We start from the raw sequence: 288358 nt of genomic DNA on the forward strand, positions 1-288358 counted from the left end.
TGAATACAATAAATTGTACAGAGGTCTAAAAATCAGAATGAAAAAAAGAGCATACAAGGAAGGCATGAGTCAGAGAGTCCGCTCATTGTCGCTGTTGTGGTTTGACATGTTTCCTGTGACTGCTAAAAATGGTGCAGCGTGTGTTGATCTCTGTGAGACTGTGAGAAGCGTGGGTTGAACCAACGGTTCATGTTGGACACGCTTTCTGACACTACAGGGGAAACAATAACATCCCCTTTGACAAAATATACATTTGTTTTTTCCATAGCCAAATCAAAAGAAATGTGAAAATGTAAAACTCATTTTGTGCTAAAATGCTAATGGGTGGGCAACAGAAACAAAGGTTCTAAACCAAGATGTTGATGTCAAAGGACTTTCAGCATAACACTTATTACATACTATAAAATGATGCATGATGCACAAAGCAACAAACAAAAGGGAAGTGATCAAGTTGGATCAAGTTTTGTTTCAACATTTATGAATGTGGCCTTGACTCTTTGGCTTAGTCAAGCAAAAAGTACAAGTATGTGCCTGCAAAGAGTCAAAATGGTGGAATCGAGTTAAAACACCAAATTATTTGTTATTAAATTTGAACTTCAGCACACCTGGGTATTTTTATACACGTTTAGGAATATTATTGATTTAACAATCCAAAAATGTCTGAGCCCTCCACAAATCTTCCATTAGAACACAAACCTCTGTTCTGTAGCGACAATTGTGTTTGACATTTATTCTTTGTACACAGGAAGTTGTCAGTTCTGAGGTTATTTTAGTTTTGCTGTTCTATGTTAAGGAAACTAACTGCATAATTTTGCCTCCCGCTGCACCCACACAAATGACCATTTGACAGAAACGTCTTGGCAGAATGTTTTTAAAGTGGAAGTCAAGTCAAACATTTTCTTTACAATTAACTGTATTTTTTATGTCTTTTAAAGAAATCTAAATAAATAAAGTATTTCTATATTTTACTTAACATCAATAAAAATATATAGAGAGACAATGTTTTTAACCTGACATATTTACTTTAGTTATTTATATTATAATAGCAAAACTCTGCATTTATAATGTACGTTAAATACTGTACAGTAAAACAATTCAATTTGGGGACCTCTTGCTGTCAGACAATCTGGTGAGACTTTCACTTTATTTTTGAATGCATGCTGTGCTGCCCAGGACACATTTTTTGTCTACATTTTTTGAATTTATTCAATGCAATGTTGTTGTTGTTTTAAAGCTAGATAACGCTTTAACAACAGCACAGAGTGTGCAACCATCCTTAGTATTTTTGTCTTTAGTTGTCACCAATGCAAACCAAGTGATAGTATTTCCATCTTGAAAATGTGAACCTCTTCGTCCACCATTGTTGTTTATGTAGTATGACATTGACGCGAGTTGTCAATGCACTGAAAATATGACACTAATACGACACCCCTACACATGAATGTGAAGTTGAAAGTTCTCGCAATGCCTCAATTAAAGCTACAAACACCAGAGTTCCTCCTTCTTACGTGTGCCATGACGTCGCTCTTTCGTGACTAGATTCACTAGAGTGAATAATAGTGTCACGGAGAAAGGTGTCCTTCTGTCTTCTATTAATCACCAAGTATTTGTTTTTTTGCATGAACATAATATGTGTGTGAGAGACCGCCTTGGTTCAAAAGTACTGCTTGTGCTGTTTCTTTAGAATCTTGTCAAATGTTGCTCACTGCTGCAACCCAGTGTCAATTAATGGGAATTGTTTTGTGGTGAAAGTTGTTTCCCAGCTAGAATTCTGGTGTCTATATATAGTAATATTATGTGAGTTTAATGAGTAAATTTAATCTGATTATTTAGCTGGGGAAAGTTATATTAGATTACCGTAGTTTTTACTGGAACACATGCGCAATTTGGTGTAACACATTACAGGCATAACTGTTGATAGCACACAAATGAGGTTGGGAATAACCAGACTTTACATTGAGAAGGTAACTATGCAAGCCTTAAAGTTGTAAGGTTTAAATAAGTAGAGGATACAGTTGTGTGTTACAGGTGTGATGGTTTAAAATGATGTAGTCCTGCCATGGTACCATTGGTAAATAGAATACATTTTATTGCAGCCACCCACGATTGAGATATAACTTAGATTCCAACTAAGTGGAAATAATAAATAAACAAATATGATAAGATGTTCCAAGCATTAAAAACAAAAAACAAAAAATACTCTAATACAGTTCTTCTGAGGTAGTATTTGTACCTTGAAAGTAGATCTTTTTGCGAAAGGAATTTCACTTGGAATTTTTTATTATTTTGTAAGGCCAAAATAATAATCATGTTGAATGAAGTATTAATGGGAGATGTGAAATGAGAGTGTGCTAAAATATACTGAAGCAGTTTCAGTATCACTCTGTTCTCCCAAGTGGAGAGTAGCTTTTCACACTAATAAATAAAGATGACTAGACTTGAAACCGCCTACCTCCAAGAGTCGCACATTCACCTACACACCTTAGCCCATTTTTCTGCTGAGACACGCAGTATGCTAATCATTAACTCCCACCTACCAGTCCATCAAACAACTGCGACACGTTTCAGAGTGTAAGGAAGTGGTGAATATTAACAACTATATTGCCGTTACGGTTTACGGCTAGCTGGGAACTGGTTTCAACTTTGACCACAGTCCCACTAGGTAGTCTATCGGTCAAAAACAAACAAACAAACATGTAAATATTTTAAAAGTAAATAAATAATTGTGCAATAATTAGCAACATAACGTTTGGGATGATGGTGTAGGTTGGTTTTCAAAACAAATAATTCAGTTAACTTTAAATAAAAGCAGAAAATGACAAAAAATCATAATGGTTCTTGCATGTATGCTACTTTTTAAATATATCTTAAAATCCCAAATACCTATAAGGGTACACGTACCCCGATTTCAGAACCCCGTTGTAGGGAACCAGCGTAATTGTTTCAGTAGTGTATAATAAATTAACCCAGTTTGCAAAGACTGTTATGCCAGACTGCAATGTTGAATGAATGAAACTGTAATAAATCCCCAGACCAAAGATTGGGTGTATTTCACAAAGCAGGTTTAATGAGATACCTGGACAAAGGAAATCCTAAAAAGTAGAAAGCTCCGTTTTCCGTTTCAGAAAGGGAGGTAACTGAAACCAGAGGATAAGCGGGAACTCCAGCCCGTTTCATAAAAAGAGATCATTTAAGCTCTCAATGAATTACCGTAGTAACATGGTCCATCAACCTAACCTGGTCGGTAGCAGGTTTTCCACAATGAACCTCGAGTTTTTCCCTGTAGCCACCTCCTTTCAGCCACACGCAACAATTTATTTCCTCATTCATTCAGTCCGCTGCGGCGACTTTTTGCGTAAATACGCCTGTAGTCTATCTACCATGATCTCCCAGTCAGAGGGCGGACACTCTACTACTAGTCCACTGAGCTGGTGTAGTTTATTTGACAAAAAAATAATAAAATGTATAGCCCATCAAAGCTGCAAAAAGCCTTGGCCAGCAGGGTATACTCAATTATATTTATTAATGTTGAACACAGTCATAAGCAACATATAACCTAGAGACGAAGTGAGAATGGAGAGAGAAGAGGAGAAAAAAGATGGAGAAGGTAGAATATCCCATTTATAATATCCCATGGGTAGTCTTTCGAAAGATGTCAGACAACAACAACAACAAAAACAGATTGCCTAACAAGCAAATGAGCCCGGACAAACACACGTGGTAACGAGCCTACACAAGCTGAGCTGTAATTTAAAAAAATAAAATGAAAGACTGCTTTTTGAAACCAGTGTTGACCCTCAAACTACCAAATTCAAAACACTCACTCAAAGCCCAACAATAAAATACTGCCTTAAATGGCTAAAGAACAACACATTTTGCTTTTTTTTTTTTTTAGTACGCTCAGTCACACATACATACAAACATGGTCTCCCGGGTGGGCAAGCAAACCCACGTCACCTACATTTAAGGCACGCGACGGTAACCACTACCACCCAGAGCCCGTGTACAACGCCATGGTGGTATTGATGTGCTGTCCTTTTCAATTCGCATGTGCAAGTCCATTTGACTCAAACTAAATATATTACCTGGAGGGCATGAAGAGAAAGAAATTGGAAAGAAATCCAAAACTTTATTTTGGGTCCTTTGGACATATTTTTTTAGTTCCATCCAAATCATAATTGATGTCTGTCAATGCAAAATAAATGTTTTTCACAATCAAATCAGTACCTGTATCCTGTTTTGAATGGATTACTTTCAAATTATTATTCATGTTTACCTCACAATAAATACATTTTATATTACAAACTACTTCTAATTCAAAAAAAGAATATTAATTGAAGAAGCTAAGCTAACTGTTAATGTGCCTGCTAACAACATGTGGATGGAAAACTGCCATTACAAACGCTTATATGGATGTGTTGTGTACCATTTGACAACGACAAAAGCCAAATTGCAAATAAACATCAGAAAAGTATCATAATGTTGAGGCTCAAATGAGTGCAGCATGCTGTATGTGTGAGTGCAAGCCAGCAGTGGGTATACGGGAAGGGAGGGTTTATAGTGCCAAAGAACGGCACGAGAAAATAACTGGCAATGGGTGAGCGTGCCCTCAGTTCCTCTTCCAAAGCCACAATCTTATTTGTTTTCACTCAGTCTGCCTGGACTTCTATGCTTGAAAGCCACCCGTTAAGTTCCACCTGAAGTGTTGATTTTCATTTGGACTGTGTTTGGTTAAGGTTGTGTGTGGTTTTTGCCTGTATATGCTGCTCATTGTCCGTTTCACATTTCCTTGTGTGTTTCTACGGTTTTCGCTGCAATTGTGTGTGAGAGTCATATAGCCAAATGCTGCAGCGTTTACACAAGCTGAAGTTTTCAACGACTAATCACTGTAGATTCCATTTTAATTCTTTGCCAGATTCTCTCTGTTTTTGTCATTGAATGCATCATCACCACCACCGGGTGTAACGACTGGTCGAAGCCAAAGAATGGACCGGGTTAGGGTTAGAGGTTAAGGCCGCTTCTCAATATGAAGAATGTCGAGTACGGCATCGCGAGCTCTCTTAAGTACAGTCTTCCTAAGAACGTATTCAAGAACGTTCTTCCAACGCGAGTCTCTTTGTCATTGGAACAGCTGTGTATGCTGACCTACTTCCGCAATAGCAGCACAAACTGTATGTTGGGATAGTTTCCTAGCCGAGCCTTCACAAGCATCCAACCGATGCATCCTCGGTTTAAGCCATGTGTTCCCCAACCAGGGGCACGCATACCGCTACATGAGCACATTTCAGGGGGTACGCGAAAACATTTAATGATCTGGTTCAAATATTAATAATGTGACACAGCCACGCAAAATGACAACAGACGCTAGTCAGCTCCACTCTCATTCGTATTGCTGAGATAAGCCTCTTTGAAGTTAATTGCTTCCAATTAAGTTTTTTCCCCCTTTTTGGCAAGCAAAAAGGGGAAAAGGATTTATTTATTTATTTATTTATTTTTAAGTTTTGTTTAAAAAATGGATCAGAGAATTAAGGCATGAATTAATAAATAAAATAAATTGTGTTCAGTGGGAAAAGAATGCTGTTTTTTATTTACCCAAAAATAAAAATAAAAAATAAAAGTGATTTTTGACCTGTAACATATTTCTGCTTGAGAGCCGTCGTCTTATTTTTAGATCAGACGAATGCCTCTGGCCATCCTTTCAGGTTTTGTCTTGAAAACAATCATGAGAAGTGACACAATGCTCAAGACAGGATCTTGGGCAAAAACACATTGTCTATGAGAGGTGCTCAAAGTTCTTTACGCTGTAACTTTTTTCAAGGAAAATTGGTATCTGGGTGAAATAATCACTTGCACTTCCAGTTCTGAAGTAAGTTGTGAGGAATTGAAGACTTGAACAATTACATACATTGTATGACAATGCAATTGAACAGTCCAAGTTGTGCAGATTTGCTGATGTTTTCCGTACTTTTCATTAGCTACAATTGACGAAAAATGTAGTTCATTTCAGCAATTTTGATGTTTTTAATTTAAAATGTTAATGATAAAAAATAAAAATAAAAACTGAAAAAACAAACTTGAAGCTCCTATTATGGTCATTAAGTGGCCTCTTATCCAGCACTGGTGGTTCTTAATAAATGTACCTCTGACAAAATACCGGTAAGTATAGCAAAGTCTAAAACTACCGTATTTTCCGCACTATAAGGCGCACCGCATTATAAGGCACACCTTCAATGAATGACATATTTTAAAACTTTTTCCATATATAAGCGCTACAGTAGAGGCTGGGGTTACGTTATGCATCCATTAGATGGTGCTGCGCTAAAGGGAATGTCAACAAAACAGTCAGATAGGTCAGTCAAACTTTATTAATAGATTACAAACCAGCTTTTTGACAACTCCATTCACTCCCAAAATGAATAAACAGCTGTTTTATTATTTTCTCTCAGGTAAAGTATTAGTATTAGCTAGCGAGATGGCGGGATCTTCAGCGCATGCGCATCACCGATCGTGTAGGGCCACGATAGCGTCTTGACAGCGAGACTTGTTGCGGCTCAATATTGATCCATATATAAGGCGCACTGGAGGTTTTATAAGGCGCATGGTCAGCTTTTGAAAAAATTGAAGGCTTTTAGGTGCGCCTTATAGCGCGGAAAATACGGTAATCACTTCTAATCTAAAACCACTTTTCAAATTTGATGTGCAGGGTTATTCAACTTTCAGCTCTTAGCGTGTCTGTTTATGACATAATTAGTGACCAGATGTTTGAGGGAGTTATCTAAAGGGGAAGTAAGTTCAGAATTTGACTGCTGTCAAACCAGCATACTTGTAGTAAGGATTTTGAGCGTTCAATGGAACTGTGTTTCGTTCTGTTGGTGTAATTATTTAACCAGCTGAATGAAAACCACAGCTATTTCTTTTTCTTTTTTTTTCTTGTGGCGAATGGAGTCTGCCCTGACGCTGTGCACAGTAGCTGTGAAAAGCCGTGTCAGGAAGTGATCTGGGCTGGAACTCAGCAGGACTGAGAGCTTCAACGACACACGCAGAGCAGCTGCTCAACTGACGATACACTAGATGGGTGAGTTTCCTTCAAAATTGAAATCTCATTTATCATAAGTGCTTTTATACTTCCATTTGGCATGTGTCTTGCTTATGAAGAAATTGTAAACCATCTCTGAGAGTTAATTAGACCTTTTTGTCTGCTTTCTTTGCTTGTTAGATAAATGTTGGAGTAAGCGCTTTGCTTCGCTGGTCCTAATTAATATTTTCAATATATAGTGCATAGAAAAGCATTCTTACAAAATATATTATTGTATGTCCTATTTAGCACGTACCACTTCAAATGCTACATTTTGTTGTTGTCGGTCACCCATTGTGCACATTGCTATGTTAGTCATGTCTGATCAACCAATCACAGGATTACAAAAATTAAAAAAAAATCTCAATGCCATGCAAAATTAGTATTATTTTTTTTTTCAACTATAAAAACAAACAAAAACTAATAGTTGTTATAGTGCGTCATGCACCAGCGCTAGACTGTTTGAAAGCGTTATATAAATAAAAATGACTTGACTTGACTTGAAGGCACTGTGCAGATTATATTGACATGGCAACACAAAAAAAATTAAAAAAATATCATACACACTAGCTGGGTAGCCAAGACACACACACTATAAAATTTAAATAATAGACAGTATATAATAATAATAATAATAATAATAATAATAATAATAATAATAATTATTATTATTATTATTATTATTATTATTATTATTATTATTATTATTATTATTATTATTGTTATTGTTGTTGTTGTTGTTGTTATTATTGTTATTATTATTGTTATTATTATTTTTTTTGTTGTTGTTGCTAATAATAATAATAATGATGATGATGATAATGATAATGATAATGATAATGATGATGATGATGATGATGATGATGATGATAATAAATAAAATATACTTTAGTTGGACATATAGGTCAGTGCTTCTGATTAATCATAGGAATGTTTTGTTTTTAATCTAATAATCAAATTGAATCGATTTTCCTTTACAGAGTCAGATATTAATTCATAAAACCAAAATAATTCACCCATAAATTCATGAGAAAATATCTTGAAAAGCCTAAGTGGGCTTTTGTATCTATCTTGTTGTTTTCTTGAAATGTACTGCTTAAAGGAATCTAAACGTCTTTTGTTACATTTACAGAAGACCTGGTTTATTTCAATTAAAATGATTCAAAACCTTTTTAATTTATATTTCCAGTTACTGCATTACAATTCTGAAAATATTTTCATCTCATCTTTGTTGATGTAAATGTTTGTGTAACATATAAATGTTCATGCTGTAACACATTACTTTCATTAAATAAAATAAACTAATCATTTGGCCTTGACATTTAAGAAGAATTTATGTTGAATAAATATGTATATCAATCAATATTAAATTGAATTGAAGCAAATGTAATTAGAAAAATGACACAATTATGGAACAAATTTGCTCAAATAATGATAATAATAATATTATAATAAAATATTATTATTATTCCTTTTGATATTCATTTACATGAAGACATTAATCATGGTCATGACTCACAACAATGAGGAAACAGATAAATATCAATGCAACACTTTATTTTAATAAATCTCTTTTCAAATGCTAATGCTGCTAATGCTTATCCATCCATCGAGCAAATCTCAATACAGCTCAGCTTACCTTTTGGCTTTGACATAGTAGTTATTCACCACTTTGCAGTTGGGCTAAAAAAGGAAAAAATAACCCCACCTGCCACCCATTTACACTACCAAGATGTATATCCAAACTCAGCTGCACGCATACACATGCAATGGAAATGTAGCTGAAAATGTGTTTTCCTAAGCTCAGAAAGGACAGATGTGTGACCACACCGGGCAACCAGGATTGCCACTTCAGGTGTCGTCACATGAGAGGTTGTCTAAGATGGGCCACCCAGACATATAATAAAACAGTTGGGTTGCATTAATGTTTTGGTTGTTTTTTTAAACAAGTACTCCAAATCAGTCTCAAGGAAGTTCAGCCGAGTGCTGTTGGCCGTTGCAGGATTTGCTCATAGCATCGTTACAACCTGCCTGAGTGGACAAATGTTCATCTTTTATGGCATGTTGCATTTTGTTTGTTCTATGTCAAGACAAATCCAAGCGGACAGTTAGCAGTGCCTGATGACAATGTTGTGCGAAGAAAAATGTTGTTTGTGAGATTGTGATGGATACAGGAATACAATTCCTGGATGGTGGCCTGCATTCTCACCTATTTTGTACATGCGGTCAATGGTGGAAATATCACTGACAGGATATACAGACTCATCTAACTACATGTGCTACAACCCATCCAGTCTGTTTTTAATAAGCCTATACTAACATTATACTAATTGCGTTTGTTGCATAATTAAGGATTAAATAAATGAATGGAATTTCAGCACTCAGAATCACAATAAAAAGAAAAGAGAGAATAATTTGAGTTGAATTAATGAGACCTCAGCTGTCTGTCACTGTGTTACTTGCTGACAGACCTTGTGCTTTGAGACGACGGTGTAAATGTAACTTACTGTAACAGGAAGTGGTCGCATTTGCAAATGTCTGATAGTCCCTTTCCCACTAATACCTATATAGAGTACTACATATAAAATAATACCGACATTGTTTAGCATTCATTTTTATGTTTGTTTATTTGTTAGTTAAATTATATTAGAAGAAACATTTTGGTTTGTCTCTACCATTCTAATTGTTGCATTTTTTGTGTGAAATTAACTGAATTAAAAGATATGCTTATGGGAAATTAACATTGGTAAAGTAACAAGGACATTTTTAAATAGTTTGTTGGTGGTCTAATGGGTTACTGGCTCACTCAGCTTCCGTGAAAGCTAAGTGGGTTCAGTTCCCATTCAGTCACGGTTTGAAATGAATCTAAATGTGAATGATTGTTTCTCTCTATGGGTCTCATTTTCGTGCTAAGCGCAGCTCTCGTGCAAAATGCAGTCAAGGTACATTTGAGCCGCTGTGGGAGTGAACAGCTGACTTCCTTCCTGGCCAATTTAATTTCATTTTATTTATTTAACAGGGACATTGCACAACAAATGTGTTGCACAGATCAAAAATAGCTAGAAGCTAATTTTCATCTGTAGTACCTGGTCAAAAGCAGTGACAACAGGTCTGAACAATAAACTGATAAAATCCATATACATAAAACATCTCAGAAACACCAGCGAAAATATCTCATTAACAACACTCTACTCCATATTTTTTCTTACCGAAGTAGAATAAAGTGTACTTGCACATCCACTACAGTAGGTGGCAGTACCGCTCTCATTGTCATAGAGCACACAAGGGGGTATATTCACTAAGAATGCGCTGCGTCCGGTGATAGCGCGAAATATTGCACCACAACTGCACCCGCAGTCTGTGCCCAGTTACCCACCTATTCACTAAGGATATTGCTCTAATCATATACCGGCGCAAACACGCCCACAAGACTGACAGCTTGGAGCAAATTTGCATCTGATTTGCCACACATGGCAATGGATTTGCGCCAAGAACATTGCAGTATAGTAACAGTTGCGAGAAAGAGGACATTATCAGAAAGCGAGGTTGTACCGAGAGTAAGCGTTTATAGCGCCATTAGACTGTACAGAGCAGAGAGAACGACAATGACCTAATTAATTCATAAAGTACAAATTATTGGTGCGATCGTTTTTTAGAAATATATTTTCAGAGGTTGACGTGGGCATACAGTATGCATCTGGCACGTAAAAATGATCGTAAAATGCCTCCCCGCCATTGCTGATCAGCCCTGGTTACGTTATGTGTCCTAAACCAACATAGAAAAATCTCTCTCTCTCTCTCTCTCTCTCCGGTGCACGGTGCCATGCACTGCTATCATGATCCCGGGATCGAGGTTGCGTCAGGTTAATACATGCTTTCCAAAAACGTTATTTGCGTCACGCAAACTTTGTGTGGCAATTTGCGCTGGCGTTAGTGAATTAGACGCTGTATATCAATGAGTCTCATTTGCATTGGAGTGGGCATATTTTGCGTCAAATGTATGCAAATTACCTAATTTACATACACGCAAATAACACCGCCGCACCGTGACGCAATCTGTTTGGCAGCGCACTTAGTGACTTAGGCGCTCCCGGATTACTCCATTTTTACCGGTTAGCGCCGTGCAAAGGGGACGCAAACCTTTAGTGAATATGCCCCAAGGAGTATTAGCTCATCTGCAGAGTTTATAGATAAAGGATTCTATTTAGATTTGCAGGGTCGAGTTGGAGGGGTGTGAAAATGTTTCTTCCTCCCATGGGGGCGTAGCAAAAAATAATTGAGAAGCACTGTGTTATAGCTACTTTTTAACACTGGTGAACTCTCAACTACGTGAATTGAAATGAATCCTACTTTATCCATATTTTGTTCGTTTTGGAATACATATTTCACAGATTTATTCAGATTTATGGAGTGGCTCAGTGGTAGAGTGGTTGTTTCATAATCTAGAAGCTGGTGGTTAATCCCTTGTGACCATGTCAAGCAAGAAACTGAAGCCCCAGTTAGGCTACTCCTGATGCGCCATCAATAGGTGGATGTGAAGTCCCTTTAGCACTTTTCCAGTGAATTTTTATTTTGTTTTATCTTATAAAATTAAGTCAAAAACAAACATTGGAAAGAGGTAAACATTGTGTCTGTGTAAGCATGACCCCGTATATTTAATTAGCAGTCTAAAATTTAATTCAATTAGATATACCTGTAGTATAAATGTAAAATAGTACTGGGGATCGTTTGGAAGTAAACAAAATGAGTAGTTGTTGGATATATTGGTGCTAACCAGTGCTGTTAACTCTTGGGTTAATTTTAACGGTGTCGTTAACTGATAACATTACTAACCAACTATGTTTTGAACACGCATATTTGACTGTTGGTTAGCTAACTGCGGTTTATAGGTTACTTAATGGTTCGAATAACCGATAACTGAACAACCGGGCCCTGATTGTTGCACTGAGTATCAACTTTGTTTTTAGTGCTTTGTTGAGTCTTGGCTTTCATGCCAGATTCCTTCAGCCATCTTTCTACTGTTTACTGAAGTTTAAAATTTCCATCAAAATCAAGATGTTTCTCTGTTGGTCAGGAAGTGCAGTAGAGTGCAAAACTCACATCAGACTAAATTCACTGAGATGCGACAAAGCTTCACTGACAGACTAGGTTCCGTGGAAGATGTGTGTTATTGTATCATTATGGAATACAACGCATAAACATCGTCATACAGGTTGAGAAGATCAGGGACTCTTGCGGTACACACATGTGGACTGTGGCTCCACAATAGAGTTTTTTCTGGTAAGTCACCTGAAAGGAAAAGCTCTTTGCTTTTCTGACTGCAACGGATGGAAAGTCCCCCCGTCTTTCTCAGGTCCTTTGGTGACAGCATGAAGGGCATGTTTGTGTAGAGGTGTGGGTTCGTTCTGCGAACCAATCACATTGTGACTTACACTAAGCAGGAAGGAAAACGCTTCAGGCAGCCGACCAATCACAAGGATACCCCTGCAGGAAATGACTGACAGAGTTCGAAGACCTCAAACCCTCTCCTTAGAATTAAGGGAAGACACAACTTATTGACCTTTTCTTCTTACTTTGGCTTTCCATACGTCCTTGTAACCATACCATCTTTCAGCTCATAACAATTGGCAACCCGGTCTGCTTCTTCTGTCTTTTCTCTCAAAATGGACTCCACCTACACAACTCTTGCTCAATTCAACTAGATATTCAACCTCCATCAAGCCACGTGAGGCAAAACAAAACAAAAAAAATGCTGTACTGGGACTTTCTCACATCGGCATGCATGTTCCATCTGTGAGGAAGACTTCTACGTGGAGCTCCAAGTCGAGCATTAGGATGCGTTTCCATGAACAGAAGAATTTCATGTGAGTAAGGACTTTCCTGGTACTGTAGTATATGCTTTAGTTTACTTTTTTTGCAGTCTTGGGTAGAGTTGGGGTTTTGAACTCATATATACAGGGTGACACCCCAAAAAAAAAACGGGAACTTTTAAACAATCCAACAAGAGTGATGGAAGAAAAATATTTTATTCATAATAATTGAAACCATAAAACATGCTATTTAAGAAACAATGTTGGATTTTTTTTTTTTAATTAGTTCCTGTAAATCTTTCTGTCCGAATCTATTGTAATTTGTTGTTGAGATTCCTCATTGACCGCTGAAACATCTTAGCAGAGTTAGCTGGGATTCCATCATTGTTTGATTGTAAATGGCACAAAAAAAATGTGAATGCGCAATTAATGACCACCCCTTACTTGAAAAGCCTGTACTTGAATCCCAGTCGCAATGCAGCAGACTCATCCACCAAAATTTAGCAGTAATGAATTTAATAATAATGCATATACGGTATTTGTGGAGACTGGGGTCGAGTTGTCCATCCATCCATCCATCCATTTTCTTGACCGCTTATTCCTCACAAGGGTCGCGGGGGCTGCTGGCGCCTATCTCAGCTGGCTCTGGGCAGTAGGCGGGGGACACCCTGGACTGGTTGCCAACCAATCGCAGGGCACACAGAGACGAACAACCCTCCACACTCACACGCACGGAGAAGACCCACGCGGGCACGGGGAGAACATGCAAACTCCACCCAGGAAGGTCCGAGCCTGGACTCGAACCGGAGACCTCAGAACTGGGAAGCGGACGTGCTAACCACTCGACTACCGTGCCGCCCGGGTCGAGTTGTATTTTACAATTTTAAAAATGTGCAGAATTTCAAAAGTTACTTCATGTTAATGATTAGATAGCTCTTAATATGAAAAGAAAAATGCACTGAGCTGTCACCACCGTCTTACAAATGCAATAATGCCATCTAGTGGCAGAAAAATGACCTCAACACAAATCAATATCACACTCGTTTTCTACAGTACAGTAAATCTTTTTAATTTTAACTCAATTTTATGAATTATTGTGAAATCAGTGTATCAATGACTAAAAGATGCAGCCATATTTGTATTAGTTTAATATTTTTTTCCACTTTTATGTTAAGTTAGAGAAATATATATATATTTTGCACACTTTCTTGAACATAACACTTAAAATTTGTGGTTAATTGTGAGTTAACTTGAAGTAATGTTATATATTACAATTAAAAATTGTAATCTCCTGACACCCCTGATGGATGGACGGACGGACGGACGGACGGATAGATAGATAGATAGATAGACTGCTGCTATAGATAGGTAGGTAGGAAGGGAGGTAGCCTGCTAGCTAGCTGCATAGCTAACTTGCTAGCATAGATAGATAGATAGATAGATAGATAGATAGATAGATAGATAGATAGATAGAGAGATAGATAGATAGAGAGATAGAGAGATAGATATGGTATTAAGCACACCTCTTGTTTCAAACCTTAATGAGGTTTAGTGGAACATCTATCCATTTTCTTAGTTGCTTTTTCTATTTCAAATTAAATACCTCCACTCATACTATTTGGATTTTTTTTTTTCATTATGTTTGCGGGGAAATGAGGTCACGTATCTCGTGAGATATCAGATCAGTCAAGATGTCAGCGTGTTTTATAATATTCAGTTCAGCAAACAAAATTGGGTTATTTAGGTTAAGTGCACCATCATTGTTCTAAAATTAGTTGTGTGAAATCAAATGCATATAGACTATATAAAGACAGAAATGGACATTGGTTTTGTGTTTTCATAGATTTCAGTAATACTGTTTTAGTGACCAAAGAAGCTGTCTCATTGAGATGTTGCTTATACTTTGGATACTGTTATCTGTGTGAGATAACACTCCATGCCAAGTCAGTTGTTGCTGAGCTAATGGTTTGTGTTAGAAAATGGGAGATTTCCTGGAAGTGTCTAAGTTTGGACCCCTGTCAGGGGGGAGGATGGGATTGAAATCTTACTTCTCTTCCTGCCTTGTGCTCTTTCACTTTACCTCATTGTTTGCTTCGATATGTATTAGTTTTTACTTGCTGTGTGAAGACAGTTGATTGCAATATTATGCATTATATATTTTCTCATACATGTGAAGTGTCAGTACAAGTGCATACGTATAGTTATGTGTGTTTCATTTTAACATTATCCATATAAAGTAAATAAAATATGTTTGAAAATAAGGCATTTAACTTGGCAATTTATCTCGAGTGGCTAACTTATTTTTTAGTGAGAGGAAATGTGGATAATCTTAAATGGTCAGATCAAGAGAGTTATGCTGATTTTTACTTTCACTATATCTGAAAGAGGAAGTGAACTCGTCTGACACCTGAGAGTACATCTGGCTAAAAGAACATTAAGAAAAATATTCCTTCATTTTCACAATGACTGTTTGATTTTAATGTAATAAAATGCAACTAAAAAAAATATTGGAAATGTATTGTGTTTTTAACTACTAACCTGAAGGCCCCTATTTTCGTGCCCATCGTAAGGCTTGGGGGAACGTTGTGGCTTGCTTTGACCAGGCCGATGGTGAAAGTAGATACGGATCTTTCCCTCCAACCAACTCCATCTTTTACCAATACCGGCTGGTTCTAGTGTGTCGCGATATGGACGTTTTTTGGTACATTTGTCATGTTTAGACGAATCGTTCACCGAAAATGCTGCTCCCTTCATGTCTTACTACGGGTTGTTTGTCCATCAAGAGGGTAAGCGGTCGCTAAGCATTCTGGGTAAAGTGACGTCAGCTGGAAGGGTCTATTGGCTGACAACCAGTCTGGGGTGTAAACCACTTTTTGGCTCAAGTCAGCCAGGATAGGCACCAGCTCACTCTGGCCTTATGAGGATTAGCAATACAGACAATGGATGGGTGGCTGGTTTTAGTAGAGGTGTGTGTTAGTAAGAAGCAGCTATAGATTGTTATTATAATAATTGTGAGGTACTTGTGAGACCTTAATAATAATATCTTAATTATCCATAACAGAAAATAGATAATACAATTTTAGAAATGTGTGGTTTGAAACTGAAAATGTCAAACAGTTACTGCACCATTATGTTTTAGTTTAGTCTGCTGCCTGAGGGTTGGATTTTCGACTGAGGAGGGGCAGGAAATCCAACCCTCCAGTTGATAAACAGAAGGAAAACCCGAACCTCTGCCACACTGAGATGATGATAGTGGTGGTGTTCACGCCAGAAAACAAACCAAACAGATCTCTTCTGTAGTATGTCTTCTTGTAGCCGCTCCACCCTGATGATTGACTGGCTTTTCATCTTTTATCTGAATTCCATTTCAGCCTCTATTAGGCTGCCATGCTTAGCATTCCAGAGGGTTGACTCAAGGTTTCACTTTTGGCCAAAAAGTTGTCATCGTTTAGTCATGCTCTGTGGCTTTATTTCTGTAAACACACAGTGATCGAGTGGTGACGCTAGTGGGTAATTAATTTGGTCCCATTGCAAATGAAGTGGATTAACTTGTATCGGACAAACATTCAACGAGTTATCAAGGTTTGGTTTGATTAACAAGTCAACCAAACGCAATGAACCACTCACCCCTTGAAGGCACCTGAAGTTATTTGCAGTGTGATACTGCCACCAAGTGGTGGTTTAGTGACACTTCCTGAATTACATTTACGGTATCACTTAGCAACTATCTGGCATAATAATAATAATAATAATAATAATAATAATAATAATAATAATAATAATAATAATAATAATAATAATAATAATAATAATAATAATAATAATAATAATAATAATAATAATAATAATGCACTTAACTATCGTGCTATGTAGTATTTAAGAATGCAGTTGGATTGCAGCACATCAAGTCAAATGTTTATACAGTCTGTACTGTAGCGGCAAAAGGGAGTAGATGCCTTCATTCTTAAGCTACACATCATCACATTATCAACCACCCTTCGTCCTCTGGGATCCGCTGATAAAGTGCAAGTTAAACATAAACTCATTTGAGGTTGAAGGGCTGTTTATTTTGACACACATGCACTCGCCAGACTCACACACACACACATTAAATGAAACCTCAGCTGAAAGACTGGGCATGAATATTTCCTGTTTGAACTCGAATTGTTTGTGTGCTGAAGTCAGGACTCTATCTCAGTTAGGTGTGTGAGGGAGGGTGTGCATAAGAAAAGTTTTCCAGTAAGAGAGAAATTTACCTCTGTCGACATCACGGGAAGGCAAAAGGAGTCTAGTGGACTTCAACTCATGGGTCCAGTAAAAATCCTGCGGTAGAGCGCTTGCCAGCATTGGCGTACACGGCTGTCACCTCTACTGTCAATCTGCTGAGAGACAGCGACGCAGTGAAGAGCATCAAAACAAAGCTTGTCAGGAGGTCGGCGGCAAACAGTACAGGTCAAACTTCTCACATTCTGATGCGAAGGAATGTGTGAGTTAGAGCTTTGCTTGTGGCATTCATCTGGCGCTAAGAAGGATGTTGCCAATTATTGAAGAAATGACATTTAGGAATCTGAGTATAATGCTATGAATGAATGGATTTAGTTTTTCAGTGGAATACAGATTTTTTTTTTTTTTTTATTGCACTTGTTTTTTTTGTACAGGACACATATGATTATCTACAAACCAACAAATGAGTAACACTGTGCTTTGATTTATGTCTCAGCATCATACATGATCCCTATAGCTACACTGCATGTTTACGCACGAGCAATCGGGCATTATACAGTATTTGGGCTCTTCTTTCCCGAATTCGGACGTATTTGTAAATGCCTTTAAATGTTGTGTTTTTTAACATGACCTTGTTTATATGAAATGTGCTATATATGTTTAAAACAGAATTGCATTACCTTGCCTTGAAATAAGAAACATAATGTCATTCTTGCAGCTAAGGATGGTTTGGTTGGTTGATTGGTTGGTTGGTTGGTCGGTCGGTTGGTCGGTCGGTTGGTTGGTTGAGCATCAAACATGCAATACAAATTATAAAATAAAAGTGAAGGAAAGAAAATAAAAGCCAAAAAGGAAAAGAATTAACAGCAAAGACAGAATTCATATGTTCAAAGGGAGTAGGGAGAAGTACAAGAACGTATATAGTCCTACCCGGTTAACTTATATCATGAGAAGTGATTACATTTAACTCATTCACTGCCTTTGACAAGTATACTTGTCAATTGTATTTTTTAGAGAGGTGCTATGGGGGCGAATCTGATTATGCTCCACTGTAAATATCAAACTTGGAAACAACTTTACTGATGCCCAACCACCAGTAGATGACATCATTGCCCCATTTTATACGAAATAAACACAGTTTCAGAGTCCATGGGAGAAATGGCTGTATTTTGGCAAACCTACATTTTTCTACTGTCAATTATAAAAGAACAGGACGAGGCAAAAAGTAGGGAGTCTATTCTGTTATTTGGTACATTCGGTTTATATATAATTATTGAATGTAATATCACGTGAGTATTGAAAATTTTAAAATTTTCTAAAATGACTGGCAGTGACTGAGTTTTAATAATATATCATTAAAATGAAAGATAAAATAAAGCCCTACATACACAATTAATCTAATCACATTCACAATATGATGAAATTATATTTATACCTGATTTATATATTTTCGTAGCACTATATTTTTAAACCTCTCATTATATGCTTCTCCTTGATTTATTATTTTTGATGAATTAATTTAAACGTCCCAATAAAGGACATACATTGCCATCTACGGACCATTTTTTGTCAGTGCACACATTACTTATTGCAATAGCTCATGCTCCACAATTTCATTTCTTTTAATCTTAGCGCAGGGATGTTCTTTCTGACTGCTATCTTAGTTTAAGTTATCCTTTAGTTATGATTTGTCTTTGACTACCAAAATCGTGTCTCACGTTCATTGTCATTCTTCCCCTTCCCTCCCATGCAGAACCATGTCATCTCTGGAGATGTGTTGGCCTGTGCCAATGCGAGCCATCGGAGCACAGAACCTCCTAACAATGCCTGGAGGAGTTTCTATGTCAGGATACCTCCACAAGAAGGGAGCCAGCCAGTTTAGTCTCATGAGATGTGAGTAAATATTGACAAAAACTTTTGTGGCAAAAGCTGAAGTGGGTGATGAGACAAGAGTCAAGATAAGTTGAATCAGCAGTTTAGAGTACACTTTACAAAAATAACAGTTGATAATGGCTCAATCGGTGCATCGTCATGCTAGCACTCGGAAAACGGCATCCAGAGCCATTCCGTCTAATCCAGAACCAGAAGCCACAGTCAAATTAACATTAAGCATTATTAGTAGTTTGTGAAGTTAGAATTACATGAGCTCTTGCTATTGATCAAAACATAAGCTCTAAAAAAAAAAAGTTGGGTCTAAAACAACCTAATAAGGGTCAACGAGCGAGTGACCCAACTTTTTAGGAAATCAACCTGACTTTTTTTTTTTAACAGATGTGTAGCTTTTAAATATCGTGAACATGACGACGACGATATTGTGGTAGTTTTAATATCACGATATTGCCGGTTTACGATCAGGAACTAGAAATTAGAATTGAGAGGAATATTGGATAGAAAAGTACTATTGATTGGTATCAGTGACTACTTAAGAACTGAGTAATAACCTGAAAAAGTGGTTTCAAACACCCCTATTGTTAATTGTACCTAATGGCGAGTGAGTGAAGATTGTTTGCTTTTCTTTCAGGGCCTTTGAGGTATATCATCATCCACAAGGGCTGTGTGTACTACTTTAAAAGCAGTACGTCTCCTGCACCACAGGGCGCATTCTCATTAAATGGTTACAATAGGTCAGCAGTGGCGTTCTCTCTCTTTTTCTCTGTCTCTTCTTTTTTCTCGTTCTCTTTCTTTTTTGTTAATATTATCGTTATGGAGAGCTGACTTTTTCAAAATGCATATGCTATGTTCATCCCCTCCCACAGAGTGATGAGAGCAGCAGAGGAGACAACATCTAACAATGTATTTCCATTTAAGACGATCCACTTCAGTAAAAAACACAGGACGTGGCTTTTCTCTGCAGCTAGCGAAGATGAAAGGAGGGTAGGAGAAATCACACCCACACGTTATAGCTGGGAAAAAAAATGTCTAAACAGTCGTGATTTAGGGATGAACTAGGTAAACAGACTGCATATGCACACCAACATAACCCGTTATATATTTCTTTGTTACACAGAAATGGATGCGAGCCTTACGCCGGGAGATTGATCATTATAATGACAGGAAAGAGTCCCAGATTCCAAGGTAACCCGATTAACCCCATTCCAATTCTCCAGGAACGGTGGCATTTCCATGTTTCATTTGCTTTCTGCATATAATCATTTAGTGATAACATTGTCTTTGTTGCCATAGTGACTCCGATTCAGATGCAGACAGTTTCTATGGGACCATCGAGAGGCCTTTGGAAATTAAACACCCAATCAATAATGCAGACACTGGTAGGACATGCAGAGGAAATTGATTTTGGATCAATTTGCCACTGATCTTCCCAATCCTCTCTGCATGTAGATTATGGTGAGGATGATGAGGATGAAGATGAGGAAGACTATTTGAAGCCAGACGGTGACTGTTTACCAACATGTACAAGTAAGCGCAACACACTCGAGGTCACATTATCTCCACAGTATAAATCAAGGTACAGCATTGAAGCCATTAGAATTGACACTTATAGAAATATAAGACATTTAATTATATTAAATGAAGACTTTTGTTGACACTGTTATACAGCTATTCATTTATTCGATTTATTATTGTGTTTTATTTTGGTTTAGTGTACAGTATAAGGGGCACAGAACTCTGTCATACTGAGAGGCGCTTCAGTTGAGAAAAACATTTGTGATCCGCCACATATTTGCAGATGTGCTACTTAAATAACTCTTTTATAAGGAGATAAAAAATATTAAGTTTGGCACAAAATGTAAGAGGAAGTAAAAGGGGAAGTTGACAGGGGGCACCGTAACTCGTGTGACACAGACACAGGAATTATGCGAAAGTGAGTTGAGGAGCTTCATGTAGAGCTTTGCTGCAATTATAAACCTATTTAGGCGTCAATAGTAAAAGTGGATTTTTGCTATTCAGGGTAGGGCTTGTTTCCTATCCCCCCCCCCAAAAACTTGTATTGTATCTGAACATTTTTGTTCTTAATGTTATGGAAAATGTGACAGAAACTGTCAAATGAAGCGTTTAAAGAGCATGCATTTGAATGTATATGTATTGGCATAATTCACAAAATTTGAGTCTCATTCATCATCAGACAAAATGTGACTGTCCCTTGACTTTCATGTTAAAAATAGTTGGGTGAAAAAGGGAGCGACATAATGTTTTGGGTTATTCACCCAAAAAGTTGGGTCAAAATGAATTACCCACAAAACAACCCATTTGTGGGGTTGTTTTGTAAGTTATTTCATGTATTTCTGGACAAAAATAAACACATTAAGTTGGGTCAAAAAAGGGATGATGCTGATGCATTGTTTTGGCTTATTGATTTTGACCCCACTTTTTGACTCAACTCCTGTTCATTTTGACCCAACCTTTTGGTCAAAATGAATAAACCACCCCCCATCCCCCCCCACCTCCTCCACCACCACCACCACCACCACCAAAAACATCTATATTTTTTTTATTTACTTGTTTACCTAAACACCTAACCACTGGTTAGGTTGTTGTCTTACACAGCTGGTTAGTAACCAGCTGTGTAAGACAACAACAACAACAACAAATTGGGTCAAAAACGGCCCAACACAACTTCTGGGGTAGTACTTTAAGCCAAAAAGTTGTGTCAAAATGAAAACCCCACACAATTTTTTTTTTAAATAAAACAACCACCAAAAATGGTACACCCTAAAAACAGAAAAAAATCCCAATTTGGGCCAAAAAATGGACCCGATCTACTATTTGAGACAATTTGACCCAAGGTCCGCCAATTCTCAAATTGTTGGTATTTATTTTGATTTTCTTTTGTTTTGTTTTGTTTTGTTTTGTTTTGTTTTGTTTTGTTTTGTTTTGTTTTGTTTTGTTTTGTTTTGTTTTGTTTTGTTTTGTTTTGTTTTGTTTTGTTTTGTTTTGTTTTGTTTTGTTTTGTTTTGTTTTGTTTTGTTTCGTTTCGTTTCGTTTCGTTTTGTTTTGTTTACAAACGGACCCAATTTTGGGGGTTACTTGATGTATAATATGTTTTGTGCAAAATATCCCTGAAAGACGGGTCACATTAACCAAAATGGTGGATCGTTTTTTTTGTTTTTTTTTGTTTTGTTTTTTTTACCCTTTTTTTTTCATTTTTTTTTAACCCAACTGTTTTTACAGTGTTTGTATGCAATTTGACAATAAAAATACATCAAAGGAAAAAAGACGAGTGCCTAAAACTGAAAATGTTGGTTATAATTCCACAGGTCGACCCACTGGGCCTCCCCCTTCTTACCCCCCTCCTCCTGTTCCTATGATACCTCATCGATATCAAGGATCCTGTGTAGACATACATAAAGGCCTACCACCTCCAGTCCCATCGCACAACAGATGCCAAACCAGTGCAAACCTAAAAAAAACCCTACCCTCTATACCCCTTCCCATTCTAAAAGACCCAAACAAAGGTCCGCCTCCTCCTCCTCCCTACGCCGCCCAGCTGCGCAATCACCCCTCTTCTATCCCACCACCCCTTCCTCCACCCAATTCACAGCGTCCCCTTAAAAGCAGGGCACAGTCTGTGGTTGGGCCAGGGACTGACAGAAGACACCGGAGACCACCATCAGCAGTCTCAGTACAATCCCCCGCCACCTTGCCTATCTGTGACCAGCTAGAAACCAGGATGATAGTCAGCGATTCAGACTGCTCTCGTGATGCCGGAAGCAACCTGTCCCGTGTCAGCAACCACCTCACGCAATCAAGCAACCTCCGCATCAAGCCAAGCCGACCAATGAGGAATCCTGCACATTTTGAAGGCCCAAACCCAAAACCTCGAATGGCATACCCCGTATTGCTGACTGAGACACCCTCTGGCTACCCACCGGCACCCTGTCACGCACCTCGATCTCCTCTTCTTCAAACTGGACTGCACAACAGGAGTGAAAATGCACCGAAAGTGCCACCAGTTAAGCCTCCACTGCCTTTAACCAAGCCCAGACAGCCAGCCACCCCCCTCCAGTAAGTTTTACTATATACACAAGACAGGTGACTCAAATTACTTCACAAAAACCGCTGTTTGGCAGATAAAATTAGTAAATATTCTTTAAAAAAAAAAAAAAAAAAAAACATACATAGCCTCCTCTACCTGAATGCTAACATGCAATGGGAAACTTTGTCATTACACCATTAGCAAATAGCATCTATGTCTATCTGAACGTAAACGTTTCTCCAACACATGTAGACCGACCCTTTAACAATGACCACAGACCTATATTCTTAATCCTTTGCGAAGAATGACTAATATTAGTGCCATATCAATGAGCAGAAAGGAGTTGAGACGTCTCAGTGAACAGTATCCAACCCTCTCTCCTATACTGCCCCCAGGTGGCCAAGATGTGCACACCAGAATGAGCAGCACACGTGAAGAAGTGTGACTAAAATATTTTTAATTCTCTTTATGTAATATACTATACTATACTATACTATACTATACTATACTATACTATACTATACTATACTATACTATTGTTGTCACGATACCAGCATTTTGACTTCGATAATATACCTGCATAATATCAATACTGATAATGAAATGATACCATGGCAAAAACTTCACAGAGCTCAGAATCTGTCTGCCTGCACATCAATTAAGCCCATGAAAATCACATTACATCACCTGTGCCACAACTTAGACCTGCTTTTAGCAAAAACTAGAGCCCATAATGTATTGCCGGAATATTGATATACAGTATATTGCACCTAAACTAATACCAAAGAACTAACCTTGCTCTCACAAGATAAATTCTTGCGATATTTGTGAATTCACAAACTCCGGAGAATACCATCTTCCTGCTCCCGTTGATAACTGCGGTTCCCGAACCAATGGTGGTTCACTGGTGGACCAATCACAGAGCGACATTGTGTTTGGGGGCGGGATATGCAACTGTGACGAAACCAGGAAGCCAGCGCCAACATCGGAGCTAACAAACAAACCCAACACTGTTCTCGCAGAATTACTCACCATTTCCTTGTTGAATATTGAACAGCGAGAGGCGCTTCGCGCATTTCTAGCTGGTAAGATGTTCATGCTTTTCCCTCTCTTCGACAAGAACGATGAACGGACATAAGCGCATAGTCATTCGTGGCCGTGATTGGTTAAAACAAACGTGTAGAATGTCGCATTGTCCAATCAGCTCGAATTATTGTACAGAATGTCCCGCCTTTTCCTGACAAAATTACCAAAGAACAGCAGGTAACAAGATTAGACAAAAAATGGATTTAAAATACTTTGTGTGATTGTATTGTGTGTCTTCATGTCGTGGGGAGAACCACAAAACAACAACACAAGTCGAGGGAGAACATGCAAATAACACAGAAATATCCACACTCTCACTGGTTCAGTTTCTACTTATTATTCAACATAATTTCCCCCCAAATAAAAGTGTGTTCTGTGTTGTTTGAACAGTGTATTCTGGTGGAAGCGGTCCTGCTATTTGTAATGTGTTTTCCCACCAGAAGAGCATCCCCGGAAGGTCAAAGTTTCCGTTCATCAGGAGACAAGAAGAAACACGACTTGACCAAGTGCACTGAAGGAGATGTGTCCGATGAGGATTATGATAATGTAAGAAAGATTGGAATCGAGTTACATTAACATGATTTATTTCCAATAATGATACTTGAAATCATCTTTTAATGGTAGCTTGGTTTGTGTGTCCAGCAATGATCCTTGGAGATATGTTGTCTGGGGCTTTATACGCCTGGCAGGATCCAAACAAAGCACGGCTCACAGACCCTTTATAATTAGTAATATCAGTAGATCACGTTTTCCCAGAAAGGGTTCCAACTGCAGGGGGGATCACACTCCTCAGCCTCCCTTATAGGTGTGGGTGAGGAGGGTCTATCAGGAAGTCATGATAAACCCATCTATAAACTAAAGCTAGTGCATTTTTTTGTTTGTTTTTTGTTTTATCTGCAGATGCATCTGCCAGAATCCGTTTTCATCGACTCGACGGAAACCAGCTTTGTAGAGAAGTATGACACTGTTTCAAATGATATTAATGCTGCTAGAGTTAGACTTGCATAATAGTGATTGAACAGAGGCAGTATCTTGTAGTGATATATCTAAGTTGTCTCAAGTAGCCGAGATGGTTCTTTGACTTCTATTTTCATGTAAAATCAATATTTGCTCTTACTTATTGTTTCCACTGTTAAAACTGGGTGACTTTTGCTCCCGTAGATTGTTTAAGGAGAGCTCTGACGTTCCACAAGATGGACTTTATGGCATTAGAAACTCCGGAACCAAAACCTCCAAGGTACAAAACAGTTCAAAACTGCGATTTCAAAATGGAATAAAAGTGTATGCTTTAAAATATGAAATTGTGTATGCAGTACAAATATTTGACATGTCCGTTTTTCACCAACAGCTGACGGTTTGATTTGATTGTAAAACAGTGGTAATGTCTTATGTGTTCAGGTGTTGGTGGTTTGGGATGTCAGCGTTGGCAAAGCCAGAAACTACCGGTTGTTTGAAGAGGTACACGAAACTGCTGTTACCTTTCATATTTGACCGTATAAAATTACAGATTCCACAATGAAACCCACATTGGAATTTCATATCCTTGATAAAACACAGGGTGACCAGGTGTTTCTGGACAGTGATGTGACCTTCCCCACTCTGTCATCCCTGATCGAACACTACTACAGCCATCCTCTTCCTCACCAGGGCTCCCTTTGCCTGCAGAAACCTTACTCATGAAAGCACCGCGTTAATCAAGAGGAAGAACTTGCAATGTTAACATGCTGACTACCATGGAGACAAACCTGCTTTACATTCAGAAGTGGAATCATCGCCATATTATAGGCATTAGAATGTCTCTTGTTGCTGGTTTAATATTCTGTGACACTCAGGTAGAGGAAACAAAACAAGATGAAGTCAACTCCAAAGAGCTACAATCATTAGTATGGTGGGAAAATGTGAAATGTGTCTTGTGTTTTATATACGGTATTTCACTGAATATTCCTGTGGATAAATATAACATCGCTGTCTATACAAGAGAGTAGTGTCTATGTGACTGTGTGCACCATTTTGTTTTAAATCTAAGAACCTGACAAGGGCTGGCGAGGGATGTCATAGAATGAGCTACTTTTTTACATGCTGGTCATCACTCTATATTTATATTTGCTGTCTATGATGTATGTTAAAATGTAAAACAGTGCGTGCAAATGTCAATATTAATGTCTTTTTTTTCTTTTTTTAATATAAATGAGATTGTATGAAATGGACCTGCTGTTGTTTTTGCTTTTGTGAAACACAAAAGAAAAGTTCAGATTGTAAATTCTTTCTCAGGAACAGACAAATATTTTTGCACAATTACATTCACCAATTATTGTGCTGATGTGGCAAAACATCTGTATTCCTTAAATGGTATTTCCAAATGTATTTGTTTAAAATACTTAAGTAGTGAGTACAATGTAGCTGTGTGAGACAGGATATCCATCCATCCATTTTCTGAACCACTTACTCCTCACAAGGGTCGCGGGGGGTGCTGGAGCCTATCTCAGCTGGCGATGGGCAGTAGGCGAGGTACACCCTGGACTGGTCGCCAGCCAATAGCAGGTGAGACAGGATATTAACTGGTATTGTTCTGCCTACATCAAGCATCAATTGGAGCCAGATGAGGATGACTCTTGGTCTTGAATGTCTCCCTGGTGAGGTGTTAGGAACTTCCAACCGGGAAGAGGCCCCCAGGAGATGCTGGATGGGCTCTGTTTTCGTGACCGATGCAATTCTAGTGTAAGGTGCAGTCTAAATTCTGCGCAGCGGCAGGCTAGACTTGGTTTTGGTATCTTAAGTTGGCCAATGAGATCACAGATCCGTGAAGTGGGCAATTGGAGAAACCACCTCAATTATTTGTGGCTCCAGACAGATTTGTTATTTATTTATTTATTTTTGGTGTAATATGGCTCTTTCAAAATTTGGAGTTGCTGGCGCCTGCTCTAACTAGCTGACCTTCTTCAGGAAGCAGACACATGACAAGCCTCCAGTTGTTACTGACTAGCTTCAAAACATGAACAGAACTTGCACATTCTCTATTTCTGTATCTGTTGCAGATAAATCATGATTTCGCCACAATCTCGCTCTTAATTTGCATCATCATGGAATCCATCCATCCATCCATTTTCTTGACCGCTTATTCCTCACAAGGGTCGTGGGGGCTGCTGGCGCCTATCTCAGCTGGCTCTGGGCAGTAGGCGGGGGACACCCTGGACTGGTTGCCAACCAATCGCAGGGCACACAGAGACGAACAACCATCCACACTCACACGCACACCTAGGGACAATTCGGAGCGCCCAATTAACCTGCCATGCATGTCTTTGGAATGTGGGAGGAGACCGGAGTACCCGGAGAAGACCCACGCGGGCACCGGGAGAACATGCAAACTCCACCCAGGAAGGTCCGAGCCTGGACTCGAACCGGAGACCTCAGAACTGGGAAGCGGACGTGCTAACCACTCGACTACCGTGCCGCACCATCATGGAATCGTCTCTTATAAATACTGATTCAATTTTTTTTTTTTTTTTTTTCGAAGTCACACTAACATTCAATTGAATGTATATTAAAAAAAAATTGTATATTTTTGAAGGGGCGAAAAAAATCAGCAAGTATGGTGACTTATTCATCCAAGCATTATCAGTTGTGTATGTGCCACCAAACCTGTCAGATGATGTTTCCAGATGATTGCAGCAGGCATTAAAAGTGTCGCTGTCTGTGGTGCTGAAGTGTTTAAAAAGAAAAATGGGATGAACGGTATATTTTTTTCTTATATCACACAGAAAATGAAGAAGAGCCTATTTTGACACAGGATTCTTAAATTAAGGGTGAGCAGTGAATACACGCCTCATTTATTTCTGTACTTCATTATGTATCATGCAGTGAGATAATGCTGCATTATTGATAGATTATTCCCTTGTCATTTTGGTTGGACATGTTTGCAGCTGTTCTGCCTTGCCAGTGTTGTCGCACTGTTAAAAGCATTACACGCTACTGTGGAGTTATCTATTTTAAAAGAGACAACTGACACAAATAGATTGGGCTAACAAATCAAAAGTGAAAGCACATCAAGAATGTGAATTTTCAATATACTGAGACAGTTTCAGCAACCCTTTGACATAAATATCATAAAATTGTATACCATTTGTGGCTTATAAAATGACATATTTCCAAGTTGAGACAGTTGTCCTGCAAAAAAAAAACAGTGACAACTGAAAACAAAGAGAATCCTTGTGGCATAAAGCGTTTGATTGAATTCCTCAAGCAGAGTTATTTTTTAATTATGTAACAATAACCCAATTAATAATAGAAATGCAGAATTGCATGCAGACATTGTCATCTGCAGTGTTCCATACCCACCATGATTAGACTATCATTTTCAACATATATGCAGTGTATTTCATGAGAAATAATCTTTACGTCTGCAAGATAAATTTATGTTGGCAGTCAACAAATGCAGAATTGTTCAGTGGCTTGTGAGTTGGATCTTATTTTTCCCGAAGAATGTAAGAATCTAGGGCAGAACAAGCTTTAGGGGGTATCTGCAGCCATCAGCCATCATCAAGGATGAGGTTCAATCCTCTGTTCGGAAAAAGAGTCTCCAATTTGGCAACAAGCAACACTGGAACAGTCAAAGGCCCCATGTTGAAAATGGTGAAGACAATGAGAGGGAAGAGATGAAAGCTGAGCTTGGTTCGAAGAGATGCTTTCCAAAAGTATGACATTTCCATTTCAAATTGACCCTCAGTTAAGCTTGTCAGTTGTGAATATAATACAAAAGAAAATTAATAATACTGTATCTAGACACTTCATTGCATGCACTTTGCATGTCATTTGACCACATGCATTTTAAAGATCAGCTGAATCCAATCCCAGCTGACTTTGGGCGAGAGGCATACACATTGGACTGGTCATTCACAGGGCGCGCACATAACAAACATCTTGAGCCGGGATTCGAACCCAGAACCTCTTGACTGTGAGGAAAATATGTCAACCACTTTTGTGCACCATGTTCATCACACATACAATTTATAATGAGATGATGGAGAGATGATATTACAGCGGAATTCATTTCACGAATCGATGAAAATACAGTACAATATTTTGTTACTATAGCTTGTGTTAAATTGAGAAGTTTAATTTGGCTCATTACACCGATTAGACGTTTTGTATCTATACACAAACACACACACACACACACACACCCACACACATACACACACACACACACACACACACCATTATACACACTATACACACAATGGTAGTGATCGGTTGATCATAAGCAGTGGTGGTAGAGCTACGAGTATCAATAACGGGACGCGGGCCCCCTCTAGTGGTATGCAAAAGATTCATTGCCGACGTGACGTACCCAAATTTACAAAATGTTTGTTTTCAAATATTTATTTTTGGTATATTTTTTTTATTGTACTTTATATGCAGTACATTTTAATTGAATAGTTTTCTAAAAACTGTTGTTTTTTTTTACTTCCACATTTAAGCACAAAAATGTGCATAATAAGTAGCATACAATGTATGTTATATTATATATAATTTATTTATTTATTTCTTCTTTTTTATAGGAATAAAACCTTGTTTTTGGTAAACACGCGGGCGTTGTATACGGTATTTTAATATTGGTCACATGGTGTTATTATTGTTGGCACTTATTTAAGTTGGAGAATCACTGCTGCTGTAGATAATATTAACCTATCGTCTTTATTTAATGCTTGGTTCTGTGAGTAGATTTTTAAAACGAGTGTGTATTTTGTTTTTAATGTACGTTACGTTTTTAAACTCGACTTGCAATTTCTGTTGATTATGAAAAACATTCAGTGTTTTTGTATTAATGAATAAGGGAGAAAAAACTGAGTATCATTTGATTGCGGATCGTTAAGGGTTAACAAGACGTAGAGAAGGAGGGGAAAATCCACCTTGCCTGTGACGGCGGGTAGTGCACCAGCTAACCGATCACCTGCACCGGCCTTGAACGTCAAATTTATGACATGGATTTAGTGTAGAATCGAGTAAACTGGTCCATGGGCGACCAGTGAGGCGCGTGACCATCTCGTTGGCTCCGTAGAGCGCGTGCTGGTCAGTCCGCCGTGCGTCAGTTTGTGTTTGCGTGCGTGCGTACGTACGTGCGTGCGTGGGAGCGTGTATGTCCGAGTGCATATGCGAGAGCGCGCACGTGTACGTGTATATGTGGTGGGTGCTTGAACCGCTACAGACCCAAAGACCAAAGCAGGGCAGCGCCAAGCAGGCACAAGAAAGCCAAGCGGAGTGGAGCAGAGCAGAGCACAGCAGCTAAGCAGGCAGCCCGCGAGCGCTCGGCTAGCAACCAAGCAACCGCACGTTTCCACGGCGAGACATGGTCGCTTCCACACCCGGAATCCTGCTCCTGCCGCTGCTAATATGCCTCCAGCACTACACGGCCGTTCGCGGTAAGTCTTGACTCTCGCCATGAAGGCAACGCTCGCAGCGCCCAGTCGGTCATGTTAGCTAATATCGCGGGTCTTGAACACCTGTCTTAGTGCTGCCCCCTGATTGAACGACCCAGCTTGGCTGTGCTTGTTCCTTTGCGTTTATTGTTAGCGACGGGGCCGTGCAGGCATGACCCAATTTTGTTGGCACATTAAGACACGATAATATTATCATTTACAAATTTGAGCTAATTATTTAGATTTATTTTTATTTTTTTTTAAATGAGGTTCGAAGCGGGCCTGCTTCGTTTTGCTGCACCGACTCGGGTCTAATTATCCTTGTCAATTTCCTCCTTCCGAAAAACGCCCGCAGCTGTTCATATGTTTACAGCTCATTTAATAATACTGCGGGATCACACGCAACCATTCATATTACAATTATGTATACTGATTCGAAGTGGGTCACGATGAGTTCTGGTATGAAATTACTTTTACAGTCATCACTGACAGGTGCATGGCGACAAACGAGTTTACCTGCCGCATGTGATTTCAATCTAGCTCTGATTAACGTGGCAGTTTCTTTTCTTTTTCTTTTTTTATTATTCTTTTTTTTTTATTTATTTATTTTTTTTTAAGAGAAAAAAATATATAAAATAAAAAAAAACGTGGCAGTTTCTATCGAATTACTCAGTTTATTTTGCGGATTATTATTATTATTATTTTTTTAAGGCACTTATAGTTCTCAAATCTTTAACACAAGTACCACCCAAAAAATACTCAAGCTCCAATGCTAATATCTGGCATATATTAAAACGCAGTTATAAATGCAAATGTTTGGGAAATTCCAAGTCTCTGTAACATGCACAGTTGAACATTAACACTGTGCCAAAATATAGGACATTTGTACAAAAAAAATTGAATACAACTGAGCTTTACTTGTTAAGTGATTAGTTTGCGTTCAATAAAAGTCAGCCCACATAATGTGTTTTACTGTCCTCGGGTGTTTGGCAACAAATGTTGTGTTGCAGATCAATCCAACCAGTTTCCAAAGCTAAACCTCCAAGTTCAAATAGAGAATCTTTTCAGAGCAACTGTTTAACATGAAAGCATGGATGCCGGATGTATGTATATAAAATCTTTCATAATTCAACATTTATTGCAGAGGCAAATGAATTGACTAGTCATCAATTTCCTATGGCGCCTATCCTTGTTAGTATCGTGATACATCTCTGCAGACTTTGTGAAAGAGACGTTGTACCCTCTGGACCAGGGATCTCCAAGTCTGGTCCTTGAGAGCCCTTATCCAGCCTGTTTTCCATGTTACCACCTCCAACACCTGAATCAAATGATCAGCTCATCAGCAAACTCTGCAGAATTCTGACAGTGATTCAGGTATTTTGGAGGAGGGAGACATGGAAAACAGGCTGGGTAGGGGGTGCTCTGGAGGTCTGCCAACAATTCACAACAAAAGACAGATTAGAGCAGGAGTGTTAAAAAAACAACTTTTCTTCCAAGGCCAGCTGACAGATAAATCGAAGGTTGCAAGGGCCACTTTGACATTCTGCTCCCTGTAACAATTTGGCCAAAAATGTCTTTACAATAGCCTTTTATTGTGACTGAAACATCTTCTAATTAGTAGATTAACACCTTTGTTGTTCACAGACTGGATTCAGCTTTGAATTTCACACCCACTGTCTGTGGATGTGAAGTCATGTGACCAATATGTATGAGAAGTGTTCATGTGCAGTTGCATTTTTTGTCAACAGGAGGCAGTAGTGATTCAACATTGAATTTTATGCATTCAGTAACTTATAATTAATTTACATTAAAATTACAGCTAAAACCAATCAATATGTGTAGGTAGGTAAAGAAATGCGCAGCAACAGTGAGCGTCCGTGTGTTTGCCATTCGACCTCCATATATTTGCATATTCATGGCTCACCTGTGAAAGTGGTTTGTGTGGAAGACAATTACTGAACAGTCATTTATGTCACATGTTCATGGTCGTGCACATGCTAGATGCCTCATCGTGGTGCTTTATCATTGCCTCCGTTTTAAGCGCTTTGCTGTCATTTTGTGGCATCTATACAAAATTACAATTTTATTATTATTATTATTATTATTATTATTATTATTATTTTTTATTTTATTTTTTTATTTATTTTTTTTTTTTTTAGTGAGGGTTTCAATTGTGGAATTCTGCTGTTCATGCCAGGTTTGGTTCTTATCTGTGTTTCTTAAAAAAAAAAAAAAACAAAAAAAAAAATGCAAAGAGTCCAAGATTTTTCAAGATTTTAGGTTGGCCGTAGCCCTCTAACTCACAACAGACAAGGAGCAGCAGAATCATACCTCCACATTCCAAACTAAAACAAGAGCCAGCTGTACTTGAAGATCTTCACACAGGGCAGAAAGTAGACCAAACAATCGTGATTAAAAACGGAAAGTCAAAAATGTTCTATGTGCCCCCACTAGTCTAAACATGGCATTCTGCTTAATGTTGCATTTGTGGAATATGAGTTAAGCAAAAGCCACCTGCTTTTAGCCAACGCAGGGGCCATTTTGACACTTTGTCGACTGAAAATGGCATCGGTGCCAAAGGGCTCAGGGCTCGACCAATCACGGCTCGCCAGTTTTCTGGGTTTGGTCGTGACGTTTGCAAGGCTACATTTTTTCCAAAGCTGCTTTGAGATGGAAAACCATTCTTGGCACCCTGCCACAACAGGATAATTGGTCAGGATTACCTTTAGAGACAGCCAATAAACCTTGGCTAACTTGGATTGGAAGCAGGGGACTCGTACCCATAATTGGATCAATTTGGGGCTATCTACAGCAGGCTTAAGCAAATAAGTAAATGTAGCCTCTTGTCTCAAATTCTTCAACCTTGTTGGCAATAACTAGATTGGAAGTGTTGGACTCAGACCTCCACTAAGGCCAAATAACCAGCAATTTGGATATGCTCACCTTAAGCACTCATTTTAGTTCCTTCCTTAGTCTTATCGGTTTTTTAATCTTTGAAATTGTTTTTTTAAACATCTTCTCACTAAATGTCCATTGCCTGAAATATCACAACTGATTTTATGATTGTTTCATTTCCCCTGCTTCTTTACTGCAAATAATCTGTCCAAGCTCAGAGGAAATGCAGGCTCATTTTTATCAAATGCTTTCGAGAGGGACAGTTTCTCTCATACACTTGCATTCATTTCTTTCTTTTCCCTGTCTTTGATATTTTGTGGCTTGTAATTTACATGTTAAATAACTGAACAATTTCCTCCTGAAGAAGAAAAACCCAGAAGATCGCAGATCTAAATTAAGAGTTTTTGAGCAAGGCGTCTCACAAACTAGATCAGCAGCAGCAGCAATGCTTGCCCTGATTAAAATGGATGTAGCTTCCCTCCACAGTCAGTATGATGGCATGCTAGAGCCAGATCCTCGGCTACATGAGTGCAGGCAGGCAGTGTGGGGGTGTGCTTGGCTCCTGGAGTGGGCGGGGTGGTGGACTGGAAAGAGGAGGAGGGGAACACACTGCAACAGTTTGTGTTACTGGGGAAAATTGCTTGAACATGACCGCCAGTGTGACAGCAGCACGGACTTGACATCCTATTTTTAGCAGAACACAAAAGGGCAACCTTGTTTTTTCTTTATTTTGGAAAATGCATGTTTTTTCATGTGATTTGTATTTATTTTTATGAACCACTGAATTCATTCTCTGGCATTGACAATGTCGTTTTTATTTTATTTATTTATTTTTTTTGTCTCCCCCACAACTGTTTTAGTGATGGTCAATTTTTAGTGCAATATAAATTCATGTTACAGCATTGTTGTTATCAACCTAGGGCCTTTTTTTTTTAAGCACATTGCACTTAAGATATGCTCTTAGATAATTTAGTATGTCTAAGGTAGTAAGGTTCTTATTTGATGACATTTGTTGGGGCAACTCGAAACTGTGTAGTTACAGCTGAGTATTGATTTCTACATAAACTGCATAAATTGCATAAAAGAAATATTTTTTTTTTCTCTCCCCAATTTAAAACTGTACCTAGGGTGTCAGTTTTCAAAAATACCCCAAGCATCAATTGTAATACAGTTCACGCATTTTTTTTGTTTTGTTTGTTTTTTGGTCTTGATGAAATTTGTCCTGTTTCGAGGGTTCCTGCCTCATGCATGTGAGAGACTGACTGCCCCACATATCGCTTGGCTAATAGTGACTACAGATATAGTTACAGGTGGCAGTACATTGAACATTTCACATATCTATTGAGTATGTATGTACCATTTTAATTTGACACCTGATGAGCGGGCACTGGGCAGGACCTCGTAGAAAATACATGCATTTGTAGACAAAAAAAAAAACTTTTCTAAATGTTTTTAAAATAATGGACCACTCCATATTTTTGATAATTATTTTAGTATCTGTTTAAGTGGTAAACGCATTGTGAGACATGAGTAAATTTAGCCTCTTGGATAGTCATACGGATCAGTTTAGAATCAGTACCAAGGTCAGTGATATTTTAAGGTATTGGGTCATGGTCATCTCCATTATGACAGACTGTACCATTTGTGGAAGTAACTTATTTTTCTTGAGATTTGCCATTTCTCATTAAATCAAAACTAAGGTTTCAATTTGAATACGCACTCAAGCATAGAACACATGGCAAGATTTGTTGAAAGAAATTTATGTGGAATAAAAACTAAAATCTACTTATGAGGTGCAGTACTGTTTTCTTGGTGAATGGATTCATGCTTTAGACAGAATAATTCAGTCCAGTCTGATAATAAGACATTTGAAATGTGAACTTAAAATTGCCGTATCACCTATAAACAAAAATGATACTGATGTATACTGAACAAAACTCCAGGGATAATTCAACATTATAAACCAATAATTCCCCTTTCTGTTAAAGTGATGTAAACTTTGTCACAATCTGTTTGTCCTCCAGGAACTAAAACAGAATGTGAGGCAAACCAGTTTCAGTGTGAAAATGGTCGATGCATCCAGTCTGTTTGGAAGTGTGATGGTGATGAGGACTGCAGTGATGGCAGTGACGAACACTCATGTGGTAAGAAATGCTTGCTAATCTGACTTTAGTGACTTAGAACTATTTTGCCAATTTGGTAACGCTTGGGTGGGGGGTTAAGCAAAACGAGTGGGAGGAGTCTATTATACATTTGTAATCTATGAAGTGCTCAGAATATGTTAAGCAGCATGTTCTCATTAACTCTTAATTCTTGTGGAAGTCACATGCTGGTGTAGAATTAGAGGGTCTTTTATCCCTTGGGATGATTGACCCACTGATATGGACGCAGGGGTGTACTACTAATGGCATGCGTTTTGAAGCAGTCAATTATCGGTATATGTGTATGTATATACCTACAGTACAGATGTCCAGCTTTTTTTTTTTTTTTTTTTTTGTCCCCCATCCCCCAAAATCCATCCCTAGTTTCACCTCCCCTTTTTGTATCTAGGTCATGTGAAAAGTGAAGAAATAGTAGCAGGGCTGTAGACTGCCCATCAATAGTGTCATTTTGGCCCTAAAATTTGAGACGGTACAACTAAACTTTTCATCTAATACTTCCACCCATTTACCAGTAATCTAGTGGAAATGTGAATATTTACTTAGCAAGTCGATTTGTGACGTGTGGCCTGCTCAATTTTCTACTTGCACCCCTAAAATTTAAGGTTGGGGGGCCACTGTGCTCCTAAAAAAAGTTTCTCTGGAATAGGGCTTGGCGATATTGTTGTGGCCCTCATTTTCCTCTTGTAATACAGTACTATCAAGACGAGAATGAGGGCCATCAAACCCCAAAACACAGAGCTGTCGGCAAGCATCAGGAAAGCCTGAGCTTCCAGCACCCCCAGGCCATGACATGGCACTTTCAGGAACTGATTAAGGCAAACCAACTATTGAAGATTGACATATCGTTTTGAAAATATAATCCATCTTGTTTTTCCCCATCAATGCAAAACACTGGCAGGTATGCATGGTGATTTCTTCACAGTATTCAATTTTTTATTTTTTTTCAGTGGAAGCCCAATTCATGTAAAGAAACAAATACTTGAAATCACTTCAATTGTGGGCCCTGAATCTACAATCTCTGAAAGTTTGACCTTTTGAACGGAATAGACGCTTCTAGTGTGACGTCGCGTTTAATTGCACCCCTTGCGGTGGATGGCAGGGTGTCATTGCAAGTGAATTAGAAAACAGTGTGAGCTAGAAAATGGGTCAAACAGTTGATAAATCAGCGACCAATGCTATAGTGAAATTGTGTGCGTCCGACGGATGCTCTAATGGCTCAAAGAGAGATGAGATTACTCTTTCAGCTGCCGACAGCGACTCTTAACCAGGCGGAAGACGGTAAGGAGTGAACGACGAGCACAGTGGCTAGCGTGACTGCGCGCTAAACTACGACACAACTGCTTTGCACCCACAAAAAGTACAAGAATATGCTCAGATCAATTTATATCAGGTAGTTTTTCTAATTTTCATATACAGTTGGTCAAGACGTTAACCTCTGATTGTAAATTTGAGGCAGATGTGATGAATGTATCATATCTTTAGTGATACAATCATTTAATACTTTTTTTTTTTTTTTTTTTTTTGTGCATAAGTATTCAAGTACTTTTGAACAAACAGTTAACGATTTAACACAATTATCAAAATTAACACTAACTCGGGCTTGATAGACTGAAGACTTCCATATACAGCAAGACGATACTAACGGACACAAACTATTTAATGAATGACAAATTTACACCATGAAAGTAGTGATCGACGTACGGTTTCAACCAAAACCAACACTTCCACTTCCACTTTGCCCCCCAACAAACTCATTTTTTTTTTTTTGTAGCTAGTGGCTCCAAACGACTGGTTTCAATGATTTGCAGTAATGTGGTGTCCTACTCGGGACGTTTTTTTGTGACACTTGACATATTTCCCGCCGTTTAACGAAAACGCTCACCGAAAATCAAGCTCTCTACATTCATTTGTCATGGGATGTTTGCCCTCCGGGAGGCTAACTTTTTGATGAACACCTGTATACAAAAATGGGAATGAATTCTGGATGACATTAAAGAGCGTTATAACTGATTGTCCCCCTCTTCCAAACAGTCAAGAAGGTTTGTCCAGACACAGACTTTGTCTGTCGCAATGGCCAGTGTGTTCCAAAGAGGTGGCAATGTGATGGGGAGCCAGACTGTGAGGACGGGTCAGACGAAAGTGTAGACATTTGCCGTAAGTAGAGCTCAACTTAAATTGTCAAGTGTTTCAGTTGGATGTTTGTCACATTGTTATACTTTTCAACTACTAAAATATTATACAGTATAACATTCACCAAACTATACTTCATAATTAAACTTTCGATCAAATACTCTTGTGATTTGGTCAGCATCTTAAGCACTAAACGTTGGTTGGAATGCTGACTGATGCAAAAATAGCTTTAATAACAATAGAAAGAAAGCCTTAGGGTTCCAATACTGAATTGGGGAACACTACTCATATACGTAGTTGTCAAGTGATGCATTGAAATGGTGATGAAGGCATGGATACTAAGAAAGATCCAGTGTATTTGCACATAACTCCTAATCGATTAATTATATTGCATGTTAATACCATGAATGAGAAAGTCTGAGATATAGGCTAAGATGAGCATTTGCCAAGCAAAGTGTCATCAAAGATTGATGCATTTATCTGATAATAGAATACCGTGATTACTAGTGTTGTTCCGATACCGATACTGCATTAAAACAGTGGTATCAGTGACTACTCACAAGTAACATGCCGATACTATTAATTCCAAAGCTGATATGGGATTTTGGATGCAGCATCTTGTGTATTGCTCGTGAACGACATTCACTGATGTGACATGCTCACTGCATGCCGATCTAAGATAACCTATTGGCCCATGAATGCTCTGAACCAATGGCAGGACAGCTTTTTCATGTTGAGGAGGTATCGGCCGATACTGCAAAGCTGGGTATCGGGATCTGTATCGGGGGCCAAAAAACTATCGGAACAACACTAGTGATTACAATGGGTAGTGCCATGTCACTGGAATATTTTGTCTTGTCATTAGATACATGTGACAATTTGTTTGTACAGATAGTTTGGCATCTTTAAATAAATAAATACATAAATCAGCAATGTTGCTCATAATTAATTAAACATTGGGAGGTAATTGCAGAGAAAATTGTTTGTGATGTTTAATACACTGTAGATGCACATTATTGGCTAATCTAATGATCTTAAATACAGGTTAATAGTGAGATAATGTTATTTATATGAATATACATCATGTGTAGGTCTGATGCGTACAACCTGAGAAAGCTGTCAATTGAGGTACTGTTTAAGTGTTCTGGTAACAGAATGAATATTGTATGAATATTTGTACTTCATCCTAGGAAGCGGTATACAATGTGGCCCATAATGTAATCAGTAGTAATTTATTTCATTCATATACAAATTTTACAAATTGATAATAAATGCTTCTACTACTGCTAATGATAGTAATAGAAATACTAGTTTTCAATAAACTAGATGTTCAAATTTTCAAAACCATTCACAAAATTAATACATCTAGCTAGAGAAAAAAAGTTGAAGATCCTTGTACTGTAGTCCTATTCTTTATGCATCTGCAGCCAGTACTGAGCCAACCACAGTTTTTAATATTACTATATACATGAAATAGTAAGAGCAATTTTTGCCCTTAAATTGTGTTTTGTATTTTGTGCCATTCTAATTCTTCCTCTGCTGGTTTCTGTATCTGTTGTAGCATGTGCTGATATTTGAAAAAATGTATATATGCACACCCGTTTATTCAAAAGTGAAATCTATTGTTTTCTTGAACCTAGAGCAGAAAAATGTTTACTGGAGGAAAATAACTTCCATAGCATATGGAAGTATTTGAAAAATTCTGTATAACAAAACAGTGCTGCAATAATTTGTGGCATGTGTTTTATGATCATGCAGACATGCGGACATGCCGTTTGAATGAGTTTAGTTGTGGAGCAGGTTCCACTCAGTGCATCCCCAACTTCTGGAAGTGTGATGGAGAAAAGGACTGTGACAACGGAGAAGATGAGGTCAACTGTGGTAGGTTGACATCTACAGTCAGTAAAAGGAGATATAACTCATTAACTTGAGTATTAATTTTTCATAATGGCCGAGTGGGGTTATTTTAGAAAAAAACATGCATGAATTATTTCTTCAGATTTGTTTATTAAATGTATATGTTTTGTACAAGACTAAATTGTCTTGTCTGGCTGCCAATTGAAATCAACTGCCTTGAAGGCACTTAATTGCCTTCTTGCTTGAGCAAATTAAATCTGTTTAAGTCAATAATACTTGCATTAATCCAATTAAATAAAAATATAGTCATTATAAATGGAATTAAGTTTTTGAAGGCTTCAGACAACGCTGGATGATCATCTGCAGCACTCCAGACTGCGACCAATGTGCTCGCAAATGCGCCCAACTTTTTGTGTGTGGGGGTAAAAAAAAATAATCCAGTCGCTCTAGTGCGAGTGTATGGATTTTAAATGCTCCCTCTGCAGTATCAATGTTTAAGAGGGGGTTGAAAGTCTCTTTTTCACTACTTTAGCCAATCTCCTATTAAGACATTTTACATGATCAGCAAATATGTCATGCTGTACCGCCAACAAAAAAAGGTGCAAGCAAATCCTGTGCTGGTGTGACCAACTGAATAAGTTGGTGGCACCAGTGGAAAAGTTAATGTAGAGGCCTGATAGGACTGGATTTGAAACTATAGCAACAGGTCATGGCAGTTATGGCTGCATAATATTTTAGACTGTTAAAGTACAGTTTCTCTTCATGTGTGAATATGCACTTTCAGGTAACATAACCTGCGCTCCAAATGAGTTCACCTGTGCCAGCGAACGCTGCATCTCCCGAAACTTTGTTTGCAATGGCGAGGATGACTGTGGTGATGGCTCAGATGAGGTGGCGTGTGCGCCTTCTTCCTGTGGCCCAAGTGAATTTCAGTGTGGAAACGCATCATGCATCCCGAACAATTGGGTGTGTGATGAGGATGTTGACTGCCAGGTAAGATGGCAGTTTTTTTTATTTTTTTTGTTAGATTTTGTAAAACTAGATTCTAGAGTGGTGGTGGAACAGAATCTACCTAATTGGTGCTGTGGTGTTCATTAGTCATTACAAACAAAAGCACACTATACTGTACAATCAAAACTGATTAATAAATAATTCATCTTCATGAGTGTGGTCTAACATACTGTTGATGTTGTTGTTAACTTTTTAAATGCAAGAAATCTGCATTGTCTTGACAGTTTCCATATCATGCGGACACCCTGCATAGTAGTATCAGTTTCATATTCTTCAGAACAATCAATGGGTTATGTTTCATTTATACACTGTTCTCCCTAATTCACAATAAATAAGACAAATGTTGAAAAAGCGAACCAAGCACATCGTCCTGCCCTTAATTTGAAATCATCGCTGACCCCTTATTTTATTTTATTTTTTTTATTGTTTTTTTTACTCTTTGGTTACAGAGCTGAAAATGATTTAGACTGATCCATGAGTAGCATCTATTCCTCTCCTTTTAGTTGCACTTCCACCCGGCCAGGCCTGCATCGGCTGTTTTGCACTGATTACTGTCTAATTCAGTCAGTACTGTTCTTTTTGATCCACATGTCTGTTATGTTTACAAATTCTATATTCTTCTGCAGGATCAGTCTGATGAGTCGCCGTCGCACTGTGGCCGTCACCCAACCCCACCAGCCAAATGCTTAACTAGTGAGATGCAATGCCTTTCAGGAGAGTGTATTCACAAAAAGTGGCGGTGTGACGGAGACCCTGACTGCAAAGATGGCAGCGATGAAAAAAACTGTCGTATGTACCTACAACCTAAAGACCATATAACTTTTTTTTTTTTTTTTTCTTTCATACTGTCTTACGCGTACTTCGCTATTCGCGGGCTGATGATGGAACAAAAAATGTCATTTGTCACACTAATAATTTAGCAACATAATCAACTTTTTTGAGGCGTCTTGTGATTCAGCCAATGTTGTATGGTGTTTGGCAGCTGTACGCACCTGTGGAGCAGATCAGTTCAGATGTGATGATGGGAACTGTATTCTGGGTAACAGACAATGCAACGGCATCAGAGAGTGCACTGATGGATCAGATGAGCTTAACTGCAAAAACGGTAAGTAATGATCCCATTAGTACTATCTTTCCGTATTTGTGTTTTACTTGTACACAATTTTCCACGTGCAGCTGTGACTTTCCTTCACTTCGCGTTGTGTGAAATTAGCAGACTTGAAGTCTTCAACAGTATAATTTGATGTCAGAGAAGTAAGCGCACAGTTTCCAAAGCATCCAAAAAAAACTGAAATCATACAGTGGAAGGAGAACGTATGTGGACACTTTGGAATTTCCCCCACATTTAAATGATTGTTAGTGAAGTCCTTGATTTTAATAACTACTGTAGATGACCCTCTTGGCAGCAATAACATCAATCATCATTTACTGTAGTTGCAAATATGACATGCACAATGATCAGGATGAATTTTGCACTGTTCCGCTTTACAAAACTATTGGTTACAAAATTGTTGATGTTCAGCACTGTTTCTGCTTTTCCTGAGGAATAGTCATGAAAAGATGACTGCAAGAGCACAGGATAGTGTTGTTGGGGGTTGGTGACGACAAAGGAGGAAGTTATTGCCGTCGATCAAAATATTACTGTTGCTGTGTATATTTTGTCCAGATGAACTCAAAGTTACATTGTTTCAGAGGTATACACGTTGCCATGTGTGGAGGAAAAATGGCACGGCACACCAACATCAGACCCTTGGCCTAACTGTGAAGCATGCAGTGATAAATTCATCATGTTATGCGTGTGCTTTGCTCCCTTAGGGCTTCAAGTTAAAGCACCACTGCTTGTCACAGCTTGCTATCATCAATGGAAAATGAATTAAGTTTATCAAGATATTCTGCAGCAGAGCCTGAGGCAATCCGTCCAACAGTTGAAGCTCAAAAAAGGATAGGTGTTGCAACAGTGCAAAGATCCAAAATGGATGCCTCTCAACACAATGGTTTTAGAAGCTGAAAATGTGCATTTGGAGTGGTCCAATCAGTCATGACTTAAACCTGGCATGACTTCGAGCTATTCACAAAGTCATCCCAGGAATCTTGTCAAACAGTTTTATAAAAAGGAATGGTCCAAAGTTCTTCCTGATCATTGTGCATGTCTGAAGAAATGTTAAGTTGAGCTTGTTGCTGCCAAACGGTGGTCCATTTTTTTCACCTTCTTTTATCAATGTCCTGTGAATATTTACGTTCTCTAAAAATGAGAACTTGTAATTGTTTTTAGGGTGTTTTGTTTCAGCCTGTTGTCATTTACATGATCAGACTACATTACCAATGTGTGCACAAATTTAATCCATTCAAAGGGTGCACAAGCTTTTTCCTCCCGCTGTAATACACTCAAACACAAAATATGTTCTGATGTTCATTTGCCAGAATTATAGTAGTCGGCATACTTTTCTTTTTAAGCAAACAAGGTAATAATTTCTATTATACATTAATTTCATAATTATTCCCTTTTGTGTGTAGATTTTCTTACTTGAAACCTGTATCATTAGCAGCTATGTAATGAAGGAATATGCATCATATTAGGTCAATTTCATATGATGCAGCAAAAGAACGAATAAATGTAGTACTTACTACCACTTAGTTACCACTACCCCTCTCTCCTCACAGTGACTCAGTGTCATGGACCAGAGAGGTTCAAATGTCGCAGCGGGGAATGTATCGAGATGAGCAAAGTGTGCAACAAGAACCGAGACTGTCCAGACTGGAGCGATGAACCCATTAAAGAATGTGGTGAGTTTTACAACACAATAACGACAAAATGACACTTTTAACAAAGTGCATAAGTACTGCAACATCCATAGAAATACATTGCTGAGCAGATTTATGTGCCTGTTGTGATGGGTGTAAATCTCTTAATTAGCCGAAAATGCTTCCTGTATGTTACATGTTGCACAATCAGTAACCACGAGCCAATGCAGACCACTTGTTATTTATGCAGGTAGCGGCATGTGGTCTAACAAACGCAACTTTGCTCCAATTGAGGCCCAGTTGGAGAAGTTAGTCATGTGATTTCCAGTCAGCCAACTCATCATTTTGAAGCTTTTTTTTTTTTTTTTTTTTTTTTTTTTTACCCAATATCATTTTCAAGCAAAATTTCAAAGCTGTCATTCAACAGAACAACAAAAGCTTCATGGTTGAACATGCTTCAATTATTTAACTGACTGTACCAGGCAGAACGGAGTCGCTTACTAGTATGAACAGTGTTGGATTTGCTGCATTGTGATGTTCTGCAGATGTCAACGAGTGCCTAATGAACAACGGGGGCTGCTCGCATATCTGCAAAGACATGGCTATTGGCTTTGAGTGTGACTGCACACCCGGGCTACAGCTCATTGACCACAAGACCTGTGGAGGTATGACACCTTGTTCACAAATAGTGTTTATTTAAAACATTGCTTGCTAATATTATCTAGCAATTCTTGAAATGCTGCCAACAAGTTGAAATGTTGAGCCATTTCTGTCAAACATTTTTGACAAATTCTAGATCTTATGGAATGACTAGTCAATTTATGACCACCAGCAGCTGCATGAAACTTTTCCTTTACAGTATAGCTGTGGATTTTTTTAAAAACTTTTTATTAGTGCTGTCGAAGTTAAAGCGTTAACTAATTAATTAATCAAAAAAAAATTAGCGCATTAATCATTGTATTACCACAGATTAATCACACTATTAATTTTGACCGCAGATTATCCTTTTTAGCTGACAGCGGATGGTTACGTTAAAGGTAGCTGTTAGTTTGAGCAATAAACATAACTACATGCATTAAAGTAAAACATTTAATAAATATTTACATATGTCGGTCATTTTTTTCCCATTTTAAATTATGCAAATAATTAATTGATTAGAAAAAGCAGGATGAGCGTGTACAGTGGATATAAATTTTTGAAGATGACCTCATAACATTAAATGTCGAAAAAATTAACACAACAGGTGCGATTCAAATTTAGTGGGCAAAATATGTTCGGGGGGAAAAAGGCTTTAAGTCGGTGATTAATCATGATTAATCGAAATTCTAAGATGTGATTAATCTGATTAAAAAATGTAATCGCTTTTTATATTAATGATCTTGTTCTACCCTTCTTTCTTCAGACATCAATGAGTGTCTGAACCCAGGCATCTGCAGTCAGATCTGCATTAACCTGAAGGGAGGATACAAATGTGAATGCCACAATGGCTATCAAATGGATCCAACTACAGGAGTATGTAAGGCTGTAGGTGAGTAGTGCCTGATCTAATTAAATCTAGCCCCACTTCATCTAGTGCCTTACCAACAAACAACCATCAGCATGAAAGATGCACAGAAACTCATTGATCCCTAGTCTATTCCACTTTACAACACTGCATCAATGTTTATGTTGACGTTATGTTGCCTAATTGCTTATCTCGTTTTTTGTGCAGCAGCAAAATGTCTGGCTAACAAGGGGACGTAGTCGTAGTTCGTACATCTGAGCGGTTCTGAGAATATGGAAAGTTGATAGTTGGGTGGGTTTACTTTACAGTAATTTTAACTTTAGTAGTTAGTTAGCTAGCACCATGTAACGACCACAATACTGGTGGTAAGCATTGAGAACAGCAGTGCGAAGTGAAGCTCCATCTTGGATGCCAAAATGTGTGGTAGACATCTTTGTGAGGATGGGAACGTATTCACATCACAACACTTCACTTGTTGCAGTACGGCATGTGAACATTTGGAACCATGTTTGAGGATAGCAATTGAAGTTACCAGCACCCACCTGACAAAAAAAATAAAATAAATCACATACACATACTCGTCAAGTTTGTCCGAATTTGATTGATACTGTAATGTAAAATGTTGCGCAAGCTAAGTGCTCTTCAATCATAAATGTTCTGGACCTTTGTCAACCCTCCAATTTACTGTGCATATTTAAGAAAATGTTAAAGAATTATATGATATAAAGGCTTTTCAAGCGAAAGGTAAACCTTTTTGCTAAGGACACAGGAATTCATTCTCAACTTATCAACATTCAGAATACTGGTACATGTAAGTGCCCCCCCTGCTCCCCTCAGGTAAGGAGCCCAGTCTGATTTTCACAAACCGCCGTGATGTCCGTCGTCTGGGTCTGGAGAGGAAGGAGTACACTCAGATTGTGGAGCAGCAGAGGAACACAGTGGCGCTGGATGCAGACATTGACCAGCAGATAATGTTTTGGGCTGACCTGGGACAGAAGGCCATATTTAGGTAACTTTCGTTACTCAGACATAGCGACGAGCATCAACTTTTTTAGGGACGTTCGATACCATGTTTTGTTGTTTTTGGGTTTTTTTTTTTTTGGGGGGGGTGATAGAGTAAAGTACTCAACTGTCACCAATACCATGTATTGATATAATTAGTACTTTTGATGCATACAATCCACCCCCATAAAAAAATGACAGAAAATTTAGGAAATGCCGAGGCATCCCAATGTGTCCCCCCCCCCCTTTTTAAAATTGTATGAAATTTGATGAATTTTCTATTTTAATTTCTAGTTTCTGATCAGCGGTCAGCACCCATACCTGGTATCGGTACTCAACTATCCATATAACCCCCCCCCAAGAGTAAAACCTTGTTTATGTGCCAAAAGTTGTTTTGAAAACTGCATTAATTTAAATTGGTGTATAAAGTAAAATGCATACAGCTCGATGTTATGAATGGGAAGACGGTAAAGTCTCCTTTTAAATGTAGGCTTTCGATTGACTATTTCTCTCTCCCAATGTGTTGAAATAGAGAAGTGAAACTGCAAGCTTCATATTTGTGTAAATGCTGTAATGTCACGTAACACCTTAGTCCTGTGCATGTCTGCAGCTGCAGCTGCCAGACTGTTGTAGGAAGTGTGTCCAAAGTACTGTTTTTACAAATATATTGCTTGGTTTTGATTGATAGTCAGGTTATTAATTTATTGGTTTAATGTGGCTATGCAGTGATCTTGAGCTGCATAGCATCATACGGAGTACAGTTTCTAATACCTTTTTAACTACATGAGGCAAAATATGATGCACTACAAACCTGCTAATAAAATGATTCTTTCTGTTAAATAGCTTGTTGTATTGCTTGCTTCTGATAATAGTCTACATTACTATGAGGTCATAGATGGGAAATATTTCAATTTGGGGCCCCATTTGAAAAGTCTTTTCCTTACAGCACTCTGCTGGACAAACGAGGCGACGAAGGCACCCACAACAAAGTGATAGAAAACGTCCATTCTCCCGTTGGAATCGCCGTGGACTGGATATACAAGAACCTGTACTGGTCCGATCTAGGTAGCAAAACCATTTCTGTTGCCAACTTTAATGGGACCAAGCAAAAACTTCTGTTTAGTAGAGGCCTGAAAGAGCCAGCTTCCATTGCTGTGGATCCTCTGTCTGGGTAGGTGCTTATCTGGATTTTGAAGATGCCAGTACAGTTTACTGTAAATCTTAAATCTTGTTTTGTTTTGTTTTGTCCCCCCCGTGTCAATTGTAGGTTTCTGTACTGGTCTGACTGGGGTGTGCCAGCCAAGATCGAGAAGTCTGGCATGAATGGAGTCAATAGGCAGATTCTGGTGGCAACGGATATCCAATGGCCAAACGGAATAACCCTTGGTAAGAACATAGCTGTGCACATGAGCCAACAAGCCGTTATGATTTCATGAAGTACTGTGGGGAATTTTCAAGTTCTTAACCTGAAAACATGCCTTGTGGGTGGAGGGTTTGGGTTGTGTTTGATGCATCTACAATGTTGACTTGGTTTTTTCGTGATAGTGTTGCTTCAATGTTTAAGGCAAATTTTTCAATGGCTCTTTTGTGTATTTTTATTTTTTTATTTTTTATTGAATTGACATCTTCCAACAGCTTCTTAGTCATTTTCCAAATGTTCTGCATTCATTTTTTTAATCACCTTGGGTGTTCTCATTTGCAGTGAAAGCAAATTGAAATTTAGATTGATATACATTTCTGTTGACTACATTTTCTTTTATTTTTATTTATTTTTTTTATCTATTTTTTTGTCATACCCTTCTAATCTTCTGTCTATTCTTTATCTAGATCTAATCAAAGGCAGGCTGTACTGGGTTGATTCAAAGCTACACATGCTCTGCAGTGTCGACCTGAATGGTGACAACAGGAAGAAAGTGCTGCAGTCTTCAGACTACCTTGCTCACCCTTTTGCGCTCACTGTGTTTGAGGTACTGCTGCCATGTTCTTTTGCATGTTACCTTTTTATGAAATAGTTGCCTTTTTTGTCAGTTATAAATATTGTTTGACCTTTTTTGAATCTGAATTTTTTTTTTTTTTTTTTTTTTTTTTTTTTACATTTTTAAATAATGTGGAATAGGTATCCTGTAAGATCTACGATGAACCAATGATCACACTCATCTGAAACAATCTGCATTTTTTTTTTTTTCCAACAAAATATTTTTTGATTTACCAGATAAAAATGGGTGGGTTGCTTCAGGAAATATAAACTCTGTCAAACATGCATGACTTGTTTGTGGCGACCACTGATAGGGAAAAACGTATTATTTTCTCCTGTTTCATTGAGCTTTGTATGAGCAGCATTGTTTTGAGGCGCTGACATTTACTTTTAGCCCCCCCCCCCCCCCCTTCTTAAACAAGATGCATGCCATGACTCATGATCCTCTTTCCAGGATCGTGTTTTCTGGACAGATGGTGAGAAGAAAGCCATTTATGGAGCTAACAAATTCACTGGAATGGACATTGTGACTCTAGCCAACAACCTGAATGATCCACAGGACATCATAGTGTACCATGAGCTCATTCAGCTTTCTGGTAAGAACCGAACACAATTACAAAAATCAATGTATGCACATATACAGACTCGTATGTGTATGACACAAAAAATGGATTGTATCATGAAACGGTTGGTTTGTGGGTGGTTTCCAATTTGTTTACAGAACTTTCAGATCTTGAGATTGACATTTCAGTTTTAATTATTTTGGATAACAGGAGACTCATTCATTGCAATCGATGTTTGTTGTATTCGCTTTTTGGTTAGAAATGGGTGTTTTTGGGGCGGTGGGTGTTTTAAAAAACAAAACCACTTTTTGTGGGCCTGGTAACTGGTAGAATGACGGTAGAAAATGGAAGAATATATTATTAATATTAATTCAGTATCAACTCCTCCTAAACGTGGACATGAACTAACCAAAAACCTACATTTGTTTGCAGGAACTAACTGGTGTGCAGAGAAAGGTGCAAATGGAGGCTGCAGCTACATGTGTCTACCTGCACCACAGATCAACAAGCACTCCCCCAAATTTACTTGTCTGTGTCCTGGAGGACAAGAATTGACTGCTGATGGTCTACGCTGTAGGCCTGGTGAGTTAAAACTTGCCCAATTTAATTGATAGTTCTGTGTAGTACACCTGTTACTAGCCTAGCAGTTTTTGACGCATTATCATGCAATTCATGTTGTCTGAAATACTTCCATGACATGCCAGCCACATACTATGGCCTATCTATAGTAGCTATAGCTGTCGTTAGTCTGATTTTACAATCAAATGTTTTTCACTCTTTGCCATTTCATAACTCTACTTCTGCTAGAACTCCTACTTTATTTATTGTTGATCCAACAGTCCTTCTGGACTGGACTGCTTTTTATATAGTGCTTTAACGACACCACATGGTGCTCAGAATTGCATTGTTTTGCAATGTGATCTAAAATGTGTTCAGTGCTTATTTTCGTGTGTTGACGCCGCAGCTAGTTTAATATTCAGTACTGGTGTCATGCAATTGAAGTACCAGTTTTGGTTTGTGACAAAGAGCAGCACTAATAGAATTGGTTTAATTGGTTCTTTAATTTATTTTAGCAACATGACAAGGTTTCCCTAAAATGACGATAAGTCAAAATGCAAAGTCTGGTTGGAATGAAATTATTTTAATTTCAAGTTCAACCCAAGTATGGCACACCATTTATTTTTATTTTTTAATTGTATTATACAATTGGCAGCACTGAATTAGCTTTTGAATGTCTTATGAAGGTCCTCTTAAAAGCCCTTTTTATAAATTTGTCAAAATGTAATTAAGTATATTATATGATATGAGCGGAAATTCCAAGGCGTTCATGTCGGCCTCCCAAAGTTAGTGACGTTTCAAAGTATTTGTATTGCATACTTGAATAATCAGTTGTGGCTGCTACTTATGTATAGTTGTAGTAGCTTTACAGTTTCTGCATAATCAAATATTTTGATCATTTTTTTTTCTTCATATCAATGTGACTGGGGAATACTAGTCTAATCTGCTTCATCTGATTTTTGTTGAGCCATCCTTCCTTCTGTCTGCTCTTCCAGTGTTTTTTTTTTTTTTCTCTCTTTTTAAATGTATAGACAGTGAGAACCTGGGAATGGAATTTGGTGCATATAAACTCCTAATTAGACTCTCAGCTGCATCCCAAGCAACTGGTGTAAAGAAAGCACTGGAACATCTCCCTGACAACTCTGCGCTCCTTCCTCAAAAGAAAAATGCCTTGTTAGTCTAAGTTGCCTTGAAACACTGGATTGCAAGTTTGTGCGTATAATTGCGTTAACACACCCTTCAGCAAATTTAGTGCGCTGAATTAATAGCTTGAGACAAGGATGCCTTTCACCATCTCTTCAAGTTGGGCTGTAGCCAAAAGCTTTTATAGTCTGCTGAATCTCCAGCAAATGCATTTATCCCATTTGTTCAGAAATTGTAGCTGCACCAAGTGGAACTGTGGATCATTGTTGCTGAAGCTTTTACTACCTCTTGTTTGTCACAGAAGGTAGGTGATGGGCACTGTCATCCATTTCAGGCTGAACCAATATTTTGGACTTTAACATTATGTTTCAATTCACTTTTTTAAATGGCCATTAGAGGGGTCAGAAAAGCTCTTCTATTCTGCGAGCTTTCCAATGTGTGCCTTGGCTCTAAATTTGGTAAGAAAGTGTGTGCAGGCAAGCTGTAAAACGTTTTTACAAGCAAGAACCCATTCAGGGTTAATATTATGAATCGGAACACCCCCCCCCCTTTTTTTTTTTTTTTTTTTTTTGTTTTGTTTTGTTTTTTGTTTTGGGGTTTAAGGTTGTTGACCCCCTCGGTTAGATATATCAGTGGTTCTGACTTGGAGGACATAAGACTGGCTGGCTGCAATACAGATTCTCGCCAGAGAGTGGCAGTGTAAGCAGATGGCTATAGAAAAATGCCAAACTTTCATTCAGGTTGCCCCTCTCACAGACTGTAAATAACAATTATGTGTGTGTGTGTGTCTGTACCATGTACCCATGATGCGGGTGATGGTTTTACTTTGAGGTTGTCCAAAAACCTAAAGACGGAGTCAGTGCTTGCCAGTAAACAGTTTGATACATAGCCCCAAACAGGACGGGGAGGGGGGTTGTGAGTCTTTTGGCTATTTGGAAGTCGGTAAAATGAAAAGAGGGGGGTTAAAAAGTCTGACCCTTGATTCTTTGACAGACCCTTCTGCCAAAACCCCCTCAGAAGATGGGAAAGCTCTTTTGTCGCCCTCCCCAGGTAAAAGCATCAGCTGTTGCTTGCTCTGCTTTCTGTTGCTGGCCTGTGCTTCTCGCAAACTCGCATTAATGCTTGCTTAAAAGTTGCTTTACCTTTTTCTGGCTGCATAACTGTTACGCAAGTGTTTCAAATTTGTTACAGGGACAAAACCTACTGGTGAAGGAATTTTTTTTTCCAGTCTTCATCATCACAGCTGTTCTTTGCTCTATTTTATTCCGCATAATTATTATTTAGATGATTTATGTCTTTAGAGCCTCATTTGTCTGCATTTGATATAGTACTGTTAACTCCGCTTGTAGTTTTTAATAGTAACATTGTGTCAAATTTCTTGCTTGACTCAAGATGGTTGTGGAGTTTAGCACAATGCTGTAAAATGTTTCAGACACTAGGCTTTAAATGTGATCATTGGATTACTTCTGTGGTGTTAAGTGTCCTAATCTAAATAGCATTTGTGGAATGAGTTCTCATGAATTGGAAGAAGTTCACACACAGGTTCTCTGCCTTTTAATTTACAGCACAACTTTGCTAATGACAGTGTGGTTTCGCTGTCATAAACTTTTCAAGTTTGTTTGTGCGCGTGGCATTGCTCGAGCAACTGATGGTTTCCAAATTGTCAACCATTTGAGACCAGATCAAACCTGAGAACAAAAGATCACAAATAGCTTAAGTACTTATGAAGTCTCCTCCTCTACTTTTGTGTTTAGCTGTTTAGCATTCATGTCACTTGTTTACTACTTGACATCACTGCAAAGTCTTTTTACATGGGGCCAAGAGGGTAGATGGGCCCTTTCACTCACTTTGTTCAAATAATTTGAGAACTTACTAACAGCCTACATGGTTACACACAACAATATTGGTCTGGTTCTCAAAGGAACATGAGGTTGTTTGGTGCCTCCCATCCCCTGCAACTACCCCACTGACTGCATGGATAAACGTAAAGACTCAGGAGCATATTCCCACATGTGCTTCAATCAGAGAATGCAAGCACTGCAATCACAAACATCAAGACTGGTTTGTTTTGGGTATTTGAAGTAGAAAAATGGCTTCTAATCAAGAGTTGGCTGGAATGTAGTTTGGTGCGCATTGGGGCTGGGTATCGAAGTCAGAACATATGTCCGGCACATCAGTTCTTCTTAAATATCAAGGACATAAGCTCAACAAATATTAAATTCCAAAGTAAATTTTGTGGAGGCAGTAACTGGTCAAATGATTTAGTTTATTAATGAAAGTAACACGTGCTATAAACACTTAGGTGTTACTTAAGTGATATCAGCAAGGATGAGCTCAATATTTTCATAATCTAATTAAATTGTAAATATAAATGAAAGATTCTGAATTGTCTTAAAGCGCAATACGCCAGGTTTTTCATAAATGTAAGAACATCCTTTTTTTTTTTTTTTTTTTTTTTTTTTTTTTTTATAATTAAAATTCATGTGAACAGTAAATTTCAAGAAAACGGTAAGATACAAAAATGATCTTTCAAATTCTATTTTCTTCAGAATTTAAGGGGGGGGGAAACGTATATAATAGTTTGTTTTATGAATCTGTCTTGAAAAGGAAAATCAATTTGTTTTTTTTTGTTTTTTAAACCCAGCCCTAGTGCACATCTCACATACTGTAATGACTGACACAATTATCTGAACAATCAAGAAGTCATCCTTATAACAAATACCGCAATAAGTTAGTGTATTTGGTTTGCTCACAAGGACTCTTTGTTTCTCCAGAAGCCAATGTGAGTACCTCGATTCAGGTAAACACCACAGCCAGAGGTTCCGCAGCGGCTTGGGCCATACTACCAGTGTGTAAGTCCATTTCTTTGAATTTATAACACCTTAGTTATACTCGGCATCCAATTTTTTGTTACAGTATATATTAAAATAAAATCACTTTTTGTGCTGCATAGAGCATTTCCAAATATCTCCTGTTTTACCTCAAACTCAGTTGCTTGAAATAAACATTGATCTTCCTATGCGTTCTGTAAAGAACGCCTGTTGAAATGTATGAGATTACTGAATGTACACAAAACTATTACAAATACTGTTTGAATTGTATTTCAGTTTTGTATTAATAGTTTGTAACCGGATGGCATAATTTAACGGTTCCATTTCATCATTTGTGATTTTTGTCATCGAGTGGCTGAAAATTTTGTCCATTCTCACACACTCAGTGCTGCTTGCCATGGCGGCAGTAGGCGGATATTTGATGTGGAGAAACTGGACATTGAAGAACCACAAAAGCATGAACTTTGACAACCCGGTCTACCTGAAGACCACAGAGGAAGACCTCAACATTGACATCACACGGCACAGCGCCAATGTGGGGCACACGTACCCAGCGGTAAGTAAAAGGCTGAAACGTTCAGCAAACAACCACAACTCACAACATGCTCTTAACCTTCCCCCCATGTTGACCTGAAGGAAAGAAATGGAGTAATTGGTGCAGAGTTCCTTAGCATTAGCTCAAACTACATTCAATCATTTCTTACCAGAGGATTGAGACTTCTTGTTAATGAGTGTCACTCTCATCTGCAGCCCTCCGTAATCTTTAGTGCATTGTTGACCATCCCCAGAGCGCATCCCCCTGTACACAGATTAAGCAGATTAACCTCAGACCACTCAAAGCCCCAAGGACTACATTAACCTTGGCTGCCATCCTCACAGCTGTTGACATGACTCTTGTGACAGCATTCAGCAAACCCCATAAACAAGTTGCATGGCATGTATGAACTTCATAAATCATGTCCACTATCATGTCAATCAGATCCTATCCAAACTACGACCCGGGGGTCATTTGCAGCCCAGCATCAGTTTTCAGTGGCCCATGACAAAAATATTTGACACACCTCGCAAGGGAGTCAATTGGTTTATATACTGCAGATCCTTTCTAAACATACACAGATGCAAATAAAGTATTTGACTAAAATAACAATTCATCTTCAAAACGCTGCAGTGAATAAAAAAAATAAAATCAATTTTAGAAGCAAATGGTTTCCTCCACTTTCTGCTGTCTGATTAATGAAGATATCATATTCGTAAGCCTGAAGTAGCTATTCTAAAAAAATTGTTAGCTCACGATATATACACCGTTGACTTTTTTTTTGTTTTTTTTTTGTTTATCTTTTTTTGGTTCTGAATGTTGAGATGACTGCTGTTCATTGCAGGGGTGGATCTAACCAAGTGAGGTACAAGGCCAAAGGCCACCCCAAAACATTTAAAAAAAATAAATAAATCCTCAACTATTTGCCTTATCACCTTTTAGCAGAAAGTTGATCAAATTGTGTATTAAATAAATAAAAGCTACTTTTAAGTGGCCCTTGTATTCCCTTTTTCTTATGTGGCCCTCAGTTTGGACTCCCCTGATGTAAAACCTTAAAACATGCACAAATGCTGTAAATTTTTGTCACGCTTTACTGTTGCTAATGAGTCTGTCTCGCACAGAAGCCTGCATCTTTTGGCCACTCAATTGTACTTTTAAGCCTTTTGAGGTACGATGGTGTATAGCAGGGGTGTCCAGTAGGTCCATGGCCAAATAAGATACAATAAGATGTTAAAATGCGAATTAGCACATTCTGAAAATCTTCCCATTATCATATTGCAAAGTAATGTCATTTCGTAACAAAAATTAGCACAACATTTTTGCATGAAATCCTGAGACAGCCAAACTTTAGAATGTCATTTGATTGTGTTCTCTCTTCATGGGCCAAGTTGAATTAACTGATGGGCCGGTTTTGGCCCTTATCTACAGTCCCCGGTCAACAGTTTGAATGAGTGGTCATTGACATCAATTCGTTCATAATGAATGTTCTTTTCTCGTTTCAGATTTCAATAGTGAGCACAGAGGATGATCTGTCATGACCATGTTGGTATGGTTTTTTTGTTTTTTTTTGTTTCCCCCCCCAATTTTTGTTTTGCTTATGGATTCATGGCAGAGCATGTCGTCCCCTTGTTCCCAAGCTGCAACATCACCTACAGTACGACAACATGCCGGAAGTGCATTAAATCATTATCAGTGGTGACAGAATCTGAAAAATGTTATTTATTTTGTAAATGGTTTGGATTGTGTTGCTTTGTTTTCCTTTGCCGTTGGTTTTCAAGTTTCTCTGGTGACCTGCCTTGCTGAGCTGTTTTTGGTCTGTGGGTCTGGAAATCTCACAGGAGGCTTCCAGTCCTCCTCACCAAACAGAGTCTGCTGAACAGGTTTTACAACTAGATCTGAACTACATCTTTGCCTTTTTTAAAACTACAGGCTCTGTTTTATGTATGGCCATGTCATCAGTAAAATGATTCTGTTTTTGTATTACCTCCTAGAGTAAGTTGTTTTCAATCTCTATTATTACTATTGTCGTTATTGAGCAGGTTTTCAGCACTTGTAAACATTGTACATATTTAGCCATCATCTCGGACTGTCTATCAGGATTCTATTCAATGCACTTTGATGAAATGTTTTTTTGTAAATAAGATTGTATACATTTGACATGATCTTTTTTGCTATGGTTGGCAGTTGTTACCAGGGTTAGGTTTCAAATGTACTGAACAAAGAGAGAAGAAAAAAAAAAAAGTAACAATTCACAATTTGGTGAAACTATTTTGTATGTTTGCTGTGGCTGTGGAACTTTTCTAGCCTTGTACAGTTGTTTAAACATTTGAAAGATCTGTATCTGTGGGGTGGGGGGAGGGGGGAGGATGATTTCCAAACCAATTAAATTAAAACTCTAATCCAGAGAATTGCTCCAATCACGGCTTCCTGTCATTACTTTGTGTAACACGCTGGTTCTAAACATTGTTGGAGGTACTGAACACCACCAGTTTCTTATACGCATTCATTGAACAGAAAACTTTTTTTTTTTTTTTTTGGATCACTGGATTACAATAAAGAAATTGCATGAAATGCTGTCACAAGTGCACCAAATTTCCTGCACGTCTGGTCCAGACCTGTAAGTTGTTTCTAAACACGAGGGTGTGCATTAATTAAATTAAGTACAGTATGTGGAAGGGCATCTAAATTGTTTCATTAGGTACAAATCAAGTTAAAGCTGTTCGACCATCCAATTTCAGTCCAATGTTTATCTTCATTCATGAACAACAGAGAAACTATATCAAACCAACTGATTGGCTACATCAAACCTTCAGTTTAGCCCCTTCCCATGGAAAGTGAGTTTGAAATGGAAAAAGTTAATTTTATAATTCATAATGTTCATTGTGGAACAAATGGGAGGGAGAGTGCACCGTATTCTTGCCTCGATTAGTAGACTGTACACTGCTCCCATGTTGATCAGTTTGTTTGTTTTTTTTGTTTTTTTTGTTATTTTTTAAATGTTATGTAAGGTATTTTATTTTTTGCGAGAAAAGTTCAGCGTTTCACGTGCCTAGTTTCCTGAGCGTTCAAATAATGTCCTATGAGCTCTGACGGTAGCCCAAAGTTTTAGCTCACTGGTAGCTCTCTGTATTCACAAACCGGAGACACGGTTGCTGTGTGGGTTCGATCATGTGAGCATGAAAGTTTAGGCTCAGAATTTATTCATTTGTAAAATAAGACTTCAAAAAGTGTCTATTTTTCTACCCCATACATAGGAGGCATACATAAAAATTGTTATGTATGAAATCTTGGAGCATCATTTAAATATCTCTTAGGCCCGGCCGAATGTCCTCAGTTTGATAATCAAAATATGGTGACCGTATGCTATATATTACATCTCATACAGCCGTAGTCAACCTGATTGGTCAAGTTATATGGCTTGAGTGGGAGGAGGGCTCAAGAGATGGATAAGCCAAAGGATAATACCATTGAAAACACGCTAAGCACCCCGATCATCTCAGAGCAACTTCAAACCTCAACAGGGTTTATACATGTGATGATGCGTTTTCTGCCTCAATCAATGTGAATCCATCCCAATGCATTTTTTTCCCATTTGACAAAATTTACTTTGACATGACGTCTGCCGTTTGTGTGTAAACTTTGATGTATGAGAGTCAAAGCATGTTGAGCCGCCTCAGAGCCCGCAGCAGGAGTTTGTTCCCCGGTTACAAACCTGGCAACCGAACGACAGCCTTTCGGGAACCTGACGACTTTGTGGAGCTGACCCGGATCTTTGTGAAGCCATGGAATTCTATGCAGGTCAGACATTTGAGCTCTTTGATATATTAAGTTTTTTGGGGGGGGGGGGTTGGTTTGCAATGTTTCCTTTATTTTTATAACTAAAGTTAAGGAAAAGATGGAGAGAAAAAAAAAAAAAGGCATTCTGTGATGTATCAGTTGTCATTTGATGTCCTTGTATTGAGCAAGTGGTCGTAATGATGTGACCGGTCTGTCTTTTATGAATGGCTGCAACATTAATATCTGATGATTTGAAGTCTCCTTATTTACATTCTGAAACTCTAATGCTCTTAGTATAGACAATTTTTTTAAACACTAGAATGTAAACCATGACGGTGGTGTTATAATTATTTTATTGCCTCTTGCTTTTACAACTTTCCATATTTGCTTTATGTAGGATCTAGGCAGGGACGTCTATGATCTTTATGCTGAGGATGAAGAAGAGGAGGACGCATCGCCCCCTTGCATGCTGCTTTCTCCCGCAAAGCACTTCAATCTTAACATCAATGTTGGTGGAACTGTAAGTTTCTAAAGTCTGCCCTACTCTACTTTACCCATTTTAGGTTTGCTGTATTGAACCCCAGATTGTTTTGAGCAGCCAATCTAGCGCGGAACAAATGAGATGATAATGTGCTTTGTGGTCACTTTCAGTTTGAATGAGCTCTTGGAAGAGGAATTTTAACTTGAGTTGACCTTATTATACCCAAAATTTGAGTCTCTTTACTTGTCACGTTACTCATTGGCTTGCCATATATCTAGCTAGCCTTTTTTTTTCCATTGAAGTTCAAACAATTCACTGCCCGAAATCAGTGGTGTCCAAACTACGGCCGGGGGCCATTTATGTTATATGTTTAACGGCCAAAAACATGTTCTCTCAATAACATTTGGCAAGTTCATTGTTTCTTAAAAGGTAGCGTGAATAGTATGAAAAAAGTGGGGAATTGCTATGGTAGCAATATGCAAAGAAACTGAAAACTAATTGGCAGCTAAAATTGTAGCAACATTTCTCTTCATTAATTCATTCACTCCCAGCCGTTTTCACTGAAGCAACCCCCTCCATTCCCAGCTGTTTTACTTGATTTTGACTGATTTTTCAAGGCCCACAGAATATTGTGTTCTATTGATATAAAAATATGGAACCTACCAAAAGAAAGATTAGTCTTATATGAGTATATTTGCATCTGTTTCCATTTTGCAGTAATTAGCATTAGAATATGTCTATTCACATTCCTGGTGAAAACGCTATCAAAAAGAGCTTGTTGCAACATGGCCCTGGGTGATCTCTTATACTCTGCTGTGACCTGCTGACCGTATTTTGTAATAACTACCATTGCTTTAAGTCATCTCTTCATGTTAGAAGCTGCATCAAAGCTCTTGCATAATAAAAAAAAAGAAAAAAAAAGTGTGTATACGTTTTTGGGAGTGAAGGACAAAGTATTAAAAAAAAGTGTTTACACATTTTTGTGTTTGAATGAGTTAAGGTTGAATAAAGCTAATAGGCAAAAATGTTTTCTTAAACTTTCTGATCCTTGTCAAGGTTCAATTAATGATCCTAAATGATCCTACAGATTTCTCGTGTTTTGGGTTCTCATTGTAGAGATCAACATAATACATGGGCGGGTCTTTTCAATTAGGTCGCAGGGCTGCAACCACCCCAAAATTGGCTTATCACCCGAGTCTTAACAGAAAGCGGTCATGTAAAATCAAAACTGATGGCTGCTTTGTGATGTTGTTTTTCTACTTTGCAGGTGTACCACCTACCTTACAGGTTAGCTGTCAGGTATCCAAAAACACGGATTGGCCGCCTCGCCACCTACACAAACCATAACAGGAAGTTGGAACTATGCGATGACTACATTGTGCACAGCAATGAGTTCTTCTTTGACCGGGATCCCACTATTTTCCAAAATATCTTCAACTTTTATAGGTAAAAACAAAGTGTGATGCAGTGAGACCGAATGGAAGTAAAACACAGGCCACAAATATGAGGGGGGAAAAAAAAAAAGACAATCATGTGTAATCGTCATCTTCTTTGTCCCTTCTGCCAAGGACTGGCGTGTTGTGGATTAAAGATGAGCTTTGCCCCCGTAACTTCCTGGAGGAGATCAACTACTGGGGCGTCAGGATCAAGAACAGCCAACGCTGCTGCCGCATCTCGTTCGAGGAGAGGCAGGACGAGCTGAACGAGCAGCTGAAAATACAGAAGCAGCTTATGGCAGAGGTGGGTCGGCCGTAGCGTCTCTGCCGTGGTCCAGTGAAGAAATTCACTTTCGCATTTGTATAACTAGATTGGCAGCCTTTCCTGTCGAGTCATTTTAAGCCAGATAAATAACCAAAAATTGGTTTGGAACCGCAAAACATTTGAAGATTGTGATGAAGGAAACAGTGTTATCTGCATCAGAACAGAAAAATATGCAGCATCCAATATGCAGAGATTCATTTCCTTCTACCTTTTTATCTTCCCTGTTTTTGTTTAATTTTATTTTTCAATTTTTCATACTTAGTTTTTTTTATGCATTTTTAGACCTTTCTGCTTTTCTGTCAAATTCCTGACATTTTTGTCAATTTTGTGGACTTTTTATGGCCATTTTGGGGGATTTCTTCTTTAGTGTTGTGACATTTTATGGTTACTTTTTTAACATTTTCTTTCCTACCTTTTCTTAAATCGATTTTTGTATTTCTTTTGGTGGGCAATTTTATGGTAATTTTAGGGATTTTTCTTTAGTTTTGTGACATTTTATGGTTACTTTTTTAACATTTTCTTTCCTACCTTTTCTTAAATCGATTTTCGGATTTTTTTGGTGGGTAATTTTGTGGACATTTTATGGTAATTTTCGGGATTTTTTTTTTTGACATTATATAGTTACCTTTTAAACGTTTTCTTTTTTGCTTTTTTTTTTTTTAAGACAAATGTTCAGACTTTTTTGCAGTTATATACATTTTATGGTATTTTTGTTTTTGGTCATTTTATAGTTACTGTTTGAACATTTTCTTTTGTTTTATTGAGTCAATTTTTAGAATTTTATTTTATTTTTTTTTTCAATTCAAAAGACATTTTATTGTAATTTAATGCATTTCCTCTTTTCCTTTTTGAACATTTTTATGGGCACTTTTTGAAAATTTTAGGTAATTTTGAAAACATTTTCATCCACCTTTTGTCTTTCTTCTAACTTAAAATTTTGGACTCTGACATTTTTTTTTAAATTAAATGTTTTTTTTAAATCAAAATCATTAATTTGTTAGATGAATATTTTATTTAAAAAATAAATATGTAAAAAAATATATATTAATTTGTACTAATTGTTTTTGAGATCCACGGGGAACGAAAGGAATGAGACTAAAGAGCCGCATGTGGCTCCAGAGCCGCAGGTTGCAAACCCCTGAACTAGATTGCATTCCATCACAAATTCAAGATGAATGCCCAAACATCAAAACGTACAATAGCAATCCTAGAATCCAATGCAAACCGACCACCTTAATATATTAACAATGTATGAAGTGAGTTATATTGACCATTAAATGGCAACTCATCCCCACCCATCCACACTTCTACAATTTTTCTTACCTAATCTGCATGTTGACTGAGTGTATCTGACCTAAATCAGTGTTCTTGTGGACAGATGGCGTGAGGAGAAAAGGCTTTTTTTTTGGCACATTTATGCCAGCATGTTCCCATCTGATAAGTCCTTCCTCAGATAGATTGTCATACCACCGTTCACCTTGACATTTATGTTGGGTTACTGGTTGTGATGTCGCTCAGACGACTTTTATTTCAACTTGGCATGACAATTATTTGTTTTTTTGACTATTGTTGTTTCCTTGAAGAGCTAATGGTGTGTGCAAGATTTTCGGGAAATATGAAATATTCTTCCCCACATTAACAAGGTCCTCTCGTGTTCTCTTTCACGAATGATATCATGAAAAAGAATTATTCAATTCACTGCACTTTATGCTGCTCTTCTCTGTGTGCGCGCCTTGGCAACCTGGAAGCAGTTGTAAAGGCCAATATATGCTTTTCTACTTGGTTGTAAGTTACATCCAGTCATATATTACAGCAGTGTGCCCTGCCGAGAACTCTAGTGGGATTAATAACGCGTGTGAAGAGATCCGCTGGTTTCCCCAGTTTTAGCATTCCAATGGAAAGGGAATTTCAAGAGAGCCAGATGGTTCAAAACTAGCCCATTCAGGTTTGTTTGTTTTTACCCCAATAAAACACGACTGGAACGAACAATTTGAATGTGTTTTCTCTGTGATAAATGACATAACTTCATTTTTATGAGGGATTTGTAAAAATACACCATACTGGAGTTAACCAGGATTATTCATCAAAAAAATGTCCTGACAGAAAAGAAAAAAGAATATAATTGTAAAGTCTAAAATGATGTTCATAATTTCAATTACACTTTTGAGTATATTGATACTTTTACCATGTTGTGGGGGGAACAGCTGCAAGTTCACATTTCTCATAGTTATCCTAACAATTGTGCAAGTGACAACGTTTATGAAATGAATCTATTCATAAACACATTACAATTGTCAGCTTTAATCTTCTGAGATGAATACCTGCTCGTAATGTATTGCACTTAAATGAATGTGAATTGCTCACGTGGCCGACTTTGTGAGCAAACCACTCCACCGTCTGTTATCTGTTGCATCTTGGCACTTGGCAAAACTCAGTTGTATAATAAATCCATAAAGGTTGGTCACAAGTCAATATTTTACATTTGAAATACTCTCTTGATTGGCCGATTGATATAGGCCACATGGGAAATTTAATTATACTTGAATCACATTTCAGTTTATCCAAAAGGTTTGGTGTCATATTGAAGCCTGACTTACATTTCAGATAGTTGGATACAAATAGGCTCGTTTCAATCTGACTTTGAAATGGTATTAATTCTGTATTATAAGGTTCAGTGTAATCGAATACCGAGCTATTTTCAAAGTCAAATTTATGTGACACCAATTTCATTTTAGGTTTCAGTTTGTCTGGTGTATATTATAAGGTTGAAAGAAGACTAGCATTAAATATCAGAATGTAGCATGGCCATTCAGTGATTCAGACATTCTTTTCAAGTTTAACCAAGCTTCTGAAATGAATGTATACTCATACTGAACTGTATTTAAAGCTACAGTGTGTAGAATTTAGTGCCATCTAATGGTGAACTAATAAAATACAACACGTTTGAAGCACATGCACTATGCTACCTCAGAGAGACCACCTTTAGAAACCCTACCAATTACTACCTATTTTTATTTGGAGTGAGCAATCAGCAACAGCGTGCAGGAGCTAGCATTAGCAGTGAATACGAGCGGCTTGCCGGAACTCACTTGAGAGCCTAACAAGGGTGGCTAGCAAGAACTAGTTGGAATGGCTAATAAGCAGCTAGTCAGAGCACAGCAAAGGGAGACAAGCGGCAAGACCTCGGCGACTAACATCTGTAGGTCCCACCTGTGGAATTTAGCGGCGCCGACCCACTGGGTCAGACATTAGCTGCAAGCGCCACCAGAGGCTAAGCTAATTACATTTGAACTTTGAAGTTCTTCTCTGTAGACCCTTCCAGCTGACGTCACTGCTTGGTTTCCGCTGCGCCTCCCGGGGGGCAAACATCCCATAACAAATGAATGTACAGAGCTTGATTTTCGGCGAGCTTGATTTTCGTTCAAAGGTGGGAAATATGTCAAGTGTCACAACAAAACGTCCCGAGTAGGTCACTACATAACTGCGACTCATTGAAACCAGCCGTTTGGAGCCGCTAGGTACAAAAAAAAAGGAGTTTGTTGGAAGTTTAAGGTATGTTGTTTCTGCTTGAAACAGTACATCAATCACTACTTTCATGGTGTAAATTGTCGTTCATTAAATTGTTTGTGTCCGGATATACTTGTCTTGCTGTACATCGAAGTTTTCAAGCTATCTTAGCTTGCTAGCTGCTAACAAACAATTACGCCCTGCCCTCCACATGACGTCACACTAGAAAGGGCTGTTTTTTTTGTTTTGTTTTTTATATCCGTAGCAGAAAGATGGCGGCGATACATAGCAGGATCCTGTTCAGAGTGGCGTTAATCTAATCAACAAAAACTAGACCTATGAAAATATTTAAAAAATGTACGTTGAGGTGAGAACATTTTTTGCACATTATTGATGCAGTACTGTAAATGTGTTAACTGTACACACTTAATCATTGCCTAGACCTGGCAATCCCTCCACCAGTTATCTCATTCTGTTGTTGCACTTCGAGACCTGGCAAATCTTACACAATAATAAATCCATAAAGGGTCTTATCAAGTCCAAGGGTCATCGATTTAAAGTCTGGAAGCAGGAAGTGCACTTTTGAACTTTTTGGACATGAAATGATTCATTCGCTCTTGACTGATGTAAAGCCACGGCGACTCTGCTGAGAGTGAACGTTGGAAGCTTGTAGCCTGAGACGGTGTCTTCACAAGGACCATGGCGAGCCAAGTTGAGGACAATCTCCATTGTCCAACCTGTTTGGACATCTTTAAAGATCCTGTCATACTGCCGTGTTGTCACAGCTTCTGTCGTGCGTGTGTACAGCAGTTGGAGAAGGAGGAAGGATATCGAAGATGTCCGGTCTGTAGGCTGAAATTTAGTTCGATGGACGCAAATATCAACTTTGCACTGAGGAATGTGTGTGAGGTCTTTTTACACACCTCAGTGAAGTCAGAAGACATCTGCAGTGTGCACAAGGAGACATTGAAACTTTTCTGCTTGGACGACGAGGAGCTTGTGTGCTTCATCTGCAGAGATGCAGAAATCCACGCTGACCACAAGTTCCGTCCCCTCGATGAAGTTGTGAAAGATTACAAATTGGAACTTCACAACGGCCTGCAAGATGCCAAGGGCAGACTGGCGTATTATGAATGGATCAAAGACCGCTGCAGTGAACATGCGGCGTATGTCAAGGTCCAGAGCAGCCAGGTGGAAAGCAAGATTAAGAAGGATTTTGAGGAGCTTCGTCGCTTCCTGCAGGTTGAGGAGGAGGCCCGGTTGTGTGCTGTGAGGGAGGAAGAGCAGGAGAAGAGTCGGTTGTTGAAGGAGAAGATTGAGGCTCTCGACAGAGACATGGCCGCCCTCTCAGAGGTGATCAGGACCACAGAGGAGCAGCTGACATCTGACCCCATATCCCTCGTGAAGAACTTCCAGACCACAATGAACAGAACCCAAGAGCTGCCCGACAAGCCTGAGTTGCTCTCAGGCGCTCTGCTGGATGAAGCCAAACATGTGGGCAACCTCAAATTCACCGTGTGGGAGCGAATGAAGGAGATGGTGTCATGCAGTCCTGTCATTCTAGACCCAAACACGGCCCATTCGGAACTCCATCTGTCTGACGATCTAACAAGTGTGAGCTTTAAAGGAGGACAGCATCGTCCAGAGACTGCAGAGAGGTCTGCGGCTTTCGACGTACTCGGCTCTGCTTTGACCAAAGGAAAACACATGTGGGATGTGGAGGTGGGAGACAACACAGACTGGAAAGTAGGGGTGGCGTGGCTGGACCCTTCTTGTCCAGACATCGTGCGAACGTGGCGAATTCGATGTCTTGATGATAAATTCGCAATATTAGCCGAGCCACTTGGATCCTGGAAGCCGCCAGTGAAACTGCAAAGGATCCGGATTCAGGTGGACTTTGACAAAAGATCACTTTCATTCTCAGAATCGCTCACAAAGACTGAATTAGGCAACATCACGCGTTCGGCTTGGCCAAATTGGTCTCACATGAAAATGTTTCCATTCATTTTCACAATGGACAAAAGTCCTCTGAAAATAATTCCACTTCAGCTTTGTGTGACGACTCGTAGTCAGTGATGATGTTAGAGATATTTTTCTCGCACAACTGAAATCTGATGTCATTTTGTGCATTTTTTTTTTCTACATGAACTGATCTGTCTGATCAAAATGTTTTGTTTTATGTGCAGAATTGTTTTGTTTGTTTTTCTTTTCAGTGACTCCTCCATACACAATCTTTTGTGACTTTATTTTCAAACGTGTAAAATGATCACTCTCCGTCCAAGATCATTGGACCTTAGAAATTGTACTTGAGTAACAAGTGCCCAAATTAAAATGATTGCAACCAAAAAATATAATGTGCCGTGTATTATTTTCAGTATTTTTGTTTGTCAACAATTATAGCACTTATTTTAATATCACTATATTTTGTTTTAAAATATTCATTCAATTACAGTAGGTTAGCCATTTTGATTTTATCTCAATATTTGACTCATCTGTTTAATTTGGTTAATGGGCTTTCACTTGTATAGCACTTTTCTACCTCAGGTACTCAAAGCACCTTAATGCCGTTTCCTCATTTTACCTTCTCCAGGTACTGAATAAATAGCCACTCCCACCATTGCACAGCCGAGCTCACTCACAACTTCTTTCCTGTCCCACTCTGTCAATGAAACTCTTTTTATCTGCCTCATAACATTGACACAATATGAATTAACCACCACCACAATATGAATAACCATTTTTTTCTAAAGAAAAACAGGCACTCAAATATTACACTGCCTGGCCAAAACGACCTTTTAAAAGCAGTTTTTCCCTCTGTACTTAATGTATTGTTAAACTCAGAAATAAGAACGGAAAAAGGCTGCAGTAAAGGCTTGGGAAAGTATTTCACATGAAAATTGCAGCAGTCTGAAGTCAATGGCTTGCAAGCTTGATGCAGTTATAAGTAAAGTTATGCTACTAAATATTGAAAGTTGTTCACCTTAAAAGGGACTCATTGAGCCATTTTCAGCAGTAAAAAAAGTTTGTATTTTGTCTATAATTTAATTTTTCTACTTGCTGTCAACTGATGACATCACCTGTGCTGAGGAAGTAGGTAACAACCAATCATGGTTCAGTTTACTGACCAAACCCAGAAAACGGGTGAGCCATGCATGATTGGTCATTACCTACTTTCTCAGCCCAGGTGATGTCATCATCAGTCGACAGCAAGAAGAAAGGTATGAATTGTACATGAAAAATAATGAAGTTATCTAATTTATTCTGGACAAAAAATTACCTTTTCACTGCTGAAAATGGTTCAATGAGTCAAGTATCCCTTTGAAGTTTATTTAATCATGTCTGCTCCAAATACTTTTTGCTCACTTGAAAAGTGGGTGAAATCAAACAAAAGGTGCTCTGTTCTGAGTTATTTAACACATCTAGATATAAATCTGAAATTTTAAACTGTCCGAAATTTCCCAGTTGCCACATGCTCATATTTATGTAGTCAAAAGAGGAATCCTTCTCCAAGCAATCTTTTGGCATGACAACCTAACACCTGGGAACGTAGCCTTGTGGGTCACTTTGAAACAGGACAGTCACTGTATTTAAAATAAATAAATACATAAATAAATCATATTACAATTCTCATTACCGTATTTTCCTCACTATAAGGCGCACCGCACATTTTAAAACCTTTTCCATATATAAGGCGCTACAGTAGAGGCTGGGGTTAGATTATGCATCCATTAGATGGTGCTGCGCTAAAGGGAATGTCAACAAAACAGTCAGATAGGTCAGTCAAACTTTATTAATAGATTACAAACCAGCTTTCTGACAACTCCATTCACTCCCAAAATGAATAAACAGCTTTTTTTTTTTTTTCTCTGAGGTAAAGTATTAGTATTAGCTAGCGATCCAAGATGGCGGGATCTTCTGCGCATGCGCGTCACCGATCGCGTCTTGACAGCGACACCTGTTGCGGCTCAATATTGATCCATATATAATTATAAGGCGCATGGTCAGCTTTTGAAAAAATTGAAGGCTTTTAGGTGCGCTTTATAGTCGTGAAAATACGGTACATTTGACTACACATTTCCGAGAAACGAGCATAACTTGCTTCTTTTCGTCTCCTGCAGGTGGAGATAATGGCACCGGAGGAGGACGAGGCCTTGTATCGAAACATGGTCTTCGGACGAACCCGCTGGAAGATCTGGAACATGATGGAAAAGCCCTTCTCCTCTGTTTCGGCCAAGCTGATGGCCATCGCGTCCTCCATGTTTGTCCTGATCTCACTGGTTGCTATGACACTGAACACCGTTGAGGAGATGCAGTATAAGGTGTGGGGGGGGAAAAAAGCTTACACCCCCAAGTGAAACTGTCCAAATTGAGTTTGTCATTCCACCTTCCAATGACTTGTTACTGAATTCTAACATCAAACAGTCAGTTCCGATATCTGTCTGACTTTGCGTTCCAGTTGCCATCGGGGCAGCTCAGCGGCAGGTTCTACGGCGAGCACGTGGAGACTTTCTGCATCGCCTTCTTCACCCTGGAGTACGTCCTCCGCTTGCTGTCCACCGCCAACATCCGAAGTTTCGGACGCAGCGTCCTCAATTCTGTCGACCTGATCGCCATCTTGCCGCACTACTTGCAGCTGCTCCTGGAGTGTTTTGACGAAGAGGACGCACACGTGCATTCTGGGGACATTGAGGCCGTGTCACGTGTTGGAAAGGTGAAAGACGGCACACTCGGTGACTGATGGAATTAACATGACGTTATATGACGAAGCAAATTAAATAATGGTGCACTTTTTTTTTCTTTTTTTTTTTTTAGGGATATCAAAATTACTGTGTTAATTTTGATTTAATTTAATTGAATGTGCAATTAATGACTGCCCCTTACTTAGACACGTTTACATCAAAATTTGGCAGCAATAAATTTAATAATAATACATATATTTGTGGAGAGTGGAGACTGGGGTCAAGTTGTATTTTATAATATAAAAAATGTGCAGAATTTCACAAGTTACTTCATGTTAAAGATTAGATAGCTCTTAACACATTCACTGCCAGCCCTGCAAAAATGCATTATTTGACGTCTTTTTCCGTCAATGGCAGTCAATGAGTTAAGATGAGATGTAACCAAAATTGACGGATTTGTAAGCAAAATTTGCCTTAAAAAAAGAAAAAAGGAGAAAAGGATGCTACAATATAATCACAAAATATATTGGCACATTGTGTTTAACACATTCACTGCCAGCCCAGCAAAAATGCATTATTTGACGTCTTTTTCCGTCAATGGCAGTCAATGAGTTAACATGAAAAGAAAAACGTACTGAGCTGTCAGTCTTACAAATGCAATTATGCCATCTAGTGGCAGATAATGACCAACACAAATCAATGACTCGTTTTTTACAGTACAATACATCTTTTTAATTTTAACTCAATTTTATATTTCTATCAATTACTAAAAGATGCAGCCATATTTCTATTTAACATTTTTTTCCACTTGTTAGAGTATGAAAACGGGAAAAAAATTGTACATTTAGAATAAATATAAAATTTGAGATTAATCGTGAGTTAAGTATTGAAGTCATGTGATTAATTACAATTAAAATCTTTACTCACCGGACTCCCCAATTTTTTTTATTTACAGTATATGTACAGTATACAATTTTTAAATCTCAAAGGCTGCCCCTTTTATTTTGGCTTCTCAATAAGCTTTATTTGTTTATATGTATCTGTTATATATATTTATTTATATAGTATCTAGATATGTTCAGTGCTTAAGGAGTGCTGTCCACGTTTACATATCATTGATTTATAAAATAAAATAAATTCTGTCTTTAAAGGTTATGTGGGGTTCCACAAAAGTCAGTCTTTAGATCGAAATTATTTATTTTGTATCTGTCAATGGCGTCTAAATCTAAATCTATCAATTGCATTCTTTTTTGCAGGTGACATCTTTTTCTTTTCTTTTTTTTTTTTTTTTTGTTCCGGGGTACAGTTAATTAATTTGATCACCACTGTTGAAATGAAATTGGTTAAAAAGGTAAATGAATAGATAAAATAGAATTTATGACATTTGGGAATCATAAACTAGATTTAGCAGTGAAACTGAGAATACCTTTGTCAACACTTGCAAATGATATTCGGTAAGATGCAGGCTTTATTCATCTCTCATTGAAGTAGTTAAATTAACTAGACAAAGTGAAATTTCTGCAGAAATTCCGTGGGAATGTTGAAAGCTGAATGATAATAAAATATTTCCCAAGTGAGATTTGAACCAACGCACTTGCATGTCTCCATAACGCCAGGCAATTATTTAACATGTGAGCCAACTTGGCTTGTTGAAAATTATGGTTAATGGCCTATTTATATGTACAAGTGTTATCTGACTCCTCTACATTCATTTAGATGGAAAAATTGAACTAATGATATCCAATGGAAAAATGCAAAAAAATAAAATAAAATAAAATTCACGCAATAGCGCCACCCAGGCATGCGGTACCTGCCATTCATTTAGATGGAAAAGTGGAACCAAGATAGTTGATATACATGTAATTACTTAGCATAATTGCCATGGATACATTTGCAATGTACAGTCACAGGTGGGATTTGAACCCGCGACCTCCTGGTTGCTGGATACTGCATTTTACCAAGTGTGCCACTGAGCAGTATCACAGGGCTGGTAATAATAAGTTGTATGGAAGTGGGCGTGGAAAGTGGGACTTAGAAACTAAGTTCAATGTCAGTCCCATTGAAAATGAATGGGGAAAAGTTGATATTTTAACATTAAATTATGTGAATACTGTAACTACTGTGAAATCAGACGATATATTCCCAAGATGGTGTAAATGTTTGAAGCAAGTTGAAATTTGAATGGTGTAAATCGGAAGTATTATGGAGTTATTACACGGTAAAAAAAAAAAAAAAAGTGTGGAGAATAAAAAGCCGAATAACAGCATTCCCACAAAAACTCTTTCATATTAAATCATTCAATCCCAAAAACGTTTAAAACCGTTTGCTTAATTTTGTCCTCCCCCCAAAAAAACGTGTTTATACGTTTGTTTTGTTTTGTTAATGCAAGAGCATACAGAAGGCTTTGATGCAGATTCTGACATGAAGAGGTGGCTTAAAGCAATGGTAGTTTTTTTTGTTTTTTTTTTTATAATGGCCAGCAGGTGGCACCAGAGTATAAGAGATCAGTCAGGGCCATGTAGAAAACAAGCTCTTTTTGCCAGTGTTTTCACCAGGAATGTGAATAATGATAAAACTTAGCTATATTCTAATGCTAATTACTGCAAAACTGAAGCGGATATAAATATACTTTTTCTTACTGGTGAATGAAGAGACACTTGTCTTTCTTTTGGTTGGTCCATGCTTTTATAGCAATAGAACACAATATTTTGTGGGCCCTGCAAAATCAGTCAAAATCCAGTTAAACAGCTGGGGGGGTTGCCTCAGTGCAAATAGCTGGGAGTGAACGAGTTAATAGTTGAATTATCTTCATATTATCACAGGCATAAGTATCTACTGTCCATCTGTGTATGTTTTCCCTCTGTAGTTGGGCCAAGTTCTGAAGATCATGCGATTGATGCGGATCTTTAGAATCCTGAAGCTGGCTCGTCACTCAACGGGGCTGAGAGCCTTCGGCTTCACACTGAGGCAGTGCTACCAGCAGGTCACATGCTTACATACGCTTTCGTGCTCCTCAGCCAGACCACCTGTCCTAACCTCATTTACGCGCCTGTGTTTAGGTGGGCTGTTTGCTGCTCTTCATTGGCATGGGGATCTTCATGTTTTCAGCCATGGTGTACACTGTCGAGCGGGATGTTCCCAACACCAACTTCACCTCCATGCCTCTTGCGTGGTGGTGGGCCGCTGTGAGTCATTACATTGACTAACTTATTTAGGTGGTTAATGGATAATTCAAACTACTAAATATGAAAAAAAAAATAAAATAAATACTTAATACTTTTGACTGTGGCAAAGGCAGATTTGGAAGCACAATAAACAGAAAATACTTGAAAGTGCTTACTTATTAACTGTTATCATAAGGACACATTTTAAAGTTGGCAACTCAAAAAAATGCATTACAGCTGACTTCTCAGTGTTTCTCATCCCTGGTCCTCGGGACACACTATCCGGCCTGTTTTCCATGTCTCACGATTCCAACACAGGTGAGGATCGTTATCGGGTTCTCCAGAGCTTGCTGATGAGCTGTCATTGGAATCACCTGCGTTGGGAAGAGGGAAATGTGGAAAAACAGGCTGGATGGTGTGACCTTAGGACCAGGGTTGAGAAACACTGGGCTAAGCTACTTTAGCTTCTTGTTTTAATTATGAGTGATGTTGGTTATGCATGTCACATACCCTAACTTTCTCCAAACAAATAAAGTACAGTTGCAATTAATAGGGATGTAACAATAAAGGCAATATCATGATATTGCGATATTAAAACTTCCACAATATTGTCATGTTACGATATTAAAAGCAGCACATATGTTAAAAAAAAAAAAAAGAAAAAAAAAAAGTCAGGTTGATTTCCATTTGTGCAGTCCTACCACCCTCTGGTGGCTAGTTTTTAGTGCATTTTAATTTTCATAAGGGATGTTTTGACCTTTTTATGTTGTTCTATGCTTGTGAAGCAAGTCAATGTGTGTATGGAAGTGCTTCAATTTTTAATTATTTTAAATTATTAGATTGTAGGTGGTTTATATGCATTGCTGTTACATACAAAAGCACAATATTGTGCTTTTTTTTCCTCGTATGAGATTTTTTATTTTTCAACAATATTTGAGTATTCAAATCATCAAAATGGAGTTGAGAAAAGTGAAGTTATCGAGCTAAGTTTAAGTTATGCCAACTTGAATTTTGTTTTCAGCTAACCAACAGTGAATTTTGAGTGTACATGACATGCTAAATGAACTTAATGTAATTACGGTCATTTAATCTCAACTAATTTTTTTCTAAATCAATTAATTACGTTTTAACTTGCATTTATGTATTAAATCAAGTTGTGTTAGCAGATCTTTTGAGTTAGTTTTTAGAGTAATGGTTAAAGCTGGATTTTACAGACATTGTAAAAGAAATATAATCATCATTATCATCTTTGTGTCTCCACTCCCACAGGTCAGCATTTCCACAGTGGGCTACGGCGACATGCTCCCAGAAACCAACCTGGGCCGCGTCTTTGCCTTCGCCTGCATCGCCTTCGGCATCATCCTCAACGGCATGCCCATCTCCGTCCTCTACAACAAGTTCTCCGACTACTACGGCAAGCTCAAGTCGCAAGAATACGCCGCCGTCACCAAAGCTCGCGGCAATGTGCATTTTGCCCGAAGGGCGGCCAAGAAGTTTGCGGAATGTTATCAGGATGCCTTTCAGTCGAGAGCGTCACGGCTGCAGTGTCAACTGGTTGGCACGGCACAGGGGAGACGAGCTAACGTCAGGAAAGTTTTTGCGGGGTGTCATGGTCACACTGACTGACCACATATGCCCGTGACTTCCGTTTACTGAACCTCACATTTTTTTTTTTTTTTTTTTTTTTTTTTAATACTCTTTAAGGCCACTATACTTCACATTGAAAATCAAGTCAGCAGTTGGAACAAGTTTTTTTTTTTTTGTCTTTTGGCGGCACTTTATTTTGACATCTTAGTTCCACTAATTTATGTTGTCTGAAGGCGAGGTTTAAATTGTGCTTTGTCACCATCTTGTGGCAACTTTAGGCATTTAGAAACCTTTTGGGGTCGTACATTTGGGGGGGAGAAACTTTTTTTTTTTTTTTAATGTCATTTGAAATTCTGACCACTATTTGTACTACTACTACCATTTGTTTTGTAACAGGATCCCAAATTCAACAGGAAGTTAGCAATTTTGGTTTGAAGCAGCCATTTTGAGGGAATTCTACTACTCATACTAATGTAGGTGGAGCTCGTCAAATATCTGGTCTTTTTGTGAATCCAGGAGTAAGTTTTTTTTTTATTTGTATCCTTCAAATTTAGTTTAAGATTGTGGTAGTAGGCCAAAAGTGGCACTAGGACTGTATATATGCAACTAGTATGACAGCGGTTTAGTGTACCCTTTGCTAGTACCTGGACTTTAAACTCGACAAGTATATTGAATTAATGCTAATATCTTTCCAACACCCACTGGTTCTCCCACAACCTAGCAAAGGAGGGTGAAAATGTCTGCTCCTAACTTTGACATCTTTGCTGATAGTCTGAAAATAGACCTGCGCTGACGTTCTTACTTCCGCTTTTCTAAATGCCAGACTGTCGCAATTCCTTAACAGGGACCAACATTGCAAAGTGAGGCATGTCTAATGTGTTTGTGTGCGTGCTAAGAGTACACGCGCGAGAGATATACAGAGTTAATGTGTAAGTGCGTTTGCGTCACAGGCGCTATCCGATTGACCAGATGGATTATATACACATGCACTCATATTTTACAAAGAATTTGCAGAAGGGAATTAACATCCAGAGTAATCAAACCTTTCACACAGTTCTTGAACGGCTGCTAGCCCCGGGTTTTCACCGGTTGCGGTTGCGGTGCGGTCCGGCGACGCAAGCAATTAGATTCCATTCATTCGAATGGTGCAGTTTACACCGCTTGCGGGTGCGTTGCGTGTCGACTGCGGAAGGCCTGCGGCGTGCCGCAGGCCTTCCGCAAGGATAGCCTATTTTCTATTTTTGCCGGACGCCGCAGCGGTAGGCCTCCGGCAAATGGCAAGCTAGCACAAAACACATCGAGCGGGACAGGAAGACCGACGCAGTTTCAAAATACATTTCCGGTTACCTTTCAGAATAAAACACTCGCCAGCTCCTATTTCGCAAGCTTTTCAGCAAAACGTGACGTGGGCGTCGCCGGGCCATGTGCTCATTCACGGTTTAGACACCAGCGAACATGGACGAGGAGAGGTTTATATTGGAGGTGGAAAACCACAAAATAATATATGACACGGCACATCCTTTTTATAAGGACTGTAATGTATTGTGAGTTTGATGTTCGCGATTGCTTGTTGTGCCCGTCTCGCTTGCCGTACTGAGCGGCAGCTGGACGGGGAAGACAGAAATAAAGAGTGGACCCGCACTGACCCGACTCTCGTTAATATACTTTACAAGGACAACAAAAAAAAGGATGCTGCATGGAATCTCATAGCAGAAGAAGAAGAAAAGGTTAAATCAAAAGAAGTCCACCTCTCGTTGTGAAATGCCACATGATCGCGCGCGCGCGGTCCCGCGAGACACGTTGGGAAGTGGGCGGCGACGGAGCTGCCGGACCGCAGCTGTGCGGAGCCGGTGTGGATTGACAAAAAAATTGACCCGTCCGGAGCACGCAGTCAAGACGCACCGCACCGCAACCGGTGAAAACCCGGGGTAGGTCAGCAATGTGTCTCTTAAGAAAAACAAACATGTAAGCATGTTTTTCAGTTGCTCTGCCAGTTAAGACAATCACCCCTGCTGTTCTAAACGAATCCAGTCAATTTCAGAATAAATGTAATCAAAACAGGTTAAAACTTTACATGAGTGTAAATTATTTATTCTTTTTTTTTTTCAAAACTGTCATGCTTTTATCGTTTATGAACTTTTTAAACAGAACTGATCTGACTATTATGCCGTTTTGACTTGGAACAGCAAAACAAAAGCATCATGGAGCAATTTAGTTGCAAGTTTTCCTGCTTGCTCATGTGACTTTTGGTTCTTTTGTTAAAGAGGACGTTCGCAAGCAGATACTGTACATGTTTACAAATACTCAAACATCCACCTTGGTCTATGATATTCTGTGCCCCTCCCTTTTTGGTGTTCAACATCTTGCAACCAAATTCATCAGTTGCTGATGTGACACGGTCCTACATCCAGGTTCAAAGTGATGCTGAGTGTCACCAATTGTGTGTATTTGTATTGTCTATTATTTCAATTTTTCTAGCAGGATTTCAGCTCCCTTGCTGCTGTTGGCGCTGTCGAGTTCAAAGTCCCGCAGAGCTGTCTTCACGTCTGCCACCACAGATTTGTCGCAGCTGTTCAGGAGGCTGTGGACAGTGAAGACACATTTTTAATGTCCTCTCAGCTTGAAAATATTGTTTTATCCTGGGAAAAGCATTTGTTGTACGGTAGGATAATTTTATACTTCCCTGAATGAATGAATGACAGCTTTGTGTTTTACAAAACAATGACACAAATAATTTATTTCGAAGGTTTTTCTGTCAATGACCTAATCAAAATGTGACCTATCACATGTGCAACTTAAAGCAGCTCACCTGTGACTGAGTATAAGGAAGAATGGCAGGTTTCAACGTCTACATGAATAGTTCATCTGACAGAGAAGACTGCAATGCAGTGGAGCATGAACATGAACACACCTGCAGAGGACCATTGCGCCTCTGTTGACTTTGCTCCAACTCCTCAGTTTTTCCATCCCAACAGTGTCTATGAGGATCCTGGAAAAGCGCTCTGGTAAGACGGAGAGAAGTTACTCAGCATTGCAATGGCAAAGACGCTCAACAAAATGTCAAAGCGTGTATATTCACTTCTATGACTTCCCAAAACAATAGACGTGTTGTTCCCTTGAGGGATTAAAATTAATAAACAAAACGAACATGAATATTTAGATTTTCATGTGTAGTCAGTGTGATAAAACAAATGGTATTAAAGCTCCGTCAAATATTTATTCAGCATTGCTGAGAGAGAAAAAATTAAAATAAGTAACAGCAGCAATGTTCATAGCACTTGTGTATATTTGTTGCAGCCACTAGAGGGCGCAGCTGTATAGTAGGCTGCTGTATTAAAGCAACCTCAATCTCCATTTTGATAAAGGGACCATATATCATTTATTTTAAATATTTATATTGAATTTTCAAATATTTTTGAAACTTTTTTTAAATTAAACCAATAAGACTATGTATACACACACAATATAAGCATTTTCCCTTAAAATTGCATTTACATCAATGGACTTTTCTTTTTTCTTTTTTTCCCTCCCCCATAATGTTGCAGTGCGTGGCACAATACATTTAATGAGGTTAGGACATTAATCCTTGTCATATCTATGTGTGTTTGTGTTACTAGTTAGCTGGATGCGTGTCACATTTGATTACATATGTCGCACTGCTTCTATTTTAACAAACCATTTTTGGTTTGTGTTCGAAGTAGTCATCCAGGTCAAATTCTGTTAAGCATGAATATAAACCTTTTAACTCATGTACTCCCAAACACGTATAAATATGTTCTATTTTAAATATTACCATGCTGCCAAAGACATATTTATACGTTTTTTGTTTTTTATGCTAGAGCATACAGACGGCTTTGGTACAGCCTCTGAAATAAGCGAATGCTTGAAACAATGGTAGTTATTACAAAAACGGCCAGCAGGTGGCAGCAAAGTATAAGAGATCAATCAAGGTTGCTTGCTTCGGTTATTTGTTCTGAAGTCACCTTCTTTGCCAGCCTCCAGCAGAGTGACGTCCTGCTCTATGAGCCATTTGAGCACCAGGTGTCCTGCAGGATGTTCTGCCATGTGGAGCTAGAAAAGAGAGATGCAACACTTTTTAGTGCTATTTTCAAAACATTTTTGCATTGTGATGATTTTAAAGAGGAAGTCAACCTGCCAAAAAATTCTTGACAATATGTTCTATGCAGCCCCAATAATCTAAATATGGTATTCTGGTTAACAATGCATTAGTGAAATACAAGTAAAGTAGCAAAACTCACCTGTTTTTAGCCATCTCATAGGCTCAGGTAACAACCAATCACAGCTCAGCTTCAGAAAACAGTTGAACTGTGATTGGTCATTGCCTGAGCCCTGTGATGTCATCTTCAGTCGACAGCAAGTGGCAAAATGGCCGCCCCCTGAGATGGATTAATAATGGCTGGATTTTGCTTCATAACTCATATTCCAATGTAATTCTTAATCAGAATGTCATGTTTAGACTAGTGAGGTGACATATATTATAGTCAAGCAATGTTTAAGGTTGACCTCCCCTTTAAATACAAAACAGCCCTGCTTCCTTCACACTCACCTGTCCTTCGACGCCTCCTGGCACTAGATCCTGATTGGCCAGCTGAGCTACAGCCTCCATGGCGGGTCGCAGGTCGCCGCAGGCCGACGCCAGGATGTCGCTAACTGTCACGCTGGAGGCCTTGTCCATGACCATGGCGGCGGCGTTGTCGCGCAGATGATCCAGCAGCGGCGGTGAGACCACCTCAAGCAGCTCCTTCCTTCGAAGGGCTGTGTCCTTTTTACTGGTGGGAGAAGAAGAGAGAGATGATAACTTTTCCATCAGGTGTGATTAGTAACATGCCAAAAAGTGACTCCAAATAATAATTTTGTCTGACCTATGCGCATTTCCATCTCCTTTTTCCAGCACCTTGATGATCTCGGGTAGCAGGTGCGCAGGGTCTCTGGGGCTCAGCAGGTACAGCAGAACCTTCTTGCCATACTTGTTGCTGATGACCTCATCCAAAGATGACATGATCTCCTGGACAAGTGAGAAAACGGCCATGGTAAGACATTTGATACAGTAAAGGAGAAAACGGGGGGGTCCTGTAGACTTACAGACAACACTGCCTGTTTGACAAGTTTGGTGTCATCCACGCAGTCAAACATGGCGAGAAGAACCAGGTGGCCAAACTCTCCCTGAGGAGACAACACAGCCAAATGTTAAATCTGTTCTGTGATGAAAAGTTGCCTAAAAGTGACAGCGTGGGGGAGGGTGTTTAAAACTCACTGTTGCAAACTTCACCATGTACGTCTTCATTGTTTTGATGATGACTTTCCGGTCCTGAAACACAAAATCAACTTTAAACAGAGGTAGGACTAAATTTACAGTGCATTTTTACTAAAACAATCCAGCTCTGCCACCAATAGCACAAATCTACGCATAATCGATGACCTGCGAAGCATTTATAATTTCCTAAAGATGCCAGAAGAGGGCAGCAACGAACACCAAGTCTTCATCTCATCATTTACCTTGGCATTCCCGTGCCACAGACAGTGCATGGCCACTCGAGCGCCATCGTGGGTGTGAGCCATGTAGACTACCGCCTCCCTTATGGACTCAATCATCTCCTGTAATGAAGTGAAATGTCTGTCAACAAATCACACTCACTGCCTAACCATACTGTAGCAGCCAATTGCAGCACAAAGGTAGACAAATAATTCACAAACTTACCGCTCTCTCTTTATCAGGACTTAACAAGAAAAAGTCCAGGAAGACTTTGTGGACCAAAGAATGTTTGATGACCTGCTCCCTGAAACAAAAAACGGCACATGATGACATCACATTTTCATATCCTAGTTTAAACTTTATTTGCATGTTCTCAGATTTTTCATCATGAAAATGAATAAAATCTAAAAAAAAAAAAAATCAATCAACTCAAGCCAAAACTCACAATAAGAATCTAAATATTTTGGTCATAATTCTCCGTGGTGAATAATGAACCACTTTCAGTGCTCTTACTTCTGTGCCATTGGAGTCAGTATTTGCTTCATATCAATGATGATTTGGTTCAGCTTGTCCGGGTTGGCCTCTGCAACCTTCTCGATGGTGTTGCACACAGATGTCTGCGCACATTGACAACGCGTGCAGCATGAAGACATATTATGCAATTTAACCCAGACAGTTCTAAGACGTGTTGCCATGCTACAGTCCAAACACTTCAACAATCAAGAATTAAAGCACAACGAGTCTATAACCTATAAGTCGGCTCTGGGGGCTGGCTTGTCTCTTGCAATGAGCCCCCAAATGGGGTGTGCACATGACACAATGTTACTTAGTTTAAACATTGCCAGCTAATAAAGTTGTAATTTTGGACTCTAAAACTAAATAATCAAATGTTTGAATTTTGAATCAATTAAATCAAAGTGAAGTTCAGAAAGACCACTCGTAATTAGCTCTCCATCAGGAATTGGGCTGCCCATGCACGCAGTCTTTATTATTTTTTTTTTAAATTATGCTAGCTGTTAGCTACATCAGGTTAATAACATCCTGTTCCTGTCTTTTTCTGGCATTTTTAGTGCATGACTGCCCTCTACTGGTTAAGTGATGAACACCTAATACCGAGTGGCAGGTTATATTTTGGACTATAAGTGCTTTTTAAGAAGTTCAGAACTTTCTCTCCTGTGTTTTGGTGAAGCTCAATGCGCTGTACAGTGTTCCCTTGTTTATCACGGGTTCATCTTTCGCGGCCTCGCTGTTTCGTGTTTTTTTTTTTTTTCAACTGTGTGCTTTTTGGTTTCTTTATTTTTATTTTTTTGGGCCTTTGCGCGGGCGTATCTCTCAAACCCTACGTCCGACCGGGCATCAGCGGATTCGTCCCGACAAGACCTTTTGAACGTGTCGCTCCACGACATTGCATTCCGGAGATAGAAAATATATGCTGTATGATAAGTAAATAAAACAACAACATGCTTTTAATGGGGAAAATGACTGTAAATGGAAAAGAAATGAATGAAAAAGCATTCATAATAAACTAAAAATCATATCAAAATGAAAAAACAAATGAAAAAAAAAGTATTATACGGTAAGTTAAAAAAAGAAAAAAAAAACATACTGTAATGGAAATAATGAATGTAAATGAAAAAAAAAAGAACATATATGATGAATGAAAAAACGCATTTATAATAAAGAAAAATTCTACCAAAACGAAAAAACATTTATAATAAATGTTAAAATATATATAAATGTTTTTTTTGTTGTTTTTTTATTTATTAACACGGATTTCCATTATCGCGGGTAGTTTTTGGAACGTAACACCCGCTAAAAACGAGGGAACACTATTGTCTTTAATAAAAACCCACTAAGTACTAAATCAGTGAGTTTTTTTTTTTTTTTTTTTAAGCAGACAAATAACCTCCGCCATTCGGCCACTAGATGGTGGACTAACAGAAGACAAAGATCCGGGCCCATATTCCAAAAGATTCTGAGAATTCTCTCACAGAGCTCCAAACTTAGCCTACAAATTCCTAGCAAGGAGTCTTAGCTTAGGAGTTATTTCAGAGCCATCTCAGCTAACTTGGAACAAGGCATAGACAGAAACTCTTATCTAAAAGTCAGTGTAGAAAACACGGATGATCCCTGATCTAAATGCAGTGTGTTTGTGTACCTTACAGACGGTGAAGGTGTTTCCGTACAGTTCCTCGGTGAGCATGAGTCTCTGCGCGAGCACAGCTTTGTCGTTGTAGGCGTACTCAATGATGGCGGAAGCGGCAGCGTGGCGAAGCATCTGACGCACGTTACCTTTAAACGTTTGCATCACAGCCGCCACCAGCTCCTTATTCCTGTAGTGTGAATACAATAAGGAACATGATGGTGAGGAGCTTCAGGCGTTCCACAGCAGAACGGCTAGTGGAAGAGTCATATTGTGAATTAAAGTTTCCAAGTAGAAGTACCGTAATGTATACTACTACATGATGCAGCACACAGTGTTGGGAGAATTTCTTGAATTTCTATGATTAAAGGTTGGCCGAGTCTAATTTAGGAGTGCGATAGATAGTTATGAAGATTTTATATGAAAAAATGCTCAGATGTTGAATCACATAAATCCAACTTTTCCCTAAAAAATAAATATTTTGTGTCAGACTTGTGCAATGTTATTAAGTTAAATGGGTTAAAAGGTTCAACTCACCCGTACATCAACAGCTTTTTCACCACGTGCTTGCCATACTGCGACTTACACAAAGTAATGACATCATCTGCAGCAGACAAGGTGACAACATACATAAGCAAAGCCTTTTTTTCCCCAATGAATAACACTAGTTATCAAATCATTCCAAATTAGCAATGTTTCACTTTCAAATGGATGCTACAAAATGGCTCAAAAATAGAATTGTACTCGTTACATTTAAAATACAATTTCCACATAGGAAATAACGTAAATTAATTTGTTCAAGGTTCAAACTATCACTGTCATAAAACCCTTTCACGATGTTTAAAGGGGAAGTCAACCCCAACATTTTCTTATCCATCCATCTCAGATGGCAGCCATTTTGACACTTGCTGTCGAGTGAAGATGACGTCACAGCTGCAAAGGGCAACGTAGATAAACGACCAATCAGGGCTCACCTGTTTTCTGAGTTTGGTCATGTGACATTTGCAAACTGAACTGTGATTGGTAGTCATTTTCAGTCGACAGCAAGTGACCAAATTAACCAGAATGTCGTATTTAGATTAGTATAAAAGTTTACTGGAAAGAACATTTTGGGTTGACTTCTCCTTTAAGGACAATATCATCATTTTCTACTAGTGGCGATGGATGGCTGGATGGATACAACCACTATATTGACACCTCACCTTTAAGTTGGTCAAACACTTCCTGTCTCTGCTCGTGATTGCCCCACTGGATAAAACACTGCAGCACTCGCACAGAGTCGTGAGCATACGCCATCTGGTGGAGGAAGATGGTGACGCTCAGCACATACAGACATGCAACCTGCATAGATTGGTTTTTGAAAAACTTTTGACAAATACCTGTTTGTACTTCCCCCTAATTAGGTCATGAAGATCCTTCATCAACCTCCTCTTCAAATCACCCTCACACTTCTTCCTGTGGACACGCAACCAGGACACGCAAATTCGATTCTTTATATTTAGCAGAGGTCAAAACCGGTTCAAACTATTTCCCGTGGGAATCTACGTACAATCTTAGGTCTCCCCACACTTGTTTGGCCTGATTGATGATTTGATACATGTCCTTTCGATCTGCTTGCTGTCTGCTCTTTTTCAGGTCTTTCTTCTTCTGTAGCCTGTTCTTCTTCAGTTCTTCATCTGTCTGCTGTGCTGACTGCTTCTTCTTTGGCTTAAAGTCACCTTTCTTGAACCTCTTTGCCTGTGGACCTGGTCACACACATAAAATCACTTTAAACGTTCTCTAATCTAAGTGTGGAATTTGACATTTTTACCTCCATCCTCTTTTGCATTGTCTCCTTCCCCTTTGTCGACAGGGAATTTTCTCTTTGCCCCTTTTCCACCTTTACCAAATGTTTGTTTCTTGGTGTTATTGCCATTTTTGTCCACTTTGCCCTTGTTGTAAGGTTTGAAGCACTTTTGACCAATTGACTTACTACCTGTTGCTTTGCCGTGAGATTCTGTAGAGATATGTCAATGACCACATTAGGTATTTCAAACTTTCATAATGAACATTTAGTTGTTAAACGGTGTTTCCATCTTTCCCTTAAACGCTCTCTATAGTATAAGTGTGTGGAATTTGACATTTCTTACCTCCATCCTCTTTTGCATAGTCTCCTCCCGCTTCGTCAAAAGGGAATTTTCTCTTTGTCCCTTTCCCACCTTTAACAAATGTTTGTTGTTTCTTAGTGTTATCACCACTCTTTCCCAATTTGCTCTTTATATCCTTCTTGTTGTAAGGTTTGAAGGGCTTTTTACCAGTTAACTTACTACCAGGTGCTTTCCCAGGAGAATCTGTATAGCGACATGTCAATGACAACATTAGGTTCAAACTTTCAAAATGAGCATTTAGTTGTTTTGAAATAGTGTTTCCATCTTACCCTTGCCTTTCTGTTTCAACTTTCCTCCTTTGGGGATAAAGGCTGTTTTGGGTTTAGCTTCCATTCTAGACAATTGATGGAAATACGATCAGGAAAAAATATATATGTATTTATTCAGTACACACATCTACAGTCCCAGATGTTTAGTCTTAAAACTTGACAGAATTAAGATGATTTTGATAGAGTATGAAAATGGAAAGTTCATTGAATTAGCTAATTAAATATTGAATACAAACAGTTTAATAGGAAAGTTAAGGGAAATCAGTCTCACAAAAGGAAACTATTTTAAAGAACTCGTGGAAGGGAAATAAACTGCAGATGCTAAACTATGTAACTACCGAATTTCTTGGGTAAAGGACATTGTAGGTACTGTCGCCATTTTTATCGTGTGATGGATTTCTGCTACTCTCGACAACCAATCTTTCAAAAAAATTCGCACACTTGAGAGCTACTAATAACACATCAAATAATAACGCCACTAATACCGTTAGTTTAATACGCTTACTCACATTGATTGCAGATTTACAGACACGCCGTCTCAAACTGTCCATGCGTGTTTTACCACCACGATTTACGACACCGAAAGCTCCAATCAAACTCAGCGTTTGCAGCCGTAAAACGTCCACATCTTTACGACAGTGCTGCTGCACAAAACAGAAGTAATAACTTGGGAATTTGATTTAGGTTCACGTTACACAAACGCGGTTATATAAACATTAGTTAAAATTATTTTGGCTGTTATGAAGTCAGCAAGGGAAGAGTACACGATTGTGAAACAACATTTTCAGTTGTGTTTTTGAGTGTCACGCATAAAAGGTAGCGATTAATATTTAGGATACAACAAAAATATTAATTACTTTTAATCATTAAAATTTCACAAGTGGTTTTAAATGACCTGTGTTAAATATATATATATATATATATATATATATATATATATATATATATATATATATATATATTACAAAAACAAAACAAAAAAAAACACTGGGCGAGGACTACAGTAACCAACAGGCTTAGCAGTATTGGGGATGTCCTTCTGTTGCCTGGCTACAGACAACGTAACAGGACAGAAAAGTTTGGACATGAGACGCGCTGAAATTGAGACGATCAAGTAAAAACGTAAGCGCAACTGACGCCATTTTGCATAGATTTAACGTGTCATGTGACCATCATTCATATGACCAACAATGTAAATGCTACTTTTCTCTCTTTTTTCCCCCGCATTTTGTTTCAGGACCACCAGGAGTGAAAATGTCTACAACCCCCTCAATTCAGGATGCCAGTGAAAATGGTGACACACACATTATGCCTGAATGACAGTATTTACCATATATAAACTTATATATAAACATACTGGAACAATATAATTAGAATTATACTGCGTTAAGGCAATTTAACAGACCAGTAACTTCAAATGATTGTTCAAGAAATGTAATTATGAATGAAACAATAATATATAACAAAACCCCAGCACAAATTCTGTTGTTGATTACTGGGCCAAATAATTGTAAATCAATTAAACCAATATCAACACATGAACTTGGTCAACTTAGTCAAAAAACAGTTGTTACATTAGATTTAATGTGATGGTGAGTAATGATTACTGCCTTCTAAAAATGATATGACTGATCAGTGATGATAACTGTCAATATATTTATTTATTTTTGTTGTCACTGGAGCTGGAGTGGCTTGTGATCACAGTGGGATATCTGCTGAGGAGAAACAATTCTCTGCAGACATGTGCTACAAATATGAGCAGCTTTATTCAAGACCGTTCATCACACCTGACTCTGACTTTCCAGAGAACCTCCTGACTCTCTCGTATCCTTCATGTATTTTATTCATTTATTTAATTTTGCAAGAAACCCCTTTCAGTGACATGTCAAAAATTATGCCTATCCACGAAAAGTTGTTTTGAAACTACAGAAAAACTGTTATTAATTGTAATTTTGACACACTTGCACAATTAATTTAAGTGCAATCAATGAAAGAATATTAAAAAAAAGTTACAGGCATCATTGAATGTTGTCTCTACACTCTTCTTATATTTTCCCCATAAAAACAACAAACTCAAACACTGAGATTATATTTTTACTCTTAACCACCCAAGAACCTTCACTCGGGATGCAGCTGTTGCTATAATAAGTTGGGCTTGATTTAGGTGGCTCTAAAGTAGTGCTGTCAAAGTTAAAGCGTTAACTCACTGATTAATCACAAAAAAATATCACATTAATCATGTATAAATGCAGATTAATCGCAGCATTAATTTTAACCGCAGATGCTCATTTCGCTTGACAGTGGATGGCTATGTTGAAGGTAGCACAGGTTGTGTTAAGTGATTAATCACGATTAATCAAAATTCTAAGATGCGATTAATCTGATTTAAGAAAATAATCATTTGAACCTTAATTCTATCTTCTTGAAGTCACTGCTTTGGCTACGACTGTAGGCGCAGAGCAAACCTGCAACTGTTGGAAGACAGAACTCTGATCTTTATTGCTGGTCAGATGCTGATCCTGCTTGATGTTACCACCAAGCAGCAGAAATACATCCGCTCCTGCAGTGGCGGCGGAATTGGTGCAATTGGGGTAAGAATATGCAAAAGAAATTATAAGGAGCCAACAGAAACTCTGTGTGCAACCTGAGCACAAGAGATAGGAGAGCCCAGACTGCTTCCTCTTAGAAAAATGGAATTGAGGTCCTCGTCCTCACTTAGCCACAAAATTCCGATTTGAGGTCAGCAACAACCAATCACCGCCATGCAGTGTTGAAGGTGCACCACTCCCCCAACTGAGTTACTAATTGCTGAATCAGAATCTCTTCAAAATTGTCTGGAAGATGAATTTATTTTTTCTTAGCAACTGCCTTATCTGCAATCCGCAATTCTCTTGGCCCGCAGACCAATGTGTCTGCGTTGTATGTATGTCAATGGCTGTCAAACCCAAACCAAATGTTGTGTACTCTTGCTTGATTTAGTTTATTTTAGCATCCGGATTATGATTCTAGCATTAATTTAGTGGGGCACATGTTAATTTTGAATATTTTGATGGCGCTGAAAACGCATTAAGAGCCATAAAAGGCTCACAATGTTGCGAACCAAATGTTGTGAACTCAAAATTCTTGCTGTATTTAGTTTATTTTAGCATCAGGATTATGATTCTAGCATTAATTTGATGGGGCACATGTTCATTTTGAAGATCTAAATCTAGAACTATCTAAATGTACTTTCATGGACTAAAAAAAAACACATTTAGGGCCATAAAATTTAATGTGTCTTTTCTGGGACATGTCTGGGACATAAATCTGACTGTCATCTGTATAGCAGTGGAAAGAAATACCAAGTTTTGTTGAGATGGAACCCAGGTGCAGCAGATACAGTGAAAACAGCAGAGGCCCCAGAATTGAACCCTGTGGAACACCATATGACAGCATGTGCAGGACTTAGAGAATCCAAGGCTAACAGCCAAATAGAATCTAAACCATTACAGAGTACTACCACCAATGCCCTCAATCTAATCTCCATCCTTGCAATAGGTCCATGTGATTAATATTTAGTTTGTGTATGTAAAGGTACATCCAAGCCAAGAGTACTTTGTCGTGGCAGAAAAAGGGAACAATCCCCTCCTGATAGTATATGAATATCCTTCATTACAAGCATACCGTATCCTGAGAGGTAAATAGAACCAGAATCCATTATTGTTATCATTATTTCCCCTGGGGGTTTGCATCTGATCACGTGTTTCCTGTGCATAGATGGTACAGAGCTTGCATTCAGCTCTGTGAACTTTAACAGTGATGGGAGTCTCCTGGCCACCTTGGGCAGTGCACCAGACTACATGTTGACAGTGTGGAAGTGGAGACACGAGGAGGTAATGCTCAGGTGCAAAGCAATTTCTCAGGAGGTTTACCGAGTGAGCTTCTCCCCATACAACCCTGGACTACTGACATCATCAGGATCTGGACACATCAAGTAAAGGACACACTATTTACTCTTCTTAAATTGCATTTGTTTTGTCGATGGTGTCATTATAGAAATGTTTCAAGTCATGTAAAAAACAAAGATTAGATATTATCATACTGAAACAAAACCCTTTCAATGCCCATTTATGATTCAAATATTGTCTCTGCCTAGGTTCTGGAGAATGGCCAGCACATTTACAGGTCTCAAACTGGAAGGACTTATGGGCCATTTTGGAAAAACTGCAGCTACAGATATTGAAAGCTACATCGAACTTCCCGATGGAAAGGTTTGTCACCTACTTATCTGACAGGTTGGGTTTATTTAAGGAAGGCACTGGTTGACTCAACAACAATGCAGGGCTTTGACCGTTGTCCATCCTCATAGGTGGTGTCTGGCTCAAGCTGGGGTAACCTACTTTTATGGGATGGAAATGCCATTAAAGTGGAGCTCTGCAGCAAGGGAGGACAATGTTGTCATGCAGGGGTTGTCCAGCCCTTTGCCTTAGAGGATGGACAACTGATGACCTTTGGCTCTGATGGAGTGATCCGGGTAAATGATTGCATAATTGAAAGGTGGTCCTGTTGGCTATATGACATTGTAACCTCCCTTTGAGCCTGCAGGGCTGGGACTTTGAGACAATCGACAATGCAGATAGTAGCAGTGAAAGCGGCAAGTTTGAGATGGAGCCCATTAATGAGATGACGGTTGGGCGCAATGTATGTCTCTCTTCAATAGTGAAAAGCTCCCAGCCTGACTCTACTGTTTGGTTTGCTCAGGTTACCAGTCATCTCTCACAAAAATTCACAAAAATTGTACTTCAGCAAATGACACAAACCTAATCTCTTTTATTTTGTAGGATTCCAATGGAGCTATTTGGAAACTGGATCTTTCATTCACATACACTGTGAGGCTTGTCTACACATAATAAAGCATTGTTTACCTTCACTTTTGAATCAAATTGAAATTTTAAAGGATCATGTTGAATGAACAGTATGATGACCAAATTGTGGAACCTGGTGCAAAAATTTGATTGGCTAAGTTGAAGTAGGTTCATGGAGAACATGAGCTGTTGTATGAATGCTAGAAAGAAGAAGAGATAAGTCCATCCCATACCCATTACATTACATAGTTAAGAAACAAATGTTGAATATGATTTGTCTTGGTTGGTTTGTACAGACTAGTCGACATAACTACTAATAATTGACTATGTATGTTCTGCTCTAGTAACTACACTGCAGCAATTTAAGCACACTTGAATGATTAACTGACGTCTCTGTGAGCAGACTCCTGATCCGCAGTGCCTGTTATCTTTCCATGCCGGACCAATCAAGGGTCTTGATGTGTCAAAGAAAAGTCATCTAATGGCCACAACTGCTCTGGACCGTGAGTCCTTATTTTTATATGTACAGTATCTACACATGAACACAATTATTAGGATGTCTCAGTCAAACACTAAAAAGAATGCCCAATGGTTGCTGACAAACGTAATGACTACAATCACTTATTATCATCATTAAATGTGTCCATATGTCAATATATTTTCAAACCACTGTCACAAAACATCTGCTGCTATTTTTCTGGATATTCTATTTTCCAGGTTCCATCAGAGTCTTTGACTTTCTGGCAAAAACAGAACTCATTTGTAGCCGATTCAATCAAGGTGGAACTGCTCTTCACTGGGCCCCACCTTCGGTTAGTATGGAAATGCATTTCTACCACTTCATAGCCATATAACTTGAGTAATGGAATAATCAATATTTGTTTGCAGGTGAATCACAGTGGAGGTTTATTGGTGACAGGATTTGAAGATGGGGTGGTTCGCTTACTGGAGATTTTTGACCCCACAGGGTTGCACAACAACAAAGGAGATGCCCACATTCGACTCAAACAAGCCTTCAAGCCGCATAATGCCCCTGTAACTTCTCTTGCATATAAGCGCAATGGGAAAATATTAGCCACTGGGGTAAGCACCTTTTATAATCCGCTTACAGACTTTCCACACAGTTCATCAGAGCAGTTTTATTTTGTCCGGAGGACTTTTCTTTCGATCAAATGGAAACACAAATTCAATAAGTCACTAAGCTGATGTTTTTTCTACATTTTGTTTCACATTAGTGGACTGTCATGGGTTTGAATGTTATTTACTATATATTGTCCCCAGAGTTCAGATTTCACTGTGTTCTTCTTTACTGTTGGAGAAAAATATGAACCAATCGGTTTTGTCCATGTTCCCGGACCAGTACAGTTACTGGAGTGGTCACCTCATTCCCATGTAAGTCTCTGTTTGAAGGGAAGCATATTTTGACTGTGCAAAATGTATTGCACAACATGAAAAAAAAAGTATCAATTCCAAATTTTGTACAGCGTGAAAACAGGTTACTAATCCTGTGTCAGAATGGTCATGTTGTGGAGGTACCATGTCCTGATCAGAGTACCCTGAAACCAACCAAATCCTACCAACTGCTGGAACTACCCAGGAGATCTTTCTACTTTAAGAGCATCAAATCTCAAATCAAGGTTTTGCTTCACGTCTTTGTTGGGTTTTCAGTAAATGTTAACTATATTGTTTTGCAACAACAGTTCTTCATTTACAAGCTAACCAAATGTATGCTACCAATTCTTCACTACATTTAAATAATCAACAAACCTCGTGACTAGCATGACTCGTATCCATGTGTTGCAGCGAGAAGAGGAAATAGCAAGACGACAAGCGTCACAGGTGAAGCAGCAGAAAAAGCAAGAGGAGCATCAAGTTGTGGAAGAGGAGACGCTGGAAGAGGAGTTACCCCCCATTTTCATCCCTAACCCTCGTAGTCCTCTTCATTGTGGTTTCTACTCACAGCCTGGCCAATTCTGGCTCTCAATGGTACACATACATACAGACACATTAAAAAAAAAAAAAAGATCAATTTGTTGACACACCCACATTTACAGACATTATACGAACAATTCTTTTGCATCCCTGCCTAATTACTTTCGTCTCCAGGGAGGGTATGACTCAGGTTTCTTGTACCACTGCAAGTTCTCTGAGAATCAGGATGAGGATCCAGACCAACGTCAGGATGAGCCATTTGACTTCCTGACTGTCCTGAATGCTGATGATGACGCTATTTGTTCAGTCACCTTCAAGTATGATGATTGAAGAAACTATAACATAGTGATTCGGTCAGGCTTATATTTGGTTGTTTTTGTCACAGCACCAACCGACAGCTGATGCTATGTGGCATGCACTCAGGCTCCATCAGGGTGTACCCTCTTGATCCAGACAACCACACCCTAACTTCTATGCAGGCATACTGGGAATTGAGCATCCACGACAGCAATTATGGACACCTGAGACACATATGCTGCAGCTTTGATGAGCAGTTTGTGTTGACGGCAGGAGATGATGGGAATATCTTCTCCTTCAACATGCTTTCTCATGAGGAGCTGCAAAAAGGCTTGCAGAGGAAAAGGGCCATGGTTCCTTCTCCAAGGGTTAGCCATCTTATCCCACAAAGAAGCTTTCAAATTATACTGTACAAATATAGATCCATTTATGATGATTAACAGAGTAGCTATTTGATATAATACCATAGAAATAATATATTGCAATCTTTCAACTAGGACGGTCTTGAGAATGAAGATTTGGCTCAGGACATCGATGACCCAGAGGCTGACAGGTTGAGTATGACTCAATTGTTAGTGGATATCACCTTGGGTAGTGTCATGGTATAAGATGGCACCTTTTATGCAGTTAGACATGATTAGACCAGTAGTAATTCCTCTTTACTAGAGACTTAGGGCAAGGGCTAGAGTGCCCTCTAACCTTTCAAAGTCACTAACCATTACTCGCCCTTAAAGTTAGCAGGGAATAGACTTCAGGTTGAGCAACAGGATTAGAGGTGAAGAAATTGCGGGTTAGATGTCAATTTAACACTCCAAACACTGAGGCTAAGCCATTTGGCTTTGCTACCATCTAGGGCCATAGGGCAGCCAATTGGCTGGATTAGCTTTCGCTAATATCCTAGCCCAAGTTTTAAGCTTTCCAGAGTGCAAATTTTTTGGTTGTGTTTCAAAAAATAATTTAAAGGCGCAGACTGCCGGATTCACTCAGGAAAACGCACTTTTTAAATACAGGATGTACACACTTTAACTTTCTCCCAGTCTACACAGCTGTGTTTATGTTAATCTTTGGTGGTGATATCATCCTAAACCCCCATCCCCCCCCAGCCTGTATTTTGCCATTTTGTGTTTGTTTTGTAAACAGCGTGACGTTTCTGTGGAAAGTGTTTACAACCCTCCAGCCAATCGCAGAGCGGGGGGTGGCGTGTCACAAACGGAGCTGGGCGAACGTGTCGGCTGCCTGACGTCACTCCCGCGGCAATTTGAAAGCATGCAAGGATTTTTTTTCTTCACTCAATCATTCACACACGTAAGCTTCTATGAGTTAGTGAGTGAAAAAATAAAATAAACAAACACAAAATGGCAAAATACAGGCTGGGGGGGTGGGGGTTTAGGACGAAATCACCACCAAAGATTAACATAAACACAGATGTGTAGACTGGGAGAAAGTTAAAGTGTGTACATCCTGTATTTAAAAAGTGCATTTTCCTGAGAATCCGGCAGACAGACCCTTTAAGTGATTCAGATTTGATCTGCCCACTCAGCATCGAGATGTTCAAAAGGAAGTTGGAGAAAGACCACCTGTGGCGGGAAGCTGAGAAGAAGAAATCTGACAAGCGGAAAAGGCTAGCTGAGATTCAGAATGCTTTCAAAAAACTGCTCAAGGACAACCTTGACCTGCCAGAACACTCCCGGCTCTCACTTACGGTACACACAACAGTAAAATTTGGACTATGAGATGAACAAATCTAAATTGAAGTATGTAGTAAAGCCAAGTAACTTGGTTCCTATCTCTTTGTAATTTATTTGTAAGCAGGAGTTGCAACTCGACAAGTGCTTTGAAGCGCATGCTGTGAGGGAGAAGACCCGAAAATTAAAAGAGGTCCAAGAACAGTTGAGCTGGGAAGAGCAACGCTCTCATGTTGCACTAAAAAAGCTACAGGAGTGGTACTGACTACTAATGACTTTTATCAATGATAATATAAGTTACTTCTCTAGACAAATAGTAATATTTATTTTTCCAGTTGGATGGATTCAACCCAGATGTCAAGACTGTAAATGCCAAAACAAACTAAACAGAGTCCTGCAACCACACTGAATAGCCATGTTGGTCTGTTTTGCTTTCAGGTTCAATGGTTCTTTGGAGTCTAACGTAGTCACTGTGTTTGCCATCCGCACTCACCACAGAGTCTCCACTTACCGTATTCCAGCATTTTCTTCAGTGCAGGCCCAACAGCAGAGCAGTTACAGCGAGGCCAGCAGCAATGAAACTGCTCCAGATGAAGGCAGAAAATCCAAAGATCAAACTACAAAAGACAGTCATGAAACAGATGGTGAGTCAAGTATTTGTTTTACCCGTTGAATACTGTATATTAATACAGTCAGTGTTGTTGATGTGTGCTCACCAGAAGATGATGTGCCACACCTTCTGGTGCCTCGATCTTCAGGAGTAAAACTGGCAGATCGGCAGATAGAGAGGCTCAGAAAGGCCGCAGAAAAAGCTGAACAGGCACGAGCCAAGATAGAAAAGAGAAAGCAGGAATGGGACAAATTGTAAGTTCCACACTAAAAACTTGTGTCCAGTGATTTCTTCAACTATTGCAATTTACTAATGCAACATTAACCATTATATTGGCATCTCAGTTATACAGAGAAGCCCAAGAAGAACTGTGAAGATCCACACGACGTGCAGGCCATTTGTGAAGCCAAAGAAAGTGTTGGGGACTTGAAACTTAAAACAGACAAAAACTTCAGTGTACCAAAACACTTACGAATGAATGCGGCCAAAAAGAAAGCAGAGATGACGGACCTGGAGGGAAATGTAAAGCACTTATACTTATTTAATTCTCTGTATCAACTTGCTCCAGATTTTTTTTTAACTTCAAATGTTAATGATCTAGATCAGGGATGGGCAATCCTGGTCCTCGAGAGCCAGACTCCTGCAGGTTTTAGATTTTTCCCTTCTCCAACACATCTGATTCATATGATCAGCTCATCTGCAAGCTCCACAGAAGCCTGATAACGATCCTGATCATTAGGGGAGAGAAACATCTCAAACCTGCCGGACTCTGGCCCTCAAGGACTGGGATTGTCCACCCATGATCTTGATGAAAACTTATCAGCTACAAGCATGACTTTTACATTAATGGCATCGATCTATCCCATCAGATACGCAAGATACAAACTGAGATGAACCAAGAGATCATGGCCTTGCGAGACTCCAAACTTCTACTTTTATCAAAACTGCGGGCTAAGGCTAGGGATTTCCAGAAGGTCCAGAGTCTTCTGCCATCCCATCTTCAACACCGTGCACCCTCACTACCCACTATACATCCAGGGGAAATCCCGGACAAGATGCAATGCACCCGACCCGTCCTAGAGAAATACCGTTTGCTGAGGAACCAGAGGTGCTGGAGCCACATTTCATATTTGTTATCAATCACAACATCTGTGGTTAAAGATAGTGTTCTTAAGAGCTTAGTTCATGGGAAGACAACGTGTATTTTCTGCACTATTCTTTGATGTTTTCCAAAACATCTACCTACTACAGGTTTCAGTGCACAGAGCTGGAGGATCAGGGGGGAGGCGTTAGTTTGCTACAGCAACTGGAAAATGAAATGGAAAGAATGGAGGAAGTGAGCGATATGTCGGTTTTATCTACTGCCGCTGAAGAACAGGACGAAGAACCCAAAGGGGATGAAGCAGCGCAGCTGAGCAAGGAGAAGGAGAGCAAATTGCTGGACATGCAGGACTCTCTCCTGGAAAAGGTCTGCTATATAGCTTAGTTTTAGATCACACATTATTTCATTCAGTATTCTTCAGATAAAAAAGGAAATGGTAAACTGCAAAGTGCTTTTGTTTTATCACTAGATGGAGAGCATGGTGACTCAGTTTGACAAGGAGCACATGATGTGTCTTCAGAAGGCACTGATGCTGGACTGGAGGCTAAAACTTGGCAACCTCCGTCAGCTGACACTCAATCAGGAACTGCTGCTCCTTAAGGAGGTGGACCAGAGTGAGAAGATTCTGCAAGAGAAGCTTGACACACGCGTGAAGGAGGAGAACAACGTAATGGTGAGAAAATGGTCACCTGCAGTGTGACCGTTTTTAAATTTGTCAACGTACACCATTTATGGACTAGTACATGTTCATTTGTATACAAAGTGGCTTCATTTCTCACATGTGACTTCTAAATCCACTCCAGATATAGTATAGCTGTTGCCTCATTTCTTGTTTAATACTTTTATTAAAGTATAAATTGGAGGAGTGTAAGGAAGCGCTGGAACTGAAGTATAAAGCCATAACCAAGGTGAAGGAGAAAGAGAAGGCTGTAACAAAAGCCTTTCAAGCCTCGCTGGGTGACGACAAGACCTTTGAAGAGTACCTCACAAAAGTTTTCAAAAGGAAAATAAAACGTACCAAGAAGGAGCACTCAGGTGAAGGTGAGGGGAGGTTTCACAGAATAAGTGGGAGTTGTGTTTTATGTTTTCATGTCCCAAATGTATTTTGCAGAAGAAGAGGAGGAGGACTTTGACAATTATGAAAACTGGGATGATGATGATGACGATGATTGGGATGCATTGGATGGAGAAGCTGCTGCAGAAGAATGCCCTCCCGGTCAGTAGTTTTCTTCTTCTTTTCTTCTCAGTGCATAGAGTGATTGTTTTACACATTGTTTTAAATGCATAATGAGTCACCCAGAATGCAACTAAACACACCCACTGGGTGTACTCACTTTTGGTCACAGGCTGTGAGCCAAAGTTGTTTGAGCACATACTGCAGCTTCGTGAACGTCGACTGGACCTGGAAGAACTGCTGACAGAGGAGAAGAAGAGTGTTGACGTTCTTGAGAGGGAGTGTGACTCCCTTGTTAAGAAGGTCAGAGGCTCAATTAAATGTTAAATAGTAAATGATGTGATTTAATTGCAAAATTTGCACCATTTCAGCAGTGTTATAGTGGGAACAAGAACATAAAAAAATCAATTTCTGATCTGGAGATCTGACTTTTATGGAAGCTGTTCTCAGTAAAATTCAATTCAAAAACTTTTTTTTTTTTTTGTCCCCGAGAGGCAATTCAATGGCATACAGAGCAGTATTAAAAGACAGGCATTACACAAACAAACATAAAAACATACAAAGTGCTGAAATAAAAAATATTCCAACAATTGCCAAGTAAAAATTAAGTTCTTTGTGCTTCACGCTAAAGTGTTCTGTCAGTCGGTCGCAGTTTGGGAAGGGAGTGGTCACTGTTCAAGAGATTTACTGCTCTGGAGACAAATGTATCCCTCCTCCGCTATATTGTATAGCATGGGCATCTCAACCTGCGGCCTGATGGGAGCCATTCGAACATTTGGGTGAAGTGAGAGAGAGGGGTCAAGCAGGATTAGGTAAGCAGAGTGTAAGGTTTGTTGGTTGCAAAAGGAAGGCAAAGCTCGAACAGGTCCAATGATTTTTGAGCAGACTTTGGTGATACTGAGTAGGCGTGTCCAATCTCGCAAACTGATGGAATGAAACCAGGAGGTGAATGAGAAAGTTAAAATACTCTGTTAAGGTGTGGAGGATTGAGGACCCAGGTGCAGGGAAGCAGGGCGAGGAAGCAGAGGTGCAGTCAAAAAAAAAAGATTTAATTAAGCAAAAAACAAGGAAGTAAACCAACATAAAAAAAAAACAATTAAGGCAAACCATGGGGGACTTCAGGGTAAAAACGGGCAGCTTGACGGCGGGAGGAAACTTAGGAAAGCATACAATGGATCAACACAGACAAAGGGGAGACAAGAGCCTAAATAAACATACACTAATTGACACTATGAGGCACACCTGGACAGGACATGAGTGGCAGAAGGTGCTGAATGGTTGACACATGAGGAAGGGCAGGTAAACACAGGTGGGCTGGACAAAGCTTGATAAGACTAGGCGGGCACACAAGGACAACGAAAAACACAGAGAAACACAAGGATAAAATCAAACAAAACCCAAACTAAACCTGAACCATGACATAAGCAAAAATGCAAACCCAAACCATGACACAATAAATATCTGTTAAAAAGTCAGGAGAATGTCCTTTTTGACCACAAAAGAACTCACAGATATTGCCTCTGATGACACTTCTTAACTTCTGACATTCATGTAGAACTTGAAAAGAAAAATAGGTAGCAGACAAATGCCAGGCCACTGTAATTTAGTCTGACTGACATTACCTCAACATTACCTGATGTGTTTGTGACCTAAATTAGCCACAGTGCACCATATGCAGGGAGGGTCAGTTGATGGGATAGATCGAGATCACTGTGAATCCGAGGGACTCATATCCCTCCATCCCTAGTGCTATCTGCTTGAATGAAAAAAAAAATAGTAATGTTCACTTGAAAAAGCCTAGTAAAGTTAGTGTTTTTGAGAGTTTTAAGTACATTTTAGCAGTTTATTAAAAAAAAAAAAAAAAAAAAAAAAGCTACTCAAGGGTTGAGGAACAAACCCACAAGCTTTAGGTTGGGAGACACAGCCACTCTATCATCTGAGCCATGCCGCTCCTACATTGTGTTAGTATAGTGATGGTGTCAGGTGGAATCCTTGTACCCCCAAGAGAGTGAGACCATTTTTTTGCCTCATTTTGGACACCCCAGCAATGCAGTATTGTGGCAAACAGCTACTCTACCACCTGAGCCATGCCACACTTGCTATCTCCTAAGCTGAAGGTCATGAGTTCATTCCTCATCGTAAAATTTACCCAGAACTTCTGACTGAAAAAAAATTCATTTTTTTTTCAAGTAAATATTACTTTTCTTTGTTTTGTTTTACAGTGACAATGACACACACATGCAGAATTCAAATTGTGCTTATTTGTTTGAACCACCAGCTCAAATCAGTGAAAATCAGTCGCAAGGCAGCAGAGGATGACTTGGAGCAAGCCAACAGAGAGAAACAGCATAAGATGAACCAACTCGATGTTGTGGTTCCGTTAAAACTGCACCAGGTAAAGAGAACTGAGGGTTTTATTACGTATTTCAAGAAAAGCGACAACTTCCTTCTTTCGATTGATTATTCTGCCAACGCCTTCTTTCCGTTCCCTTTTCTTCAAGATTGAGTTTGATATTGCAGTCCAGGTGCCTTCAGACCTCAGCCCGGCATTGGTACTCAGCAGGACAGAGCTGAAACGTCTGCAGGAGCGAGTGAACCAGCTGGAGATTGAAAAGCACCAGCAGACAGACGTTTACAATCAAGCCAGGCAGCAGCATATAAGGCTCCTTCAAGAACGCAAGGATATGAACACTGAGATCCAGTGTAAGACCCAAGTAGACACATAACCAGAGGGCCTCGAGCCTCCCAGATGCACTAATCAAATTATTTTGTTTCGATTTAGTGCTAGAGAAGCTTTGCAACCAGCTAATGATGAGAAAGTTTGGGAGAGAGGTAGATCTGGAAGTTCTGCAGACGCTGTCCGGTAACAGGACAGTTGAGGAGTTGAAGCAGGAAAAACTCCTTCAAGAAGTTGCATATGCCAAAGACATCAAACAGTGGGATGTATGTGGACCTTTGCGTGTGTTAGCTTGGGCATGTCCAGAAAGATTTGACATTCACCTCTCATCTGTTTGTTTTGTTTGCTTTTCACAGGTCAAAGTAGAAAAAGCTCGTCAGGCTCTGATGGAGATGACAAGGAGCAACACAAAACGACTTCTCTGCTTGAATAGTCTCTTCGAGCAGAAGAAGGAGCTGGAGCAGAAACTCGATGCAAGGCAGAAGAAAATTGTAAGTTCACACATTGAATGCTATGATTATTGATTGACATTCACAAGTAAAGCTTTGGGTATACAGTTCAGTAGTTTCAGTTGAGATATTCCTTGATTTTGACTTTGGACACAAAACATTTGGGTTTCACATCAAAATCTGAGACAATTAAGTGACCAACAGGTCAGTTTTCATTTCTATATACAGTAATTACATCTGGCTGTAGTACACAACTTATAACAGCATTATTTGAAATGCCATATTTTCGAGGTATTGCAACAGAGAGGCTTAAAATACACATTTGAACGAGATTTAAAGGAGACTTATTATGCATTTTTACCACAATCAAAAAGCTTCCAGCTCGGCATCCTAACAAGTTTCTGACAGGCTTTCATAAAAATGCCACTTTACACTGTCAACGCATTTTCTCTTGCTGAAATTAGTCTCTTTAAGGTGGTGGTCCTATGACGTGTTATTTTTCAGTCAGATGTCATCTCAGTAGCTTGTACCATTTTGACAGCGAAAACTGTTATCTGACCTTTCCACAGAAAATGCTTAATGTGTTGCCATGTGTATTTGACATAATGTGAGTGGTTATGATAAAGTACATGTGTGTTCTAAGGGCAAACATCTTCAAGACTGCAGCAGGCGAGCCGACAGACATGAAATATTGAGTCTTCAAGAGCTAGTGAGAAAGCAGTCGCAGCAGGTGGAGAATCTCAGTAGAGAAATCAGCCTTCTGTCCCATAAAGAAGCCTATGACCTACCAACCAGCCAGACTAAGCTGCCTCCACTTTCTCATTTAACCAATCCAACAGTTCAGAAACACATAAGGAAACCATGGAAACCAAATGTTCATCTTAGAGACAGGAACGCATACAACTGATTTAGAGTCACAAAAGGCCATCAAGTACTGTACCTACACAAATGTTCTCAGAATTATTATTTGCTGACTGTTCAATGATACTTTGACCATCACGGCTCACTTGTTTTCCTGCTTTGGTCATGTGACGTTCGAAAGCTGAGCCCTCAGGCACTGTAATATCATTTTCAGTCAACAGCAAGTGGCAGGACAATCCAAAATGTGCCATACGGGATGGATAAAAACAAGTGGATTTTTCTGGTTAACTCATGTTCCATAAAAAATATATTAATCAACATAGGCTAACAGTCTAGTGGGGTCACAAAAAAAAAAAAAACATATTATTGGAAAGAAATAACATTTTTGGCATCCACCTACTTGTCAGTCTGTATTTGTGTTTTGTTCTTTTATTTAGGTAAAGGAGTTGAATGTGAACAAGTCTCCTCTGTACATTTGTAATCTGTATGATCATATTCTCCTTGGACTAAATCAGCATTTTTAAATAACACATTGTTGTAAATGTTCTAGCTGGATAAATAAAGGTTAAATGAAATGAATCTGTATGTTTATTTTTACTTGTTGTCTCTACATAGGCTAATTATTTACTTATCTTTCAGTAGCGTTTTGCCACCTCCGTCTAGACTCAAAACATTTTAAAACCGACGGTCCTAAATTGTAGAAGTGTACCTAAGGGGTCGTTGTGATCTTTTGTTTTCATTTGTCAAACAAACGCCCCAGTCCCATCCGCGCTGCTCATCTGGACTGGAAATGAACTACAAGCAAGCAACAACCTCCTCTGGACGAAGAACATAAGAAAGTGACGCTAGCTTACTGGTAATTTCTCGTACTCTTTTACTAAGTGAAACAGAAGCTTAAGCAAAGCGTGACTCACCCTTTTGTTTGAGCTCAAAATGTGTTTAGTTTCTTTCACTGAATTTGGCTGTTGATCAGTCCCGTTTCCAGTATCCGTCTAATGCTTGATTATGATGCTATCGCTAACTGTGACGTCATAGACGTAAGAACCTGCATAAGCGCGCGTCAAGACTTTTATGCTCAATTCGCTGTATTTTCCTCTCATGGGGAAAAACGTTTGAGTTGATACCGGACCATCAATTGAAGCTGTACTTTAAATAATAATATATATATTTTTTTTTAAGTATAATAAATCGACCAGCGTCATTGTTGTTTTTTCCCTTTACCTAATGGCTGAGGTTAGTTTTTGTTTCTATTTTGTATTACTTTTTACTAATTTGCAACAAAACAATGCTTTAAAAAAAATGTCATTATTGAACAAATATTCATGTATAATCAGTTAACTGAATTCATTGAAGAATTTAAATTTCCTGCTTGCACAAAAGTATCCATCTATCATATGAACTTGACAATGACATCATCAATTGGCTTAAGTGGTGCGCTACCATCACGTCTCCTACATTTATTTTTACACTTATGTGGTTTGCTTTAGGTTATCAAGAAAATTTAGGTGCTATAAAAACAAACAAGCAAACCGGCTACACACTACAGCATAGAAGTGGAAAATATAAATAGTTTTTTTAGTTTTACTGCTTTTTTAAGAGATTACAGAACAAAATGACCTTTGAGATTGAACGTATGAACATGCATTGGTGAAATATGGGCATAATTTTGACTGTCTACATGTAAACTTGGCAGAGAATTAATTGCAGGGCACCCTGGTTTGGTCCCAATAATGTGCATCTCTTTGACAGTTCTACATGCAATGCTAGAAAGGCACACTTAGTTAACGCCATACTTGCTGTGTTTTTCATTGTTTTATATTTCTAGCCTAGTTATGATTTACAAGATGTGTTTGTGAGAATAGCAACGTTGTGTCTCCTATATGCTATATAAAAAAAAAGCCCAATTGAAGAATTACTGAGGTATACTATATATTTCTCTTGCACAGGAAGGCACAGAGTTGCAGGATGAGGAGGAAGAAGAGAGTGAAAAACGGCTTTTACCTGTTGACATGTGCTACTGTTATGAAGAGCTGTGCTCCAAGCCATTCATCACACCAGAGTCTGACATACCAGAGAACCTCCTGTTCCTCTCGTAACTATTTTGTAACTATTTCAAACCCTAAATATTTGTATATAATTAGACTTTGATGCCATGTAATCTCTATATTAATTTGTTTTTCTTGAAGTCATTCATTTGGCTACGACTGTGGCCGGAGAGCAAACCTGCAGGTGCTGGATGACAGAACTCTGGTCTATATAGCCGGTCAGCTGCTCGTCCTGCTTGATGTTAGCACCAAGCAGCAAAGATACCTGCGGTCATGCAGTGGTGCTGGAATTGGCGCCATTGCGGTAAAGTATTCCGGAGAAGCTCATATCAGTCTCAATTAACAAACCATATCTATGAAAACAATATGACTGAACATAACAGTAATATATTTTGTAGGGATGTTCGATACCACTTTTTTTCAGACCGATACGATACTCAGACCCTCAGTACTCACCGATACCGATACCAACTGCCGATACCAGTAGTACATTTTGACAAATAAAAAAAAAAATCACTAAAATATATTTTTAAACAAATATATTTCCTTTAATTTTGACCAAGAAAAAAAAAAACAGCACAGTCACTCTTCAATAGTCTTAACGCTCAAAATAAAACACAAAAATGCTCTTTCAGTTTAAGATTCACAATTTTGAAGTATTTCCAAACCGTTGAAGTTTTGGTGAAAAACTGCTCCAAGCTCGCGCCATTTACAGGCAAGGAGGACTCATTTAACGTCTTCCCCCTCTGCCATCAGTCGCTTGTACTCGTCTGCGTCACGAGTACTCGAGTTCTTGAAAAAAGGCCTGTATCGGCCCAATACCGATACCTGGTATCGGTATTCGCCCATCCCTAATATTTTGTGTTATAGTGGAAAGAACAGTTCAAATATATGCAATAAAAGTAATAGCAAGAGTGAAAATGCAAGCTTAATTGTTCCTGCTAGTGATTAGCAATTGTTTTCACAGGTAAGCCATGAGAAAGATTATTTAGTAGTGGCAGAAAAGGGAAGAAAACCCATCCTGATGGTATATAAATATCCTTCATTACAAGCATACCGCATCCTGAGAGGTAAATAGAACTACAATTCATCATTGTTATCATTTATTTCCCTTGTGGGCTTGTGTCTGATCATGATCATGTGTTTCCTGTGCATAGATGGTACAGAGCTTGCATTCTGCTCCGTGAACTTTAACAGTGATGGGATTCTGCTGGCCAGCCTGGGCAGTGCACCTGACTACATGCTGACTGTGTGGAACTGGATGCAGGAGGAGGTGGTGCTCAGGTGCAAAGCAATTTCTCAGGAGGTTTACCGAGTGACTTTCTCCCCGTACAACCCCGGCCTACTGACATCATCAGGATCTGGACATATCAAGTAAAGGACGCAATGCTTATTCCACTGAAAAGATATATGTATACATTTTTCATGGAGGTGTTATAGCCAGGTCCCACCTTGTCAGTTTTATATGGAGTCACAGGAGTGCCAAAATTAATAGGAAATACAAACACAATCAATCAAATATTTACTAATGCAGACATACAAAGGCATTCAATAAAAGAGAACATTTATTCCTATTAATTTTGGCACTCCTGTGACTCCATAGTTTCATGGCTCACAATAAGGCTTAATACATAGTACATTTACCTAAAAAAAAAAATAAAAAAAAAATAAAAAAAAAAATGGAAAATTCCTTTATCTTTGCTGTAGAATGAGTATATTTGAATTTGGCATTCAAATATACTCATAAGTATTACAAGTATTTACATCTAGATTGGATACAACGTGAAAGAAACCATCTTTTATTTGAATACACTAGTTAATTTTGTCTGCCATTTTTAAATTTAGTCTCAGTTTTAGTCCAAGTTCAGTCACGCTTGTGAGTTTTTATCACAGTTAATCAATGTCATCCTATTTTTAGTAAACAATAAATCTAGCATTTTAGTTTATATTTTAGCCATCCAAAAAACGTAATTTTAGTCGTCTAGTTTTAGTCAACAAAATCTGTCAATGTTTTAGTCTAGTTTTAGTCAGGACAACCATTTTACTAACCTTGCTCTCGCTTGCAAGATGAATTCTTGTGGTATTTGTGAGTTCACAAACTCCGGAGAATACATCTTGTACCGCTCTCTGTGATTTCCACCGATACGAACCACTGGTGGTTCGGACCAATCACAGAGCGACATTGTGTTTGGGGAGGGAGATGCAACCGTGATGAAACCAGGAAGTCAGCGCAGACGGCTAACAAACAAACACAACATGGATGAATGGACACTGCAATTAATTCTGTACTTGCAGAATGACTCACCGTTTCCTTGTTGAATGTTGAACAACAAAGGGCGCTTTGTGCATTTCTAGCTGATAACATGTTTGTGCTTTTCCCCCCTTCGATATGAACGAAGACAAAATTTTCACCAGCGGCCATGATTGGTTAAAACAAACGTGTAGAATGACGCATCGTCCAATCAGCTCGAATTATTGTACAGAATGTCCCGCCTTTCCCGAGCAAATTACTGTGGAGAGGTACCAGATGGATATCGCGGAGAACTCACTTGAGTCAAGCGCAATGTCTATCTGGCTATTACCATGTTACCATTTACCCCTGTATGTATTTATTTATTTATTTATTTTTACAGCAGATTTAGTTAAGCTTTTCGAATGTAAAAGCATTTCACGTAAAATGTTCTCATCTTTTTTATGAAAAACAACTTCACACGCAATTAAAGCGGCTACTATGGCTTCATGCTATTTGGCTAGTAAGTTAGCTAGCATTAGTTAGCAGTTGCATTATTATTGTTGTAACGTTATAGCCGTTGGATTAATGTTAAGTTATAACTATAATTTACTTTTTTTTTTTTTTTTTTTTTAATCTTTCACTATGAATCCACCTCCTGTCTGTCCCGTGTGCTGCATGTCAAATGACAGTGTCACAGATGTGACAGATTAGCAGAGACAATTAACGATGTAATTTTCATCTTGTTTTTGTTCATGAACTAAAATGTCCATAGATTTTCGTCCAGTTTTTATTAAATGAAGGACATTTTCGTCTCGTCTTCATTAGTCGCCGAACATGCCTACTGATTTAGTCCCAGTTATTGTTGATTAATGAGGGTTTTAGTTAGTGTTGTTCCGATACCGTTTTTTGGCTCCCGATACCGATACCCAGCTTTGCAGTATCGGCCAATACCGATACTTGAAGGTTTTTTTTCCTCAACATGAAAAAGCTGTCCTGCCATTGGTTCAGAGCACTCAGGGGCCAATATGATATCTTAGATCGGGATGCAGTGAACATGTCACATACCAGTGAATGTTGTGCACCAGCAAGTCACAAGATGCTGCATCCAAAATCCTATATTAGCGTTGGAATTAATGGTATCGGCATGTTACTTGTGAGTAGTCACCGATACCGATACCACTGTTTTAATGCAGTATCGGCACCTCTGCCGATACCAGTATTGGTATCGGAAGAACACTAGTTTTAGTCTAGTCTAGTCTAGTCTAGTCTAGTTTTAGTCCGTTGAAAAATGTGTGTTGACGAAATTATTTTTGTCAAGTTTTTATTGACGAAATTAACACTAGAATACACCAATTCTGTGAGCGGGTATTCCAAGATGTAAATTAAGTTTTGTTGAAAGAATAGAATTTTTTTTTTTTTTCAAAACGAAAAAAAGAAAACTGTTGAATATTCAATGCACGTTTTCTATGAAAAACAGGGGAAATGGAGGAGAAAACTGGAAAACCCCAAAATATAAAAAAAAAAATATGTACCAGTATACTGAAAAATAAATCAGAGAACATGCAAATCTGTGGGTGTCAAACCGGAAGTATACAGGGGTTGACTGTAGTTTGAAGTTGTAGTATCACCAGAGGGGGTCGCGGTGGTTCTCATGAGTTCTTATTGTGAAACGGGAAAGTGGTCGACACATTTCCCAAACAGCTTGCGAGCTTCTGTTTCATATGACAGGTCATATGCAGGACAACTTCAAAATGACATCATTCCTTCTCTCCCCAGGTTCTGGAAAATGGCCAGCACATTTACAGGTCTGAAATTGGAGGGGCTTATTGGCCATTTTGGAAAAACTGCAGCTACAGATATTGAAGGCTACGTCGAACTTCCTGATGGAAAGGTCTGATGTTGTTGTTGTTTTGTTTTTTGTCAAAAGGGGACTTATTTATGACAAATACATTTCAGATTGATCTTCAAAATGAAGCTCCCTTGGCTTATAAAACCTGTTTAGTTGAGACAAATCATCTGAGTGCTTCACGACAACAAATTGTCATTTTGACCACTGCCCTTCCTCTCAGGTGTTGTCTGGCTCAAATTGGGGCAACCTGCTGTTGTGGGATGGAAATGCTATTAAAGTGGAGCTGTGCAGCAAGGGAGGACATTGTTGTCATGCAGGGGTTGTCCAACCTTTTGCCTTGGAGGATGGGCAGCTGATGACCTTTGGCTCTGATGGAATGATCCGGGTAAAATACATCGACGGGATTACCTTTTATCCTTGTCAAATCAATTCATCTTTATTTATACTGAGCCTTTAACCCTCCAGGGCTGGGACTTCGAGACCATCGACGCTGCAGACAGTAGCAGCGAAAACAGCAAGTTTGAGTTGGAGCCCATAAATGAGCTTGCAGTCGGGCGCCACGTTTGCATCTTTTCAGTCGCGAAAAGCTCCCAGGCTGACTCTACTGTTTGGTTTGTGCAGGTCAGCGGTCATCAGACACTTATTAAAATATGTGTTTCACATGACGCTTTGCCTCAGTGATATCGAAATGAGTGGTTTTCTTTGTGGTCTGGTAGGATTCTAATGGAGCCATTTGGAAAGTGGATCTTTCATTTACATACTCAGTAAGGTTCACCCATTTTTGATGATTTTAAAATTCAGACATACATATTTTTTTCCAATACCCATCAATATATTTGCTGTGACTGAAGTGGCCAGTCGTTTTGTAGGGATGTAATGATAAGGGCAATATCGTGATATTAAAACTTCCACAATATCGTCGTCGTCGTGTTCACAATATTTAAAAGGAACACATCTGTTAATAAAGTCAGGTTGATTTCCATTTGTGCAGTTCTAGCACCCTAGAGGCTAGTTAATTAGTGCAATTTAATTTTCATTAGGGATGTTTTGGCCTTCTCTGTTTAAAATCTATGCTAATTGTCAGATGAAGACGAACCTAATTTGCTTGTGAATCGATCAATGTGTGCTTGCATTAGCAAATAAGTGCCTCAATATTCTTATTAGAGATTGTAGGTGGTTTATATGCATTGCTGTAATGTACAAAAGCACAATATTGTGCTTTTTTTTAGTATATATATATATATATATATATATATATATATATATATATATATATATATATATATATATATATATATATAATTTTTATTTATTTTTATTTTTTTACAATATTGTGATCTTATTTAAATATCGCCAACCCCCTACAATATTGTGATAATTATCGTATTGTGACCCTCATATCATGATAATATCATATTGTGATGTTTGGATATCGTTACGTCCCTAGTGTTTTGTCCAAAATATCACAACAGACCTTATATTGTATATCTGTTGAATTTGTAATCTGATTTGGTCAAACCCTCTGATGCTCAGTTTATATAGAAATCTAAATAAATGTTGTATTGAAAAAATCACTCCCATACATTTTACATAAGCAAACATTGACCCTGATCTTGTGTAAGTGTTTACACCAGGGGTGTCAAACTCATGCTAGCTCAGGGGCCGCATGGAGGAAAATATATTATCAAGTGGGCCGAATCGTGAAAATAACAGTATATAACTTAAAAACAATTGCCATAATTGATACGCATATTTTCGTGGACCAGCCCTAAATTACGGAGCTCATCTGTAATCATATTGTTCCGAAAAATAAGACGGATGCAAATGGAATGCGGCAACACTTTGCCGGTATACATTCCGGACGTGTTAAATTGACCTGTTTTCAATATATATTGTTCCCAGAATGCATTGCATGGGTGTTAATAATGTTATAAGCACGTTAATCCTTGTCATATCTATTTGTGTTACCAGTAATTTAACACATTTATGTCTGTGTATGATAAAAAAAAAAAAAAAAAAAAAAAAAAAAAAAAAAAAAGTTTAAGTTGAGTGCAAAATAAAGACATCCAGGATGACGATTCCCCGTTCAAGTTGCATTACTCATCTGAGGACAAATTTGTATGTTTCGATTGTGGCCGGCTGATGAATTAGTCATTACATTCTTTTTATTTATTTTTTTTAACTTTACAAAATCAACTCGCGGGCCGGATTAAACCCACATGCGGGCCTGATCCGGCCCGCGGGCCGTATGTTTGACACCGCTGGTTTACACTGATATTAAAAGATGGTTTTAACGTGCCTGTGAACAGACTCCAGATCCCGTGTGCCTGTTTTCCTACCATGCCGGACCAATCAACGGCCTGGATGTCTCAAAGAATAGTTATCTCATGGCCACGACTGCTTTGGACCGTGAGTTGGTATTTCTAATCTATACTCTACATACCTTCGTACATGTTCAACCTCCCTATTTTTTGTCCAGGTTCAGTCAGAGTCTTTGACTTTCTGGCAAAAAGAGAACTAACCTGCAGCTTCTTCACTCGAGGTGGAACTGCTCTCCACTGGGCTCCACCTCCGGTAAACGGCACGGCGCGGGAAATGGGAATGCTATTTCCTTCCCAATAACGAGAGACAGATTAAACCGCCTCTTATTTGTGTCCATCTCTAGGTGACTCAGACTGGAGGTTTGCTTGTGACTGGCTTTGAAGATGGAGTTGTGCGCTTACTGGAGCTTTATGACCCCTCAGGCCTTCAAGTAGTAACCAGGCAAAACGTGGAGGCTCAGCTGCGCCTCAAACAGGCCTTCAAACCTCATAATGCCCCTGTTACCACTGTCGCATATGAACGGAATGGAACGGTCTTGGCCACCGGGGTAAGGAGGCTTAACTTTAATGGAGCATTCTCGAGTAATTATTAGACTTCTTCGTACATCTTATGATGGAGTAATAGTTTCAATTGTTTCGCTTCATCCTCAGAGCTCAGACTGCACGGTGTTCTTCTTCACTGTTGGAGAAAAATATGAGCCGATTGGTTTTGTGAACGTTCCTGGACCAGTACAAGTGATGGAGTGGTCATCTCCTACCCATGTAACTTTGTATTTTATTTTGAAAAAGAACACGCTGACTATTTTTCCCACACCCGAGAATTTGCAATTAAACAGATCCCTATTTTTTATTTTATTTTTTTTAATCTAGGCTGAGAACAATCTGCTAATCCTGTGTCTAAGTGGTCATATCGTTGAGGTACTGTGTCCTGACTCTGAAACCCTCCAGACAGCCAAATCCTATCAACTGCTTGAACTGCCCAGAAGAACCTTCCGCTTCAAAAGTATCAAATCTCGAATCAGGGTATTATATAAATTATTTTTTTATATTTTTTAACATCAAGTTTAATGACACTGGGGAGCACAATTGTTTGTACAAGTTGTTGTTAACAAATATTTGGGTGCAGAATCCAAAACCGATCTCCGAAGTTTTTGAGCTATAGGATCCCAGGTGTTTTAAAAAATATATATAAAATAAATGTGTATGTATGTAAATTAACAACAAGATGGAATAGTTACAACTTACAAGCTTTGAAAAAAAAAACAGCATACAATGAAATCTAACTTACAACGGTATGTCCTTGGTTACAAGTAGGACTGAACAATTTTACGAAAAAAAATTGAATTGCGATTTTGATTCAATTTGCAATTTTCTTCAAATAAAGGTCCAGCACAATATTCACAATGTACAGTAACATATACAAACATGACAGAAATCATACCATCAAAATATTAAAAGATACCAGGTTAACAAAAAAGTTAGCATAGCACAAATCCTCTTAATTCCCATTATGCTTAATTTCGGTTTGCAGATATTGATAGTACTTCTCAGCTTCTGTCTCAATTGTGACTGCACATAGTGCACAAACAAGTTACCACGTAGCTATAGATGAATCCCACCCTAAGCAGCTCAGAATGAATTAAGAATATTCTGAATTAAGAATAATTCAGTCTTACTAAAATGAATCAGTGGAATTCTGCTTATCTGGAGGGTAAACTGTGGAGAGAAAAAAACCAACGTGCTTGAAAAAAAATTATTTGAATTTTGGAATCAGCATTAGCATTATTATTTTAATCAGCACCAAAAAGTAACCTTTTTTTTTTTTCAAATTGCTCCCCAGTGTAATCATCATATTCACGTGACTCTTATATGTGTAAGTCTCAATAAATCTGAGTTGCTTGCGTGGCCTTCAGAGAGAAGAGGAAATAGAGAGACGACAAGAATTAAAGGAACAGCGAAGGAAGGAACGTGAAGAAAACGAAATCACAGATGAAGAGGAGGAAGAAGAAGAGGAGCCGTTGCCCCGTATTTATATACCCGACCCTCCAAGTCCTCTCTACTGTGGTTTCTTCTCCCAGCCTGGGCAATTCTGGCTCTCGGTGGTTCGTAGACAAAAACTAAAAAAATAACAATTGCTTTTATGACCTAAAGCATTTGCAGCCACCACATATTCATAGGGGAAGTATAATTTATCGCACAGCAACATATGCGGTATTCTCTTTCAGCGTGTGACTAGAGAGTACTGTTTTTCTTTTTTTTAGTGTGAGAGTTCTTGCTGAAACAATTTTAATTATTCGTCTCTTCTTTAGGGCAGATTTGACTCCGGTTTCTTGTACCACTGTAAGTTTTCTGAGAATCAGGATGAGAATTCAGAAAACTGTCCGGTGGAGCCATTTGAGTACCTTGCTATCCATGATGCTGATAGTGACCCCATTTGTTCAGTCACCTTCAGGTATTATGAGTGTTTGTAAAATTCAGTTAGTAGGCATGATAAATAAATAGCAACACATCATCAGGTCATGTTTATGTTTGGTTGTTTGTGCCACAGTTCCAACAGGCAGTTGATGCTCTGCGGCATGCACTCAGGCTCCGTCAGAGCTTATCCTCTGGATCCTGATGATTATGCCCTAAGCTCCATGAAGGCATACTGGGAGCTGAGCATTCATGACAGCAATTATGGACACCTGTGGCACATCTGTTGCAGCCATGACGACCAGTTTGTGCTGACAGCAGGTGATGATGGCAACATCTTCTCCTTCTGCTTGCTTCCTCATGAAGAGCTGCAGAAAGGTTTGAAGAAGAAAAAGGCAAAGGTTCCTTCACCAAGGGTGAGTAAACACTTTCCGGGAAGAACGTCTTTTGAATTATTCTGTAGTAAAAAAAAAAAAAAAAAGTGTAGTTCAAAAGAAGTGGAACAATTTGTTTGTTTATGTTGTATACTGAATACATTTGGGACTGAAACCCAAATGTATTCAGTTCTCCATCTGAAACTTAAGACCGTAAGACCTTTTTCTCCCCGATGAAGTCTTTTGTTGTGTTTTGGGTCATTTTCTTGTTGCATGTTGAAGCTTTTCCTGATTAGTTTGGATTATTATTTTCTTTTGTAAATTGCTAGACAAAATAATGATGTAGACTTCAGAATTCATCCACCATCAGGAAGTTAATCCATAATTAATTCATTGGTACACATTTTTAATCATCAACAGAATGCAGCCGGTAAACCTCTCCTCTGACGAATGACTATGACGAATAATGGGGGTGAAACAGTCCTTTGTGCATCTATCTATCTATCTAGCTATCTAGCTAGCTAGCTAGCTAGCTAGCTTAACTTACATCAAGTGTAAGTTGCGTAAGTAACCCTTAAAAAAATAGAACCGAGTTAGCATCATGTTTTGGGTCATTTTGAGTGTGAATGGGTGTGGAGTAAAATATGTGTAGATCCACCCCACGTTCAGCCACTAATCGATCTGCAGCCAGGTTGAACTCCACATAGGTGTAAGAAAATTGGTTGAATGGTGATACATGTGGGGCGGCATGGTGAGCGAGTGGTTAGCATGTCCGCCTCCCAGTTCTAAGGACTCGGGTTTGAGTCCAGGCTACGGCCTTTCTGGGTGGAGTTTTGCATGTTCTCCCCGTGCCCACGTGGGTCTTCTCCGGGTACTCCGGTCTCCTCCCACATTTCAAAGACATGCATGGCAGGTTAATTGGGCGCTCGGAATTGGCCCTTGGTGTGCTTGTGAGTGTGGATGGTTATTGGTCTCTGTGTGCCCTGCGATTGGCTGGCAACCAGTCCTGAGGTGTACCCCGCCTACTGCCCAGAGCCAGCTGAGATAGGCTCCAGCACCCCCCGCGACCCTTGTGAGGAATAAGCGATCAAGAAAATGGATGGATGAAGGTGATACATGGGTAGTTGTAAAATGTCAATTAAAATGAACATCTTATTCTTCTAACAGGTGGGTCTGGAGAATGAAGTGTTACCCAAAGACATTGATGATCCAGCAGCATACAGGTTAAGTATGAAAAAGCACTCGTGGAATTTTTTGCAGTAGCCGTGCGCTTGTTAATAAATTCAATGTTTCTTTTGCGGAATGCAGCATTTCATGTTTTTACATTTAAATGATGCAATGTATTGGAACGAATCTTTAACTTTAAGGTCCTCATTTTCGTAAACATGCGCACGTGGCGCTTGGTGTAAAAACTGGTGCATCTTAATTTTCGTGCCAGGGCAAATCTAGTTTACCATAATAGGGGAACTAAGCTAAACTAAACTAAACCAGGTCAAAGTTGTGGCGCAGGTGATGTGCAGTTTTTTTCATTTTATTCAGGTATGGGCAGACAGATTCTGTGATATGCTGATATATGTGGTGGATGTCACGATATTTCTCAATTTAAACATGACAATGACCTTAACATTATTTTAACTCTCTGAATCACTGTAGAAATCCATCCATCCATCATTTGAATTAATTTAATGCACAATAATTATCAGCATTATTATCATCTTGACCCCGCGACCCTTGTGAGGAATAATTGGTCAAGACAATGGATGGATGGATGGATTATCATCTTGAATCTATTTTTAAAAGAAAGGGGGTATTGGCCAACTTTACATTATCCGCAATTAGAGACTGAGCTTCTTGCAATTCCATACAAATATACTTTGTGCGCACATATCTCCTGTATGAATTCCAGCGTTTCCATTATACTTATATAAGGAATGGGGGGAGCCGCTTTGATTGCCCAGGAATCAAGTTGGCTGTGTTCAGTTCCCCCAGTGCCACAACGTCGCAAACACCCATTTCCAACTACACACGTCGACGAAAATACCCCCAAACCCCACCCATGCTCACAGATACATTGCACTTCACACTAAACTTTCACTGGGCATGAAAATATGTCCCTGAAACACAGTTTCTCCCTCCTTCCAGCATTGAGACGGCCAAACAGAAGCTCGAGAAAGATCGCCAACGTCGGGAAGCTGACAAGAAGATAGCGGCCAAACGAAAAAGACTTGATGAGCTCCAGAACATGTTTAAAATACTACTGAATGACAACCTTAACCTGTCGGAACATATGCAACTGACTTCTATGGTATATATGCAGACACTAGATAGAGGAACAGTAAATGTACATATTTTGTAGAATTTTTATTGAACATCAATTATGCTATTATTACATGACAATAGTGTGCAGAGCTTTAATGTCTCCCTCTGTGTTATAAATCATTGATATAATGTATTTTTACCACCTGTCCTTTGGCTCGCTTCACATGGGCCATTAAAAAGTTTTTTGTTTTTCTGCTTTTCTTGTAAGTAGGAACTGCTGCTAGATCAACGTTTCGAAGAGCAAGCTGAGAGAGAGAAAATTCGACGATTAGACGAAGTCCAATACCAGATGAGCTGGCGAGAGGAGCATTCCCATTTGTCGCTCAAAAAGCTACAAGACTGGTACTGTACTGACTAAATCACAAAAAAAGGATTGGTGATAACCTTTCTTTCATATACTGACATAACATCCAGCCTGCTATCACAATGAAACGCATTCCAGGTTCGGCGACTCTTCAGAGTCCAACATTGTCACTGTGTTCGCCATCCGCACTGACCACAGTGTCTCCACCTACCGGATTCCAAATCTTTCTTCAACCCAGCTCGAAGAGGAGGTCGGTTCTGATGTTAATGGACCCGATGTGGTTGAACGTCAAAAACCTGTGGATGAAACTGAAAAGGACAGTAGTGACACAGATGGTAAGAGAGTTATGTATTGTAACGATAACAGGTTTATATTGTATATTAAAACTGACACAATATATCGTCGTCGTCATGTCACGATATTAAAAGCAGCACATCTGTTAAAAAAAAGTCAGGTTGATTTCCATTTGTGCAGTACAGCACCCTCTAGTGGCTATTTTTTTTAGTGCAGTTTAATTTTCACAAGGCATGTTTTGGCCCTTATGTTTAAAATCCACACTAATGTTCAGATGAAGGGGCGCGTAATATGCTTGTGAATCGAGTCAATTTGTGGAGGAACTCAATATGTGCGTGCATTTGCAATTAAGTGCCTCAATATTAAATGTTATGAGAGATTGTAGGTGGTTTATATGCATTGCTGTAATGTACAAAAGCACAATATTGTCTTTTAGTATTGTTTTAGTATGAGCTCTTTTTTTTTTTTTTTTTTTACAATATTGTGACCTTTTGTATCGCCAACCTCCCCACAATATAGTGATAATATCGTATTGTGACCTTCAAATCATGATAATATCGTATAGCGATGTTGGCATATTGTTACTAGGGATGTCACGATAAGGGCAATATCGTGATATCGTGATATTAAAACTGCCACAATATCGTCGTCGTCATGTTCACGATATTTAAAAGGAACACATTTGTTCAAAAAGTCAGGTTGAGTTCCATTTGTGCAGTTCTAGCATCCTCTACTGGCTAGTTTATTAGTGCTATTTAATTTTCATTAGGGATGTTTTGGCCTTCTATGTTTAAAATCTATGCTAATTGTTAGATGAAGGGGAACCTAATTTGCTTGTGAAGCGATCAACGTGTGCTTGCATTAGCAAGTAAGTGCCTCAATATTGTTATTTGAGATTGTAAGGTGGTTTATATGCATTGCTGTTATGTAGAAAAGCACAATATTGCTGTTTTTTTTAGTATGAGCTCTCTTTTTTACAATATTGTGATCTTTTTTAAATATCGCCAACGCCCCCATAATTATCATATCATGACCTTCATATCGTGATAATATCGGATCTTGATGTTTGGATATCGTTACATCCCTAATCCTTACATTCCTATTGTAACGCGTGGTGGCTAATCAGCCATGGACGGCGTTGCTGGTTAGCAAAAAGATTGGAGAGCAAACAAAGGGATTGGACTTCACATGTTTATTTTATTAATAATAATAAAAAAAAAAAAAAAAAGGTCATCTTGGCGCTACCACGCGTCACGAGTACGCATACAAGTCCACGGCATCAAATAAACATGTCCAAAATGAAAAAGGCCACCTTGTGGTTTGGTGCCATACTACGGATCATTACAATATATCAGATACTGTAAATACATATTTGAATTGCTAATGTGTGCTCCCCAGAGGAAGAAGCACCTCCTCCTCCTACCCCTGTGACCCGTGCTGCGCTACAGGTTACAGATCGGCAGGTTGAAAGGCTCCAAAAAGCTGCAGAGAAAGCTGAACAAGCACGAGCCAAGATTGCAAAGAGGAAGCAGGAATGGGACAAACTGTGAGTGGCACCTAAGAAAAAACATGCCCACCACTGCTCTAGCTGAATCTCATGGTTTTCCTTTTATCGTAGTTACGCAGAGAAGCCACATAAGGACTGTGAAGATCCACTTGATGTGCAGGCCATCTGCGAAGCCAAAGAGAGCATTGGAGACTTGAAACTTAAAACGGACAAAAACTTCACCGTGCCAAAACATCTACGAATGAGTGCAGTCAAAAAAAAAGTTGAGATGACCAACCTGGAGCACAATGTAAGTCACACATAAAATGAAAACTTAATGCCATTCACAGCAGGTTTTTCTAAACGACTGCATCCATCCCACCAGATTCATGAAAAACAGACTGAGATGAACAAAGAGATTGTGGCCTTGCGGGACTCCAAACTCCTCCTCGTCTCAAAACTGGAAGCCCAGGCCAAACAGCTCCAGAGGGTGCAGAGTTGTTTGCCGCCACAGTTCCACTGCCAGCCACCCCCCGTGCCCACTCTCCGAGCTGAGGAAGTACCAGAGAAGAGCCTACGATGCACCCGAGCCGTTCTAGAGAGATACAGGGAGCTGAGGGAGAAAAGGTGCCAGAGACATGTTTCACGTCGGTAGTTTGAAAGAAGCCGACTTTTGAGTGATCTGCCATATTCAAACAGGTTAAAAAATAAAGAGCTGGAGGATGAAGAGGGTGGGATGAGTGTGGTGGATGAGCTGGAAAAGGAGATTGAAGGATTAGAGAACATTGAAAATATATCAGATTCATCAGCAGAGGAGACTGCAGCGGAGGAAGGAGAAGAACTGAGTGAGGAGGAGGTGCAGAATATGGACAAGGACGCGTTGCTTGACATGCAGGACTTTCTCCTGGAACAGGTCTGTTTAAGTTTTTCTAAAATCTCAAGATCTACAGCCGTAATTCATGAATTTGTTGTTTTCATATTTAACTAGATGAAGAGCTCAGTGGATCAATTTGATAAGGAGCACATGGCGTGTCTTGAGAAAGTACAGATGCTGGACTGGAAGCTAAAACTTGCCAATCTCCGGCAGTTGACTCTTTATCAGGAGCTGCTGCTCCTCAAGGAGGTGGACAAGAGTGAGAAGATTCTGCAGGACAAGCTTGACAAACGTCTGAAGGAGGAGGATGAGTTACTGGTGAGAAATCATTTGAAAAGCCACCCAGTCTTTTTAGTTTTCGTTTTTACAGTTTTAACCACCAGAAGACTGTATATTCTCAGTTAAACTCTTTTGTGAATGTCCAAATGATTTGAGTACACAGCTGTGGAGGTTTTTTTTTTTTTGCTGGATGCTGAAGGTCTAATGTGTCCAAAATGGTTTCTAGTACCGATGTCTTAACTTGTTTCAACTATAGAAAGATTGCGTACCTGAAGGTCAGGTCACAGCGACACAATGGCCAAGCTTAAGCTAGCTAAACTCCGCGAACGGCCAAGCTAATTATTAAGAGACATTCATATGTCAAATGACAAATGACATTCATATGTCATTTTCAAATGTGGGCCATGCCTATAATCTTAAATTTGTATTTCACACTTCAGAACCTTTGCTAGATTTGCAGAATTTGACACAGTAGTGTTTTTTTGTTGTTGTGTTTGTAGCATTCCTCATTCCTCTAAGGCAGGGGTGTCCAAACTTTTTCATTTGAGGGCCACAAACAGAAAATCAGAAGGACGCAAGGGCCACATAATGTTATGAAGACAAATTGTGTTTAGTCCTAAAAATTGTACGAATAATTTATTTGTGCTTTTGCATATAAAAGCTACAGTATCTAAACCATTTTATTTGTAATATGGCAGTCGGGTTATTATAGTTTTTTCGTTTTAGTTCGTTTTTATTAGTTTTCAGGGTGGTTGTTTTTATTAGTTTTAGTTCTTTAATAAATGCTTAGTTTTAGTTAGTTTCAGTATTATTATTATTATTATTATTATTATTATTATTATTATTTTAAAATGTGTATTACTTGTGCGCAATATTTAAAAAAAACACCATGGGAGCGACGTCATCTGAAGATGCTTTTCATTTTGGTTGCAAACGTCATTATTCCGGTTGATATCAAAATAAATCTACTAAAAATCACACCAAAGACTAAAACGAAGGACATTTTTGCTATAATTATAGTTTTAGTTAGTTTTGTAAACATAAAATGTAATTTCAGTTAGTTTTCGTTTTTTTTTAAGTATTTTTTTTAATTATTTTATTTCGGTAACAATATATATTTTTTATTTTATTTTAGTTTTTTCATTAGTTTTATTGAACTAAAATAACCTTTAATGGCACCTGTGTTTTTCAAAACCCTCCCTTCTAACTTTGACCATCTCCAAACATTTTTGTTTTGTTTATTTTATTTGAACTGAGTCAAATGCCATTTATAGCATATGTCGTGGGCCACGAAAAAATGGACGGCGGGCCACAAATGGCCCCCGGGTCGTAGTTTGGACACCACTGCTCTAAGGCTAGCTACTAAGCAAACCTTAGCTTAAAAGCAGAGGAGGCTAAAACTAAACCATGTTTACACTAGACCTGGAATTGCCACCTCTGCTTTCAAGCAGGTAATTTCCATTTTTTGTAGAATGCAGACATGTTTGTCCCTTTTGTAACAGTCTGAGCTGGAGAAGTCTAGGAAGGCGCTAGAACTGAAGCGTAAAGATATTGCAAAACGGCAGGAGAAAGAAAATTCAAATACTGCGGCCTTCAATGCCATGCTGGGCGATGACAACAACTTTGAAGAGTATCTGACCAAAGTTTACAAGAAGAAGATAAAACGCAAGAAAAAGGAGGAGGGCAGTGAAGGTGATGGGATGCTTTGATCTCAGAATTTCACCTGTTTGTGTGCCCTGTAGAAATGATAAAATCCTTTTGCAGATGAGGATGAAGACAGCAATGATGACTTTGACGATTATGAAAACTGGGATGATGACGACGATGACGATTGGGACGGATTAGATGGAGATGGAGCTGTGGAGGAATGCCCTTCAGGTCAGTCTGTTTAGATTCGCTGTCATCCGGGTCATGGTAATCTGCAAAGTTTGAATCAAGGCAACTGGACTGATTGTGTTCGTTGAAGATGTTCCACCAATCCAAAAGTGTGCCATGCCCTCAATGTATGTTTGTGGGTGCCAGCAACAGCATTGTGTTGTGGGTTTCATTGAAAGGAGCTACAGATTTCATTGATTTAATGCATACTATTGAATTGCACAACTAATATCTTGATTAGCATATTAACCCATTTGATTAATACTAAATTTGAGATATGAATCTGAATGCATAACGATCGCATGCGGAGTTCCACAAGGGCCCGTTCTTTGACCATTTGGATTCACCGTCTGCATGCTGCCTCTTGCTCAGATTAGAGTATCACATCTCTCGTATAATATTTACGCAAGTGTTACACAACTTTACGTTTCAGTGTCATTGGTGTAATTTTTGACCCACACCTGGATTTTAACAACTTCAAAGCTATTACTAAATATGCCATAGCTTGAATTAAGGGCTTTCTGCCTCAACAAGAAAATGTGTTCATGCTTTTAGTTTTAGTAGGTTAGATTACTAAAATGGTATCTTTACAGATCTCGATTAAAAAAAATGAATCAACAGCTGCAGTTGATCCAAATGCTGTTGCCAAAATCCTTAAAATTAGGCTCACATCACATCTGTCCTGAAATCACTACACTGGCTTCCTGTTAGTCAAAGAAAAGATTGCTGCCGGGCTATAAACCTCAAAATGGTCTTGGACCAAAATACAATGCAAGATGTATGTATTAGTGCCCTATGAAGCATCCAGACCCCTCAGGTCATCTGGTACAGGTCTATTGTTTGTTTCCAGAGCCAGAACCGAACAAAGTGAAGCAGCATTTAGTTCTTAATTTTACTCCTCACTTGTGGAACAAACTCCCGAATCCCGGAGGTCTGCTCAAAATGTCAGATCATTTAAATCAGGGCTGAAAACATTATTGCTTATTCTTCTGAGTCTCTCTTTTGTTCTCTTGTTTTAATCTTCATTTGTACGCTCTCTTAATTTATATAGACAGAATCAAAGTTTTAATCATTTTGATAAATTGATTTTAAATGATTTTATTTTGTTTTTTACTACTACTACTACTACTAGTACTAGTACTAGTAGTAGTAGTAGTAGTAGTACTAGTTTACATCTACAGGAGATCTGAAAGTGCTACAATAATAAAAATTTAAAGTTAAAACAAGAACATCTAGCTAAAGGTCGCAGGAAGACATAAAACAAATTCACAAATTAAAATGGCTTTTAACTCTTTGACTGCCAAACATTATCAAAAAAACAACCCCAACAGTGCCAGCTGATTTTGAGCATTTTCACTCATCTTTCAAGACAAACAAAATATTGTGCGCTACGACTACATAAACATAAAAAAATATGTTTCTACCTTATTCCGTTCTTTAGTAATCACCATTTGAAAATAGGTAATTTGAGTGACATTGAAAAGATACATTCTTTTGCCCAACATTAACTTAGATATTATTATTTTTTTGTTTATTGGTGCTCTGTGAATTAGATTTAATGTGACAAAGGCTTTGATCATTCATGAAAACGTTCAATTTAAACATATCAGTCATGTTTCATTGTAATTTCATATACCGTGATCCCATTGAAAAAAGATACAATGCTGCCATCTGCTGGCCATAGTTAATGGGTGTTTTTGATTTCACAAACCATTGAGCAGGCAATGCTGCACAAGACGTTGCACTGCCCATTGAGAGAGAAAAAAAACAAAAAAACTTAGTCAACGTCAATTAACGTTTATGGCGGCATTCATTAGGATTTTAGCATACGTCATTAAACGTTTTTGGCGGTCAAAGAGTTAAAAAGAAACATTTTAAGTCCATTTTTAAAACGGACATAGTCGCAATAATCACACTGAAACACTATTGGTGTGCCACAGGGTGTGACTCAAAACTGTTTGAGGACATACTGGAGCTGCGTGAACGTCGCCTGGATCTGGAGGAGCTGCTGGCAGAGGAGAAGAAGAATGCCGAACAGCTGGAGAAGGAGTGCGACACCCTCGTAAAGAAGGTCAGAGCGGGGCGGGGCCAATCGGACGTCCGGCTTGGTGTCTTTTGGTCAATGAAAGTACCGGTAATGATTAAAGAAACACTAAGGAACATTTCAGCCTTCATAAAATATTTAAAAACAACAACAACAACTTTGTACTGGCACAAAGTAACTTTGAGGAGGGTGGTAGGAACCCTGCCACACACAAAAAATAAAAATCACAAACGTGCTGATTGCTTTACAGCATACATCACTTCTCCCTTTCTCCATTTGTTACAAAGACGGAAGTCAATCCAAACGTCTGCATGATTAGTGTTGTCATGGCAGAAGCTGCAAAACAAACGAAGCAATGAAAAGGTTTGTCTGGATAAGAATCTGCCCGTCTTTCATTCACTGGCGCGAGCTCAAAGACGACGCTATTTGCTGGTCCTCATGGGAAATGTGGTCTTCCTTCTTCTTTTCTTCTAAGCAGCGCACAGTTCGATCGAGTTGAGTAAACGAACTGCCTCTTTGAAGTTAATTGGATGCGAGTGCCTTTTTTTCTGCTTCTCGGCGAGCGCAGAGGAGGCGGGTACGGAGGGATGTTTGACGAAAGAGAGACATTTACAATTATACGGGTGCCGTTGCATTTTCTTAAAAGAAAAAAAATGTGTACATGTATGTGCCAGTGTGTACTAGTTAGCCCAAAGGACAACATGATGGGACACTGTGACTTGCTCAGAAGTGTTAAAACTAGTGCTGTCAAAGTTAAAGCGTTAACTAATTAACGCTTCAAATTTAGCGGGCAAAAAAAATGTTGGGAAAAAAAGCATTTTTAAGTCAGTGATTAATCATGATTAATCAAAATTGTAAGATGTGATTAATCTGATTAAAAAAATTAATCATTTGACAGCTCTAGAAGAAGAATATTAACATTTATTTATTGAGTAATTATTTGTTTTAACTTTACATAGTACATATTTAGTAATGCACCAACGATTCTATATTTTGTTTGAAAATAAAATACATTGTGTTCAATAAAAAAAAAAAAATGCTGCTTTATTCACACACATTTTTCAGAAAGGACATCTGTAATCTTAATACTATGACACCGCAACATTTTTGCTCATGGTTATCATACTGTCAAGATCTAATATCAGCCCATGCCTAATTGCAACACAAATTTTTGTACTCCCTAATTTTTGAGCTATGGACTTGCAGATGAAATCGGTGAAAATCAGTCTCAAGGCAGCAGAGGATGACTTGGAGGAAGTCAACAGAGAGAAACAGCAGAAAATGAACCAACTCGATGTTGTGGTTCCTCTTCGGCTGCACCAGGTTAAGAAAACGTTCTGTCTCAATGATTTCTTTATTTTTTGGTGATATTCAGTCATCTGTTGCGCGCTGGTTTGCAGATTGAGATTGACATCTCTCGCCAAGAGCCTTCGGACCTCAGCTCGGCGTTGGTGGTCACTAGGATGGAGCTACAACGGCTGCAGGAGCGAGTGAAGGAGTTGGCTGTAGAGAAGAATCAGCAGACAGAGGTGTACCGTCAGGCCCGTCAGCAGCACATCAGGCTCATCAAAGAACGCAAGGAAATGAGCAATCAGATCGAGTGTACGACCAAAAACAAACATCTGAAAGCCTCCAGCTCCCATTTGTGGAGTATTCACTTGAATTTGTAATTTGGTGCAGCGCTGGAGAAGCTTTGTCACCAGCTGATGATGACAAGGTTCGGCAGAGAGGTCGATATGGAGGTTCTGCAGACCCTGTGCGTCAACAAGACGGCTACAGAGCAGAAGCAGGAGAGAATGCTGCGAGAAATGGCAAATGCCAAAGACATCAAACAATGGGATGTAAGCTAAATTTTGCTTGTGTGTATGAGTCTTCTTGGATAAATTTCACGTTTCTGTTTTATTTTTTATTTATTTATTTTTTTTAGAAAAAAGTCCTAAAGTCTCGTGAGGCTCTGGTGGTGATGACAAGGAGCAACTCACAGCGTCTCCAATGCTTGAATAACCTCTTTGAACAGAAGAAGGAGCTGGAGATTAAACTTTACGCAAGACAAAAGAAAATTGTAATTAAATTACAAATGTGCCACTCTCAAATGTGTTTCCATCTTCTCATGATCAGTGGTCCTCAAACTTTTTCCACCGAGTACCACCTCATATACGCGCCAACATCATGACCAACATTAAAATACAGAAACACAGCAGGTGTAAGTGTACATCAAAAGTGATACAAAAGTTTTATTCCTAAAAGTAAATGTAATATTACCATTACAGGATAGTAAAAAAAAAAAGGGAACTTAAAAAATGATTCAATTGGAATATAGTGCAAAAAAATGTTAATAAAAAATAGATATATATATCATGATTAAATGGAAACATACTGAACTTAAATGTTTATCATAACATTTCTTTAATATTAAATGAATACATACTGAAGTTATAATAAATAAAATTATGCAGTGATTCTTTGGGTTACCACTAGAGGGTGGTATTTTTATTCTACACTGAGATCTGCAAGGTGTATGAAAATTAAAAACGTCAACCGCATTTTGATACGATGAAAATAGCAAAAATACATTAAACCAATCTTTTTTTTTATAATCTTTTGCGTTTTATGGTTGTCATAACGGGGATTGTTCCAGGATTTTTTCTGTCCCAGAGCTAAAAGTGGGCTGAAGCAACATATAGAGGACTGAGAATATAATCTATATATATATTTTATAATATCATAAAATGCTGAAGGGGCTTAATTGGGTGTAGACCGATTTCTGACAGGGAGCGCCTGCTACACCATCTGTCATAATACATATACATACATAATGTACTTGTGTGTGTGCTCAGGGGAAGCATCTTCAAGCCTGCAGTATGCGAGCAGACAGAGGTCAGATCTGGTGTCTTCAGGAACTGGTGAAAAATCAAGCTGAGCAGATTGAGAAGCTCTGCAAAGAGATCACCGATCACGGACATACTGGAGGTCACATGCTTCCCCCCGGCCATGTTCATTTACCGCCCATCCCTCGTCGGTCCACTCCCACAGTCCATAAACGCAGCAAAAAAGGAACACTTATACCTGGTATGCAGGACACGAGTGACAGTGAGACGAATGACTAAAAATGGAATTTTATTTTTCATTATTATGGGCCTGCTTTCAAAGCAAATTACTACATCTGACTGCTGCTGTTCAGTAGACAAATAACGCAACCGGAGGACCACCAGAATTAACTTCATAAACATTTTTGGCCATTAATTAGCCAAGAATTTATTCATGAAAGCAAATGTTGAAGATATTTCTCAATGAAATACATGTGTAAAAATTGATGATCGTATTCCATGTTTGCTTTTGTTATACTATACCAGCCTGTTGTCTAACATTTCATTGTCTATTGTTTGTATTGTTGTCATGTTCAAAATATTGAAATCAAATTTTCCTAATGGGCATTCATTCCTTTGTGCTTACTGTGTTCAAGTTGCTACCTGATAGAAGCCTACCGTATGTTAGCATACCAAATACTAATCTTTTTTTTGTTCTTAATTCTCATTTTACCCTTAACTTGCAGGCCATGGTGGAAATTCCTTAGCATGTTCATGTATTAGTGTTTTTTTTTTTTTTTTTAAATCACTGTAGTCTGTCTATTGAGGAGCGAGACATTCCCAAACATTATGTGAGACACAAATTATACAGCAACTGTTATTATTTTTCAATGTCATTATTTTGCAGGAGCCAATGTTAAAAACGCTCCCAACTCTTTAAAAAAAAATGTTTACTGGCTGGCAACAGGTGAATTTAATATTGCTGTAGTAGCTCATTGTTATTGTTGCAATTAAGAAATGAATGCGAGCAATTCTAACTAATAAAATATACATTCGTTTTGTTAATGTAAACGAGAGAAAATGTGTGGCCAAGGACCAATTAGGCCCAACAGGAAATACCTGGGCTACTATTAGTTCCACTCCTGGTATACCATTTAGTGAAATCTTTCAAGTTTTTTTGTTTTTGTTTTGTTTGTTTTTTTACAGTAAACTTCATACTGATGCACCTGTTTACCTAGGAACTTGGGAAATTTGTAACTGTCAAAGCGGTGTGCTTGACTTGCATCCACTTGACTACATAAGTTGTCATTAACAGGAAAAACAAAAAAAAAGACCTATTGTTTATGTTAAATAGAAGGAAAATTACTTTCTCTGAAATTTAGATATTTATACAGTAGCTGCAATACAATTTGTCACAGTTCAGAGTTTACGTAAACATTGAGTAAGCGGTCAAGAAGATGGATGGATGGATGGATGGACAAATTAAATTTTTATTTCTAATTTATTTAAAAATACACCAAGATTTCAATCATATTTTAAAACCGTTTCCAACAACGTGGTTTTGTTTCAAAGTTTCCCCCCTCCAATATTATTCTTATTTCTTACTACCAATATTTATTTTTTCAGTCAGCAGTTAACGATATGAAGTTTCAGGTTCCAGTACGAATTACTTTGCCTTTTGTATTGTACAGAATAATACGATAAGACCAAGAACTTTATATCCCATATTCTTTATATACAGTAAGTACAACAGTGCATCCATCAGTCCAAAGGCACATTTCTTTTAAATGATGCTTATTCAAACATATGGGTTAGAACGTCCTCTGTTTGACCACTGCATGTTAAGTGGTCAAACACAAACAGAAATCCACTCAGTTGCCCCCATCATCCCCCGACTCAGAGGGCACTCAGTTCCAGCGTCAGCCTCTCCTTCTCTCGCTGCAGCTCCGCGATACTCTGCTTGTTCTGCTCCAGACGATCCTCCAGCCACTGGAGCAGCGGTCCGCTCACCGCCGACATCTGGCTGCACAGGTTCTTGGTGAATACAGACCCGTTGTGGATCTTGGTGACCGGGTCCAAGTGGGCCAAGCTGTGGATCTTGCGGTACGTGTCCTGTTCTTCCTGGCACAAAATCCGCGGCAGCTCCACGGCCGACTCCAGGCAAACTTTACCGATAGCCTCGCGCGGGACGACGTGGATTGGTATCTCCACACGCTCGTACTCGGATCCCTTTTGGGCCTGGGCCGACTGGAAGCACGTGTACAAGACGCGGCCCGTCTTGGTGTTTTTGTCCTCGATGAAGCAGGAGAAGATGAGGCCCACGAAGCCCTGATCCAGCATTTGGTACATCGCCTGAGTCCGGACGTCGACGTGCGAGGGCCACACGGTGATGTGCGGATGAGAGTGGTACCAGCCTACCACTCGCATCGGCTTGCCCGTCATGTCGGCCAGCCTCTCGGCCTCCGTGGAGGCAGCAGACAGCTGCTCCGGAGAGATCTCCACCCGGTCTTTCCTCTTGTCCGAGCGACGGAGGATGATAACGGAGTGGATATGGACGATCCGGGTGACTTCTACCTCTCCGATACACAAACCCATCACTTCTTCTTTCTCCGTGCTCAAAGCGTGATTCATACACACCAGGAAGGCGTCCGACTCCAGATGTACCGCGCTGACTGCCATTCCGCTCTTCAAATCAATTTTTAAACGAGAAAGACGTTAAAAAGTACTAGTCACCGTAGATAATCGGTAACACGGTTTACTTCCGCATTGTCTTGCGCTTCAGCTAAAGAGGTCCGAGTTGACGCAACGGTCAGTGAAAGGTTCCGCTCACTAACTTAGAGGACATGCCCCTCACTAAATCTCGCACAATATGTACAAAATACGGACACGTACGCGTGTTTATGATATAGGCTAGTTTGTTCAGCAGCTATACAGCTAGCAATTTATTTTATTTATTTATTTAACAATAACGGTTGGTTTGCAACCCTGTCACTGAAGTTGAGTAAGATTAACATTATATTAGTTGTTGAATAAAAATAGAGTATTCTTTATCACTGATCAATTCGACGTCTGGTTCGACTATCTGTAATAGAGTTGCATCAAACAAACTATTAAACAGTTAGGCCCCATAAAAAAATACAAATAAAAAGTGCATCAATGATGGTTGAGCTGGATAAATTTGATTTTAATTAATCATGATTTATTACCCGCTTTAAAACAACAACTACTAATACTACAACTACTATTACTACTCCTAAATTAATTATTCACGTAAAAAAAAAAAAAAATCTAAATCAGCGATGATCCTTAAAATTTGTCTAAATTTCACCACTAGATGTCACGCTTGGATTTAGTGGTTGTGCATAATGTGGTTTATTTGCCTGACTTTCAGCTCGCCTCAACTCTGGACAGGGCCAGCGTTTTTGAAAAGCGATGGTTCATGTTTGTTCATTATTATTATTATTATTATTATTATTATTATTATTATTATTATTATTATTATTATTATTACAAGGTGTGGCCTTTTTTTCTTTTAAAGAGATTGCTAAATAATCAATTATCTGTAATTTAGTTCTTCTGAGCCCTAATCACAAAAGAATCAACAAAGTAAATGCAACCAATACTTATGTCTGTTTTTCAATGAAGTGACCAAGCACGCCGTCTCTCGCCCAACCAGCTGTGATGCTTCTGCTCACCTGTGACACCCTAATGAGGATGAATGTTGGAGAAAATGTATGGATATAGGGCTTACTAGAGGAAGGGGATAGTTGCCAGGTCCAAGACTATTTTTATGTAATCCAATGGTTATAGTGTGTCTAAACTTTTGACTATATGTAAGTATGAAATAAGTATGCAGTCATACAGTAAGTCTGTGACAGAGACATACAGTAAGTCTGTGATGCAATTCTTTCTGCATTAAAATAAAACAACCTGTCAAAGCTGCTTTCATGTCTCCATGGCAACAGGTCGGTCACATTTTAACCATGGCGTGGGATCAGCATGGACGACACACAGAGGCACACACTCAAAGGTGAATCAATTAAACGTGTTTGTCTTCTGAATAGTGCACATGTGTGCACACCCACATGCAATGTGGTTTAATAAAGCTTTGCTTGGGCACATCATGCAAGGAAGGGTGGTATCCATGACAACGGAGATGCAACTAATGCAATTAAAAATTTAAATATCAAATGAGGAGCAGTCAGTAGAAAAGCATGAAGAAAATGTTGTTTGTCAGCATTAAAATACCTGATATAAATACTGATTTTTGAGTCGTGTAGAAATGGCATTCGATATGAAATGCTTTAAAGCTCAGTACTGTTAGTGGTACACAAGCAGTAGGATGACACTTCATGTGATAGAGTCAGAGTCAATAAAGAGTGAAAGTTCAGCACAATATCGGACCATATCCGCCATTGCCAGAACCAGTAAAAAAAAGTATCTGGCCTATGTACACTGGGTATCCAGATGAATTTTGCATACCTATAAATAAGAGAAAATCAGTAACGTCGACATATATTTATTAACATTGTAAAAAAAAATGTATAGAAACACAGTAAATAAATAAATAAATAATGTTCCCCTTCCGGCACGGTAGTCGAGTGGTTAGCACGTCCGCTTCCCAGTTCTGAGGTCTCCGGTTCGAGTCCAGGCTCGGACCTTCCTGGGTGGAGTTTGCATGTTCTCCCCGTGCCCGCGTGGGTCTTCTCCGGGTACTCCGGTCTCCTCCCACATTCCAAAGACATGCATGGCAGGTTAATTGGGCGCTCCGAATTGTCCCTAGGTGTGCGTGTGAGTGTGGATGGTTGTTCGTCTCTGTGTGCCCTGCGATTGGTTGGCAACCAGTCCAGGGTGTCCCCCGCCTACTGCCCAGAGCCAGCTGAGATAGGCGCCAGCAGCCCCCGCGACCCTTGTGAGGAATAAGCGGTCAAGAAAATGGATGGATGGATGGATGTTCCCCTTCATCAGCATCAAAATTGTATCACTGACTGCATGTCATCACCTGTTGAATATCAAAACAGAAATAAATGCCAAACATTTTTGAGCACTAGGACCCTGGAAGGTCTCTTACTTTATTTCAGCTGTTGACAAATGTTAATTCCGCAATGAAAACGGAATGCCATACAGATTTTTAAAATTATTTCGTTAAATATCTGTCAATGTCAGATAAAAGGTCTATAAAACAATTTATACAACACAAGCACACATTACAAGATAGAAATAAAAAAATAAAAAAAAATTATTATTATTATTACTAATATACATTATATTTTAAACATAATTAAAAATATTACTGCTAACTTTGTTGTGACACTGCCAAAGAAGAACAATAACCTGTCTGATTGCAAACGGTGTCAAAGGATCTTTCAAAATGTTTTCTACATTACTATTACATCGCTATTTATAAAATTACAGTCACTAATATTTATTCTTACGTGAAGAATAAAAAATACTAAACTAATAGATATTTCCCACTCTACCAAAAAGGAATGGGGCGATAAGTCTCAAGTTTCCGAGGTGTCCCTGAATGCGTCAACAACGTCAACCCTCCACCCCAGGAAAACAAAGCATAAAGCAAGCTTCCTCCATAATTTTGAGGTCCACTTGTTAGTGAGTCCCTCAGTTGAGACTTAAATCGACTTCTGTGCACCTCGGCCCCTCTGTACGCGGAATTCCCTCTGGAAAAGGACCGTGGGAGCGATGCGACGTCTTGGAGGAGGAGGAAGAGGAGACGAACTGGCCAGAGAGCAGCAGCCACCTGCGAGGGAGATCTGAGTTTGTTTCGCCAACGTCAAAGGTAAGATACAGCCGCCTCGTTGACGGGGGATTGTTTACTGGAGCGTTTCCGTGTTACTTGTGGCTTGGAGCATCAGTGGAAGGCAGGCGGCGGACTATGAGTCATAACCCGGCAGGCGCAGGGCTGATAGGGGCTCAGCTGTGGAGTGGAACAGCCACAGCGGCTCTGCAGCATCTCAAAGCCAGTGTTTTTTTTTTTTTTTTTACTAAATATTATGCCGCACATGCAACGAACCGACGTGTTAAAAAAGAAAGAAAGAAAGCAGTGATATCAAATTGACTCAGAGCACAGTGTCCTTGCAGTTTGATTTTTGCAGCTTATGTGGAATTTATCCTTGGACATCCTCAGCTTCAATTAAGGAAGGACATAGATTGTGAATATTGGATCAACAGTTTGGTCTCGATTCTTTGTGGTTTAACAAAAAATGACACTCAAAATCAGATTTTTGACAAGTGGTTAGGAATCATTTCAAATATATGTTTGAAGTATGTTTCTGTAGCGTAAAAACATTAACTGTTCCTAATTCTCACAGAATATTCAGTTGATTCAATCAAAAAATGTAATGTAATTTTTATCTACAGGACTGAACTGTTGTGCTGCATTGCATTATGGGAGATCATGTAAAATCAGCAGAGTTCACGTTTAACAAATTTCACTAAACAGTGACCAAATGTCATATCCACATTCATAACCAAAAAAGAGCCAGTTGTAGTGCTGTTACAATTTTTAAAACGGTTACATACATGAGGATCATTAATGTTCATAAATCAGAACTTGACACAGAGCAGAAAGGTTTTGTTTTTGTTTGTTTTTTAAAACAATTTTTGATTATTAAATTATCTGTATTTGACATTGTTTTGAAGGTAATTTATTTTATTTTAGTCACATATAGTTTATTTGCATCTTTACATAGTTAGAAAAACTCAGTATATCAACTTTTTTATTTATTTATTTTTTATTTTATTTTTATTTATTTTTTTTAGTAGTGGCATCCTTTCTCACTCTGGCTAACTCCACCATATTTGCTTACTCTAAAAAAGCCTTGTGGGCCGTGTCAAATGTCATTTTTAATTATATGCTGCGGGCCGCAGAAAAATGGGTAGCGGATTGCAAATGGTCCCCGGGCCGTTGTTTGGACAGTTGTGGTGTGCTGTGTTAATCATCTCAAGTACACTGCACACTATAAGAACAGTAAGCATATACTTAGAACAGAAGGCATGTACTTTTCTTTTGGGAAAAATCTCTGAATGTTTTGAGTGTTTCCGTGTCAGAGTCAGTTGTCAAGACAGTTGGCCTCATAAATCAAGACCACACTCAGGCTCGCACACACACTACACAGAGGTCCCCCATACGCTATGACAATAATGAGTCATTTTCTGCATTTGGTTGTCAGACTCAAGGTTTTTGTTGATTCCTAAATCTCTGAATGGAGGTGGAATGGGTAATTAGTGCAAGCTTCCTATATTGGGTTACTAATGCATTTGGTATCCCTTGAGCTTTTTGCAGATCTGCTGTTTCACATCTCTAGTACAATTTCAAGATGGAAAGTCACGCATGTGCTCAAAATGGAACTTGAACATTAAATTTACAATAAGTGGTCACTTTTTTAAAATCAGTTTTTATTAGTTAATGGAAAAGGATTGTTGTGCAATTCCAGAGGAGGAAAGGCGTGCTTCCATTTGTTTTCCTATCCATGTTTACTACTAGTTATCCATATATGCTCAAATCTGATGTTCTTTAAGGTTTCGGTTTTGAGTTGCAATGCAATAACCAAGTAGCTGCACACACACACATACTTTGGGATATTTCCTGGTTATCTTCTATTCCTTGCTTTAACCTCCTCCCTGTTGTCATCTGGCTTTCTCTTCTTCCTCCTGCTCCAGCAGGATTCAGTCTCAAAGATGATTAATGCACAGGAAGAAAGACTTGCACGAGGTTGTGAGCACATGGCCACTCTTGTACTCCTCAGGTCAAGTGCAGTCCGAGTGATATTACTGAGTTTAGACAGAATTAATTAAGTGAAATATTTCTTTGAAGAACTAATCTGGGAGATTGGATTCATGTTTTATAGTGTAGGGGGTCAAGGCATAACCGTGTTTTCACAAATACAAGGTCAATGACTAGCTGTTGTGCGCCTTTTAAATGCTGGACTGGGGGACTTAGCAACTGCATTGATTATGAACTCGTATTCTACCACATAGTCCATGTATAGCCACTGAAAAAAAAGTCTTATTTCTCCAACATGCTTGTTTTGCAAGTACACAACAACTTTAAGCTTTTGAACAATAGCAAAGTCATGTCATGTGTGGACGTTTACATTGCAACAGGGTCATGAGAAAATTACTTACTTTTTTCTTCTTTTTTTTCTGAAAAAAAAAGACAAAATGACTTCTAAGCCAAGAATGGCATTGAAAGTTCTCGATGGAGAACACATTTGTGCAATTTATTTTTCCCATTTGGCAGCTTGAGAGGCTAGCTATTAGTAATTTACTACGTATAGTTTGTAGAACTTGTAAAAAGGGCAGACAATGGACGCGACATACAGAGTGTTTGTCCATTCACCCGCCACATCTATTGACAGAGACTTCTCCACCAACCCTCAATTGGCTTGTTGAAACGATCGTGCGACATAAACTCTAATGTGCCAGGTTCATCTTTAGACTGAAACTCTGTTGGTTGAGAGGTTCATTCTAACAGGAAATAAATGAATATTGTACTATTAAAACCAAGACCCCTTTCAATGGGGAGGCTACTTTTAACTTTGGTTTAAAACCTTTCACCACCAACTTTATTCGTTCTTAAAGTGTCAAAATTAGCCACAGCCCAGAATAAAGTTGAATTAGAGAAGTTTGTGTGGTGGAATTCATTCCATAGCAGTACATTTCTACTCTATTATTTATGTCTGATTTAAGGCCGTCAAACAATTTTTCTTACATCTGATTTAATGGATAAGAAACACACAATCAACCTACCCCTAACTTATTTTGCAGATATTTACATCTGTTTCTGATAGATCAGAAAATAGCAATAATTGCAGAAACATACCAAATATGTATTGATTCAGCTGAGTGCGAGGCTTCTTTCCCAACTATAGACATCGATCTGTCTATCCGTTGTCTGTACCTGCCCCACATTTTCCTAATCCAGACCTCCTATACAGGTAGTTACTCTATTCATTTATTACTGAATGGATTCTTAGTCTCTCCACGGTAGGTGTGTGTCCTCTCAGGATCTTACCAGGAATTACAAGGTTATCGCCAGGTAAGCAGTTCCAAAATTGGTGATGTTTAAAGCCCTTTGTCTTTTTGCATTTTCATTTTTGAGCTCACCTGTTGAGGAATCTGCTTTTGCAGTGTGCTAATTGGTAAGAGCACAGCACAGCTGTCTGTTTCCATTCGCACAGATCTCATGCCTTGATGATGTGTAGCCGTAAACATTAAAAAGCTGCCTCAAGCCAAGAAAGGACGTGCTACTGTACCACCACCCAGCAAAACAAGAAGCAATTGTTTCTGAGTAATTTGTTTCGTCTTACATTCTTTTTCCTCCTGTGTTGGCTTCTATGTGTGCAGACAGGAACACTGATGCCAACAAATATACATACAAATAAATAGTTGACCATGAATATAAAATAAAAAGCTCAACAGAGAGCAGGAAATGAATAAATGAGGGGATGACACTCAGGAATGTGAAAAAAAATACTGGCAGATCAATATTGTAGCTTGCACTTGGAAGTACATTTTCTTCCCCTCAGCTGCCACTTTTATCTTCAGTCGTAAAGCACCATGATTACGACTTCTCATGGAGCGGCACTCCTTATGAAGTAGGGCTTTTTTAATGACTCTTAAGCCTGCATGTTGATCTATAGAACACTGATGGTATCATACTGAAGATAAAATCTCATTGTCTCCAAGCAGTATGTTGTTACAGTAACAAGGTCTGATTTACTATCACAGTCTTATTTTTTGGATAGTTTATCCCTTTTATTGTTTCATTAGGTTGGCACACTGCTCCTCAATAGTTTGTAAGATTGCCAATTTGAGTCCTTGCAGTAGAGTTGAAGTGTCCTTTTTAGGGATGTCCTATTATTAACCAGTATACAGTATTAATTTTTCACAAGAGCTTTATTTTTGAAGAACCTACTGTAGCCGTTATAAAGCATGCTACTTAACACAAATTGATGGGCTAACCTAGTCAGCAACCACGTGATCGAGCCCGATTTCCGATCACATTATCCAATCGGGACATCCCTACTCCTTTTGCAAGTTCATGATCGAGGCACCATTGCTTTGTAAAGTCAGGAGGCACATACACCAAAATGAAAATTCATGACCAAATGTATGTAACCAGTGCCAAAAAACAAAACACCCATAATACTGTACTGTACCTAAAAAAACTAACCAAAATTCCTTGGCTGCATCATTTTATGCAATGAATTGGACGTCATGCCCGACATGCAACTTTTGATTTCATTTGCAGTTCCCATCATGTGTTCCACCATTAATGAGGGTTAGAGAGTCTCTTTTCAAAAATCATGAGGCCAAGCCATGACAGGACCGCCACTGTGTTTCACAGATGTGCTTTATATTTGGAATTATGAACAGATCCTTTCATTCTCCCCTAAAAAGTTCATCTTTCTATTGTCAGTCTTTAAAACATTGTTTTCCTCGAATAGTAGATTGTCATACCTTAAAGAGATAGTTCGCATTTTTTGACATGAATCTCTATTGCATCCTCACCTCCAGTGTGTGCGATCAGCACCGACTTACCCCTGACAGCGTTCTGTGACACGACTTCTGGTCCGGTGTTGGACGAGAGGAAAATAGTCCAGCAAGTTGGCTGGGGTCACCGAAATAAAGTGTTTTTCTTCTAAAAACAATTTGTTTTCAAAAGAGTGATACATTTGCACACTAAACTCCTTTAAAAAAGTCAGATGCCATTACCGCACTACTGCACTACTTCTGTTCGTTCGTATCACTGCGCGTCGCCCTGTAGACAGCTGATCGACACGCTGCAGACAGCTGATCCGCGCACCTTCGAAAAGACAAACAACTTGTAGATTAGTGCGCGTCTATCAGCTGCATGCGGGGTGCTGCGCAGTGATACGAACGAACAGAAAAATAGTGTCGGCGGTAATGGTTTTGTTCGGAAATGTATCACTCTTATGAACACACATTGTTTTTAGAAGAAAAACACTTCATTTCGGTGACCCCAGCCAACTTGCTGGACTATTTTCCACTCGTCCAACACCGGACCAGAACTCGTGTGACAGAACGCTGTCAGGGGTAAGTCAGTGATGATCGCACACACTGGAGGTGAGGATGAAATAGAGATTCATGTAAAAAAATCCGAACTAACTCTTTAACTCATGCCCTCTGGAAGTGGTTGTGGATGACACTAGTAGGTTATTAATATATATATATTTTTTTTTTAGGGTGATGAGTTTTTTTTTTTGCAGCTGCATCAATGTTCATCCTTATATTATTTAGTACTCTATTAGAGCTGTTTCTGTACTGTGATGAGGTCACAAACCCAACTGGAATTTATCAAAATGTCCGTTTGAGTTCAAGAATGTGCTGAATTGAGTTTTGAAAACTTCAGACGGTATTGAGTTAGCTAGTGGAAGGTTTTAACTGCTGAACCAAATCAAACCAAATCAGTCATGGTAATTGATTTTTTTCCTGGGTGATTGTAAATTTTAAGTCATTTTGTATTTTTGCGGGTTTGTTTTACCTGATGGGAACTTTTTCACTGAAGTAGCAGGCAAATTCAATACATGTATCTGTTGAGTTCTGGCGGTATTTGATTTGGGGGATTTGTGAGTTTGTCGACCACAGTAGTAAATAGTGTGCGTGTATTGTTGTGGTTCATATTAATGATTTCAGAAAGTCAAGCTTTTACTAGCTCTTTGTTTAAAGTACAAAGATATTGTCTGACAGGTCAAACTGAACTTGTAGTTATTCTACACTTTCGCTCCGCTTTCCTGCACTTTGATTTCAAAGGCATTATGTTCATAGTGAACCTCCAAGGTGTTTTAGGTCGGCATGAAATGGTCTTTAGTATTTAATAGGAGCAACAGCATCCAGGACATATGAGGTTTTCCAGTTTATCCAGAATTTCATCAACAGTCTCTGCATGGACAGTTGGTGACACAGCCATTCATTTCATAAACATATTACCGGTACTTGTGTTTTCATTTATATCTATATATTTCCTTCCTGGACCGCTTATTCCTTATAACGGCCGCGAGGGTGCTAGAGCCGAACCCAGCTGGATTCGGGCAGTGTTTACATTTAAATGTGTTATTTTATTTTAGTTTTTTTGTGAGAGACAGTGGTTCTCTGAACTTAGTATAGAAATATTTGTAATTAAAAGAACACACGGAAACAATTTGAAAGAGCTAGATCGTTAACCTGTTAATCGGCGATAACTCGGACATCCGTTTGAGTGGGTGTGTCAACTTAAAAACTGAATCATAATTTGTGGACCCGGATCAGATGGTGTGCCATCAACTGAAACTTTTGTTTACATGTTAACTGTTTGTTACTGCTCTGGCCCCAATAACCATCGCAATAATCATCGTCATAATCGTCATAATAATTATAGATTGTCTCAGGCTTTGAACACAATTTAGAGTTCATTCACTTAAAAAGCACTCAAGCGTGAAATCTTGAAGTGTGTGTGTGTGTCAAAAAACAGTAATATAAAAGAAAAGATAGTAACAAAGATGAGAGAGAAAACGATGAAAGCATAAGGGAGAAAAGGCTAGTTGCCTGGTGACAGAGACAGAGCGACTGAAAGGAGAGAAGGTGAAGAAGGGATACAAAATGAGGAGGAGGAGGAGGAGAGGTGTGGAGATGTTTTACAAGTGCAGAGAGTTACTGGTCACGATGCTGCTGCCTTCACTCCTACTGCACTTGCTTCGGAACTCTCAAAGGAGGAAGACAAATATGCTATTTGCCTTTAGTCGCTGTAACTGTCAAATCACACAAGTTACTTCCTATTGCAAATTGCACTTATGTAAATAAACATATATTCGTGGGTGTCATTCCAAATGCTTGTCGAGTGATTCTGTTCTTAGCTCATAACTTTAGTTGGGAAAAATGTTAAAATTTAACGTGAAACAGTATGAATATTTCATGCTACTTTTATTATGGTATGAAAGTATCAGTTATCAACTTATCACATCAGAATTACCACAATATTGCTAAAACGCATCAACATAAACAAATGACGACTCACCTCAAAGTTTTATTTTCAATGCAAAAATGTTGCAGCAACTCAAATGAGCTTTCCTACATGTAAGGGCCCGCAAAAGGAAATAGTCATCATAGAATTGAGTCCAAATATTTTGAATTTGTTACCCTGAATGACTGTCATTAAATTTTAGAGCATAGTTTTTTTTTTTTTTTATAATCTTGTCATACTTTACTTGTTTCAGAGTAGCTATGCAAAGCAGCTTGTTCGTGTAAGTACACAAATTTAGTCGCGCTGTTTTATTTTATAAAATAATGGAACATTTTATTACCAATCAAAAAGGACAACACATAAACCAGTGGTATACAAACTTCGGCCCGGGGGCCATTTGCGGCCCGCCGTCCATTTTTTTGTGGCCCGCGACATATGCTAAACATGGCATTTGACTCAGTCAAAATAAAATAAAAACAAAAATGTTTGGAGATGGTCAAAGAAAAAAGGGAGGGTGTCGAAAAACACAGGCGCTATTAAAGTTTATTTAAGTTTACTAAAACTAATGAAATAACTAAAATTCAAAAAAACAATTTCGTTAACGAAATAAAATAAAAACGAAAATGCTTTTTAAAAAGACATAAACTAAATGAAATTACATTTTATGTTTACAAAATTAAATAAAACTATAATTATAGCAAAAATGTCCTTTGTTTTACTCTTTGGTGCGATTTTATTTTGATATCAACCGGAATAATGATGTTTGAAAGTATGTCACACAGAAGTGACGTCATCAAGCAGCAGCCAATAGAAATGCACCTTCAGATGACATCGCTCCCATGGTGTTTTTTAAATATTGCGCACAAGTAATACACATTTAAAAACAACTAATACTAATACTGAAACTAACTAAAACTAAGCATTTATTAAAGAACTAAAACTAATAAAAACTAACTAAAATGAAAAATTCCCAAACTATAATTTGAAATTATTATTATTATTATTATTATTATCATTATTATTATTATCATTATTATTATTAATAATTCAATCTCTGCTGTAATAACCTTATTTATTGATTGATTGATTGAATTTTTATTTTTTATTTCATTTTTAGTATTATTATTAATATTATTAATTCAGTCTCTGGTGTACTCACCTTATTTATTTATTGATTGAATTATTTTTTATTTTATTATCTGTTCTTATTGCTGCTGGACATGTAAATTTCCCAGAGGGAGCCATCCCAAAGGGATCAATAAAGTCAAGTCTAAGTCTAACCCTACTGCCATTTTACAAATAAAATGATTTATATACTGTAGTACGGTATTTTTCTAACTATGCAAAAGCACAAATAAATTATTTGTACAATTTTTAGGACTAAATACAATTTCTCTTCATAACATTATGTGGCCCTTGAGTTTCTGTATGTGGCCCTCAAATGAAAAAGTTTGGACACCGCTGACATAACACACAACAGTGTGTTTTTCTAAGCTGCTTTTGTGAATGCAAAGTGCTGGGTGAAGGCCCACTGCCAGTTCCTATTCACACACTGCAGCTTAATCATTTACCTATTGAATTCTGCATAGTTACCATGTTGTATGCGCAGCAACTATGCAAAAGAGTATTTATAATACTAAGTGTTTGCTTGGATTGTGAATTTGACTTATGGGTTTACATAATTTATTTTAGATGGCCACATTAGATGTATATACCTTGCTGGAGGGCGTTTATCCAGCTCATTATCTTGAGTGACACACTCACACACCAGCAGTATGTATCAACATTGTGACGAACTTACGTGTGCAAACGTCCGCTGTTTTAGAACACATACACCTTCAATTTTGAGACAGTGTGATTTCACAAATTTTAACCAAGTATGAAAATCACACCACTTTTTAGACTTTATTTAAAAATGCTCAGGTGCCAAGTAAAAATGTGCAAGGACTAGTTGTATTGCTTTTTTAGTTGCTTGTTTTGTTAGTTAGCCAACTTCATACCCAATTTTACTCCTAAACCAGAAAGATGGCCACAACATGAGAATGTTGGCATCAAAATAAAATTAAAAGACGTACTAACACCAACATGTTTTTGAAATATCTGATCATCTGAGGTTTATTGAACAAATGTTCACATTTGCACAATTTTGATTTTTTTTTTCTAATAGTTATCTTCGGCAATAGACAACTTTATTTTTTCTAACAAATTGTTCAGGGAGCTCTCAGGGTCATCAGCATGTCTGTTAATAAGAACAGCTACATAGCTCCTTATAGTTTTATCCAGTAACTAAAAAAAAATCCCATATTTCAAAATTACTGAATTGTTAAACTTTTACTTATCTTTATTTCAATTTCAAACAAAATGAAAAGGTGTAGAGAGCAGCAGCATTTTTTTATGAAGTGAACTGAAATAAATCAATCAAATTTAAAATATCATAAAAATAAATAGCAGTTCCCTTGAAGTCTACACCATTTTTAATTGATCTCATCTCATGTCAGATTTAAATTTAAAAAAAAAAGAAAAAAAAAAAAAGAAAAAAGAAAGGCGACTGGCAATACCAAAATCCCAAATATGATAATCGGCCCTGCCTGTAGTATAATCGGTCCATCCCTAATCTGGACCATGAAAAAGTTTGAACATTATTCATCATGCATTTCCGAGTTCACTGCAAATGTTTTTATTTGGAATTGGTTTGGGAGGACAAAATACAGTTTAATGCATGATTGCAATATTTTAGAGTTCAGCATTGAGAGGATTGTGGGCTACCACGACAACAGCAGCCACAAAAACCTTTGCTGCTCATCAGTGGCCTGCTATGGAAACATGAAACATTTGCTCGACAAACATTCCTACATATTACTTTATTGGAATGAAACTATCCAGTTAGTCACAGTGAAACACAAATTATTTCACATTATGCTGATTTTATTGATGTCCACGGTCCACCAGTGTTCCTTTTGCAAAACACTTTCATCAACAGTGAGATCCTTCTTTTTCCCCATTGTGCATAAAAATTGATTTTTGAATGTTTTTTTAAATAATGTGGAGCAATCTTCCCCCTTTAATTGGGATAACCTGAGAAACCATCCCAAACTCTTCCCCACTCCTCTTAATCAAAGTCAAAAAGATATTTCCCCTCAAACGAGTTGATCTTAATACATAGCTGCCTTCAACAGTCACATGCTAATTTTCATATGTGCATGGTTTTGAGGAGGAATCCATAATTCATGACATGATGTTGAGTAAAGGGTGAATCCACAGAGGGACAACGCAACTTCCTGATAAACATCCACCTTATTTCCATTCTCTCTTGGTTTGCTTTTTCCAGTCTAGTGGAATGAAATATTCACACATATTTGAAGATGTAGTTGAGTTGCCAACAAGCTATCTTCTCTTTTATCTCTTAATAGAAAATATTGAAACATGTTGGTGAACCCCGTTGGCTACCAGAAATGCAAGAGCAATACACATGGAACAATTATCCATTTTAATCCAAAATTTAAATGAAATATTAGGCATCATACATTTTCATACATTTAGTAATTCCCAACCAATGTGCCGTTGGAGATAATCAGGTGTGTCGTCGAAAATGATCCAGTTTCACATAATTGAACCACTTTACTTCAGATCATTCAATATCTTTTCGAGTACTCAACTCTTGATTCAGATACCGAGTACAATACGACAACTACTTTAGATTAGGTATGTAACGATAAGGGCAATATCGTGATATCGTGATATTAAAACTGCCACAATATCGCCGTTGTCATGTTCACAATATTTAAAAGGAACACATCTGTTAAAAAGTCAGGTTGATTTCTATTTGTGCAGTTCTAGCACCCTCTAGTGGCTACTTTATTAGTGGAATTTAATTTTCATTAGGGATGTTTTGGCCTTCTATGTTTAAAATTATGCTAATTGTCAGAGGAAGGTGAACCTAATTTGCTCGTGAAGCGGTCAATGTGTGCTTGCATTAGCAAGTAAGTGCCTCAATATTATTAGAGATTGTAGGTGGTTTATATGCATTGCTGTTATGTACAAAAATATTGCCACCTTCATATCGTGATAATATCGTATCGTGATGTTGGGATATCGTTACATCCCTTCTTTAGATACATAAAATTTCCCGCCACAAAAACTGACAGATAATTTTAAAGAAAGACCTTATACATCTCAATATAATATAACAGGCAGTCATACATATTTTGCTTTCACAAAACCTTTAAATACTGTACAGGTAGTTTTGACTAACCTATTTGTCACAAGAGATGTATTCACTTCACTTTTTGTCTTGAGCACTGACAGGCATATGTTTAAGAGTGACAAATGATAAAGTGGGTAATTTGCTGACTTCCGATCAGCTGTGTGGGTTCACTTCCCATTGAGTGTCTGTGAATATGAGTGTGCAATATAGAAAATGGATGGATGCTGGTTATGACGCGCTATTTTAGTCTCGACACACTTCCAAGAACAACCTAATGAGGTTGAGTCATTTTACATTTACAATGTGCGCAAATTCCAGTGAAGGCATCACTTCATAACCACAACTTGGTGTGACTAGCCTCACTCAAACCGTCTTTTTGAATGTTTCTGTGTTCACATGCTAAACGTAATAATGATAAATACAGACTATCCACGTTTAAACTGCAAATGGAGCATTTATAAAATACAATTTTTTTCTTCATTTCTTTTGTTTTATTTCGTTTTTTGTTTTATTTTGAACTTTAAATAAGTCATGAGACCCAATAAACAAAAATAGACACCAAACTCAATATACACGAGAATAACATGATCAAATGGAAGTAAATGACAAACACATGACATGACTCAAGACAGCCCTCTTTTCATGCTGTAAAATATAAAAGAAGCCACCCCAGTCGTTCATCTCGCCCACTTTCTCACAAATAGACGCACATACATACAATCCACAGGAGGCAGGAGGTTCATACATGTTTTAAACTGTAGCCAGATCAATTCTTTTGTCCTGCTTTTTCCATTAGCATCTTTTGTTTAATTTCAATGAAAAATGTATTCACAGCATGTACATAGTTTGTGCGAATGGCTTGATTAATGGAAAAGTATGGTTGGCTTTACAAATATAGATTTTGTGACATGTTTAACAGTTATTTTGACATTTTAATAAAAATATCAAGCTTAAAGTTGCTTCCTATATTGTAAACAACAGACTTGAGTCTTCTTCTTTGTCTCCTTGAGCGAAGACACTTTTATCTGCCTTCACTAATCAATTAATGTGTTGTTTACGCCAGCTTCAGTTGAACTCACTTGGTATTTCTGTCAGCATTAGTCATCAGTCTTGGCTTGTTGACTTCATTGTGGTCAGTGAAGAACATGACGATCAGCAGGTGCGCTACAATGACCTCCATTGTACAGGCTGGACGTGACATTGTGTTCTTTGAGTCACATATTGCTTCCGAATGTCTCGACACATAAATGTCGTCCTATTTGTGAGAAGCTGTTGTTGTCTTGTGACAAGTGAAAATACGGTAACTTGCACTCTTGTTAACTACCATATTTTCCGCACTATAAGGCGCACCTAAGAGCCATCAATTTTTTCAAAAGCTGACCATGCGCCTTATAATCCAGTGCGCCTTATATATAGATCAATATTGAGCCGCAACAAGTCTCTCGCTGTCAAGACGCTATCGGTGACCCTGCACGATCGGTGCCGCGCATGTGCAGAAGATCGCGTCATCTTGGATTGCTAGCTAATACTAATACTTTACCTCAGAGAAAATAATAAAACAGCTGTTTATTCATTTTGGGAGTGAATGGAGTTGTCAGAAAGCTGGTTTGTAATCTATTAATAAAGTTTGACTGACCTATCTGACTGTTTTGTTGACATTCCCTTTAGCGCAGCACCATCTAATGGATGCATAATGTAACCCCAGCCTCTACTGTAGCGCCTTATATATGGAAAAAGTTTTAAAATATGTCATTCATTGAAGGTGCGCCTTATAATGCGGTGTGCCTTATAGTGCGGAAAATTCGGTACTTCCATTGTCTGATTAGAATGCACAAATAAAAGTACAGTTACCTCCTTAAAGGTTGTAGTGAAGGCGAAATCTAGTACCAGACACAGTAGCACTGTAGCGATAAAATATATATATAGTGCATGTAACTGAGTGAAAATCAATTCATTGTGTACTTTGTCAATTGTTATTTTTTTTCAGGATTTCTAGTGGAATATGATCACATACAATGCTAGGTTAAGCTCCTCTAGCCTGCAAAGCATTCGCACCATTGTCCTTCGGCCGTCAAAAGGGATAGCAGCAATTACTGTGGGGTGGCCAGTGAACCATAATCTGATGCCTGCTGCGTGTGCATGTGCGTGAGAGTGTGTGTTTGTCTTACCACCTTCCTGTGTGCTCATTTCCATGTTAGATGTGCATCTGTGCTCTGTTCAATACATTAATAAGACCTTTCCTGGCTCACTGGGAATTGTGACTTGCCATCCTCTAGTCTAGGTGCAACATGTTTGTTTGATGTTGAAATCTTAGAACATTGTTGTGGGCCCTGATGCCCTTTTCATATTGTAGTAATCGGAGCAGAGGGATTGTAACTGTTTCCTTGCTGTAGATGAGGGCAGTTTACAGCAGCTGATGTGATGGGACGAAATACATGACTATGCTCGAACTTGGCGCCTCAAAGCGAGAGAGTGTTCAATATTCGAATTTGGTGAGTGTGCTCTTATTTTTCCGCTTGCCCATATCACACATCTCTTCAATATATCATGCGGAACAAAATGATACTGTGAACTATCCGTTATTTCGCATGATGTCATTACTGGTTATGTGACCATGCGACAGGTTGATGCGCTATACAAGTGCAGTATATAGCAAGTGTCCCAAAAACACTACTAATTTGACACAGATAAAATATTTAACTGTATTGTCATATGCTGCCACATTTTGTAGCTACATTATGCAGGTCATCATACAGTTTTATGTATGGGTAGCATGACATTACTGGTTACTCTGCAAAAATGGATGCAATAATCTAGCTTTGTCCACTTTCTACAGCACATCCAAAATGGTACCATTTTTCAACTCATCCAGTGTTCCAGGAAGTGGAAACTTGCTCTATAATAAAAGAAATTTTAGTCAGATCTCTCCTGACAGCCAGTCTTCCTAAAAAGGTAGTCTCCATAATCAGCGGTGAGTTTTGGTTACATCAGGCTGAATAACATCTCCCGCTAACTTTGGCCACTAGTGGTTCATCCATCTCTCAAATAAGACAAATGCATAAAGTGAATTAATAGATCGGGGCTGATAGCCTAAAAATAAAATACACTTAAATATTGTTGGGAGGGAATTTATGAATTACATATACTGTATCATGTATTTATATACCTATTCTTAAATTTGGTACAATAAAATAAATATTTATTATTATTTATTTATTTATTTATTTATTTATTTTTGTTGCGTTTAAAAAAAAATAATAATTGAAAAGGACCTTGAAAAAAAAGTAATCGCATATATCGCAGTCGGAATTTTTTGGCAAAAAGAAAATCACAATTAGATTATTTTCCATAATCGTTCAGCCTTAGTATATATCATCAAAATGCAATTTCCACGAAAAATGCGAGTTGGCCTCCACTCCACCCTAAAAAAATCTGTGAGTAGGTAATACGTGTGGGTTCAGTGTACAGTAGTCCCTCATTTATCGAGGGTTCATCTTTCGCGGCCTCGCTGTTTCACAGTATTATTTTACAGCGTGCTTTTTTTTATTTATTTTTTATTGTTGTGGTCTTTGCGCGACCGCATCTCTCGAACCCTACGTCTGACCGGGAACATACAGGTATCCACGGATTCGTCACGACGAGACCTTTCCAACGGTGTTTGTCACGTTGCTCCACGACATTTTATTCCAGAGATAGAAAATATATACTGTGCATATAGAACATATATGATGAATGAAACAGCATTTATAATAAAGAAAAAATCATATGTATTTCCATTATCACGGGTAGTTCTTGGAACGTAACACCCGCGAAAAACGAGGGAACACTTTAACAAAGTGTACAATGTGATATATTTACAGAATTACAATGGTAACATTGAAAAGAAGCTCGACCAAAAGTGGTGAGGATGTTCGGAGCAAAGAGGTTAATAAAAGTGCTGGAACGTGGCGTGCAGATGGTGTTGTGCATGGCGAGGAGGGAGCCAATCTCGTGTGGCGTCTTGCCAATGAGCGTTTTATAGACATAACATGGACCAGTGAATTTGTCTGTGTGAGTGAAGAGTTGGCCAGTTAACCAGGGATCACCAGGGTTCACAGTGGCGGGTGTTAAAGGAAGCACTGGTGCTTGAGCAGTGTGGCATATCCAGCATCTCTATCTTGTGGAGGAGATAAGATCTTAGAAAGGATCTTTTATAGTGCATTTCCGTAACTAGGATTCAGTCAGTTTGTGACGATTTATTTCAGTAGACATAAGCTTAACTCTCGAGAAATGAGTATTGACGTTTCAAAAGTACGTGATTTATAGAGGCAGATTCTTGTATATTTGTAGCAAATCATGAAATAAACAGAAGTTTTAAGAGACAGAATAATTCAGGGATACTCTGTTTGCTGGATGTTCTGTGAAGATCATACATTTAGTCTTGCCTATGTTCAGTGATAAACTGTAGACTGGCATTTTCAATATGCTGCCTACGGGCACCACAAGTCCCCAAGGACCACATGAGTCGCCCACGTGCCTGTTTTAAAAGTAGTTCAACAGTGAGGGGGCATTGTGATTTCCAAGGAATGAGATGTGATCATTTGAAACTTGCAAAAATGAAGTGCCACAAATATTTATTTGTTTATTTGTTATTGCATTGTTGTTAACTCTTTCAAACCCAAAATAGTGTAAACACGTTTTTTTAAATACTTTGTCCTTCACTCCCAAAAACGTGTATATATACATTTTTTAAACATTTTTTTTAAATTCAAGAATATACAGGATTTGATACAGCTTCTGACATGAAGAGGTGGCTTAACGCAATGATAGCTATTGAATAAAATGGCCAGTCGGTGGCAGCAGAGTATACGAGATCAGCCAGGGCCATGTTGCAACAAGTTATTTTTGTCAGTGTTTTCATCAGGAATGTGAATAATGATGAAACTTAGCTATATTCTAATGCTAATTGCTGCAAAACAGAAACAGATACAAATATACTTTTTTTCTGATGAAAGAAGATACTCTAATCCTTCTTTTGGTAGGTTCCATGTTTTTATGGCAATAGAACGCAATATTCTGTGGGCCTTGCAAAATCTGTCAAAATCCAGTAAAACAGCCGGGAACAAAGGGGGTTTCGCTTCAAAATGGTTGCGAGTGAACAAGTTAATTATTGTGAGAAATTATTAACACTATCAGTGTAGATGGTGGCTACAATTTAGCGTGGTGTGTGTAGTGAAACTCCAACGAAGATAATTGCAAAAACAATGTAATTGTTATATCGATCTTATATTAGCACAGGTTGCTCATAAGCTCTCCAGCAGTGAAAAGACTACTGAAAGATTGTTCTGACCTGAATATGTATATAATCCGATAATGTTGATAAACTGTTGTATTCCCTTGGAAATGTCATCTAACTAATTTAAAATTCAATTATATGAGAGAACAAAAACTATGGATACATTATCATTGGCCTTAGGTTATTTGTTGCTGTTACTTGCGCAACATGTGTGTTGACTTGCGTAACAAATACAAAATGTATTTCCTGCTTTCAAGAATTATCTGCAGTCACATTTCAGGTCTTTTATACTTCCTGCTTTGCTACTTCACCTGCATAACCCGAGGCTGCTCTTCACTGCACTTGCTCCAAATGATTTTGTGCATGTGCGTGTTTGTGTGTTAATGACTAGAGCTAGTTTACCATATCCTGGCCCCACCCTCTAATTACACAGCACAGCAGTGGTAGAATCAGACAGAAGGAAGAGACAATCGCAGGGGAGGAAGAAAGAGAAACCTTCAAATTACTAAAACTCAGTAGGTAAAAAAATATATATATCAGATGGTTAGCAGGATGGCGCACATGAAGAGTAAACATGTCAGTCAACAATTACTAACTCCTCTTCGTTGTCAGTTGCAAAATAGTGTTCCACAGTAGTTTGTTTTTTCATTTTTATTCAGTTATTGAATTGTAATTCAACTGGTTTGTTGTACTCTTTTATCTACCTATTGAATTAGCGAGTTAACCACCAGAACAGCTACAGCAAGGTGGTTGGCCTTTTTAACCGAGTTATTCATCCTTCCCTGCAGCCGGCCAGCAAGTCAGCTGATCAGATAACTCGGTGGTGCTGCGTGTGGTGGTGGTGGTGGGGGGGAGTGGCTGTTAAAGTTCCTCGTCCTCGTCTGCCTCCAGCTGAATGGTAGGCAAACAGTTAGTTGGTGTGTGTCGATGCGAGGCTGCTGGTCAGCTGCTCCCCTGACGCCTCCTTTCCCGCTCCAGGACCCGGCGGCACTGTTGAATCAGCTGAGGACCAAGTGAGCGGTAAGTCGGGCCTTGAAGCCACGGAGATGGATGCATGTGACAGGCCACTAGATGAATGCAGGGGGAGGGCGGTTGTCGAAAAGTAGCAACGAAGACATAAGACGCGGCGTGATTGTTTGTATCTGTACAGGAAAATGTGAAATGTTTGTGTGCAGCTGTGGAATCTGATCACACCCTTTTCTTTGAAAACTGCTGGTTGCCTTTTGGTTATGGAACTTGCAAGAAGCAGACCTGCAGGCACAGAGGGTGGTCATGAATCTTCTCTCCAGTCTCGTGATCAAGTGATGATGTGCAGCAAAAAATGACGGTTTGTGAGGTTTAAGTTGAACAAAATGGTTGTGTAAATTTTGGAACTGGTGGTCAAACTCTTTTAGCATCATGCTGCTTTCTTAATTAAATCATCAATTTTGCATCACTTAAAGACACAACTAGAGTTATTGTCACGTAGGTTAGTCTTTCGCCCAAAATGTTCAAGCCAGTAAAATCACACACAAAATGTTCCCTTAAAAAGACTAGAGTACTTTATGTTCCTTATTGTGGTTGTCGTTAGCTTTGGTAGCAATGTATTACTGCAGTGCTAAGTTGTATAATAAGACAGAATACTTCCTCTCTCATGTTGCTGAATGAGGTCACTAAAATATCAGAAACACCTTTTACTTTGATGCCTTGCAGTTCCTACACCACAGACATTATCTAATTACAGTAATCAGATTAGACATAATCAGATACTGTGTCCTAAACAAAACATGAATTCATGCATACAAAATAATCAACACTCTATAATAACCAGTATGTTGGAAATGTTCTTTTTTGAGTTCACTCACAACAATTTACAATACGTACTGTATTTATGTATATAAGGTAAATCTCAGCAAGGTGAAGGAGTGCTTGACTGCCTCAGTTGAGAGGTCTGGGGTTTGAGTCTCAGCTCAGCTTCCTGTGTATCTGTTTGCAGGTTGTCCCTGTTCCTTTATGTGGGTGTTTTTTTGTTTTTTGTTTTTTTTTACTGGGGAATGAATAATAATGATAACCAAATCCATCCATCCATATTAGTAAATATCTGTGATAATAATAATACGTTTTATAATAACAGTGGTAGTAATAATAAATGTATTAATCTTGGGCACATTGGAGCGCACATTTCGTAACCAGATGTATGACAAAAATGCCATTTTTAGGACAAAATATGTTTTTGTTTTTGTTTTTAGATTTTTTTTATTTTTTATTTTTTTAAAAACAATGTACAATGCCTATCGATGCCAGCGATATGCATAAAGGAAAAGCTGTTCAATTACAAAACAATATCACATATAGATAGAAATTCCCATTCAAACATGGCACCAAACTGACAAGACGTGCATCAATCGCTAATGCTAAATGCTATCTTGGTTGACTGTTCAACAGTGCTATTGGAAGCTGGCTTGTATTGTAACACTGGAACTATACCGCTAGAAAGCTCAGCTTGCGTTGTTAGCAACTGGCAACCGCAGTGGATAGGAGGACATTTCCCATGATTCTTAGATGCAAAAGCAGGAAGTAGTTATAGAACCGGTCACCACCTGCTACATTTGTCCGTCTTGTTACTGATTAGATGCAGATGCAAATGAGAAAGCAAACTTGAATTTGGAATTATATAGGAAGGAATTTAACATTGAAATTTCCTTTTAACTCATTCACTTGTCACTTGCCAGTCTTCCCAAGTAAAAAAAAAAAAAAAAGATCCTGCCATTTGACTAAGTGGCCCGTTAGCATGTAGTTTCACTGGCATTTGGGGCCTGCTGTTTTTTTTTTTTTTTTCCTTTTCTTCCCACTGTCATGAGATTGGAAAAGTGGAACACTAAATGGCTTGTATTTGCCAGTGTCAGTGGGAACAGTTTGTACAGGTTGACCGTGCTTAGCCTCAAACTGTTTCAGTCTGGATAACTTCCAGTTTCCAGCTACCCTGCATGAGATATGTAGCATACTATAGATAATGAGTTGATGTTTGTGCAATTACAACTAATACCAGAGCATATCACAAAACGCCACAGCATGCATTATTGATTTTCTTGTAGTAACCACCATTTTCCCCTATGGCAAAGGAGTACTTGCATAATATTTGTTTTGAGGACTGGGAAAAATATATTATCAGCTGTGTCATTCCATTGTTGAATTGCAGTGTGCGTCTTGTTATGCTTGTAAGCAAGCAGTGAGATGCCAAAACACAAAACAAGGAGGCAACAAATAAAGAATGCAGTTGGTAACTGAATAGGACACAGTAGACCTATTATTGTAGGCTCGCTGCATATTTTTCTCACTAAGCGGAGAGATGATGTTTGGATTCGCATTACTTGTTACTTGTTGTGGTTGTGCACTGCAGTTCGTATCAGGCAAGGTCATGAAATTCAGCTGATCACTACTAAACTGGTAGTAACGTCACATGTGATTATAAAGCCGAATCCTTCACATTGTAACCGTTTTTTACCTCACCAGATTTGAATGTGTTGTCACGCTCAAGTCACCAGAACATTTTCTTTCACTGTTAGTGATGCTGCAAATGTATTGTGAATCATAAAACACTCATCTGAAAAGAAAATGATGAAACATTTCCTTTTGCGTTATGTGTACAATGCAAACGTTGTCTTGAGTGAATTGTTTTGTTTAAGGTGACTGGCAGTCTGGTTCGATGTAAAGTAGTCAGCAGCAATGCAGAAGGAAGTACGGGAATACTTTTAAACAGGTTTGACTGCAGAGGGAAACATATCTGCAGCATGATGTTGTCTGTGAAGCCTGTCAATGTTAGAAAAGTCAATAGCTGCAGGTGTTGAGTGTTTTTGAGTAACTCCTGTTCAGCAAATGCATCAAATTTGCTTTTACATTCTCACTTGCTCTTTTATGAGGTATTTAATAGAGACGTGCATATGCTTTACCCACTCAACTTTGGACTGTGGCAATGCAAGTACAACTTTATGTTACAATAATAGCAGTGGCAGATCTGTTCTAAGACACAAATCAGAATTTGAATTTTGAAGAAAAATAACCCAAGCACCCATAAAGACAAATAAAGTATTTTAGTTTTATTTTTGCTTGTGGAGGCAGCAGACGCAAGCACATCACGTAAACACAAATACCTCTAATCGACAAGTTTGCAAACCATTCTGATGTGTGCTGGTTATCACAAGAAAACGCTGATAAACACTTGACTGTAGCTATTTATCACTAATCTGTGCATCAATGTTTAAGCGATGACATTCTGTTTTTATGACTGAGCAGAACTGTTGTGTTACTGGTGTATTTATTTTTGTACTTGCTTTTATGCTACCATTTCCATAGGCTTGAAAGGACTCAGCAGGCCCCAGTATTGACAAGATTATTTTTTCTTTTATTTGTGAACAAATGACTTTGATTTTGATCTTCTGTGACTGGTGTCCATTTGTTAGTATTGTTTGAACAACACAACAGTGTTAGCCGTTCACATTAGCTTTTTTTTTCTTCCTTTTTTTTGAAGAAAAAAATACTATAAATATCTTATTAGTAGTATTGATGTAACGATATTCACTGGCATATGCGGCTGCAAAAACAAGTCCAGTTTATTTATATTCAAATGGCTTCACACACCCACAACAAATATTAACCATATCCCCTGATCTAACCACAAAAGGGCAAGGAAAAACTTACAGAAAAAATCAATCAGGGGAAAAATAAGAAGGGTTATTTTTTTAATTGAAAGTATAATGTATGTTCCTTATGTAAACAAGTTATTGTGCACATCTGGCTTTTGTTTGCTCGCCAAAATAATGTAGTAGTCTCGTGTGCCAGTCAGACAATCATCACTGTATTTTTTTTTTTCTCTCACATGATCGCATCTGATCATCTGTTGGGTTATACAGTGAATCGGCTGCCTGCAAAGAGAATAAACACACCTAATTAGCTGCATAACGGAACATGGAAGTGGAGCGCTTTCAAGTGACATGCTGAAAAAAAAAAGATGAAATTTTAAGCAGAATTGCTCATTATTTTGCAGCGAAACAATACCACAATGACAGGAAGGCATTTTTAATATACTTTGACTATTGTGACATCCCTAATTATCAGTTTGTTGAAGTCATATATAATTGGAGGAGGGTCGATTTTGACCTGCGTGCCGGGCATTGCTGACTGCCATAGAGTAGCTCATTTCCAATATAAAGGCAGGCTGTTTTTATTACTGCTGCGAGGAATCAAGTGATCAAATATTGCGCTTCATTTCAATGCATGTGGGATGGGATAACAGTATATGACCTTATTTTGTGGCTTCCTTCCCAATCCTTAATTTCGAGTTTGGGCTATTTTTGTGTTTCAGCAGTGGACAAGACGAGACAATCGGCTTAGAGAAAGCAGTTAGTGTGTCATTATTCTAAGAATTGTACCTTAAAAACAAAAGCGAGAGAACTAACGTTATATTCATAACAGACATCTTTTTTTATACTCCTCAAACTTAACCCTCCCATAAACAGAATAATGGTTGTCTTACAGGCCAAATTATTGAGCAGATGCTCCAGTGACTTTGTGATGAGGGTCAGAGGTCAAATGATTTCCAATTTCCCCTTCAGCAGCTTGGTCATAATTGGAAGTAAGGAGATTAACTCTTAAGGAAAATGTCAACTTCTAGATGTCCGCCAACATTGAAGGAGGGAAGAAGACAATCACTGTGTAGCCTCAATTTAGGAATGTCCCTGTATACGAACAATTCGAGTTTCATTTCAACATTTCAGTTGACAAACGGTCTCACAGAACCAATTAAGTTTCATATTGAGGTTCCACTGTACTGCTCTACCCATAAACTGCCACTTTACCTACCAATGTAAACTTAATTGGCTGCAACAAGAGCCAGTATCACTGCTGAGACCCTGAAAAGATCTTTTGAGGTTTTAGCCATACATTGTTAATGTTAACAGACAGTGCTGCAAAAAAAAAAAAAACTCCAGCTTTGCACATAATGGACTATTAGACCATCTTTTCCACTTGAGCCCACAAGAGATTGCCTGTCATATTTTTTATTTTATTTTTTTTATTTGCTTGACAAATTTGTTATGAAATAGTAAGTCACAAAAGTATAGAAAAATTGGGGCTGAAAGTCTGCAACAATTATTTTAATGATTGAATAGTATTTAAAAAAATTACATTTCCAACTGGGGCGGTGGCTGACTGATTAGCGCGTTCGTCTCCCAGTTCTGAGGGCTCAGGTTCGAGTCCAGGCTCAGACCTTCCTGGGTGGAGTTTGCATGTTCTCCCCGTGCCCGCGTGGGTCTTCTCCGGGTACTCCGGTCTACTCCCACATTCCAAAGACATGCATGGCAGGTTAATTGGGCGCTCCGAATTGTCCCGAGGTGTGCGTGTGAGTGTGGATGGTTGTTCGTCTCTGTGTGCTTTGCGATTGGCTGGCAACCAGTCCAGGGTGTCCCCCGCCTACTGCCCAAAGTCAGCTGAGATAGGCTCCAGCACACCCCGTGACCCTTGTGAGGAATAAGCGGTCAAGAAAATGGATGGATGGATACATTTCCAACTTTGTTCAAAAACGTTACCGTTTCAAATTAACATTGCAGAGAAGTGCACAAACATATTGCTGCATGAACATCCCAGAGCTCTTGAAAAATAAATAGTGTCATCACTAAGTCAATAATATGCTTAATTTAGCAGTGATATGCAGTATTTGTCATTGTAGTTTGCAGTGGTGTATAACTAACTGCACTGCATCATATTGATGGATTTTTCAAATATCAGTTAATTAAATTACTATTAAAAACTCGGCAACCATCAATTTCTGCCTATTTTTGAGTCGTTCTTCCTGGAACTGCATCATCCATGCTGACCTTTCACATCCAGCTGTGGTAGCTTTCTGTTGCGTTTGTCGGCACGTGTCCTGCTGTGGGATTAAGGAGAGATAGAAGGTGCTGATTGAGACGTTCAAATCTGTAATGATGCATTTAATGTGCTACTATGCTTGTTTGCACTGTAGTGAGAACAAGACAGTATGACGTCTATGAAACATGCAATTTTTATATCCACTATAGAGGTAGAAGTAGCAGACCAAAGCTATGCCTCAATCAAAGGCTGGGCTCAACCCGTAAATTACTCCCTAATTTTGATCTAGTCTCGACCTTCAGTCTTTTTAGTCATTAAGATGATTCAAGGCCTGAATTTGAAACCCCCTTTAAATGCATATTATTACTTCTTACCATTTATGTACTTCTTGTACTATTATTTGGAGAATATACTCCATTGGTACGCTCCTTCACAGCTGCCCATAAGACACAATTACTTGATTTGTTAAAAAATGTTTGTCAGGAGAATTTTACTCATTTGGTTTTTACTTATTTGACCATCTGATTTTAGATATGTTGTGAGACTTTAAAGCGGAAGTCAAGTCAAACATTTTCCTTGCAATAACGTTTTATGTGTTTTTTTTTAACCATGCTCCTCTGAGTTCTGTGGAGGGGTTTTTCAGAAGCAGGGGATACCGAATGTGCTGATACGGGGAATTTGGTCTCTGTGAAGCCAGTGTAAGAGTTTAGAGTGCATTTCTGGCATTAAATCTGAGTTTCCAGTGAAGCTTTGACTCTGCCAAGGCTGCTCTTTGTCACTGATTCTGTTCATATTTTATATGGATAGAATTTCTAGCTGAACTCGGGGCGTTGAGGGGGTCCGGTTTGGTGGTCTAAGTACTACCTCTTCTTGGTTTTGTTGGCTCCATCCAGCTGCGATCGTTTGCGTTTTTCCACGGCTGATTGAGAAGCAGTTGGGATAAAAATCAGCACCTCCAACTCGGAGGACGTGGTCCTCAGTTAGAAAAGGGGGGTCGAGGATGAGACCGGGGGTCAGGGGTCTGCTTCAAGTCGTCTTGTTCACAAAATGAAGCGGAACATCAACAGGCGGATCGGTGCAGTGTATGCAGGGATGATGAGGACTGAATCAGTCTGTTGTGTTGAAGGAACTGAGCCAAAAGGTGAAGGTGTCATAAATGTCCCCACCCTCACCTATAGTCACGAGCTATGGGTCATGACCCAAAGAACAAGATCACAATACAGTCATCTAAAATGAGTTTTCTTCAGAGGAAGTTTGGACACACCCTTAGAGAGGAGAAGCTCAAATCATGCAGGAGCTCTACTCTGACCTCCTCATTGAGGGGGTTATGGGATCTTCTTAGGATGCCTCCTGGACGTCTCTCTGGTGAGGTTTTCCAGGCATATCCCACCAGGTGGAAACCAAGGGATGAACCAGGACACGCTGGAAGAACCATATCTCTCGGTCGGACTGGGAGTGTCTCAGGTCTCCCCCTCCCCGGAAGAGGTGGACGAAGTGGCTGGGGAGAGAAGAGTCTGGGCTTCCTTGCTAAACCTGCTTTCCCCATGAGTCAACCCCGGATAAGCAGAAGAAAGTGAATAGATGGGTGAATGGACATTGAAAATAGATCTTGATTTTTATCCAGTTGTCCCCATTACATTAAGAAGAGTCATTAACTATGAAGCATTAAGAAGAGTCATCAACTATGAATGCAGTTCATTTAAACATGGGGTCAAATTGACTGAGGTAAATGGAGGGTCAGGAGAAGTTGCCTCTGTGGGACATCCAAAGGCTGCACACCAAAGCTCTTGGTTCAGAATTGTAGGTCTTAATGTCCACCTATAGCAAAATAAATTTTCCAAAGTAGTTAGACAAATGAGTTTTTGCCCATATCCTTACCACCTTCTGCTCAGACATACAGAATTTTCTAAAACCGCAGAAGCTAAGATTAATGATTCTTTTGTTGAAAACATGAAGGTGTGAAGAAAGCCTTCTGCTCTCCAACGCTACAGATGGGTGAAGCAGAAGGACCCAGCGGGCACTGTCATCATGAATGCCTCAGTGCTTAGTTAAGTGCTACTGAAATGCTTGGTTTAAAATCGCTGAGGAAACCCCGAGGAGGTTTGGACAAAATAATTAAGGGTCAGTCTTCATTCTCTTTAATGGTTATTGATTATTGACTTTGGGAACTGGTTGTCCTCAGAGCAGCAACAAAACTAACGAGTTTTCTGCTTTGCTTAAGGTGATCTCCACTCTTGAGGACGCATCAGCTTGGGTTTCTCTGACAAATGTCAGCTCTGCTTTTCATGTGCAATTGACCACTAATCATCAGTTTGGCTGGCACTTGACTGGCCTGTAATGTTATCATACCAAGTTGGAAAATAAAGGGAGGCGTTTCCTCCACATTGTTCTGCTAATCATGTTCCTTCCTATAAAAACAAAATAAATATGCTTACTGTACATAGATGGTGGAGGAGTTATTGAGTTGAGTTCATGTGAGGCTGCTGAAGTGGAAGGCATTCAGTATTGGGTGTAACGTTCTCAGGAAAGTATGTTTTCTGACTGTCCGTGAAGTGCATATGAATGTGATTGGGATGACGAGCCAAGTTGGCGACCGCTGAGTCAGATTCAAGAGATTTCGAAGCTGAAAAGATATTGTGTATTTTGCTACTACGCCGATAAAGAAAGACGACTGAGGGCTGTTTCTCTTTTAATATCTTCCAGGAGAGCCTCTGAAATGTATTCATAGTGTGGCGCCAATATTGAGTGCATGAGGAGTGCGTGCGCCGTGGCCACAGGCCGTGGATGGGTGCCGTTCATCGCTGGACAGAATATAGATATTAGATATTAACTTGCACGCAAAATACAGCTTTTATGGACATCAGTCAGTCTTTGTTCGTATCAGCGAATGTTCGTAACTAGAGGACTACCTGTACATTTATATTATTCTGGTCATAACAGGAACTAATAAAATGGAACTTCTTAATGTATTTTTTTCAAGTAAGAGCAATGTTATTATGCACAGGAATGACCTTTATACCACATTTTATTGCCAGCTGTTTTATTTCTCTGTGTTTTCTTTACCGGCTTCATGCGAGCTTCTTGCAACAAGCACTGACTGTCTTTGTATGATTTGTCCATAGTGCTGCACATTGTGTTTGCATCTACACTGCTGGTTGTTTCCCACCTCCCCTGTTGTGTTTGATTCTTCATGCATTTTTAATGTCTTTGTGGTGCTTTATGGTTTTGTTCTTCCTTGTTATTGAGATAGAAGATTTAGCATGCTCTTGGGACTGCTTTTTCGACTACGAGCTCAGTGTAAAAAATCTTTGCAGTATTTCTGATAGCCTGTAAATATTGGATTTTTGTTATGTAGGAGATGGTGTGTAGGGTGAATTTAGGGCTACCTCTTAGTATGATCTTGTAAATGTCATGTATTGTCACATCACTTAGATTAAATACAAAGTATTGCCACCCTCATAATTCAGCAATACATCAATTACATCATTGCTGATCTCCACTAGGGGTGCAACTGTTTCAGATTTTGGTGTATGATTATAGCCCGGGAAAGAACCACGTTTTTACGGTCATTTGTATAGACATAAAATCACATCAGCATTCTATGAAAATATATATTTTTCACAACAATAAATAACTGAAAATACGCTACGCAATTCTCCCCACGCGTTCAAAGCTGAGCCCTGTGTTGTTGTGTGCCCACTAAATGGACCGTGTGGAAACAAACTGTTGTGAGCGGGAATGACCGTTTGTTGAACGGCTGCGGTTAAATAATCCTGATTCCTGACGTTTAAAAAGCACGGTTAATCGTAAAACCGGTTATTTGCTGCACCCCTAATCTTCACTAAGACATGACAACATCCCCAAGTCTTGACATGATCAGGATTTTTCAGCAGATCAGCGATCCTGTTCGGAAAAAAATGCTATTAAAGGGACTGTTTTGATCAGAAGATAGAGCAATATATCTATTTAAAAAAAAAAAAAAAAAAAAAGTTTATATGTACTCTGCAGTCGACTGCCGCCATTCGTGGGGGATAGTGAGTGGCCCGGCCCACGAATAGTGAAAACCCACATATGACTGATATCAATTGATATGCATGGGGGAAAAAATATTCAAAAATGCTGGTAAACATGAAATACAACATATATTGTCTTATTTCATGGAGCTGGTCACTGACAATTTTTGTATAAAACACTATGTTGTCCGATCCTGATCTAGCCAATCAGATCAGTGTAAAGTCTACTACTCATATTGACCCTCCTTCATGGTCCTTTTCATGAAATCAGGTGTCACATGATAATTGTTAGATTACATGTATACAAAAGTTAGTCATTTCTGCAACTTTAATAACAGACATGAAACTGAAATCACCGCAGCAGTTGATGATGATGATGATGATGATGATATGTATGTGTTTCATTTAGTTACAAAAGTACAAAGTTACAAAAGTTGCAAAGTAAACTTAATTATCAGTAAGAAAAAATGTGCTTTAAAGTTTGGAAGTTTTAAACATAATTTACATTTTGACATAAACACATCAAAGTAGAGTTGAAGTCCACAGTGAGATGGATAAAAATACACCTCTGCATTAATGGTGTTTTTTAACAGCTATCCATCACAGCCTGAAATTGCGTTCACGGACTGTCAAGTGCCTTAAAATATTAACAGCATCCTCCCCCTGCACACTTCGCTTCTTCAATGCCAAGTGAGAGTTATAAGGAAGAGTAGTGGTACACATGCATTTACAATTTTTCAATTTTAGAACCAGCACTCATTCATTTCTGCCGATTTGCTGATAGTTGAGTATTGTCACTCTGTATCTGATACTTCGTTTTCCAAAAAGTCAGTTTCAAGTATATAAAACCTAAAACCCAGGATGCTTACAAAGGCTCTTGACTCTTTTCTTCAGCTTGATAAACTGGCCGTCCCCCTCCTGTCGTCTTTCATGTGTCTGTCATCTTGAAATGTCTTATTTTATCCATAGCTATTGAGTTGAATAATTTAGCTGTCCATCTTAAGACATGCCCCGATAGGTGCGATTTTCTCTTTCACATAAAGATAATCGGCTGCTTTTGTCCCAATTTTGCCCCTTCCAGCCAAGGATGTCAAATGCCTGACAATCTTCTGTTTTATAAGATTATCCTTATGTCTAAGGGTATGGGTTTTTTATTATTAGGTTTCATGTGAATTAATGAGCACAAACTCACACATACGCAAAAAAAATAAAATAAAAAAATAAAAATCCTTCCTTTATATGTGTGATGGTCCTTAGTGTGATTGTGAGCAGTTCTGCCAGTTGAACTCTGGCCCCTCTCTAATAAACTGTTTCAGCTGAGTGAATTGGGGTCGTATGATAGTCTGGCCAAACATTCCCACATTTAACCTCGAGGCCATCAGCAGAAAAGAGAGAATCATCCCAAATACGCTACATTCCTCTTCAATCCAACTGTTATCCGTACTAATAGAGATCAGTCACGACTCCCTTTCCTTTTTTATCGAAGTCGAATAGTTCAGAAGAAGTTGTCATATAACAGTTTGCATATTCTTAATGTCATTTATTCTTTTTTGTTGTTTGTTTTTTGTCACAAAATGCGGAAAAAGTGAGACACTGAAAACTCCTGATGCACTTTTAAGCAGTTGAAATTGAAAATGTACACGGTTAAAAATGTCTGTGTCTGTCTTGGACAGGTTTCTATTGGTCATCACTATGACTGATGGGGATTATGACTACCTGATAAAGCTCCTTGCACTGGGAGACTCTGGCGTGGGGAAGACAACATTCCTGTACCGATACACAGATAACAAGTTCAACCCCAAGTTCATCACCACAGTCGGCATCGACTTCAGGGAAAAAAGAGTGGTAAGGCTGCCTCTAGCAAAAGCAGGATATGTGTCCATGTTTCTTGTCTCTGCCAGTCATTTTAATGGGTTACAGTTATATCAGGAAATTAGGACGTCCTTAAAGGTGATTACGGCTTATTTTTTGTCATAACTGATGCAGCAATAACGTTTACTAGGGGTGTGAATTGCCTAGTACCTGACGATTCGATTCGTATCACGATTCACAGGTCACGATTCGATACCGATTAATCCCGATACGAATGTATAAGTCGATTGTTGCGATTTTTTTTCATTCAAATTTAGAAAATACTAATCAGTAAGCTTGTAGAGTGTAAGATTTATATGAAAATGTATTATTTATTTATCTGAAATTTCAGTCTTATAGAGGTTGTAATCTGTTTCATGTTTGAACAGCATTAAAATAAAATATTAAGGCTTAATGTTCCGTTCATATAACATTCTTCCATGCTCAAGGTGTGAATCCTATAAAAAAAATAAAAAAAAATCGATTCACCCGATTATTGAATCGATCCGAGAATCGTGCGATGTAGTATCGCGATATATTGCTGAATCGATTTTTTTTTAACACCCCTAACGTTTACAATATAACCCTTCTTCACTGATGAAAATAATGTACTTGTGTAACTAATGTATGCATACTGATGCCACTCTGTTTTGTCTAGGTGACCTTTTGACAAAATTGACTTGTCATTTTGGGAGATTAACAAATTGATGTCATTTGCATAATCATCCAACAATTGGAATCTTTCTGTGGCTGTTTTTTTTTCCTTTTTCTTTTCAGATGATGAAAAGGTTGTTGGCACGTTTGTGTATTATGGAAATAGCACAAGTTAAACAGATTACATGGGAGAGTTTGTTTTGTCTGTTTGGAATCATGTGACTGTTCTAATTTGGAAGAGGTGAACACCCACATGGGAACGTTGCTAGTTCCCAGCTGTCTGAATTCCCAGGACTAATTTATGTACATGCTGGCGTGGCTGTACACACATATACACAAACTCACAAATGTGTATATTATGCATATCATATTCATTCACATGCTGCAACTTTTCATTTTAGATGCTTAAACAGTTAATTTGTATGTTAGCTTATTTCAAAAAGCTCTACTAACATTTTTTAGGAACAAATGTCATTTATAATATATGTTGTGGGCATCTTAAAAATGGACAGCCGGCCATAAATGACCCCTGTTTGGACAACCTTTCTGTAGTGTGAACAGTTTTATGGTATGGTTTTGCCCTCCATGTCCGGAAATATTTGGCGCAAATTTTATCCTACTGCTTCACATGACCCATATGATCAATTATTGTTCCTCACCTCCGCGTGTGTGTGTGTGTGAGTGAATGTTATACTAGTTTTACCCTATCCTAGAGTGGATGGCTCCTCTTTGCGGCGACCTTTATGTAACGATTTGTGCTACTCAATAAAAAAAACAAAAAAATAAATAATACTGGTACAATGCTTTAAATGTACAATTAATTTAATTTTGTTCTTTCCATCTGGCAGAGTGTTTCTGATAATTAGGCTACAATACATTTCTGCTGTATGAAAAATAAAAATCAAGTTGACCTGAGCGCCAGAAGAAACCACTGCACCACTCTGCACTATGATTCATCACTGGTATTCAACTCATTCGCGTTTTGATATGAGAAGCTGGTGTGAACTGACTTGAGACTGCCATGCCAGGCACTGTTACTTTCTTTTTTTTATTTATTTATAAATTTATAAACTGATAATGCTACCATATGTTGAACTTTATTAGACTGGTCACATAGTCAATACTGACGGGAAAACACAGAACTCAGTCTTTTTTTCTTTTTTTTTTCACAGCTTTCCTGCAAATGTTAATATACAATAAAAAAAAAAAAATCCCCCCAATTATATCTGGTATACAACGGTTCGATATAAAACAATAATGCTGCTGAACGCTGCTTCTCTTTTTAAAAAAAATGGGTGTCAAATGTGAGAAGACAATATAGATAATAACAATACAATCATACGTAACTATTTTCTAATGAAGCTGTATTAGGGCTTGCTACACTGGTATTCAGCATGAAGGCACAGTTTTCCCATGTAGTTGTCTCTCGCATTTCACTTTTTAGCGTCGTAAGAAGAGTGGCACTCTTGTAACACACTGCCAACTCATCATCTTTGACACAAAGAAACTTACACATTTAACTCAACAAGCACTTTAAAACAAGCATTGCTGTATACAAAGTGCTGTACTGTACATGAAATAGAAATCAGTCATGCAGTAAAGAGTAAGATAAAAAAAAAGTACAATAAACATACTTGGCCGTGTGAATTTTAAGCTAAAGATTTTCACGCTTTTTTTTTTTTTGGTCACCTGGCGAATGTCACCACAAATTTCCCATGGGATAAATAAGTGTATGGATGGACTCACTAGTGACAGCGATGTTGTCTCATCTGTAACAGTCAAAGGTGTGAATGACGCCAGAGGCTTCCCACAGATACACAAACGCAAGCGGTGTCTGTGTTCAGGCCTGTTGAGATACCACTTGTTTGAAGTAGTCTACAGATGGAAAATGGAGAATTTTGGACTCATGGATACAATAGGTCACCTCCCACTCTATGATTGCCAAGGAAACCATTGAAATGATCAGATAGCCTGCCAGTAAAGTGTACTTGGATGCATTTGAGAGAATATTCTTTGATCTACTGAATGTGTCAACACGGGATTTAGTACATGATGAAAACAAGTGCAAATGGATTGGAAGTATTCCGTAATGATGTTATAGATGGACACTGTTATTGAGTGAGCCATACTTACACTCAGATTCACACCTAAAGGCAATTTAGAGTCTTCAATTAATTAATGTAGCATGCATGGTAGCATCAGGAGAAGATGCTAACTTCACAAGAAGGCTGAAGACCAGATTCAATTTCAGACCTCTTAATTAATGTACTGGTACTATCACAACCCAGCATGTTGCCATATCAGCTGTTTATGTATTTATTTTATTAAAAGAAAAATATACTGTTTCACAGTTTAAACTTGCATCTGAACAGACTATGTAACAGAATATTATTAAGGATGCAAAAAAAAATCTAATTAATTAGGCTGACCTTGTAGAATGCAGCAGCTATTCCTAGCATTAGTGGCTAGCAACTAGCCGCTAAGCGACTCACTCGGCTGACGCGCCATCAGACTACTTTTCAAAGGCAGTTTAATTGGTGGAAATGACTCGGCACACATTGATGATGATTGCCTGACACAGTTGCATTTCATACAAATCCATTTGTAACAAACCCCTCAAGTAAGTGTGCTAACGTAGTTCTGACATCACTTCAGCACAAAATCTCACTAATGTTACTAGAGAAGACAATAGTTTGCTGCTATAGACCCTTCCAGTGTGACGTCACGTCTAAGTGTGCTCCTTGCGGTAGAGGGCAGGGTGTCAATTTGTTTGTTAGCAGCTAGCAAGCCAAGATAGCTTGAAAACTTCAATATACAGCCAGACAAGTATATTCGGACACAAACGATTTACTGAATGACAATTTACACCATGAAAGTGGTGATCGACATACTGTTTCAACTAAAAACAACATACCTTAAGCTTCCGCTTCCACTTTGCCCCCCCAACAAACTCCTTTTTTTGTAGCTAGCGGCTCCAAACGGCTGCTTTCAATGAGTCGCAGTAATGTAGTGTCCACCTCGGGACGTTTTTTTGTGACACTTGACATATTTCCCACCTTTTAACGAAAACGCTCGCCAAAAATCAAGCTCTGTACATTCATTTGTTATGGGATGTTCGCCCTCCGTGAGGCGCAGCGGAAGCTAAGCAGTGACGTCAGCTGGAAGGGTCTATACAGTTTAAATTTAGTTCATTATTAAGTGAAATGTTATTTTCTCGTGTATCTTTAATTGTTCTTTAAAAGCAAAAAATATATACTGTACATATATATATATATATATATTTTTTTTCATCTAAATACTCCATAATTCAATAGAATTTTCATTGTCCCTCCGAATGCCAAAATATTCGATAGTTGCAGCCCTCATACCCTTCAAGTTAGCACATGAGCTGCATCACATTTTGTTGACCTCACCGGCTTAAAATTGATTTCACAAACAAAACTGTCTCAATCCTCAATAGATTTGGGCAACAATTGGCCTATCTTAAAATAATCTATTCAATCAAATTCAATTCCTCATCATTATCACCAATATTTAGGATGTGTTCACCCTTCATATGATCCATTGCAACATAACCTTCTGAAAATTGTGAACATTTTTAATTGCTTTCTAAAACTGCAACTCAACATCTTTTTTTCTGGAATGTGATGTTTGCTGGACAGTACATCACACAATGTCCATTCAGGTTGCACCATTTATTCCCAAGATTTTTACAAGGCAAATTATCAATATGTGAATACTACTATACTAACTTATGCATCCAAATCTAACAATATTTAACCAAAATTGGCATTTCTCATCAGGTGTACACAACTTCCAACCCCAATGGAATGACCGCAGGAAAAACCTTCAAGGTTCACCTACAGCTCTGGGACACAGCTGGACAGGAAAGGTGGGCTTCTTTTGAAACTATTGTTTGAGGAAATGGAGTTATCCAAGCTACATGCTTTTTTTTTTTTTTTTTTTTTCATTAGCTACAAATGGTTTGTTGGTATTAAGACCGGAAAACGAAACCAAAAGCACCAAAGCCAGCCTACCACCAACAGAGATGACTCATAATATGTATCATCATGATGACAGGATGCATAAGCACATCATATTTACTGAGACATGTTTGTATGTTGTTTGCTTGTACACAATTTAATAAATCATTAATGGTTACTGTGCATAATGTACAGTAATGTGCATAGTCTTTGCTCAGTAAAAGGTTTTGATCTGTTCAATGTTTTTTTTCCAAGGATAGATGACTCACATAAGGATGACTCAGTCACTTACATAAGTTTTTAATTATACTTTCTAGAGCTTTAAATGACAAACGGATAAACTAATCACGCAGAATCAATACACCTACGTACTGTACAACGGGCATTTATTTCACTGCCTCTTCATGTGTTTATGTGGAAAGTTTTTACATTTAATACATTCGAGACATTTACATGTGATCCAGTTTTTTCTATGTATGTATACAGGCATATATTCTTTATCTTCTGCAAAGATTGGCTAATAATACTGCCTGCAGAAACAGTTGTAGCATACATAACGGTATGTCTGTCTTATACTGCCCCCTGTTGGTCAAGATGCACACACACCAGAATAAGCAACCCAAAAGTACATTCAAGTGAACTAGTGTAGCACTGAATTTTATTACCAATAAAACATTCAATGTAAAAGTATAATATTATGGAAATTAGCAAAGGGTTGTCAAGACGTCTAAAACCTAATTTTTGATCAGGCCTGATTTGGGTTTATGTTCCAGGTTCCGCAGCCTGACAACGGCGTTCTTCAGAGATGCCATGGGTTTCCTACTGATGTTTGATCTCACCAGCCAGCAGAGCTTCCTCAATGTCAGAAACTGGATGAGTATGTTTTTGATGGCACATTTTTTGGAGACAAAAGTGGAGATATTCATTGGATGAAATAAGAGCTCAGTTGGTTGCTTGTGTTGCCTTGCAGGCCAGCTCCAGGCCAACGCCTACTGTGAGAACCCAGATATAGTATTAGTGGGAAACAAGGCAGACCTGGCTGACCAGCGCGAGGTCCAAGAAAAACAAGCAAAAGAGCTGGCAGATAAATACGGGTGAGTCCACAAGATGGAGCTTATATATTTGTGTATGTATAGGCTATATTGTGATGTCTTTTGCAATCGACAGTAGCAAAATGGCCGCCCCCTGAGATGACTAAAAACACAGCTTAATTCATATTCCACAAACAAAAAATTAATCAGAATGTCACGTTTAGACTAGTGGGGGAGCATAGAACATATTATTTGTGTTGATTTTTAGACAGGCTATACATTAGGGATGCCAAAATTAGTGCATTCATTTTTTTTTATTATTATTATTTTTTTTTATTATTATTTTTTTTTAATGCGCAAATACTGACCGCCCCTTACTTGGAAAGCCTGTACTGGGGGAATTCCAATCACAATGTAACTGACACGTCCACGTCAAAATTTAGCAACAATAAATCTAATAATAAATATATTTGTGAATACTGGGGTCAAGTTCTATTTTACAATTTAAAAAATGTAAGTTACTTGTTAAAGATTAGTAAGCTCTTATTATGAAAAGAAAACTGCTCTGAGCTGTTGCCGTCTTACAAATGCAATTATGCCATCTAGTGTCAGAAAAATGACCAACAAAAATCAATATCACGTCCATTTTTTTACAGTTCAGTACATATTTTTAAATGTAACTCTTATTGTATGAGGTTTTATGAAATTACTGTATCAATGACTATTTCTATTAGTTTAACATTTTCCACTTTTATGTTAAAGGCGGGGGTCTTCCATTTTCACTCAGCAAAATGCACTATATAAATACAGGATGTATACCCATGAACTCCTTCTCAATCTACACCTCTGGGCTTCTGCTAATGTGTGGTGGTGATTTTTTTTTCCCTCTAAATCCCGCAGAAGCCTGTATTTTGCAATTTTGTGTTTTTTTGTTGTCAACAGCGGGATGTTTCTCTGGACAGACAGTTGTTTACCCCTCCAGCCAATCGCAGAGCGGGTGGCAGGGGGCGTGTCATTCACTGTCACCAGACAGGGGCGGACGAATTTGTCGGCTGCATGACGTCACTCCCACGGCAACTTGACAGCACAAACTGATTTTTTTTTCTTTCTCTCTCACTCATTCACTCACATTTTTTTTTAGGAAAAAATCACCACCACACATTAACAGAAGCCCAAACGTGTAGATTGAGAAGGAGTTCATGAGTATACATCCTGTATTTGTATAGTGCATTTTCCCGAGTGAAAACAGAAGACCGGGCCTTTAACAAGTATGGAAACTTTGAAAAAATACTTTATTGTACTTTTCATTGCACATTTAGAACCGATATAACATTTACGATTAATCATGAGTTAACTATTGATGTCACGTGATTAATTACAATTAACCGTCCTCTAAATAAAACCTTTCCAACTCACCTTGCTGCTGACAGGATCCCATATTTCGAGACGAGCGCCGCGACCGGGGTGGAGGTGGAAAAATCCGTGATCACACTGTTGGACCTGGTGATGAAGAGGATGGAGCAGTGTGTGGACAAACCGCCTTCGGAGCCTTCTAACGGCACGGGGGCCACAAAGCTCTCCACTGCACAGCCCGATGAGAAGAAATGCGCATGCTAGAGCTCAGCAGCTCGTTCAGGAAGTGACCAAGTGTGCTCTCTACTCGCCAATCTTTCGCCGTCTTTCCTCATCTTTGCTTGCATGCGTCTTTGCTGTCATCTTGTTCATCTCCTTCCATCCAGACAACCTTATTATCTTTTCCACTATTAAATTATGTTGCCAAAATGCCTCAATGGGACTGGAGCAACGCTAGTTCTCCCTCTAATGGTTAGTCAAGGTACTGCAGCGTCAATTCAGTTGGAGATAGTTTTCTATTATTCTGATCCTGACTGCTGCTTGTTAGTGATTTTTCTTCCTGTTTCGGTTGCCGCTCTCAAACCAGTTGAAATTCACTCAGCAGGCCCACCCAATTCATTTCTTTTCGGGTCAGATGAAGCAGCTTTGCGTCGCAATTGTTATTTGTTTAAGCATTTCACTGGGTTTGTGCTGTACCTGTTTGACGCCGTCATGAAAATATCGAGCGTTTGGGCTGGTTCGCTCACACTTGAAATGTCCACAATGGAGTGTGCAGAAGTTTTGTGCCTCTACTAGCTTTGTTGGTTTGTTAAAAATACTCAAACTGCTACAACTTAGAGGGAGTGCAAAAGAGGGTGAGAGTGATATAAGTAGATTTGACTAAACTATGGATCTAATGGTGGGTTAAGAGTTGGATTCATCATGATAACATTTTGTTTTCAAATACATTTGTAGTTACTGTATGTACTTATTACTGGAGAGTGTCAAAATTCTGCCTTGTGCTAATGACTACAGTACAAGCAAAGTATATTTATGTATTTTTCCCCATAATTACACAAGATGCATACTTATATCTCCAGGTGAAACAGCTACACAGATGTTTTTTTCTTGGTTGCCAAATTTTTGTTAAGACGATTACTTTCCATACGATAAATGTGTCTCACAACATCTAACTTTCAATGGCTGCATTGTTTTGTGCAAGTCAACCATGTACCTAAAATCACGACACCTCTATCTGCCTTACATTATGGAAAATGCGTGTTGATTTGCTCAAGAAATGAGAATCATCTTTTCTTTCTTGCTTGCTTTCTGTGTATTTATTTCTTCCCCAATGATGCATTTGTACGGCTTTCAAGCCTAAAAGTGTGCCGAGACCAGTGGCAGCCAAGAGTGTTTGTTGTTGCTCAATCATCACACGAGTTCCACGACCCTTTTAGTAAGGATGGATGATATAAAAAGAGTTCTATATACAAGAATACATGTTTTTTTTTGTGTGTCATACACAATTGATCTGTTGGAGAGGTTTATGTGCCCTTAAGCTTTGGCTTCACTGTCACCTTTAATCTGCCAATGTGCCAAATCAAAATAAAAAGAGAAAGTTCACACAAAAGCATTTCTTTTCAACGACGCTTAACCTCGGATAAAAAAACTACTTTCACATTGTGTGTGTGTGCGTGCCAACATTTTATTGTGTGCCATCTAAATCTCAATAAATATGGTCACCTTACTGAGTGGACATATACAACAGTATGAGCAAACCATCATTCACACTCTTTTATTTACACTTTGGGACATTTTAGATTCTCCAATGAATCCGGTGCATGTATTTGGAATGAAAGCCTCCATCTTTTGACTTGTGAGATTTTCTCATCAAATACTTTTTAGCTCAGGCTTTAACCATTCCCCCCCCACCCAACACACACCCCAAATGTTTGATTCATGTATTTTTTGGTTCTTTCTCCAACTTGTCTTCTTGACTGATCATGTACTTGATGCATGTTTTCCATAAACCTCAATCTTAAGTGTAGTTTCGATATCCTCTTGCAAAGTTTACAATGTTTAAGGAGTATTTTGTGCCTGTTACTAACTCTTCTCGGATTCTCTGTAAAGTGTGTGAGCTACTCAATATGTTGATGTATTATTCATTCTTGGAGTACAACACAGAAGCAGAAGGAGAGGATAACATTGTTTTATGTGCCAGATTAAAACAAAAAAGAAGATATCAAGGTACCTCTAAGAGCTTTTATTTTTGGAACTCTTCTTTGTGTGAAATTTCTCAGACGACTGCAGTTCGTAAATGTTTTGTCTGATGCTTGTGTGCGATTTCTTTCTATTTTCTTCTTTTTAGGTTTGTGGCACCGCCAGGCAGCATGTTTGAAACTATTGAGAATGAAATGACTGTGATGCATTTGGTGTTGCAAATAAATCTGTTAGTTTTAAACTGTGTGTATTTTTTTGTGGGGTTTTCACAGGCAATTTTAAACTACGCTAACAACTCTAAAGTTACCATGTTTTGTTTTGTTTTTTAAAAGGCTTCCCAAACATAAGCAATGGGTTGATGAATTTGCTCACCTCCCACACTTAAATCTGGTAAAACCGGTAAAACTACACACTCACAATCATTGTTTGTCTTTTGTGATGCGGGTAGCTAGAAACGTTTCAACTGTAAGGGTGACAAATCATAGCTTCAAATTGTCCACAGATGAACCACAAGTGAACACGATTGTTTCCAGTGTCTCTATCAAATTCTTATCTTAGAGCCTCAAACCGTCATAGCTGCAATAATCAAAGACGCACACTGACACCTGCTGGAAAGATTTTTCTTTACAAATATGCAATATTCACGCCCTCAGTCAACTGACTCTTGCGAAAATGACTTCTAAGACTCATCCCACAAAATGACATAGGATTACCACCACCATTTTCTTTATATTACAATAAATTAATAGCCTATATAGTTTTGTTTCGGTTTTTTTTCTAGTATTTTAACATAATGCAAAAATATTTTAAACAGAGACAGCTCAACTAAATAACAATATAAAGGTTTTTTGAATAATTTGCTTTTTTTTTTTTTTCTTTAATTTAATAGGCTGAACTTATTCTAGGTCAAATTTAAAAGTGAGCCCAACAGAGTATAAATTACAGTGAAGTTACTTTCCTGCAAAATACTTCAATTTCTTCTTTGAGCTTAACTCAATCGACCGAATAGTGATTATTTGACATAAAATAGTTTTCCTTGATCAAATGTTATTGACCGTTCCAAGCAGAGGTTTAGCTTGCCATCAGGCAAGGGAGGCAATTGTTTGGGGGCCCTTAGCCAGCAGGGGACCCCAGAGGGCCAACAGATTTGACACAAACCGCATATCATTCACATTACCAGTGCAGCAATGACAACTGACCGTCTCAAATTCCCAGAGTCAGGTTTTTTCCTTTTCTTTAAAACAAACAAACAAACAAACAAACAAACATGTATTGTAAGGCTTGTTATAATTTTTTTTTGTAAATGATCATAAATAGTAGTAAAGATTGTATTAAAACAAATGTTTTAAAAAAACATTTATAAGAAATCCTTTAGTTAAAAAAAAACATGTAAAGCATTTATTTTATTATTTATGTACTTGTTTATTTATGTTGATGACCATATATTGTAACTTCTTCAATTTATGACTGCCTTTTTTTTTCTTCTTTTTTTTTTAAATGACCAAACGTAAAGCATTTTTAAAAACATGACCTTGTATAGTAAGGCATTTATTTAAAAAAAAAAAAAACGTAGTAAAGTAAGGCATTTATTTACAAAAAAAAAAATCATGTGTACTACTAAGGCTTTTATTACAAACAATAATTAATGACCATGTCAAGTAATGTTTTTGTTACTTCTTTCAAAAAGTTAACATGTATAGTAAGAGATTCATTTAAAAAAAATAGCCATGTATAGTAAGGCATTTATTTAAAAAAACAAAAAAGACAAAAACATAGTAAAGTAAGGCATTTATTTACAAAAAAATCATGTGTACTACTAAGGCTTTTATTACAAACAATAATTAATGACCATGTCAAGTAATATTTTTGTTACTTCTTTCAAAAAGTTAACATGTATAGTAAGAGATTTATTAAAAAAAAATAGCCATATATATTAAGGCATTTATTAACAAACAAACAAACAAACAAACAAACAAACAACAACAACAACAAAACATACTAAAGTAAGGCATTTATTTACAAAAAAAAATCATGTGTACTACTAAGTCTTTTATTACAAACAATAATTAATGACCATGTCAAGTAATGTTTTTATTACTTCTTTCAAAAGGTTAACATGTGTAGTAAGAGATTTATTTAAAAAAAAAAATAGCCATGGAAAGTAAGGCATTTATTAAAAAAAACAAACAAACAAAAAAAAACATAGTAAAGTAAGGCATTTATTTACAAAAAAATCATGTGTACTACTAAGGCTTTTATTATAAACAATAATTAATGACCATGTCAAGTAATGTTCTTATTACTTCTTTCAAAAAGTTAACATGTATAGTAATAGATTTATTTAAAAAAAAAATAGCCATGTATAGTAAGGCATTTATTTAAAAAAAAAAAAAAAAACGCAGTAAAGTAAGGCATTTATTTACAAAAAAAAACATGTGTACTACTAAGGCTTTTATTATAAACAATAATGAATGACCATGTCAAGTAATGTTTTTATTACTTCTTTCAAAAAGTTAACATGTATAGTAAGAGATTTATTTAAAAAAAAATAGCCATGTATAGTAAGGCATTTATTAAAAAACAAAAAACAAAAAAAAACGTAGTAAGTAAGGCATTTATTTACAAAAAAAATCATGTGTACTACTAAGGCTTTTATTACAAACAATAATTAATGACCATGTCAAGTAATGTTTTTATTACTTCTTTCAAAAAGTTAACATGTATAGTAAGAGATTCATTTAAAAAAAAATAGCCATGTATAGTAAGGCATTTATTAAAAAAAATAAATTAAAAAAAACGTAGTAAAGTAAGGCATTTATTTACAAAAAAAATCATGTGTACTACTAAGGCTTTTATTATAAACAATAATTAATGACCATGTCAAGTAATGTTTTTATTACTTCTTTCAAAAAGTTAACATGTATAGTAAGAGATTTATTTAAAAAAAATAGCCATGTATAGTAAGGCATTTATTTAAAAAACAAACAAACAAACAAACAAACAAACAAAAAACAATCAAAAGAACAAAAACCTAGTAAAGTAAGGCAATTATTTACAAAAAAATCATGTGTACTCCTAAGGCTTTTATTATAAACAATAATTAATGACCATGTCAAGTAATGTTTTTATTACTTCTTTCAAAAAGTTAACATGTATAGTAAGAGATTTATTTAAAAAAAAAATAGCCATGTATAGTAAGGCATTTATTAAAAAAAAACAAAAAACAAAAAAAACGTAGTAAAGTAAGGCATTTATTTACAAACAAACAAACAAACAAACAAACAAACAAACAAACAACAACAACAACAAAACATACTAAAGTAAGGCATTTATTTACAAAAAAAAAATCATGTGTACTACTAAGGCTTTTATTATAAACAATAATTAATGACCATGTCAAGTAATGTTCTTATTACTTCTTTCAAAAAGTTAACATGTATAGTAATAGATTTATTTAAAAAAAAAATAGCCATGTATAGTAAGGCATTTATTTAAAAAAAAAAAAAAAAACGCAGTAAAGTAAGGCATTTATTTACAAAAAAAAACATGTGTACTACTAAGGCTTTTATTATAAACAATAATGAATGACCATGTCAAGTAATGTTTTTATTACTTCTTTCAAAAAGTTAACATGTATAGTAAGAGATTTATTTAAAAAAAAATAGCCATGTATAGTAAGGCATTTATTAAAAAACAAAAAACAAAAAAAAACGTAGTAAGTAAGGCATTTATTTACAAAAAAAATCATGTGTACTACTAAGGCTTTTATTACAAACAATAATTAATGACCATGTCAAGTAATGTTTTTATTACTTCTTTCAAAAAGTTAACATGTATAGTAAGAGATTCATTTAAAAAAAAATAGCCATGTATAGTAAGGCATTTATTAAAAAAAATAAATTAAAAAAAACGTAGTAAAGTAAGGCATTTATTTACAAAAAAAATCATGTGTACTACTAAGGCTTTTATTATAAACAATAATTAATGACCATGTCAAGTAATGTTTTTATTACTTCTTTCAAAAAGTTAACATGTATAGTAAGAGATTTATTTAAAAAAAATAGCCATGTATAGTAAGGCATTTATTTAAAAAACAAACAAACAAACAAACAAACAAACAAACAAAAAACAATCAAAAGAACAAAAACCTAGTAAAGTAAGGCAATTATTTACAAAAAAATCATGTGTACTCCTAAGGCTTTTATTATAAACAATAATTAATGACCATGTCAAGTAATGTTTTTATTACTTCTTTCAAAAAGTTAACATGTATAGTAAGAGATTTATTTAAAAAAAAAATAGCCATGTATAGTAAGGCATTTATTAAAAAAAAACAAAAAACAAAAAAAACGTAGTAAAGTAAGGCATTTATTTACAAACAAACAAACAAACAAACAAACAAACAAACAAACAAACAAACAACAACAACAACAAAACATACTAAAGTAAGGCATTTATTTACAAAAAAAAAATCATGTGTACTACTAAGGCTTTTATTATAAACAATAATTAATGACCATGTCAAGTAATGTTCTTATTACTTCTTTCAAAAAGTTAAGATGTATAGTAAGAGATTTATTTAAAAAAAAATAGCCATGTATAGTAAGGCATTTATTTAAATAAAAAAAATAAAAAATAAAAAACGTAATAAAGTAAGGCATTTATTTACAAAAAAATCATGTGTACTCCTAAGGCTTTTATTATAAACAATAATTAATGACCATGTCAAGTAATGTTTTTATTACTTCTTTCAAAAAGTTAACATGTATAGTAAGAGATTTATTTAAAAAAAAATAGCCATGTATATAGTAAGGCATTTATTAAAAAACAAAAAAACAAAAAAACGTAGTAATGTAAGGCATTTATTTACAAAAAAAAATCATGTGTACTACTAAGGCTTTTATTATAAACAATAATTAATGACCATGTCAAGTAATGTTTTTATTACTTCTTTCAAAAAGTTAACAATAAATAAATCTCTTACTATACATTGTATAGTAAGAGATTTATTTAAAAAAAAATAGCCATGTATAGTAAGGCATTTATTAAAAAACAAAAAACAAAAAAAAACGTAGTAAGTAAGGCATTTATTTACAAAAAAAATCATGTGTACTACTAAGGCTTTTATTATAAACAATAATTAATGACCATGTCAAGTAATGTTTTTATTACTTTTTTCTAAAAGTTAACATGTATAGTAAGAGATTTATTTTAAAAAAAATAGCCATGTATAGTAAGGCATTTATTAATTAAAAAAACAAAAAACAAAAACGTAGTAAAGTAAGGCAATTATTTACAAAAAAATCATGTGTACTACTAAGGCTTTTATTATAAACAATAATTAATGACCATGTCAAGTAATGTTTTTATTACTTCTTTCAAAAAGTTAACATGTATAGTAAGAGATTTATTTAAAAAAAAAATAGCCATGTATAGTAAGGCATTTATTAAAAAAAAACAAAAAACAAAAAAAACGTAGTAAAGTAAGGCATTTATTTACAAACAAACAAACAAACAAACAAACAAACAAACAAACAAACAAACAAACAAACAAACAACAACAACAACAAAACATACTAAAGTAAGGCATTTATTTACAAAAAAAAAATCATGTGTACTACTAAGGCTTTTATTATAAACAATAATTAATGACCATGTCAAGTAATGTTCTTATTACTTCTTTCAAAAAGTTAAGATGTATAGTAAGAGATTTATTTAAAAAAAAATAGCCATGTATAGTAAGGCATTTATTTAAATAAAAAAAATAAAAAATAAAAAACGTAATAAAGTAAGGCATTTATTTACAAAAAAATCATGTGTACTCCTAAGGCTTTTATTATAAACAATAATTAATGACCATGTCAAGTAATGTTTTTATTACTTCTTTCAAAAAGTTAACATGTATAGTAAGAGATTTATTTAAAAAAAAATAGCCATGTATATAGTAAGGCATTTATTAAAAAACAAAAAAACAAAAAAACGTAGTAATGTAAGGCATTTATTTACAAAAAAAAATCATGTGTACTACTAAGGCTTTTATTATAAACAATAATTAATGACCATGTCAAGTAATGTTTTTATTACTTCTTTCAAAAAGTTAACAATAAATAAATCTCTTACTATACATTGTATAGTAAGAGATTTATTTAAAAAAAAATAGCCATGTATAGTAAGGCATTTATTAAAAAACAAAAAACAAAAAAAAACGTAGTAAGTAAGGCATTTATTTACAAAAAAAATCATGTGTACTACTAAGGCTTTTATTATAAACAATAATTAATGACCATGTCAAGTAATGTTTTTATTACTTCTTTCAAAAAGTTAACATGTATAGTAAGAGATTTATTTAAAAAAAAAATAGCCATGTATAGTAAGGCATTTATTAAAAAACAAAAAACAAAAAAAAAACGTAGTAAAGTAAGGCATTTATTTATAAAAAAAAAAAATCATGTGTACTACTAAGGCTTTTATTACAAACAATAATTAATGACCATGTCAAGTAATGTTTTTATTACTTCTTTCAAAAAGTTAACATGTGTAGTAAGAGATTTATTTAAAAAAAATAGCCATGTATAGTAAGGCATTTATTAAAACACACAAAAAAAAACGTAGTAAAGTAAGGCATTTATTTACAAAAAAATCATGTGTACTACTAAGGCTTTTATTATAAACAATAATTAATGACCATGTCAAGTAATGTTTTTATTACTTTTTTCTAAAAGTTAACATGTATAGTAAGAGATTTATTTTAAAAAAAATAGCCATGTATAGTAAGGCATTTATTTAAAAAAACAAAAAAACAACAACAAAAAAACGTAATAAAGTAAGGCATTTATTTACAAAAAAATCATGTGTACTCCTAAGGCTTTTATTATAAACAATAATTAATGACCATGTCAAGTAATGTTTTTATTACTTCTTTCAAAAAGTTAACAATAAATAAATCTCTTACTATACATTGTATAGTAAGAGATTTATTTAAAAAAAAATAGCCATGTATAGTAAGGCATTTATTAACAAACAAACAAACAAAAAAAAACGTAGTAAGTAAGGCATTTATTTACAAAAAAAATCATGTGTACTACTAAGGCTTTTATTATAAACAATAATTAATGACCATGTCAAGTAATGTTTTTATTACTTTTTTCTAAAAGTTAACATGTATAGTAAGAGATTTATTTTAAAAAAAATAGCCATGTATAGTAAGGCATTTATTAATTAAAAAAACAAAAAACAAAAACGTAGTAAAGTAAGGCAATTATTTACAAAAAAATCATGTGTACTACTAAGGCTTTTATTATAAACAATAATTAATGACCATGTCAAGTAATGTTTTTATTACTTCTTTCAAAAAGTTAACATGTATAGTAAGAGATTTATTTAAAAAAAAAATAGCCATGTATAGTAAGGCATTTATTAAAAAAAAACAAAAAACAAAAAAAACGTAGTAAAGTAAGGCATTTATTTACAAACAAACAAACAAACAAACAAACAAACAAACAAACAAACAAACAAACAAACAACAACAACAACAAAACATACTAAAGTAAGGCATTTATTTACAAAAAAAAAATCATGTGTACTACTAAGGCTTTTATTATAAACAATAATTAATGACCATGTCAAGTAATGTTCTTATTACTTCTTTCAAAAAGTTAAGATGTATAGTAAGAGATTTATTTAAAAAAAAATAGCCATGTATAGTAAGGCATTTATTTAAATAAAAAAAATAAAAAATAAAAAACGTAATAAAGTAAGGCATTTATTTACAAAAAAATCATGTGTACTCCTAAGGCTTTTATTATAAACAATAATTAATGACCATGTCAAGTAATGTTTTTATTACTTCTTTCAAAAAGTTAACATGTATAGTAAGAGATTTATTTAAAAAAAAATAGCCATGTATATAGTAAGGCATTTATTAAAAAACAAAAAAACAAAAAAACGTAGTAATGTAAGGCATTTATTTACAAAAAAAAATCATGTGTACTACTAAGGCTTTTATTATAAACAATAATTAATGACCATGTCAAGTAATGTTTTTATTACTTCTTTCAAAAAGTTAACAATAAATAAATCTCTTACTATACATTGTATAGTAAGAGATTTATTTAAAAAAAAATAGCCATGTATAGTAAGGCATTTATTAAAAAACAAAAAACAAAAAAAAACGTAGTAAGTAAGGCATTTATTTACAAAAAAAATCATGTGTACTACTAAGGCTTTTATTATAAACAATAATTAATGACCATGTCAAGTAATGTTTTTATTACTTCTTTCAAAAAGTTAACATGTATAGTAAGAGATTTATTTAAAAAAAAAATAGCCATGTATAGTAAGGCATTTATTAAAAAACAAAAAACAAAAAAAAAACGTAGTAAAGTAAGGCATTTATTTATAAAAAAAAAAAATCATGTGTACTACTAAGGCTTTTATTACAAACAATAATTAATGACCATGTCAAGTAATGTTTTTATTACTTCTTTCAAAAAGTTAACATGTGTAGTAAGAGATTTATTTAAAAAAAATAGCCATGTATAGTAAGGCATTTATTAAAACACACAAAAAAAAACGTAGTAAAGTAAGGCATTTATTTACAAAAAAATCATGTGTACTACTAAGGCTTTTATTATAAACAATAATTAATGACCATGTCAAGTAATGTTTTTATTACTTTTTTCTAAAAGTTAACATGTATAGTAAGAGATTTATTTTAAAAAAAATAGCCATGTATAGTAAGGCATTTATTTAAAAAAACAAAAAAACAACAACAAAAAAACGTAATAAAGTAAGGCATTTATTTACAAAAAAATCATGTGTACTCCTAAGGCTTTTATTATAAACAATAATTAATGACCATGTCAAGTAATGTTTTTATTACTTCTTTCAAAAAGTTAACAATAAATAAATCTCTTACTATACATTGTATAGTAAGAGATTTATTTAAAAAAAAATAGCCATGTATAGTAAGGCATTTATTAACAAACAAACAAACAAACAAAACAAAACAAACAAACAAACAAACAAACAAACAAACAAACAAACAAACAAACAAACAAACAAACAAACAAACAAACAAACAAACAAACAAACAAAAACAAACAACAACAACAACAACAACAACAACAACAACAAAACATACTAAAGTAAGGCATTTATTTCCAAAAAAATCATGTGTACTACTAAGGCTTTTATTACAAACAATAATTAATGACCATGTCAAGTAATGTTTTTATTACTTCTTTCAAAAAGTTAACATGTATAGTAAGAGATTTATTTAAAAAAAAATAGCCATGTATAGTAAGGCATTTATTAATTAAAAAAACAAAAAACAAAAACGTAGTAAAGTAAGGCAATTATTTACAAAAAAATCATGTGTACTACTAAGGCTTTTATTATAAACAATAATTAATGACCATGTCAAGTAATGTTTTTATTACTTCTTTCAAAAAGTTAACATGTATAATAAGAGATTTATTTAAAAAAAATAGTCATGTATAGTAAGGCATTCATTAAAAAAAAAAAAAAAAAAACATTTAAAAAAAAACGTAGTAAAGTAAGGCAATTATTTATTAAAAAAAATCATGTGTACTACTAAGGCTTTTATTATAAACAATAATTAATGACCATGTCAAGTAATGTTTTTATTACTTCTTTCAAAAAGTTGACGTGTAGTAAGAGATTTATTTAAAAAAAAATAGCCATGTATAGTAAGGCATTTATTAAAACAAAAACAAACACAAAAAAAAAACGTAGTAAAGTAAGGCATTTATTTACAAAAAAATCATGTGTACTACTAAGGCTTTTATTACAAACAATAATTAATGACCATGTCAAGTAATGTTTTTATTACTTCTTTCAAAAAGTTAACATGTGTAGTAAGATATTTATTTAAAAAAAAAATAGCCATGTATAGTAAGGCATTTATTAAAAAACAAAAAACAAAAAAAAACGTAGTAAGTAAGGCATTTATTTACAAAAAAAATCATGTGTACTACTAAGGCTTTTATTATAAACAATAATTAATGACCATGTCAAGTAATGTTTTTATTACTTCTTTCAAAAAGTTAACATGTATAGTAAGAGATTTATTTAAAAAAAAAATAGCCATGTATAGTAAGGCATTTATTAAAAAACAAAAAACAAAAAAAAAACGTAGTAAAGTAAGGCATTTATTTATAAAAAAAAAAAATCATGTGTACTACTAAGGCTTTTATTACAAACAATAATTAATGACCATGTCAAGTAATGTTTTTATTACTTCTTTCAAAAAGTTAACATGTGTAGTAAGAGATTTATTTAAAAAAAATAGCCATGTATAGTAAGGCATTTATTAAAACACACAAAAAAAAACGTAGTAAAGTAAGGCATTTATTTACAAAAAAATCATGTGTACTACTAAGGCTTTTATTATAAACAATAATTAATGACCATGTCAAGTAATGTTTTTATTACTTTTTTCTAAAAGTTAACATGTATAGTAAGAGATTTATTTTAAAAAAAATAGCCATGTATAGTAAGGCATTTATTAATTAAAAAAACAAAAAACAAAAACGTAGTAAAGTAAGGCAATTATTTACAAAAAAATCATGTGTACTACTAAGGCTTTTATTATAAACAATAATTAATGACCATGTCAAGTAATGTTTTTATTACTTCTTTCAAAAAGTTAACATGTATAATAAGAGATTTATTTAAAAAAAAATAGTCATGTATAGTAAGGCATTCATTAAAAAATAAATAAAAAAAACATTTAAAAAAAAACGTAGTAAAGTAAGGCATTTATTTACAAAAAAATCATGTGTACTACTAAGGCTTTTATTACAAACAATAATTAATGACCATGTCAAGTAATGTTTTTATTACTTCTTTCAAAAAGTTAACATGTGTAGTAAGATATTTATTTAAAAAAAAATAGCCATGTATAGTAAGGCATTTATTAAAACAAAAACAAACACAAAAAAAAAAACGTAGTAAAGTAAGGCATTTATTTACAAAAAAATCATGTGTACTACTAAGGCTTTTATTACAAACAATAATTAATGACCATGTCAAGTAATGTTTTTATTACTTCTTTCAAAAAGTTAACATGTGTAGTAAGATATTTATTTAAAAAAAAAATAGCCATGTATAGTAAGGCATTTATTAAAAAACAAAAAACAAAAAAAAACGTAGTAAGTAAGGCATTTATTTACAAAAAAAATCATGTGTACTACTAAGGCTTTTATTATAAACAATAATTAATGACCATGTCAAGTAATGTTTTTATTACTTCTTTCAAAAAGTTAACATGTATAGTAAGAGATTTATTTAAAAAAAAAATAGCCATGTATAGTAAGGCATTTATTAAAAAACAAAAAACAAAAAAAAAACGTAGTAAAGTAAGGCATTTATTTATAAAAAAAAAAAAATCATGTGTACTACTAAGGCTTTTATTACAAACAATAATTAATGACCATGTCAAGTAATGTTTTTATTACTTCTTTCAAAAAGTTAACATGTGTAGTAAGAGATTTATTTAAAAAAAATAGCCATGTATAGTAAGGCATTTATTAAAACACAAAAAAAAAAACGTAGTAAAGTAAGGCATTTATTTACAAAAAAATCATGTGTACTACTAAGGCTTTTATTATAAACAATAATTAATGACCATGTCAAGTAATGTTTTTATTACTTTTTTCTAAAAGTTAACATGTATAGTAAGAGATTTATTTTTAAAAAAAATAGCCATGTATAGTAAGGCATTTATTAAAAAAAAACAAAAAAAAAAACATAAAACAAAAAAACGTAGTAAAGTAAGGCAATTATTTACAAAAAAAATTATGTGTACTACTAAGGCTTTTATTATAAACAATAATTAATGACCATGTCAAGTAATGTTTTTATTACTTCTTTCAAAAAGTTAACATGTATAGAAAGAGATTTATAAAAAAAAAAAATAGCCATGTATAGTAAGGCATTTATTAAAAAAAAAACAACAACAACAACAACAAAAACGTAGTAAAGTAAGGCATTTATTTACAAAAAAAAAATCATGTGTACTACTAAGGCTCTTATTTTAAACAATAAGTAATGACCATATCAAGTAATGTTTTTATTATTTCTTTCAAAAAGTTAACGTATAGTAAGAGATTTATAAAAAAAAAAAAAACAGCCATTTATAGTCAGGCATTTATCTAAAAAAAAGAAAGAAAAAAAACATGTATAGTAAGACATTTTTTAAAAGATGACCATGTATAGTCAGGCGCTTTTTAAAAAAAATCCATGTATAGTAAGGGTTTTATTATTAAAAAAAAAAAAAAAAAGACCATGTATAAACTAGTGAGACGTTTGTTTCTTATGTGTGCGTGTGCGCGTGCTGTTTAATTCACCTGAAACCCTCTTGAGGCATTTGTTTAAATAAGCATGTATAGTAAGATTTTTTAAAACAATGTATAGTAAGATGTTTAAAATATTCATATATATATTTATTTAACAAAATTAAAATAAGACAATTCATCATTTGCTTGATCGCTTACTCCTCACAAGGGCCTCGGGGGTGCTGGAGCCTATTCCAGCTGGCTTTGGGCAGTAGGCGGGGGACACCCTGGACTGGTTGCCATTGCCAACCAACCGCAGGGCACACAGAGACGAACAACCATCCACACTCACACGCACACCTCGGGACAATTCGGAGCGCCCAATTAACCTGCCATGCATGTCTTTGGAACGTGGGAGGAGACCGGAGTACCCGGAGAAGACCCACGCGGGCACGGGGAGAACATGCCAACTCCACCCAGGAAGCCCGGAGCCTGAGCTCGATCTTTCGTCCCCAGTGGTGGGAGGCGCCCATAAGACAATTTATTTAAAAGAAAATTAAAACGTATCGCTTTTATTATAAAAATAAATGATCATGTACAATGCTTTTATTATTATTATTATTATTTTAAAGTTACCATGTCTAGCGTAGACATTTATTTTAAAAGTAGCCATGTATAGTAAGGCATTTATTTAGAAAAAAGCAAAACAAAACTGTATAGTAATACATTTTTAAAAAGAAAGATCGCCATGCATAAGCAGGCATTTATTTAAAAAAAATAACCATGAATAGTATTATTTATTAAAAAATAAATATATATATGCTATTATAGTATAGTATAGTATATAGGATAGTAAGGCTTTTATTTATTTTTTTAAATAAATGACCATGTATAGAAAATGACCGCGTATATTAAGGGGTTTTTCTTTCTTTTTTTTTTTTCCAACGTCAATGTATACTAAGTTAAAATAACTGTATAATAAAGCATTTTTTTTTGTAAATAACCATAGCAAGGTGTTAAAAAAAAAAAAAAAAAAAAAAAAAAAAAAGATGTCGGGGTATATTAAGTTAAAACGACCATTGTTAGTAAAGCTTTTATTTACTTTTTTTTTTTTTTTTTAAGACCTTGGACAATGAGGTGTTTATTTATTTTTACTTTAAAAAAAATGACCATGTATAGTAAGGCTTTTATTTATTTTATTTTTTTTAAATGACCATGCGATTAGTAATTTTATTTTCCTGTAATTTTATTTTCGTCTCCATGTAGTTCAACAACACATAAAAATTATGCAATTTTGTCAATGAAATCATGGAGCTTATTGAATTCAAAAAGAAAATCAATATAAAGACAAGACTTGAGAACTCAGGTTTTATGTAATTACTTATTATACGCTTCATGTAGTGTGACAGCATAATGAAAGGCCACACAGCATGCAATTTGAAAAAACAAAAAACAAAAGCAGATTTTTATTTTTTTAATGAACAAACAACAAGAATAAGTTTACAGTGGTGAAGAATTTATTCAGGAAACTTCTCACCAAAGACAGGGAATGTAGAATAACAACAATAAATATCCAACATGAAGAGCATAACCAGCATACATGTTTACTGACATGAAAAAACAAAACAAAAACAGTAGTACGTTTTAATTTGTTGCAAATAATTCTAGTAGTTTCTTTTATGGAATGAAGAAAGACCAGCAATGAAATATGGCAGCATTGCCATAAATCAAATTGACTTTAATTTCTAACAGCATGGAAAGTAAATACACCAGCAAATGTAAACAAAATAGACATAATCCTGACATTATCTGAATATTAGGTATAATATACTGCATATATGTAAAAACAGCTCATTTTTCTCTCTGAGCCCAAAAGAGGCAGTGAGTTAAAGTATCAAAGAATGCAAAATACAATGGCCAAGATCAAAATATAAGACGCGTCTTTTCCCTCAGACTCACGGTATCAATGCAAGCTTACCTATTTTTTTTTTCCCACGTTAATTTCATTTTAAAACTTCATAATACAGTCTGGATGTTAAAAACATCAATAAGCACATAAGGCACGTTGATGTTTAAGGCACAGCATTTTTTTTTCTTTTCATTTTTTTGTTGTATTCTGCAGTACACCTCCCAAAATATTTAAGGCAAAGCGTTACAAAGCATATTTTTTCATTTTTTACAAACCTGTTTTGCCCAACAAGCAATTAGCAACTTTTATTCATCAGTATAAATTAATTTGTAAAAGTTGTGTGAATCCTGCGCTCTCTGCACTTTTACAGTGTTTTGTCATAACCCTGTAATGTAGTAACAACCAGTAAGACCAATATAGTGACTAACACTTTTTAACAATGAAAAACCCTCCTTAAAGATTGTCCGCAAAATTAACATGAAAAACGTATAGTTTTTATACGGAGGCCATTTTTTTTCTGAGACAAATTATCACCAAGTCGAAATGAAAATGTACTCAAAGTCTATAACCTTTTTATACAACTGAATGATTTGCAAAACACCTTCTGAAAATTTTTATAATGAGTTTGAACTTTTTAAAGGCACATTTTAAACTCTAACTTTCAAAAGTGAGTTTGGCAAACAGGACAGTAATAAATACATTAGATTATTCTGATAATATTATTGTGTTGGTACCTATCAGATCATAGATTCTCTTCCTTGCTAATTAACCGTACCAATTAATCTTAAACATTCAAAATGTCTGTAGCTATAGAAGAACATACAAGAAGATTGATGAATATAATCGGTTCATACTTGTGGGTACGCTCGATGCTACACTCACTGGCCACCACTTTAGGGACACCTGCACAATGTAATGTGAATTTATATTTCAGATTGATAATTGTTCCATGATAATGATCCATAAACAAAGTTATTGTTAGTGGTGCAAAAAGTAAAAATGCATGTTTATAGTACATGGTCAACATGTAACATTTTGTGCAGTTGACGTTTTCCAAAACCTGCGATCATTTCCATGGGAGAAGCATTGGCCAGTCGTTTTTTTTCTGTCTATGATATTGTGATACAACTCGAGCTCGTTTACAAATAATGTTACGCTAGGACAGTGCTTCTCAAATAGTGCCCCCCCTTAGGGGGGCGCGAGGCACCATCAAGGGGGGCACGTTTGACCTCGGGGAACATGCTTTTTATTTTTATTTTTACTGTTCTAGAATAAAGTGCAATTGCACCTCCACTACATTAGGGGGCAGTGGCGCTCTCATTATTGGCAGGGTGTGCGCAGGGAGCATTCGCTTGGTGGTGTAGGGGTTTTGTTTGCACTCAGCATGCGCGCTTTGCACACAGCAAAAATAAATAAATAAAATAAAAAAAAATCAGCACAAATTATTTTATATATTTTTGTTTTGCAGGTTAAAGTTTTTTTTTAATATTGTGCTCCTGAGTTAACGTTGGTGATCAGTTTGAACGCATTATTTATTGATTTTTTATTTTTCCGTATCATATGGTTTGACGTGGTCAGTCAAAAAATGTTTATCGTTTAATTAAGGATTTAATTTTATTTTTGAATTTCAGATGCACTTTAAATATTTTCTGTTACAGTTAATAAAGCTATTCTTTGTTGTAAGTTGGTCCATATTTCTCTCTTTTTTTAATTCTCTTTTACATTATTACGGATACAGTGTTGTGCAGAGGTGTGCTTAAAACGATTTTAGAGACAAATGATACTATTTATAGTTGCGGGGTGGGGGGTCATGACAGAAAATAATTGAGAAGCACTGCACTAGGACAATGTGAAAGAAGCATGCGTGCTTTCAAATAGAATTGGGCCCCCGTAAATACAAATGAACTTGATCCCAGAGAACATGTGTAATACTCCATTTTGATTGTTATAGTGCTCCTTCCTCTCAAACACATTGACGCTGGACTTTTAAACCTCAGTGACCTTACTGATCTGCTCCGGCACCTTCTCTTCTTTCACTTCTTCCTGTTGTGGCGCTAGTTCATCTTCATCATCAACGCTGAGGTCCAGCCGCAGGTTATCCAGAGTTTGGCGAATTGTCAGAGTCTCCTTACGCCTAAAAGGGCAAACAATTACACTACATTTGCACATATTATTCAGAAATTTAACATCCATCGTTTGGCGCCAACCTTCCTGGAGGTGCCGCAGGATGAAAATTGGTAACAAATTGAAGTGTTGGATAAGAGGCATGGTTTGAAAAGATTTCATTTTCAGAAAATCTAATATTAGTAGGTGTGTCCAAATTAGTGCGTTAATTTAGAGTTAATTTATTTATTATAATATAATATAATATAATATAATATAATATAATATAATATAATATAATATAATATAATACAATATAATATAATATAATTAGGGGTGTCCAAATTAGTACGTACGTTAAAATTTTGAGTTAATTTAAAATGCCACTAATTTACTTGGAAAGCCCGTACTGTGGAAATTCCAGTTGCAACATAACAGACACGCCCACGTCAAAATTTAGCAGTAATGCTTTTAATACTTATGCATATATTTGTGGAGGCTGGGTTGTATTGTAGAATTTTTAAAAATGTGCAGAATTTCACAAGTTACTTCATGTTCAAGATTAGATAGCTGTTAACATGAAAAGAAAAATGAACTGAGCTGTCACCAATGTCTTACAAATGCAATTATGCCATTTAGTGGCAGACGACTGACTTCAACACAAATCAACATCACACTGTTTTTTACAGTACAGTACATCTTTTTAATTTTAAGTGAATTTTCTGAATTTATATGAAATTACTGTATTATAAACTAAATGCAGCTATATTTCTATTAGCTTAACATTTATTCCCACTCTTATGTTAATGAGTATGAAAACTTAGAAAAAATATTTTATTGTATTTTAGAACAGATATAAAATTTGCTATTAATCTGAGTTAACTATTGAAGTCGTGAATAATTATGATTACAAATTTCTTTTACAAGTTACTTCAAGTTAAAGATTGGATAGCATTTAATATGAAAAGAAAAATGAACTGAGCTGTCACCGTCATACAAATGCAATTATGCCATCTACTGGCAGAAAAATGACCTCCACACAAATCAACATCACACTCATTTTTTATAGTACAGTACATCTTTTAATTTTAACAGAATTTTATGAATTTTTATGAAATGACTGTATTAATGACTAAAAGATGCAGCCATATTTCTATTAGTTGAACATTTCTTTCCACTTTTATGTTAATGAGTATGAAAATTTAGAAAAAAAAAAATTGGACAATTTATTGTACATTTAGAACAGATATAAAATTTGCAATTAATCGTCGAAGTCATGTGATTAATTATGATCAACTCTAATCGCCTGACACCCGCAATTATTATTATTGTGCGTGCGTCGAGAGCATACTTAGTTTGCAGGTGTTGGTCGAGCAGCTGCCTCTGAAGCCGCCCGTTCGATTCCCTCTCCTCAGCCAGTTCCCGTTGAGAGTGACGCAGCTGAGCGTCCCTCCTGCCGGCCTCCTCTTCGGCCTCGTTCATCTGACGCTTCAGTGAGCGGATTCTCTGGGCCATCTGCATGACCAATCGCAGAGTCATTGGGAGTGCATCAGGGATCAACCCGAAGCCACTTTTCTCTTTGGAACCATATTGAACAGGACTTTAGATTTTACATTTAGGGTCAATGGTCCGGAGCAATGATGAACTATGGTTTCAGATTTTCATGCTTGTCAAGAACAATGTCATTTTTCGATGAACATTATGAGACTATGATATGTGTATGTGTGTCACCAGGTCTTTCTGCTCAGCAGCTATCCTGTGGTCTTCCTCCATCTGATCGGTCAGTTCATTGATCTTCCGCTCCAGTTTACCAATAGTGTTCGAAAGAACAGCTTTGTTCCTACACAGAACACAAATGGACACACATTTGATGCAATTCCTTTACAGAGAGAAAAAAAAAGAAAAAAAAAAGTCATTTGAGACAGCACCTCTCCTCAGTTCTCAGAACATTCTCCAGCTCTTTGACACGACTCTCCGTCTTGGAGATGACGTCCTCCAAAGGTTTGGCGCTCTCAAGCTCATCCATCTCCAGACGCAGTTCGCGATACTTCAGATAGACACACATAACTTTGGAGACGACTTGACTGAATGTCAGCGCTATAAGATTGTTTATTTTGATGATAAAGTAAGGCTGCCATCTCAAATGTGTTAATTTCATCAACGTAGAAAATAGGCTGTGTATAACATGCAAATCAATATAATATAATATAATATAATATAATATAATATAATATAATACAATATAAATAAATTATTAATTAATTAATTAATAATAATAATCAATAAATCAATAATTATTCATAATAATTAAATAAATAAATAAAATATAATTATTATTAGGGGTGTCAAAATTAGTATGTTAAAATTTTTAAAATGTTAAAAGTACCTTTAATGCCACTATTTTTTTAAATGCACGATTAAATGACCGCCCCTTACTTGGAAAGCCGACTGGGGGAATTCCAGTCGCAATGCAGCAATTTAGTAGTAATAAAATTAATCCTAATGCATATATTTGGGGTCAAGTTTTATGTTTTACGATTATAAAAATGTGCAAAATTTCACAAGTTATGTCATGTTAAAGATTAGATAGCTCTTAATATTAAAAGAAAAATGCACTGAGATGTCACCAACATCTTACAAATGCAATAATGCCATCTAGTGGCAGAAAAAGGACCAACGTCCTCACTCGTTTTTTACAGTACAGTACATCTTTTTAATTTTAATTCAATTTTATGATTTATTAAGAAATGACTGTATCAACGACTAAAAGATGCAGCCATATTTATCTTAGTTTAAATTTTTTTTCTTACTTTTATGTTAAAAAGACTATGAAAACTTAATATTTTATTGTACATTTAGAACAGACATAAAATCTGTGATTAATCGTGAGTTAACTATTGAAGTCATGCAATTAATTACGATTAAAATTTGTAATCACCTCACAACCATAAATATAATACATTATATGATATGATATGATATATTATATTATATTATATTATATTATAATATAATATAATATAATATAATATAATATAATATAATATAATATAATATAACATAATATAATATAATATAATATAATATAATATAATATAATGAGCAAATCACATACACGCATGTCACACCCACCTGTCTTTCAATGATAACCTTGTCAGTTTCCAGTTGGTCGTTGAGATCTTTCTCCTGAATGAGCTTCAGCTGCAGCTGCTCAGTCTTGATAGGAAACAAACGCGTATGAAAGAAAATTCACCAGATCAAATCAAAAATAAATAAATGGTGAATTCATTCCATGTGTGCAGTTTGCGTACCTGTTCGAGCGTTCTCTTTTGCTTGGCGGCCCATCTTTGCTCACTATCATGCAGCTCCTCCACATCACTCTCAAGGTCAATCATTTTCTCCTAAGAGCAAGAAATTAATTATGAGTGGGTATACATCGACACAACCTTTTGAAAGTAACAATTGGGTTCATGACATGACCTCATCGGCAGAGCACACGGAAGTGAAACAGTAATGACACAGATTCGGTCTGTTCAGAAATAGTGACATGATGAATTTGTGGGATTATGGAATTTGCACACTGATTGCTAAACAGGATTTACATAATTAATACCCCATTAACCCCAAACTGTTGGTATGCACGGCTGATTAATTCAAGTGGACATCTTCGTTTTTTGTCATTAGGTCACGCATATAAACACGTCGGGGAAGCAGCCTGATCTACTGCTGGAAATAGAAATTTTAGATTTAGTTTGAGAAAATCCTTTTAGGAAAAACATATTTATAAGAGGCACAGGATATGTTTTTGCTAGTGCATATTTAAACTTTTAAGTGTCATTTGTCAATGTATTTGCCAAAACATTAAATAGAATCATAAAATGCCACAGTGGTGAAAGTTCAATGAAAAGTTTTCAAATCTCAATATGAATGTTTCTATTTGATACTTTTCCAGTCAATTGGAGTCCAAAGTTTAAAGGAAACATGGTGAAGCATCATTTAGCTGTTATGCTGCACGTAATTGGAAAAACATGTATAAATGCTGTAATAAATAAATACATGAATAAATAAATCGCCATACCTATGATTAAGGTCAGGTAAAGATTTTTTAAAACATTCGTTTATGCAAAATTTTGTGCCTCCACTGTACATTATTTTTGTAATTTTAGAAAGCCAGGTTTTATTTCTTTACTTTGAAATGTCTGTAACTTTTGTTTGCAAGTGCTTTTAAATGCTGTACTTTTGTACATGTGAACGTGAAGCACATTATGTACCTTTGTTATGAAATGCACTATATAAAAAAGTGGCCTTGCTAATTTAGAATACAACTGCCATTGTGATATGGTGCAGTTTTAGACCACTGCCAAGTATACCAACCACAACCCAAAGTAAGCTTGCCCTGATCATGGTTGTGGGTGAACCAAAGCCTTTGAGCAAGTACAGTGTGCTCCTAGGACTGGTTGTCAGTCAATTGCAGGGTCATTATTATCGAAAATGGAATTGGTGACCTACTTGTACTAGATGTGAGCTTATTCTGGTATAAATAATGATCGAGCTGGTATGTATAATCGAGGACGAGTGTCTTGTTTTGTTGTGATTGATTTTTGTATACAGTATATGCAACATACATACAGTATTTGCCTTCATTTTGATAAGCAGAATGTACAAAGACAAAGTGCATAAATAACTGTGAGTCTGTCTTGTCCCTTTCCCCATTGGGGACACAGAAAGTTTTCTGAATGTAAATTCCGATCTGTATTCACTCCATCAAAGCAAATCCTATAAGGTGATCAGGAAACCTGAGCTTGCTTGAATTGTTTGGCCAGGTCCTCTTTGGCCTGGATGGTGGTCTGCAGCTCCATTTGGAGGTCGTCCACTGTCCTCTCTGCCTGCTTGCACTGCAGCTGGAGTCTCTCTCTCAGCTGGATCTCCTCCTCCAGCGTCTGCTCCTTGTCTATCAGCTTACCAGACACCTGCATCACGCGCGTATCATATTGTCACACAAACACAAATATGATTCTCCTTTTGTGCATGTCTAGCTTCTCATGAGGTCCAGACTCACGTCTCCCTGCAGCCTGACGACGAGCGCCTGAACTCTTTGCAGCTCCTGCTCCTTCTCCAGCAAAGATTCCTCCAACTCCTCCATCCTCAGTTGGGCATCCTGGCGCAATTTCTGCTGAAGATTCAACTCTGCTGCAGATTGCGAGGACATCTGCAGGGCGTCGGCCAGCTGCAGACACAAGTCACACATATCTGGATGCAACATGTGGGTACTTGTAGGTACTGTATGGTTGATGCCACTGTTTTTTTTTTTTAAATGTGAAAGACCTTTATTTCTGATGCAGATGATTTGCTTATGTGTCAAACTGCCACAGTATAGCGCCAACTACTGCAGAGGATGACTTCGGGACAGGGCTGGACTGGCCATCTGGCATACAGGGCAGATGCCCGGTGGACCGATGTCTTATGGGGCCGATGTGGTGCTATTCAATTATTATTTTTCTCCATCTTACCCCAAGAGACCAACCCACGATTTAGAGGGAGTAGCCAACTAATCAATTTACAATATAGAGAGCAAACTGAACCAATCAATATCAGTGGCGGAGCTAGATGGTAGCCAATGGTCGTCCGAAATTCGGCCCTGCTTCGGGATGGGCATCGTTATGATTTTAAAGAGATCATATTTTCATATTGATACTGCTTATCGATCTGGTGCCTTAAAAGTATTTTTATCGGTGCTATTAGGTTTTGAAAAAACTCAGCTCAGACTAAAAAAAGCACAATATTGTACTTTTGTACATAACATCAATGTTATTATTACTATTATTATTATTATTAAGTTTTATTATTTTTGTTACGTTAGTTGTTAATGCATGCACACATTGAGTTCCTCCACATATTGACTTGCTTTACAGGCACATTACGTTTCCCTTTCATCTGATCATTAGCATAGATTTTAAACATAGAAGGCCAAAACATCCATAATGAAAATTAAATTGCACTAAAAAAAACTAGCCACCAGAGGGTGCTAGAAATGCATAAATGGAAATCAGCCTGACTTTTTTTTTTTAACAGATATGTTGCATTTAAATATCGTGACCATGACGACGGCGATATTGTGGCAATTTTAATATCACGATATCACGCTTATTGTTACATCCCTATTACTTACTGTATATTAATAGCACGCGTATAGAAACAGTCTGGGCTTGTATTAACTTTATTTGTCATGTAGACAATGCAACACTCCCTTGTGGCTGTTTTACGATCAGGAACTATAAATGAGAAGAACAGGAAATTTCCATTAATTTCGTGCAAGTGTAAGGGAAATTGCTATATTGGGATATATATGCCTTTCTTTAACTTCACTTGCACTTCAAAATGTTTGCTTTGTTCTTGTTTACTGCAAAACTGATGTTTATGTTTATGTACAGCACTTTGTATACAGAAATACCTGTTCTTAAAGCACTTTATAAATAAAGTTGAGTTGAGTTGAGTTTAAAATGATCTGTCCTTTTTCTTTTTTTAGGGAAATGTTATGTATCAAAAGTAATAGTAGTATCAGACTTGATATCGGTGACTACACAAGAGTTGAGTACTTGCACCAGTATAGGTCTGAAAAAAAAAGTGGTATTGAACACCATCCCTACTTTAAATATTGTTGTACAGAAATCAACGATACACATATTTACACCCATTATTAAGTGCCCAATCAGATTAGAGTGTCATTTCCACAGTTTCTACACAGAATTGCTTGTGTGTTTGTGCATGCAGTTTCCAAAAAGTTGCGAGATGTTGAAAGCCAGCTGATTAAAAATGAAGAAAATGCTTTTGCTTGAGTGTTAAAGTGTGTTTGTGCACCTCCGTCTCCAGTCTGAGGACAGTGCTGTTGAGTTCAGACGTCTTCTTGCTTTTGCTGTCTTTGTCCACCTCCAGCTCCTCCAGCTGTCTCTCCGCCAGCCACAACTTCTCTGCTAGCGTCTGAGAGTGCAGCGTCTGCTTCTCAAGGCTGTCCTGCACGCGCGCACGCGACACTTCAACAGTTTTGAATCCATTCATGTAACGAGTTACAACATTCATATCAGCACAAAAGTGTGCTTTTGTTTGCGCGTACCTCAGCATCCTGGATCTTGTTTTTAAGGGACTGTTGTAGGAAGCCGAAGGCGTATTCCTGCGTGTTGGCCTCCACCATCATGTCCCGGGCCCGCTTGACCTCGATCTGCACAAATTAAAGTCAGTCAGTCACCACAGTCGTGCGTCGATCCGCAGATCCGTTTCTTACCTCCATCTCTCGCTGCTTCTCCACCACAACCTGATGGGTTCGCTCCATCTCAATCATTTGCTCTCGCATTCGCTTCATTTCGTTGGACAGCTGAGTGTTGGTCCTCAGCAGGTCTTCGTTGTTCACCAGCAGGCCCCGCATTTCAAACCTGCGTGCAAAGGACGAGTATACACAGCCTTCTTTACGTTCTCTTTCATTGTATTTACAACTGTATTGTGCACAGTTACTATAAAACTCATTAAAAGAAACAAACACTACGTTGGATAAGAATTAGCTTGAAGAGATCACCTGATCTGGTTCCTCTCTTTCTCCATCTCGACACTCTCGGCCTCTAGGAACTGGTTACGCTGGAGAGTAACATGAGGCGTGAAACAACAGCAACATTTATTTAGTTAGCCATTTGTAGGAATAATTGTAAATAATAAGTTATACATTTACTGCAATGAAGAACTGCTTATCCTTGCAATAAAGAATGTATTGCTCTGTTCCCAGTCACAATCACATAGCCTGGCTATTTTAAAGATCACTCAAAAGCTGAAGAACCACAACATCTAACGCAGCAGAATGGTTCGAGCCAGTCTGCTGAGGTCACCTGTTTTCTGTTCAGAAATGATTATAAACTTGACCACACATGTATTCAGTAATCTTCCACTCACATGCACAAGACATAGACAAACAAGTACGCTGTGTTCCAACTATGCCTTGCATTTTTAGGGTTAGAACACCCATGTAATTAGGGGCGTGGAAAGGGTGTGGAAAACCAAATAAATAGAGAGGGTGAGGAGAAGAATCTTCAGAGAGTGCAGGAGTGAATTGTATCAATCAGTTCCTCTCTTCTCTCCTCGTGAGCCTTGAATTGAGTGTCTTCTCTCCTTTATGTGTCGTGTTTAATAGATGTTAAACAGGTAACCCTGACCCCGGGTTTTCACCGGATGCGGTTGCGGTGCGGTTGCGGTGCGGTCCGGCGACGCAAGCAATTAGATTCCATTCATTCGAATGGTGCAGTTTACACCGCTTGCGGGTGCGTTGCGTGTCGACTGCGGAAGGCCTGCGGCGTGCCGCAAGCCTTCCGCAAGGATAGACCTATTTTCTATTTTTGCCGGACGCCGCATCGGTCGGCCTCCGGCAAATGGCAAGCTAGCACAAAACACATCGAGCGGGACAGGAAGACCGAGGCAGTTTCAAAATAAATTTCCGGTTACCTTTCAGAATAAAACACTCGCCAGCTCCTATTTCGCAAGTTTTTCAGCAAAACGTGACGTGGGCGTCGCCGGGCCATGTGCTCATTCACGGTTTAGACACCAGCGAACATGGACGAGGAGAGGTTTATATTGGAGGTGGAAAACCACAAAATAATATATGACACGGCACATCCTTTTTATAAGGACTGTAATGTATTGTGAGTTTGATGTTCGCGATTGCTTGTTGTGCCCGTCTCGCTTGCCGTACTGAGCGGCAGCCGGACGGGGAAGACAGAAATAAAGAGTGGACCCGCACTGACCCGACTCTCGTTATTAATATACTTTACAAGGACAACCAAAAAAAGGATGCTGCATGGAATCTCATAGCAGAAGAAGAAGAAAAGGTTAAATCAAAAGAAGTCCACCTCTCTTTCTGCTTCTCTGTTGAGCACAGACTTTCTGTATGTTTGTCGTTGTGAAATGCCACATGATCGCGCGCGCGCGGTCCCGCGAGACACGTTGGGAAGTGGGCGGCGACGGAGCTGCCGGACCGCAGCTGTGCGGAGCCGGTGTGGATTGACAAAAAAATTGACCCGTCCGGAGCACGCAGTCAAGACGCACCGCACCGCAACCGCACCGCAACCGCATCCGGTGAAAACCCGGGGTGACACCACTGTATGATAAAGTTATGCGCGAAAAATTAAAAACTGAGAGGTGATTTGCAATATTTTGGATACCTGTGGTGCAAAATATTAGTGATAGACCGATTATTGTCTGAGATTATCTGTGCCCATATTTGGCATTTTGACAAATATGTGCATCGGCCTTTTTATGAATCTGAAAGCCGATGAAGCTGGTATGTCACTGAGCGGTGAATGCTTGCCAATGTAGTGAATTTAAGGTTTTCATCAGAATTTGTAAGACGTTCACAGACAGTTCTTACTTGTCACAAAGACAATGCAAACATTTTCAGACAATTTTTCACTGTCTGTGAAGATCTTTTAAAACCTTTTATGAATTAGCTACATTCATCGCTCAGTGAGATACAGTGAACTTTTCATTTATGGATCTACTGTACTTACATTTCCAATTTATAAAAAATATGCTGACACTGGAAACTCCCTACATTTTTTATTTTTAAGAATAAAAAAAAATCAATAAATTAACAAATTACGTTGCAATTTTGGAAAAAACGATTTACAGTCGAAAACTAGAGAGCTATACTTGCTTAGTTGTTTGCAGATGGACCTGGAAGCTGCCTGCAATTTTTGTTATAATTTTTCAACAAAGCTGTCAATTCTTTATATGTTTAAAATGAAAAGAAAAAGTTTTTTTTTGTTGCTAATATTTTCACTTTTACTGCAAATGAATACAGGCTTGGTTATCGGTCTCCTTTTGGTATCCGTATCAGCATTGGGGGTGAAAAAAACAACAAGAACAACATACCAGACTATCACTACAAAATATCACTTCAGTATGATGCAGTACATTTCAATACCAATGCAAAAATGCTCGTAACCATTCTGATTATTTGCAAAATGTATATTCTGATTGAGGGGCCCACCTTCTGACAGTTGTCCAACTGTTTGGTCAATTCCTCAATAAAGTCTTTCCTATTGAGGCCTCCCAGAGTGGAAGAGCGCATGCTGTAGTGGGTTGAGATCACCTACAGCAAAGGAGATGCAACATAAATCCACATGACAGGAAAGGAAAGGAAATGTCAGGCAGAATGTCAGAATGTTTGTTTGGAAGCTTACAGGGTTGGGTACATCGTTCCTCCTCTTCAACAGAGAATCTAAGGCCGAGTATCGCGTGCGAGGAGGAATGAGGCCGGACCCGCCCATTGGCACAGGACTGTTGCTGCGGCTGTTGAAGGTGTGCAGGTTCAACTCTGATGTGGCAGGAGAAATTCCACTCTGGATGAAGATGTAAGTGACATTCAGTCATGTTAAGCACAGTGTAATAGCTTTTTAAAGTATTCTTTTTTCTATTGTTAAAATAATGTGTTTCAAGCAAATATGTTACAAACCTTATACATATAATCAGCAGATGCATTCATGCTGTAGGGACTGTTGAACACTCGAGGGCTTTCAACATACATTGTCTGTTAAAAAAAAAAAAAAAAAAAAAAGCATACACAGTTGTTATATTGCAATTATTTGACTCTTTACCTAGAAAAAAATATGTATCCATTGCCTTACATATTCCTTCTAAAGTGGAAGAAAATGGATAAATTGAAACAGCCAGATGGTACATGAAATTTGTATTTTGCCCAACAGATGGCGCTGTTTAACAACAGGTAACGTGCATCTGTTCTCAATTGGGAAAAAAAAAAAAAAAAAAAAAAAAAAAAAAAGAGCATCAGACATCCATCCATCCATTTTGTATAGCGATTGTCTTCTTTGGGGTCGCCCCCAGCTGACTTGAGCGGTGGTATGCACCTTATGCCAATCCCCAGTCAGTTGCATATAAATAAAAATGATTTGACTTGACTTGAATTGACTTGACACATACGGACAAACAACCACACACTCACATTCTCACATGCATGTGGGCAATTCTGGAGTCTCGATTAAAAACCCCCAAAACAAAATAAAAAAACAACAACACGCTAACTGGGATTAGAATGTACCATAAGGTTATTATAATTAATGAAAATGATCAAAATAACCAAAACTAGAACTGAAAAAAAAATCGTTAAGAAAAACAAACTGAAAGTAAATCTTATGTTACTAGCTAACAAAAACGAAGTATAATTAATCATACAGAAAATTTCCTTCACTTTTGTTTTTGTCCATTAATACCTTACATAATCTTTCAGGGTTCATTTTTTACCTTCTTAAAAAAAGCAAACAAACAAACAAAAAAATAAATATATAAAAACTTGCACAACAAATACTCTATATATTAGGGGAGAAAATGAGAATTATACTAATTGAAACAAAATTAAAACAAAGCTTTTTCGAAAAAATAAAAACTAATACAAACTAAAAAAATCCTGCTCCAATAAATAGTGAAAACTATGTGAATTTCAAAAGCAATAGTCGAAATGAAAATGAAATAAAAAGTATAATGAAAAATCCAAAATGAACGCTGATACAGGACCTTTCCGCTGCACTGAAAAAAAAAAGAAAAATAAATAAATGGTGTAAAAATAAATGGTGTATTGAATTTATTCAATTTTATTTTGGAAAGTAGTTACACAAAATAAAACCATCTGGATCCCGATAAATGTTTAAGTAGATACATTTAGTACATCTACTTAAAAATTGTAAAAAATACTAATAAAAGTAAAATCATTTGAATCCAGATCCATATATTAAAGTTCGAGTTATAAATTATATCTGGGTCCAGATTATTTTATGTATAACCATTTGATGAAATAAAATTGAGTAAATTCAACAAACCATTATTTCGGTGTGTGAAAAAAACGTCATGCATCAATAAAGGCAAAAAAAAAAAATTGCCGCGTCAATGCCCCACACCCCCTTCCCCATAAATGCTCTCCCTTGTGCAAGTCACACAAGCATACTCTCCAAAACACACACACAGACACACAAAGGAAGGGCCACTCATTAGCCCCACCCACCCGATCAGTTTCTAAGTCCCGCGAGGCGACTGACTCCATGGACCCTTGGAAGTTGTTGAGCCCCGGCCGAGCGGTCTCCCACCGGGACAGCCTGGGGCCGTTCTCCCCCAGTGACCCTCCGCCTCCCGGACCATCTGCATCCTTGCCACTCAAGCCGTTGCTCTTCAGATCGTTGTCGAGGAACAGCTGATATTTGGGGCTGGGTGGCACGGCTCGAGGGGTGGAGGGCTCCTCCTCGGAAAGGCTGTCCGACTGCTTGTTTGATTCGCTTTCAGGCTCCTGAAAGCAAGACAGGAATCGTTTTGGTTATCATATGACCACAGGAAGGTTTTATCATAGAAGGGTGATTTTAGTTTTTGGATTTTTTTTTTTTAGATTTTTGTTATGGTGCGGAATGCTTGAATCAGTTATTCTTTAACACGGAGACGCTGAAAACAGCAGTATTGCTTTTACAAGTACAATACATGGACTGATGATACACTACTCACAAATGGATATTCAAGAGTTGAAACAAAATTTAAGAATGCACCTAAAATGCACTATAAATCATTCCAAGGATTCAAATGGGATTTTCTCACAGAAGTGGCCATTAAGTTTCCATTCGGAAGTTTGTGCGCTGTGCACACTCCCTTCCCACGTCGATGAAAGACATCGCCAAGCCCTCCCATAGGATTAGATGTCATCCTTCCTCCACAACTAATTCAATTTCACTTCTTCCAATTTTAATCCAAATTCAATTCAACATCCTGTGGGGCGGAGTCAGTTCAAATTATTTGAATTTTGCACAGCCCTGACAGAAGTAGATGTCCTTAGAAGTAAAAAAAATAAAATAAAAAAAATAGCAAAACAAAACAGTGATTTTGAGCAGAGAACAGCAAAAATTTAGAGAAATTCAAATTATGTTCACTTGTATAAGTTATCGTGCATTTTATGTTCATCCTAAAATTTGACTCGAAAGCCCAATATCCCTAACATTTTGTGAGTAGCACATATTTGAAATTTTATTTTAAAGCACACCCAAATACAGAAAGGTACAAGTAAAAAGATAAACGGAGCTGCAACTTATGTCATTTGAACACAAAGGAATCGTGACTTAATATGGCTTTCGGGCTTTTGGACCTTTTTTCCCTCTCAAACATAACCTTTTTAACATTTATTTTATTTTATGATGTTTTTGGCATCTTCCACCAAGACCGATGTGAATCTGAGTCTGAATGGGAATGTAAATAATTTCCATGACAATTTAAATGGAAAATTTGCCTTGAAGCCAAAATAAGTCGCTGCTTTGCCACGAACATTGACAGGAACTTCAAATGACAAAGTCCATTTTACCACATCAGCAGTAAAATGGTCATTTGGGGATAATCTAATATGAAAAACAAATCTACAGGAAGGACAGGGGTGAGGAAAGAAAGACTTTAAAGCTATTTGATCAGTTTGATTATTGAGGACATGCTCCCACTTGTTTACATCCTTTTTATTTTTTTTTCATTTTTTTTCGTGCATTTCAAAAACATGCAGTGCCATGCTGTCATTTTGTCTTCATGCAGCTATTCCCATGCAGGATTATTATTTCTTTGCTTACCGATCCCATGCCAGAGTCCGCCACCGAATCGCTACCAGAGTCTGCTGTTTTGTTTGAATCTGTCCTCTGACTGCTGCCCCCTACTGGACAATCAACACTTGCAGTTATCTGGCTAATTCCAGCGTCTGTCTGAGCAGATCCAGCGGCTCGCTGAATTTCCTCCTTGAGCGGAGGCGTCACAGAGATGCTTGGAAGCGGACTGTTGTATCGACTTACGAGAGCCGGACTCAACTTGGACTTAGGAGACGGGATTGTCTCACAGGAAGTGAACTTTTGAGCTCTTCCTGCTCCTGAATAAAGACCCGGAGTAGACCCGAGATACAAGTCACGCTCTGGACCAGAGAATTTACTGATAAGGTCTTTGACGCTGCCGCCTCGCTGGAGGTTTGAGAGGCCTGCTTTCCTCTGACTGGCTCTCCAATTCTGCTCGGCTTCTTCTTTGTTGGCTGTCTGCTGTTGGCTAAGTGGCGATTGGGAGGAAGGAGACTCAGGTGTATGCTGAAAGAGGCGAACACAATAACAACCCGCCAAAATCATGTTAAGGAGGCGTAGCAGACACACTGCACAGCATTTCAAGTGCAGGCCACAACAGGCAGACAGTTTTTAATAGGGGTGCTCGAAACCACATTTATTAGACTTTCTTAGACTTGACTTTATTGATCCCTTTGGGATGCCTCCCTCTGGGAAATTTGTATTTATTATTATTATTATTATTATTATTATTATTATGAAGACTCTTGAGTAGTCACTAATACCAATACCAAATACCAATACCATAAGAACAATGAAATGAATGACAGATAACTCTTTGACAGTAAAAGCGTTTAGTAAAATTATGATCTTTGCCGGCATAAATGTTAAATGACATCAACAACTTTTTTTTTTTTTTTTTTTTTAAATCAATGGCCTGTGCAACGTCTAAGTGCAGCGCTGCCGGGTCAATGAGTTGTGAAATCAAAAACACCCACTAACTATGGCCAGCAGATGGCAGCTTTGTGTCTCTTTTCAATGGGCGGCTGGTATGTGGAATTCCAATGAAACATGACGGAATCTGATGAACTCTAATGAAACGTTTTCAAGGATGACGTGAATGATCAAAGCCTTTGTCACATTAAACCTAATTCACAGAGCGTCACTAAACAAAAAATATTAGTGTCAAAGTGACTGTGGTGGAGAAAATCTTTTACAAAAAACTTGCCTTCTCTTCATCGCTTCAATTTTCGCTCAATGTCACTCAAATGACCAATTTTCAAATTTAATCTTTCTTTTGATAGGTTCCATGTTTTATAGCAATATTCTGTGGGCCTTTTAAAATCAGTCAAGATCCAGTAAAACAGAGTGAATGGGATTGTTTCTGTGAAAATGGCTATATATTACCTTTACAGCTAATATAGTTGGTTCCTGAAAAAAATCCATTCCTTATGAGAAAAGTTTATTCTTAATTTGATCAGATCAGTTATCAACCAACATCCAGCAATATTTCAAATACATATAATTCCCTAAGAGAAAATGTAGTAAAAAAATAGTCGTGACGGAATGCACTGTGCTTGCACACTATTGAGAATAAAAAGAAAAACTTAACGGCCATTACCGAGTTTCTAAACCGGGACCTCTATCCCTATCCCCTTTATCTCTACCTTTGTTTGTTTGAAAAATACACAATATTCATGATGACACGGAGTGTGTGTGTGTGTGTTCTAATCCTGACATAAATCCCTCTTGAGAAACTGCAACATCTGTTCGCTCATCTAAAAAACATCTCCCAGCGAAACAAACACCAGGCTGTCTCTCACGGAAAAAATAATTAGATAAAAGAGGTAGACTCCAAAGTCCACTTAACTTAATAACTCAAAAGAGAGAAGAAGAAATGAAAATGGCAACATTTGTCACTGTTTTTCGACTAACCACTTGACTAAATCCAACTTTAATTAACAATCATGACAACGAGGCCAATGCCACTTAGAGAAATGAAGTGGCACTATTCCAAAGGTTTAAAGCATCGTGTGGCCTTAATCCAGGGACTCGCCTGCGCGCCTCCCCGTGGGACGGCGGGTCGAGGCCGGGATGGGAGCGGAGGCGAGCCCTGGGAGGACGGGAGCTGGGGGCAAAGGCTATCTGGGCTTTTGGGATAACCGCCCATCACGACAGTATTAACATGTTTACAGGATGGAATAGGATTAACTTGAAGCTGATTATTTTAATGTTATTTTCACCCTGTGAACCGAGGACTCATTTTGACATGGAAATGGATATCACGTTTGTTTCTGCGGGTGGCCCCTTTGAGAACACGTGTTTTTAAGATGCACGTTTACGTTCATGACAACGAGATGGCTCATAATCCTTCAGGGTTTTTGCAGTTACCCGCAAATCTAATTCAATGTGTTTGTAATTATGTTTTTTTAATACACCTTAAAATGTCAACATCGTACTGCATATGCGCACACGCACGCACGCACACACAGGAATATGCATATACAGTTTATATATTAGGGCTGTCAATTGATTACAATTTGTAATCACAATTTATTGCATGATTTCCATAGTTAAGTTGTGAATAAATTGCAAATAAATCATCCGTTATATATGTTCTAAATGTACAATAAAAAAAATTTTTTTTCAAGGTTTCATACTCTTAATAAAAATAAGTGGACAAATATGGTTACCAAATGCAATGTGGCTGTATCTTTTAACTCATTGATACAGTAATTTTATAGGAATTCATTAAATTATTTGATATTACAAGCTATACTAAAAAGTTAAAAGGGGTTTGAAACATTGACTCATATAATAATGTTGAGGTAATTTTCTGCTACTAGGTGAGACTAGCGTTTCATGTTGGACATTGTTGACAGGATTATTACATTTTTCTTTTCAGATTCAGAAATATTGGTATTTGGCACATAAAGCAACTCATGACTTCAAGCCATTTTGTTAATTGTAAATTAATTGTAAGGTCCCCATAAATTCTTATATAATTATTTTTATTTATTAATTGTTAAATTGTGTTTTAGTTCCTCCTTTGCACAGCATTGTATGCAAAATAAAGCATCCACAATGTTGTTGTTGTTGTTTTTTTTCTTTTTTTGCAAAAATTATATTTATATTTTTCATAATTAATGCTTTTTAATGATAATTAAGGCCTTAATTTTGTCTATAATTCTAATTAAATTATATAATATTATATAATTAATAAAAAGAGTTGGTGGGACTTTTTTTTTTTTGCCTATACATCCACTGTCTCTCTTATCTTTTACATATTAACCCCGGGTTTTCACCGGATGCGGTTGCGGTGCGGTTGCGGTGCGGTGCGTCTTGACTGCGTGCTCCGGACGGGTCAATTTTTTTGTCAATCCACACCGGCTCCGCACAGCTGCGGTCCGGCAGCTCCGTCGCCGGCCACTTCCCAACGTGTCTCGCGGGACCGCGCGCGCGCGATCATGTGGCATTTCACAACGAGAGGTGGACTTCTTTTGATTTAACCTTTTCTTCTTCTTCTGCTATGAGATTCCATCCAGCATCCTTTTTTTGGTTGTCCTTGTAAAGTATATTAATAACGAGAGTCGGGTCAGTGCGGGTCCACTCTTTATTTCTGTCTTCCCCGTCCGGCTGCCGCTCAGTACGGCAAGCGAGACGGGCACAACAAGCAATCGCGAACATCAAACTCACAATACATTACAGTCCTTATAAAAAGGATGTGCCGTGTCATATATTATTTTGTGGTTTTCCACCTCCAATATAAACCTCTCCTCGTCCATGTTCGCTGGTGTCTAAACCGTGAATGAGCACATGGCCCGGCGACGCCCACATCACGTTTTGCTGAAAAACTTGCGAAATAGGAGCTGGCGAGTGTTTTATTCTGAAAGGTAACCGGAAATTTATTTTGAAACTGCCTCGGTCTTCCTGTCCCGCTCGATGTGTTTTGTGCTAGCTTGCCATTTGCCGGAGGCCTACTGCTGCGGCGTCCGGCAAAAATAGAAAATAGGTCTATCCTTGCGGAAGGCTTGCGGCACGCCGCAGGCCTTCCGCAGTCGACACGCAACGCACCCGCAAGCGGTGTAAACTGCACCATTCGAATGAATGGAATCTAATTGCTTGCGTCGCCGGACCGCACCGCAACCGCACCGCAACCGCACCGCAACCGCAACCGGTGAAAACCCGGGGTAAGAATGCAAAGTAATATTCTACGGGGCATTTTGTGGTGGGGGGGAAAAAAAGGGAAAGATTTTTATAGCTTCAGGAGCATCCTAAATCTTCCTTCGTGCATGTGGCCCAAACAAAGGTATTATTCGCCCGCGACAAGCAGGATGCCTCATACAGGCTGTGAAGAATCCTCGACGCCATGTTGGTGTTTAAACTGGTGGTGAGGCCTGTTAACTGCATGTTCCGTCCTCATGTCATACCAGCCGTGATCGGAGTAAGTCAAATTTGATCAGGTACCGAAAGCGACGGGAATGTTTGCAGAGATTTCTTTTGATGGTCGACTTTGTTTACGTGGCACCCGCAAAGAGATTAAAGTCATCTGCACAAAAGACAATCGGAACTATAAAACATTTCTTTTTTCAAGTTAAAAACAATCAATTTTATCAACTGTCAAGGCGCATCCATCTGTGGCCAAACGGACTTTTCATTATTTGGGTGTTTGTGGCCACCTGACTGCACAATAAATTCCAACAGATCAAATTGTTTTCCTAAAATGTATTTCAGTTTGTTTTAACAGGTTTGATTTGTGTTTTACTTTTTAAAAATAGATATGATTACTTTTGAATGATGCTTTCAGAAGTTATAATATACTTTTTTTCTGCACCTTCCTTTCAAATCACATTTATATTACATGGCACACAAAATTCATATGATTACAGGCCATTTTGTTTCTGTGTTCATCAAGACTTTTTTTTTTTTTTCTGCTGTCAAAATGAAACCTTTATTTGTTACCAACTAGGATGACATGTGGCCAAATCCAGGATCTCGCTTTATCCTATGTGGGAATAATAAAAATAAACTATCAATGGATTAAAGCCATTTTTACTAAGCCCATTTAATGAGATGTATCTCAATGATAGGTTAAATAAGGATCATTTAAATAAGGATGAATTTAAAACAGGATAACTGCACATCACAACACAAATTAGGAATTTGAAATAAATAAATACAGGAAATCTGGTATCTGGTTAGCAGATGTTCTTGTCATTCGGATTTTTTTTTCCAGCTAAAAGCTCAAAAACAATGAACAGAAACAATGCTTTGTCAGAACGATTCCTCCAACTAAAGATGGATATTTAAAAATATGTTGGGTTTTTTTCTCCTTTATTTGCAATGTTTTAATGTACCTATTATAAGTGGCATTCAAGTATTGATCATTTACAAAGGCACATGTCTGTGTGTACGTGGTCAAACACAAGTGCACAAATCCTGGATATATATCAGTGACATTTCCAAATCTTTCATTAAATATAATCTAAATATATTATATTTTATCTAATCATAGTGATGTGTGATTACACAAATCTTGGCTCATTTTCATTTTCATCAACAGATTAAGGCCAAATAATCTGATGAACAGGATACAAAGCCTCTCTTAGGACCGGATTGGCTCATCTAGATTAGTACGTCCAAGCGTGAGACTGCGGGTTTGAACGCCCCGAGCTGCCGTTCTCACTCAGCTGAACAGCATGCAATCATTAGCTTTTTACTTTATGAGCAAATTATTTTGGTCGTTTATTGAAAACAGCAACAAGAACAAATCATGTGTCATTGTTTATACAGTACTGTTACTCCCTGTGTCCTTCAGGTCAAAATGACCCACTTTCAGTTATCTTTGCTTTTGTTGAGTCATTCCATTTACGCAACAAACTGTAGTTTAGTAATTTGGATTTTAACCGTCATTTTCTGATCATCATTGTTCTAATAATTACCTACATTGAAGTGATTTTTCTTTTCGAGCGTGATCATAAAACTATGAATCATTTATTTTAATATCTCTCCCCCCAGCCAAATTAACAAGAAAATAGAATTTTAAAAGGCCAATTCTTTTGTATCTTACGGTTTTCTTGAAATTTACTGTTCACATGAATTTAAAACTATTTTCTTATATTAATGAAAGACCTCACTTATTGCACTTCAGGACAATTTATATTTACAATTATTGAATTAAAATTATGAAAACTTTTTCATCTCGACTTTCATTCACTCATTTGCTCACAAAAAAACATATAAATACGTTCTATTTCAAATGTTTTAAGTGTCCCAAAGACATATTTATATGTGTTTTTTTAAATTTATTTTTTATTTTTTTATTTTTTTATTATGCTATAGCATACAGACGGCTTTGATGTAGCCTTTCTACTGTAGAGAATGGTTGAATTGCAAAATCAGTCACAATCCAGTAAAACAGCCGGGAGCGAAGGGGGTTACTCTAGTGAAAACGACTGGGAGTAAATGAGTTCATAAATAAATCATTTAACCTGTTACTGCCGCTGCAAAATTTAAGTTGGAATTTAACGTTTGTGGAGTTTTTGTTATCATGTCATTATTTAAGAAGAACTGATGTTCCATAATTAATCAATATCGGCTTGAACTGAAGTGAATCGAATTGGAAAATATCCAAATTGAATCGAACTAACTCTCTGAACTATTTTTATTTTTTTTTGTTATTTAAGAGCTAAGATTGGACTTCAAGCAATTACATCTTTAATGCTTGCAATGATTTTGTCACGTGAATAATTGCTGTGAAAAAGTTCAATCAATATTATTCGGTCACCGACGACTCTGATGCAGCTCGTTTGTGGGTTGTTTACATAAAATAGTTGAAAGTTTTGATAAACGTACAACAAACGACAACAGTTAACCGTCGTCCTTCAAAATCTACTGCACATTCACTCCAAAGGTTTCCTGTTGTGTGTCTGCATTGAGCTGTTTGCATTGACAGTCTTTGCATTTAAGCTTCTCTGCTTAAACTCTGATGACACTTTGACAGCTTTCCCGTTATAATAAGACTCAAAACCATTTCCCCCCCTCATCGTTACCTGTCACAACTGTGTCAGCCGATTACCTTTTTTTTTTTTAGGGGAAAGATGCTAAACGTGTGTGGGAATGTGCGTGTTTGTTTGTGTGTGAGTCAGACAGAGCCAGATGAGCAGGCAGATGTTTCCTCTGTATCTACTCCAACTGTCTAAGAAAGACTGACAACAGCTGGATCCATGCCAGACACACACACAAACACAGATACGCAAACATGCACGTTTTATTTAAAATTTTTAAGATGTATTTTTGTCTGAAACCACATTAGCTTCTTTATGTAGATGTAACATTAGTTTAACATTCAACCATTTGTGAATTTTAGTTCTTGTGCAATTGTGTCAAATAATTGTGGCCATTGATCCGAAAAACAACATAGATCGTGAGTCCAAATGGTGATGTCTGACCTGATAATCAATTGCTATTATTATTATTTTTTACATGCAAGTTCACAAACGTGATTAGCGTGATAATTTTGTGAGATGGTGAGTTTATCACCCTACCATGTTGTTTGTCTCGTTCTTCTCTTGCATACTGGGGCCACAGGGGCGGTTGCTGATGCAAGTCTCTTCTTCCTCTTCTGGCCTGAAGGTAAAAAAAAAAAAAAAAAAAAGACACCAAGAAGAATCAAGATTAGCCAATCTGAAGCAAAATGGCGTTGCGATGAAATAAGTCCATATTTTACATCATTTTTTTTTAAACCAAATTATGTTGAAATGTTAAAGGAATACTATGTTTTTCTTTATGGCCAAGTTCGGTCCTCGAGAGCCCCTATCCAGCCTGTTTTCCATGTCTCCCTCCTTCAGCGCAGCTGAATCTAATGATCAGCTTATCAGCAAGATTTGCAGAATCATGAATCAGGTGTGTTAGTGGAGAGAAACATGGAAAACAGGCTGGATAGGGGCTCTTGAGGACCGAACCTGGCCACCCCTGCTTTAGGATATCTGATCTATTTTTATACACAGCACATCTGCACCGTAGGGTTGCCAACTGTCCCGTATTAGCCAGGATGGCCCGTATTTTGGGCTAAATTGTTATGTCCTGTACGGTACCTCAAAAGTCCCGTAAAATAATTCTCAATTCTTACACGAAATGCAGCAAACGGCATTTTTGCCATTTTTGGACCACGGCTGCTCCCGTAGGTTGACAAGTGACAAGGAAATTGCTCATAGCCAATAAAATGAGTCGCTGGGTGTGACGTTATGTGGAGATCTTGCAAGGTAAGAGAGGCAACTAGAGAGAGAGAGAGAGGGGCACTTCCTGGTTTCATCACAGCTTCATGTCGCCCACACTCTAAATGCCGATCTTAATACGTCGGCTGCGACCGTATCAGCGGGAGCAATACAAGATGTATTGATGTATTCTCGTACTATTTATGAACAAATACTGCGAGAATTTAGCTTGCTGGCAAGTTTTGAAATCAGCGCTTAACACAGCAAACCGCACACGACAGGTCCTAGATCAGCTAAAAAGGCAATGTCACGAAGCACGGCCCCTGTCAGCCAATCACAGGCATCAGGCATCGTCACGTGCATTTGTTGTAGCGGTTTATACTGCGTAAGTGGCTAGAAAATAATAATAATAATAATAATAATAATAATAATAATAATAATAATAACAATAATAATAATAATAATAATAATAATAATAAGAAGAAGTAGTGTTGTCCGGTCAGTTAGGAAGAGAGAATGGATAAACCTGGAAGAAAGAAAAGTCTCCATGGAAAAAGTAAATTTGGTGAGTCACGCTCCTCTTTTGCATTTCAGTTTTTTCCACCTGTTTTTTTCGGTAAAGAGGCAAATTGTGGTTTCTTTGAGGTTTTGTATGAGGTTACCTAATGATGGCCTGCAGTAAGGATTAAAGGGAATGTACAAACTTTGTACATTTCGAATCTAATCAGAATATACGCTGATTTCACACATCATGCTCACACCACCATGACACTGTGCCGTGCACCTGTCCCTTATTTGGGGATGAGAACATTGGCAACCCTACTGCACAGTGACACAAAAGCCGACGGATTCTGATTTTCATAGAAGCGCAAAGGGTTGCTGCGTGTGCTAGCTAATTTGGCAGAGAGGTCTTTGCTAATATGGGCGGGCCCGCACAACAGGGGGAGTGTCATGGAAACGTGACTGGCAGAGTGACAATTTGGTAGCAGGAAGTCAATCTTTTTAATCTTGCGCAGACATCTTGTCGAATTCTGCCTATTTAATTAAAAAATATGCAAAAAAGTGGGTATCAAACCCTCTGATCATTGTTAGAAGCTTGAGTGCTTAATTAGCACACTGCATTTAAAGGGACCTCTTTGATTGGCCATGATTGAAGTCGGCTATGACCACTCCCACAGCATCGCAGTCCTCCCTATCGTATCTCCGCCAGCCTGGCCTGGCCTTATGAAATTGTGGCTACTGAAGTTTATGGTATGTTTTATTTTATTTTTATTTTTAAATTGTGGTATATTTCATGAGTGAAGGTTGTATGTCATATACATGCAATGTAATAATAACAAAAAATGAATTTGCTGTGTTCACTGACGTTCTACTTTGCTTCTCTAAATGTCAAATAATTTTCAAATGTTTGTGTTGTTTACCTGTGTTTGATTGCTCTCCGTGTGAAACAGGCCAATCTCCGCGTCTCTTCCCGGTATGTGTGCAAGTCTTGTGTCAGAAGGTCACGGAGCGTGCTCAGTGCCTCCTTCTGGAACACAAGCTTCTCTAACTGGACCAGACAAGCAGCGATTGAGGGCTGAAGCTCCTTACTAGCCCTCAACTGCAACTGGGAGGGAAGATAAAGGATGACAATATTACTAATAGTCATAATCATAATAATAATACACTACATTAACTCATTGGCTCCCAAAAACGTATGAATATGTTTTATTTTAAATATTACCATGCTCCCAAAGACATATTTATATGTTTTTATGGTTTTTATGCTTTTATGCTAGAGTATATAGAAAGCTTTGATGCAGCCTCTGAACTGAAGAGAATGGTTGAAAGCAATGGTAGTTATTACAAAAACGGCCATCAGGCGGCAGCAGAGTATAAGAGATCAACCTGGGCCATGTTGCAAAAAGCTCTTTTTCCCATTGTTTTAAACAGATTTTTGAATAATGATGAAACTTTGCTATATTCTAATGCTAATTGCTGCATAATGGAAACCGATAGAAATGTACTTTTTTTTTCCTGATGAAAATAATGTTTTGATAGCAATAGGACACAATATTCTGTGGGCCTTGCAAAATCAGTCAAAATCCAGTAAAACAACAAAAAATGTGCTGGGAGTGAATGAGTTAATAATAGTGTAGGTTGAATGTTCTTCTCTTCTTACTGCATGTGTGAGGTTGCAACACTACTTACACTAGAGGATTAAAATGTACGTTATATTCATATTCAGCTAATCCGTGCAGCAATGATCAACTTTTGACATTCTACCGCAGGCATGTTTTGTTTTCCCAGCCACGTTCACTCACAGTGGACGTCTGAAGGGTTGGGCTACTTGCGAATTCCTGCTGGATTTGTTTCTCCTTCTCGCGCAGAACAAACAACTCAGAGGTCAGCTGCTGCAGACGGCCTTCAACGTGAAGTTGTCTGATGACACACAGGTACAAGAGGTTGCCAAATGGACCTCCACGAACTTGCCACTACCCCCCCGAATCAATATTCATTAAAATTACGCAACAGTAATTAAACTAACTGAACTGTTTGTTATTTCAGGATGCTTTCTAAAATTTTTCAGTGTAAGTATAGTTGTATATAAATGTGATTGTATTATGAGGAAAAAATGAAGCTCATCTCAATCAGTCAATTACTTTTTGATTTTAAAAAATCATTCATGAGTTATTGTGACACTGGAGTAAGTAATATTATGTACTTTTATTTCAGCACTACTTGTTAATGCCATGAGTGTATACATGAATGTAATAGCTTCTATTAACTCTTTTACTGCCACATGCTATCAAAAACAATTCGATTTGATAAAGGCTGTCATGTTCCATTGCAATTTCTTATACCGGCAGCCCATTGAAAAGAGATATAATGCTGCCATTTGCTGTCCATCGTTAGTGAGTGTTTTGGATTCCACAACCCATTGACCAGGCAGCGCTGCACTTAACCGTTGCAATGCCCATTGATTAAGAAAAATCCATCCATCCATTTTCGCTTATTCCTCACAAGGGTTGCGGGGGGTGCTGGAGCCTATCTCAGCTGGCTCTGGACAGTAGGCGGGGTACACCTTGAACTGGTTGCCAGCCAATGATTAAAAAAATAAATAAAAACATTTGACGTCATTTAACGTTTATGGCGGCATACATCGTGATTTTACTAATCGTTATTAAACGTTTGTGGCGGCCAAAGAGTTAATGAGTAAAAAAAAAAAAAAAATAGTCAACACAAAAACTTCTGCCTCAAAACAATGAATAATAGGACTTCAATTTTACAATTACTAAAATAATCAATTAATATGATGTTTTGTTTGTTCATTAATCAACAAATCAACAAAATGCGCTTAAATTTTCATTTGTTTATTCAAAAAGAGGACATTTTTGAAAGTGACAATCTTCATGATATGGTTACTGGTTTGGTCCATAATATGTCAAAAAATAGGAAATGTTGATCATTGCTTTCCAAAGTAAAAACAGCTGTTGGTGATGGAGAGGACTAAACATGAACAATACATTTAATATAAATGTAATATTAATACAAAACACATATTTTACAGCATTTTCTCTAGAATGTCATTGACTTATAAACCCCTTGACTATCTATCTATCTATGAAGCGAGAACGAGAGAGCGAGAGAGTTTTTCATTTAAGTTTTTAACTGTCATTCAAAACTGATCCTAAGCATTCAAGTCTTCATTAAAAATGTGGAATGTGTGACAAGTGAGGATGGAAATTATAAATTGCTTCGAAAATGTCATAATTAACAGTGAAGTGTGTGTGCGGGGATGTGTGAGTGTGTTTCCACTGCAATTATACACACATTTACATGAGCGGATAAAAACACAGGCATATGCCACATGGTAAAACAATGTGTCAAATGCACGTGAAACGCACACGCACACACCAATTCCGCCAGCTGTCAGTGTGTTCTGATTTGGTGCTTTCACAAAATAGGACTCCATAATTAATATGAACGTATGTGACAAAAAACATAATTGCAGGTGAAAAATGTGTGGGAGTTGTTTATTTCTTCATTTTTATGTGCCTATCTCACCACTTGCAGGAATCGTTTTCAACCGTATAGCATGTACACATTGTGTGTGCAGAAAATTCTTGTTGTACAAAGTTAAAAAAAAAAAAATCTTGAAAATGTTGAAAAATTCTAAATAGTATTTGAAATACTGTCACGTGTTCGAAAAAAAAAAAAAATCTCCAATAGGAAAGGTTTGTAAATGTAATATATTCTATGCAGTTCCACTTGTCGACTGTGCTTGTAGAATATCAATTAAGTTGGAGAAAAAACAAACAAACAAACAAACAAACAAACAATGTATTGATCTCAAGGGGCAGACATTTTGCCACTTGCTGTCAAACAAAAAATGACATCACATTTGCGCAGGGCTCAGGTAACGACCAATCATGGTTCAACTGTTTCTTGAGTTTGGTCATGTGATGGTCGCAAGCTGAGTAGTGATTGGTCGTTACCTGAGCCTTGAGCAACTGTTTCAGTGAACAGCAAGTGGCAACATGGCCGCCCCTTGGAATGGATAAAAACAGGTATTTTTTTGAATGTATTTTTTTTTACTTAATTCATATTCCACAAACACGATGTTATTAATCAGAATATTTAAGCCACGTTTAAGATTAGTTGGTGTGCATACAACATATTCTTGCAAATATTTTTTTTGTGGTTGAGTTCCCCTTTAAAAGGGATACTTTACTTATTTATTTTTTGCAGACAAACATTAATATTTTGCCTATAATAAACTTTTCATTATTTTTCATGTACAATTAGTACCTTTAAAAACACATTCAATCACAGCTCAGCTTGTGAAAGTCACATAACCAAACCAAAGTATCAAATTAATTATATACAAAATTTTTACTTTTTATTGCTATAATGGGCTAAATAAGCGAAGTATCCCTTTAAGAAAACATCCATCCGTCCATTTTCTGAACCACTTATTCCTCACAAGGGTCACGGGGGTGCTGGAGCCTATCCCAGCTAGCTTCGGGCAGAAGATGGGGTACACCCTGAACTGTTTGCGAGCCAATCCAGGAGTTTTTTAATGTTTTGTATTATATTATTTGTTTATTGGTAAATATAATGATTAATAGACCCCTTCAAAGTTTGTAAACAATGTGACGCAATTTAAAGGGCGGGGCTTAGCTGGAGGCAAAAAGACCTCAGTGGCGTGTGGTTCTAACACCGGTCAGCATATATTCACAGAAAGTTCACGTCGGAAAGGATGCAGAAAACAGCCATTTGAGTTAATATGTGAGTAAACTTATAAAAATAGAATAGAATAAACAGACAACCAGCGTTGTTTACTTCTAGCTGCACTTCGTTGCCTCCAGCGGTTGTTTTTGCCACCAGTAAACACCGTGACATCATCGTGACGTAGGCCATGAAGGGGTCCATAGGATGTCTCCAGACATGATACAACAATGTGTAATTTGATATAATTTTAGGTATATACATCGGAATTGTTAAAACCCCATTAAAATTTTGCTGCAAATGACAAAATGTCAATGTAGGTTACAGCTTGTTTGGGATTGTGTTCTTACAAGTTTCAAGACAGCAGATGCAGACTTGGTATTTTTCCCTTTTCTGTTCCTTTCCTTATCACCTCTACAAAGAAACAGAACAAAGTAAGAAATGTGTCGAATGGGAAGAAGTCACAGGATTACATTCTGACACTCATAACTCACACATACACTAAGACTCTCTTTAAGTGTTAAACACTGCTAAATCACTTTCCCTACACTCAACACGAACTAGGATTGATGCTGTCATTACAACAGAATTGTCCTTAAATGTAAAAACAAATATCCTTAAGGGGCGGGCCATCGTAATCGGTACAGTTCCTCTATAGTTCTAAACTTGTTTGATCCAGCCTGAAACATGATGTCAGTGCATTAATCCAAGTGCCAAAATTCCAGGGCAATTAGGAGATTTCCAGGAAGTGTGTCATCAAACCGTGTGAGTCGGGTGGGCAGACTTCGTTGGCACACCTTAAATCCCGAGCTGTGTTTTAGCCTGCCGTGACTGACATCTATCTAAAGTGTTCTTCTGCCAAAGTACCTGTCATGGCAGGAGCATAGAGAGAGGGAGCAAATAGGGCGAGGCAGATATCATCAACCAACAGAGAAGATTCACTCAAACACACAATGGGGCCAGTAAAGTGCAAACTTGAAGTTAGAGAAACAGGTTTTTTGTTTTTTTTTCCAGTATATCTAATGCTGCATCTGCTTCTCCTGATCATTATGTCGTACTGAAGCAGAAAAAACTTATGTGCTGTAATTTATAGAAATGAGACATGCTTTGAAGAGTTACTTTGAAAAAGGCTCTTTTGTTTACTTTCTAACCATAACCACTTGGACAAAATACAACGGCAACATTTCACATTTTCAGTGCTGTTTGCTATTACGACTGCTTTTGTTAGTCATTGTCACATTAACTATTTCCACTAAATTCCTGTGAAAACGTGGTAAAATGTGAGTAATTCTTAGTGTCGTCAAGGTTTTCCCAGACTTGAGCTTAAAACCAAATTATGAATGTAAGTCTTCCTTACGACTTATGTAACCACAAGTGATTCCAGTTGTTCCGCATTGCAGAGCGCCTGCGGTAATTAACACACTTATTGGCCAAATAAGGTTAACGAATAACAAGTATGAAGTGTTTGCCCTCCGAGGCATTCGACGTGCTGCTTTTTGTTACACACAACGTGAAGAATGACAAAAAAAAGAGATGAGATTTTCATCACCTTGTTTTCTTTCTCACCTTTGCGCACCTGGATGTTCATTTTGATGATAGCTTGTTGGATACAAAAAGGCTATCTTATGAAATGAAGCAGGTGTGGGGGAGGAGCTTCAGAAGATTGCACCATATTCATCCTTATCCATTTTCACGAGAAAGCTATCACCAGCAATCTTATTTTGTGTCCAGTCTAACTATGTGCATGGGTGGAGTTTCCTTTCTATTGGTATTTCCATAGATGGGCGCAGTTAGAGAGGGACGTTTGCGCCATTGTGGGAATGAACGCAACCGACTTGCTTCCCAGCCAATGGAAGCAGCTCCTCTCATTCTTTTGACTTAAATGCAGCACAGGAGAGGCACACACTGTTGTTGACATGGCGGAAGGAGAAACGGATTAACTAGAGTCCATGCAGGAGTCCCCTCGCAACCTGCCCATTGAAATGAATGGGGACCAACCACTACTCACTTTCTACAAAATATTGCCTTGGTTCACCCAGTATTCTTCCGTTCAATCAGTTAATGCGGAAGGGCTCAGTTGGGCTTTTTCTTACACTGTGTAAATGCGTCATACATTGCATGTATCTTTTTTTTCTTTTGGTCTAATGAGGATAAGCAGTTCAGAAAATGGAATGATGGACAGATTTCACTCAGTATTGCTCAAAAATACTAGTAAGAGTGTTATTAAAACTCCTAATCATATTACCGTAGGGAAAAAAAGAAGGAAGAAATAGCTAAACATGAAATATGGTGTTCTTGTTGCACAGTTTGGTTTTGCAAAATCTACCATCTGTACGATTGTTAAGAACAAAGAGGCAATAAAGGTAGCAGATGTGGCTAAAGAAGTGAATGTTTTGACAAAGTAAAGAAGACCAAACAAAAATCATTGTTGGTGTACATAACTTAAAAAAAATAAAAAGAGCTCAGTGGCAAAAACGATGCTCATTGTTGTGAGTGAACATTTTATACATTAGCATTTTAAAATTGGTACTACACACTGATAAAAACAAGGTAAAGAATTTCATTCTAATGGTCTATTTCCATTCATTTTAATAGGGAATGATGCATCGAATTGGCTGGCAACCAAGTCCAGGGTGTCCCCCGCCTACTGCCAAGAGCCAGCTGAGATAGGCGCCAGCACCCCCCGTGACCCTTGTGAGGAATAAGCGGTCAAGGGATGGATGGATGATGCATCGATTCATTCATTTTGTGAAACCAAGTTTTCATTGTTTTTGTTTTCCTTTTCAGAATGCTGTGTGTATGGAAACTGGCTGGTAGGGGATTCAACACAATTCTCATACATGGGATGGGATGTCTGCGATTGGCTGGCAACCAGTTCAGGGTATACCCCGCCAAAGCCAGCTGAGATAGGCTCCAGCACCCCCCGCGACCCTTGTGAGGACTAAACAGTCAACAAAATGGATGGATGGATGGATGGATGGATGGAAGGATGGATGGATGGATGGGATGTAACTATTTTCAAAATGTAATGAGCCGTTTCGGCTGGATTCAGTGGGATTTAGATTTGATTCAATAATGTATGGCTATAGCTATTGTATGTAACATGTAAAAACTCTAAAGCCAAAACTATCCAAATTAATTATATTAAAACAACAACAACAACAACAACAACAATTAATCAGCAAAGTCAAACTGATTTATGTCTGGTCGTACAGCCCTCATGAAAGACGATTCGATATATATTGACACACGGGGTGTTCAACTATGCAATGATTTTAAAATGTAACGATTCAATTAGGTTTAGTTAAATCAAAGCCCATTTTTTCAATTGAAATCATTTTTGTTTCAGCCTTACATACAGGTGTTCCGTCAGGTATCCTGTCATCAGTATTACTGGTGAGGAAGTATGCCAAGCTCAAACATGGAGAGCGCAGTATGGAAATGTGATCATTGGATGGGATTAAAAGGATTGTGAGAAGGGATTAATGCAGACTGTGATAAAATTTTCCTGCCGTTAAACTACTCAAGCTGCACCGTGACAACTCAAATAGAAAGTCCGACAAGATTACACAACAACAGCATTCAAAAGTATCATTCAATTGTTCAGAAAATGGAAAGTAACATTTGGAATTGTTCATTCCTTAGCTGTGGGAACATTTTATGTGATAAAACCTCACGGTCTCTACAAAGAATGACAACTTTGGCCACAGTACTTCACTTGCAACACGAGTATTTAGACTAAATGTACTTAAGCGACATTCAGAAATGCTGCCGCTTTTTCTGGTAAAGCATAAACCTGCTGCGGTTACGAGATACAATGGAACTTCACCAGTCGTGTTTCAGCTGTGTGACGAAACCTGACAAAGCCGCAATGAGATGCCTCCTAACAGGTTCAAACACAACACAGCCAACGCTCATCTCAAACAAAACAATCAAAAGTTTAACTGAAGAAGAAATGTTTTTCATGTTTAAACATTTGCTAGCAGAATGTCTGTCGATTTTTCCAGAAATATACGCAAACATTTCAACGCATGAAAGCCTTGCCACTGTATTTTTGATGGTAAAAAACAACAGGTAAGCACACTCAGTAGCTTTCACATAATTCACAAAAGTTCAACACTCACTGTGTCTGTATGTTGTTGAGCTCGTCTTCAGTCTCTTTCTGCAGCTGCTGGAGGTGAAAGGTCAACTCCTTACTCACGACAGCAAACTTCCACAGTCCTCCTCCAGTGTCCTCCGCAAACGCCACACCCTGAAACAAGAATTCGTATAACTATGCAGGAAAAGTTGTTACGATTTTTAAATGATTTAACAGAAACCCTCATTTATTTTTCAGCGACCACCTCCAGAGGTCACGAGTCAAGGTCATGACCACAAACAAAAATACAGGCGCTACACTGCCGCATGTTCTGTTTTTTTTTTTTTTCCAGGTGCAAGCTGTGCTCACCATTTCCCTTCCTCATGTTATCTTTTCAAAAAGAGACCTGCCAAGCTTCTCGTTCTGTCTCCCCCTGTTGGTCTTTGTTATTTTTAGGTTTCTTCGACGGGTTGCGACTGTGAAGACAAATACCCTGGTTGTTTTACATGCAGTACTTGGCTAATAAAGCTGACTGTTATTCTAACACTGGTAGATTGGAGAAAGAAAAAAAAAAAAAAAAAGACTACGCTCCAAAAAAGTAGAAAGGCAAGCCTATTTTTTATTTTTTAGATCAAATTTAATAGACTGGATAAGGACAATATGAGTCAACGTACAAGTTCATCTGTGAAACACAGTGGAGATAATGTCGTGTGTACGCTAAGCTTCTTCGATGGCGTGTTGGCAGCGGAAAAATAAAACCAAATTTAAAGAAAGGCACTTGCAAAACAACACAGGAGTTTATCAGGGGAAAGTAGTGAAAAGTTTTAGACTAATCGTCAAGTTTTAGTCTGGCTCCAAACTTAAACCTTATAGACTGGTGTCAAACTTTTTTTTATTTTTTTTAACGCGGGTCAGATAGAAGGTTATGGTTTTCCCTAAGAGGGCCTCTTTATGACTGTATAAACCATATATCGTATTTTTCTGACTGTACAATCTAGTTAAAAAAAAAATCCATAATGAAGAAGAAAATATAAGTTACACGAGTATAAGTCGCAGGACCAGTCAAACGATGGAAAAAGTGTGGATTATGGAGCAATATTATTACATTTGCAAAAAAAAAAAAAAAAGATGCATATAGGCCTAACTGTTGCTGGATAACTGATAACTGGATGCAAAATGACCAATCATGGCTCAGCCTCAGGAAATATGTGAGCCGATTGCTCATTACTGTGATGTCATTTTCAGTCGACAGAAAGTGGCAAAATGGCCGCCCCCTGAGATGGATAAAAACGGGTAGATTTTGCCACTCAACTAATAATAATGCAATATTAATCAGAAAATCACATTTAGACTAGTCGGGCTGCATACAACATATTGTAAAGAAAATGTTTGGGTTGTCAGTAGCAGTAAAAAAGATCCCCCCAAAACAAGCAACAAAAAGAGGCTGTAGGTGAAAAAGGAAAAGCATCACGAACGTCAACAAAGCACACAACGTTCCAAAAACAACCGCATCATATTTCAACAGGACAGTAAATAACAGAGAAAGTTAAATTGTGAAACATTTTCACAGACAAATGTGTCAGATTGCGAGACGTTAGGCAACATGGTGAGTAAAGGCAAAGCTTGCCATGAATCACCAGTTGAGGGAGAAAAAGAGGAGAGGGCAGACAGACTGAGGAGGCAGGAGGTGATCACGGAGGCCAGAGAGCAGAGGAGGCGCATGAGGACATGATGTGGGCGGATTCGAGTTGGTGGAGGTAGCGTGGGCGTGTCTGAGCCCGTCGCGGTGACGGAGCCCGTGGATGGCGGCTGTCGACTGAGAGACAGCAGACTGGATGAGTCACCCTGGCAGAACATGCTGATCACGCTCAACGCCTGTGAGTCATGTGCTCAAACATCACAAAAGATCTCAGACTGAAACTGATCAAGTTAGTAATACTTGTATTAGTGGTTAATATTAGAATTAGAGTGTTGTAGCATACACTCATTATTTTCAAATGGGCGGTCTAAATACATTCCATACACTAGTGGTTCTCAAACTTTTGATAACAAGTGCCACTGAAAAATATTCTGAGCTCTCTGAAAAGTGACTATTTTGGAGGTGCAAGGTTTTGCCTCGACGCCAGCTATATGCACATTTGTATACAAATTGTAATTGGACCTAAATGTTTAAAGGGATACTTGACTCATTGAGACAATTTCAGCAGCAAAAAGTTAATATTTTGTCTATAATAAATGTGGTAACTTCATTATTTTTCATGGACAATTTATACCTTTAAAAACCAATTTTTCTACTTCCCGTCGACTGATGATGACATCACTTGTGCTGAGGACGACCAATCATGGCTCAGTTTACTGACCAAACCCAGAAAACAGGTGAGCCATCATTGGTAGTTACCTACTTCCTCAGCACAGGTGATGTCATCTTCAGTGGACAGCAAGTGGGGAAATTTGGTAAAATAAAGATATTAATTGTACGTGAAAAATAATCAAGTTTTCTAATTAATTCTGGACAAATTATTAACTTTTTGCTACTGAAAATGTCTCAATGAGTAAAGTATCCCTTTGAATGTATTTTTTCAGAAAATGAATTTTTAGGGAAAATATCTTACAAAAAGAATATTGTATTCATTTCAAGAAAAATGTACTCACGAAAAATAATTTCCCCATTTTTTTGCAGATTTTTTTTCAAGAAATTCATTTGAGCTTTTTCTTCATGACAACAAATCTTAAACTTACAAGAAGGTATATATATATATATATATATATATATAATTTATTTATTTTTTTCAACAAACGTATTTTAATGCCAAAATTTTATGGTACTAGTGAAAACTGCATTTATAAGGGGGAAAAGGTACATTTGAATTTATTTATTTACAAAATATCATAAGCTTATGAGAAATAAAGTTGTTGCGTGTATCACTCGTGGTTCTGCTACAACACTTTGAGAATCATTACCATATAGAATTCTAACTTTACATGCATGATTATGGATGAACGCAAAATACCCCAACACATCATTTTTATAGCATGTTTTGAAGGTCACAAATAAGTTGGGGCCTATCCCAACTGACGTTTGGACACACCCTAGATTGCCAGCCAATCACAGGACACATACTGTAAATATGTAAGGAGGTATAAGTAGGTAGAGTACAGTTTGGAATGCTCTAAATCGGACAACATGCCCCAGCGGACCACATTTCTTCGTTTTTGCAATTCACCCGGAGTGCAACTAATGATTATTTTACAGTACCATCATGTTGAAAATGCCCTAAAAGTTGTACAATTATGTAAAAAAAAAATTAAAGATAAGCTCGAAGCATGTTTTGGTGTTTGAACCTTCCTCATAAGTGATATCATCACATCACGCATGATTGCATCTCAGTACAACCAAAATGAAAGGTGCGCCTTTGCCAGGTTGTCAAACTCATACTGTATCTGATCTGTGTCCAGCATCACTTATACACATTTCATTGAAGTCTAACATGTCTAAGAGTGGAAGCGATATCTTTGCCGCGAGCAAATAAATCCAAGTCAGTGAACTGAGCCAATGAAGAAACATGTCAGACACAAGCAAGTGTGATGGTGATCATCCAGCGTGACCTGTATAAGTGCACTTTGACGACATAAACATCCAACCGCCCTGATTTTAAGAGGAATGAGGGGGGCCGCTTTGATTGGTCAGTTGCGTTCCATCCCACAACGGCATAAAATGTCCTTTCTATCTGCCATAGTCAAGCAAAATACCAAAAAGAAAAAGGAAAAAAACTAAACAAAAAAAACCTCCCATGTTCACAGACTGCGTTTTGTGCGAGACTTGCACTGGACACAAAAATCGGGTCCTTGGACTTCAAACTAACCGAAACATTCCTGCCGCATATATTAAATACAGGAAAGGTTTGGAATGACTTCAAGTGCCATCAATTAATTACCTGTTGTTCCTCTGTGATATCAGATTGTATAATATGCACTTTTTCTTCTATTAGCTGCCGTAGTTTGTTGAGAGAAGCTGGGAATTCTCTTCTGTTTTTTTCAATCGCTGGACACTACGAAATAAAGAACATTTTTATTGCAATATTTTGATTCAGTCACATTAACGTTCACAAAATACTTCATTGTTGATTTGCAGGCTGTAGCCGTTATATTACCTAATTATTTCATTTTGAACCACCAGTGGAATCCTTATTTATCTAGCAGTGAGCATTTCTTGTCAAGAAATTTACTAAATCCCTTTGTGATGTTAAGTTATGAAATAATAGGGTAGCTAAAATGCAGCAAATCCCTTTCTCCAAATAAAAGCCAATTTTAATGAACACTAAAGAGGATGTCTGACATCAGAGACCAACTTAATAAATAGTTGAATGTCCCTTTGGTGGATTCTTAACCATAACACACCGGGATCCAACAGGGCTGGTACACGGAAGCACAAAAATAAATACTATACATTTTTAATTAACATGAAGTGAAATAATTACATTGTGTGCAGTTACTCCACTTTCTCACCAAGGCTGCTCTTACTTATACAAAACTTTACAGCAAACATTTCCTGCCTACACAGAAGATGTAACTATTTTAAGTGCTGATTATATTTCTGATAATGATCAAGCCAAGCTAGTCTGCCTATAGGATCATCTTAAAGAGGGAAGATAATTCATGTACATATAGAAAACTTACAGATGGCAATTAATTCCCCACTCACAGTATGAGTGATGGCATTCACAACATGAGTGGGCCGGATGGTCGTGACACACTGAGATAATGATGTCTAACTTGAAAGACATTCATGGTATCATTGTGCGATACATACATAATGTAAACATTGGTATTTATGGACTATGGATACAGCTGATTATGTTGCAGTATGCATGTTTTTATCTTAAGGAAAGTTTTTTTTTTGTTTTGTTTTGTTTTTATAATAATGTGCTAATTAAACACGAGAGATAGACCCATATGTTTTTGTTTTGTTTTGGGGGGTTTTCCCTACGACCATTATTAATAGTATTAATAGTCCAGGAGGAACCAATATTAATTTTGAGGAAAAGGCCAAAAAAAATAAATAAATAAAATAATATATATATATATATATATATATATATATATATATATATATATATATATATATATGCGCCAAAATAAAAAACAAAACAAAATACATCCTAACTTTTAACTTGAAATTGACTTAAAGCGATTTGCAAAATGTTTATTTTTGTTTGTTTGTTTTTGTTTTTTAAATCTTAGACCATAGACATTTTTATTTTACATTTGTAATAAAGGAGGGTTCGGGGAGCATAAATGAAAATATAAAAGGAAAACAACTAAACACCATAGTTCCGTATTGTTTTCTATGATAAATACATTTTTCCAAAATTACAAAATAACTGAAATGTTAAAAGTTCATGTATTTTTGCTTTCATTTAAAACAAAATAAACAACAAAAAGGTACAGAGAGTCTTTGGGATCAACAGCATCTCTTACAAAAAGTTAACAAAAATTTTAATAATAATAATAATAATAATAATAATAATAATAATAATTCGGCCCTGAAGTTACCAGCCATCAGATTTTTTATTTTTTTTAATGGCTGCTATGATACTCGTTAAAATGCTGAATATAGGCACCGATAATCCTCACTGCTGGTAAACGGTTGATCCCTAATTTATTCAAATATACTGTTGTCAAACTTTTTTTTTTTTTGTTTTTTTTTTTTGACTTCATGCCAGGAATTTGGACATTCCAAGTCTGCTTTGGGAAACGTTGCCAAGTAACAGTAGAAGGAAAAACAAATATTTCTCGTAGACGAGACTGTGCTGATACACTGAAATTACTGCAGAATCTTCAGGCTTTCAAAACAAAACTTGCAATTAAAAAGACCTGAGATATTTTTCAGCAGATGATAAAAATAAACTTTTTCCATGGATGTGTGTGAAATGGCAACATAGTCACGATAGTCTGTACTACATAGTAACCCACAGAATTAAATTAATGAACCAGACCTAATCTGTCTCATAACAACCAACTGCACTCTTCAACACAAAAGCAACCCCAAAACATATCACTGAGAAGTTTCATTTGAGAATACTCACTCGAAGAAATGGAGTGAGCGAAGAATTCATGGTGACAGAATGACTTCAAAGTAATTTCCTGAGCGAGCGCAGACCACTGGGGCTTGTTTGCATGGCTGATAGTGGGTGGGCTGCACTACTGTGTACATGGTTACGACCCTAACGACAAGCGACTACAATGAACAAGCAAAGTCAGCCAGAGATAGAACTGGCTGAAAGCAAATGTAATTTGGACATTGTTTATGTATGAGTACACATTATTACTTTTTCTTCACCCCACAAAATTACACAGAATAAAGCAGCTGCATTGAGCTCAACTCACAAGTATGAAATCACATCGAAATTATGCGAGATTAAATAAAGGATGAATTTGAAAGATAGTGCGGGGATCACAGGTTTCCAGCCGGCAGCCCCCGCCCTGTATTTCGGATCCCCACCCCAGGGTGTGTCTCCGTGCAGCCGGATCACTGCGGCAGGACGCCAGATCTGACACACCTTAACAGGCAGGTAAGCTATGATGTAAGAAATGCTGCAGCTCTCACTTCCTTTTTATTGTTGACTTAAGTCTTTTCTGTGCTCATATCTGCCTCTTGATCGACATGCCCAATATGACGTGAATACTTACAAGATGAATAGAACAGAAGAAGCCACACTAAGTACTTAAGATGTAGTCACACTTAAATGTGATAATTCGGGTCAGTTTAGGTCTTTTTATGACAACGAAGCAAGCTAGGTCAAAGGCAGAGAATGTCAAAAATAAAACTTCTTGGAAATAGTTACAATAGTAGTAGTAGTAATTAGGGGTGTTAAAAAAAATCGATTCGCCGATATATCGCGATACTGCATCGCACGATTCTCGAATCGATTCAATAAAAAAAAAATCGTTTTTTTTTTTTTTTTTTTTTTTTTAAGAGCTCAGAATTGTTCATTCGGTAGTCTTACTGATTCAACGTCTTATCATCATTGCCTTTTTTTTTTTTTGTGTGTGTGAATCGATTTTTAATCTTCCATTTTTAATGGAAAAATATTCAACAAAACGTCTGACTTCGGGTTAGGATTCACACCTTGAGCATGGAAGAATGTTATATGAACGGAACATTAAGCCTTAATATTTTATTTTAATGCTGTTCAAACATGAAACAGATTACAAACCTCTATAAGACTGAAATTTCAGATAAATAAATAATACATTTTCATATAAATCTTACACTCTACAAGCTTACTGATTAGTATTTTCTAAATTTGAATGCAAAAAAATCGCAACAATCGACTTATAAATTCGTATCGGGATTAATCGGTATCGAATCGAATCGTGACCTGTGAATCGTGATACGAATCGAATCGTCAGGTACTAGGCAATTCACACCCCTAGTAGTAATAGTAGTCACTAGTGAGTCATAACTGACTTAACTTGAGTGAATTACAGGAGAACAACACCCTTTCGGAGAGAAAATACAGTAAAGCCACTGTACCACAACTTCATGTCTTGTCTGCGTTTGGGTGCGAACTCGTTTAACATTTGCACCTTTGATAAATTAAAGATTAAATTAAAAATTTGACCAATATGACCAGCTGGAAGTCATGTTGGAAGAAAGAATGCATGAACGTACAGTGGATGTAAAAAGTTGACTTGAATCACAAAAACTTAAGTTATATTCTCAAGTAATGTTCATTGTAGAAATGCTGAAGCATTCCCACATATGTTATTGTGATTTTTATTCGCCACACATTTTTTGCCGTGTAACAACTCCCACACGATTTACACTGTTCAAATTTCAACTTGCTTTAAAAATAGCCGCCTCCTGGGGGAAAATCGTCTGATTCCACATGACTTACAGTATTCGCACAATTTAACGTTAAATATAAACTTTTCCCCATTCATTTTCAATGGGACAGATGGTGAACTTTTTCTAAGTGTCACTTTCCATGCCCACTTCCATACATAGAACTTATCATCATTACCAGGTGTCTGATACTGCTCGATGGCACAGTTGGTAAAGTGCATTGTTCAGTGACCAGCAGGTCATAAGTTCATAATTTATCTCTCAAATTACTTCATAAGCATTCTACATGGATTCAAATCTTAGCATTGACCTAGTAGCATTCAGCTTTCAGCATTCCCACACAATTTCTCCAGAAATTGCACTTCGTCTAGTTTACAAAGTTGTCTATTTTTTCCATTTATTAACATTCCATCAAAAATTCTGTTAATTAAAGTTGCAAGAATTGATTGACAACTAATCAATTATAATATTAATTTTTATTTCATTTTAGAAATCATGTTTATATGAGGATGTCTATAATTGTCCAAATCCTTGGAATTTTAGAATTTACACCTCACCAGTAAACAGTAGTTCACCATGAAAGCAGACTGATCATTTTTGTGTTAAATTAAAATAAGACATGCGGTTTTATTTTGGAAAACAACAATAAACATTTTTGCCTATTTTCTGACATGTTACAGACAACCAAACCAGAAACTCAATGACAATCGATTTGGAAGTGGTTGACTGATTTTGAATTAAGGGATAGAAATTACGATGTCTTAAAAAAAAAAAAAAAAAAAAAAAATCTGATTAATCAATTAATAATAATAATAATAATAATAATAATAATAATAATAAAAAAGAATAGTTGAAATCATTGTTATTTTCAGCCCAAAAATTGATATACACCGCACTTGACACTCCAGTCTCACGCCCTTATAAGGTGGTGGTTACCAATGCTAATTAGGACCAAACAAGGGGATTGAGAAAAGCAGGTACAAACCAGAATGTTTCATAAATACTCAAGCAAGCATTGTAAATAGCAAAAAGTACGAATATCATGTTATCTTATAACCTGTATAATATTATACAAATTAAGAATTACAGAAAATGCAATCAACTATTTTTCTGAAAGTCAGTCCTAATTATGCAAACAAATATATGACACTTTCATATACTGTATTTCCACTCCAACGTGCTTTCCTCATGACTCACGTCTCTGGCATGTCATCTTGTGCACTCTGAACCAGTAAGCACTTGAAACTGGGTGGGAGTGGAAGCGGATGCCCTTCGGGGTCATTTATGGATCACAAATGGAAACCAAGCTCTTAACACTTTTAATAACCAAATGTCTGTTAAAAATTAAAATGTTCACTAAATCTAACATTTGATATACAAAGTCAATAGGAAAACAATCTATGAATGAGTTTCCATTTCATGCTCTTTTGTGGTATACTTAATTAAAATGACCAGCACAGCACACAAACACACACATTTGTGATGACCCTTACGTAATGCCCCTTTTCCACTGTAGTCAATTTTAACATACAGTAAAACAGTAAAAGGTAGTGGTCTACTTTGAATTGTTGTGTAAAAATACATAAGAGCCGCAACACTTTTTTTTTTTACACACTTTAAAAACAAGGACAAGCATTTTTAAAGTAGAGTTACTTTCCTCACTCAATTGTTAAGTGAGTCTGTGGAAGGCACTTCTCAGTAGTCAGTGCACACAGCAAAGTTCTCACGGTTGCCCAACAACAACAGTTTTGGGGGAGTGAATGGGAATCAACAACATATTGTGTAGGGAAGACAATAGACAAACACATTCTTCACACCAGAAAAAGAAAACGATGACATGTTTATACGTAATTTATGCTTAACATGCAAGTGGAAATGACTTCACGTAGAACTTTTTTTATCGTAAGGAAAGATCCAAAATATAAGCTGTTTGACTTGAAACTGACACGACACGTTGAAAGCTGTGATTTTAAACTAACCAGTTCAGTCGGTGTCAAGGAAGTACAGTTCTGTTTTTATAGCATCATGATAACTGAAGTCTGTGAAAATATAATCTGTCAGATAGGGGTGTTAAAAAAAAATCGATTCGGCGATATATCGCGATACTACATCGCGCGATTCTCGAATCGATTCACTAAAAAAAATCGATTTTTTTTTTTTTTTTTTTTTTTTTTTTAAGAGCTCAGAATTGTTCATTCGGTAGTCTTACCGATTCAACGTCTTATCATCATTGCCTTTTTTGTGTGTGTGTGTGTGTGTGTGTGTGAATAGATTTTTAAACTTCCATTTTTAATGGAAAAATATTCAACAAAACGTCTGACTTCGGGTTAGGATTCACACCTTGAGCATGGAAGAATGTTATATGAACGGAACATTAAGCCTTAATATTTTATTTTAATGCTGTTCAAACATGAAACAGATTACAACCTCTATAAGACTGAAATTTCAGATAAATAAATAATACATTTTCATATAAATCTTACACTCTACAAGCTTACTGATTAGTATTTTCTAAATTTAAATGAAAAAAAATCGCAACAATCGACTTATAAATTCGTATCGGGATTAATCGGTATCGAATCGAATCGTGACCTGTGAATCGTGATACGAATCGAATCGTCAGATACTAGGCAATTCACACCCCTACTGTCAGAGTAGTTTATTGTATTCCCCATAATCCCATTATCCCATAATAGAAAATACTTGGAATTTGTTAGAACCTAATTACATATCCTATTTTATGTTCATAGAGGTCTGGTCATTTTAAATGATGTATTGTCCTCACAAGCTCACGCAGATTTTCATAATCAGCTAAAACAAGAAGTAGCTAAAAATAAATGATAATTGTTCCACTTCATAATCATGTTTGATTAGCGGTAGTGTTACTAATGTATACAGAGCGAGCAGGTTCAGGCATGCATAAAAGATACATTGTGCATTTTTCAACTCTTTCACCTTTTCATCTTTTACATCATTTCAAAAAGTAGAACATCGACAAACAACAACAACAACAACATCTACTCTCCAAGCAGTGCAGCTCCCACCAAGCCGGCACCCACTCGGCCCTCTGACGAGGCTTAATGAGTAATAAGCACTGGGTGACCACAGTTTTGGAGTCAAGCCAACACTCCCAGATGCCAAATTGAAGCCTGAAGGTACTGCATAATGCAAAACAACACTCATTAAAACTTGAAGGGGGAAAAAAAACAAAAAACAAGGCGCTATAAAATGCAAAAATTCAGCAAGATGCATTTCAGGAGAAGCTTGGTGGCAATTTCTCCACAACGGAGATGAATAATTATAATTCGCAAACAGCCATTAGAGGGAGAAATTACAACATGTAAAAATGGGTTTCATGACCTACACTATATGGATGGAGAAATATGTTGAGGGGGATGGAAAGGCAGAAAGAAGAGATGGAATAAATGTCAAGGTTTGCAGAATTATTTTCAGGTTTGAGGTCAGCAAGTTTTATACAGTACATTTTCAGTTTTGCAAAAGATGAAGGTTCAATCAGGGTTCGGTCAAGATTGCAACATTTGCTAAACGTTCACCAACTTTTTAAATGTTTTTTTATCTTGTCAAATTTTGAACATGTTCAAAATGACCTTGCGACAAGAAAAAAAAAAGATTTTAAACGCTATGCAGATGTCTGGCGAATGTTTAGCAAACGTCAAAGATGGATGGTGTCATCAAAATTTTGAAAATGAATAGAATACCGCCCCCTAAGCTGCATTTCTCTAGAAATGACTTGGAAGCTAGGCTGGGTGAAGATCACCACTTTCATGTGATGTCAGGCGGTACCCACATGAATGAGTCAATCAATACAGGCTATGCAGTGGTAAAGTCAATTCTCACTAAAAACGATGTGCACGTATGAGCACAATCAAATCATACTCTGAAAATATTAGAACAAAAATATTATTCTCTTCCTCTTCATATGCCTCCAAGAGAACAAGCATTAATGCGACTTAATGTACAAAAACCATGACTGATTGCCACCAAAACTGATGTGTACATTTTATGCAAGCTCACTTTATATAAACATATACATATTTATATAAAATAATGTAAAATATTGCTAGGTCACTCCAATATGTTTAAACTTAACCGTTTCCTATAAAGAGGCAACATTGACAGCCAACTCCCATCCCATAAAATCAAAACTATTGCGACTTTTATTCTATTATTTTCAGAGTATGATTTGGTGCATGCACATTCATTTTGTTGAGAATCGATCACGGTTTTCGGATGCACTGCTTTTCATAGAAGACTCATGACGGGCTCTCAAGTTTGCTGCATTTTCCAGCCACAACTGCTGGAAATGTCTTTTTTTTTTTATTATTTTTTTTTTTTAAATCCCCAAAGAAAGAACATAATGGAGACATAATGGTTTAGAGTGCTATCTGAATTATGACAATACTTAACAACACCATATGTATTTTTTTTTTTTTTTTTTTTTAGCAAAATACACCAGGATTAATATTTATACACACTGCCTAAACAAATGATGGACAATGAATTTTCCGTGGTGTGTTGCTTACAACAATGTCATCACTACTCCAAAAATGTGCCCTACAACAGAATTGTTAATTAGTAATATGATTATTAACTAGCTCCCTAACTCTCATTTGCATGTCGCTAAAAGTAGAAGGAGTTAATGTTTGGCTTCTGACTGACTGCAGGGTAATACAAACACAACATAACAGGTTTGGTAAGTCAGACATTCTTTTTAGGAGGGCCATCACCTTATATTTCTGAACATGATATCACAGAAATCAATGTTGAGCTGGACTTTGCTTTAAAAGTACAAAATATGGGGGGGATATGTTGACTGTAGAAATTCTTCACAGAAGAGTGAAAGCACCAAAATGTGGATGACTTCATACTTTCTATTCATTTCCTGTATTTGGAATGCCTAAGCGTCCCGATACTTTTGCCCGTGTGATGAAACTATGCCATGGGTTATGTTTCAATCTACTTCACTAATACATGAAGCAAGTTAAACATCATCATCTAAGAAATTAGTTCATCCAAGTTGTCTTACCTTAACAGTCCAGCTAGCACATGACTGCAATGTAAACAAAGTCTGCTTTGGTTGGTTTGTAGATTTGCTGTTAGGGTAGGAAGAAAAAAACAAAACAAAACAGGACTGCAAAGTTTCTTGTTGACATTTGCAGCCACTTCTAACAAGTAGCAAACTAATCTGCACAGAATTCTCTCTACTGTGACTCCCTTGTAGCTTCAATCTCACCTCCCAAATCTATTTGCATGTATAAACTTCTAACCTCTGCCCCACACTGAAATCCCAGATGATTCATGGGTATTATTGGTAGTAAAAGTCAAAGTACCTCCCTTCATATCATTTCCCACAGACAAATAAATCATAAATTCTCAAAATGCATTGCATTCCAAGAGTTGTTTCTTCAAGCTCCGCACCCGCTTTCTATTTAGAAAAGATTTGTAACATAGCCACGAACCTTGAGCAAGTTATGCTAGCTTCGACGCTTGCCAGGCCAGAATGAGTGACAATAAAGACAAAAGCTAACCTGACCCAAACCCAGTGGTGGGCAAACTCGGTCCTTGAGGGCTGCAGGTTTTGGAGGTTTCCCTCTTCCAACGCAAGCTGATTCCAATCAACAGGATCGTTATCAGACCTATGCAGAGCTTGCTGGTGAGCTGTCCATATATCAGCTGTGTTGGAGAAGGGAAACATTGGATTGACAACTTTACCTAGCTAATCAACTGAAGTTTTAGCAAAGATTTCCCTGCACATTTTAACTCTGTAAAACAATTCGCATTTCACTGAGGGAGCCCTTGTTTCAAAGTGAACACGCACACACAAACACACACACGCGATCATCAAATATTGCAAATATTTGGTGGAACAGTATGTGATGCTAGCGATCCAAACTATTTCATGTGTGCTACCATTCTGCTCACACCCTCATTTCTAACATTCCTTGAACATCCATCCAACTTCTTACCTCCCATAATTCACCCTTGACTGGCAGATGGGGCCATTATGTCAATTTCAGTCCGACTGTGATTTCATTAGTTCTGTTGTGTAAACTTCAACAGATCAATATGAAGAAAATAAATCACGTAAACAACCTGTAAAACGGTTTTAGGGTACAACTGGACTTCATAGTTACGCTTAAAATGAGAACGTAATTTTCAGTGATTCCAACTACACATTGTAATTAGGGCTGGGTATCGATTCAGATTTCGAAAATCGATTTGATTCGATTCAGAAGGGCCCGATTCGATTCGTTATTTGAAGGAAAAACACTCCCAAAGTCAGTGCTACCTTCCCGTTAGCATTGGCTAACTTCCTGTTAGCGCTAGACCAGCGATGTTTCAAAAACAAAGCGTGTTTTGTATTTAAATATACAGTGGATGTAATTCTTAATGTTGTGTATTTCGTTTTACAGTTAAGTCCAACTGGGATGTCATTAATCAGCTTAAAGGACGCTTATGGACAACAGCAGAATAACCGGAATAACATACACTACACACTTGCTAGTTGCTAATGCTACGCAAGCAAAATGGTGCATTGGGGGGAACTTTCACAGCGTCGGAAACTTCAGCTTTGTTCAATAACGTTTTAAGGGGAAAATTTAGCTCAATTGGCAGATTGTTTTGGCCAGGTTTGAAGGCCAATAATCGGCCAATTATAATCGGCGGCCAATTAATCGGTCGGGCCCTATTTGGCACATTAATTTCATGGGGGGGGGAAACTGTATTTAAAGTATCAATTCATGGGTTTTATGAATCGATATTGGGCTATGAAAAGGAATATCGATTCGATATACCGATATTTTAGACCCAGCCCTAATTGTAATACAAATATAAGAACATAAAAACACTTGCTTTTTCAAGAGAAACAGACAGACGTGACTGATATAAAAGTCTACACACCCCTGTTCAAATGCTATTGTGATAAAATTAGATCAAAAGAAATAATTAATCACTTTTTCCATATCAATTACAAACACAAATATATGTTACCAAGTTGAAGCTAACACATCATACAATATGCGAATTCAGTTTCAACAGGATTTTAATCAGTTTCGTTCAATACAATATTAACGTTATTTTAAACTCAAAGTGGTCTGAAAATTCATTGCACTTTGGTTTGAATATGAGGAATTTAACACATATTATAAAGAAATAAAGAGGTTTACAAATTGAAAGTATCTTAAAGTTATTTTTGAAGATATATTCATAAGAACTAAAGCTGATTAGTGTCATATCATCATTTGTGAATAATGAGCAGCAGAGTGAAACTTATACTTGGTGACTGGATTGAACGGAGAACATTCTCCTGCTCTACATGAATTCCACAGCATTAATGATTGATGGGCACCAAATGCCACCTCAGGGTGTTTCTCATACCAGAAGACTTGACATTTGAAGCATAATAGAAACTGATGCAGCACATAATGGGCGGCTTGTTCACTAAGTGACCAGCTCATCCAGCCTGATAGCACATTTGAGAAGAAGAGTGTTCAAGGCAAGACCTTCCAACCTACGGACCATCCAGTGACCACTGAGGATTGCAAAATGCACAACAATTTCGTACTATATGATGCAAACATCCATTAGATGGTTAGGACAAAATTTCTCAGGTCAGCAAAAATTTGGTTTGCATCACAGTTGTATTCTGACATATTAGCATGCCAATCAAAAGTATATATTTTTTTCTCCATAGTGTAGCAGAAATGTGTGCACTCAAGCTTTTGTGCCTGAATGGTGTAACATTACGACTACAAACACAATAGAGCAAGTAAAGGAGAACGACAAAAATAACAAAGACACCTTAAGCCATCCTGATAGATGACAGATTGGCAACACCCTGAATGAAAAATCCGGCAAGAGGCAGGCGCTTGCACGCCACAACAGAAAACTGTACGTGTCACAGTTACAACAAAATGCGCACTTAAACAAACTTGTATTTCCTATTTTGTGTAAGTATTTTCTGCTTTACACACTAAGTGGACTTGTGGGTAAAAAAAAAAAGGGAACCATAATATCAACTTCGCAGTTTGACATCACTCAACTATACAGCTACAGAAATAAACAAAGATCACATAACAGCACAGTCACATGAACTGAATAATGTTGGAAACAGCTCTTGTGCAGTTGCGTCTAACACAGTAGTGTGTATGGCAGCTTTTTGTAACACCATATGTATTGTTCTTAACTGACAAATGTTGCATCCTTACCTGCAACATGAAGATCAGAACCCTTGTGGACTGACTACCAAATATAAAAACATGGAGACAGCTAAACACTGATCCAAAAACAGGGAGAAACCATTGACGAATTCAGACTGTGTAGTTTTGAACCCTCTTTTGGTGTGTGTGAGAAGGGAGAGAGCAAGAGAGAGGAGGAGTGGGGGGGCAATAGGAAGGAGTGACAGTGATAGAATGGAACAAGAGTCACAACAAAAAGAACAAATAATTATTTAAAATTGAGATTCATAACTTTACTTCTCTACCCTACATAACATCAAATTTACATGCGACTCTTGATAATAAGGTGCATTTGAATAGCTGAAATTTAAATACAGTACAGTGGGTGTGTGAGGGCCAAGAGTTGTGCTTTCTCGTTGGTCTGGTTGGTTAACTGTCTGTACTGAAGTCAAGGGAAAGAATGCGGGCCCATTAAACACAATAAAGCCACAGTGAGAAATACTGTGAGAGAACGAGAGAGAGAGAGAGAGAGAGAGAGAGAGAGAGAGAGAGGGGGTATGTGTGAGCGTGTGTACGTGTGAGAGATGTGAATGAGGACCAATCCCTGCACATCAGCAGATATTTAAGTATTCCGGTAACATATTGAGGATTTCAGTTTGAAAATGTTTCACAGGTGTCATAAAGTAAGAGTAGGAATTTCATATCTTGTATAATAATGGCATTTACGCAGAAGTTGGGAGGAAAATATCAACAACTAAGGATATGGCTACACATCCATCCAGCCATTTTCTTGACCGCTTATTCCTCACAATGGTCACGGGGGGTGCTGGAGCCTATCTCAGCTGGCTTTGGGCAGTAGGCGAGGTACACCCTGAACTGGTTGCCAGCCAATCGCAGATGGCTACACGTTTACATCTAATATACAAGGGTACAATATTCAGCATAATGATAGATTTATGTAATAAATGTTGGGGTGGGGTTGTAGTACATTAAAATTGCATCATAGTATAATGTGTTTACAATATTCTATTTATGGTATTACTATTCAGTGATTTGAGTACAAAAAGAAAAGAAAAGAAAAGAAAAGAAAAGAAAAGAAAAGAAAAGCTGTTTAATTTGCACACCAACGGCTCTTTTTTTTTTTTTTTTTTTTTTTTCTTTGCTGAGCAGTTTTATGAATCTATTATTACTATTTTTTTGCATATTAAGCCCAGGAGCCTAGAGCAAGAGTTTAGAATAATAATAATGAATGAACAATTGAATTTACATTTTACATTTACATTTTACATTCATTACAAGAGTTTTACCGTATTTTCGCGCACCTAAAAGCCTTCAAATTTTCAAAAGCTGAGCATGCGCCTTATAATCCAGTGCGCCTTATATATGGATCAATATTGAGCCACAACAGGTCTCACTGTCAAGACGCTATCGGTGACCCTGCACGATCGGTGACGCGCATGCGCAGAAGATCCCGCCATCTTGGATCGCTAGCTAATACTAATACTTTACCTCAGAGAAAATAAAAAAACAGCTGTTTATTCATTTTGGGAGTGAATGGAGTTGTCAGAAAGCTGGTTTGTAATCTATTAATAAAGTTTGACTGACCTATCTAACTGTTTTGTTGACGTTCCCTTTAGCGCAGCACCATCTAATGGATGCATAACGTAACCCCAGCGCCTTATATGTGGAAAAAGTTTTAAAATATGTGATTCGTTGAAGGTGCGCCTTATAATGCGGTGCGCCTTATAGTGCGGAAAATACGGTAATTTCTTTACTTTACATTGTGTACTGTATGTTCGTGTCTAGAAGCAAAAGAAGAAAAAAAACTACTGTAATGTATGTAATTTGAGAACATTGTGTAGATCAAAAGTCAAAATCAAAACTCAGCACTCTATTGTGAAAACAAACAAAAAATATTACTGATAATGTAAATAGTTTGTACTACTTGTATATTATTCATTCGCTCATTCATTCATTCATTCATTCCCCAAGCCATTTATTAACACATTTTTAAGCTTTATAGGCCACTCCTACTGGCTGACATATGGAGTATCGTAGATGTTTCTGGTTCTGTTTAGAAAGTACTTTCTCTCCGCACACCAAACATTTACTAATTTGCCTGCTATTTTGTTGTTCAAAGTTGCTCAACCAGGTATCTGATGTTCAAAGTTGAATGTTCTCCGGTTTAACGCCGTTTTCAGCTAGATGCTAAAAGTGGGCTCGATCACTGCAAGTACTAAACACAGTAGCAGTGTCAGTTAGTTGAGCAATCTCCATCATTACTCATCATCCCTTTGTGAAAATGATACTTGTCAGGTGTTGAGCTTATTCACCACCATGCAGGTGTTGAATGATTACTGACTCAGGTGCGAGTCTGCAACGTGTTCAGCCACACAGCCAGCGACGTTTAGCTAGCTAGTTGTGGCGTAAGTAGCACCGAGCTTGCCTCGATGGTCACAGACTGTGATGCTAAACAATTTATTTGAACCTTGCACGTATACAAACAGCTTAGAAATGTAAAACATTATGCTAAATCATCAAAAGTGAGCATTTTTAGCATTTCATCATTAACAGACGAGTTTTGACACTAGCTAACATGCAGTGAAGACCCAAAGGCCGGCTTCTCGATGCTAACAGCTGATACTAAGTTGATTTTCAGCATTCCTCAACTTGGGAAGACACTTTCACTTGCATGACTGATCACCGCGTCTGCCACTGCGAGAGGACACCGTGACAATGTTTCACCTGCAGAATGCCGCATGGCAGCTTAGGAGTCTTTATACATAGCAACAGCTGTTTTATGATGGCAATCAGTGTGTTATGATTGTTTTACAGTCTTTTGTAAATTCAACGTGTGGACACATTAAACCTGTGCACACGATTTGTTTTGTTTTCTGTAACGTGTTCTGACAGAATCCAGTCGCGTCATACGTGTCAAAGAAAAAAAGAAGTGAAATTAAAAATGTCAAAGTTGGCTGCTTTCTTGACTTGACTTGTCTGAACAACTACAAGAATGATTGTTTTCTGCTTGACTGGCATTAACCGCCAAACTCTCTGGCATAAGACGCCACAAATGCAATTACATAATTATAAGTACATACTTATAATAGATAAAAAAAAAAAAAATCAACATTGACAACAAGCTAAGTCGATATTTGCATCTATTTTATAACACGCCTTTAGTCTCACTCTCCAACTCAAAATGTGTCTCAAACCAACAACGAATAATTCTGATGTTATGTGTGGCTTCACGTCAGCTCAGGTAGGGGACATTAGCCAGCCCCTCACCCAGGTGAAATAAAAATTCCTTTTGTGCAGCTTCCTTATCGGCGCACAGTGCAGAGTACAGTCAGGCTCGCCCTTTGACTCAACATAGAGCTTCACTTTGAGGAAACAATAATAACATGCGACATATATAAGCCAGTGAATAAATGGAGCCGATTCTTGAATTATTCCACCTGCGGCAGAGCGGCCTCAGTAGCTTACAATCTTCAACATCTTACAGGAAGTCCAGTATTAAGTAAAGGCATAGTTGTGTATATTCCCTTCCCTATCTGATCACAAGTTTCCCAATCTGACCCTTATTTACAGTGTTATATTCATATGATTTAAAGTCGTTCCACTGTCACAGCTAAACTTTGGGTTAGATATTAGCTCGTTTTCTTGTTTTCAGTCATATTGGGGCGACCTACCTGCATTAACAGTCTCTCAAAATGTCAGATTAATTGCTCAGTGACCTGTGAAAGGTGCTAAACGCATCATATTATTATTATTATATTAACATTATTTGTGGTGGTATATATTGTTGTTAGAATTATTATGTGTGGGATGACAGTAAAGCGCTGGGAGCAACAAAGAGTGCAAGACCAGTCATGATTATGCTGTTCTATGCCAAACAGAACATAGCAGTAATGTTGACAGTGTCATCTAAAAGTGAATATATCTGATGGCATTTCGCCCCCCAAGTGCATCTCTTGTATTGGATCTTATTTCATTTTGCAAGTGGTTGGTGTGAGTATACGATTGAAAGTGTCTACTGTAAACAATTATGCAATCTGTCTGTGGAATCGTGAACAATATTAAAAGTAACTTGTTAAACTTCAGTTCAGCGTCACTCTTCAAACAACAGGCAACCACGCGTTTTTTCCCCTAAACTATTTGAATGGCGTCTGCGTCTTGCTCTGTAGCCTACTTCAAATCTGCCATGACGACTTTCAGAGTTGCTGAACGTCAAAGTTTGCATCTCACGCTCAAAGAGTTGTGTCTGCTCAGGCTCAGCAACACGTCTTAAAAACTTATTGGTCCCGATCGAGTCAGGCCAGCAGAAGCCACCGAACGCAACCAAAACGAACTTCACTTGTCGCAGCTGCCGAATGAAAACTCTTCAAGTTAATGCGTCAATAACTTCTTACCTATTGCCGGTTCCTCTGCGGTGCTGGTCTGCACACTGACAGCCTGTCAGTGACAGGCTGCATTATTTCGCCTGTCAGAAGTTTGTGTGGTGGGTGGGGCGCAGGCTGCACCTGCCGCATTCCGCGAAAGCGTGCGGAAGGAGCGTGCGTCTACGGAGGGAGGTGACGTCACTGACGCATGCTCAGTGAGTGTTGCTCAACCAGGTATCTAATGAGAGGGAAGAATGGAGGGGATCTATCTATCTATCTATCTATCTATCTATCTATCTATCTATCTATCTATCTATCTATCTATCTATCTATCTATCTATCTATCTATCTATTAGGGGTGTGAATTGCCTAGTACCTGACGATTCGATTCCTATCACGATTCACAGGTCACGATTCGATTCGATACCGATTAATCCCGATACGAATTTATAACTCGATTGATGCGATTTTTTTTTCATTCAAATTTAGAAAATACTAATCAGTTCGCTTGTAGAGTGTAAGATTTATATGAAAAGGTATTATTTATTTATCTGAAATTTCAGTCTTATAGAGGTTGTAATCTGTTTCATGTTTGAACAGCATTAAAATAAAATATTAAGGCTTAATGTTCCGTTCATATAACATTCTTCCATGCTCGTTTTGTTGAATATTTTTCCATTAAAAATGGAAGTTTAAAAATCGATTCACACACACACACACACACACAAAAAAGGCAATGATGATAAGACATTGAATCGGTAAGACTACTGAATGAACAATTCTGAGCTCTTAAAAAAAAAAAAAAAAAAAAAAAAAAAAAAAAATGATTTTTTTTAATTGAATCGATTCGAGAATCGCGCGATGTAGTATCGCGATATATCGCCGAATCGAATTTTTAACACCCCTACTATCTATCTATCTATCTATGCTAGCAAGTTAGCTCTGCAGCTAGCTAGCAGGCTACCTCCCTTCCTACCTACCTATCTATAGTAACAGGCTATCTATCTATCTATCTATCTATCTATCTATCTATCTATCTATCTATGCTAGCAAGTTAGCTCTGCAGCTAGCTAGCAGGCTACTTCCCTTCCTACCTATCTATCTATAGCAGCAGGCTATCTATCTATCTATCTATCTATCTATCTATCTATCTATCTATGCTAGCAAGTTAGCTCTGCAGCTAGCTAGCAGGCTACCTCCCTTCCTACTATAGATAGCTATAGTAACAGGCTATCTATCTATCTATCTATCTATCTATCTATCTATCTATCTATCTATGCTAGCAAGTTAGCTCTGCAGCTAGCTAGCAGGCTACTTCCCTTCCTACCTACCTATCTATAGCAGCAGGCTATCTATCTCTCTCTCTCTCTCTCTCTCTCTCTCAACTTAACTTTATTTATAAAGCGCTTTAAGAACAGGCGTTGCTGTGTACAAAGTGCTGTACATAAACATCAGTTTTGCAGTAAACAAGAACAAAGCAAACATTTTGAAGTGCGAATACAGTTTTTTATTTTTTATTTTATTTTTTTTACAAGTAAATACATTTTACATCAGTGAATAAATATCTGTCTATCTATGCTGTACTGACGCTAAATACAGATAGAAAATACTCTGATAAAAGTAGAAACACTGATTCAAGTTCTTTACCAAAAGCAAACTGTAAATATAAAATAAATGAGCGTTTTGCTGTTGATATATACAATGTCCATTTTTCAAACTTGGCAAACCAGATATGCAGAATATAGTTGCCCTCTTTCGGAAGTCATAATAAGAATTGGTATAGGCACAAAACCAACTAAACACATCCTGCATAAGCGAAACAAAATAATATAGCAAAAATGCTAAGTAAGCAAATAATAACAACTGAAGAAGAAAAAAAACACACCTTACTTGCAAGTTTATTTTTATTTTTCTAATTAGATGCGGAATTGTTTATAAGTCCAGGTGCTTGTGGTTTTTAGACTGGCACAGGTCACAATGCATTCCACGAAACATTCTATGACAACATAAAACAATTCATTAAAATATCGCCATGGAAGCGGAGTAACTTCCTTCTCCGAATCTGCAACCGTTGTGGTTAATTCTCTCGTGTTCATAGTCCTCCATATTGTTGCTGTCACTGTCACCCCCCAAAAGGCTTCAAGATTTTAATCAATCAAGATCTCAACCGTGGCTGACTGCCTTTGTCCACCATGGAGGTTGATAATAGTAGCTAGCCTATTTTGAGCAATGCGAGGAGTAGAAGCACAGATACTGTACATGTTTTCATTAACTGTAGGGAGCAAAAGTAAAAAGTCGTCATCAGAAAACTAAATTACACACTTTGAACACATCATGTACTGTATTTACATGAACACCTGGTTGAAAGTGTTTATTGCAGACTGGTAGCACAGTAATTGTGGTGATTCAAGTAATTAAGGTCAGAAAAGAAACATATTCTTGTAAAGAGATTTTACAGGTGAGGTGTGGAAGCTCCTGAATTCAAGTGTTGGTTAAACAGCAGCACGTTGCTAGGATGTTGGCCTGAACACAGAATTGCTTCGTGTTGCTCAAAACTGGAAACCACGCCTCACATTCTTCCGTGCAGGAGCTGGGGAAGCACACCCATTCAACAGGTTGACACTGCATGCTCAAGAAATTAAAAATGATTTTGTGTATATTGTCTTCAATATTGAAACGGATGTTGGGGCACAGGTAGGTCAAATTGACAAATTTTTGGCCTTGAAACGTATCATTAAAAGTAAAAAAAAATGTGGCAACAAGAAGCCTACAGCGCTTCAAAATCTTGTATACTCTTTAGGGCTCCATGGCAGGGATGGACTAGGAACAAAAATATTCAACAACAGTTACGATTTCACGAGTATATATACAATTCAATAGCCGTGGATTGTTATACAGTACCTGCATTTGATTTATAGATGGATGGTTATTTTTATTTTACACAAAATTGTAAAAAAATAAAAATAAAATAATAAAAAACTAAAGCTAAAAATAAATTTACAAAAAATCTAAACTAAAAATAAGCATTAAAAACAACCAAAACTGAAAAAAAATGAATAAAAAAAAGCTGCTTTGAAAACTAATAAAATCTAACTAAATTTAAAAATAAAAATAAAAACAAAAAAACTAACTATAATGATCACAAATTTCCTTCATTTTTGTGCTGCTTAGTTTAAACATGTGAATATTGGCATTTAATTACAGGTGAAACATGAGTGATAATTTCACATTAGAATACATTAAGTTCTGCGATTGGCTGGCAACCAGTCCAGGGTGTACCCCGCGCCTACTGCCCAGAGCCAGCTGAGATAGGCTCCAGCACCCCCCGCGACCCTTGTGGGGAAGAAGCGGTCAAGAAAATGGATGGATGGATGGATCGACTACATTAAATAGATTTTTATCACATCATATTTTGTTAAGTTCTCCAATGTCCTCCTTGGAGATGCTTTGTCAGGCCACAGCAGCCTTCACTTGCTGCTTGTTTCTCTGTGCTTGACACATTCACTTTCATCTGCAGTAAGTAAAACGCATGCTGGATTGGCTAGAGATCAAACAACTAACTTGACCATTGAAGACTGATATATGTATTACTCCAAAAAAATTCTCTGTGAATACTGTATGTGCATGTCATTAATGTAACAAAATGTTACAAAACTGATGTCAGATTCACAGCGCATGTCTGTAATGGGACATTCTCCAATCACCAATTTAGCGGCCTGATCCCAACCCAATAGAGCATGTGTTTCCATTATTGAGTCTTGAGCATTAAATAGATATATTATAATGAACTAGCATAAACATTTAAAAAAAAAAAATCTTAATACTGAGCAGAAAAATCCCATTTATATAATAATTCTGCGTCCTTCCATTGGTTCAAAGCAGACAGCTACATGTGGCTCTGTGTCACCTGTTGTTCAGGGTGTGACTGGAGTGAAATTCTGAAGATGGGAGCGTCCCACAAACGCAACCTTTACTCACACTGATAACTCCCTCTGCTGCAATAACTTGCGCGAGATAGCTGGCTGATTCACTTCAGCAGTTATGCAGGCAAACAGCTTGCTTTTATGCAATGTAAAAGTGCTTAGTAGGTATTTCTTCTGTTCTCTTTTTAACCTCCGTGGTGAAAAGTTCATCTGTCAATTCTCGGCAGTTGTTTTGGTCTTGAACTTGAGGAGAAGTCAACCCCTTTTTGTTTTTGTTTTTGTGACAATAATATGTTCTATGCAGCCCCACTAGTATAAATATGGCTATTGTGTTAGTGAAATATGAGTTACGCAGCAAAATCCAGCTGTTTTTATCCATCTCAGTGGGAAGCCATTTTGCCGTTTGCTGTCGACTGAAGATGATGTCAATGTTGCTCAACCAATCACAGCTCAGCTTCAGAAAACAGGTGCGCTGCGATTGGTTGTTTCTTGAGACCTGAGCAACATTGATGTCATCTTCAGTCGACAGCAAGTGGCAAAATGGCCACCCCATGAGATGGATAAAAATGGCTGGATTTTGCTTCGTAACTCCTATTCCACAAATGTAATATTAATCAAAATGTCATGTTTAGACAAATAGGTTGACTTCTACTTAAAAAAATAAATAAAAAATATCCCAGTAAGAAAACTCAAAAGACATGAGTTCAAACTGAAAATGACCCCTGATGGTATTTACTCATTGGGATCATTTATTTAGTCAGCTGTCTTAGATGAATTGACTTTTTTTGGGGGCGAATTACTTTTGACAAGCATATAATCCGATGACCAACCAAAGGCAGCAAAAATATCACTCAATATTGTCGGTGGACGTAAGTGCAATCATAACTAAACAATGACGCCATGGTAAACCAACAGAGAATTTGCTCAGGGTTAAAGTTATCTGTAGTTAAGTTCAACACTATGTTGAATTGGAACGAGTTATGTTAGTGTTAGTTAGACTTTGTCACAAATTTTAATTAAAAATTACCTTTGTTTTACAGAATAGCACACAGCAAAAGTTGCCAGTGTTAGCTTAACACAGAGTCTTATGTTAAATCTAACACTAGAAAAGTCTTGGTGTCCACTATGATGAGTGTAAATTTAACCCTTTTCAGTGTCACACTGAACCAGTGTTACTCCAACACTGTATTGTGTTAAAAATCTACACTGGTAAATACTGAGTGGTGGTGATAACACTCTACACTAGTGTCAGTATAAAACATTTAACTCTGCCAAAGTACACTTAAAAGTGCATTCAATGATGTTCTCGAAAAGTGGAAGCCAAACATCTGTTTGTCACGTTTCAAAAACTGCACATGCAGAAGACCATCCTACCAGCTCGTCTGAGGGAAACGTCTCAAATGTCGCTAATGTCCGAGCTCGTCTTCATCATCATCTTCATCAGTCTCTTCAGCCAGCCTCGCTTCATATGGATGTCCTCTTGCGGCTCTCAGCTATTTTCAAAGTATGCGGTCAGCTCGGTGGAGCTACAACAATGAATGGCCGAATCCGAAGCTCACTACACGAAGCTAGCTACATGCTACAAACACTCGAAGTGCACATGCGCAGCCAGGAACGAACACGCACGACGTCATTATGCAGATTGATTGTCAGGATCGAGAAACAATCGTTAAGATGATCCACCCGGAAGACGCAATGACAAAAATATCCTTGAACCCACCTTTAACTCTTGTGTTTTAGCACTTATGAGTGCATTGCAATTAACTCCAGTATGTGTAAAGTATACTACCCGTTCCCCATAAACTTAATAAAAAAAAAAAAGAAGTGAAAGTTTCACAAAATATGTCAAAAATGACAAAAGGACACTATGGGATGCCACACTTTTTGTCAGACCCATCACTACAATAACCCCTTTAAAGAAAGCAGGTAGCTGGAATGCCAAACTGTATGTAATCGCTACTTGGCCAGCTTTATCTTAAACCATTAGTCGGCTTTTCAAACAGATTTGGAAACAGCAGGAAAAACAGCTATTCATATGAAAGGTGAGAAGGTCAGTAGATGGACGGTAAAGTAAAAGCAAACATTACTCATACTGTCGCTGAGGTCACCACACTTGTAATTTCGAGTGCTTTCGCAAGTGCCTAGTCTAATCCAAACAAAAACATCAGCCATAGAAAAAGATATTCGGTTACAGCATACTGGCTGATAGAAAAAAGGAAGTCATCTTTGCGTTGCATTCCTACGGTGGCTACACAATCCAAACGTGTACATAAATTCAAACGCACAGTAGGGTATCAGAAGAAGAGTCAGAAGAGTTTTAAATAGTGGCGTGATTGCTGATCGGAAGCACCTGTGTGCCCTCAAGAGGTGGGAGTGGCTGACCGGCAGAGTGCAACAGTAGTGTGGCGAGTGCTAGGTAACGCAGAATCAGTACATCGTACATCACTGTGTCTTGTATTACCTGATTTTGACAGTGAACAACAAGGGAAAAGGGGGCTTCAGTTCGCCATGGCTGGACCTCGTCAGGTGTCATCTATTGTAAAAACTTAAGTCACCTCAACCGGCTGTTCTCAATGTGGAGGAGAAGGATCCGACTTTGACCCACCATGATGATCCTTAACATCCTTATCTGTAGGGGACACATTATGGAACATAGTACCGACCAGCATAGTACCTGCATCAGTCCAGAAGTCTCACCGATCTGTCTTGCGCAATACACTCATCAACATAAAGCAAATATATGAAAAGTGCTTCAACTGAGGTATGAACAGGCTATTGAATGGCTAGTAAAGTGAAAATTCCTTCAGAGCAATTCAAAATCATGAACAACTCATAAATCTAAGGACACCATTTAACTTAATATTTGTGTGTTCTTCTTTCTGTTTCATTTTCAATCAGCCTGATATCAGCCTGATGAGTTTTACAATGGATGTGGAGTCTCACGTTGTTCTACAGCACCACATTATGTGTGAAATGTTGCCCATTTGGCATCCATTGCCACCTGGTCATTCCGGAAGGGGCAATTCTCCCCATTCTTCTATTTTCAAGCTAAAATGGCGTTCTTACTCGGTGAAAACAAGCTCTCCGAAAAACAAGCATTTCAACTTTGGATTGTTGCAATTTGATTTGAGAAGGTAATTTTGATTTTAAAATGCAATCAAATGTCATTTGACTACGAAAACAATCTGCCTGCAGAGGCAAAAGTGAGATGCGAACAAACATTGGGTTACATTGGTCGAAAACAGCCAAGACTTGTACATGATTAAAAATGAACGTTGCATGTTAGTTCTTAGGTCATCTGGATGTTGTACATTAACTGTTCCGTCGAAAATTTAAATATGTGACGTGCAAGCTAAAAGATGTCAAAAGACTAGCATATGGCTCATCAGCTAGCACAGAGCTGTGGTGGTTTAATCGCGAGTTAAGTTAGCCTGGAGCCAGTCTCCGCTCTTTTAATTTTCTATAGTAATAAATAAATATAGAAATAATTTCAGTGATTTGGATGATTAGAGTGATGTTTTGCCTATTTGTATGTATTTAATGTTTGTTTGCCCGCCTGTTAGCCTCCATTTCGAACTGTTTGGTTCCACTCTTCCTCTGCGTTTACCCATTTTGTACGTCAGGGTCCACGGGAAAAATGTGGAATAATAATTTAGTTTTCATCATGTTATGGTTGGAACAGCCGACCACACAACTTTTAGGCATGATTTTCTGAGAGGTTTGTATGCTAGTCACAGGCAAAAACAATACAATACACTGTTTGTTTACACCAGACTCTTTTGTGATTAAGGGCAATGCAAATAAACGACTTGAGACAATATGATCTGTTTTGGGATCATAAGAATGTACTATAGCATGATGCAAACCAAAACATATACTCAACCATATGTTAATTGAAATATAAGATGACAGCGGTGGATTTATTACTACTACCCACACGCTACTGAATACAATGGGACTTGTGTTAATAAAGTTGTTGGATGGTGGTGTTGAATTTCTATTGAGGGGATGGCATGATGGATAATGTTGTTGCAATATTTATAGTGTTTAACAATATACCAGTATCTAATAAACCTAAGATCTTTTTTTTTTTTGTGCAGAAAAAGACACTCAAGACTTACATCATCATTTGTTTGCGTTTAGATTATTATTTTTCGTTTTAAAAAAATGCACGTTAAAAAATGTAATTGCATGGACCATTTTTAGCACATTCACTCCCAGCCCAGCAAAAATGCGTCATTTGACGACTTTTTGCGTCAATGGCAGTGAACGAGTTAAAATTTACTATCTATCATAATTAATGGTGACAACAAAGGACAATTGTGGAGATTTTTTTGAATTCAGCTCATTATTGCAGTGAAACTGGTACAGAGTAACAGATTACAAAGCTCTTGGCACAATCACTGAACAAGAGAAATGAGATGAGTATGTACAAGGAGTGAGAAGAAATAAAAACACATTGGTTAACAGGGTAACATAAAATGACAATAATGTGAAATGATATGATCATAAAAAAAATAGAAAACATGAAATTAAATGTTGCAAATATTACTCAAAAACACATTTATTTTACACTGACAGATTCAACCCTAGCGCTCAATCTAGGTCCAATTCAAAGCAGCATGGCCTTTTGACACAAAAGTCAATTGTAAAGGCAAACATTGAAAACAAACTGAAACTGCCTCCATCTGTAATATTTTTGGGGAAATAGCTGATATGATTGTTTGCTGACAATTTCTTCATAAGCAAACTCCAATGCTAATTTTACAAATCTTGATTACGAATCCTTCATTTACATCTTGAAGAAATAAACGCACAGGAGTCAGAGCAGGTCAATGGCCACGAGAGTCATTTCCATATATGGACTTTCTATGGATACATTTTTTTCCCTCAACTTCAAGTAAATTAACATCAATATAATTCAGTACACAGTCAAGCTGCTGTGTCACATATGTTAGTAGATAATCCAATTTTTTAGTTGTAGTTTGAATTTTTGCCCCCAACAACAGTACCGTGTAAAACTGACAATAGAGAGTTGGCAAGTGGCTGTTGTAACCAGACAAATACTATTTTATTAAAAACAGCTTCATCATCATCATCATCATCATCATTGTCACATCTCACAGGCAAGTCCTCACCCCACTGAAACCTCACATTTGATTTGTGACTATTTACACGTATCTGCAAAAAATACAATTACAATGGACATATTATGAGGCATGGGGATTTGGACAAATACCAAACTGTATATTTGTTTTGATCTTATCAGCATCTGTCCTATGATTTAAAAAAAAGAAAAAAAAAAGTTAGGTAATTTCTGTTCTTACAATGAATTCAATATGACATTAAAAAACACTTTTTTGAAATTAACTCCCCGCAAAAAAAATAAAAAATAATAATAATCTAAGAACACAACATCTACATGTAAAAATATAACTTTTACATACACAATTTCAAAATATGGGTTCGGTTTGCCGTTTTGTTGCATACAATTTACAATGTCTGTGTGTCACCGCCATGATGGGTAGCGGTGAGTGTAGCTGTTGGACCTCCGGTGCCGTTTTGTCCTGTCCCGGGCGGCATAATAGTCAGAGGCAGAGGTTGTCATGGCAACATAAGAAGAAATAACAAGAGTCCGTTGATGATTTGTAACACTGGTGGCATGACAGTCTTTGGAAAAATAATTCCTCCCCAAGCAAACACTCCTTTGCAACAGAAAAAAAAAAAAGAAAAAAAAAAAGAATGGAAAATGTCACCCTCCTTATATATTGTATATATTTTTGTACATTTATATATAAATCGATCTATTCAAATAGATTATTTTCCAGTTTCCGTGCCTTGCTGTTGATTGAGTCGGATTGCCAAAATTGACGCTCGTCAGAGAACAACACTATTGATAGCAAATTGTGTTGATTTTTTATTTTTATTTCTATTTTCTTACATTTTCTGTAATAGACATGTAAACCAGAACATACAAATAAAAATGAACAAGAAAATTATTTTCCTTAAAAAAAAAAATAAAAATAAAATAAAAGGAGAAAAAAGCACTTTACAACATACAACCACACACGTTGTACTGGAGACTACATCGGCTCAAGGAAAAGCCCATCAAATATTGATAAAAAGCTGATCAGCTATATTACAAGAAGAGACGTGTTCACCATGAAAACTGGGCTGGGTTCGGGATAATGGATGTCCTCCAAGGGGCAGGGAGAACTGGGGCGAGGGCTTGTTTTGCTAAATCAAGTGTCAGAACACGCTCTAGTTACACATAATCATACAGTACATCAAATACACTTTATTTTTGTGTTTTTTTTGTTTAATCCAAAAAATACTTTTTTTTAACTTATTTTTTTCACCTTTTTTTTTTGTTTTGTTTTTAAATTCCCAGGTCTGGTACAAAAACCTGACTGCATAGAACCTAATGACCAACCACAGGTTTCCCTAAGCTTGCATCCTATGAAAGACCAGGTCCTCCTCTGGCAACTCCGATGATATGAACTCTAAAAAGGCACATTGGTAGAAGTGTGAATGTTCAAATTGCATCTGTGGGACCACTCTGGGGGTTTGGGCGGAGGTGGGCTAGACCTCAATCTTCGGGCTCGTAAGGCTTGGATCAGCACTGAGATTGAGAATCAAACATATTGGCTTTCAAAGATCTGAAACTGATGGAGGTAAAAGAGCTTTTCATTTGTAACAATATTGTGTTGGGTTGATCTCTGTTTGACATTCACTGCAACCTGATACCACCAGGCATCTTTTTTTGTTTTTTTGTTTTTGTAAATGTAGTACAGTATTTCATATCGATACTTCAAATCACTGCTCAGACAATGTTGATGAGTCTACGTGAAAGAAAATCACAGGACATGTCCGTATAAGACCTTAGCGGTAGCTAAAAAGTACAGTGGATTTCAAACAGTTTGATGGTCTGTACAGAAAAGAAAAGAAAATATGGTCCAAAAATGGAATCTCAAACCCGGGTGGGAACTGGAAACAGGTGAAGCGACAAGAAAAAGTAGCATACTAATCTTTCTCGCTTTGTATTTCTTTAAGTTTCAATTCTAAGCCTCCCTGTTAGTGATAATAAGTCGAAGAGGCAAAAGGTAATAATGATACAACTACTACCAATCAACCAAAATCAAAAACAAAGGTGTCAAATCCAGGTCCAGAAATTAAAAACCCTGCCACAGTCTGGCTTCAGCCACAGGTGTGTCTTGGGTTCTTACTTCCTGGACCTGGATTTGGCACCTCTGATCAAAAGTAATGTTCATAATCAAGTCAAAACACCTTCGAAATTTGGAACAAAACCAGGTTATAGACAAACAGTCTGGGTTTGAACACCGAAGGTCCACTGTATTGACCGTTTGCACCTTCCTTAGTGGACTTCAGTGTTGCTCATGGGCAAACAATAGCAGATGTGCGGCCATATATGGCAATTGTGGATTGCACCAAATTTAAGTTCTATTCTGATGGGAATGCTTAATCAGAGATGAAACTAGCACCCAAAGATCTGTAGACTAAAATACCACCAGGAGAAAAAAAAAAGTAACAAGAGTTGAGGAACAAACTCACATCCCTCAGTTTGGGAGACTGCCACTCTACCACCTGAGCTTTGCCACTCTACTGTTTGTTTATATCCAAGAGGAGACCAAAAACATCGAGGGAGTAAATTGGCTGTCTCCCAACTTGAAGTTTTGGATTTGTTCCTCAACCCTTGAGTGACTTTTTTTTTTTTTTTTTTTTTTTTTTTTTAATCTTTTAAACTCTCTTCCAAGTATAAATTTGACTCTATTTAGAGTGGGACCAAATAGCATACAGTAAATTATGTAGAGTAAATTTCACTCTAAACTGAGTCTGTGTGTAGAACTGAACTAGAAACCCCACTAACTTGGGAAATATGAGCGAGTTTATCTTTTGGTGAGTGTTGGTTTCTGTTATGAAGCAATCAACAAGAATTTATTCCATCATGCTATAGCCCCTAATGATGATTGTTCGTTTGTCTCCATGTGATTTGATATTCTCTCGATCTGTCCATTGAAACTATTATGGAAGTTGGTCCATTTGACATTTGACTCCTGGTCTGACTTCCTTAGCACTCCCTTTGAGTGGCAAATCTGTGGAATGTGCACAATGCGTAATATGATACGTTGGAATAAGTTTCTATCCTGTTGCTGTTCTTTGATGCAAAGATATGCAGTAAGTTTTCCAAAAGCCAGCTTTTGCATGATCACAAACCTTGTTTTGTCTTTTTTTTCCCCCCTGCAATTTCCCAGCTCTCAGTGATTGAAATACGCCAGCCATTCAGTAAATTCGTTCATTTGCGTTCAAGTGCCGATTACGTTTGTAAGACGGCGTATTATAGCCACGCCGTTATAAATATATATGTTTGTTTAGAGGGTGGGGGCAATATTCTGAGAAAATTTGCAACTTTATAACATGGCAAATCATGGCAAATTTGCGACTCTATTAACTCATTCACTCCCAGGACATTTTCACTGTTTTATTGGATTTTGACTGATTTTGCAAGGCCCATAGAATATTGTGTCCTATTGCTATAAAAACATGGAATCTACCAAAAGAAAGATTAGAGCCTCTTCTTTAATCAGGAAAAAAAAAAAGTAAATTTCTATACGTTTCCATTTTGCAGCAATTAGCATTAGGATATGGCTAAGTTTCATCATTATTCACAAATCTGTTTAAAATAGTGGGGAAAAAAAGCTTTTTGATCTCTTATACTCTGCTGCCATCTGCTGGCAGTTTTTGTAATAACTACCATTGCTTCAAGCATTCTCTTCAGTTCAGAGGCTGCATCAAAGCCAAAACATATAAATACATCTTTGGGAGCAAAGTAATATTTAAAATAGAACGTATTTATACGTTTTTGGGAGTAAATGAGTTAAGTGGCAGATTTGCGAGAAAAAAACCTTACGAGAAATACATGTAGCATACTACTCGGATGTTTGTACCAATCAATAAATAAGACGATAGTAATGGCTTTAGAGATTAACCACATCATGTTAAGCATTTGCAATTTGATGCGTTGGGTGCTGCCAGCGACAAAGACAGCTTGCATTGCGAAGGTCCACACACAGAAGATCAAGCATTTAAGTTAATTTATTGAAATGTATATTTACGTTATGTTTCCAGAATTATTATATTTACACATTCATACATTTTGGTATTTTTTGTACAAGTATCTAGGTTGATGTGTCAAATCTGCTGCGCTCCATCAATTACTTGCATTTATCTAAAGTCATTGCTAGCTTCTGATTGGTTAGTGCTAGTCAGCTGATAGGGGATCAGGAATTGTTGCCGCTCTAGCTGCCGTGTATGACAAGTAAAGTTTAAATTAAGAATAAATCTGTCTCCATCCTCCTTTCATAAAAAGTGCCCCATTAACCATTTTATAAAAAGTGTGCCATTAACCATCAACGAATCCTCACATTAGACTATAGCTTTGCTACGTGTATTTGCTGTAAGTTTCTGAGTTTTTTTTCTCTCGCATATAGTGGCAAATTAGCAATTTTATTTTCTAGCAATATTACGCCCCCTGTGGGGAAAAAAAAATAAATGCCGTCAAAGTTTTGTACTGGCTCTCCAAAATAATCAGGCTTTCCAATTTTGCTGTCCAGTTATGATACGCTGACCAATCCGGGGTTAACCCCGCCTCTCGCCCAAAGTCATCTGGAAGAGTCTCCAGCTCATCCACAACCATCATGAGGATAAGCGGTGTTGAAAAAGGATGGATGGTTATGATATGGTTATTTGCATGAAACATTTGTGAACATCGAAAGGGGAGCTGTTTTTTTTTTTTTTAATGTCTTAGGTTAAAAAGTATTTTTACCATTGCCGTCGCGAAGATTTTAGAATCCTACAAATTCCTTTTTTTGTAGCCATACTTAATCTGTAAGAAATTTTAAGCGTGTTTGTTTTATTTTGTTTGCGTTGTTTCTCCTTGTGAATCCATCTGACCGTTTTACTGTTTTGCATCCAAGAGGACGTCAGGCACAGCTTCATCCACAGTGTGGCATTAGTTTGCCGTTCAGTCAGAGACATGCTGAGGCTGCACATAGTTGCTCTAAAAAATCTCTTCAAATACTTGATATGTTTTGTTTGCCTCCCCTATTCCCTATGCTCCTCACCGCATGAGTCCAGTTGTTTGTTTTTTTGTTTTTTTATATATTTATACATGTACAGTACTACACATATCTTATATACTGTAGAAGCCCAAATGTTCTTAAAAGTGGGAATGGTGATAGTTGTAAAAGTAGAAGAATTTCTTAAATGATTGGTCAATCCATTGTTTTGTTTTCCCTTTGCAGTAACTTCATGACGAAATCTCCCACAAAGTAGCCACGTCGCATCGGCCATTGGGCGTCTCCGCAATGTAGGAGTTCACAAACGCAACCCGTGACTGTGCACTTTGTTTTCTTGATAGAAGAAGGAGGCAAAGGTGAGGACGAGGATTGAGAGGAAACACTTGGAGAGGAAACGCTGAGGCCGATGTGATTGGTCCGGAGAATCTTGATTGGTCTGGCCGAAGCAACGGCGGCTTTGATTGACTGTTGGGATGTCGTAGAAACACTGTCAGAGGAAGTGGTCACTCATCATTTTGATGAACTCTGGCACCTTGGACCTGGAGAGAGAAAGAAATACGCACTTACATACATCATCAAAGATTGCAGCTGGCAATGCAGCCAATTGCATATGAGGGAAAAAAGTGTGTGTTTATATATATACATTTCTATTAAAAAAAGGCAATAAAAATAATGAGAGAACATTTAAAGTCACAAATCAAAATCACACTTACTGCCAATCTGTTGTTACAATGTACCCAGACCAGACCGAAACGAAATCATGTCTGGTTTCTTTTGTCCAGCTGTTGTATCATCAGCACTGTACACATTTACTTGTCAGGAACTGAACATCAAAAGTTCATTCAACCAAAAGGTGAACATTTGGAGTATGGGCTTTTGACTGTTTGAATTTCATGCCATTTTCAGGACTGCTCTGTAAAATTGGATGGCATCATACTATAATTTCAGCATCCAATAAAAATAACATACTGGGTGAATATCAGAAATGTTCTGCCTGAGTTGAATAATAGCATGTTTTGCTCAATTCTTTTTTTTTTTTTGGGCAAATTACATCACAACAAGCTGTTCAAAAGCCCAAAGACAAACTTTAATTTTCCTTTTTAAGATTTTTAGTTGCAATTCAAAATCATTCTGGACATTTGCACAAGTATTCAATTTGGCTTTGAGTTGAAGGTACAACAGCAGATTAGTAAATAAGTGAAATCTTCTGACCATTTATGGGGGAGAAGATGTTGCTGCATTTTACATTTGTCCCAATGGGTTTGACCCATCGCCCATGGCGGCATGGTGTGCGGCAGCTAGCGAGAGGGGAGTCCCGTCCGACGCCACGGTGACCTTCTCCTCCTCGCGGCGTTTCAGGCAGGCCGCCTTCGGGTTCAAGTTTCTCTCTGGAAAAGCAGAGGACACAGAAACTGTGAGATGGATTATTTATGCGAAAATAATCACCTCCTGCCAGGAATTATCATATCAGTGGTGACCTTGAAGCCAGGAAGGAGGCACCTTGGCAAAAGGTGGCATTGCTGCCCTCTCCTGGCACAGTGTGTATTATCAGCCTAAACTCGGAGGAACGGACCATTGAGTTCTTCATCAGACAACAGCATCCCCCAGTTACTTACTACCATTGTGGCTAGGTTGGAATTATTTTATTTGTGCACTTTTCACCCTCCTTGAAAAAAAAAATCCCTGACAGAATTTGTCGTTTTGAATCAGAATAAAAAATAAAAAAAAGAAAAAGAAAAAAAAATAGCTCACAAAGAATTTACTGTTTTAAAAAAAAAAAAAAAAAAAAAAAATCCTGATGACTGAATAAATGCACATCTCTATTAGGGATGCAACGATATCCAAACATCACGATACGATATCACGATATGAAGGTCACGATACGATAATTATCATGATATTGTAGGGAGGTTAGCGATACAAAAAAAGGTATATATTGTGAAAAAACGAGCTCATACTAAAAAAAACACACAATATTGTGTTTTGTACAATACAGCAATGAGCAATATTATAAATATATATATATATATATATACACATCACTAAACAAAATAGAAAACAATATGTTGAATTCAATAGAAGACAGTCAACCCACAGTTATGTTATAACTTGCGGGGTGCCCCAGGGATCAATTCTGGAACCAGTAATTTTTCTCCGTTATGTGAATGATATTACAACTATTTCAAAATTGTTAAAATGTATTTGATTTTCAGATGACACCACTTTGTTTTATGTTGGGAAAAATATACATAGCATATTACAAGTAATAATGTGGTTGAATTGTGTATATCCTACGGAATAGTACACTGACCTCGGACTTGTTGCTCGAGACTGAGGATGACCGCAACGGCCTGGTGAAGGATTAGTAACTTGGTCTGCGGCTTATCGCTCTTTAAGTGCAACTGGACCATCCTGCCGAGCTCCTTGAACGCCTCGTTGATGTCGCGTACTCGCAAGCGCTCTCGCGCGTTGTTGGCCATTCTCCGTTCTCGCTCGCGCTCCATCTTCTGCTCTGGTGACAGGTCCTCGTCATCGTTGTTGCTATGGTGGCCAGCGGTGTTGATGACAAAGGGGTGGGGGTATGGGAGTAAGATTTGAGGACGGAAGTTCAGTTTAAAGGTCATTTCTTCTCACGCAATGGTGAAGAGAAAATAGAATTGTGAAATCATCAGTATGATGACCGCCATCATCATGTAGAAGTCTCTGGGTTTGGGATCCAAATGGTTCTGATTTCATTTTACCTCCAGGTGACAAAAAAATAAATAAAAAATCACATTAAACAGTTTATGACTGGAGGAGTGAAGGCTGCTGAGCTGTATCCAGGGTAGGAAACGATGGCAATATTGTATGTGATTTGATCAAACACAATGATGATGTGATCCATAATCTGAAATTATTGAAAAATGAAAACATTGCATTTGATGTGTTATTCAAATGATTAAATAAAATGATCGTGCAGTTGAAATGACCTGTTTTGTAATGTGAGTTGTATTATTTAACTGTATTTAACAGTTCCCACACTTTTCGCGGGTTATACGTTCCACGCTCATCTATGATAGACGAATTTCCGTGAAGTAGAGGTAGTTAAAAAACATATTTTTTCCTCTTCAATACACAATACCGTCTGTCACCTTAATGAGCTCTTCTCGCAGAGTTGCACCGGCCTCTTTGAAGTTAATTGACTTCAATTAACTCGTTTTTATACTTCTCCTGCTAGCGTGGCGGAAGTAAAGAGGCACATTGTGTCGGAGCACTGATATGAATACATGACTGGATAGTCGATAGCCAATACACGCCCCATGCAAGCTGTTGAAGCGACAGGGCGGCCATCCTGCTCCTCCCATCTCGCTATTGTATAAACTATACAGTATACATACATATACAGCTCATAGGCAGTTAATATAGGGCCTCTTATCGTCTGGTTTCAGTTAGTATAGGGTGCGGGGGTTTGTGGCGGGGTGGTCAATGTTTTAACAAATAAAAAAAAAAAAAAAGTGGATGGCATGTGCTGCTTTGAAGATCCCCCTTTTTCTTTTATCGTTCAGTTCCTTTGACCCCAATTTTGTTTTGGCAGAGGCATCTTTTGTTAAATTACAGTTATATTGCTATAAAAACATGAAACATACCAACAGAAAGATTAGAGTTTCTTCTTTCATCAGGATAAAAATATAATAATAATCTAAAAGTATACTTCTATCTGTTTCAGTTTTGCAGCAATTAGCATTAGATTAGCTAAGTTTCATCATGATTCACAAATCTGCTTAGAATTGTGTGGAATCAGCTTGTTTTCATCATGGCCCTGGTTGATCCCTTAAACTCTGCTGCCACCTGCTGGCCTTTTTTGTAATTACTACATTTTTTCCACCTGTTCTCTGCAGTTGAGAGGCTGCATTAAAGCTTCCTGTATGCTCTAGCATAAAAACAAAACAAAACAAAAAACAAAACAAAACAAAAAATATGTCTTTGGGACACTTAACATATTTAAAATAGAACATGTTTATATGTTTTTGGGAGCAAATGAGTTAAGACAAGTTGTCAAATGTCTGAAGTCCTCTTGTTTATGTTTAATAAATTTAAACACCATAAATCATGCTGCTTCTACTAAGTACTGTCGCAAAAGTTCTCCAATTTCGATACTGTAAATGTATAGGATCACATGCCGAGAAACGTTTCTTGGGAGGAGCAATGTACAATGTATGAGTTATAGACCAAAATAAAAATCCACGATAGAGTGAATCCGCAAAGTACCACAAAGTAGTGAGGAACCGCTTGTATTCTACTTCGAGTGGATTCATTCTAAAAGTAATCAGTGGTGCACCTTGGATTGCCATCAAACATCTTTGGCTGCAGATTTCCAAATGCCCTGAATGCAACGTAGCACTTCTTTGAGAAAATTGATGGTGGGTTCTACTCTGCTGTGTGAGAAACAGTTAAAACCAGGCACAAGACCATGGAGAGACCGACGGGATCAAACAAGAGCTTCTTGTCCACCAGAAAGCTCTGTTTTGCCTCAACAGTGTTGGCCGCCAAAAGCACTGGCTTCACTCAAATCAATTAGCAGCGGCCGTGTTTCCAAAAACAGAGCTGCCTGGTGGTTTTCGAGCAAAATGCCTCAGTATTAGCGCATTTATTTAGCTGCTTCTCGTCACACTTGGTCACTTCATCAAAGTCTAAAGACTGGCTCCCAAAACCACTCACTAGTTCAAGTCCTCACTGAAAACCGTATCATGTTTTCAGAAAATACAGTACAAAAAAAGACATTTGCTTAACAGTGAATGTCCACTCTTGAGGGTCTCTCACAACTGAGGTGATTTGGGAAACCAGCCTAACGAGAGTTTTGATAGAAGCGAACGTCTAAGAGGTTGGCGGGTTACCTAGATCTTGACCTATCAATTCCTTTGAGATCCTTGCTGTCGATGTCTTCCTTCTTGGGGTCCAAAGGCTTGGTGTCCTGCAGCAGGTTCTCATCTCCCTCATCTTCGGACTTGATCTCCGAGCTGATGGAGGAGGTGCTCTGGCCCTGAAGGCCGCCGGATAGAGCTGAAAAGAACAAAAAGAAAACAAAGAGGTGTTCCAATGAAAGGAACATAGAAAATGGACAAAATGAACATTTAAACATACTCTAACGTCCCACACTCACAAAATAAATAAATAAATAAATAAATAAATAAATAAATAGCGGGAAAATACAGTTTGTAATAAGTCTTACTAAAAATATTGTTATCATGTCAACCATCTACTTGTTTTTGTTAGTCTTTTTCCGAGATGTTCTCACACACTAGTGCTGTCACTATCGAATATTTGTAGAATTGATTAATCTATCGATTATTCAATCAATTAATTGACTAATATACTAACCCTAACACGGGCCCGTAAACTCATTTGCTCCCAAAAACGTACAAGTACGTTCTATTTGAAATGTTTTAAGTATCCCAAAGACGTATTTATATGTTTTTTTTATTTTTATTTTTATTGTTTTATTCTAGACCATACAGAAAGCTTTGATGCAGTCCCTCAACTGCAGTGAACGGGTGGAAAAATGGTAGTTATTACAAAAACGGCCAGCAGGTGGAAGCAGATTAAAAGCGATCAATCAGGTCCATGTTGAAAACTTGATGAAACTTAGCTATATTCTAATACTAACTGCTGCAAAACGGAAACAGATAGAAATATACTTTTTTTCCCTGATGAAAACAGAGACTCTAATCTTTTTTGAGTAGGTTCCATGTTTTTACAGCGAAACAACACAATATTCTGTGGGCCTTGCAAAATCTGTCAAAATCCAGTAAAACAGTGAAAATTGCTGGGAGTAAATGAGTTAAATTGATGTTGTCGGTTTGGTCATTGTTTTCCAAAGTAAAAACAGATGCAAATGTCATATTTTGATTAAACACACAAGATAATCCGTCTTCTTTCATGAAGTACTACAGGTGAACAATTAATATTGATATGCTGAAATCACAGAATTTGGACAATTTTAAATAAAAAAAACAAAACAAATGCTCCATTCAACATTTACTCGATTATTCAAATACTTGTCGATTAATCAATTATTTTTGACAGCTCTATCCCACACTATGATTTCTGACAGATTTGTGTTATCTGAAACAGTCAAAGTCAAGATTTTAAAGACAGCAGTAGAATTCAAATGAAAATGACTATTATAGCAATTATCTAAAGTTTTATGGCAGGATGAAGTGGAAAATGTTTAACAAAAGGAAAGTATTATGAAAGCCACACCGCCATTTGATTGCATGCAAGCTGTAGTGCAAATGTAAATGCTGCTCTTGCCTCCTGTCAGTCTCTCTCAGTAGAACAGTTAAGTCTTTATTTGACGTCTGTATGGATCGGTAATTGGGAGGCTGCCAAATTCTCTGTCAACACAGAACACTCTCCTCTGTTCCCACACATACACCACCAACTGTCGGCCATTTTGAATCGCCGTCTGCCTGACTGGAGGCATTTTGTGTTCACTTTTGAGTGACAGCCTGTGTTTGGCTCGCGTGTGTCCGTCAGTACAATTCCTGTTAGTTTGTGGACAAATAGATGCATTTCAATGAGTTGAATGTGAAAGTGACTTTGTGCCGTCTCAATGTTTGAATGGACCCAGACATGGGAGGAGACTGAACACATTTGTCAATTTGGGGATGCGTGTTACATTTACTCAATGTTTCTTTTTGTTTTTCACCAGTTCCCGTCGCAATGTTCTCATTTTAAGTATCTAAAGTGGTTTTATATTACTGTCAAGAATTATTTTTCATAATTGTTGGAAGTCCAATTTTGAAATTCTTCCTGCTTTTTTTTTTTTTTTTTTTTTTAATAGACCACGTCTTGCAAAACTCTAAACAAAATCGCTGTTTGAATAGGAAATATCTCAGAGTTGATGTATCAATCAATAAAATAATCAATGTATTTATATACATTTTGCATTATATATGTGATTTGAGTATTTCAACTCTTTAGATATGGAAATAATATCAATAAATCACCCAAACAGATCACTTTGAGAGTGTGAATAGTTAATTATATTATCCATCCATTGATTAATTAATTCAAACCCAAAAACATGTAAACACGTTTTTGTTTTTAACACTTTGTCCTTCACTCCCAAAAACTGATTTACACGTTCTTTGTTTTTTTTGTTTTTTATGTAAGAGCATATAGAAGGCTTTAATGCATATTCTGACATGAAGAGGTGGCTTAAAGCAATTGTAGCTATTAAAAATCGCCAGCAGGTGGCAGCATTTTTTATTTTTTTTTTTAATAGGAATAGAACACAATATTCTGTGGACCTTGCAAAATCAGCCAAAATGAAGTAAAACAGCCAAAGGCGAAAGGGTTGCTTCAGTGAAAATGGCTGTGAGTGAATGAGTTAAGTTCGGATCACCTATCCCAGCTGAATTTGGGTGTGAGGCTGGGTTATTATAGTTTGGGAATTTTCATTTGAGTTAGTTTTGATTTCGTTTTGAGTTTTGTTTTTCAAATTGAGTTAGTTTTAATTAGCTTTCAGGGTGTTTTTTTTAATTAGCCTTAGTTGTTTAATAAATGCTTAATTTTAGTTTAGAATTTAGTTAGGTTAAGTATTAGTTTTAGTTTTAAAAAAAATGTGTATGACTTGTGGGCAATATTTAAAAAACACCATGGGAGCAACGTCAACTGAAGGTGCTTTTCTATTGGCTGATGCTACATGACGTCACTTCTGTGTGACACGCTTTCAAACGTCCTTATTCCGGTTAATATCAAAATAAATCTACTTATAATCACATTGAAAATCATCATCAAATGCTCATGCATTAAATTAATCACCAAAGACTAAAACGGACATTGTTTGCTATAATTATAGTTAGTTTTTTAAATATAATATCTAGTTTCAGTTAGTTTTTTTTTTTAAATGCATTTTCATTTTTATTTTATTTTTTGAATTTTGGTTTGAGTTTTTTGTTAGTTTTAATAAAACAAAACAACCTTGGTGTGAGGTGGGGCACATCCTGGACTGGTCACCCGCCAATCACAATTTATTAGCTCATGTAAAATAAACAACATATAATAGAAATAATCATTGCCAATCACTGATTTTGAATTGATGCCTGCCAAAAGATTTAGTTTTTTTCCACAGCCTTGAACACCTCCATTACAATGTGTGTGTGTTAAAATGAGGAACAATGTCTCTCTTTTTTTTTTTTTTTTCTGCTTGAGTGTGTGTTTCACTCTCTCTCACCTCATTACACACTTGGCTGTGGTTGCTGCTTGCTGAACTTTGCTGCCAGCAAACTCATTTGCAGCCTTTAAAAAGAGCTCAGGGCTAATTTGTTTCACATTGCGCTCATATACACTTCCCTCCTCCATATTCATAGCGTATATTTATTTAGTGTTTTAGTGCTCAGTAAATGTGAGCTTTGCCAGCTGAGCTCTGACTTAACACGTGTGTCTGCTTTTGCCTGAAATGACCTCATCTCAAAGTCAGTTTTTGGGTTTCTTCATGATTTATGAACACATTATAAACCTTCACTCTGCAACCACAAAAATGTATAATATAATATTTTTCCAATTTGAAATATAGTAAATACACGTTTCAACTGTATTCATTTTTTTTTAATTTACTTTCACAATTTTGTTTTTTATTGTCGTGTAGTAACATAAAAAGGCTGCCATTGGTCTGTCATTATCAATTATTTTATGCGGTATTATTAATTTTTGTAGTTTTCACTATTAAAATATACTATTAAAACCCCTGGGGTAAAATTTTACCTTGTTTAAATTCTTGTGATTTTGTAAAAAAAAAAAAAAAAAAAAAAAAAAAAAAAAAAAAAAAAAGACTTTTCCTTTGAAGTGTCACAACAAAGTCATTTATGAATATTTTTTCAATTTCAACCACTCAAAATGTTCAATGGCACCAAACCTATTTATTTATTTATTTATTTATTTATTCATTTTTAATGGATAAATATTAGCAGTATTTTTCCTATAGCAAGACTAAGTATGCCGTACATATATAGAAAATAAAAGTCTAATTTGAATATTTCATATGACATAGTTAGAGGCTTGAATATGATTAAAAGTCATGAAAACAGTTTTGTTTTTTTTCATACCTAGTTTTTACAAAATGGCACTTTTCTGAATAGAGCTAAATTCTTGTGATTTTGTCCAAAATATGACTTTTCCTTTGACGTGTCATAACTAAGTCATTTATAAATATTTTTTCTATTTCAACCACTCAAAATGTTCAATGGCACCAGACCTATCTATACATATATAGTTTTTATTTATTTATTTTTAATGCCCCTATGGACAAGTAATAGCAGTATTATTCGACTAACTATGCTGTACGTATATAGAAAACAAAAGTCTAATTTGGATATTTCATTAAGAGAAAAGCCAGAAAACGGGCAAATAACGCCAAGGGGTTAAAAAAATAAATAAATAAATCACATTTTGGGTACAGCAACACTAACGTTTGGTGGTTATTTGTGTCAATTAGGATTCCCAACACAGGATGATGAGACTTACCACGGTAAGGGTCGGGTTGGCTGAGGTCTGGCGAGGTGGCGGACTGAGCAGGCAGCTGAGGGACCTGACCCGCCGCCATCGAGTGTCCGCCACGTAAAGCGCCCATACTGCCGTCTTCTCTGTGGGAGCTCACCTGGGAGACAAAAGAAAGGGAGGAAAAAATGAGGCCTGCGGCTTGGCCAGATGAGAATAGATAAAAATAGTGATTTGTATTGGTTTTATAATTCTCACAAATAGATTGTATTGTGTAGCTTGGTGAGTGCATTTTACTCATGACAACAAATTTTAGTATATATTCAGTATTCTCAAAAACATAATATTTAACCTCAGCTTCACTAGTTTACTTAACGAGGGAACTATAAGTGAACAAATATGAGTTAAGTTAATTACCAGCAGGACATTGTGCTGTGTGTTTAGGATTTGCACATCTTGGTCAGAGCTTAAAAAAAAAAATCAGCTTTTGTTCTTTGACTCCCAAGAGTTGCAGTTCCGTCTTTGTCCTATTGAGGGCATCATCTACCTTTCTAAGAGCCCAAACTTAAAAGGCGTGTTACTGTCCCATCGAATCTCCGCGTCATGACATGTATGTTTTGGACTTGCGTGTGGTCTCTTTTTGTTCCTTGCTGTTTGCAGGGGCATACAGTGAGTGAGGTGCATGTGTGTGAAATGTGAATGAATGCGTGTGTGTGGGTGTGTGCGTGCTTGGCTGAATCCTATCCATCTGTCGGACACGCACGCACACGACAACACAACAACTGACAATTATCTTAATGCCCATATGTTTGATTGTGGGATTTCTAATTCCCGGGGCACCAAGCAGCTTCCAGCGGGGACTCACTGTTTTGGCAAGGGATCTGAGTTTGCGTGCGCACGCGCACGTGTGTACGTATAATGCCAGCTTCCTTAAGAATGGTCTTACATCCTATACTTTTAAGAGATCTTTGTTGTAGCCTACTGTACTTTCAGATCAACATGAAGCATGGTGTACAGTATTGTAATGTATGCAGACGGCAGCTTGTCAGTGTCAGTTGTCACAGATGTAGGCATTGCTTGAGCATTGTGCCACCCTTCACTACATTTTGAATAAGAAGACATCACAGAATTAAAATATTTCAAAACGTACGGTATGTATATTTTTCTATACAAGCAGAATAAATATTGCAAATAAACGTAGTATTTTTCCTTTTTTTTTTTTTTTTTTTAATAAAGTTAACATAGGGTGACCAGATTTTCAAATTTAAACACTGGGACATTACAAATTTCACTGAAAATCAAACACTGCATAGATTAAATTCTCATCCAAATTACACAGTACATTCTATAGAGTAAATTTGACTCTATTTAGAGTTGGACCAAATAGACTCTGTTTTAGAATCAGCTCATGTCAGCTGGAATCTTCGTAAGACCAAAACGGTCTCATTTTGGATATAAGCAAACTGTAGGAGGTGCATAAAGTAGCTTAGGTAGCGTGGAAATCTTCCAAGCTGAAGTGAGTTTGTTCTTCAGCACCTATGTGACTTTTTTTTTTTTTTCCAATTCTTTATTCTACTTGCTTGTAAGTGTAAATATGACTCTAAAAGTCTATTTGATCCCACTCTAAATACAGTCAGATTTACTATACAGAATTTACTTTGTATTTTTTAACAAATTTAATCTTGTTATACTTTATTACTTTGGTGAGTGCAAAATGCTATCTTGGTTGACAGTTCAACAGCACTAAACGCTCACCATGATCCAACATTTTTTGCTCTATCGCGGCAGCTATTGGAAGCTGGCTGTGGTGTTTGACTCACATTATAACATGCAACTGTGTGATTATTGACAACAAATGGCCCACATAATTGGCTTGCTGAATGGACTTAAAAAAATAATAATAATTGTCACGGTGGGGGTGTGATGGACGGACCCAGAGGCGGAATAAGTAGGCAGGGAGAAGTGGACTGACAGCAACTAGAATGACTTTATTGACTGTGGTGGGGAAGGACGGGACGAGACTGAAGTGGAGAAGACTGGGCTGGACGTGTACCCAGATCATGGCGAGGACTTGGCGTTGCGTGAGGCAGAGACTTGGCGTGAGGCAGAGACTTGGCGTGAGGCAGAGACTTGGCGTGAGCTGACGTTGAAGACTTGGCGTGGCTGACGTTGAAGACTTGGCGTGGCTGACGTTGAAGACTTGGCGTGGCTGACGTTGAAGACTTGGCGTGGCTGACGTTGAAGACTTGGCGTGGCTGACGTTGAAGACTTGGCGTGGCTGACGTTGAAGACTTGGCGTGGCTGACGTTGAAGACTTGGCGTGGCTGACGTTGAAGACTTGGCGTGGCTGACGTTGAAGACTTGGCGTGGCTGACGTTGAAGACTTGGCGTGGCTGACGTTGAAGACTTGGCGTGGCTGACGTTGAAGACTTGGCGTGGCTGACGTTGAAGACTTGGCGTGGCTGACGTTGAAGACTTGGCGTGGCTGACGGTGAAGACTTGGCGTGGCTGACGTTGAAGACTTGGCGTGGCTGACGGTGAAGACTTGGCGTGGCTGACGGTGAAGACTTGGCGTGGCTGACGGTGAAGACTTGGCGTGGCTGACGGTGAAGACTTGGCGTGGCTGACGGTGAAGACTTGGCGTGGCTGACGGTGAAGACTTGGCGTGGCTGACGGTGAAGACTTGGCGTGGCTGACGGTGAAGACTTGGCGTGGAAGACGGTGAAGACTTGGCGTGGCTGACGGTGAAGACTTGGCGTGGAAGACTTGGCAAATGGTCAAATGACACCACTGTGACAAAGCATGCAGACAACAGCAAACAATGCTCCCACACCCGCGTGAGACAAACACCACTCCCTTATACCAACACTAATGACAATAACCGGACACACCTGGGAGACACAGCAGGGAGGGGGAACCAATCAGCACTACACATCAGGAAGGGAAGACACAAGCAGGTGGACAAGGTTAACATAACGAGACTGGGGGGAGAAGACCGGAACACCAACAACCAACACTCACCAAAATAAAACAAAACCCCAACCCAAAAACCGAAACATGACAGTACCCCTCCACCAAGGGACGGCTCCCAGACGTCCCAAACACAAAACAAGCCAAAAAAGGGGAGGGCGGGGACGGGAACGGGAGCAAAACACAGCCCTCAACCAGGGTAGGAATAGGAGGACACAAGGGGGCGAAAAACGGCCTCACACAATGCCATAAACTCCGCATCCGGGGGTGGCCCAGGAGGAGGCAAAATCATCGGCCCAGAGGGCTGAAACTGGGGTGGCTCCGCCAAGGGCCGGTCCCCGTGGTGGGCCCGTCTTCTGCGCCGCCTGGCGCTAGGTCCCGGATCGGCCACCATGACCGCACTGCTTGGGGCGGACACCAGGCCCGGAGACTTTGATCGGGGCAGAGACGAGGAAGCCGGGGATTTGACCTGGGGCAGAGACGAGGAAACTTGAGACTTTGGCTGGGGCTGTGACGAGGAAGCTGGGGATTTGACCTGGGGCAGAGACGAGGAAACTTGAGACTTTGGCTGGGGCTGTGACGAGGAAACTTGAGACTTGACTTGGGGCAGAGATGAGGAAGCGGGAGAAGGCGGCAACTCCGCCGTGACGAGGGGACCTGAGATGCCAATTGGCCGCGACGAGGGGACCTGAGACGGCAGGGGCTTAGGCTGCACAGGCGCTGCGGCCAGGGGCTGCGGAGGCAGCGGCACAGGCGTTGCGGCCAGGGGCTGCGGAGGCAGCGGCACAGGCGTTGCGGCCAGGGGCTGCTGAGGCAGCGGCACAGGCGTTGCGGCCAGGGGCTGCGGAGGCAGCGGCACAGGCGAAGCGGCCAGGGGCTGCGGCGGCAGCGGCACAGGCGAAGCGGCCTGGGGCTGCGGCGGCAGCGGCGCAGGCGAAGCGGCCTGGGGCTGCGGCGGCAGCGGCGCAGGCGAAGCGGCCTGGGGCTGCGGCGGCGCAGGCGAAGCGGCCTGGGGCTGCGGCGGCAGCGGCGCAGGCGAAGCGGCCTGGGGCTGCGGCGGCAGCGGCGCAGGCGAAGCGGCCTGGGGCTGCGGCGGCAGCGGCACAGGCGTTGCATCCGGGACCGGCAGCGACGAAGTGGCCAGGGGCTGAAGCGGCAGCAGCGGCACAGGCAAAGAGGCCAGGGGCTGAAGCGGCACAGGCGTGGCATTCTTGGGCTGCCGAGGTGCCAGGACGAGGGCCTGGAGCCGGCGGGGAGCCGGAACGGGGTCCTGAGGCCGGCAGGGCGCCGGAACGGGGTCCTGAGGCCGGTGTGGAGCCGGAACGGGGTCCTGAGGCCGGCGCGGAGCCGGAACGGGGTCCTGAGGCCGGCGCGGAGCCGGAACGGGGTCCTGAGGCCGGCGCGGAGCCGGAACGGGAACTTGAATCCGGCGCGGAGCCGGAACGGGGTCCTGAGGCCGGCGCGGAGCCGGAACGGGAACTTGAATCCGGCGCGGAGCCGGAACGGGAACTTGAATCCGGCGCGGAGCCGGAATGGGGTCCTGAGTCCGGCGGGGAGCCGGAACGGGAGCTTGAATCCGGCGCGGAGCCGGAACGGGGTCCTGAGGTCGGCGCGGAGCCGGAACGGGGTCCTGAGGCCGGCGCGGAGCCGGAACGGGGTCCTGAGGCCGGCGCGGAGCCGGAACGGGGTCCTGAGGCCGGCGCGGAGCCGGAACGGGAACTTGAATCCGGCGCGGAGCCGGAACGGGGTCCTGAGTCCGGCGGGGAGCCGGAACGAGGTCCTGAGTCCGGTGGGGAGCCGGAACGAGGTCCTGAGTCCGGCGGGGAGCCGGAACGGGGACGAGGCGCTTCCGCTGGGTCCAGGTAGGTGGGAGCATTCTGTCACGGTGGGGGTGTGATGGACGGACCCAGAGGCGGAATAAGTAGGCAGGGAGAAGTGGACTGACAGCAACTAGAATGACTTTATTGACTGTGGTGGGGAAGGACGGGACGAGACTGAAGTGGAGAAGACTGGGCTGGACGTGTACCCAGATCATGGCGAGGACTTGGCGTTGCGTGAGGCAGAGACTTGGCGTGAGGCAGAGACTTGGCGTGAGGCAGAGACTTGGCGTGAGGCAGAGACTTGGCGTGAGCTGACGTTGAAGACTTGGCGTGGCTGACGTTGAAGACTTGGCGTGGCTGACGTTGAAGACTTGGCGTGGCTGACGTTGAAGACTTGGCGTGGCTGACGTTGAAGACTTGGCGTGGCTGACGTTGAAGACTTGGCGTGGCTGACGTTGAAGACTTGGCGTGGCTGACGTTGAAGACTTGGCGTGGCTGACGTTGAAGACTTGGCGTGGCTGACGTTGAAGACTTGGCGTGGCTGACGTTGAAGACTTGGCGTGGCTGACGTTGAAGACTTGGCGTGGCTGACGTTGAAGACTTGGCGTGGCTGACGTTGAAGACTTGGCGTGGCTGACGTTGAAGACTTGGCGTGGCTGACGTTGAAGACTTGGCGTGGCTGACGTTGAAGACTTGGCGTGGCTGACGTTGAAGACTTGGCGTGGCTGACGTTGAAGACTTGGCGTGGCTGACGTTGAAGACTTGGCGTGGCTGACGTTGAAGACTTGGCGTGGCTGACGTTGAAGACTTGGCGTGGCTGACGTTGAAGACTTGGCGTGGCTGACGTTGAAGACTTGGCGTGGCTGACGTTGAAGACTTGGCGTGGCTGACGGTGAAGACTTGGCGTGGCTGACGTTGAAGACTTGGCGTGGCTGACGGTGAAGACTTGGCGTGGCTGACGGTGAAGACTTGGCGTGGCTGACGGTGAAGACTTGGCGTGGCTGACGGTGAAGACTTGGCGTGGCTGACGGTGAAGACTTGGCGTGGCTGACGGTGAAGACTTGGCGTGGCTGACGGTGAAGACTTGGCGTGGCTGACGGTGAAGACTTGGCGTGGAAGACTTGGCAAATGGTCAAATGACACCACTGTGACAAAGCATGCAGACAACAGCAAACAATGCTCCCACACCCGCGTGAGACAAACACCACTCCCTTATACCAACACTAATGACAATAACCGGACACACCTGGGAGACACAGCAGGGAGGGGGAACCAATCAGCACTACACATCAGGAAGGGAAGACACAAGCAGGTGGACAAGGTTAACATAACGAGACTGGGGGGAGAAGACCGGAACACCAACAACCAACACTCACCAAAATAAAACAAAACCCCAACCCAAAAACCGAAACATGACAATAATAACACAGGGATGCTGGGAAGGGAGCTGTGTAAAAGTGGAGTCAGGACACGTCTTAAAACCGGAACTGATCTTATAAAAGTTGACATGAAAGCTAAATGCATGGCTCTGCAGCGCACAACATCAGAGCAGGGTTTCACGTTTTACATCTCATCCTTCCTCTGCAATTTTAAAGGCAAGTTTGCTAGCTAGCTTTTGCCAATACTGTAACTTTTGATGTGGTTTACTGTCGTCCTTGGGTAAATGTTTACATACTCTAACAATAAGAGATTTTTATAATAATAATAATAATAATAATAATAATAATAATAATAACAATAATAATAATAGCAATAGTAATAATAATAATAGTAATAATAATAATAATAATAATAATAATAATAATAATAGAGCCAGACCTTTGAGAAATAATTTCAGAGGATAGGCTACCTTGCTAAAAAAAAAAAAAACATATTCATTTGCTGTGACTAATTTAGTGGCCAGCAGTTGAAGCCTAAAGGGGTTGTTGCAGATGTTATCCCAAGGGCAGAGTTGGCTCATTGGGCAAACCAGCCACTGAGCGTAAAGAATGGAGTGGTGAAGGAGAAAATCAGATCATTTTGGGGGACATTTTTAAATTATTCTAATATTAACACACATATTCTTGCTATTTTCACCACAACGGTATGCAACAATATGAATATATAATTAGGTTTTTGACATGAATGCAGACTTTTAAAATGGTCAGTGTTTTAGTTTTTTTTTTTTTTGGTGCATTGTAACCCAAGTGTGAATAAAGTTGTGTTGAAAAACAAATCCCTCTGTCTGTTTGTTAATCCCGCAGGCTAACGACGACGTCTTGCCAACCGCATGCCTTCGTCCCCTCTCGCGGCATGCACAAAATGTTTTGTGTCACAAAATGTCGGCCACGCGTCACTTGGCGTGATCATTCGTCGTCGGCGTATATTGTCCCCCATCTGTCCGTCCATACATCTGTGCGTGCTCCCTTATGTATGATTTTCCACTCATCCTTCTCCCTGACTTTTCTTCCCTCAATCTCTGTCTTTCATCATTGCCTGGATTCCCAAATGTAAAATGGCAGCAGCGAGGAGAAAGAGGGTGGCGTACATTTTTAATGGAGGGCTTTTATATTTTAACGAGCCTTCCTTCTCCCTTCCTTAATTTAGTTCAATGAGGAAGGGAAGACGAGGAGACAGACGGCAGTGAGAAATATAAATAAATTACACAAACTGATCTGCTGCTTGAGTGGCGCGCGCTGTTGCCGTGAATTGGAGCCACACCCTCAAACCTCATCATTCATCAGGTTCAAGTATGACGTCATTAGACAAATGATAAGCCTGCAGAATACAGATATTATTCAAACTTTTGTTCGCATCTAATAGTAGGTCATTTTGTCAGATTTCAATATGGTTGCACAAATGTTAGTTAAAACCAAACTTCATGCTGTGGCAGCAATGATGGGACCATCGAGAGCAGGGGGAGGGGGCCGCCATTTTTCAACAGTGATACTTGAGGGGCCACACAGAATCACAAACTTCCTCACCCAAACAACAAAGGATTTGAAGCAAACAACAAAACATACTGCGAGTATCAGTGTACCGTTAAGTGTCTGCAATCTAGTGGTTAATGACAATATTAAAAATGAAAACTACAGTCAATGCATATTTGCAGTTCAGGACCCGTAAATTTGTGGATTTTTTTCTTTCTTTTTTTTTCTCTCAATATTTTTTAACATTTTGCCTCCGCCCCAGGAAAAATTAAATACCGGTATATTGAATTTTTATCAGCGTCTTTTTGACAAATTATTATTTTTGTTAAAAAAAAAAATAATCAAAACATTTAAATATTTTTATTTCTTTTAATTAATCAAGAGACCACTCACAATGTTGGTTGCGGGTTAGGGTTAATTTAACACTGACATTGAAACAAAATTAATAGTCATAAAATAACTTTTATGTTTATTCAATTCAGAATTTGGTCGACTGCATGGAAATGTTTGTTGACTAATCACATCTGGACATTATAACTGAAAGCAGCCGAGGTGCTTTTGATTCAAGCTCAACAAGTTTACACTCTAAAAAAGTCATTTACCATATTACAAAATTAGATTTCAGCAAATGTCTTTTTCTTTATTTGTTTAAAATTACTTCTGTTTTTTTTGTTTTCGTTTGTCAATCACAGGTATTTAGTTAAATGCCCATCCTCAATATTTTTGGTCAATATACTGGAAAACCTTACCAGGAAAAAAAAAAAAAAAAAAAAAAAAAAAGGAGCTGTCAAGTGAAATTCAAGAGTGAAGTGATTATATGAAATACCACATTACTAACCAGATAAATTATTACTATTATTATTATTATTATTATTATTATTATTATACTACAAACACACATGCGCCTGCTAATGCTACATTTGCATGCACACACATGCATACGTTTTATATAATGTATAATATAATCACAAATTGTTTGCTTTTCTCACAAGCCTTTCTCATTTATCACTTTTTTTTGTGCACATATTGAAGTACAAAATTATAAAGGTTGTTTAAGTTAATTAATGTAATGATCTCAAGGACTATAAGATATCAAAATCAAATGACTAACACCTTTTGTTTATAAATATTCATTACATACAAATACAAAGGAGCAATATTACCATACCACAGAGATGTGTACATTTACATACAATGTTGTAGCAAAGTATTTCTGTAAATTCAGTCTTCAACTATCAAATGAATGTTTCTAGTAGGAATAAGGTATATAAAAAGCACAGTTGTACTCTGGATGAAGACATATTTGAATTTGCATTTTATTTGTGAGCACAAATATGAAACCATAGGCGCAATTAGCCCATTTTTAGAGGTGCTAAATAGTATATATAATTTAATGCCATTTGTACAGATAAAATAAAAACGGGCTGAGAAAATAATTTAATATATTTTAGAATATTAAATGAAACGTTGGAGGGGCTTAATTTGAGCTCCACAGATTTCTGACCCCAGTGTATCAACATCCCTGATTTACAGCCCAAAAGAATAAAATTCAAATGATGTCTCTGACCTTGCACAAGACTCGTGAGTACCGTTGTCTTGACCTCAAGTGAATCTCACAAGACTTTGAGCAAAGGAATACTTTTCTGTATTCAAAGATGAATGCCCAAAAGAGACGAGTATACGATAAGTTAGTTATTCACACTTCCGACTTTTATTTGTTTTATATTTTAGTCATTGTGACCGAGCTGCCAACCTGTACACATCATGCCCACTTATGGATGTTGGCTAGGTTTGAAGCTATATTAATTATGAACATCTCACATGTGCGTTCAATCAGGAGAGCAATGAGATAAGAGCACATGTGGAAGCAATCATGCAGTTTAACAACGTGTCAAGAGTCCAATGCATTCCTTAGTACCTTTAAGAATACATTTAAAGCAGTGAAGGAAGAACAATGGTCAAAATATTGCTCATATTTTACTGTAATTGGTCATGTAAATAATATTGTACTGATTAATACTGAATTCAGTGCTTTTCTAATGCTGGTTTGAAAAAGTTACAGCCTTTTAAAATGGATGACAACACACCAAAAGTATGAGTATTGTATATGTATGTCAAATGCAGTATATTGTGTATGTATGCATGTAAGTTGAGTTCATGGCTAAGTATTACACTCCCGATAGTTCCCCTTCTCTCTCACCCACATCCGTCTGCCACCTGTTTTCCCAGAGTTATGACCTCAGTCTGCAGGCGTCTCTACCAAACAAAGCCAAACTACACACAGCTGTGTGTGCGTGTACTGTGTAGGGGTGTGTGTGTGTGTATGCATGGCTGCATGCGAGTAAGAGAGAGAGAAAATGAAATAAAATGCTGCCTTGAGATTTGACTTTAACACATTCACTGCCAGCCCAGCAAAAATGCATCATTTGACGTCTTTTTCCGTCAATGGCAGTAAACGAGTTAATTTAATTTGTTCCATGATGCTCAAAGTCCATAAAATCTCTCAAATAAATAGTAAAACAAATGTAAATGCAATTCATCCTTTCCAGCCTTCCCGCAAAATACCAATTAAAAATAATTGAAATGTTTATTTTAATGAGGAAAAATAGCATTCATTCAGTATATGGTTCTATACTATGGAAACAGAGTTTAACAGAATTAAAAATAAACCGTTTTCTCCACACTACATCGATTAGTTGGCCACCTGGGGGCAGTTTAAGACACAAATGGATATACCGGCCATTGAGACGTCTCCTCAGCTCAGCACTAATTGTTGTTCTTGGAAGAGGATAAAGAATATATGACTATTATTACTGTTATATTGTGTTATGTGGTCCTTGAGTTCATTTCAATGACATCAGGTTTGTATTAGGTTAAACTTCAACCTGATGATATCGGATATTACTTTTTGAAAATAACAAGCTCCCTCTGCTTGTTTGTTTTTCCTTCTCCATTAAGTAGCACTGCTTCATGTGATTCAGTTCCTGCGATTATGTTTGAATGAACCAGGGAAAAGCAGTAAAAAGTAATCACGGCCGCATCCTGTCCCGACTCCAACAATGCGACTCACCGAGCGCTGACATAACACGCAATGACGCGTTCGGCAAAACCACACCCACTGTGGGCAGATTATTATGCGCAGACATCTGTGATGAGGAAACCAGGTGTTTGGGTGAGTCTCAAGCCAGAGATTTGTGCTTCCTCATCATTTTAAAGCTGAACACATCTCTTTAACATTATGTGCACAACAGAAGCAATATGCTTACTAGTTGGAATAAAGACCGAGGTGACAAGAAAATGTGTTTGTCTGAGACAAAGATGCAGTACTGAGACCCGGGTGACGCGCAAACACACGCATGCACACAAGCACACGCCTCTACAGCAGGTGTTCTCCATTAAGAGAAAACACTTGCAAGTAAATACTATCACCTAGACCAGTGGGAGTGCGACAAAGCTGCTGAACTACTCCAGGGAGGACAGCGCAAAGTGTTGCTAACGTCACTGCAAGTTGAGCGTGTAATACAAAATAGTAGGGGTGTGAATTGCCTAGTACCTGACGATTCGATTCGTATCACGATTCACAGGTCACGATTCGATTCGATACCGATTAATCCCGATATGAATTTATAAGTCGATTGTTGCGATTTTTTTTCATTCAAATTTAGAAAATACTAATCAGTAAGCTTTTAGAGTGTAAGATTTATATGAAAATGTATTATTTATTTATCTGAAATTTCAGTCTTATAGAGGTTGTAATCTGTTTCATGTTTGAACAGCATTAAAATAAAATATTAAGGCTTAATGTTCCGTTCATATAACATTCTTCCATGCTCAAGGTGCGAATCCTAACCCGAAGTCAGACGTTTTGTTGAATATTTTTCCATTAAAAATGGAAGATTAAAAATCGATTCACACACACAAAAAAAATAAATAAAATAAAGGCAATGATGATAAGACGTTGAATCAGTAAGACTACCGAATGAACAATTCTGAGCTCTTAAAAAAAAAAAAAAAAAAAATAAAATCGTTTTTTTTTTATTGAATCGATTCGAGAATCGCGCGATGTAGTATCGCGATATATCGCCGAATCGATTTTTTTTTAACACCCCTACAATATAGCATCAGTACCTCTGCCAAAGATGTCAACAAAAGTGAAAACAAATTCTTCTATCATTTGCGTCTGCGTTTCTTCTGCTCGCCATCACCGGGCTTTGTGGAAATTTGTATGAGCCAAATCAACAGTCGAGAGTTTGTGTTAACACAGATGGACAGTGAGTTTGAACTAATAATAAGTACAGTAAATGAAATCAATTTCAAAGATGCCAAAACAACGACTTAATAATGCTGACATTGTATTATAAGGTGCCAGTTGCTAACAGTAGAATCTCCAGCGTTGCAAGTAGCTGCTAGCTATAGCAGCTAAGGAAGCAAGACAGCGATTTCCGAGCGATTACTTTTAATAGACAGACTCTGTTTACTCAGTTTAATAGGCAAACTCTGCACACTTTGAAGCTAACAGCCTGACACAGTTGCTGTTCTTACTGATCACATTTTTAAAAAACAGGCTTACTCAAATGTGCTGTTTAAGCCGGCAAAATCGCTACTGACCTCTCTTCATTACATCAACCAAAATCTATGCGGAGAGTTTTATCTAAAACCACGGAAAATAATCAGAAGATTAGGCAATATTAGCAGTAAACAACAAGCTTGGTTCATTTTTATTAGAGAATAAATGGCAAGCCTTTTTGATATCTCTGAATTATAAATCAACTGTAAAAATAATCTACAGCGTAAAAAAAGAAGAAGCTATAACCAATTAAAGAAATTGATCACATTTTCTGACTCAGCAGCCCAGAATTACTTAAATCATTCAATAAAATATAAATAAATACATAAATTCCCCCAAATAAATAAATAAATATTGGGCAGTATAATAAAGGACGTGTGTGTATTATATACAGGATTTTAAAGTTGATTGACTTTTGTGGGAAATCGTTTGTATTAAAATTACTAGTGGTATTGAAACTTGCTAACAGTATCGGTGACTACTCGTACTGGTATCGGTCTGAAAAAAAGTGGTTTAAAACATCCCTAGAGTGGACACATACGAATGTGCACAAACAAAAATAGACAATCTTGCCCTGAATGAACATGTTCAGACATCTGAAAGTGTTTATGCGTTTCGTAATGTTCCTTTCCTCCAAACCCTCCCACATCTCCTTATGTCACCCAGCTGTTTACTGTTTCAAGTCGACATGAAAGACAAAACTTGTACCCATGTTTTCTATCTCGCCATCTTTGCACGTGATCAATATATAAAAAATGTCATCGGGTCCTACCATGAGTGAGTGTCTGTTGCCTGACAGCAGTCCAGTCCCGTAGCCGCTTCCCAGAGAGCCCATCGAGCCGTTGTGCGTGTGTGCAGCCCCAATAAGGCCGTGCATGTCACTGTGCCCGCTGGTCATGGCTGTTGATGGGCCGACAGCGTGGCTTCGCAACACATGGATGGCATCGTCCAAACGCTCCAAACGGTCTTCGATGCGACTTTGCTGCAGGTTAACAACATAAGATGAGGTTAGAAACCTGAAACATATACTGTACATACCGTATTTTTCAGATTATACGTCGCTCCGGATTATAAATCGAACCAGCCAAAAAATGCATAATTAAGAAGTAAAAAACATACATAAGTCGCACTGGAGTATAAGTCGCATTTTTATTTATTTATTTGGTAAAATCCAACACCAAAAACATACATGTCATCTTGAAAGGCAATTTAAAATAAAAATAAAAGAGAGAACAACAGGCTGAATAAGCGTACGGTATAAGAAAACGTTACATGACTGACATGCCTGCTAATGTCAGTAACGACGTAACATATTGAGAGTTTGTAGCGAGCAGTGACGGGAGTCGGAGGCGGAATGTTGAAGCACGGAGCCAAAGGCTGGCGTTTTATTGACATCAGCTTCTGAGGTCTTAACAGCAACTCCCCACTCAGCTAGAAGCTAACAGGCTAACTCCCCTTTTCCACATAACAAAACCTTCCCACCCAGAACTCTACCTTCGTCCCAACGTTCCGTGGGTGAATTAAGTTCCCATTTCTACAAGTTATTCATATAACTCTAGCATAAAGAACATGCTAACAAGTTTACCAAACTATCAGTTTCACTCCAAATCACTAAATCCAATGAAATCTTCATCCTCGGTGTCACTTTTAAACAACTCCCCCAACTCGGGAGGTAGACGTCCTCTTCTACCGGCAATGTTATCAACACAGGCCTGGAGCGCCCTCTTGCGGTTTAGTGTGAAAATAACATGTGAACTGATATGATAATGTGTTAATTTCACACATAAGTCGCACCAGAGTATAAGTCGCACCCCCGGCCAAACTATGAAAAAAACTGCGAATTATAATCCGAAAAACACGGCATACTGTATATACCAAACAAACTTCTGAAAACAGCTCTGGATTGAATACTGTTTCCCGAGCAACACTTTCTCAACAACTTTCAAGTTGAGCAAGGCTATTGTTAGCTTTGAGACCTTTTGCTAATCTCAGAATTGTGATGGGTGAAAATGTTTCACTGTTGGAAGGCAAAGCTGCGAAAATACAATCAAGTGTGAAGTCAAAGTCTTAAGAAACACCTCATATATATTTTAGACACTGTGTGGAGGTGTGGGTGTGCGTACCAGCGAGTGCAGTGGAGCCTCATAGTTTGGCGGCGATGCTCCCTGCCCGCCATTCCTGGACCAGACAGATGAACTGGCGGCTGGGACAGAGACAGATCCAGAAATTATCGGGAGAGGAGGCCATTACAGCATCAAAAATAATGATTTACAAAGAGATTGATTCACGGAGTGTCGAGAAATGTGTGGACGATAATTGCAGTTAGGCTAACTTCACAGTTTCATAATTCAGATGAGATAACAGATACAGTATACAAGAGGTAAAAATAATTATCTGCATGACACTGAGACAGAAGGAATATTATACAAAGAAAAAGGACAGGAGCAACATTTGTGGCTGTCAGTAAAATGTTGATAACATGTTTTGTTTATTTTGTATAGAACAAAGCGCTAATCATGGATTTCACGACTTGGCGGTGACCAGTTGGGGTTGAGTTAATAGCTTGTATTATAAAATCTGAAGAGAAAAAGCTAAACACTTTGTGTAGGACCCTTTCTCGCCACAAAACACCAAATGTATGAAATAAATAAATAAAAACAAAGAAGAAGAAAAAAAAAAGAAGAATAGACGAAGCTAGCAAAGTTAGCATGTCATCTGAATTCAGGGATTTGAGTTGCTCAACTGACAGACTGTTGACATGTTCATATTTCTCAAAGAGAATCATTGCTAGCTACTCATATGCTCTAAAATATTTGAACATTGAAGATGTTTAACACAAGAACTCTGACTCCAACTATGCGTCAAAAATGGACCGATCTTCTACTTGGGTCGATTTAAACCCAACTTTGAGTCAAAAAGTGGGTCGTTTAGTGTAAAAGAACTCATGAATATTGGTCAGATCCTTTACTTGGGTAAAAAAAAAAGAAGAAAGGATATTTTATATAAAAAAAAAAAGTTGGGGCAAATTGACCCATAAAGTGGATCAGTCCATTTTTGATCCATAATTGGGTTACTTTTGACCCAACGGTTTTTAGAGTGCTGGCTTAGCAGCGTTACTCCCATTACTGTATTTTCTTTCCACATGCAGTTCAACAAATTTTTGCGACAATTGTTGACAGCGTTGCAAGAATAAAGTTTTCAATTTTGAACAGCTTTTCGGCCATTCAACTCATTTATTAGCCACTAGCCTTTTTTTATTTATTTTTTAAATATAGTTATGGCCATTATTTGGCCACTTATTGTCATGTTTATGTAAGCTATAGACGCGATAATGTATAATAATTGACTGGTGATCATTCATTTTGCGTTGATAATAAACTAATGGCATTTCTTAATATGTTAAGACGCATTTAAAGGAGACAGTCCAAGTTATGAGCCTTGTGTAATTGAGTCCCAGCCACATCATTTTTTTCCCCACTATTATGCAGGTCTCGGCGTCTTGGCGTCACTTTTTTATTTTATTTTATTTTTTTTTAGTTCAGTTAAGCAAGCCAATTGTTTGGGCAATGTGCATGTTGTCACAGTGATTCATATGTTAACCAATTCAAAAGCAATTTTACTGTTAAATCGCTATGAGGCGTGTTCTGGTCATACTGGAACTAGAACTACTTCCTATTTCCGTGTCTAAAAATCACAAGCTGAGCTTTTCTGGCGGTATCTTTCCAATGTTACAAAGCAAATCTGATGTAGATTATGGATTACGTGCACAAAGATGAAAAGGTTTGGCGTTAACAGACAAAACATCTTCACACCCAAGAGGTCTCTAATCATGTCCACTTGGAATGTTGAAACATAAAAGACCCAGTGACAAAAAAGAAACCAACAACTCATCATATCACATAACAGACATGCAAATATCGGATGTGTTTCTTCGAAAACAGTAAAGTGTCTTTCTGATTAGCATTGACCCTCAGCAAGACAAACATACTTTGTGGATCTATTGTGTGTATTTTCCCTCAGAAAAGGTTATATCCAAATCGTCAGGTCTCCTTTAGCTGGTAGAATGAGATGAGAGACACTTGTTGAATTTACATGAACAAGAGGTTTTGAGAGATAGCAAGCTTCAACAGCATCCAGTGTTGAGAGTATTATTCTTTGGTTCGAGTAGCTTGCAAATTAATTCTAAGAGGGAATTCAAATAAAATTGTGGAAGAACATTTGAATTGATAAGGACAATTTAAAGTCTTTAGTTTTGAAATGAGGTGAGCAATTGCAGTACCAGGAGAAAATCCACCCATGCAAACTCCACACACTCAAAGTCAGCTGAGACTGGATCTAGCTCACCTGCTACCCTAATGAGGTCAAACGCGCTAGAAAATTGATGGATGGATGGATGTACTGTATCAGACAGCCTGAAAATTATTTTTTCATTTTAACGGTCCAAATGAAAATCAATTTTGAGTGTACAAAAAAAAAATCATAAGGAGTCTCAATTTATCATCTGGAAGGACTTGTCTTTGAAAATGGAGCATTACGACAAAAAAAATAATATAACTGTATAAGATGTAGCTATCTGTTTTTCCATATTGGTGACACATCTAACTAGTAGAAAAAACTGCAATTCAGCAAATGTAGCATGAGGGCCTGAAATTCTTTCGATTATTATGATCAGCATTATTATTATTATTCCAATTATTGCTCCCACCCTCCTCCCCTCCCCCAAAATACAGGACTGTCTCAGAAAATTAGAATATTGTGCTAAAGTCCATTATATTCTGTAATACAATTAAATAAGCAAAAATGCCATACATTCTGGATTCATTACAAATCAACTGAAATTTTGCAAGCCTTTTATTGTTTTAATATTGCTGATTATGGCTTATAGCTTAAGAAAACTCAAATATCCTATCTCAAAATTTTAGAATATTTCCTCAGACCAAAAATTTTTTTTTTTTTTTAAATGCCATAATCAGCAATATTAAAACAATAAAAGGCTTGCAATATTTCAGTTGATTTGTAATGAATCCAGAATGTATGGCATTTTTGCTTATTTAATTGCATTACAGAAAATAATGCAATGTATCACAATATTCACATTTTCTGAGACGGTCCTGTACTACTATCATGTAAACAATAACAGAAACAGAACTATTTCCTTCTTAGGTTATCTAATAGTAAAAGATTAAGCACTACCTTTCTGACATTGTAATATTACTAATAGGGACACTAGTAGTTTCAAAGCAATCTAAAATTTATCATACTTCGGCAAGGGTTGAAAATCCCAGCAAATGTGTCTTGAATTTTATGTTGCAGTATTGAGAACAAACTGATGTGATGTAGGTATGACACTAAGAATAGGATGCCACCTATAACAGCAAAGTATGTTTGCTATTGGAACATTGCATGACAGACAAGTTCATCAAGAAATTAAGTTTACGCCCTCAATATTAAAACTCCGCCATTTCCCTTTCTTCAAGTCTTCAAGTATTGCTTCCTCTTATGTCTTATCTCTCAGTCTTGGCTTGTTATCGCTGGATTCATCTCATTAGCCCATGTATCACTTCTTGTTTGTTCTCCCTTTGCCTTTATTCATATTACATGCTAATTTCCACATGCTAATTAATATACAATCACCTGGGTACATTCAGGTGCAAATACAAATATCTCTAATTGTTTTCAGTCCAACACTGTCAAAACACCCTTGCAGCATTATTAGCCTTGGATATCAATTTGCATGTAGTTTGCGCTAATAGGTTTCAATTCTAATTTGTAAAAAGTAGAGCGACTTTGACATGATCATAAACACCAATTATGGTTATGCAAGCAGGAGCCCAACCAGCTATAATAGCGAAGAGGGGGGGAGGGAGGAAGAGGGATGGGGAGGGGTGGGCTCAAGCTCACAGAGCCTGTAGGTTGGTGAACAATTTGTCCAAGTGGTGCTCGTAATTAAAGCTATCTGTCACAAGGCTCGGAGGAGGAATACAAAACCATGTATGTCACTGCCACAATTAGAGACAAATTCAACACAACTATTATGAGGAGTCATTTTTCACTTTAAGGAGCAGGAGGTAAGAGAGGGGGAGAAAAGACACAAACAGGTAATGTGGCAATGTGATCGTTTTATTTGATGATAATCTCGGTTGGATCGGAACATGATTTCGGCTTTTAAACAACTTCAAGTCTATCAAAGTCGAATATAACGATGTTATTTTGTAAAAGAATAATAATAATAGTAATAAGAGACTGAATCACGGTTTCTCACTTCCTTGGTTGTTTGTGTTGTTATGTCGTTGTGTATTTGATGGATGTCGGACTTCATGTGTCTACCTGTGAGGGTGGGCGGGGAGCCCACTGGAGTCGAGGGATTGGACGAGTAGCTGTTGTTTGTGTGGTCTGGGGAGTAGATCTGAAGAAACAAAACAACAAGAAAAGGGACTTAAGAATAATTAATTAACCTTGCATAATTATTTCAAAAAATAGTGGAGTTTATAATAATATTATAATATTAATGAGCGACTAAACAAGTCTGTCACAGGTGTGTTTGTGTTTTTTTGTGCTGTACTTACCGATGCAAGTGCTTTTCCTAAGGCGTCTCCTGTCTGAGAGCTACTGGCTGCTCCACTCTGTGTTCGGTTAGCTGTGACACATACACACAAACACACGCACACGCACACATATGAACAGGGGATGGAGAAGGATGTCGTCTTGCAAATCAGGGTGCTACTATAAATTCTTGCAACATTCCTTGTAATACATTTCCATTGACAGGACAGCAAAACCAGAAAGGTTGTTGTCATAAGAACAGAGTTTAATTTTGTAAGTAGTCATGCACTCATTTTTAAGTTGCCTTATGACAGGATTGGTCCGAAAGTGTGGAACTGCCCATGTGTGGTAAAGAGTTTTGACTGGGCTATGTCGTTCGAACGTCATTTTGGATGTATTAATAGACTTCTTCCAACACAATTCGACCATATAGGTCATTTTATCATGCACCAATATATGACCAAATGTTACGTTTTTTTAGTTTAGCGACCTCTATGGGCCATGTAAATAACGTTAAAAAAAAAAAAGATCGTATTTGACTTTCAGAGGTTGTAGCATGGTTGACGTTACAAAACATAGTCAAGACGTAAATAATGACTGGCCTGATAGCTCAGTCGATAGACGTTCGTCTTGCAACTGCACTACCCAGGTTTGAGTCCCAGTAACTACACTTATGGTTCACTTTACCATTTTTCGCTATTTACATCGCTAAACTACAATACGTAACACTTGTTCATAATTTGGCGCATTTGTGGTCGTATTCAGTGGAAGACTGTCTCTATTAGTAAAATGTAGACCAGATGCTAAATAACATAGCATGTTTACCCATAATTCCAAATCTTAATGCCACCATTTTGTATGCAAAACCTCGTGGCATTACAGGAAAAAATGCTATGGGGTAGATTCACTAAGAATGTGGTGCGTCCGCTAATGGCACAAAATATTGCACCACAACTGCACCCGCAGTCTGCGCCCAGTTACCCACCTATTCACTAAGGATATTGCTATAATCATATACCGGCACAAACACGCCCACAAAACTGACAGCTTGGAGCAAATTTGCGCCTCATTTACCACACATGGCAATGGATTTGCGCCAAGAATATGGTAGCATAGTAACAGTAATTTATTTATAAAGTACAAATTATTGGTGCAATCATTTAAAAAAAATATATTTTCAGAGGTTGACGTGGACGTACAGTATTCATCTGGCACATAGAAATGATCGTAAAATTACGTCGTAAACCAACATATAGAAAAATGTCCCCCCTCCCTCCCTCTCTCTCCTCTCTGCGTGGTCAGCTTGAGGGGGAGGCTCCCCATACCACCATGCACTGCTGTCATGATCCCGGGATCGAGGAAGCGCCAAGTTTACACCAGCCTTCCATAAAGTTTATTTGCGTCACTCAAACTCTGTGTGGCTATTAGCGCTAGCGTTAGTGAATTAGACGCTGTATATCAATGGGTCTCATTTACATTGGGGTGGGCATAATATGCGCCAAATGTATACAAAATACCTAAATTACATATGCACAAATACCACTGGCGCACCAGGGCGCAATCTGGTTGGCAGTGCACTTAGTGACGGATTTCCCCATCTGCGCGTGTTTAGTGAATTAGACGCTCCCGGATTGCTCCATCTTTACTGGTTAGTGCCGCGGAAAGGCTACGCAAACCTTTAGTAAATCTACCTTTATGTTTTTAGCACCTGGCCTAAATTTCACCAATATTTGAAACAATTTTACAAACATTCGAACAACTTTATCAAAAAGTTTGACCAACTCAACCAAAATGTTTGAACGGCTTTAACAAGCTGTTCAAATGACTTCATCGAAACATTCGAACGACTCTGTAGTAGGCACAGTCAAAACTGTTAATTCCACATTGGCTTTCCCAAACTTCCGTAGATTGGTAATCAGTAATCAAATTGAATTATGCTACACATCCAACAAAAGTGCGCTCTCCAAACTTAAATCAACCATCTTGTCCTAAAGCTTCTAAAACATTCTTGACACAGTTCAGTGTAATAAACTGTAGATATGCATCAGTCTCACATACATGAATGTGAATATGTTAATCCGTGTGTCACACATAACACACAATTAGAAGAATCAACCCTTGTCGATTGAAATATTTTGAAAATTCTGCGAAACTTGACTAAAACGATTCACTGAAAAACACACCTATTCTTGCCTGCCCGCATATTTTCGTGTTCTCTCAGGAACCAAAAAATAAATAAAAATGTCAGGCATCTCGCAAAGAAGCACCAGAAGAAGTTAAAACATCCTGGATATGCTCAAAGGAGAAAAAAGTTGCGCTGAAGTTTCACAATTTATTATTATTTTTTTTTATTATTACTTATATTTTTATTTTTTTATCCCCTTTTATTTATTTAACTATTTTAATCTATATTGTCTTGTAGCTTTGTTTTTTATTTATTTATTTTTTCTATCGTGTTTAACTGTTTTCTTTTAGTGTTTAAATGTTTTTATTTGGTAGTTATTACATTTTTAGCTCCAGTGTTTTCTCATGGGGGAGCTTCCACAGTGAGAGGAATGCTTGGTCTTCATCCGTCTCACTGTGGATGAACTCCACCTGGGTGCCTTTCCTTACAGGGTACTTCTGTGCCCCGCCATGTTGTGGTTTTCATGTGTTTGTTGGGTTTTGGGTGTGTCTGTGGGTACGATCATGGGGATGGGGGGGCTTTTTCTTTCTTTTATTTTATTGTATTATGGATGTCCAGCACTTTGAGTTGAATTTTAAATGTATGAAAGGTGCTATATAAATAAAGTTGATTGATTGATAATTTGGTGTGAAGAACAAAAAAGCCAAGGAATACAGAAGTAGCATATAATTGTATAGCTAACCCAAACGTACAGTACATATACTGTATGAAAGGGTGTAACAGCCATTTGTTTTTCCAAAGGTAATTTTTTGAAAATGTGTTTGAAACTCAACTTGATATTTTCCAGTGAGTATATTCCTTATGAGTATCAAATATTTAATTGGTAGTGTGTTCGAGATACATAGTGGAACAGCACAGACCAGAGACGCGCAACCCAAACATCGCCAATTGGCAAACTTTTGCCGTTTGCGGAGGGTCTCGGTCCCTAACCCTCGCAAATAGCGTGGATTTAATGTACAACCAAATCTGTTTCACACACTTGCAGTCTGCTGATGCCAAAGAGGAAGGATGTGACCTCAGTGTACCAGATGAACTTCCACTCGCAAACGCACACACTGGCAGATAGAGTCTGACATGCTCACAACTCATATCTCCTGATAGCAGATCCCAGATGGAAAGTTTACGCTCATCCACACAAGTTAGACATAGGCTCACACACAATCACATACAGTATAGAAAGAAAAAAATGAAAGCACGAAATAGACTAGATTTCCTTCAGCAGTTACAGACTAAGAGAAGACATACAGTCTAAGGAGAGTGAGATAGGAAAAAAGAGAGAAAGGAAGCAGCATATGTTTTGGGGGTTGTCTCACTCATGCCACACTACTGGCCTAGTAAAGCATCCAAGAGATTACCAACATAAACCTCACACATGAACTCCGATCTGGACTTGATGCAAAATCTAGAACATATGCAAGGGGAATTTTTTTCCCCATAAACAAGAGATTATAGCTACAAAGGAGGAGATGAAAATGGCATTTTTCTGTCTGCCTACCTGATCTCTTCAAAGAGAAAAGGGAAATCAGACTATTTCCTGCCTGTATATTTTATTTTACAATAAAATAAAAATAAATCCGTTTCACATTACATAATTGAATTATTTTGATGTATCTCTCGGTGGCTTATTTTATGTAAGAAAGAAATAAGAAAGAACACACCATTGGACTTTTTAGCCATGTTTCCAGGCCTTACGACTACTCATATTTTATCCCGCTTAATTTCTTTGTGCATCATTTCTCTGTCCTTCTCTTCGGGCCCCCACTCGTTTCCTTCCAGATCACTCAGAGTGAGCTGTGCATGTGGGCGCACGCAATAACTTTCTGGAATGTTGCAGATGTCTTTCCATGAAAACAAACTTTAAATCTGTTTCTTATTGCGTTCCTATTTGTTCTATTGGACTCAAAGCAACGGGCCCATATGGGATGTTGTGCATGTAAATGTGTGCACGTGTGTGTTGTTGTCAAGGTGGAGACAAAATGGAGTACACGTGTCTTTCTCATTGCACTTGACTGTTTTGGAAGGTCTGCGGTTTCTTGAACTAGAAAAATTCTATTTGTATTTTTGTGTCAATGTCATGATAAAAACAATCCATGCGAATAGGTTAAAAGATTATTTCAGTGTTGTTGTTTTTAATCTAAATCTAAATCTAAATCTAAATGTTTAGTGCACGTACCACAAAAGAAGCCATTTCAAATAGTCGTTGGATTGGATTCTTTCATGTAAAAGTATGATAGGTGTTGTGGCCAATACAGTTCACCATTTTTCTGTTCGGCCAACCGTGACATTCACAATCTGTATTTGACACTATGCTATAAAAACAAAAAACAAAAAATGTGTGAACTCAAAATTTCAGGGCAACTAACTTCTGTCATGATCTGTGTTTTGTTCCGTTCTATGTTTTTCTTTGTGCCCTGTTGCCATTGTCTGTCTCGTTAGGTTTTATTGTGTCCACCTGTGCCTCTCAACCAGTCCCTTATGTCATCCAATCAGTTTCCTTAGCCATATACGTTTTGTCTAGCTTTCTCTCGTTGTCTCGTCAGTTTGTTTGTATTCATGCTTCATTCGAGGAAGGTGGGAAGTCGGACATGGAACACTCTCAATCTCCCCGTTCCGACCTCAAAGCGTTTGACGCAAATGTAAACAACAAAGATGGCTGATTAGGAAAATTTTTTTGTTGTTCTGGTTAACACGTTCAGTCAAAATCAGGTTAGGATGTGTAAAGTTACTTTTTTCGAAAACCAGTCGGGGTCCTTTTTTCCCCGATATCGCAAGTCAGATTTCCCAGCTTCCTTGAATGCAACATTAGCTACCTGCTTTTGTTTTGCTTGTCGGTTCATTGTCCTTGTCATGTCTGGTTTCTTGTGTGCTTGTTACTGTTTTGTACATAGTCATGTCAAGTTCTCGTCCCAGTGTTTAGTTACTTTTGTATCCTGTTGTTTCGGACTTTGGTTTATCCATTAGTGTTATTATTCCACGTACAGTACCTTGTTTGCCATCTTGTTATTTTAAAATTAAAGGCATGGTCCGAAGTTTTTCCGTTGCTGTTTGTAAACCCAAAACTGACGCCCAAGGAAGTAGCCAACCAGGGCCGAGCGTGAAAGTAAAAGTTTTGCTCTTGAGAAAATTGACTTTCCCGCATTTCACAATAAATTCCCTTCTTTGATTTGCTGCTTTGTGATTTGGAGGTGGATTTACAAATAAGAAGTACATCTACAATGCTTAATTTGAGCAAGTCCTGAATAACGCAATATTTCAAAACCGGTCAAGACCAAGCCACAATTCTGCAGTATGATTATGTGTAAAGAAAATTAGCTCCAGCATTGGCTCTTACCCATAATGCTGTCTGTGCCGTTGGTGGGAGCGGTGGAGCAGGAGGCGGTGCTGTAGTGATTGGCCCCGCTCCCGCTGCCCGCTCCTCGGTGGAAGCTGGACATGGGCGGAAGGCTGGAGTTGATGTCTGCTGATGAATGTGCTGGGTAGCTCTGCACAGAAACGTCAAAAACAAGGCAGGAACTCCTTTGAACAATATGTCAACAGATGTGCATGTAAATATGACATTAACTCCGCAAATAGCCAATAATTAATTGTATACATTTTAAAGGAAAAATGCTATATTGATATACAGTATATCGGTCGTTCAAAAGTGGTATCAAACATCCCTAATGATAATATTTGTGATGATTAGATTAGCGTCTGGAAAACATCCGAGAAGTAGGTAGCTGCAAAGTCAATAACATCTCGGCTCACCAGTCTGTCATGAGGGTGAACCCCGCAGTAGGAGGAGCTCTGGGAGGGGCCATGGGCGGAGTTCGCCCCTCCCAACATGCTGCCGTGGTAACCCTGTTGGCTTATATTGCTGCTACTGCTGCTCCAGGGTTCGCCGCTGTGGTGACCATCTAATAAAGAATCACATAGAATGGCATGTGAGTGTGAGATTCTTTTTGGTTTCAGATCAATTAAAGCCAAATATTAAATCATCTGTATACAGAGTACACAAGAAAAGGACAAAAATATGAAGTGCTCTTAAATTTAAATACAGTATTAATAATAATGATGAACATGTATATTCATAACATAGTCATGAAATTATATATCGAGTATTCCGTGGAGTATTCTTCTGTACATTTGTTCTTAAGAATGGTTAGTGAAAGAATGGAGGACCAAAACTGCCAAAATTAAAAATAAATAAATAGCAGTCCACTGTCACCTCAACTTGCGACTTGAGTTGTTATACAACAAATGAGAGCAGACAGTGGGCAAGATAGTCGTCCATTTCTGGAACTCTCCATTGCAAGCCGGCGAGACTTCCTTATTCGCCGAGCTGCTCACTTGACCAATGACAGGCAGTTTGTAACGGTGGAGTCCAACCCAACATACGCTGAGGACCGCCCCCCTCATTTGAATAACATTTCGACTTGGCTGTACGGCCCAACACTGCCAAAATTCAAAATAAATACATGACTAAATAAATTACTTAGTAAATAAATGATGAAATAAATAAATAAATGACTAAATAAACGTCTAAATCAGGGGTGGCGATATCCGGTCCTCGAGGGCCGCAATCCTGCTGGTTTTCGATATTTCCCTTCTTCAACACAGCTGATTCATGATCAGCTCATCAGCAAGCTCTGCAGAAACCTGATAACGAGCCTGTTAATTGGAATCAGCTCCACTTCGAGTAGGGAAATCTACAAAACCTGCAGGACTCCGGCCCTCGAGGACCGCAGTTTGCCACCCCTGGTCTAAATAAATGACTAAATAAATAGATAAATAAATGTCGAAATAAATAAATGTTGAAATAAAAAAATAAAGAAATGTCGAAATAAATAAATAAATGTCGAAATAAATACATAAATGACTAAAATTGAAAATAAAAACGGATTTATTTCCATTTATATTTATTTTTTTAGATCTAATTTTCAAATTATATATTTTTTTATATTCATTTTTATTTTCACTTTTAGACATTTATTTAGTCATTTATTTATTTTGGCAGTTTTTGTCCTTCATACAATGTCCCAGCAGATTACATAAACACAGTATAAAAATTCCCTCCCTTCTTTGGACACAAAACTTTCACCTTTCCTGTCCCTGAATGCAAAAGAAGGAATAATACAGTTGACATTCTACACTTCTACAGAAGGAATGATGTGGTATTCGCCATGTGTCATTTGTTCATTGTTACCAAATACTTTTTGGCCACATAGAAAAATCTACCTGTCATGTAATTTAATAATCCAAATTACTTTGTGGAATCATCTGATTTCTAACCCACTACTTTTCATCTTTTAGAAACAAAACAAATTACACATATTTCTGAGTGACAAAATACAAATAAATACATTTTATTTTGCCAAGCATACAACATCTCATTTTCCATTCTTGTGTACATGGCAAATTCAAGCAAATTTCAAGTAACAAAAACACACACAAAAAAAAAAATATATATATATTTTCCAAATATGATGCTCCATTTTTTTCGCGGTGAGCGTACCTGGCATAAAAAATGAGCTTGGGAAACCAGCACTGGTTGGTTTGGAGTTGGGATAACCCGGTGAATCCCTGTTGTAGTCGGCTGTGCTGGCAGATGGAGCGTATACCTGCAACAACAACACACGGACATTTCAGAAATCATCACTGTCACTCGGACAGTATGTCCTTTCTATTGGGTGACACCACTTGATTGATGTTTGACTAACATGTATAAATACACTTGTTCCTACAGGGCGCTTAATGTTACACATTTTCTAGGGCCTGCGCCTGTTAGACAGAAAATACGCTCAAACCTTTATCCACAGTCCATCAAACCAGCCATCCATCAATTTTCCACACCACTTATCTTGTTCAGCGTTACAGAGAGAAGCCTAATGCCAAGTGACTTAAGGGTGAAAGGTGGATTACAACCTGGACTTGTCTCAAGGCAATCGCATGCAAGCACATAGACCGGTGACCATTCGAATGAATTTCATAAACTGTCTTAATAGGATCAAAATCACCTTTTTCAGTTGTTTTCACTGTATAACAGACATGAATCCATAAATGAATAATGGGATGTAGTACAATACAATAGCTTGGAAATAATATTTTCTGACCCTATTCTCTTTCATGGAAGCATGGAACTGCCAATGTGGACTTCTGATTTGGCTAAGTCATTCAAACGTACTGAAAACTCATTCGTATGACGGAAGTGTGGTTAAAATAAAATGACGGACTGATGACAACCAAGAGGTGCCCAGAGCACTGACGTATGAAGAATGGCGGACGAGCAAAATTTTGTAAATTGTCCACATCTGCTAAAATTATTGCAATTTTACCCACAATGCAAAGGGGTATTGACTTGCGCATGCAGAATTTGTGGCTTTATCCCATGGTTTTATGGGATTTTTTTTTTTCCAAATGTTTTTAGTATTTGGCCTACACCAATATGTAATAACGGCTTTGCTTGTGCTCTTGACCTGATTCCATATGTGCATTCTAATTTTCATGCTGTTTTTTCATTATGAGGAAAAAAAGTGGTATTCACAAAGAATATCAAAATGTAAATATAAAATAGTATGAGGAATACAGGTAGTCTTCTAGTTACGAACGTTCAACTTACGAATGTAAAATGCCGTAATGTACTTGCAAGTTCAATAGTGTGCCACATAATACTAGGGATGCACGATAATATCGGTGGCCGATAATTATGGGCAATTATCGACCAATAATAGAGAAATCTGCTGATAATTATTGGCAATTTGACTTCATACGGATAAACCAGATAATAAAGAAATCCAGCAATAATTATAGATATGCCACGTTGGTCCATCTGTTGTTGTTGTGGCTTATATCAATGAAATTCTGCTTCACGGTGCTTTACATACATTGAAACATTGTGTATATACAATGTTTCAATGTATTTGTTAGACTTATAGTAGGACTCAAAAGTATATTTGTATACTTATCGGCTTAACTTATCGGTTATCAACATCGGCACCTTGAAATTATTGGTTTATCGGTATCGGCTGAAAATAGCATAATCGTGCATCCCTACATAATACATGACGGACTCATTCCCCTTTCTTGCTATCTCCATGGAAACGAAGGTTGCCATTATCAAAAAGGTGGACAGTGGTGAGAAGATGGCTAATTTTGCACGTGATAATGCAGACTCACTTGAACTCTGCACTCAATAACTCCACCATCCACCTTTTCTTCCTCCACCACCATCTACGTAAGTATGTTTATTTTATTTTTTTATTATGGTATACTGCAATGTACAAAAAAAATCATTCAAACTTCTATATAGTCAATATACTGTATGTTAGTATACATTGTATATAATGCAATTTTTATTAATTGATTATTATAATTATGATCTTTAATTTAATAAAATGTAATTTTAAAACAAAAAAATTAATGTGCCTCGACTTACAAAAAGCCCCTCGGAACCCAGTGTGTTATTAAGTTGAGGACTAATGATATTTTAAATACTATACAATTGTGTAGTCACAAAAATTCATGTAACAGTTAAAAATATAAAAATATACATGTATATGGAACAGTATAGTGATTTAAATATTCTGTGGAGTCTTCTTGAGAAAAGATACATTGAATGCCTCATTCTTCCTGGAAAGCAAAAGTTGGACAAATATTTCTGTCTGCGGAGCTTGTTGAGCTGAACATTATTTTCTTGTGTTTAACTAGTACTGAGCTTCCAAATTCTTGTGAGAATAACCATACACTTGACCTACCTGACCTAGCCATTACTTCTGACAAAAACGGTGTTAAACAAAGAGTCACAACACATTTTCTGTCCTCCACTTACTCGGCCTGGTTTGATGTGCAAATGAGGAACAAAGCGGTGATTTTCTTCTCAGAGGGGGAGCGGCAGCATGGCAGTCTTGCACCAAAAAAAAAATCAGTCAAATGTGAGACTCCATGCAGAAGTGGAGGCCTGTTATCACTCAAAACAGGTGACGCTCTTCCCCACTAACACGGCGGCCACATGAGAAGACGAAGGGGGCTCCCTATTACATTCCTCCGCTTGTGCGTGTTTGCGTGTGCGTATATAGCGTGCAAACACTCAGCCATGACACTAGCTCGTGCCGAATGACGCAAGACCTGGAACAACTGTTAGAAGTCCCTCCACCATCTCTCGCTGAATAACTCCCTCTCAAGCTAGCACTTATCCCCTATAAAAGAAATACATGGTTGTAAATATTTTAACTTTTGAGTGCTTGCATGTGAATATAATACAAATGGGCTACAGATGCAACAATGAATCACAGACAGATGACCTAAAGATGAAAAAACAAATACTTGGGGGGGGGCACTACAAATGTGTCTTGCCTTCCGGAAAATGACTATTAGAAACAGCAATCGCTTACAAATAAAACCTACCCATAGCTTTCCGTATTAAGAATCCGGCTTATTGTTCATACTAAAACGTCTTACTTTTACTGCTGCAAGGGAGAACTGCTCTCATTTTATTTTTATTAGCTGTGTGCACAATGTCTAAAGGATAAACGATCCAAACGGAGGCATGCAACAGCCAGACGTGCACAGGTGTGTGAATGCATGAAACAAACGGCTCCATTGAGTTATTAGTATGTGATTTCATTACGTGGTGTTGCGTCAAAAGCCCCGAGAGATGAAATTTGAAACATAAGCCCCTCTGATGGAAGCAAAGAGAACAAAGTGAGGATTAGTACGACCCTGACACCCAATATAACAAGCTTTAATCATGGGTCAAGCAGAGCCTTGACACATCGAGGTATTGCCAGCACGCAAGGGAAAGAAAGGAATGTCAAAACATTGCTTCCACATCGGGTTTAAGAAATCCGGCTATGAATAAACCTTTATAGCACTTAAGATAGGCGTGTCAAACATACGGTCCGCGGGCCGGATCAGGTCCGGAAATGGGTTTAATCCGGCCTGCGAGGTGATTTTATATAGTAAAAAAAAAAAAAAAGTAATATCAGACCAATTAATCAGCCAGCCACAATCAAAAATTCGTAATTACACAAGCAGTCCTCAGATAGCAATGCAACTTGTATGGGGAATCGTCATTATTTTACACACAACTTCAACTACAGTTTGTTTAATTATTATTATTATTATTATTATTTGTAATCATACACTGACATAAATGTGTTAAATATGACTCAAATTCAATTACTGGTAACACAAATAGATATGACAAGGATTAACGTCCTCAAAACATCATCAACTGCGCCATGCAATGCATTCTAGGAACAATATAGATGCCAAACAGGTCGATTTAACACGTCCAGAACGTATACCGGCAGAGTGTTGCCGCATTCGTGTTATTTTTTGGGACAATATGATTCCAGTTGAGCTCCGTAATTTAGGGCTGGTCCACCAAAATCTACGTATAAATGATGGCAATTGTTTTGAAGTTACATATCGTTATTTTCTCCATGCGGCCCACTTGATAATATATTTTCCTCCATGTGGCCCCTGAGCTAACATGAGTTTGACACCCCTGGCTTAAGAGCTTGACAAAAATTATGAAACTACTACTACTACTACTACTACTGCTACTACTAATAATAATAATAATAATAATAATAATATTTCAGTTGAGGATTTGGTGTAAAAGTTACGAGTTGAATTTTGACCACCCGCTAAGACCATTCCAGTGAGATGAATGATTAAATGATCTGTGTCAGTTTCATGCTATTGTGAAATGGCAATATATATATTTTTTAATATATTGTATTATAATTACATACAGAAAAGGAACTACTTCTTGAAAAATGTGTACCTCACTTCAGTTCCCATGTAACCCTTCAGTTTCCATCATAACAACTCATGTACAAGAATGGTTATTTGAGAATCAAACTCAATTTTAATGCCCACCTTGGTGGACTTGTGTGAACACAGCATAAGTTAATCAGTGTGAGATCTACAGCAAAAATAACAACACAAAAACAAAACTAAAGATGAACTCCAAATATTCCTCTTTTGTTTTCTGAGAACATGTGCACATTAGTGAAACATTAGCCATGATAG

The 288358-nt window shown here is 37.8% G+C and overlaps 11 protein-coding genes across 42 annotated transcripts in view; 7 read left to right on the forward strand and 4 right to left on the reverse strand.

Annotated features, from left to right (window-relative positions):
- Window positions 1-6849: 6849 nt before the first annotated feature.
- On the forward strand, window positions 6850-26337 carry sh3bp2 (SH3-domain binding protein 2). Of its 3 annotated transcripts, none has more exons than XM_077498204.1 (13): window positions 6850-7075; window positions 18863-19002; window positions 19631-19733; window positions 19866-19983; window positions 20117-20184; window positions 20293-20378; window positions 20449-20526; window positions 22326-23073; window positions 24571-24676; window positions 25031-25086; window positions 25292-25367; window positions 25529-25588; window positions 25688-26337. In XM_077498204.1, exons 2-13 carry the CDS (start codon window positions 18867-18869, stop codon window positions 25808-25810), a joined length of 1758 nt encoding a protein of 585 aa, XP_077354330.1. In that variant the 5' UTR covers window positions 6850-7075; window positions 18863-18866; the 3' UTR covers window positions 25811-26337. The 3 variants fall into 3 exon arrangements, with proteins under 3 accessions (XP_077354330.1, XP_077354329.1, XP_077354331.1); XM_077498203.1 differs by lacking the exon at window positions 6850-7075 and adding an exon at window positions 12636-12939; XM_077498205.1 differs by lacking the exon at window positions 6850-7075 and adding an exon at window positions 17163-17337.
- Window positions 26338-30037: 3700 nt separating this feature from the next.
- Window positions 30038-55871, forward strand: vldlr (very low density lipoprotein receptor). 2 transcript variants are annotated; one of them, XM_077497184.1, is made up of 20 exons: window positions 30038-30549; window positions 35466-35585; window positions 37635-37757; window positions 39492-39614; window positions 40375-40583; window positions 41228-41390; window positions 41584-41706; window positions 43263-43385; window positions 43889-44008; window positions 44746-44871; window positions 45685-45856; window positions 46796-47020; window positions 47117-47235; window positions 47677-47816; window positions 48279-48420; window positions 48820-48969; window positions 51082-51138; window positions 52863-52940; window positions 53306-53475; window positions 54957-55871. In XM_077497184.1, exons 1-20 carry the CDS (start codon window positions 30477-30479, stop codon window positions 54990-54992), a joined length of 2592 nt encoding a protein of 863 aa, XP_077353310.1. In that variant the 5' UTR covers window positions 30038-30476; the 3' UTR covers window positions 54993-55871. The 2 variants fall into 2 exon arrangements, with proteins under 2 accessions (XP_077353310.1, XP_077353311.1); XM_077497185.1 differs by lacking the exon at window positions 51082-51138 and having other exon boundaries at window positions 30039-30549.
- Window positions 55872-56954: 1083 nt separating this feature from the next.
- Window positions 56955-75369, forward strand: kcnv2a (potassium channel, subfamily V, member 2a). Of its 2 annotated transcripts, XR_013278636.1 has the most exons (10): window positions 56955-57252; window positions 57629-57751; window positions 58980-59158; window positions 59281-59452; window positions 67099-67299; window positions 67437-67691; window positions 70526-70642; window positions 70719-70844; window positions 72093-75072; window positions 75212-75369. XR_013278636.1 is itself a non-coding variant. In XM_077496610.1 (9 exons), exons 1-9 carry the CDS (start codon window positions 57097-57099, stop codon window positions 72447-72449), a joined length of 1686 nt encoding a protein of 561 aa, XP_077352736.1. In that variant the 5' UTR covers window positions 56955-57096; the 3' UTR covers window positions 72450-75369. The 2 variants fall into 2 exon arrangements, 1 of the variants encoding a protein (XP_077352736.1); XM_077496610.1 differs by having other exon boundaries at window positions 72093-75369.
- Window positions 63680-65056, forward strand: LOC144001937 (E3 ubiquitin-protein ligase TRIM35-like). Its single transcript, XM_077496612.1, has one exon. It carries the CDS (start codon window positions 63680-63682, stop codon window positions 65054-65056), a length of 1377 nt encoding a protein of 458 aa, XP_077352738.1.
- Window positions 74473-99122, reverse strand: pum3 (pumilio RNA-binding family member 3). 12 transcript variants are annotated; one of them, XM_077496609.1, is made up of 23 exons: window positions 99009-99122; window positions 91938-92033; window positions 91733-91838; window positions 82464-82528; window positions 82342-82377; window positions 82177-82245; window positions 82023-82043; window positions 81858-81926; window positions 81597-81792; window positions 81427-81502; window positions 81250-81343; window positions 80585-80651; window positions 80063-80237; window positions 78418-78521; window positions 78130-78208; window positions 77928-78026; window positions 77686-77739; window positions 77514-77594; window positions 77294-77436; window positions 76978-77200; window positions 76394-76481; window positions 75322-75412; window positions 74473-74991 (listed from the first exon to the last, which is right to left on the reverse strand). In XM_077496609.1, the coding sequence occupies exons 4-23, from the start codon at window positions 82525-82527 to the stop codon at window positions 74871-74873; spliced, it is 1950 nt and encodes a 649-aa protein (XP_077352735.1). In that variant the 5' UTR covers window position 82528; window positions 91733-91838; window positions 91938-92033; window positions 99009-99122; the 3' UTR covers window positions 74473-74870. The 12 variants fall into 12 exon arrangements, with proteins under 12 accessions (XP_077352735.1, XP_077352726.1, XP_077352725.1 ...); XM_077496600.1 differs by adding exons at window positions 94268-94344; window positions 95741-95860 and having other exon boundaries at window positions 81858-82043; window positions 82177-82377; XM_077496599.1 differs by adding exons at window positions 94268-94347; window positions 95741-95860 and having other exon boundaries at window positions 81858-82043; window positions 82177-82377.
- LOC144001932 (cilia- and flagella-associated protein 44-like) lies at window positions 77334-98673 on the forward strand. 4 transcript variants are annotated; one of them, XM_077496591.1, is made up of 35 exons: window positions 83518-83585; window positions 83701-83757; window positions 84146-84287; window positions 84892-85054; window positions 86037-86139; window positions 86220-86436; window positions 86599-86713; window positions 86812-86976; window positions 87048-87203; window positions 87284-87331; window positions 87711-87810; window positions 88025-88119; window positions 88196-88390; window positions 88589-88699; window positions 88792-88944; window positions 89111-89293; window positions 89414-89556; window positions 89625-89904; window positions 90034-90089; window positions 91077-91239; window positions 91349-91479; window positions 91660-91865; window positions 91941-92085; window positions 92176-92353; window positions 92701-92939; window positions 93083-93299; window positions 93403-93606; window positions 93785-93974; window positions 94045-94149; window positions 94280-94410; window positions 96386-96502; window positions 96609-96810; window positions 96890-97050; window positions 97141-97275; window positions 97877-98673. In XM_077496591.1, exons 2-35 carry the CDS (start codon window positions 83718-83720, stop codon window positions 98138-98140), a joined length of 5253 nt encoding a protein of 1750 aa, XP_077352717.1. In that variant the 5' UTR covers window positions 83518-83585; window positions 83701-83717; the 3' UTR covers window positions 98141-98673. The 4 variants fall into 4 exon arrangements, with proteins under 4 accessions (XP_077352720.1, XP_077352717.1, XP_077352721.1 ...); XM_077496594.1 differs by lacking the exon at window positions 83518-83585 and adding an exon at window positions 77334-77461 and having other exon boundaries at window positions 83701-84287; XM_077496593.1 differs by having other exon boundaries at window positions 83520-83757.
- Window positions 99123-99165: 43 nt separating the features above from the next.
- Window positions 99166-122681, forward strand: LOC144001933 (cilia- and flagella-associated protein 44-like). Its single transcript, XM_077496596.1, has 34 exons — window positions 99166-99327; window positions 100041-100186; window positions 100281-100443; window positions 101107-101209; window positions 101297-101513; window positions 104149-104263; window positions 104442-104606; window positions 104687-104842; window positions 104938-104985; window positions 106531-106630; window positions 106701-106795; window positions 106887-107090; window positions 107194-107304; window positions 107413-107565; window positions 108456-108644; window positions 108852-108994; window positions 109091-109370; window positions 110496-110551; window positions 111471-111633; window positions 111859-111989; window positions 112090-112286; window positions 113644-113791; window positions 113864-114041; window positions 114117-114358; window positions 114431-114644; window positions 114720-114923; window positions 116387-116576; window positions 116649-116762; window positions 118700-118830; window positions 120010-120126; window positions 120204-120405; window positions 120484-120644; window positions 120731-120865; window positions 121641-122681. Exons 1-34 carry the CDS (start codon window positions 99319-99321, stop codon window positions 121908-121910), a joined length of 5250 nt encoding a protein of 1749 aa, XP_077352722.1. The 5' UTR covers window positions 99166-99318; the 3' UTR covers window positions 121911-122681.
- Window positions 122682-123324: 643 nt separating this feature from the next.
- On the reverse strand, window positions 123325-124454 carry brcc3 (BRCA1/BRCA2-containing complex, subunit 3). The gene has a single exon (XM_077497391.1). It carries the CDS (start codon window positions 124287-124289, stop codon window positions 123507-123509), a length of 783 nt encoding a protein of 260 aa, XP_077353517.1. The 5' UTR covers window positions 124290-124454; the 3' UTR covers window positions 123325-123506.
- A 2684-nt stretch (window positions 124455-127138) lies between these two features.
- Window positions 127139-166239, forward strand: rab27b (RAB27B, member RAS oncogene family). Of its 3 annotated transcripts, XM_077497711.1 has the most exons (7): window positions 144938-144969; window positions 145050-145091; window positions 156601-156772; window positions 161236-161324; window positions 162189-162292; window positions 162386-162509; window positions 163877-166239. In XM_077497711.1, the coding sequence occupies exons 3-7, from the start codon at window positions 156620-156622 to the stop codon at window positions 164061-164063; spliced, it is 657 nt and encodes a 218-aa protein (XP_077353837.1). In that variant the 5' UTR covers window positions 144938-144969; window positions 145050-145091; window positions 156601-156619; the 3' UTR covers window positions 164064-166239. The 3 variants fall into 3 exon arrangements, with proteins under 3 accessions (XP_077353835.1, XP_077353836.1, XP_077353837.1); XM_077497709.1 differs by lacking the exons at window positions 144938-144969; window positions 145050-145091 and adding an exon at window positions 127139-127407; XM_077497710.1 differs by having other exon boundaries at window positions 144930-145091.
- Window positions 166240-179796: 13557 nt separating this feature from the next.
- LOC144002483 (uncharacterized) lies at window positions 179797-233985 on the reverse strand. Of its 5 annotated transcripts, none has more exons than XM_077497765.1 (23): window positions 229496-229562; window positions 217354-217467; window positions 213465-213592; window positions 206433-206550; window positions 205551-205735; window positions 203461-203542; window positions 195944-196441; window positions 194359-194637; window positions 192799-192873; window positions 192527-192685; window positions 192334-192435; window positions 189877-189935; window positions 189589-189736; window positions 189421-189525; window positions 189168-189320; window positions 187369-187536; window positions 187106-187279; window positions 185621-185710; window positions 185442-185525; window positions 184238-184356; window positions 184041-184149; window positions 183661-183824; window positions 179797-182340 (listed from the first exon to the last, which is right to left on the reverse strand). In XM_077497765.1, the coding sequence occupies exons 1-23, from the start codon at window positions 229502-229504 to the stop codon at window positions 182193-182195; spliced, it is 3270 nt and encodes a 1089-aa protein (XP_077353891.1). In that variant the 5' UTR covers window positions 229505-229562; the 3' UTR covers window positions 179797-182192. The 5 variants fall into 5 exon arrangements, with proteins under 5 accessions (XP_077353891.1, XP_077353890.1, XP_077353892.1 ...); XM_077497764.1 differs by lacking the exon at window positions 229496-229562 and adding an exon at window positions 219505-219549; XM_077497766.1 differs by lacking the exon at window positions 217354-217467 and having other exon boundaries at window positions 229496-229611.
- A 12271-nt stretch (window positions 233986-246256) lies between these two features.
- tcf4 (transcription factor 4) overlaps window positions 246257-288358 on the reverse strand; it is a 211268-nt gene continuing 169166 nt past the window's right edge. For 3 of the 8 annotated variants that reach the window (XM_077496696.1, XM_077496700.1, XM_077496701.1), the window contains 12 exons: window positions 283836-283941; window positions 282089-282237; window positions 281673-281823; window positions 276180-276250; window positions 275941-276019; window positions 271737-271816; window positions 270386-270595; window positions 257375-257507; window positions 252742-252907; window positions 250179-250408; window positions 249114-249255; window positions 246257-248406 (listed from right to left, as the gene is read on the reverse strand). In XM_077496696.1, the coding sequence (XP_077352822.1) occupies window positions 248358-248406; window positions 249114-249255; window positions 250179-250408; window positions 252742-252907; window positions 257375-257507; window positions 270386-270595; window positions 271737-271816; window positions 275941-276019; window positions 276180-276250; window positions 281673-281823; window positions 282089-282237; window positions 283836-283941 (1566 nt within the window). In that variant the 3' untranslated portion in view covers window positions 246257-248357. Of the gene's footprint in view, window positions 248407-249079; window positions 249256-250178; window positions 250409-252741; window positions 252908-257374; window positions 257508-270385; window positions 270596-271736; window positions 271817-275940; window positions 276020-276179; window positions 276251-281672; window positions 281824-282088; window positions 282238-283835; window positions 283942-288358 lie in introns of all 8 variants that reach the window. The other 5 variants (XM_077496699.1, XM_077496703.1, XM_077496698.1 and 2 more) reach the window with 3 other exon arrangements.

This window comes from Festucalex cinctus, chromosome 15, assembly GCF_051991245.1.
Source record: "Festucalex cinctus isolate MCC-2025b chromosome 15, RoL_Fcin_1.0, whole genome shotgun sequence".
NCBI classification, from domain to species: domain Eukaryota; kingdom Metazoa; phylum Chordata; class Actinopteri; order Syngnathiformes; family Syngnathidae; genus Festucalex; species Festucalex cinctus.

Coding starts and splice junctions, on each gene's coding strand:
- sh3bp2 (XM_077498203.1), top strand. CDS start 12,854: ATGCATGTTCCATCTGTGAGGAAGACTTCTACGTGGAGCTCCAAGTCG. Junction 19,734..19,865: donor TCATTAAATGGTTACAATAG/GTCAGCAGTGGC, acceptor CCCCTCCCACAG/AGTGATGAGAGCAGCAGAGG. Junction 20,527..22,325: donor CTGTTTACCAACATGTACAA/GTAAGCGCAACA, acceptor ATAATTCCACAG/GTCGACCCACTGGGCCTCCC.
- vldlr (XM_077497184.1), top strand. CDS start 30,477: ATGGTCGCTTCCACACCCGGAATCCTGCTCCTGCCGCTGCTAATATGC. Junction 30,550..35,465: donor GCACTACACGGCCGTTCGCG/GTAAGTCTTGAC, acceptor TTTGTCCTCCAG/GAACTAAAACAGAATGTGAG. Junction 53,476..54,956: donor TGGGGCACACGTACCCAGCG/GTAAGTAAAAGG, acceptor TTCTCGTTTCAG/ATTTCAATAGTGAGCACAGA.
- kcnv2a (XM_077496610.1), top strand. CDS start 57,097: ATGTATGAGAGTCAAAGCATGTTGAGCCGCCTCAGAGCCCGCAGCAGG. Junction 59,159..59,280: donor AATATCTTCAACTTTTATAG/GTAAAAACAAAG, acceptor CCTTCTGCCAAG/GACTGGCGTGTTGTGGATTA. Junction 70,845..72,092: donor TTGCGTGGTGGTGGGCCGCT/GTGAGTCATTAC, acceptor CCACTCCCACAG/GTCAGCATTTCCACAGTGGG.
- LOC144001937 (XM_077496612.1), top strand. CDS start 63,680: ATGGCGAGCCAAGTTGAGGACAATCTCCATTGTCCAACCTGTTTGGAC.
- pum3 (XM_077496597.1), bottom strand. CDS start 82,527: ATGGAAGCTAAACCCAAAACAGCCTTTATCCCCAAAGGAGGAAAGTTG. Junction 82,378..82,463: donor GTTGAAACAGAAAGGCAAGG/GTAAGATGGAAA, acceptor GTCGCTATACAG/ATTCTCCTGGGAAAGCACCT. Junction 81,503..81,596: donor GTGTGGGGAGACCTAAGATT/GTACGTAGATTC, acceptor GCGTGTCCACAG/GAAGAAGTGTGAGGGTGATT.
- LOC144001932 (XM_077496591.1), top strand. CDS start 83,718: ATGTCTACAACCCCCTCAATTCAGGATGCCAGTGAAAATG. Junction 88,120..88,195: donor TTCACTGGGCCCCACCTTCG/GTTAGTATGGAA, acceptor ATTTGTTTGCAG/GTGAATCACAGTGGAGGTTT. Junction 88,391..88,588: donor GGAAAATATTAGCCACTGGG/GTAAGCACCTTT, acceptor TATTGTCCCCAG/AGTTCAGATTTCACTGTGTT.
- LOC144001933 (XM_077496596.1), top strand. Junction 101,514..104,148: donor TCAGGATCTGGACATATCAA/GTAAAGGACGCA, acceptor TTCTCTCCCCAG/GTTCTGGAAAATGGCCAGCA. Junction 114,042..114,116: donor TGACCAACCTGGAGCACAAT/GTAAGTCACACA, acceptor CCATCCCACCAG/ATTCATGAAAAACAGACTGA.
- brcc3 (XM_077497391.1), bottom strand. CDS start 124,289: ATGGCAGTCAGCGCGGTACATCTGGAGTCGGACGCCTTCCTGGTGTGT.
- rab27b (XM_077497709.1), top strand. CDS start 156,620: ATGACTGATGGGGATTATGACTACCTGATAAAGCTCCTTGCACTGGGA. Junction 156,773..161,235: donor ACTTCAGGGAAAAAAGAGTG/GTAAGGCTGCCT, acceptor ATTTCTCATCAG/GTGTACACAACTTCCAACCC. Junction 162,510..163,876: donor GAGCTGGCAGATAAATACGG/GTGAGTCCACAA, acceptor TGCTGCTGACAG/GATCCCATATTTCGAGACGA.
- LOC144002483 (XM_077497764.1), bottom strand. CDS start 219,534: ATGAATTCTTCGCTCACTCCATTTCTTCGA. Junction 203,543..205,550: donor CGGAGAGCAATCAAACACAG/GTAAACAACACA, acceptor TTTTACCTTCAG/GCCAGAAGAGGAAGAAGAGA. Junction 192,436..192,526: donor GGAACGATGTACCCAACCCT/GTAAGCTTCCAA, acceptor CCTTTGCTGTAG/GTGATCTCAACCCACTACAG.